The 288,358-nt window shown below is 41.8% G+C and overlaps 3 protein-coding genes across 5 annotated transcripts; 2 read left to right on the top strand and 1 right to left on the bottom strand.

Moving 5' to 3' along the window:
• Nucleotides 1-32,211: 32,211 nt before the first annotated feature.
• Nucleotides 32,212-166,167, top strand: SRFBP1 (serum response factor binding protein 1). 3 transcript variants are annotated; one of them, XM_077817369.1, is made up of 9 exons: nt 32,242-32,320; nt 58,247-58,331; nt 70,047-70,135; nt 72,626-72,698; nt 129,683-129,754; nt 161,081-161,162; nt 162,471-163,224; nt 163,748-163,785; nt 165,023-166,167. In XM_077817369.1, exons 2-9 carry the CDS (start codon nt 58,296-58,298, stop codon nt 165,211-165,213), a joined length of 1,335 nt encoding a protein of 444 aa, XP_077673495.1. In that variant the 5' UTR covers nt 32,242-32,320; nt 58,247-58,295; the 3' UTR covers nt 165,214-166,167. The 3 variants fall into 3 exon arrangements, with proteins under 3 accessions (XP_077673496.1, XP_077673497.1, XP_077673495.1); XM_077817370.1 differs by lacking the exon at nt 58,247-58,331 and having other exon boundaries at nt 32,212-32,320; XM_077817371.1 differs by lacking the exons at nt 58,247-58,331; nt 70,047-70,135 and having other exon boundaries at nt 32,214-32,320.
• Nucleotides 166,168-179,010: 12,843 nt separating this feature from the next.
• On the bottom strand, nt 179,011-188,740 carry LOX (lysyl oxidase). The gene is made up of 6 exons (XM_077816355.1): nt 188,038-188,740; nt 187,458-187,566; nt 185,143-185,280; nt 182,447-182,603; nt 179,235-179,330; nt 179,011-179,130 (listed from the first exon to the last, which is right to left on the bottom strand). The coding sequence occupies exons 1-6, from the start codon at nt 188,738-188,740 to the stop codon at nt 179,011-179,013; spliced, it is 1,323 nt and encodes a 440-aa protein (XP_077672481.1).
• Nucleotides 188,741-252,849: 64,109 nt separating this feature from the next.
• ZNF475 (zinc finger protein 475) lies at nt 252,850-266,664 on the top strand. Its single transcript, XM_077816356.1, has 3 exons — nt 252,850-253,560; nt 260,070-260,250; nt 266,513-266,664. The coding sequence occupies exons 1-3, from the start codon at nt 252,850-252,852 to the stop codon at nt 266,662-266,664; spliced, it is 1,044 nt and encodes a 347-aa protein (XP_077672482.1).
• The last annotated feature ends 21,694 nt before the right edge of the window (nt 266,665-288,358 follow it).

Consider the following 288,358-nt stretch of genomic DNA (forward strand, 5'->3'; position numbering starts at 1 on the left):
GACTTCAATGTGCCTCAGACCAGACCCTATCTGCAATTTCTCATAATAGAAAAGAATCAAAAGGATATTTAGGCTATTTACTAAAAAGACCAGCTATCTGACATTTTAGGTTAGTAAATTCTGCTGATCTTCTAATGATCCAAATAAAATATACACTGAACAGGTATATTTTAAACAACTTATACAATTTTATACAAAATATACAATGAACTGGCCTCTCCATGGATCACCACCTTGTAGTGGTGGAGAGGCTTGCAAGTCTCAATGACCCCAAGAGCGATGCTGTATAGAGTCATGTACTCCCTTAGGGCTACCCATGACAGAACAGTCAAGGGCAAGGTTCCAGACAAAGTGTGATCCGAGAAGTCCCTAACAGCAGAACAGGCGGAGGATAACTGCACAATGGAGGTGAAACTGTTGTGTAATGTTACGACTGCGAAGATGGATGAAGGCTGCAGCAAATAGAGGCTCTCCAATCATCATGGTGCCCATGCCACTGGTTTCAAGTTCTTTATCTGTCAAGGATAGTGTGGTGACTGTTGTGCACCAGTCTTCCACTTTAAAAGAAGTCCCGCACAGGCATCTTCCAGTTTTTGGGAAAAATAATATTGCACAAGTCAAAAATCCGGTGGCGATTGGCAAGTGGTGATGGGAACAGGACAGTGAAATCCGGAAGTTCCTAGTTACAGACCGACACACAGGCGGTGGGTGTGTGATACAGTCGTCTTGCTCGAGGATTGAGGCAGGTCGGGCATCTCGGCAGCTGCACCCACGACTGAGCAGTCCTTTTTAGGATCCACTCTGCTCACCCCACATGGTTAAAAAAGGTACCCTAAAAATAGTCTTGCCTCTGTTTTTCCTGGTGGGATAGCCACATCCAGCAGGATCACCACCTCAGCGGTCGAAAATGCAAGAAACTCTTCAACTTTGGAACTTGGAACGTACGTACCCTGATGGACAATTCAAACAGTAACCAACCAGAGCGACGTACAGCCATTATTGCTCATGAATTGAGTTGGTTTAACATCAATATTGATGCTTTGACGAAACTAGAAGAGCTGATGAAGGACAGGTGAGGGAAGAGAAAGGAGGATACACCTATTTCTGGAAGGGAAAAATCCATAGATGAACCCCAATTGCACGGAGTGGCCTTTGCTATAAAGAAAAAGCTCGTAAGGTGCCTCTCTGAGGAATCAGTTGGCATCAATGAGCAGTTTATGCACTCTGATTGAGGCTCACCAAAAATCAACAGGCAACTATTGTGAGTGCCTATGCACCAACACTGGATGCTGATGAGAATGTAAAGGAAGACTTTTATTCTCAGTTGGAAACCATTTTATCTGAGACCCCTACAGAGGACAAAATCATCCTTCTGGGGGATTTCAATGCACGTGTGGGATGAGACTCAGACCTGTGGAAGCGAACAATTGGGAAAGAAGGAGTTGGCAAAAGCAATTCAAATGGAATTCTGCTCCTGACCAAGTGTGCTGAACATGAAATTATTACGAACACTCTCTTCCGACAAAAGGAAAAGTTCAAAACATCTTGGAGACATCCACGGTCAAAGCACTGGCATTTCCTCGACTATGTTATAGTTCATGCCCGAGATCGTAGTGACGTACTTCTCACAAGAGCAATGATAAGTGTTGATGACTGTTGGACTGATCATCACCTTATTCGATCCACAATGAAAATTAAGATTGTTCCCAAATGGAGGCTGCAAAAGAAGCAGGTCAGGCGCAAGCTGAAGATTCAAGATTTGAAGGACCCTATTAAGCATGACCACTTCCAAGCAGTCTTAGAAGAAAAGCTCCCATCAGAGTTTCCAGAAGAATTGAGGAACACTGGAGCCAGTTGAAAGCAGTAATCATCAATGCCTGTGAGGAAACCATAGGCTACCAAACCAGAAAACATCAGGAATGGTTTGATGAGAATATACTGAAATTGAGCAACTCATTAATGAGAAGAGAATGGCATTTCGTGCTTGGCAGAATTACATAAATTGTAATATAAAGAGACAAGCCCATGCCAAGGCGAAGGCGGAAATCCAACGTAAAACCAGACAACTCAAGAACAAATGGTGGACTGAGAAAGCGCAAGAACTCCAACATCTTGTGGACACACACAATACATGTGGTTTCTTTAGTGCCACCAAGGCTGTTTATGGGCCAATTTGACATGGTATGAATCCTCTTCTCTCTAAGGATGGAACCACACTTCTGAAGGAGAATGAAGCCATCAATTCTCGCTGGAAAGAACATTTTGAAGATCTCCTTAACTGTAATTCTATGGTTGCAGATGAAGTCCTTGAGCAAATCCCTCAACAACCATTTAGGGATGAGATCGGAGACCCTCCTAATTTGTATGAGGTACACAATGCCATCAAGCAGATGAACAACAACAAGGCAGCAGGTCTAGATGGGATCCCCGCTGAATTCTTTAAAGATGGTGGACCAGAGCTAATTCAGCAGCTTTACCTGCTTATCCTTAAAATCTGGATAAAGCAGGAGATACCCATGGAAATGAGGGATGCCCTGATCATCACCCTCTTCAAGAAAGGGGATAAAGCAGATTGTGGAAATTATTGTGGTATCTCTCTCCTAGCCATTGCAGGCAAAGTTCTGGCACGGATCCTTGCAACTCGCCTTCTGCCCCATCAGAAAACATTTTACCAGAGTCACAGAGTGGTTTCCGACCATGTTGTGGAACTGTAGATATGATCTTTGCAGCACGGCAGCTGCAAGAAAAGTGTCAGGAGCAAAACCAACCACTGTACATGACTTTTATTGATTTAACTAAAGTCTTTGATTCAGTGAATTGCCATGCCCTCTGGACTGTACTCTCTAAGATTGGATGTCCTGATAAATACATCAGTGTCCTAAAATTGCTTCATGATAACATGAAAGCAAATGTTCCGAGCAGCACTGGCTCCCAGAGCGAACCTTTCAAAGTATAAACAGGAGTAAAACAAGGCTGTATCATCGCTCCCACCATGTTTGCGGTTTTTATCGCCGTCATTCTTTACCTAGTTGTTGGGAAGTTTACAGCTGGCGTTGAAATCACTTACAGAATGGACGGAAAGCTGTTCAGACATAGCAGGCTGAAAGCCAAGAGTAAGATCTCCACAACATCTATTGTGGAGCTTCAGTATGCTGATAACACAGTCTTTTCCCACCTGAGAAAGATCTTCAAACTATCTTGAATGTGTTTGCCGATGCTTACGCATGTCTTGGTCTCACTCTTAATATCAAGAAGACTAAAGTGCTCTATCAGCCCTCTCCAAATGAGGTATTACATGCCACATCTATCAAAATCAATGGAGTGGCACTGGAGAATGTCGATCATTTCCTCTACCTTGGAAGTCATCTTTCATCCAAGGCAGATATTGATGCAGAAATTCAACATCGCTTGAGCTGTGCCAGTGAAGCTTTTTCTCATTTACAGGGTTTTTGAAGATCATGACATTCGAACAGACACCAAGCTTCTTGTTTATCAAGCCGTTATTCTCCCAACACTATTGTATGGGTCCAAAACTTGGACAACCTATAGACACCATTTGAAAGTCCTTGAGAGGCACCATCAACGCTGCCTTCATAAGAGTCTGAAGATAAAATGGGAAGACAGGTGCACCAATATTAGTGTCCTGGAAGAGGCAAAGACCACCAGTATTGAGGCAATGATAATCCATCAGCAAATCCGCTGAACTGGTCACATTGTCCGGATGCCAAACCATCGCCTGCCAAAACAGGTCCTGTTCTCTCAGCTGAAAGAAGGTACAGTAATGTGGGTGGACAATGGAAGCAATATAAGGACTTACTGAAGGACAACCTAAAAAAGTGTAATATTGACATTGACACTTGGGAGACACTTGCCCAGGATCGCTTAAAATGGAGTGAAATCTTATGTGATGGTCCCCTGCATTTTGAACTTGTTCGCCAACAAGCTGAAGAGGACAAGAGGCACAGACGGAAGGAGAGACTGACTTCCAGTCATGGTCAAAAGCCTCCTGCTCATCCTGAAAACATCTGCCCTCACTGCAAGAGAACTCGTGGTTCAAGGATTGGCCTTATTAGCCACCTGATGATCCATAACTTCCATGGAAGATGATCATACTCGGTAATGAGTGATTGCCCATCATCATCATCATCACAATGAAATGGATAGTATTTGGATGTTGGATAATGATGCTTGAGTCATCCTAAACAGGAGGAATTAGGCAAATGATATCAACCTAGATTAAATGAGTTTAGCCCAGAAGTGAAGATCAGGGATGACCAGAAATTAAATGTACACTGTTTGGATAATCCTTGAGCTTTGGAGACTCTCTGTTATGGTGCTCTGAGCCCTGGTTTGACCTCTCTGTGAGCAAAAAAAAAAAAAAAGGTTGCTAGAATCTGAACTATAAGAAATATGTTTTGCAGGGACAGGACTGTATCTCAGGAACCCCTTAGTCAAATGGCCCTAAATATGGATCGCTAACAGAACCCTGCATCCACCATGAGGCACACCAAATTTCAGGCCATCTGAATAACCATATAGATTTTAGAGCACTTAGGGTTACTCTTTAAACAGAAAGCTGGTCTTAACTTTAACTGTAGCAGAGCAATAGCTCTGCTATAATATGTACTATGGATAGAAAAAAAAAATCTGTTTTCCCCTTTGCCCTTTTTTTAATTATTATTACCCTGCTCCTTTCTTTCTAATATTCTAAAAACTAAATCATATTAAGCAAGCTTAAAAGATTACTCTTTGGCCCACAAATGCCTATTCCTTTTCTTTGACTACATCAATTCCAAAAGGTATAGGCATTTATTCATTTTGATGTTAATTTGTTTCAGTGCAGCTCCTTTATTACCTATGCTTTACCATCCATGAAGCCAGTATAATTTAGTTAGTCGTCCCTCATGGGAAAATTACATTTAATACTTCAACAATTTCATATTTTTACATTCCCCTTCAATATAATTTTGGACTTCTCCTCAAATTATTTTAAATTTCTTCCTTTTACTGATATGCACCTAAATGAGAGCAGAAAAATGGTAAATGTGGTGTCATTTGTATTTAGTTTAACCTCTCATCCTTTGCATTCTGTTCATATATTTTTCAGGGCTTTGTTTATTTATGTATTTAACTCTTGACTCAGCTTCAAAGCAAACCCAAAGGGGCAATATTCCAGAACCTGTCTGTTTTCCTTTTAATAGTGGAGAGCCCTTCCCCCTGGTGATTTCCCCCTTCTGCCCCACCAAAAGGCATCCCTTTCAGCTCTACCTGGTATAAAATAAAATAAACTAATGTTTTGGTTTGTGTTTGTATCCTTTCGGTAGCAGCCCTCACATAAGAAATGAAGCTTGTTGAAGAGAAGATGAGTAGGGACCACACTTCATGTGATGTGACCAGCTTCTTAAAAAAACCCAAAACCAACACATAACATCGTATTCAAGATCTAAAGGACAGATTTCTTTTTTTAACATTTAGTCTCCTAAATCCAATTGAACTCAATACATTTACTCATTAGACTAATTGTAATAGTGTGACTGATACAACAGTGACCCTCTCCTCAGCTGATGAGCTAGATTTACCTCCACTCAGGGAGATTGGATGACTTTGCACCCAAACTCAGATTCATACCTAGAAGTGCAATGTTCTGTCATGAAGACACTGGGGCTGCCTTCCACAAAACTATGAAACCTCATAATTCTTATAACACTACAATATATTCTTACACACTCAAAAAACACACACACACACAAACACTAAAATTCCTTTCATGTAAATTTTTGCACAGACCTGCATGTTTTGATATTTTCCCCCAGCCTGAATCTGGCTTGGGCCTAAGCCAGGGAGCTCCTGACCGCTATGAAATAATAATTTAGGACTAGTCAAAGTGGCTTTCATCCACCTTTATGGAGGCTGCCATTTTTTCTTTACTGAAATACCTACCTGCTTTCCAGTTCTTAAGCATCAACACAACACAGCAGATAGCCAGGTGGACTGATGACCTAACTTTGAGACCATAATTCTGCCTATAAATGGTGTTCAAATGTAACTATGAGTATTTTCCTTCCCAGAAGTTATCACATGTATAACACGTTTCTTCCAATACAAAAGTGGCTTTTGCCTCAAAAGACACCCGATATATGAAGACTGAGATACTGGGAGATGTTCACATGTATTCACTATTGGGTTTTTAACATAGCAGCAATGCAGCTTAATTTTCTAGTAGTCAAGATCATAGGCTATTTTCAACAAGGTCTTACAGTGGCTCCCATCAATGGTAACTAGCTATGCCTGAAATTATACTTGTTCTGACATCTCATGGCAGGAATGAGTTTGTGCCACACCTCTATTTTAACACAGCAGCATATGCTAATGAACAACCTTGAGGCCTCAAAAGAATGTTCATGTTTCCTCTCTTTATTTTTTTTTAAACTTTTCATTTTTTTTATTTTATATAAATATTCTATTCAAATATGGAAGGAGATTCAAACATTTTGGCATATGAAAAGGGGTCTGCCTCAGCCATCCACTGATTCTTTCACCTTATACTTCAATATAAGGCTGCTTAGAGTAAGCCCCATAGCAGGGTCACCTGCCACTTCTGCCCAGGGTGGTTGCCTCTTCTGCTGTGATTTTTTTTCCCCTCTACTTTTCACTAACTACATGTCAGTCCATCTTTGAGAAAATTAGGTAGGACTGGAAGAGCTTAGGAACATGTTAGAGACTAAAAGAAAAGGAGTACTTGTGGCACCTTAGAGACTAACAAATTTATTTGAATATAAGCTTTTGTGAGCTACAGCTCACTTCATCGGATGCATTCAGTGGAAAATACAGTGCAGAGATTTTATATACACAGGGAACATGAAACAATGGGTGTTACCATACAGACTGTAACGAGAGTGATCAGGGAAGGTGAGCTATTACAAGCAGGAGAGGAAAAAAGAAAAAACCACACAGTTAAAACACTAACCCAGGAACCTATCCTTGCAACGAAGCCCGTTGCCAACTGTGTCCACAAATCTATTCAGGGGACACCATCATAGGGCCTAATCACATCAGCCACACTATCAGAGGCTCGTTCACCTGCACATCTACCAAATGTGATATATGCCATCATGTGCCAACAATGCCCCTCTGCCATGTACATTGGCCAAACTGGACAGTCTCTATGTAAAAGAATAAATGGACACAAATCAGATGTCAAGAATTCTAACATTTAAAAACCAGTCGGAGAACACTTCAATCTCTCTGGTCACTTGATTACAGACCTAAAAGTGGCAATTCTTCACAAAAAAAATCTCAAAAACAGATTCCAACGAGACACTGCTGAATTGGAATTAATTTGCAAACTGGACACCATTAAATTAGGCTTGAATAAAGACTGGGAGTGGATGTGTCATTACACAAAGTAAAACTATTTCCCCATATTTATTTCCCCCTCTCCCCGCACTGTTCCTCACACATTCTTGTCAACTGCTGGAAATGGCCCACCTTGATTATCACTACAAAAGATGTTTTGTTTTGTTTTTCTCTCCTGCTGGTAATAGCTCACCTTACCTGATCGCTCTCGTTACAGTGTGTATGGTAACACAGTGTTCTCTGCGTATATAAAATCTCCCCACTGTATTTTCCACTGCATGCATCCAATGAAGTGAGCTGTAGCTCACGAAAGCTTATGCTCAAATAAATTGGTTAGTCTCTAAGGTGCCACAAGTACTCCTTTTCTTTTTCTAGATACAGACTAACACGGCTGCTACTCTGAATCCTGTTAGAGACTAAAACAGTCTCAATAACACATAATCTGTTTGCCTGAGGCCTCCCCTCTGTCACTTATTGTTGACACATACTGCACTGCAGCAGAAAATACCATATATCTGCATGCTCCCTAGATGAATCCATCCTTCCTGGGATTGTTTGCTTGACTGAGCAGAGAGGCAATCAACCATTAACTGGATGCGGGTACTGCTCATCTTCCCAGAATTTTCTACTGGGGGAACACTACTCACTCGGTATCAGAGGAAAAATTAAGCGCTCTGACTTGGAGGATCCTGCCTTCTTCCTAGGAAAGGCCCAAAGAGCTTCTTCCTTCAGCAGCAGTCACAACCCTTACTATTTCCAATCCACCTGTAGAAGGCAGAATCACTGAGGTCACCCATATCCCAGAGATCTAGATTAACAAGCAACAGCTGAACAGGACACTCCACAACAGAGGAAACACTGGGCTCAGATAGCACATCAACTCAGTAAGTGAAGCACACAGGCTTTTGCCTGCTGTTTTTAGAAACTTAGTATTAGAGCCCATGGGACAAAGCGACGTTGCACGTCTGTGACTTACTATATAGTTTTAAAAGAAACGTTCCACTAGAAGTTTTTTTTTTCCCAAAAAAAATATTTGATATGAAAATAATCACCAATTTAAAGCTACAATACACCACATTTGGGAAGTACTTTGGTAAAAGTTGGCAATGAGAATACATTTTGGGGGAGCAACCTGTATGTGCATAAACTTTCAGGTACATAAAGGGAGTTCTCTGAGCAAAAGGACTACCGTAGGCTAGCAACAGCAGTCATCTGGACACCCTAGTGTGACAAGGGCTTAGGTTTACCTCTCCTTCCCTAGCAGGCAGCAGAACTGAACCAGAGGGTGGTTGAAAGTCCATAATGCATCCTTTCAACAGCAAGCAGAGCAGCCTTGCCAGCATGACCTCCCCAACAGCTCTAGGAGGAATTCTAGCTGACAAAATTCCTGCAGCAACTCTTGTTGCAACATAGAACCTCTTCCAATATCTTGTCCCCCTCCCCATGTAACTTTAAACCACAGGCCCATAGTTTAATCTGACCCATAGTTTAACAGAGGACCTGAAAAAGCTAGAGGCAAAGTATAAAGACGGGGCCATTTGCACTAAAAATAAGTGTGGTGAGATTACATTTCCAGAAGGACTGCTTGGCAGCAGCTGGAATCTATTATACAACATCTTGAGCAGATGTGAAGTGGCTCTCACTGGGAATACTGCTAGACTGCTTCAGGGTCTAACAAAACCAGGTTTGCAAGATGCAGAAGTCTAATAACATTATATTTACACCACTGAACAGAGTTTCCTGTGGGTGGAACAGTGGGCTCAGTGAGGTACACTACTTGTTTCTGCAGCATTGTAATTACCAGAGTTTCAGTGTCATGTTTTCCCAGGCGCTATAGAGACTAGAAGTTTCCAAGTGGATATATTTATATAAACACACCAGGGACTGAATCATAGTCTTTTGCTTCTGTCTTTATTTCATGTCCCCAGTATTTCTTTTCTGATGTTTGAGGCAGCCTATATGTGAGACAACTCTGGGATTATATTGATGAGATTCAGTGCTGAAAGGAAACAGCCTGAAATGAGGAGCTAAAGCATGCCACACCCTCTGCTTCCTTGGAGTCAACATCAATAAACTAATAAAACAGAAGATAAAACTCTTCTTTCATGTTCTTGATGCTTTAAGAGGAAAGATGGTCTTGTAGTTAAGGCACAGAGCTGGGAGTCATAAGGTTTGGATTCCATTCCCAGCTTTATCACAAACTTTCTGTGCTAACATGAGCAAGTCACTTGATATCTTTGTATCAGTTTCCCCATCTGTAAAATGGGGACAATAAAACCTACCTACCTTACAGAGCAGTTCTGAGACATTATTCATCAGTGTTTGTAAAATGATTTGAGATCCTTGTTGGGAGGCACTTTAGCAGTACAGTTATTATTGAGCTAGCACTTTGATACTGAAGTGGATTTTGAGAGCCATATCTACAGTGGTTTTTGAGTTAGCACTTAAAAGTATTGAAAAATGAATTATTCTCTGCTAGCCTTGGTGGTGTCTGAATTGGCACCTCAGCTTTCTGCTTCTGAGTAGAAAATTGCCAGAGCTCACTTCTCCCCCAGGCTTTCTGCGTCTTGCGGGTGTAACCTATTGCTGGTTAACAGGGAAGCCATTTCAGTTTCAGCTTGGAAACAGCATCAGAAGTCTGCTTAAAATGGCCAGTTGCTAACATGGTTCTCAGCAAAACTTGTTTTAAGGAGGTATTATTGGAAGAAAGTTACAGAGTGAGAAGGCAGACAGGAGGGGCCTGAAGAAGTTCTGGGTAGAGATGGCCAGGAAACTGTCTTATACATTTCAGAACAAAGTAATTTAGAACTGAAAAATTAAGCTTTTCATTTAAAATGTATCAAAATAGGACATTTTGACAATTCTGAATTTTATTTATTTATTGCATTGGAGTTTCATCAAAACCAACCCTTTCCCAGTCTTGATCTTGCTGACTCAGCATTTTCAGATGCAAAATTTTGTCTGAAATTTCTGACTAGCTCTAATTCTGGATTGAAGTTCTGGAGTGAAACAAGAGGAGAGAGAGTCACTTTACGTATAATTCTGTTTACATTAATTCCAGTTTTGCCAACACTTGTGATTGAGCCTTGCAATATTTATTGTTTTCAAAGCCGCAGCTGCAGAAATCAGGTTATTGCCTGAGAATTCCAGCTTTTGTTTGTTTAAAGTTTCTAGCAGACATACTTGCAGAAAGAAGGTAGAAAATGTGACCCCTAAATGCTATAGGACCAGAAGGCAAATCAAAAGCACCCACAATTTATTTTAAATTGGATTATATTAAACCAATCATGATTTTTTGGAACCTGATTTGAATGCTTGGGATTAGCGACACAGAATTTCATTGTTCAATGTTAGAAAGTGACTGATTCTTTACCACTCTCATAATACAGAGTATGGACAAAACATCCCAAAGTCTACACTTTACAGATAATAAAAACATTCACCCTGTTCATGGCACGGGCATCTTTTTCTTCCAGAACAATTGTGATGCTAATATTGGCAATATATCATTTACTAATCTTGACCAGAAAATAATGATTTTTCTTCCATTAAACTACCAAACTTCTGTTGAAAGTGCTATTGATCCAGCAGGCTGTGAGACCAAGAAAAAAATCAGTGGGCTATTCCGGTTCCACATGCATGCTGAGAGGGGAGAGAGGGAATAGTAGTAGTTCAGTGTATTTAACATTAATACTCGACCTGACTAGAACTTTTTCACTGGAATAATTTTACTGAAAAAAGTCAATTTTTCATTAGGGAAAAACCTAAAGAAATATTTCATTTTGGGATAGCTTGAATCAAATTGGAATATTTTATTGTTAAACTGATCAAAATATTTTTTCAGATCAGTTCAAACATAAGCAGCATTTCCCTATTAGCGCATTGCCTTGTAGGAATTGTTTGGACCCCCATTCTCTCCTATGGGCTTGGCTTCCCTAAGGATTCTATCTCCTACAAAGTGGATTTTCTCTGACTGAACTGCATAGTGTATTGTGGGAGTCAGTCCAACAAAGGGCTTGGCCCATGGAGAGGAATTGGGGCATCAGTCTCCCAGACTACAACCCTCCCTGAGGCAAGGTACCACTATGGGAATGTGCAGTTTATTACTGAACTAATTATATAAACAAGATGATTTGGGTCAATTCAATAAAGAAAAACATTTAGATTTGTGGAATGTCAAACTGTTCTTCAATCAACATTTCTGAATAGGAATTTCTATTCCCCCCCTCCCCCCAAAACATTCAAAACCGTGGGACAAATGGAAAAACTGAAGTGCTGTAATTTACTGTGGGATAGAAATTCTGAATTTTGCTCAGTGATAATTAATACCACTTGCAGACAACTTCACTCACATAACTGAGATCACGGTATCAAATGCAAGAGGGAAGCTGGGCTTTATACTGAGGGTTGAATAGTTGCCTAAAGCCTCCAGCAGAAATCGGCCAATTACCTACTAGCATTTCTCCCAGAGCAGACTAGATCTCAACTTTCACACAATCCCCATGTATGGAGTCCTTTGTACACTGTTCCTTAGTGCTTTGTACAACTTTCAATGTTTGGGACTGGACCAAAATTATTATACCCAGTGCTTATTGTCAAATGCATAGTTCTTTCCTAATCATATGGGTTCATTGTATCAATGTGCTTTTTCATGGCAGACAGAGCAGCTAGCCCAGCACTTTCTAGAGAAATTTCAGTTTTACCAAACTCAATGAGAGAGATTGAGACTGAGAAAAACTCCCATGCACTTCTTCTCTTATTCACCGGGTATATCCCCAAAGATTCATAAACTAGGCCTTACATTACAAATAACACTCAGAGTGGCTGATTTTAAGCAATGACCGATCAATCAGTGCACACAGATAGTAGTCAAGTGACCATTTGATACCCATATTCAGACATCAGAATCTGAATAATTCTGAATTTTCCCATTGATGCTGGATCCATGTACAAATCAAATCTAGTTCAGCTATTCATGTGTCCCTACTTTTAACTCCTTTCATACTGAGCATGCAGAGGCTTCTAATTTGAATCATTAATCAAAACAGATTCAGAGGCTGCATACATAGATGGGGTTTGAAGGACATATTAGCCAATAGTCCCTAACACCAGCATCTCGGAACTGTACATTTTTGGTGGGGAGAGGGGATTTTGAGAGGAGTTTTAGCAAAAAAGAATGTTATGGCTTTAATCCTGGTTATTCTAATTCACGAGTGAAAGGTATGGATCAGTGGTAGCTGCAGGGGCTTCTTCACTGTGTGTGAGTTACTGTGTTACAGCTGATCAAATAGTATTTGATAGTCTAAAACTAATTAATTTAGGCCTTTTCTTAGGGTTTTGCTTGCAGATGTAGAGCACTGGGAATTAAACCAGCCTTCAGAGCCCGCAGCAGGGAAAACACTGCCATGTGTTTACACTGTCAGCTGCAAGCGCAGTGGCGTGACTTACATTAGCAGCTCTTGCAACGCCTCAGAGAGCAGTGCATTGTGGTAGCTATCCCAGTGTGCAAGTGGCTGCAGAGTGCTTTTCAAACGGGGTGAGTGTGGAGTGTGACAGGGTGTGTGTTGTGTGTATATGGGGGGAGAGATGGTGTGTTTTGGGGAGCAGAGAGTGTGTCAGCATGCTGTCTTGTAAGTTCAGACAGCAGCAGACATCCCCCCCACCACTTCTCTCTCTCTCACACACACACACACACACACACACACACCCCTGCCTTGGCAGCAGCAGCATTCCACAGTAATGGTTTGCTTTGTCCCGGAGCAGATAAGCATGCTGGCTGTCAGAAACTGAGCTTTGAAAGGGGATATCCACATGCCTGCAGCCGAGTTCAAAACAATGACAAGAGTGTCCACTTGACTTCAGGGGATTATGGGACATTTCCGGAGGCCAATCACAGTGCAGTAATGCAACACAACGTCCACACTGACATCTGGGCATTTCAGCCAGGGCGCAGCAAGCTCTATGCTTCTCGTGGAGGTGGATTACCAGGAGCGCTCCAGCTGCAGAGTCCAGGTGCTCTAAGTGCCTTGCCAGCATGGACAAGAGTTAGGGCGCCCGGGGCTGATTTAATGCACTCTAAGTTGCAAGTGTAGCCAAGCCCTAAGGGTCATTTGTGATGACAGTCATTTGTGAACCATTCCTGATTTCTGCCCATGCATTTGTTGTTTATGTGTATCGCTAAATGATTTTCAGACTATGGTTGGTTTGCAAACTGTTCATGAGCTATTCTCTATAGCTATGTGTTGTTCACTATTCATGGTGTGTGATTGGTCACATGGGTTTGTTTCTGCTCCCTAATATTAACAGGATGACAGCAAATGGAGAATAGTCAAGATATGTTTCTGGTTCAAAATGATGAAACACTGAGAATTTGCCAGGAAAATAGTCATCTAAATTGTTGTGAATAGTTAATAGAATTATCCCACAAAGGGCAATTGGGGAAATTTATTTTAAAATATGTCTAGAAAGCGGTCTCTTCTCTCCCACCCCCCACCCCCACATAATTACTTGACCAGTTCTAAATCAAGGGATAGTGGTAGCTGTGGGTGTGGCGAGGGGCTGAGGAGAGCCATTTTTTTAAAAGAAAATATTGCACAATGCAGTGGGAGTTACCAACAATCAAAGCAGGTCAGAAAAATTCCAGTGAAACACTTCTTCCTTTAGAATTAGCCAATTTAGCATGAGCAAAAATGTGCAGAAACAATTCTATTTCCACAGACTTCTGATGGACCCCAGGCAGCTCGCAGGACTTCCAGGACCCCCAGTTCCACAGCAACCAGGGAGCATATTCTGTTTCACAAACAGCACGTTTTTGGTGTATTCTAAACAAAATAGTGCCAAATTTCCGTTCCACAAAAATTAAAGTTTCTGGCTTTTTGTCCTGCTTCAGGATGAAAATTATTTCCAAAACCTCAAAATTGAGGAATTAAAAATTGGTTTCCATGCCAGCTCTCCACAGAATACTGATTTCTAAACCGCTGTAAGTGTCCCATTGGAACTATAGAATTAGGAATGTCAAGGGTGTGTGCGCAAAATGTTACACCCTATATCCTTATCCCTTGTAAGGCACTGCAGCTGAGGACTACACCTACAAAGAGAATGTAGTGCCAGTTGTAGGTAACAGCAGTGAGAAATACAGCAGGTTGTTCAGTATGTAGTGCATGTGTCTTTAATATATCAGCCCATGTTTTATATATAAAATTAGAGCATAGCCATGTGCTTCTTGTAGGTTGTCTGTACATTCAAGTGTCACACTGGCAGACCAGCTAACCTGTGTGTGACCCATAACAACTAAATGAGGCGTTACAATTATCAGGACACTTCACTTGCAGATGAATTTCAAAGAGATGTACTATCATTGACCCATTCATTTGTAGAAATAGAAATCAAGGGGAGATGCTAAATGTGTTTGTCTGTGTACCTGTATCCTGTGAGACATTTACCAATGTAATCAAATTAGCTTTTAGATGCTAAATCCTTTTCATTTTTTAATCACCTTTCATTATGTATGTTACTGTTCAGTTAGCCTTAATATCAAAGATGTGAGATACTGCAGCAAACTAATTACAGTATCTACATTGTCTTCAGCTTATCTATCTCTGTTATAATGAAGGACTGGCTAATTGCCTTTTGCAAATGAGTGTAACTAGATTACCTGTGTATGCATAAAAAGAAAAGGAGTACTTGTGGCACCTTAGAGACTAACCAATTTATTTGAGCATAAGCTTTCATGAGCTACAGCTCACTTCATCGGATGCTTATGCTCAAATAAATTGGTTAGTCTCTAAGGTGCCACAAGTACTCCTTTTCTTTTTGCAAATACAGACTAACACGGCTGTTACTCTGAAACCTGTGTATGCATAGGAAATTTAATGTTAATTTCGAAGAGGTGGGTCAGTGTGTCTTCAACAAAAAAGAACCTCAATCACATGCTGTGCTCAACCCACTTAACAGCCTGCTTCAGCTATAAAACCTCAGGCCTGATCTGTCATCTCTAGTCTGCTGAATTTTAAACAGGGAAAGTTTAAGCCCTGGCACTGAGCTCATCCAAGTAGTTATTTACAATACCCTGGGAATTGCATGGAAAGACTCTAACAGACTTGCATCTAAACTGCATTTGGATTCTTACCTTTTTGGGATGATTCCACAGAGACTTTTGCAAACCAGTAGATTCATCCATCACTGCTACAAATCTGATATAAGGACTTGCAAGCTTTTGTAATGTATATAATCATTTAACCATTCAATAACTCTTTTCTTTTATTAATAAATCTTTAGTTAGTTTACTAAGGATTGTCTGATAGTGTGATATTTGGGTAAAATCTGAAATACATATTGACCTGGCGATAAGTGTCTGATCCTTTGGGATTAGTAGAACCTTACATATGATGAATTAGGTTTTCAGTAAAAAGAAAAGGAGTACTTGTGGCACCTTAGAGACTAAACAATTTATTTGAGCATGAGCTTTCGTGAGCTACAGCTCACTTCATCGGATGCAGCTGTAGCTCACGAAAGCTCATGCTCAAATAAATTGGTTAGTCTCTAAGGTGTCACAAGCACTCCTTTTCTTTTTGCGAATACAGACTAACACGGCTGTTACTCTGAAACCTAGGTTTTCAGTAACCCCTTACTATATAAAACCTGTTTGCCTAGATGGGAGCCAAAGGCTGGAATGCCGAAAAGGAGCTGTGTTTGGTTTTTTGTTAATCAGTGTGGTGCTGCAGAAGCTCTTCTGATACTGTTTGGTGATTCTAATTATAGAATAAACCACCAGTTTGGGGGAATTGTCTGCCCTATTTCTTGCAGTTTGCTGACATTCCCAATGTGGTCCATCCCAGGCACCTGGTCACACCAAACACTCAAATGGTCCTCATCATATACTGTCTGATGCTCTGGTGAAAGGTGCCTGAAGAAAAAAATGCTAAATATAAGCAGAACATTTTAATTCTCCTAAAGTCTGCCTGTGTGATATCAGGAAGAGAACAAAAAATAATTCATACTGCAAGTGATTCTGAGCAATACCTGACCATTATATGCAATGGGGACACATTAGTGAAGTATCAGTTATACTGTACTTTTGTGTTATTTGTTAAAAACCATTCACTCCAAGCAAAACAAAGTTTAATGCTTCTGTTACCAATTTTGAAATCTGGCTTGTGTAAACATACATTTTTGGCATTAGTAATGTTTTTTATAATTTAATTAAACCCCTGTGATTTGTTTGTCATTGGCACTGGTCACGGATGAGAACCAGACTTAGACAAAGTTTACTTACTAGATGGCTGACATACAGATCCAAGAAGCAGCTATTTACTAGATATGACCCAGGAACCCCTCAAAGTCCATGAGAAAGGGGGCTACAAGAATATCCCAGTTCTGGTACGTACATTCTGGTTCACCAAAAAAACGTGGGGCCTTAAGTGAAAGCCAGGGTCAGGATGATCATTAATATTATTGTGAAAAGTACACACAGATTATGTATGTATACTGATAATATGTTCCTAAAATGTATCAAGGCTGAGTTGACAAACAGGTTTTCTGGCAGACAGAAGAAGTTGATTCACCTGTTGTTCTATCAGCATGTAAACTAAGCATTGTAAGTCAGCACAATGGAAACTCCATTTACCTACAAAGTCAACAGTGGCATGTGAAATCAACAGGGAGGCAGAGAATAAGACAAAGGTGATTGTCTGTACCCAGATTCAGGATAATGAATTTTGGGGAATACAAGGAGAAGGAAATAAAGACATCCTTTTATCCTGCACCTAGGAAGTAATTTGGCAGTGAAGTTAAAGGCATGAAGATAGGATCATAATCTGACCTGGATGAAATGATACAGAGAACATTTGAAGTGAGAAACTTTTAAGACAGAAGTTTAGCCCCTAGAAATAGTGTTATGATTTTGTTTTATATGTAACCCATTTGTTTCCATAATCTTTACTATCTCTAGAACCCAGAATTTTGGTAATAAACATATCCTTGTTCTCACTATAAATATCTCAGTACTATGGTGTTGTTCAGTAACCTGATCCTGAGTTGATTCATTCAAGCTAGTGTGTTCACTGTTCCCTTGTGGACAGCAGACCTGGTATTTGTATGAGTGTTCAGTGGATAATGGGGTGGACACTTCAAAGGGTCTTGAAAAGCGAGTTAGTTTTCCTGTCTTTCCTTGCTTTTGGTTGCTGTATGTGTCTGTTTTATTATTTGCTATATGTAGTTATCTCCTCCTGCTTTTATAGCTTACTACTGGGGTGATCTTGAGAGGTGTTGTATACTCACAGCTCTTCCAGTGAGGCTCTATTTGACCAGGACTCTACATATTGGACCAAATTTCAGCCTCAGTTACATTTAAGTGAAACCAGAGATAAACCTGGAGGAGTTGCTCTAGATTTACATCAGTGTAACCAAAGACAGGGGACCAGTACCTCTAAGACATCCTTTGGAAGTTCAGAATTCATCATCAACAGTATTCTTGTCACTTTTTGGCTACTGGGTTTGACTGTGAAAGACGAGAATTCTTTAGTCTTTAAAAGTGTTGAGTAAGGGCAGGGGCACTTTTCAACTGGACATTTTAAAAACAAAGTAAAATGGGCCCAAACCTGCAGTCTGACATACAAAACTACTTATGAATTCAGTGAAGCAGACGCTTCTTTTCACTTTTTCTATTGGCAATACACACTTCACAGTGAGGCCCAGGAAAGGGCAGGGAAAAGGCGGAGTGGGATCAGACTCTTGAAATAAGAAGCAGATGTTGGGGGGGAAAGTGTTGAAGTAATATTTTGTTTCCCATTAGCCAGTTATTTCAGCATGTTGAATGCTCAGAATATGTATTAACAAGCCACACTTGTGTGATAAGAGAAATCAATAATACAGGTTAAATACAGCAGTAAATCCCACATTGGAAAAAGGAATTTTCAACCTCAATTTTTCAGTTATTTTAAATCCTAAACTGACCTACTCACTCTGGTTTAATAACCTACAAAATTGTATTATAAAACCCCAAGCTATTTCTAACAAAGTGTAATGCAAAAAATTGAAATTAGTAAAGTTCCATTGCCTTCTTGTGATCTTAAAGCAACTAATTTCTAAAACCAAAATCTAAAGTAAATAAAATATGCTGTTTCCAACTATTGCTAGTATCTATGGTTGAATTCATACTGATTTTAATTACAGGTTGATAATGGTAATGATGAGAAGCTGTTATCATCACCAGTTCAGCAGTGGCAGGAAGTCTATTGTAAATCAGACTTCTGTGACCACCAGTGCGAGGATTGTATTAAATCTAGCTCAGAGTAAAACTAAATGGCATACTATTGAAATCTCTAATGACCACAAAAGCCTTGTCTGTACTTTATTTTTACTACTGCTGATGGAACTGCACTACCATTAATTGGGAGGCTGAGAATGTTGCCACCCTCCGCCCCATTGTGGACAAGATCTATTCATGCAGCCTGTATCTGCATGCCTGGTAACTCCTCCCCATGCAGAAGTACCATTATCTTTCTGCTAGCCAAGCCCAAATGACCCTCACAATGGAGATCATAGAGTGCGCAGGGCAAGAGAATGCTGCTTTTAGCACAGTTAGGGTGACAAATGTGTCTTAAGTTACACCAGTTTGAGAGGGGAACATGCAATCTAAAATGGCTGTACTCCTGACTCCTTCTCCCTTCAAGCAGGTCATAGCCTATTATGTCACATGCTAGTGCCTGAAGATAGTTGGTGAGGAGGGGCTGTGGATGGCTTTGTGGCCTCAAGGAAATATTCCATGCATAGATATTTTCATGGCAATCTCCTGCTTTCTATCATACTACATGATGAAGTGAGCAAAGTGTGCAGAGAGGCATTTGTTGGTTGAGAAACACTGGATTATATACTTGCCTATTAATTATATCTCCTACACTGAATATTGAATATCGTTTGCTTTGCAGTAGGGAAGAGCCCTATATTTTGGAGTAATTTAAACATTTCTCAGACATTAACTACCTTGAGCTGCTGAGATTTCACATTGTAATTTTGCCCTCTGCTACTTTCAGCCATATTCGTTGCCACAGAATCCAAAAGAATAGCCCTTAGTAGTGATAGCACTGTAACGCCGCTATAGCTTTCCCCATAGGAGATTGCTGCCATAATCATCCTGGGATCTAGCGGTCTGGGATGATTCAGCGGAGTAACACTACTGTTACTCTAATTCCATCCCTCACTTTTCTTACTTGATGTCATGGGAGCTAGAAATTAAAGTACCTGTTGGTCTATTCATGCTAAGCCTGAATAGCAGCAGTTAACAGAAAGAAGACTGCTAACTTTCTTTCACAGAAGGCGCTATACTACCTAGTCCATTCAATTTTAAAACTCTAGCCCTAATTTTTTTTCTTCTATAAAAATATTTAAACTTAAGTTTTCCATGAAATCGACAAACACAGAGCCAGGTATTAAACAAAGTAGTGATCCACATTCAGAGTAACTACGTGCCCAACCTGTCAAACACTTGGCTTGGAGCTTACTATCTCAAGGAGTCCCACTGAAGTCAGAGGGATGCCTCACAGTAGATAGCATTATACCAGGCAGAAAGGCTTTGACTGCGAAAAGTAGTTATGCATATATCTCTGTTCAGGACAGCACTCAAACACATTCTTAAATTTAAGCATATAGAATCACAGAAATGTAGGAGTAGAAGGGACCTTGGTAGGTCATCTAGTTCAGTCCCCTGCACTGAGGCAGGACTAAAAATTATCTAGGCCTTCCCTGATAGGTGTTTGTCTAACTTCTTTTTTTAAAAACCTCCAATGATGGAGATTTCACAACCTCCCTAGATAATTTGTTTCAGTGCTTCAGTATGCTTACAGTTAGGAAGTTTTTCCTAATGTCTAGCCTAACTCTTCCTTGCTGTAATTTAAACCCATTACTACTTGTCCTATCCTCAATGGTAAGAACAATTTATCACCCTCTTCTTAATAACAACCTTTTATATACTTACAGACTGTTGTCAAGTCTCCCCTCAGTCTTCTTCTCTCCAGACTAAACAAAGCCAATTTTTTGTCAATCTCTCCTCATAGGTCATATTTCTAGACCTTTAATCATTTTTGTTGCTCTCTTCTGGACTTTCTCCAATTAGCACACATCTTTCTCAAAGTGTGGTGCCCAGCACCAGACACCGTACTCCAGTTGAGGCCCTATTAATGCTAAGTAGAGTGGAAGAATTACTACTTGTATCTTGCTAATACATCCCAGAATGATGTTTACTTTTTTTGCAATAGTATTACATTGTCGACCCATATTTAGTTTCTGATCCACTATAACCCCCATATCCTTTTCTGCAGTACTCTTTCCCAGGCAGTCACTTTTCATTTTGTGTTTGTGCAGTTGATTAGTCCTCCCTAAGTGTAGTTCTTTGTATTTGTCCTTATTGTGTTTATGCTATTGTACTTCAGACCATTTCTCCAGTTTGTCAAGATCATTTTCAATTTTAATCCTGTCCAGCAGAGTGCTTGCAACCCCTCCCAGCTTGGTATTGTCCGCAACCTTTCTGAGTGTTGTAGCGAGGGGGCGTGGTCTCCCTCCCTGACTGATGGGGAGAGAACCACGACTGCCCCTTGGTGGGCAGAACTGGGACACCCGTGGCCGCCCTGCCAGAAGCAGAGGGGCAGGACTGGAACTGGAAAAGGGGCAGAGCTGCCCGAGGAGCAGGACGTCTCCCCCCACTACTGGAGTCTGGACCTTACAGAGGCTGCTGTACTGCCAGAGACCCGGAGGAGCTGCCAGAGCTGTCATCCAAATTATTTGTGAAGTTATTGAATAGAACAGGACCCAGGACAGATCCCTGTGGGATCCCATTTGATATGCCATTCCAGCATGATTGTGAGTCATTGATAACTTCTCTGAGTATGCTTTTCCACCCAGTTGTGCTCCAACCTTATAATAGGTTTGTTTAGGCTATCCTTCTCTAGTTTGTTTGGACGGTCTTGTGATACAGTATCAAAAGCCTTGTTTCAGAGTTTAAGAGTTGTTTAAGAGTACTGTCCTAAATCATGGCCTAAATATTTCTAGAATCATGCCCATCACAATGAAGACTACTTTTTTTTTTAAAGGCCTACATGTGAAGAGACTATTGTGGATTTCAAACTTCAGAGCAAGATAATGACCTAATGGCAATTCCTGACCAGCTGACTTTAATCGCTTCATAGAATAGCAAAGATCCTGATATTTGATTTCAGATTACTCAGAACACCTTAAAAACAAACTTCAGGGCAGTAAGAGCTGCCAATGATGCACAAGTGTCTGTATTTTCAAAGAAAACTTGACCTGAGCATCTTTGAAAGAAGGTGTTTTGTTTTCATTCTAAGAAGTCAACTGGATGATACTAAATCTGCAAGACAAAACCTTCCTCAGCTGTCAAGAGTCCCCTTGAATATGTGAAGAAACATAAAGAGAGAATTCCCTTGAATAGTGTGAAGTTTAGAAGAGAGTGAACTTTTAGAAAGCTGTCCCTTCCAGCAATGTCAAGTCTTCTGATGTAGTCCAGTAGGATTTTCTTTAATTTTCTTTATTCACAGGGATCCCAGCAAGGTAATGTGAAAAAATGGGAGACATACAGTTATAAACACCTCAAAGGTCTCCGTTTAATCAGCAACTCCTTCCTTCCCACACTTGCTTCCAGGTTGTGTTAGTGGAAGTCAAGATGATTAGTTGCTGGCCAAAGGCCAGGGCAACATTTATGATTGGATGCAGTGTGTGATAAGATTTGACAGTTGAGTGAAGTCTGAAGGGATTGTTCAGTGATATTAAAAACTGAGGAATTTTCCTACCCACATCCACCTTAACTGGAGGTTGCATAATGTAAAGTTGCAATGGGTCAGCTTTAAACTATATTTCTGCTTATAAAAAAAAAAAAAAAAAATCCAGAGAGAGAACATGCGCCTTGTTCCCTTTTCTATGTGCTCCACACTACTTTGGTGATTCGTACCCCATATCAATTGCTGATTATTTTGGCTATTCCTTTTTATTATTTTTTTTTTTAAAAGGAAACAACTCATACTATAGCCATAAGGCCAAACTCTGCTCACCTTACTCATGTAAGCAGTTCTATTGACAAAATTAGGGCTACTCGTGTTAGTAAAGCAAGCAAGATTTGGCCACTGTTACTGTAAAACTACAGTATATACTTTTTGCTGAGCCAGGCAGTCTGAAAACCCATCTGATCAACATCTCACCAGAAACATTCCAAAATGTATTTTAATTACAGTTGGCATTTCTAGACCTCTTCATGAGGATAGCATAGGTGCCAACTCCATAGATACTCTGGGGCTGGAGCACCTACTGGGAAAAAATACTGAACACCCACTGGCAGCCCCCCTATCAGAACCTCCCCTTTTCTCTAGTGGCTCCTGCCTGCCGGCAGACCCCACCAACCAGCACCTCTCCCTCCCTCCCTTCGCTTCCTGCCCACCGTAATCACCCGGATCCGGCCCACAGGCCATAGTTTGCCCACCCCCTATGTAAATGAGCATCACTATTACAAGAAAAATACAAAACTGAGAATAGAAAAATAGAAATGATTCTTTTCCTAGCATCACCTTTAAATAAGAAGAGTTGGTGAACCACAAGGGTTAAGACAATTTGACTAAAACAATTTGGCTGAACTCAAACAACATTAATTATTAATTAATTACAATTAATTTTCTTCCCAATTTCCCTTTTCTGCAACTAACACGGCCAATGCTTTCCTGTTGGCAAGTTAAGAATATACCCACCTGCTGCAACATGCTTCAGAGTTAAGAGCAGAAAGCAGAGTATTTTCCCCATGGCAGGGGTGGGCAAACTATGGACTGTGGACTGGCCCACTGGGAAGTGGGGTCTGGGTCTTGCTCCAGACGGGGTGCAGGGTCGGGGGCTGCACCAAGCAGCTCCCCAAAGCCACAGCATGGCCCCGCTCCGGCTCCTATGCACTCCAATGGTCCGCCCTGGCACTCCAATGGGAGCTGCAGGGATGGTGACTGAGGATGGGGCAGTGTGCAGAGCCACTTGGCCGCGCCTCCACGCTGGAGCCGGAAAAGGGACATGCCGCTGCTTCTGGGAGCCACTTGAGGTAAGTGCCGCTTGGAGACTTGATACCAGTCAGCTCTGTGTTCTTGGGGAACCAGGGTGCAGTATCCAGCCTGTCTGACTCATGAAAGGCCCCCCCCCACCTCTGTTTAAACCAAAACCCATCAGAGAGAAAAAAACTTGCAGAGAGCAGTGAAGGGCATAGGGAGACACACCTAGACCCCTCCTGACAAGGGTGACAAGATTAAGACCTCTCAATTAGCATACAGAATGGAAAACAGAGACAACTCCCCTAGCTTCATCTGCATGAAAGATGGGACAGGGAGACATCTCAATTTGCATGGAGAATGGAGAACCGCACTGAACTCTGGGACCAGAAAAACAGGCATGCATCGCATCATGGGACTCTCTTCTCCAGATGTTAATGAACCTGTGCCTGCACACACCCAGCTCAGCAATTATTAGACCAATTCTATGCTTAAACTCTGTACCGTTTTCTTTTTACTTCAACATCAAGCAGCCTAGTTGCATTGTGAGCTCCCTGGAAGAAAACACCACCCAGAGCCAAGAGTGATCAGCTCCTATTGTCTAGCCTAAAGAAAACCCTTGAGTCATATTCAACACACTGAAGAAATGGATGATAGGACTTGCATTGGACACATTGAGCTCTTAAGAGTAGCATAGCCCTACACTCCACTACTTCCTACACTCCATTCAGAGTAGGAAAATGAGGAAGTTTATTTTATAGGGCAAGATGCCTACAAAATGTTCTAGGCTAAAGCAAATGTTGATTTCTGTTATAAGACACTTAGAATTTTTCAAGAGAATTACACAGGGGTGCTTCAGAAAAATTCTGAGGTGGGGTGGAGGAAGGAGTACAGTTGTGTCAAAATATAGAACATTTTTGTCCCAAATAGCATAATGGATCAGAGAGACTGGACAATTATTGTTTCTTAATGACCATGTCCAAGCTTGGGGAGAGGGGAGGGCAAGCCACAGTCTGGGGGGCAACCCATGGAAAAAGACCCCTGTAATTAGCTTGTGTGGAGGGGGGGCTGTGAGTGGGGAAGCTTCCCACACTTCTCCCTCCACACAGTATACAGAATTAATGTCCAAAATTTACCCATTCCCTGGGATTTGGTATTGTCAATTTAAGAAAATGTAACCTTCACTTGTACTCCTCCTGCACTTGTCTTATGCCTATAGTCCCTCTAATTCCTTCTGTCCTAAGAGATAAGAACTCTAACCCTTTTTATTGATTGGAGCAACTGAACATACCTGTTCTGGTTCCAGGATTAGATAGCATGAGTCAGAAAAGCCCTACATCTCTCTGTAGGGGCCTAAAACCAGTGTCTGTCCCTCACCCTTTACACTGTCCGTGATTAAGGAACTACAACCTCAAGATCATACACAAAGCCAGGTGTCAAAGATCAATATTTGAAAAAGAAGAATGCAGTAATTCCTTCCCCAATCATCCCTTCTTTTTCAAAATAATTTTAAAAAATCTCCAACCTTGGGGTCACCTGTTGACATGTCATGCAAAGTTAGTTGATTGGGGAAATCTGTGGATGTTGGCACAGGACCAGGAAACTCCATTAGGCTAACTTGGCAGAATTTCCAGGTGATCATCCCCTAAAGTGGAAGGGGCTAGAGCACAGCCTCCTAACCTCATAGATACTGGTAATCAGCTGGGAAGTGGAGCACCAGCCCAGAGGAGGTACTATGGCGGAGAGCTCAACTGCATTCAGAAGTCATGATGCCATTGTATGAATCTCCCAGTCTGGCCTTTCTTTAGCACGCAATCTTGACTTTCGGAACTAGTGTTGAAAAAAATCCCCACACTGTTTTTCCCTTGAATGGCAATTTTTTACACTATATTTTTAAGAAATCTGTAATGTAATCTTTGAACATTCTAACTTCACCCATCACAATGTGACTTTTCATGTCAAGACATATCAGTCAGCAATGTAATGTGCTATTGATGTAAGGAGATGGCTGGCATCCACTGGAAACACTGAATATCTGCATTATTGAAATGAGTTAAATAAACCTGTTGTGGTTTTTTTGTTTAAGAGAAGTGTGAGTTTGAAAAATCTTGAACAAAAACAGTTTTGAGAAAACAAAGAAAAGCTTTTATTACTCCTAGTATGTGAGATAATCAGTTGAGCTGATCAAAAAATGCCAGTTGTTTCTTGCCAGATATTTCCAACTTTTTTTTAAAAATTCCTATAAAAAATAAAAATCCGTTTAATTGAAAAACCAGAACTGAAAACAAAATTTTTCCCCAAACATTGCAAAGTTCAATTTGTAGTAAATATGATCAATTTTCAGTTTTAAAAACAGAATTGCTTGATTTTTTTCCCCCTCAAAAAAATTGAAGTTTTGAAGACACAAAATATTCTTAGTAGGTTTCTGCCCCAGGATCAAACCACTAGGTCCCAGTTCTCAAGGCAATAAAGGAAAGAAAACTAAATTAAAAGAAATAAAAGCAGCTTCTCTATCCTAGCAGGATCTTCCAGCCTTCTGTCTAACCACTCTCTATTCACAAGCTTGAGTAGCTTGGCTCTCTGCTGCACTTCTCTGTAGAGCTGAAAATGAAAGGTCTGCTCACTTCCTCCACGCTAGGCCCTACTAAAGTGAATTTCTCCCTTTTTAAGGCTCCTCTTCCAAAATTGATATGTCTTTCAGGTGTGGCAGGGCAAGGCTGTCCAAAGTTGCGCTTTAATGCCTTCTTGCCTGTACACACTGTCACAGTGCAGAATTATTTTTCTTAGGTCCTGTCCCATTTAGAATCCATTAAACACTCAGGTATCATATTATAGATGGCTTAAAGCAAAAAAACAAAAAAAACCCCAAAAAAACCAAAAACCAACCAAACAAAAAAACATTTGAGTGTTGTTAGCATTTTAATACAATATATGACACAAATATAAATTTTAAAATAAAACAAAAACAGGAGACATGGGTTCAGTTCCTATCTATACCACAGACTTCTTCTGTGACCTTGGTTAAATCACTTACTAATCTCTCTGTGCCTCAGTTCCCCAGGTGTAAATAGGGATAATATGACTTCCTTTGCCTGTCCTATCTATTTAGATTGTAAGCTTTTTGAGGTAGGAACTGTCTCTTACTATGTGTATGTACAGGGCCGAGCACAAAGGGGCCCTGATCTCAGCTGGTCCTCTAGGTTCTAGTACAATATAATTACAAACAAAACAAAAGAACAAAGCCAGGGCAGATACTCCAGTATAATTAAAAAGACACTTCTGTGACAGCAATGAAAATATGAGACGCAGAGTGTGAAGCTATAGGGTAGAGTGGTGCAAAACCTGCCAGTTTTTGTTGTCCCAATTTTGGCTAACTTTACTGGCGGTTGCATTTTGTGCAATTTCAGCACTCCAGAATTTAGTTCACAAAAACTCCAAGAACATAAGAATGGCTCTACTGGGTCAGACCAAAGGTCCATCTAGCCCCATATCCTGTCTTCCGACAGTGGCCAATGCCAGGTGCCCCAGAGGGAATGAACAGAACACGTAATCATCAAGTGATCCATCCCCTGTTGCTCATTCCCAGCTTCTGGCAAAGAGAGGCTAGGGACACCATTCCTGCCCATCCCAGCTAATAGCCATTGATGGACCTATCGTCCATGAATTTGTCTAGTTCTTTTTTTAACCTTGTTATCGTCTTGGCCTTCACAACATCCTCTGGCAAGAAGTTCCACCGGTTGACTGTGAGTTGTGTGAAGAAATACTTCCTTTTATTTGTTTTAAACCTGCTGCCTATTAATTTCATTTGGTGACCTCTAGTTCTTGTGTTATGAGAAGTAGTAAACAACACTTCCTTATCTACTTTCTCTACACCAGTCATGATTTTATAGACCTCAATCATATCTCCACTTAGCCGTCTCTTTTCCAAGCTGAAAAATCCCAGTCTTAATTTCTCCTCATATGGGAGCCGTTCCATACCCCTAATAATTTTTGTTGCCCTTTTCTGAACCTTTTCCAATTCCAATATATATTTTTTGAGATGGGGTCACCACATCTGCACACAGTATTCAAGATGTGGGCATATCATGGATTTATATAGCGGCAACATGATATTTTCTGTCCTATTATCTATCCCTTTCTTAATTATTCCCAGATTCTGATTGGTTTTTTGACTACCGCTGCACATTGAGTGAATGTTTTCAGAGAACTATCCACAATGACTCCAAAATCTCTTTCTTGAGTGGTAACAGCTAATTTAGACTGCATCATTTTATATGTATAGTTGGGATTATGCTTTCCAATGTGCATTACTTTACATTTATCAACATTAAATTTCATTTGCCATTGTGTTGCCCAGTCACCCAGTTTTGAGAGATCCTTTTGTAGCTCTTCCCAGTCTGCCTGGGTTTTAACTATCTTTTGTAATTTTGTATTGTCTGCAAATTTTGCCACCTCACTGTATACCCCTTTTTCCAGATCATGAAATGAAAGGGAAATGAAGCAGAACTGCCAAAACCCATTTACTGTCACATTTATTGTCACTGTCAATAGGAAAACCAACGTATATGTGCACAGTAAAGATGTGATGATATATGACCATAAGCATCTGTATTAAATTAATATTTCAATCTGTATCCTAAAATATTATTTGTGTGTTTGACTTTTAAGATAGTGTGTTGGACTAACAAAGGGGAGCAGGGAGTTTCAATACCCTAATCTACAGTGGGGACATAGCCATCAGGCCAGTGATTACAACTGAGACTGATTGGGTCTAGCTGCCCAAGCAATGGAGCAGCCTGGATAGGCCCTCTTTGGTAGTCCATCAGACGATGAAAAACATTCTCAGGTACCAGCAGACATCACATCTGGGGCTTGAAAAAAAAAGAAACTATTGAGCAATAGTAAATGGGCCCAGCTGCCCACTGGGATGGTGGGGGTTTTCTTAAGCCCAATTTTCCCTAAGGGGAGGGAGACACATAAAGACACAAAGGAGGATCTGTTCTTGGTAGGAGAATGTGAGCTGGTTCTGGTCTGTTCCTGTAACTAACTTCCTAACTAACTTAGCTTGTAGTGAAGCATAATATTATATAAGACTAAATATGCATGTAGGCTGTTTATTGTTTTAAAATCCATTTTCTCTAACACTTTGTTCCAACAGCTGAAAAAATAAAAATACTGTTTTAAGAAAGCTGTTGGTATCACCAGTTACAAGTTCCTGAAGGGAGAAAACACAGGTGCTCAAAACCCAATCAGACCTGTATGGTCACAGTTGGTTAGTACACACTGGGTAGTGTATCTAGAGCCTGGTCTAAGACTGGCCATACTGTGACATTCCACCCCAAACAGGGGCAAAAGTAAGGCGGTACGGGCCAGTACGGCACACCGGTAAAAGGTAGCCGCCAGTACCGGCCCGTACCGCTGACTTTAAAGCGCTGCCGTGGCCCTGCTTAAAGTGCTGCCAGCAGCCCTTTAACATCGCTGCCCCTTCTGCACCCTCCATCGGCTGCCCTGCCAGGTCCCTACCAGCAGGGCTGCCGATGGGGGGCACAAAAGGGACAGCGACGTTAAAGCGCTGCCAGGGCATCGCTTTAAGCAGGGTCCTTAAAGCGCTGCTCTGGCAAAGGACCCTGCTTAAAGTGCTGCTGTGGGGGGCAAGAAGTAGCTGCCCCGGGCCCTTTAAATCGCTGCTGGAGCCCTGGCAGGGCCAGGCAACACAGATGAGCTGAGAGGGGACGCTGACCCCCACCCCGCCCCTTCCGCTGGAGGCCCCATACTGCTAAGAGCTCAATTTTACTTTCACCCCGACCCCAAAACAGGTGAGGGTAAAAAGGCAAAGACTTGAAATGGGTACACACAGAGATCAGAAATGGGTCAGAGTTGCAGTTAGTCCTGTAACTATGACAGCTGCCAACCTGACGTTGCTGTAGAAATTAGGGGCTTGATTCTCACTTACACACAGTGTACAAAGACCTTAAAATGGGTGCAAATGTAATTTTCCCCTGCTTTAAGATCTCTTTAAAATGCTACAGCAGTGTAAAGAAACCCCTGTGTAAGTGAGATTCCAGTGCCTTATCTTTTTCACTTCTGATTTTTGTGTTTGGATTTGTGAATTTGGCATTGCAATGATATAGGCTGGGCTTTTTGTTTTGGTGCTGTCCATATAATTATAGAGTGCAAATTATTTGAAGCCACCTATATTTCAATATAATATTAAATCATATCAATATTTGTCTAATTTTCCCCTCCTCACAACAGGTTCTGGCTCTCCTCCACTACAGCTGGCATTGATATAGATGGAAGAGAAAGCTACTGAACCACCAATACTAAGTCTTGCAGAATCTTGAATTCAACTTGGATGTTTTCCATCCGAGTACTGGCTTGCCCTGCCTCTGCTGAGTTTGTGAGACATGATAAAAATCACAGCCTGAAGTGGTACATCTGCAGTTCACTTAGAAAGTATGTCTGGCCACGTGTTAGCAGCCAAACATCAAAACATAGGTAGAGCTAAATGTTAGATCCTGAAGTGTATGTATTATAGAGGTATCTGAACTGAGTTTAGATTTCCTTCCTTTATTATTCAATCTTCAAAGCCAAAGAATTCTTAGAGCAACAGTGCCATCCAGGGGCCAGTTAATTAGTGGTGTGTAACCAAAATAATTGCCTAGAACTGATAAGATATGTATAAACAATAATTTCTGCTGTGATTGTATTTGGAATTATTTCTTCAAGTGTATTCATAAATGATTTTACGTAATCTGAATAGTTCAACAGATTAAAGTGTAGAAATCTAAAACAATAACATTGATTATCAGCTGTGGTAGTGAAACCTGTAACATTCTAAAAGAAAAGGAGTACTTGTGGCACCTTAGAGACTAACCAATTTATTTGAGCATAAGCTTTCGTGAGCTACAGCTCACTTCATCGGATATATAAAGTGGAAAATACAGTGAGGAGATTTATATAGACATAGACCATGAAAAAATGGGTGTTTATCATACACATTGTAAGGAGAGTGATCACTTAAGATGAGCTATTACCAGCAGGAGAGTGGGGTGGGGGGAGAGAAAACCTTTTGAAGTGATGGCCCACCTTGATTATCACTTCAAAAGGTTTTCTCTTCCCCCCCTCCGCCCCCCCTCTCCTGCTGGTAATAGCTCTTCTTAAGTGATCACTCTGCTTACAATGTGTATGATAAACACCCATTTTTTCATGGTCTGTGTCTATATAAATCTCCTCACTGTATTTTCCACTTTATACATCCGATGAAGTGAGCTGTAGCTCACGAAAGCTTATGCTCAAATAAATTGGTTAGTCTCTAAGGTGCCACAAGTACTCCTTTTCTTTTTGCGAATACAAACCAACACGGCTGCTACTCTGAAACCTGTAACATGCTAGAATAACATAGGAAATATATAAAGTGGTTTAAGATGATTGCATTTAAAAATCATATGGCAATTCACGGTAGCGTAATAAATCTGAAGTAAAGGAAAAACTATCTTTCCATGAAACCTTGATAAACAGTTTCAGCCTCAATCCTGCAAATACTTATACAAAACATGAGCTTCATTGAAGATATTCACAGTGCATAACATTAAACATGTATGTAAATCTTTACAGGGTCGAGGCCTTAATTACTGTACATGGCATATTCTGCTTTCCAACTTTACGCATGTGAGTAGTATAATTGAAACGACTTACTTTCACTCGCTCATAACTTTCTCCTTTTAGGCTGAAACTTCCCATATTTGATCTCTGCACAATTTTAAAACAATGTATTCAACTTTTTTTTTTAATAAGAGAATGGAGAATAAATACATTGTTCTGTTATTAACATTGTTTAGATTTCTTGTGCAGTTTCAATTAGCTGAATTTCAAACTGTGCTCATGACTACTTTGCAGTGAGCCAAGCCTCTTTACATTTGAATTAAACCAAAAGTAACTCTTCCTTTATTCCAATTCCTTTCCCCATGCTACCAAATTTCTTTCAGATATTGAGGGAGGCAGTACCTGAAAATATTGTCGACTAGGTAAAAACTTAAATTTTCAATTCCATATCTGGTAAAAAAAAAATTCAAACCCTGTTGAGCATAATGAAACTCAGACACATGGAGTGACTGGGTGGCTCCCCGATGAATTTTGTTTATAATTTTGTCATTTTAAAAAACTCGTTAAACATGTAATTTGTTTATTATATAAAATACAGCAAGGACTAGATGCAGTGAATCTAGAGGAAGGGATATTTGTTTTACAGGGTTAGATTGAACAATTGCCAAGAAACTTGCCACTCTGCATGTTATGCTCTTATTACTTTTCTATTATTGTTATATGTTCGCCTTACAAAGGCAGCAACTACCATCAAATTGTGGATGTAATTCACTCCGTGGGAAAGGCCTAATAGCACGGGCTCGACCCAGCGTCAGCCTGAGCGTGGATCCCGGTGCAGGGCGGCGGGGGGGCGTGAGGGGAGCCTGTGCCCAGCTCCGGCGCACACACACACACACACACACGTGAGAGGGGGAGGATCTGGACACAGACCCGCCCCTCCCCTGCCTGCTTGGGGGCTCCTCTGAGCTCGATCACAAAGCTCCGTTATTCAAGGTATAAAAGGTCCCGACCCGCCCAAAAGCTGCAGTCACTGAAAAACAAAGGAAAAGTCTCTCCCGCCTCCGCGGCCGCCCCGCAGGACACCCAGCCCAACTTCCCCAGCTCTGCCCCCGGCTCCCTGGTGCGCGTGGGTCAAGCGACCAGCGAGTCGGCACCTAGACTGTCCCTCACCATCGAGACGCCATCTAGAGCGTTTCCGCAACGCTGAGAGCGGTGCGCACGCGCGCAGTTTCTTTTCGTGGTTGTCTTTGGAAAGAGCGTGGGCCGGGAGCTGCTGGCTCGCGTGGGCTGCTGCGGCCGCCGCCATGGCGCAGGTGCTGAACCTCAACAATGAGGTGAGTCCGCACGCGGCCCCTATCCCGCCGCACGTGGCCCTCGCGGGCGGTTTCCCGGCTGCTCCCTCCTGGGGCTCAGAACCGGGGGGCCTCTGGTGGGCGGATGTGGCTCCCCGTTGGGGGGCGGAGGGAGAGCGCTGGGGGGCGGGCGGGTCCCGGGCTGCGCGTGGATGGGGGGGTCCCTGGCTGCGGCGAGTTGTTTCTTGGGTTTTTAGCTCATCACCCATGTCAGAGGAGCCCTGGGATCAGGTATGTTGTGGCCCCTCAAAGCCTGGCCAGTACCAGTCAGAGGAGGCCCCAGTAGCCCTGCAGTGTGGCCCATGGTGCCCAGGGTGTTTATAAGTAGGGGCCCTACCAAATTCATGTTCCGTTTTGGTCAATTTCATGATCATAGGCTTTTAAAAATAGTTAATTTCACAGTTTCAGGTATTTACATCTGAAATGTCACAGTGTTATAACCATGGGGGTCCAGACGCAAAAGAGGGTTGGGTTGGCTGGCGGCGGGGGGTTTGCAAGGCTATTGTAGGTCATAGTATTGTCACCCTTATTTCTGTGCTGTTGGTGACCGAGGTGCTGCCTTCAGAACTGGGTAGCTGGAGAGCAGTGGGCTGTGCAGACATGAGGGCTGCATGGTTTGAAGGGGAACATAATCGCTTTTGGGGAGGGCAGGGCTGGCCTTATGGTCCCGCCACCAGCAGCTGGAGTCTGGTGCTTGCTAGGAGTCCCCAGTGGGGCACCCCCAGCCCTGCTTCTCCCTGGTAGATTTCATGGGGGGAGACCAGATTTCACAATCTGTGATTCATTTTTCATGGCTGTGAATTTGGTAGTGTCCTATTTATAAGCCTCTAGAAATGTTTGGTCCAAGTCCTGCCTCTGTCACCCTCATTGAGTGGACACAGGCTGGTGTAAACTTCACGTTACACCTTCACGTTGACACCACTGGGATTGAGAAGTGGCGGGTGGAGATGTCTCATGGGCTGCGGTTGTCTGGCTCCATGGGTTCTAGTGGGCTCTGCGCATCCTGATCCAAGTAACTGTAACCAACAGCAATGAGAACTAGCCCTTCTGCGTAGCTCAGAGTGGTGTTTAACCTGATGGACACTGTAATTTTGTTGGGTGTTCCCTGTGCCTTAAAAGTAAGGGCAGGTTCAACAGTTTCTTCCACTTTTTAAAAACTACGTGCATCCCTTTGGCTTCTGGCAGATTGAAATGCTGCCCTTAGATGGAGCTAGCCTGATTAAGATTAACAAAAGATTAGGGTTCCACCACTGATGTTCTCGGTAATGTCCTAATGGAAAGCACAGACTTTCTCCCTTGAGGCTGCTGAGAAGAGAAAGGGTGCTGTTGTTCAGTGACCCTAAGACCCTCTCCGTGCCAACTGCCAAAGGTGTCATGTAACAGTAACTGTCATGTAACATCTGATGAAGTGAGCTGTAGCTCACGAAAGCTCATGCTCAAATAAATTGGTTAGTCTCTAAGGTGCCACAAGTACTCCTTTTCTTTTTGCGAATACAGACTAACACGGCTGTTACTCTGAAACCTGTCATGTAACAGTAACTCCTATTAGGTCTGACAAACACACTACATCTAACATATTGTTATCCTTGTTGAATGAAGGCCAGTAGCCAACTGGTCATTAATATAATTGTGATATGTATGTATTAACACTATATGAGGAATTATGATACTTTGCTGCTGATATACTTTCAAGTCTGTAGCCAAACAAAGGGAGAAGCAGGTTTTCTTCCAGACAGGAGGGAAGGTATTTATCTCCTTGTTTCGAAAGTAAATTCAGCATTGTGGAACCAACACCGAGAGCCCCATTTTCATGTACCTCATCAGGAAAAGCCGGTTTGACTTGGGGGATGTGAAATCAGCATAGAAGGACACTGGAGTCTGAACCCCAAGGGTTCATCTGGAAACAAATAAAGTAAATTCTGGGGAAATAAAAAGTGAAGCAAAAAGACACTTTTGCGATCCGTCACTGAGGGCAGGTCTACACTTAAAACGCTGTGGCGACGCAGTTGCACTTCAGTGAGGACACTACTACACCCACGGGAGAGCTTCTGTCAGCATAGTTCATCCACCTCCACGAGAGGCGATAGCTATGTCAACAGGAGAAGGCCTTCCATCAACATAGCGATGGCTACATTGGGGGTTAGGTCGGAATTACTGTCGCTCAGGGGTGTGGATTTTTCTACACCCCTGAGCCACATAGTTATATTGATGTAAGTTTATAGACCTGGCCCGAGAACAAAAAGGACCGTGTTTTTTGTATCCATGTATGTTGGATCCTGGCCTGGAAGGGACTGGTAACTGAGAAGTTGGTATAGGTGAGAAAATTAACGTAGACATAGATTTTATCCTGTTAGAGTTGTTTAGTCTCTCAAAGCATGGTATACTTTTATTTGTAACCATATCTGTTTCCACTATCTTTGCTCAGGGCATGGCTACACTTGCAGATGTAGAGTGCTGGGAGTTAAACCAGGCTTTGGAGACAGCAGCAGGGAAAGCGTTGCCGTGTGTTTATACTGTCAGCAGCAAGAGCACTGTCGTGGCCACATTAGCAGATCCTGCAAAGCCACAGAGAGCAGTGCATTGTGGTAGCTATCCCAGTGTGCAAGTGGCTGCAGCGTGCTTTTCGAATGGGGGGGGAGGTGTTGTGCATATGTGGGGGGAGAGACTGTGTTTTGGGGGGCAGAGAGTGTGTCAGCATGCTGTTTTGTTAGTTCAGACAGTGGCAGGGGAAACCCCCGACATCAGCCCCCACCCACGCGCCCCTCTCTCTCTCACTCTCACATGCCTGCCTCAGTGGCAGCAGCATTCCACAGTAATGGTTTGCTTTGTCCTGGAGCAGATAAGCATGCTGTCAGAAACAGGGCTTTGAAAGGGGATATCCACATGCCTGCAGCAGAGGTCAGAACAATGACAAGAATGGCCACTTGGGATGTTTCTGGAGGCTAATCAGGTCGCAGTAAGGCAACATATAGTCCACACTGACAACCCGGCCAGGTTTCAGCCAGGGCGCAGAAAGCTCTATGCTTCTTGTGGAGGTGGATTACCAGGAACGCTCCAGCTGCAGAGGCCAGCCACTCTAAGTGCCTTGCCACTGTGGACACCTCAGGAGTTAGGGCGCCCGGGGCTGATTTGATGCTCTCTAACTTGCAAGCGTAGCCAAGGCCTCAGTATCATTCAAATCTCTATTTTATGAATAATCTTCTTTGTTTTATCCTGAGTAGATCTCAGTACTTTAATATTAAGTGAAGTGTGAGTTCTTTGTTGACTTAGCTAAGCTGGTGTGCATGCTATCTCTTTGGAGGCAGTGGACTTCGTAATGACTGAGAGCGTCCAATGACAGTGAGTGTCCAGCCTTCTCGGGGCTCAGGAACTGGGATACAAGTGTTACTACAAAGTAAAGTAAGGGCTGGCAGAGTCCTGAGAAGTTTGTCAGTGAGGCCTAACAGACTGCGGTAAAAGGATGCTGTCACCCAGTTTAGCTCCAGCAAGTCTCTGTTGCTAAGGCAGAGGGGTCACAAGGTCACCAATACTTGTGGGCGCCCTGAGAGAGCATCACAGGTTCTCACTCGCATGTTATCTCTAAAACCTTTTAGGGGCTACATCTTTCAAGCTGCTGTCAAGTAAGTATTTGATAATATGAAGCCAAACTCACTCCCTGATGGAAATAGAGAGCCCACTCTTTCTTGCCTCCCTCTGAGTCTTCAAACAGGAGGGCTGAGGACAAAAGGAAGGAGAAATAGTTTTTTCAAGCTCGCAGTCAATACCCAGGTATATGCAGTAGACAACTAATGAAGGGTTTGAGCTAATGAAGGGTTAATGTTTTACTCTCACTTCTCTCAATATGCACAGTATCTTAAAATAATGCCTAAGCCTTGTTTATATGTACACGGAAATAAGGATATTATTAACTAAAGTTCAGTGGTTACTTTAATTCAGACAGGTAGCCAATTGACCTTCATCTTTCTGGAGACATTCTTTTTGGATTAATTGCCTTAAAACTAAAAACTCTACTTCTTTGTTGTGTTACAAATTACTGAATCTTTTAAATTTTTTTCCCTAATTTAAGATGTCATATTTTGACAGTAGTTTTAAATGGTCCTGCATTATTGAGATTTCATATTGGACAAAATCAGATTGCAGGTATTTTATTCCCTATGTTGTGAATGTGCCGGACAGCAGGGGGAGCATGAGACATAATATTTGGGCTCCTATCTTGCAACTGATTGTTGAAGTTAGGATTTGTCTATAAAGCGGGAAATTTCCCACAATAAGTATTCCACATATTCTTCAGTAGGTATTCTGATATAATTAATTAATAGGTATAATTCCCCTTTGTTGTCACTATGCTGCAAAAAAAGTGACTTTAGTCTGGAATAACTACTCTGCTTTGGAAGCAGAGTAATTATTGAGGAATAAAATTACTTATTTTGGAGTACAGTATCAACATGGTAAGTTATTCAGGAATAGATATTTGCTAATGGTGTGCTGGTCAGATGTCTGCAGACAAGCCCTTAGAGGGGGTGACACAGATGCAAGGGATCACATGTTTGGGTACAGTTGCCGACTCAGATCGCTATTATACAGTCAGGTGGTAGGAGCCTTCAAGCTTAAGCTGTCTCTCCCTCTGACTTTAATCAGGCCATTAAATAGAATTGTTTTGCATTTTTTTAACTTCTTGTAGGGTGGATAGGTTCTGGATTAAGTCTGTCTAGGTCCAGACCTATCCTTTTAACTTCCAAATATTCAGCATGATGGGAACCAGACAGAACAGGCAGTCTGTTTATATAAAATTGAAAAATAAACATGAGTATCTGTTTCGTGACTTAGCTCTTTGTGTGCTATCTCACTTGAGATTTGGGATTCTAAAATATTAATTTGTACTTGAAAACAAAATGGCAGTTCTGCTCTCTAACGTGTTTTTAAACAATTCACTGTGGGGGGTTCCACATTTTCCAAAGAACTACAGATTATTTTTGTGCAGTTTGAGTACAAAGATACTGTTTTTCTAAGTACTAATCATGTAAATTCTCAACTTGGATTTGAAAGTCATGTTATGTACTTTCCTCCTTGCAGATCCTTTCTGATAGTAAGGATTCAACTAATAGGATTAACTATGTATAAATGAGGTTGTTGGGAACAGAGTTAACTATTCTGGATGAGTTTATGGATCAGCCAGAACTGAATCCAGCTTGCTTGTGCAGCTATGTTGACTTTCTAAAGTGCTAACAAGAATAAAAAGGACTACAAATAGGGTTGGCAGAATTAGATTTTTATTTTTATAATTTTAACAGATATTGATTTATTTTAAAACTGTTTTTATTTAAATTTTCATAGTTGCACACAATTAGGGGTTAAGCATTTTAAACTTTTTTTTATCAGTTTAAATTTTCACAGTTGCGGTAACTTAGGAGAGTGGGTATCAGACAATGGGACTCTCACTAATTTAATATCTATAAACATTAACAAATAGTTTAAAAGCTTTCTATAATTATACTATGACTGTAGACATTGAAATTCAAAAACGTAAAAGCTTTATAACTGTTAAAACACAAGTGTCAACATTTACAAAACAAATAGTGATAAATCAAACACTAAGTTCTCAAGCAACATTTTTCTTATGTTGCCTACCTGTACCTTTTGATTACCATCGATAGAAATACTTTTTCGTTGGTTTGTATGAATGGTGAACTCGACATTTACTGACAATCTAATCTTCCCAATTTATTTTTGGTCCTAAAGTAAGTAGACATGATTTTGAATACACGGAGGAAACATATTTTTGATGGAGTGTAATTTATACAGATACTTTTCGAAGTAGAACCACACAAATAAAAATAACTAATGAATAGGGGGAACATGAGTGGTGAAAACAAGTGTGTTCCACACCAATTTTGGCAATTCTTTCATTTAGTGTTATCACAGATTGCATTATTTTGTCTTTGAGATCATAGAAGAATTTGTGAAGTCCCTGAATTCATACCAGTAATCATAAAAAATAATACAACCTAAAATGAGTTGGCAGAAATCAAAGAAACCCAAGCCACACAAATTCTGTGAAAGGTCTTTGTGAAAGGTCCTGATCTCATTTAACATAATACATTATTATACACTAGGGAAATAAGCAAAAGACTTACCACAGAATACATGGATATTGCACTAGCACATGCTAAATTAGAAATATCTTTTGAGTTAGTGAAAAAAATCCATATTGGAGTTACTCAAGGATGATGGGTTTCAGAGTAGCAGCCGTGTTAGTCTGTATTCGCAAAAAGAAAAGGAGTACTTTTGGCACCTTAGAGACTAACCAATTTATTTGAGCATAAGCTTTTGTGAGCTACAGCTCACTACATCGGATGATATAGCTAGAAAATGAAAACAGAAGAGATGGTAGAGCTGAACAATAGTAATTAAAGAAAAAAGTACTTTCAAACAAAGTACTGGAATACAGGTAAGATGGGAGACTACTGGAGGTACTAAGTGATGCGGGGGAAATGTGTGGATTATTTGAGAGAACACTATGAAGATTCTTGATCTTGCTAGCAGCTAATAAGGAGAAACAGAGTCTGGGCTCTGAAATCTTGTGGCAGTATTATGAGATATTGATGAGTGGCCAAGTTTTTCAGGAATCTATAAAGGGAAAATGGAAGGGACACTGAATTTCTTATAAGGGAATCTATTTATTTTTATTTAAGATCTTAATCTTACAGGCAAAGAGAGGAGCTTTACCATTGTCCATCTTGGGCACGTGCATTGTTTCAGTCACTTCAGCAGAGAATCTAAGCTGAATACCAGTCAAGCAAGTAATCTTAAAAAGGACTGATGCTTAGCAAAATTTTAAATTAGCTATATAGATAAAATAATTTTCTGGGAAACTAAACCGAAATAAATTACATGGGCAATTGTAATTGACCAGGTGGAGCACTCTGTCCTATGTTCAGGAGATAGTGGAAGTTGACAGCATTGGACTAGTTTGATTGTATTGCCTAAACATAGTGTTTGACTGTCTTCTCTTAAAATCCAAACCAAATACAGATCCACAAATTGAAATGCTTCAGATAAGCTGTTTAATTTTTTGTTGTAGAAATTTACACTTTCTTTTTATGGCTGCAAAGAGAAACATTAACTGTCGCATCTGTTTAAATAGTAATTTTTAATTGCTGACATAGTTAAATTGGTTTGGGGAACTGAAAGGGCAAATGTTTAGTTAATTACTTACTAAAGGCACCTCCGGGACTGCAGAAGGCTTTTAAAGCAAGGTCTGTAGTCATTTAATGCTGTAGTCACTTACTTGGTTTTTTCCCCACCCTGTATTGATACATCATAGGTGATCTGAGACTACTAACGCCAGCCAATGTTTTAAAGATGCTTTTGGAAGCAGAGAAGTTTCCCAGCTGCTTTTCTCAAATGGCTTTTTATTTTGGGAGCCCAATTCCCCATATTGTGTATGTCCAGTCTGAACTATGACCATGTTTATTTACAAGTCATATGCTTGTAGAGTGTATTTATTTGATTAGGGACTGTAGCTTGTCCAAGATTCTTTGAGTAAACAGTACTGTTTATGCTGTTTTGTGTTTTTCAGGAAGCATTTCAGAACAAAACAAAAAATCTGAGATCTGATAATGTTCAAAAGTTTTCAGAGATACTTGTGATTAAGTGACGGCTGACAGCATTTGGGATGGCATTTTGGGATGTATAAGTAGGGGCATAGCGAGCAGATCGAGGGACGTGATCTATTCGACATTGGTGAGGCCTCATCTGGAGTACTGTGTCCAGTTTTGGGCCCCACTCTACAAGAAGGATGTGGATAAATTGGAAAGAGTCCAGCAAAGGGCAACAAAAATGATTAGGGGTCTGGAACACATGACTTACGAGGAGAGGCTGACGGAACTGGGATTGTTTAGTCTGCAGAAGAGAAGAATGAGGGGGGATTTGATAGCTGCTTTCAACTAGCTGTGAGGTGGTTCCAGAGAGGATGGTTCTAGACTATTCTCAGTGGTAGAAGAGGACAGGACAAGGAGTAATGGTCTCAAGTTGCAGTGGGGGAGGTTTAAGTTGGATATTAGGAAAAACTTTTTCACTAGGAGGGTGGTGAAACACTGGAATGCGTTACCTAGGAAGGTGGTAGAATCTCCTTCCTTAGAAGTTTTTAAGGTCAGGCTTGACAAAGCCCTGGCTGGGATGATTTAATTGGGGATTGGTCCTGCTTTTGAGCAGGGGGTTGGACTAGATGACCTCCTGAGGTCCCTTCCAGCCCTGATATTCTATGATTCTGTGACAGGTTGTTAAGTTGATAATGTTGATGTCCTGCTGGGAACTAGACTGAGGCAGAGGAAATTTATCTCCTCAGTGCAGTATATGAGAAATCAGATTTTTCAAAATTGCTCTAAGGTAAGGTCTGGTACTCTTAAATTTTTTAAAGTGATTAACTTTTTTTAAAAAATACAAACTTTTCAAAAATTGGTTTCGTACATGGTCCAGTAATCTGATGCATTTTCTGTATCTAATCTGTGTCAGGCATTGTTAATCTGCATTAAGATTTTTATGAATTTAACTTCTGTAATTAGATGTAGTGCTTTGACTACCTTTTGATATTACAGGTTTCAGAGTAGCAGCCGTTAGTCTGTATTGGCAAAAAGAAAAGGAGTACTTGTGGCACCTTAGAGACTAACCAATTTATTTGAGTACTCCTTTTCTTTTTTCAAGTAAATTTGTTAGTCTCTACGGTGCAACAAGTACTCCTTTTCTTTTTGATATTACGTTGCTGTTTTTCTTTAATTATTAGTATATCTGAACAGACAGAGTTTGAGAACAGTGTTAAAAAAAAAACCTGTTGGTTTATGGTTGTAATAGATTAGAAGAGTCCTGTAGGGGAATTTAGACTCCAGTTGTCACCTCTGGGCTTTTCAGAGGCTGGGCAGAACAAATAAAGAACTTCCTACATCAAGGAGTTAAAGAGAGGTTTTGAAAAGCTTTCTTCAACCTGTTTCCTAAACGTTTCTCAAGGAGAACTTTTTCACTGTTAACATTCTCCTTCCTCTCCCTCCTTCCCTCCAAAGGATGGTCTGGCTCCTAATCCCAGTCAGCCAACCTTCTCCTCACAGCACACACCCCTTCTAAAGAGTGCTGAAGCAGTTACTAATTCTCTTTGCCAACCCATGAGCATGCACTACTTAATCATACAAAGTGATTGAGGTGGGTGGGGGTGGTAGGGGAACCTGTAACTGGGCTCTGGCAGGTATGGGGTGCGATTGTCTGGGCTTGGGGTGGGGGGACACACAGCTGGGCTCTGGTGGATAGTGGGTGCAAGCCTCTGGGCTGAGGGGCACCACGTGTCTGGGCTCTGAGGGGTCGGGGGCGTGGGTGTCTGGGCTTGGGGGTGCCCCACACCTGGGCTCTGGGTGGAGGGCATGTGGGTGTTGGAGCCCCCGGCTGGGCTCTGTTGGGGAGGGGGTAAAGAAATAAGAACTAGGTTATCATAAGGGTTCTTTTTTTGTTTTGTTTTGTTTCTGTATTATTACGGCCATACTTACTGACAGGTGTTTTGAAATAAATTAACAAAATAATTGAAACTGGAGTGATTATACAGTGTTGTTTTGACAAATAAAATATGCAGAATCTTAAAATATAGTGTACAGAATTTTTAATTTTTTTGTGTAGAATTCCCCCAGGAGTAAAGTGTAGAATTTTCCCCCCACATAACTGCACTCAAAAACAAAACAATATAAAACTTGTAGGCTCTAAAGTCCACTCGGTCCTACTTCTTGTTCAGCCAGTTGCTAAGACAGACTGGTTCGTTTACATTTACTGCCTGCTTCTTCTTTACAATGTCACCTGAAAGTGAGAACAGGCGTTCAAATGGCACTGTTGTAGCTGGCATTGCAAGGTATTTATGTGCCAGATATGCTAAACGTTCGTATGCTCCTTAGTACAGTCTACAAGTGGAAGCATAATCTTTTATCTTTTTACAGTGCAAATATTTGTAATAAAAATAATATAAAGTGAGCACTATACACTTTGCATTCTGTGTTGTAATTACAATAAATATAGTTAACAATGGAGAGTATTTATAATTTCAATTATTCTGTTGTTTAACAGTGTGATTAAAACAACAATTACAACTATTTTTTTAAACTCATGCTTAATTGCGATTATTTTTAATCACTTGGCAGCCCTAATTTTTAATTATGCTTTAACTTTAAATTTTAGAAATATGTTAACTAGTGTAGACAGAACACAAACACATGTTGCCAACACTAGCTATTGTCTTCATTACAGCGTTAGCTCAAGTTATCTACACTTGGTTTAACAACTCTCAAGTTAGCCTTGCTAAAGTAAGAGTGGTCACACTGCACAACACTCGAGCAGTTCAGAGTGTTTGTATTAGCAGCACAAAGTAGTTGAGTCCTTTCTGCATTATTAGGTGGAGTATCAGTCCCGCTTGGGTGTCAGCCCCCTACCCTGATGGACCAGCTAGCTCAAGTTTAAAGGATCACTTAATTTGAGCTAGCGATTATTGTGTGTGCATGGGAATCAGGTTAGGAGCAACACTCAGGCTTGTCTACACTGGCAGCAACACTTTAACATGCCTTGTGTAGTCGCACCCTGCGAGGGGCACTGTCTACACTGGTGCTTTACAGCGCTGAAACTTGCTGCGCTCGGGGGTGTTTTTTCACACCCCTGAGCCAGAAAGTTGCAGCGCTATAAATTGCCAGTGCAGACAAGCCCTCGGATTACTCCTCAAATTAACGCTGCAGTGAAGACATGCCCTAGGTTTTAAACATGACTAAGAGCAAGTGTTTGTTCTGTGTACACGAAAATATTCAACTGTATTAATGAAAATATGACTAAAAGCTCAAGTGTAGGTATACCATAATGTGTCCAGAGGATAACTCCTTGATATGGCAGTGTTGCCTGGAATGTTCTGTCTTCAGTGTGGTCATTTAATTTTGTGTTTATACCAAATATTTTATGGGGTTTTAAAAATATAATTCAACAAATATTTGTATTTTATACATGTAGAGGGAAACCCATGCTTTTTGAGAGAGTGGAATTATCCTTCTATGTGAGCAAGACTTGTTTAAAACACAGTGGCAGACATTTTGTTTACTAATCTTTTAGTATTTTATGAAGTGTGACTTCAAAGTATTAGAGTTTCAAAACTAGTTTGGAAACTAATTCATAATTAAAAGCAGTTATCTCCTGTGTAACTGACATGGCTATGTTCAAAAAATGAATGTTGACTTAGTCTGTCAGCAGAAAATCTCAACTAAGGCCCTGAATCAAGAAAGCACTTAAGCATGTGTTTAATGTTAAAAACATGAATAAGCATCTGTCCTGAATAGGAGTGCTTAATGTGCAGAAATAGCAGCAAGACTAGATCCCAACTCCTCAATGTGCTTAGCTCTCCTACAACTTTGCTGCTTTCTTCTTGAAATCCCATTTCTACATTCTGATGATGGCCACGTTGGATTGCTTAAACCCCATTGGTGTGTGTGCATGCTATAATATACAATGACATTTTTCAGAGTAACAGCCGTGTTAGTCTGTATTCGCAAAAAGAAAAGGAGGACTTGTGGCACCTTAGAGACTAACCAATTTATTTGAGCATAAGCTTTCATGAGCTACAGCTCACTTCGTCGGATGCATACTGTGGAAAATACAGAAGATGTTTGTTTTTATACACACAAATCATGAAAAAAATGGGTGTTAATCACTACAAAAGGTTTTCTCTCCCCCCACCCCACTCTCCTGCTGGTAATAGCTTATATAAAGTGATCACTCTCCTTCCAGTGTGTATGATAATCAAAGTGGGCCATTTCCAGCACGAATCCAGGGTTTAGCAAGAACATCTGAGGGGGCGGGGGGGGGGGGGGGGGGGGGTTAGGTTACCTTGCATAATGATTTAGCAACTCCCAGTCTCTATTCAAGCCGAAGTTAATTGTATCCAATTTGCAAATGAATTCCAATTCAGCAATCTCTCGCTGGAGTCTGGATTTGAAGTTTTTCTGTTGTAATATCACAACTTTCATGTCTGTAATCGCGTGACCGGAGAGATTGAAGTGTTCTCCGACTGGTTTATGAATGTTACAGTTCTTGACATCTGATTTGTGCATCATACACATTGTAAGGAGAGTGATCACTTTACATAAGCTGTTACCAGCAGGAGAGTGGGGTGGGGGGAGAGAAAACCTTTTGTAGTGATTAACACCCATTTTTTTCATGATTTGTGTGTATAAAAACAAACATCTTCTGTATTTTCCACAGTATGCATCCGATGAAGTGAGCTGTAGCTCACGAAAGCTTATGTGCAAATAAATTGGTTAATCTCTAAGGTGCCACAAGTACTCCTTTTCTTTTTGCATAATATACAATATGCCTCTGAATAGGTTCGATGATTCCATTTTTATTTCCATGTAGCACAGTGGAGTGGATAGGCAGGAAAAGGAGGAGGAAAGTAGAAAGTTGGAGCAAAGTGGAAAGATGAGAGAAGGGACTTTTGAGAAGGAGTAGAAATATGGAGAATAAGATGCTTCTTTGATCTAGTGCAAGGAAATGCATGTTACCCTCCCCCACTCTTTTTCCCTAAGAGAAAAGGAGAGTGATAAGAATACAAACACAAATTTATGTGGGAGGAAGGAAAACCTTTCATCTTGTAAACTCTTATAGCCATTGTATACAAGTATGCTTCCAGTGTTTACATTCATTAGGCTGCAATTGTCTCCCCCCCCCCCCCAAATCCTCTCCTTTTGTCTAATTTTGCAGTGATGATCTTATATTGAAACAATATCTTGTCCTTATCTGGCCATTAATTGATGACTATGAACTTGCATGAAAACAAGATCTTTGTTTGAACATATTTCTAGGAATAAAGAATGAGGGAAGAAAAAGATTAGAAAACATGTATCGTACACCAGATGTATTTCGTTTACAAAGTCTTCTAAAGTTTTAATATGTGGTCCCAGGTACAATAGTCTGCTGTCAGAAAGTATGTGTGGATAAACTAAATTCTTCTGAAAAATTTTGCTAGATGGCAGCACATAATCAGCAATGTCAATGACTGCTTTAGAGAGATCTATGTCATGTATATGTTTAATATGGAAAAAAGGATTGTTTTTCATCTGCAATATAGAGGAGTACAAGAGTGAAACTGATTACTGTTCACAAATACAGTTATAAGATTTGAGTTTATTAATCATAACTAATGCTTTTAGGCAGTATTGGCCTATTTCTATTCTGTGGGACGGTACAGTTGTAGAGACTGAAAGCACAGAATTTGGCCTTATTTGATTTTTATTTATTTATTTTTAAAAGTTTCTTAGGTTTTGGAAATGTGTTAAACATGTGGACAAACAACCGAGGTAGCAAAAAGACAAAATATAAAAAATAAATGTATTTCACATTTTAAAGTCCAGTTGTAACAAGGTGTCATATTTTGTACCATGAATTAAATCCCCACCGAACGGGCAGTGGTGATCCATCACTAAGGCATGCTGAAACGGGGTGAAACCGATACGATGGTTCCGGGGAAATAAATGAAAATAATCAACAATTTTGTTTGTATATGCAAGCATTTGTCATAATACCCATTTAAACTAATTTTTTTTGTGGTGTGTCCTTCCGTCCCGCACATCTGCCCCCAAATAATCTTGTGGACTACCTAACAAATTCTCTCCAAACTAACTGAGTTTTAAAAATGATGGGACCTGTTCCTGCAGAAGTCAATGGCAATATTCCCATTCATTTTATCAGTAGCAGAATTGGACCATTAAAAGGATTGCATAAAACAAAACCTTTGATCTGGGAAAGTTTTTATAAACGCTGTCATTTTATGAAGCATGGTATGTTGTAATATTTTCTTACCAGATTGGTAGATCCAATGGTGGGCAGTGGATCTCTCTCAGATTAATAAACTTTTGATCTCCAATCGCCTCCCAGAAGGTGCTGGTTAAGTTTTACTTAACTTGCTGGTTAAGTTTTACTTTACCCCTGGACTTGTGGTTCTTGCTCAGTCTTGACCAAGCTGAAATAAAAAACTCAATTAGTGGATTGGACCAGAGATGTTTAGATTATTAAGCATTTTAAATCAGGAATGCACTCTAAAGAAGCCGTCCCTCCACCCCACACACACACACACACACACAAACACACACAACTTGAGCAATGAGAAAATGTATGACTATTTGTGCCTGGAGGAGATTTGGGCACATAGAGATGGTGGGAGTTGTAATCAGAACTACGCAGCCAGAGGAGTCATGCCATTGGGATAGTGAGGGTAGTTGCTCTTCTCTCATGTCATGTTGTTGAGGAGGAGAGGAGATAATGGGTTAGTGCTCCAGGCCTGAAGCTGCTTTCTCTTGGGTGGTTCCCCCCCCCCCCCCCTTTACTTTCCATGTTTCCTTGCTGTTCTATTATAGATGTTTGCAGCAGTGGAGTGGGTGGGGGGAAGCTAACATCCTAAATTTCTGAAATGTTCTGTGGGGTGCCTCCAATAGTGAGATGTTTAGAAAGGAAAGATGAATTCGTAGTTAAAGCGCTAAACTGGGTCTGGGAATTCAGTTTGTAACTGTCACATAATGTTACTATGTTTATGAACAGTGCCTACCTAGTACAACAGGGCTCAGATCTCAGTTGAGGGAGGTCTCAACAGTCTACTTTAATAGCCATTTTCACTCTTTTCACGGTTAACAAGACTGGTAGGAAAATGTGGAGTGGGAGAGCTGTTGGGAAATAGTAGGGTGTCCTTAATGGCACTGAAAATCATCTTTTTATTTTGACTGCAGATTTTTTAGTCTATTATTTATTAGACCACAACTTACCAGAAAGTCTTTTTGCACTGCTCTGTTTTTTGGGGTTTTTTTGGTAGGGTGTGCAGGTTGGACCTCTTAACTTCTAAATTTGTCTTTGTTATACAATTGAACTATATAACTCCTTATATAAGGAGAAAAAACAATATGCATATAGAACATGTGTGAAAATAGCCATAACTTATGAAAAAAGACCAAATATATTTACTTTCAGAGCCCTCAGACTACACATCAGAATATATTCTCTGTGTGCCCAAGTTGTCAATCAGAGTGAAAATGGAGGGAAGTTTTGATTTGGGGATCTGTGTATCTCACAGGGGACTGTGCATTCCCTTATTTGTAGGGAGGCGGGTTTGTATGTTGTGCTATATAGCATGGATGAGTATTGTTCTCCAGGAGCTGGTCAGATAGTGGTTGTGAGGAAATTTCCACAGCTAAGATGAGAGAAGTAAATAGAAAATCAGTTGCTGGATTCTTATTCCTTGCCTTCCTTTGCTCCAGAAGTGTTATTTCTCAACTTGTAAATTGAATGACCAAACACATTCTTTCATGGTATGTTCCTTTGGAGATATTGGCTTCTGTATATTGAGAAAAACATGTATTCTCAGCCTCATTGGGGTAGAGGGTGGAATTTGAAGGAAGGATGGGAAAATATGGTAGGGAGATATGTTCTGACTGAAGCTGAGCTGTCAGACTTGCATAGTCCAGGGCTGTTTAGATTAGTGTCTAAAATGTTTTAATACAAAATACGTTGTTTACTTATCCGTGTTAGACTTTATATCTTATTAGTTTTACATGACTGACATTAATGGTGTTAATTGCACAATCTAATGGATCCCAGTACAAACTGAACAAATGGGAACTGCTTTGCTGTCACTGAATGGCAGTCACTTTGAGTGGGAAGCACCTTAAACACTTAACAATTCAGAGCCAATCCTCCATGATGTATATCTTACATCACCCAAAGTTGGTTCTTGGCTGATTTCTCATTCTTGCTTTCACTATAGTGCACCACGCTGGGACCTGTTTCCAATTTGTGTGGCACTTATCCATTTTTGCATTTCCATATTGAATTGTCATCATAGCGTGTTAAAAGTAATGAACTCTTTTTACTTTCATAGTTAAGGCTAGAGAAACAAACTACTTTTAATATGTGAGGCATCTTCTCACAAGACTCCATCTTTGTCAAGAGAGTTGCTGAGACATTCAAATCAATTTGGATACCTTGTTTGGATACTCGATGCATGCACCGAAAGAACAGACTTGGCTAGTGTGTCGTAAACTGTGGTCTGTTTAGTTACCTGTTGGTCTTCACAGTGGTTAAGTGTTAGTCTTCAAGCAGTGACACTATGTGAATTAAGATTTTGGTATGCAGATTCCTGACCTGAAGTGGTTAGAAGATTGAAATTTACAGGCAATGAGGCGATCTGGTGCTAAGTACTGTACTTAGTTCTTCATCCAGGGTAAGGAATAGATAGATGATTGGGAGAAGAAAACCAACCAAACAACTGCACTGCTGAATTAAAGACTGTTTATATTTATTTTCTCACCTAATAATACTTTTTCTATGTAACCAAGGTCTGTTGATGGTGCAGGGAAGGTGTTGGATTTGGGCTGTAAACTTGAGGTAGGTTGAGGGGGAGAGGTTCTTTGATAGATGAAGTTCAACATACTAAAGTTTGAGAGCCACTAAGTAAAGCCATTGGGAAGAAGAACTTCAGACAAGCTATTGCCACTGAAGAACCTGCTTTTTACCTTTTTTTCCTGTTCACACTGGTGTGGGATGAGTGTTGAGGGGGACAGAAAGAGAACTTGCTTAATCAGCTTAGGCTGACATTCCCCCCATCTTCCTGGTCCAAAATAAAAATACAGTTGAAAGATCTGATGAAGTGAGCTGTAGCTCACGAAAGCTCATGCTCAAATAAATTGGTTAGTCTCTAAGGTGCCACAAGTACTCCTTTTCTTTTAGTTGAAAGACAGATATCGGTTGGGACCTTTTTTAATATCCCTTTTAAAATCGTTTGGTCTTTTTGAGGCCAAAGCTTAGAAATGCTACTCTACAGAACCTTATGTTTTTTATTACAAAAATAATAATTGGTTAATAGATAGCAAAAAAGTAATTTTGTATACAACTTATCTTTCCCTTTTATTACATTAATCACGTTGCTGAGGAATCTTTATCAACTGGTGGAAAAACACTAAACCAAAATTATAATTTTGAAAGTAACTTTGTCTCTAGAGGGCTAAGCAAGGCAAGAGAAATCATTAAAGCAAATTTACTGGCAGTTTCAAATTCCACCTCTTTACCGAATGTATTTTTTCATGCTTTAGCCAACTTGGGCACATAAATATAAATACTAGCTAACTAAAATTTATTTATATATATATATATATATATATTTGCTTTGACTGCATGTTATAAACGTGTGGGGTGTTATGAAGAAAAAAGTATGTACTCTTTAACCTCTGAAATACTTGGCAACAGTCATCTTTAGCTCTATGGAAATACATGTAAAGCTTTTTGTTTTACTTGTGTTCCTTTTAAATAATCTTCAGTACAACAGTTTCTGGAAGAAAAAAAAATGATAGCTTGATCTTAAGTTCTGCCTAAAATTATTTAAATGTTAAATTACTGACATTCTTTTACAGACCATGTAGATGTCCTAAGCAAAAGGTCTCTTTAAAGCTTATGGAATTTCCAAATTTATACCATGTGAGAGAATTCAGAGGAACAGTACTTTTTCTAGGAACTCTTCCAGCAGCTGTTTTTAAAGTTCCTAGAGATGCCACATCATCAGTTATACTCTATTAACGGCAAACTATGATCAGCAGATCACACAGATTTTCTTTCAGCAGATTGCAAAAGTAATTAAACATGTAAAGCAGTCCAGGCTTTGCTGCCAGCTATATTGTACACAAACAATATCAAACTACTGTACTTGAGGACAAGAATTGAAGTTTTCCTTAGCTCTCAGTAGTTTATATAAAAGTGTGTGTGGTAGGCCACGTAGGCTAGTTAGGTGCTCTCATAAAATAAAACATCTGTGGTTCCTTGGTATGGCAGTGTATAATGAAAAAAACATGGACACACAGTCATGAGAAACTGCTGTAGATTTTATTTTATTTTTAGCACAGCTGAAGCACACAGATTATGCTATATAATATAGTTTACCAGTACTAATTTATTGGTATATATGCATGTGTAAAGGACAAATGCTTTAAAAAGGGGGAGGAAAAGTAACATCACTTCAGTATAGCTCGCTGCTGTCTGCATAATGCAGACTTCCCCCTCTGTTCAGCTTTTGAATTGTTAGTTGGCATTACAGGCTTGACATGTACAAATTCATGGAAAAAAAAATAGAGGGTGGTTGTAGGAGGAAGGAGGGGTTATGCTACAGGTTTTTCTTCCAAATTAGAATGGAGGCTCTGTTGAGGTCTGGTATCTAGAAAACTAAGAGTGAATAATAGTGAGTGATGATGATGGCTGCTTAATTGGGGCAGTGTTGATGAACTTCCACTCAATTTGGCTCATATTATGGAGTTAAATAGCTGTGACATTCTGATTTCTCATCTCTAATACAGAAGTTACCAGATAATCGTTAAAAGTTCACTGAAGTCAATGGAAGTTTTTGTGTTGACTTCATTGCGCTTTGGATCTTGCCGTAGGCTAGGATGAAATAAGCATGGAGTAAATTGAATAACCTTTTGCATCTGTTCAGTATAGTAATTAAGTCATTTGAAAAATGACTTAACTGAGATATCTGCTTTATTGGGAAAATGCTCCAAGGTGTCTTCCAGTTTCTATAGTATTAGTATCAGCACTATTCACTATAATACAATGTGTATATTTGAACTGAACACTTAGACCAGATTATAGATAAATTTTGCATAGTTTTTAAATGCAAATATTCCACTCCAGTTTATGTACTTTGTTCTGTGAATGTCTGGTTTCTTAAGGTGTCATGGCTTTCCATCTCATAGTTCCAATATTTAATTAAAGGCTAATATCATATGTGGCATAGGAATTGAGTAATCATTCTTAGAGTAACTCCATTAAAATCATTGTGGAGTTAGACCCAGAGATCTCCAGGTTACCACACTGTAAGTCAGGGTTATCTAGGCATTCTGTTCCACAAACTTAGTTTGCTGTCTGAGATCCAAGACTCTGTTCACATTCACTCAAAAAGAAAAGGGGTACTTGTGGCATCTTAGAGACTAACAAATTTATTTGAACATAAGCTTTCGTGAGCTACAGCTCACTTCATCGTTAGTCTCTTCATTTACTTCATTGTTAGTCCCTGTGGTGCCACAAGTACTCCTTTTCTTTTTACGGATACAGACTATCACGGCTGCTACTCTGAAACACATTCACTCAGTTAGGTATTGGAAGCTGACATACCATGTGGTGCAGGGCCTGTTTAAAAAAAACTTCCTCTGAGGTCAGTCAGACATTTAACGTGAATCAGCACTAAGCAATCTCATTGAAAAGTCATCAGATTAAAAATACCGTTGTATTCAAATAGTCTCCAAGGATAGGAAATTTTAGGATTTTGGATGAAAAATGCATATAGTTGAACAGAAAATTGAAGCTAATTAAACATCAATGGTAAAAATAGATGCACTGATACGTGTACAGTGCAGATAAGTTGTAGTAATGAGTAGGAACAGAAGCTCAGAGTAAGAGACAACATTTTAGCGAATGTCTATAAAAACACTGCAAAGCTCTTTTTTGGAGGAGATATGAACGGGGTCCCTAAATAGCTTGTTTTGTCTAGTCTTAAAAATTATTTTTGATTAAATTAAGTGTGAACGTAAAGCACAAGAGTAATAGCTCCCTATGTGGATACTCTGATTCTAGAGTAAGAGTACCTTGTTCTGGCTTAGCTTAATCCGCTTCCAAACAATAACCTCATTATATCAAATCAAATTAATGTGAATAAACCACTTTCAAACAAGGATTCTCTATACCCATTTGAAAGTTGATTAATATGTTGTTTATCTGGGAATCATCTCTGTGCTCTTCTCTTTTGCATATTTCCCAAATTGCCCTCGTTGTTTAGGAACCCTCAATTGAATGGAAAATAAGGACTGGCCCTGAGAAGGAAATCGGCCAATGGAAAACTAAATTTGCCCAGCACAAGGGAATCATTCCTGAGGATTCACATCACAACTCTGAAATATTAAGACATCATTTTTCTTCTTTAAATAAAAGAGTGCTGCTGTAGGAGCCACTCTTTTTTCACTCAGAATTATTAGAAAGCCTATTGTGGGGCAGAGCAAGCTGGAAGAGAGAATAGGAATTTTGATTAATACTCTGTGTCAATGAAGAGTTTAATAGTGACTTAGAGCTCCTGAAAGCAACAGGCCTTGAATAACTGAATCTCTAAGATAAAATACAGTTTTTCTCTTAAATTTGAAACTTCTGTGATGCATCAATTTATTTCAAAATATAGCCTATAGAGTCTATCAGTATTTGGGGAAGCCATCTTCAGGCAGCATTCATGTTTCCTTTTTCAGCATCATTTTTATGCCTGTATCCGTGTCCAATTTTGTGAGGGCTTAGGACAGTGGTCTCCAACCTTTTACCTCACGCCCCCCTTCCCATGAGCCAGGAGAGGGGATATGGCTCTGGGAGGGGGGACACAGACATGAGTAAGGGGACTGAGGCTGGGGTCACAACAGGGAGCGGGACAGGGCTGGGAGCAGAGCCTTGGTCAGGGGCCAATGCCAGCAGCCGGGGTCCCGGGAGCAGGGCCGCAGGCATGGGGCGGAGCTGGGTGGAGCTCCTTCTCTTCCCCCTGTGTGGGCTGACCCAGGCCCCAGCCGTGCTCTCCTATGGGACGTGCCTCACAGTTTGGGGACCTCTGGGTTAGGAGTAATTTCTCGGAGACCTGACACATGCTAGTATGGGGAGATGAGTAATCTGACCTCTCTCAATGAATCTGTTTCTATGAGAGCAGTTTTGGATGGATACCAGGTCAAGAGTAAAAGATTAAAGGAGACCCATCATGTGTGTAGCATAAGCGTCTGAGAGAGTGCTGACACAGAGGTTGAAGTTGCCAGTGATGAGTCTGGAAGGGAGCGTGTGAGGGGGATCCATGATGGTGATGGAAAACAGGACTGAAAGAGTGTGCTGAGCAGCGGTTAACAGTGCTTCTTTACGAGGAAGGGAGAGAGTAGCTGGAGTGAGAAAGTGGGATGCCAATGCTAAAGCATAAAAATAGACTTGCTGAAACCTTCCATGGCAGTAATAAGTAGCACTTAAAAGATGGTGGCAGTGATATGTGACATCTCATGTAGGTTGGGGCTTATAGGCTGTCTGGGGGAGGATTAACTACGCAGGTAGGAGCTTAGTATAAATTATATATGGGGGGAGGGATAGCTCAGTGGTTTGAGCATTGGCCTGCTAAACCCAGGGTTGTGAGTTCAGTCCTTGAGGGGGCCGTTTAGGAATCTGGGCCAAAAATTGGGGATTGGTCTTGCTTTGAGCAGGGGGTTGGACTAGATGACCTCCTGAGGTCCCTTCCAACCTTGATATTCTATGATTCTATGAAAAGTACACTGTCAATCAAACATCTAGCAGGGGTATTTGAAGCTCTTTATTCCTTCTCTTATCCTCTCCCATGGGCTTCACCCCCACTATCCGCTTTTTCTTGCGGAAAGCGTTTGTGTGTAGAAGGCAAACTACTGTTCCCATTGTAATTTCAAGCAAAATTCAATATCAAACTTCGTTAAACCAGTGCTCAATCTGGCTTAATCTGTAAACGCCAGGTGGGGCACAGAGTTCCTATTGAAGGAAGGAAATACACAAATGATAGAAGTACCCTCAGGAGGAACCCTTTCTTATGGGATATAAACACTTGCTAACAGAGAAATTCTCCATGCGGCTATGTTTCACAATCTGGCTGGCCAGTAATACCAAAGCCTACTTGTGGGTAGCAGAAAGCCCTCTTCCTCTTTTGGTATCTATAGTGGTCCCAGGCAAATGCAGGGTATTCACCCTCTCCAAATAAAATATGAAAAGGACTGAAGCAAAACTGTGAAACTTTCAGATGAAATAAAAACAGGAATGTTTTGGAACAGCTGTGGAAAAATGCACAAAGACACTTTTTGAATAAATTCACTATACTTCTGATTTCATTTCCTCCTGTTCTCTGTTCTTTTCCTATATCCTATTTCTTTGCATCAGAAGTACAAGCTTGTGTCCCCCAATGCAGTGGTAAATCTTTTTCACGTTATCACCCTCTGGAAAACCCTATTTAAAATAAAGGAGTTGGTCAGCTTCAAACATGTTTTTATCAAAGCTCTTTTTTGTGGCTTTGATTCAATTATTTATCTGAATAAAAGAATCCAGTCCTACTCCTGAGCCTCAGTTACCTTGTATTTGGTCATTCTGTTTGAAATGTACTCCTAGTCGTCTTCACCTCTGTACATCTAACTTTGCTTCCTGTGTGTGATATTCACTGGTTGCTGTTAAGGTGTTGATATTTAGGGTATATAGAATTTTTTTTCTAAAGTTTAATAGTGTTGTGTTCATTGAGCTTAATAGGTCAAAGCAGTCAATTATCATAGGGCTTATATTTCCCAATAGGGGGAAAAAAGATTAGAGATTATTTCTTTAGATAAACTTACATCTAGCCAAATTTCTATGACAAAAGCCTGTAGAAAATGTGAAGAGGACTTCCTAAGAGTAAAGTTCCCCTTTCAAGTCTTGAAATTTTTGAAAGTTGACACTTGTGTAGCCCAAGTTGTTACAGAAAGAACAGATGTACAATATCTTTACAAAGAGACTTCATTGAATATGAGCAGACAACAGTAGGTGGGAATCTTATAAGGGGAACCTTTAAAGTTTCAGTTTAGTTCAAGGTATGTGTTTATTTTTGGGGAAGAAATAAAAAGTAAATGAATAAAAAATATCACCTAATATTACACTGTACTAAAGTGCAGTTGTACACTATTCATTTGAAACCTTTATTGGCCTGTATGAAATGAAAACTGAGGAAGAATAAAGAAAAGAAGATAGTGACACAGAAGGAAGAGGAGGAAGGAGAGGTTACAAAGTAAGAGGACCCATAGATCTGTGTGATGAAAACAATAAAATGTGATCATGTATATTTTTACGTGAGAAATGTCTTCCAAGGTCTCCTGGGATTGGTAGCACAAGTCCAGGTTGCTTCTTCTATAGAGGGTGACCTTCTTCTGCTTATAACGGTAGATGCTAAATCTGTTACCAGGAATACAGTGGTTCCCTGATTGATTTAGCTTCACAGATGTGAAAACCATGGCTAGAACTTGAGCAGAGTCCACCAGAAATGGATGAAAGGGCTCCAAATTGTAGCCCAATATTATCTGTTTAAGGGCTATATCCTGGGCTGATGTGCTTTGTTGAATTAGGGCTGTAACGCTCAGAATCTTATAGGATCAAGCCCTACGTGAATAGTTGTATTTGCTTCAGACTGCTCAAGGGAAAATGAAATGACTATCCATTTCTGGGCTGATATATTTGAGATGAAGATAACAATTATGGAAGTACATTTCTTTAACGACTAAAAGTTTAAAGATGAATTATGACCTGGGTGATTTAAATGATTCTTGTATGCAAAATTATCTGCTGCTTGTACACAGCAACAGAATAAAAAGCTCTGATTTTTATAATGTCTTTTTGAAGTCTTATCCAGACAGGTTCTCTGTGTATATAAATCTCCCCACTGTATTTTCCACTGAATGCATCCGATGAGGTGAGCTGTAGCTCACGAAAGCTTATGCTCAAATAAATTTGTTAGTCTCTAAGGTTCCACAAGTACTCCTTTTCTTTTTGTCAGATCATCTAGTTACCTGTATTTCAATATTTTAGAACAGAATACACCAAGCTAGTCCTGGGAGAATATATGCGCATTGCTTATTTTTGTCCCTTAACCAACTGGATTGTTAACTGTTGCGTAATGCATTTTGAACTCTGTGCTGCCCCTGTAGTTGAAAATATAGGCCTGTACCTTTCTTGATACATCTCACAAATCTTTAGTCATGTTCTCCTAGATTAAAAATAAATTGGCCAAATGTTCGCTTAATTTGGAGATGAGCTCCCTCTACAAACTTTAAAACAAGCCCCAAATGCAACCAAGAATAACATTTAATTCTAATGTAATATTCCTTTGAGAATATTTCCACCACAGTCGAGGTCCTTGAAATTGATGGGCTTAAAAAAAGGCTAATGCGAGGAGAGAGTGAGGACAAATCTCTTTAGCAGAGGCCTTTGATATTAATTTAAATTTTATGTATGAATGTCTTTCTAGGCCTGTATCTGAGATTCAGTTATCATTAATTCATATGTGGAGCTATAGTTTTTTTGTTTTTTTGGGGTATCAGCCAGGCAAGTGGAAGGATTTCAATAAATAAATACATTAAAATTAAATAAATAATAAAGGATTTTATGGTCTCCCTTATCTAGAAATTCCCCACTTCTTATCAAGAAACCAGCAAAGCACTGTTTGTGGAAATTTCCAACTTTAAATTGTACAGGTAATTTCTCAAATAAGAAAGAAATAGGAAAGTGTGTGCATTGTATGCAGTGACACTTTCTTCTCTTCTGTCATGCATTTGTTTTGCTTCACACTATGTAAAAGCAAATGCTACTTGTCCTATAAAGTTGGTCGGTGCAGCAGTCTTGATCAGAGGCTAGTTTTGGTAAGCATGTCACTAAGTTCAGTCACGTTAACCAAGATGAAAATATTTAATGGTAAGTAACATCCTCCAACCCAACCTCAAAGAGCAAGTTTAATAACTCTGCTTCTACTTCAGGGAAAAGATGTTAGAGCTGTGAATATTTTGTGGGTATCAGAAAAAACTAGTATGCCTAGGGGATAACACATCGTGTAATGAATCTAAAGAATTTTCCCAAGCCTCCATTACGCTTGGCACAGTAATGAAAATGGTAAATCTTTTACAGGATCCTAATTGATAAAGGTTTTGAGTAAGATGGTAAAAACTATATAACTCTCACAATAAGGAGTGAGGGGAAAAAGAAGAATCTCAACTGTCTGACTTCTACACAGTACTTGTTGCAAATTTTAGACGGTAGGTGAAGGATAACATGGCAGAGAAATGGTTAAATCCCCTGTTCATTAACTGGTCTAATATTTGGATTTTTTTTGGAAGTTGTAGAATTTTTTTTTAAGAAAGTAACTTTTGATGGGGATGGAGTATGGTGAACTCTACTGAAGTACACTTTTTAATTTTATCTCTAACAGTTTTTTGTTTAGGAATTTAAATTGTGTGGAGGTATACGGCTAAAAGGAGGGAAGCCTTGTCCTAACAGATCTTACAAGGCTTACCAAAGTGGGGCTCCCCTCCTGCAGTCTTTGGACAGTACACAAGAGAGGTTAGGGTGATGGGAGTTGTATATGGATGGAATATAGGCTGTGTAGAAGGAGGACAGGAGAGGCAGATCTTTATCCATTTGAGATACTTCAAGCAGTGACACCCCGATTCAGCAAAATACTTCAGCATATGCCTATTTTTAAGCATGTGAGTACTTCCATAACTAGCCAATATAATTCTCAAGTTATATGTTTCTCCATATTGATATTTGACCACTGAAATGGCAGAGAGCTGAAAAAGTACTCTGTTTAGGATTAGAATGCAATTAAGCACTCTTTTTTTTTCTGCAAAAATATTGTAAACAATATTTGCAAAAGCACACTAGAAGAAAACTTGGAGGAGCAAAGCATGACTGAACTGTCTAGTTTTTAACCCTGACAGCTTGGGGACCAGCACTTCTGAGAAACTACTAAATGCTGGGAAGGCATTCCTAGTGCTGGAATGCAAGTCAACATGTCATATATTTCACGTTCTCTTCTAGAGTTCCATTATCCAATAATGACACTACAGAATGGTACAAAATATATTTTCCCAGGTTTGGACCATAACTATGGGGCCGTTTTGACATTTTAACCTATCAGTATAATAAGCTATAGTGATGATTAAACTTACTATACTGATTAAGTGTCTTATAATTACAAGTCAAATTATATCTAAAGTCAGTTTTGTTATGTACTCTGCTAACTTGTTCTTTTTCAATGTTTCTTCTTTCTGTTTCTTTCTGTAGAAAGGAAATTACGCTCCAGTGATTTAAACACTGGACTAGGAGTCCAGTGATGTGGATTTTATCCTATCTGTTCCATAGAATTACTGTGAGACCATAACTTTTATACTTCAGTTTTCATCTTCAAAATTAGGATATTTATATACTTAACTGTGGTGGTCAGAATTATTTCCATTGGTGTTATGTAAAATGCTTTGCTATCTTCTAATGGAATATACTCTAGAAGTGCAAGATGTTATGATTATTTTAATATAGATAAACCTAGTATATATGAATCTGACATACTTGAATGTATTGCAAGATTATTTGTTTAAATGCAAAATACAGAACTCTGATTCATCTGTTATCACTGATCCAAATATTTAAGTTGTGAATACAGTAACTCCTCACTTAACGTTGTAGTTATGTTCCTGAAAAATGCGGCTTCAAGTGAAACCATGTTAAGTGAATCCAATTTCCCCATAAGAATGAATGTAAATGCGGGGGTTAGGTTCCAGGGTATTTTTTTTTTTTTTTTGGCAGTACAGTACTATAGTCAAGAGGTGCCACCACCTTACCCCACCCAGGCACAGCCCACTGGAACTGGACACAATGAGGCAGGCAAGGAGGCTGAAGGTGCCGTAGGCTAGGAGAAGCACGTTGCGCAGCAGCAGCGGCAGCTTCCCATACTCTGCAAGCACCAGGGGTGGGGGGCTCAACCCTTGGCCTGCCCCACCCCTTTCCTCAAGCCCCCACCCTTAACCCGCCTTGTCTTCCTTCCCTTCTCCCCCTTTTACTCCACACGCCACGTCCTCTCTCCTCCGTCCTGCCCACGGCAATCAGCTGGCTTGCGGTGTTCAGGAGAAACGGGGGAGGAGCAAGGACATGGCGCGCAGGCTCCCCCTCTCTCCCCTGCCTCCTGGCCGTGGCAAGCTGTGTTGAGGAGGGAGAGGGGAGGCGTGCTGCGTCCTCGCTCCTCCCTCCTGCCCTCGGCAATCAGCTGGCTTTGCAATGTTCAGGGGGAAGGAGGGTGGAAGGAGGAGCAAGGACTCGGCGCCCAGCCTCCCCCCTCCTTCCCCTGCCTCCTGCCCGTGGCAATCCGATGGTTTGAGGTGTTAGGGAGTCGGGGAGGGATGGGGAGCCTGCACGCCAAGTCCTTGCACCTCCCCCCTCCCTCTTGAATACCACAAGCCAGCTGATTGCCGTGGGCAGGAGGAGGGGGAAGGCGCTGGTCCGTGGGGTCTGCTGGTGGGCAGAAGGCGCTGGGGGGGGAGGGGCGTAGAGGAGCTGTTAGGGGGGCTGCCAGCTGTGGACAAAACAGGCAGCCAAATGATGTTATAGCGAAGCATTGCACAACTTTAAATGGAGCATGTTCTGTAATTGAGCAGGGACGTAAGACTGAAACAATGTTAAGTGAGAGGACGTTAAGTGGGGAGTTACTGTAAATATACTGTAAAGCATGCATAAGTATATGCTTAGTTTTAGTTGTAATTGATATATATTGGGTGAGACCCTCACTGCTTTCCAGCCCCTTTATGTTAGGTAAAAGGTCTGGAGCAGTGTAAAGGGCCCTAAAAGCCAGGTTTTGGTTGGGATAGTCATCGGCCTACCTTCTAAAACAGTGGGTATGCAGAGGTCTTCCAGGGGGTACATCAGCTCATCTAAATAGTTTTACAACAGGCTACATAAAAAGCACTAGCGAAGTCCGTACAAACTAAAATTTCATACAGACAATAACATGTTTATACTGTTCTATGTACTATACACTGAAATGTAAGTATAATATTGATATTCCAATCCATTTATTTTTTATAATTATATGGTAAAAATGAGAATGTAAGCAATTTTTCAGTTATAATGTGCTGTTACGCTTTTGTATTTTTGTCTGATTTTGTAAGCAAGTAGTTTTTAAATGAGGTGAAATTTGGGGGTATGCAAGACAAATCAGTCTCCTGAAAGGGGTACAGTAGTCTGGAAAGGTTGAGAGCGAGTGGTCTAAGACACCCTTGAAGAAATGGCATAGGGAGTATGTTGAGGACAGGGCCCAGCATACAGTATTGCAGAGATTCTGGGTAGCATTGCAACCCATCTAGCAACACAGGAAGCTGCTGTAATTTAGACAGCACTAGGAGTCTAAATTTCATAGTCTATAAATTATAAGGTCCGAAGGCATCACTGTGATCTCCTGTTAAATTATGCCGGAGGCTTCTCCGGTCCCTGGAATAGCCCAGAATCAGGAGGGTGCATAGAGGGCTTGAAGCCACCATAGCTGTGCCCTTCTCCTGGGTTGTGAGTTCTGTGCTGTATCTCTGAGACACAGCATAGAGTTGCATGCATTATTTCTGGCAAGATTCCTGAAGATGACTTGTTAAATGTGTTGATGTATCTTTTGCTTTGCTGGTGTGTGTTACACATTTGTGTTTAAAGACACTAAAACTGGTTTTCTTTCCACAATGACTTCTCAAGTTTTAGTGTTTTTAGATCTAAGCCAACTAGACAGCACCATTCTGCAACGAATGGCAGAGCTCTCTTGGCGGAAGGAGAGCCCCATCATTCCCATCCTGCATTGCAAGCAATTCTTGGTCATTCTTTCCACTGGTAGCCACGTAGTCTGTGGACTTCCAGCCACTCTAGAATGTAATTTTCCAGGGCTGCTGTTGACAGAGGAAATTATTTGGTTTGAGGTTTACCTCTGGGCTATAATTAGTCTCTTCTGATTTTTGTTTGTATTTTTATATCTGTGTGGAAGGAACTCCCCATCACCAAGTTTCAGAGGCTACTAAGTATGGGGAGTTCTGATATATGGTCATGGGCCTACCTCATACCCCAGTCATTTTAGAGATTTCATTGAAGAGGGCTTCCACTTCCTTTACTGCTTGACCTTCTGAAACATCAGAGTCCTGCTTGACTATAGGCCCTATATAATTTAATAATAAAAAAAAATCTTTCCCAACTGAGCAGTAAGCCAAGTAAGAAACGTCTATCCCATTTTTGGATGTCAGAACTCACTGAACATTATCATCTTTTATTATTTGTAGCAATGAGGAGCCCCAGTCGTGACCAGGACCCCATTGTGCTAGGCTCTATACAAACACAGAACAAAAAGACAGTCTCTGCTTCAAAGAGCTGGTTGTTTTCATGGGAGTAACTTCAGGAGGACTTCCAAGAGCCCAATTCACACACAACACCACTGGGAAAGAAATGGCCACAGATTACCTAATTTGACATTTTGTGCCTGCTGGATAGTGGATACCTCTTGTTCTTGTTGTTATCCAGCTACTGAACTTTAATTGGCTGACAGCTGAAGAAGTTGATTTTTTTGGCGCAGTTGGTCCGTAAAAAGCATGCTCCATCTGCATTAAATGTTCCTAGAAAAATACATTACAAAGCATGTTGGAGAGGAAACTAAATGTATATGTTTGGTTATGTAATAACAAGCTGTGCTTTTTAAATTAGTGTATGCCTTATACAAAGAATAATCTTTGGCTTTTTTACTATAGTGTGTGGATTTTTTTTCTGCAGTGTTAAAGAACCACTATTAAAGCTTCCTATGAAATAAGACATACTCATTTTTTCTTAGTTTAAGAAGTTCTAAATGAACTTGAGCTTAAATGTTTTCTAGTGTGTATTCAACTGTACAGACTGCAGTTGTCAAATCACAGCTAGATGTGCAATGTGATGAACTCCAAGGAAATAGTTTTCTCTCTAGTTATTTAATTACACCAAGTCCTCTTTGCACCTGTTTCTTTTTTAGGGGCGAGAGAGATGCTCTGAGCAATTACTACCTATCACATCAGTAGTTGACGTTTGTCTCCAATGCTCATTTTGAAAAAGTACAACTTTGCAAGACTTTTTAAAGACATACTTCCTGTTTGTACAGTTGTTGGATGAAGGTTGTTTGCCGGCATGAAAATGTCTGAATAGTAAATTATTGCAGTTCGCCCAGACTTCACATTCATGACCAGTTGGTTTGAAGGTGCAAACACACTTTTTTTGCTTTGTGGTTAACCTTTTAAGAGCCTCTAGTTTATTCAGCATGTGGAATGGTATACAGATGTTCCTGCATTAGAACTACTACTATTAAATTGAAATAGGATCTGTACTACCTTGTGAGAAAAATGTGCTTCGCATTCTGAATGTAGTGAGTTGAGTACACGTAGTCAATAAAAGCCCAGCTGAAATATTTGACCTTTTTACCATTGAAACTTTAATCAGAACACAAATCATCTTTACTCTTTTTTTTTTTTAACTTGGTTAGTTGCACTTAACTTCTAATATTTACAAACTCTTGTCTGTCATGAAAAATCTGAATAATTCAGTCCTGTACTTTCACCGATTTTTACTATCCTATATTGAAGCCTGGATGCAAATTTCTCAAATATCCCTTATTTTGAAGGGTGTCACTCGTTTTAGTCCCAGTAACCTACATTCTTCACAAATTTGGTCCCTTCACTTTTATTGTTGACAGCTGTTTAAATTAGAAACAAGAATTGTGAAACTGAGATAATAATTTATAATGTTGGGTTGAATCCTACAGCATTTTAAGTTTCCTCAGCTCTTGATTGTTTTTTATTTGTGTCCCTAATTTTGAGTTCGTCATTCTTTGTGTCCCATTTTTGGGCAGTGGCAGTTTGGGAGGTATGCCTGCATAGTTTACACTCTAGAATATTTTAAGCAGGCTCTTCGTAAGGAGCTGGCAAATCTGTTTGTTCAGCCAGTCTCTTAATTCTGATAGTGTGTGTGCACAATATAGCCATCAATTTCACGATCACATACCAGTTATCAAATAACACAATATGTTTTCTCCAACCATAGATGCATGAAGCATTTTGCATCTTTTCCTGCCTGCGTATTTACACAATTTTTATTATCATAGTAGCCCACTATCTTTCATGTAGACTTTTAAAACTCTCCTCTCTGAAGTGTGCATTTCAAGAATTGAGTCACAAATCTTCAAATACTTATGCACATGCTTAACTTTACACGTGTGATTAATATCCTGATCTTATTAGGACTACTAAATCTAAACATATGTGTATTTGCAGAAATGAGGTCTTGGTCATGAGCATATATAAACTCTACTTTGGTTTCAGCCACCAGCAGAGTAGTCTTTCAGTACAATTCAGAGGCTTGGGCTCTTAACTATGATGGTATCTTGGTTACAATCTTAAATCACATACATAGGCCAGCAAATCTTTACTTGGTGTCATACTTAATCTATAGTATGTTGTGTAAGTACCATTTGCTATCCACTACTTTTGTAGTCTCTGTTCTACATGTCTCCTTTCAAATGGTGAAAATATCTTATTTCTAACCATAAGAGATCAGACCTTAAACTGTGTTTGGTCCAGGACTGAATACTACCCAACAGGGCCTGTGACTGTAATTTTGAGATGGTAATTTCACATGGGGGAGACTTTTCTTTTCCCATGTTGTTCATCGGAAAGGGAACTGGCTCTTTAAAGCTTTTCTGAGGTTTGGAGTGTTAGTATTCCTGATGGAGATGTATTAATGGTGAGGCTGAGGTTGTCGGTAGGATGAGATAAATACAGTTTAGCACATGGTGTGATGGGGCAGATCCCCACGTGAGTCAGGAAGATGTTACAGCTCCTCTGGACGCAATCATCCTCAACCCAGCACACCTGTAAGGCTTGTCAGGCCAGGAGATGGGTGGGTCCTAGAAAGGGAGGGATCCCTGCTTAATGCAAGTTGGCACTATAAAGGAGCAGGATTGCAACTCAGAGCTAGAGCCTTGAAACTTGACAGAACCCAACTACAAGTGTCGGGGTTGGGTTGGGTTGAAAACAACCCAGTACTCTCTGGCTTCAGTTGAGTCAGGTAGTCTCTGATCACCTTTTCTTGCCCATGGGATCCATGCAGTGGCAATTGTGTGGCTCGTTCCTGCTGACCACTGTTACCTCCCTGCGTTGTGTGTTGTGAAGTGAATGTGCCAGCAAGTCACAGCGCACCTCACGCTGTAGCACATACAATAGAGCTGTGGTATTTGGCAAAAACTGGGCACGCAGCTGCTGATGCCATTGGCAGGAGGGAGCTGGATCTGGATCATGGGCATGATCACAGGGAAGCCCCTGCAGGCTGAGCCCCAATTCAGAGTGGCGGTATTTGAGCTGCCACAGATTTGGCAGGGAATGGCCTGGAGACATGGGGAAACCAGACTTTCTTCAGATGTGCTGCTCGGGACTGGGAGAGGGAGTACCTAGCATGTAGGGTTGGGAGAGTGGGGCTGGAGGTAATTTGCCCTAGCAGCTCCACAGGGGAAACAAAGAAATGAAGTCCAGGCTGGCAGTTAGATCCTTGAAACTTGACCTGAACCCGACAGGACCCAACTACAAGTGTCCGGTTTGGGACAAGTACGAAAACAACCAACACGCTCGTGCTTGGTTGGAGTTCAAACTGTCTGCTCTAGTTGGTTTCAGATTGGGCTTTAAAATTAGCCCAGAGCAGACCTCTTCTCAGAGCCCCCTTGGCCTTGAAAGAAGGGGTGGCTGTCTGGGGAGATGGCTTGAGAGGCTTGGTCATCCAGGCCCACTCGGAAAGGAGAAGGGCTGGTACTCCTTCCCCCCTGTCCCCCATTTTTGCCTTCCTGAAAGTTTAGGATCCTTCATCTAATGGCACAGCGAAAGGTGTGTGCCCTGGGGTCCAAGACAGTAGCAGTGCCCACCCTTTACCTAAGGGGACACTAGAGAGGTGTCGCCTGCTACAAATACTGGAGAATATAGGCGTTCGCTTCCCAACGCTAACCCTAGGGTAAATTAGAGGGAAATTAAGTCCATACATGAGAGAGACAGAGCACCCAAGCAGAATTGGTCCACAGCAGTGGTACGAGTGACTGACAGAGCCAGGGACAACAGGCAACTAACCCAGCAACAGCCATTCCAGCGGCAGCTGTTGCAACAGGGCACTACTCAACAGCTGCAGACAACCCAACAGCACCAGCTGCTATGCAAGATGGTGAGCCAGCAGAAAGACTTACAACTAAACCTGCTAAACAGCTACTGTTGGAGCTGTGGCTGGCCTGGGCAGCCAGGGTCTGATGATTGTGGCCGTGAGCCCAGGGCCAGTGCTTCCATCAGTGCCTTTTGTGATGCCAGTAAACCAGGTGCCAGCTCATGCCAAGTCTGTAGGCATCAACTGATCACTGACAAACTCATAACTGGAAATCAAGCCATCTCACCTGTATGTTATTCAAAATAGGTATTAGTCTTTTATCAGAATGTATTTAGTGTTTAGACTCTAATGCATACAACAATTTACAAGCATTTCATAATCTCACTTGTAATGCCTGTATCCATGCTAAGAAAATATGTAAATTTTGCTTATAGCTTTGAAAATATTTGCTCTAAACTTGTGAACCTAGGCAGGTGAATCATCTCCTCCGCCCGTTCAGGAGGCCTGTCAAAATTAAACGGGCAATTAAGGAACATGGGGTTGTCAAGGTTCCTCCCCCACTCTGAACACTAGGGTACAGATGTGGGGACCTGCATGAAAACCTCCTAAGCTTACTTTTACCAGCTTAGGTTAAAACTTCCCCAAGGTACAAATTAATTTTATCCTTTGTCCTTGGAATATCCACTGCCACCACCAAACTCTAACTGGGTTTACTGGGAAACGTAGTTTGGACACGTCTTTCCCCCCAAAATCCTCCCAACCCTTGCACCCCACTTCCTGGGAAAGGTTTGGTAAAAATCCTCACCAATTTGCATAGGTGACCACAGACCCAAACCCTTGGATCTGAGAACAATGAAAAAACATTCAGTTTTCTTACAAGAAGACTTTTAATAGAAATAGAAGTACATAGAAGTAAAGGAATCACCCCTGTAAAATCAGGATGGTAAATACCTTACAGGGTAATTAGATTCAAAACATAGAGAATCCCTCTAGGCAAAACCTTAAATTACAAAAAGGACACAGACAGAAATAGTCATTCTATTCAGCACAATTCTTTTCTCAGCCATTTAAAGAAATCATAATCTAACACATACCTAGCTAGATTACTTACTAAAAGTTCTAAGACTCCATTCCTAGTCTATCCCTGGCAAAAGCAGCATATAGACAGACCCAGACCCTTTGTTTCTCTCCCTCCTCCCAGCTTTTGAAAGTATCTTGTCTCCTCATTGGTCATTTTGGTCAGGTGCCAGCGAGGTTACCTTTAGCTTCTTAACCCTTTACAGGTGAGAGGATTTTTCCCCTGGCCAACAGGGATTTTAAAGGGGTTTACTCTTCCCTTTATATTTATGACAGGGTCATTCACCAATCTTTGTAGTCCAATCCCACCTTGGAAATGCTACATGCTAGGGAGTTCGTCTCATGGGCTGGAAGGCTTAAATGTAAAGATAAAATGGGCAAAAGTAAATTTTTCATCTCTTTGCTGTTTGAACTCTCACAGGGCTAGAGATACTAAACTAAGGCAGAGATTCCCAGGGGTTAGCCCTGGGTCCACCCTGAAAGACCTTTTCAATTGAAAGATTACTATGTCTGTCATCTTTAGGAACCATAGATGGTAACTTATTTGCATGTGTATGCTTTCTTGCTTTAACCTGTAAATAACTCTCTAATTTCTTTTTCCTAGTTAGTAAACCTTTAGTTAGTTTATTAAGGATTGGTTTGAAGCATTGTCTTTGAGAACTGAGGTATAAACTGGGACTGTTCCCTGGGACTGGAAGTAACCTGAATATTTTGTGATCTTTAGTCCAACTTGGGTGGCAAGATAGACTGGAGAGCCTAAGGGGACTCTGTTACTGGGTTGATATCTAATTATAGAGCATAGCACCAGTTTGGAGTGTCTGCCCTGTTTTTGACAGTCTGCCCTGAGGTAGGCGCTCAATCATGAGGCACTCCTGACAGCGTGACCCCCATGAAAACTGACTAAGATGGCCTGCCTATGACCCTGAAGCTTTCTTGATCACTTTTGAATGAGTGGCATTGGTCTCCCAAGGGCCTCGAGATCACTGGGGCCTGATACAGGCTACCTGACTGACCTGGCTCATGCAGCCTACTGAGGGCTTGACCTTGTGTGGCTATATGGGATTACACACTGGGTGAGGCTGTCATCCTGGACTTGATCTCAGTGAAGAGAGAGATACTGCTGCCATTTCTGGATGGAAATGTATCTGGCCTAGCCACTGGTGGTGGTCCAAAATTTGAAAGACCATTGCTGGTAGTGATTATGGCTGGAGGAGTGGACTGGTGCTCAAGTAGCCAAATTAGTGCTGGTTGTGCAGTTTGTGAGTACTCCCCAGTGGGGCCCAAGTGAGTACTAAGGCACTATCCAAGGTGCCTGAGGCAGTACAACTGCTGAGAAACTGCAGAGATGAGGGCAGGGGACAACCTGGGGCTGAGAAGCCAAGCCAACCCAACCTGATACGAAGCCCAGGCAGAAGAGAACACACTCTGTTCGTCAGGGACAAGTGCCCTAAACTTTAGCATCTCGTCAGTTAGAATGACTGACTTTGGACGAGTCACAGCAACAGGCTAGTAAGGGCCTGGACAAAACCTAAAGGGTGTGGTTGGCTCCTGACACTGCTGCTCTGAGGGAATAGTGTGGACTTAGATGCCAAGCCACTAACAGACAAGGTTGGTAACAGATGAGAGAATGGGCTCAGACCAAAACATGTTGGCCTGTTCTCATGTGGGCAACCAGAACACACCCAAAGAGAGTGCCCCTTTATGGAATGTGAGTATCCCAAGGTTTGAACAGTGGAAAGCTGAGTGTGGAAGACCAGACCTGCCAAAATAATTGATCCCTGTATGGATCGATGGGACAGAAGTGGAAGGTCGGTTGGACTCTGTTTATAGCCAGATCCTGGTGCAAACTCCCGTGCCTGGGGCAGAAGGAACCCCAGGGGAGACCATCTTTCTACAGTGCATTCATATTGATTTGAAGGCCTAACTCTGCAGATGACTATGGCTATCTGTGGGATGACACATGGCTCTACCCTCGCTGTTGTCCTATCCTCGGATTAGCAGTACCTGTGGGAAATGTATCCATGAGCTAAAAAAATTGAATACAGTGGCTGCTGAACCCAATTCTAGCACCTGGGGAAGATCCTGGAATGGTGGATCTAGCTGAGTTAGGAGAATTAGTCATTAGAATTTAGGGAAGTTTAAGATTCACAGGTCATTCATCCAGGTTGCAGACAGGAGTGGTAGTGGTTGCCAGATTTAGGGAGCCTTGGCTCATGACGCAGATTTTGTCTGTGAGCAAAAAGAAGACCCTATGCTGAGCAGGGCCTACAACTAAATTGCTGCTGTGAATGACAAGGTGGTAGAACTCCAACACTTGTGGATGTTGCCCCATTTAATACTCTGAGGAGAAAAACTATATCACGTTGAACATGGTAAACGCATGGGGGAGGTAGGGTACCTTATTTGTACCACTGGATACTTCTGCAGCTAGTACATTATATCACTTGTACTGGGCAGGAGAAGACTTGCATAGACTTCTGAGAAGTTAATTCAGTCTCAGTTTGATGCATACCTAATGCCATGAGCTGTTAGAACATTTAGGGTTTGCCCCAGATATATCAGTATTTTAGATTTTATATGTAGATATGCATAGGGAATGTTCAAGTATTTAAAATTGTCAGTAGTTTAAAAATAAAAACTCCGGGTACAATAAAGAGAAAGTCCTCTATGGAATTTTAAGAAGGGCATGGCAACTTGGCATACAGTACAAATTCTCTGTCTAGGAGTAAATTTTAGGATTTTGCTAGAACTTTACCACAAATAAAAAATCAGACACTGTTTTTGTTCTGATTTCTTTTTCTCTCCGCTTTGTGGGTTTAGCATTTAACACTGTTACTATTGATGATGGTAAATCGCTTCAAAAAAGAGAGTTCTAGAAATGTATTTGGAAAATCTATTGCTAAATAGTTTTAAATTTCTTTACAGTATTAACGTACACAAATGGCCAGGTCATCAGTCATCAATGAGATGCTATTATCATCCTACATCTCAAAGTTCTTGTATCTTTATGAAAACACTAACTTGCAATAAGTTTGGCCCTGGAGAAATTTCATGGCAAAAGATCCTAGATAACTTGCTGGACTTACCATCTGTTTATCTATGCTACATTTTTCAAATGTGTTTTTTGTGAGGTGGGTTGGGGAGAAATAATACTAAAGTAGGATTAAATATATATTGATGTAAGTCTGTAAATTTACAACTTGCAAGTATAAATTCGTGGGGTGGAAATGAAACTAAATTTAATGACAGTCGGTATGTAACAATGTGGTTTCATTTGTTTGTCTATTTGTTTGTTCTTGTAGAATTTAGAATGGCCTTTGACAGAGAGTCTATTATTGAAGAATGAATAAATGTTAGTTTTAGGGGCTTTTTAAAGAACATTTAAATTGTCAGTTAAATGTAGTTTTGTTCCATATTGTACTTTAACAGAAAAGTACAGGTGCATTTTCAATGAAGGTGGGAATACAAAATGAATGAGCAAAAAATAAATGTAAGCTGTTCAAAACTCTAGGCCAGCCTGGTTCTAAGAATATTATTAAAATATGGCTGGTTAAGAATGCCTTGGCTTTTTCATGTCTTCTTCCTGTTCAGACCTCAGACACATTTTTAGACTGTTGGTTTGTTTTCCTCCTCTGATGTTTATGGAAGCAGTTTGAGTTTAACAGGAATCTGAATTCATTTGAACTACGATTTTTGTTAAGCAGAGGCATGAACTGTGTTCAGATATTTTTCTGTTTGTTGAATCAGTTTAAAAAAACAAAGGCATAATAGGTACATTGATTAGTTTCTGTACACAAGGATAAATAGCTATCTAACATATTGTCCTCCTTTCAAATAGGTTGTGAAGATGAGAAAAGAGGTGAAGAAGGCCAGAGTTCTTACCATTCGCAGACTCACCAGACACATTGCAAAACTTAGGTTAAAAAAGTTAGTTTTAATATTTAATCCTTTTTTTTAAAAAAATTTTAATGCTGCATTTATTTTAAATGACATGTAAATATTGACTAGACTGTGGGGGAAATGAAAAGGAGTACTTGTGGCACCTTAGAGATTAACCAATTTATTTGAGCATGAGCTTTCGTGAGTATTTCGTGGGGAAATGAGTATCTACAAAACATTATTTAACACTACACATTTGAGGTGGATAGTAGGGCAGTATATTAATTGAATAGTTAATACTTTTAAAGAACACAATATATTTTTAGAACAGGATTGGTCTTGCACTGTACTTCTATGAATGTGCATTATTAAGTGTCTAAGATGTAGTAAATCTTATTTATAGATTTGTGTCAACATTTAACTTACCTTAATATAGTCTAAGGCAGTGGTTCCCAAACTTTAACAACCCATGAACCCCTTTCACTAAACTGTCAAGTCTCATGAACCCCCTTCCTAAAAATGAATATTTCCAGGGATTTTCTCCCTTACTTCGACATAAGTTATAAAAGCAGTGATCTTGGAAATATAACATTTGTTTTTATGACATGCTTATTACATTATATTATTTATCATTACAGTATTTTTATTACATTATTAAAATGGCAACATTCTTCCAAGATCTCACTTTTGTAGCTTGTATCACTTTTGATTAAGCCTATTATAAGACAAGGCTCCTATCAGAGGCGCAAGTAGAAAAAAGGAGTGTGGGGGCGAAGGCCCTGTGCACCCTGGGGCCTGGCGAGGCACCACCGGAAAAGTGGGGGGGTTTGTGGGGGGGGGGCTGCCTGGGGGAAAAAAGGGGAGGGACCTATGGGGGGGTGCACCACGGTGGGGGCAGCACATGACCCTCGTCGCCCTCATGTACTATGTTTCATCAAGGAGTATCAGATGTGAAACAGGATGAAGGTATTTAAGAAGCCAACTCGGAGTTCCTCCTACACAAGCATTCAGGTCTTGAGCAGTCCGGGCAAATAATGCACATTACAACAAAGCTTAAACTTATTCTTCATATGAATTTAAAAACAACACGAGCAGCCTATTTAATTTTAAAAAACGCAAAAAAATCCACCTCCCTTTCTATTTCGTATAAGGAGTCTTGAAGTTTAAATCTCCTCAGTGTGATAGATATGCTTGCTTTGATCTGCTTAGCTCTTGGAAGTCCCCAAGGCTCCGAGCTGCTGGCCCCGTTCTGCCTGGGGTCCCTATGGACAGCTCTGTCTGCCATTAGGGAATTTTTTTCCGACAGCCCCCTGTAACATTTGGTGAACCCCCCAGGGTTTCATGAATTCCAGTTTGGGAACCACTGGTCTTAAGTAATATGAACCTAAAGACAATTTCCCAAAGCAGACTTGAAGTAAAGTTTTCAGAAGTGCTTAAGTGACTTTGGAGCCCCGGTCCCATTTTCAAAACTGGTTTAAACACTTGACCGTAGTAATTTTGAAAATGGGATTTAGACTAAATCACTTAAGCATTTTGGAAAAGTTTACCCTTGATGTGTTAGAACATCACTGTATTACAGAAAGCTTCAGTAGCTTCCTTAGTGCAAAGGTCTGCAAGTTTCAGTGCAAGGAGCTCTCTTCAATATGCTTTGAACAAATAAACACTGTTTTTGGAATTTTTAATTGTGTTTCTAATCCGTGTTAATGTAATTAATCTTTCACATGGGGCAAAGTGATTTGTGACACTGTTAGTACTGAGACCAATGGAAGAAGACAAATCTACTGTTGTTGTGTTTAAAATGTGAAGAATACAGTTGTTTAGACATTTCACCCACTGCAGCAAATTTTGTAAGATTTTGGCAGTATTGTGGCCTCCATTACGTATTTAAATTTTGTAATTAACATTTTATTGTAAATTTTACTCAGAAAAGTATCTCTTGTCATCTAAATTTTCAGGATTCTATCTTCAGCTAACTCACTTTTTTTTTTTTTTGGTAGATATTCTTTAATCCCGATCATCTCTTAAGGTTTAATTATTATATCCTACCTAGGGTCATTCAAAATTTAATCATAATGTACTTATACAAATTTTACAAGTAAACTTTCTCGGGCTTAATTCATCTCATATCTAGTTTGAGCAACCTTGGCTTCGACTGGCGCTAAACGATTTATAGCATTCTCTAGACACTACGTTTAGTTCAACAGCTCCCAGAGAAGATGCAGCAGATTCTTCTGATTTCAGAAAAGTCCTTGCCAAAATGTTGCTATCAAATATATTACTACTTGCCCTCACGTTTTTAGAATTACCATTATATCTCTTCTGCATGCTAATTTCATTTGTAAAAGCTGGGGACGCATTGATGTTTCTATGTGTCTACTTCGCTGTTCTGATAATTTACATTTAGCATAAAATAGATGTGAACAGTAAAATTGTTTATATTGACTTTTGTGATTTATTTTGCTGCAAATAGTAATTTCCGTGTTGGGAAATAATTGCCAATCAGTGTGTTACCCAGTTAAACAGAGTCTTTATCAACAGGGGTTCGGAAGATGTGGTACTAAAGAACCAAAGGCGAGCAGAGAGATTACTAAAAGAAATTCATGCCATGAAGGTAATGTCTTCATATACATATATACACACATATATTTAATATTTAGTGTCACTTATTTTAGTAACAAAAACCTGGGCCTGTTTTCTTGCAATGTGGTATGAAGAGACTTACCTGAAATCATGCATAGGTCTGTTTTGACTGTAAATGTAATAAGGTGGAACACTAAGAATATTTGCATATTCCATGTTTGTTGCTATATCTGTCAAGGTGTGAAACTAATTTTGACTGAGACTTGCCAAACTAAACTTGCATCTGTTCAGAAATGCTCTGTGCCTGAAGCTTTCACTGTAACGGTTACAAATATAGGAATTTAAATATTTGTGCCGTTCAGGGGATGTAGATCGGTTGAAATTGAAGTTGCAGTGGACTGACGAGACATTGAATCAGATACATTTTTCCCTGTTTAGACAGGGTGTTTGTTAGAGAAATGAATGACTCGAAAGTTATGCTAACACTGTGACATGTAATTAAATGTCTGATTGTCTATTTTTTAGAACAGAACTTTAAAATCACATTTGACTAATAATTATCCTAATGACAGGTTCAATTTTCATGGAGGTTTTTTAAATTATGAATATTGAATTTGAATAAAATTCCAGCGTTCAAGTTTGAGTTTTAGGATACAATATGTTCCGAGAGCTGTTTTCTCAGTTAGATTGGTGAATTCCCATCACTTTACCTGTTGTTTTTCCTTCTGATATCTCTGGAGACTCTAGGTTTGAGTCATGTACAAAGGCATGCAAATTGGAAAGTCTTTATTGATGATGTAACAGTAAGTAAGATGCTCTTGGGCAGATCTGTAAACTAGCTGGGTATGTTCTCTCCTCCAGCGCATTTCTCTTACAACTGATTCAAAACCAAATAGTCTCAACAGATGAACAAGAAATAGACAGAAAAGCCTCTCCCATGTGGGCAACAATAAAACATACAGTACTGCATTTTAACATGGAAAGCAATTAAAGAATGTCAGATAATTGATTCAGAGACATTCCATGTGTAACCTTTCTGCTAGTTGGGTTGGCAGCAACAAGGGCCGGGCCCTTATGTTAGGGGATTCTCTCTAGTGTCTGTCTGTCTTTTTGGCTCAAGCCCCCACTCAGTAATCTGGGAACCTATAACCACTCTGGTAGCCTTTGCCACGCTAATCTGTACCCAGTCACAAGCACAGAAGTTTAGACAAATGAACTTTATTGCTGGGAGGGGAGAAAAGGGAAAGAGCAGGTTGAACAGAGACAAGTATTTACAGTTTAACTCCCACCACCATTTACCTCAGAGTACGTAAGTCACAGTCCCAAACAATTGGACCTTGAATGGCTGATGCTCTCCCTCTGCTGTTCAGTGTGCTGCTCTCCTGCTGGAAGCTGTGGCCTGTGGGTGAATCCAACTGTCACTTTGCTCTGCCTGCTTGGTGCTGTGGCTGGGCCCAGTTGTTGCTGCTCAGCCTAGAACTGTTGCTGACTTCTCCTTGCCACTGGCTAGATAATGAGTTTCTGGTGAGCAATTACAGCTCTTAGTTCAGCTCTTTCAAATACAACAGGATCAGTGGCCTCAAGAACCCATCAGAGTCCTTGCCACCCTAAGAGATATTCCCAGCAGCTATCTAGGAATGTGCAGTCTCTCTCCCCCTTGCGCTCTAGCTCTGTCCAGGGCTTCTTACTCCACCTTGGCAAACATCGGTTTTCATCAGGTTGACACCATATCCAGTTATTGTTCAGGCTTTGTCCAGGTGGGTTCCTAACAGGGCAGTCTCAAAAATATGGGCCCCAAGTCAAAACTTAGTCAAATTGTACCCCAATGTCCCCAAACTACCGGCCGTTAGTATGCTTCTCTGTCGACTCCCCTTGCTCTTCAACAGATGACTGAAGAAGAGGTTAATGTAAGCTCAAAAGCTTGTCTCTCACCAACAGAAGTTGGCCCAATAAAAGATATTTCACCCATCTTATGTCTCTAATATCCTGGAACCGACCTGGCTACAACCACACTACATCAGAAAGCTCCCTTCTCTCATAGGCATCAAGCCACAGGGCTTGCACATGCTTGTGACTTCCCCCTACTTCACATTCTTTACCTGTTGGCTTATTCATTGATTTTTTTTTTTTTTCTTTCTTTCTTGTCCAACAACCATAGCATGAGACATAAATACAGCAAAAAAATTCTTATTGTAGGCCGTATGATAGCTCTACTCTTTGGAACTCTAGCATTTCAGTGACTCTATAACAAAAAGAGCGGAAAGCAAACTGTATATTTTCTCTTGATCCAGGCTTTCAGTTAACCGTAGGGGAAAAGTAGGTTAGGAGCAACAGTTAGTGTTCTGGAAAAAAATGTTAGCTCTTCCAAATCAACATCCTATGAGATTGGATTAATTTATCAAGGGTGGATAACATTTCTATAAACATATGGAATTAAAGGAGATTTTTAGTGATTCAGTAACTGGAGGATTGATACAAATTTAACTTCATTTGTTCAGCAATTCTAAATGCTAGTTGACTGGGCCATTTGTGAAGGATAGAATCTGAAGTTGGAAACCTGGAATTGAACGTAAGACCAAGGAGTCTGAACATTGTTTTGGAGCACAGGCACCAGAATATACAAAACTTTCCAGGAGACTGCCCGCTTGATGGGGCAGAAGTGACCCAGGATGTTACACTTACAGAAGGAAAACAAAAGGACAGTTGAGTGGTTCACCAGGACTGAATGGTAGAAATCATGCATATCCCTAATATTTGTTACACAAATTAAAAATCTAATATAGTGTATAAGCCTGTACCCAGTTTTTCCTGAAGTAGGTTTATTAAATTCCCATCAGTTGGTTCCGCAATACCACCTGCCACTTCTGAAATAATAAACATAGGAGAGCAATAACTGTAGCTAGTTTTGTAGTTATGCCATGTGAGCATTACTGGTTATCTTATTATAGACACTTTGTACCCTAATTATAAGAGATTTGAAGTTTGGCATTTCAATATAAGAACAAGCAATATTTGCTAAAAGTTTAGGTTTAGGATCTGGTTTGATCAAGTAATTAATAATAGCTGATGCTTTTTAGATAAGCACAAATACCAAGTCATAGACTATGCAGTTTAATATTTGTACAACGTGCCATTTTAAAAGATTGTATTGTATTAAAAAAGTGTAAAGCAACCGCATGTAACTCTCAGTTTGGAAGGATTAGATTTTTATCAGTAAATGTCAGTTAAGTCAATTTCACTTGCGCACTCCGAAACTAACTAAAAAAAATATTTCTATTGATAAAAGAAATTTACAGATAGGCAACATAAGAAAAATGCTGTGTGAGAACTTAATGGTTTGCTATAAGACTATTTATTATGTATATTTTGATGTGATGACAATTTGTTTTAATGGTTAAAAAGCTAAAGCTTCATGAATCAGTGTCTGCTATCATTAAATAATTGTCTCTGCTTCCCCCTTCCTCCTCCTCTGCCTAATTTCCCACAACTATGAAGATTTAAGTGGAAAAAAATAGAAAAAAATACTTAAGAATAAACATTTATATGAATTCTGATAAGTCTACATGTGATGCCTAGGCTATTTAGTGGCAAATGATCTATCTAGATAGTAGTATAGGTATGTATATTAGTAAAGATTGCAATGTTACGATACTGAACCACTTCTGAGAATTTTAGACTCAAGTAAATTTATGTACCATAACAAATATGGTACTTTATCAAAAATATTCCCTTCATACATATAATGCCAGTATGGCAAAATAAGCAACTTATTGTCAAATTCTACTCACCGTTTGTGTTAAAATAGACTATGAAAGCAAAGCACTTTTCTCAAACGAGATGGGAAACTTGCTCATCCTCACTCACTGCACATCCGTTTCTCAGATGCTCTTTCACTCTGTCCAGTACTCCATGTTTTAGCAGATGTTACAAGAATCTTAGTGTCCCAGTGCATTCCTTTTCATAGTAAAAAATATCTTTCTCTGTAGCACCAGTTCACAGAGCAATTTCAAAGTTGGGTTTTCCTTTCATTCAGTCCTAAGACCAAGCAGCTTTGACAAGACAAGCCTATTCAGTTGGACTTGTTCTTCTACAACTGGGAATCTTTATTTTACTTTTGGATTTGGAGTCTTGGTAGAACATGTCAGAGTTGGAATGGAGAAGTATGGCAGTCACAGTGCAAGTCCTTCATTAGTGACTATATAAAGTTTGTGTCCAGTTTCCAAATCCAAAAATCATGTAGGAAGCTTCATTTTAGTTTTTATCTTATTGGGTTATTTTTTGGGGGGTGGGGGGTTAGGTTGTTCTCTAAAGATTGGAACTTTTTGACCCAATTTTAGATGTCTATACTTGGGAAAAGTCTCAAACCACAGCTTTAGTCTCTGAAGTTCTCTTAGCATCAATAATTCAAAAAGAGCCTATGGAGAAATGTGTGCTTTCAGAACTTGTAGAAAGGAGTTGACGTATCAGCTTTCTATCCCAAGGGAGACACTCTGATACGTGGTTTCAGTTGTAACTCTTAATTAGTGCTTTCTTAGATCTGCCATTTTGGACTGATGTTTCCTACCTATATGCTGTCTGTTAGGGCCCTTTTTTTGCTGTCCCTGAATCTTGTGGCGTTCAACATTAATTTCTAAAAATTATGTAATCATTTACACAACACTTTAGAAATCTAAACAATCAATACAAATATCCACAAGATAAGATACAGGACATTAGTTTAGGAAAGTGGATGTGACGATTACTGAATTATTAACTGTATTTTATTTTTGCTCGGCTTAGTGGGAGATCCCGTGCCTACCTGCTGTACAGCCTAAGTATGTTTCTGTTGTTGCCCTGAAACATGTGACCTGTAGCACACTGTTGCCTTTTGTTCTCTGAGTAGGATTGGAGCTTTTTTTGTTTGTTTTTTTGTGTCCTCCCCTTTCCCCCCACCTCAAAAGTATAGTTTAGTAGGTAGGAGCAATTAGGGTTTGTGCTTTGGGCAAATTTCTGTGCAAGCAGACCTCTTCCTACTCTTACACGCCCACAATGGGTTGTGCGTTTTTGACATAGTTTAATATGGAGTGGGAACAGCTAAAAGAAAAGAAGAGTGGAGAGATTAGGTCCTATTTAAGATGGAATCCCTTTGGAAATTGAGGAACTAATTCCCCTTCACCCAAATGATGTCTTTTAAAGATCAAGAGTGTTAAATGGGTCAACAGGCCTTCTGTGTTAATAGTTTTTGGGAAAGGTGGTGTTTGTGAGGGGATACACCAAATCACTCTTGCTCCACTAACGTCATCCAAAAAAGTGGGAAAAGAGGAAAGGGGAGGCATTCATGTAATATGAATAGTTATTAACAGTATTATTCAAGGACAGTGGTAGTGGTTTTAGGCTTATTTACTTACACAATCGTGCTCCACCTTAGTCTCTCTTACTACATCAGCTTTTATCCAGCTTTTTTCCCCAGCTGACGTTAATTGAACAGACTCAAGAAGTTGCCCTGTGAATTTGCTATGGCATCTGTCTTGTTTTAGGCCAAAATAATACTGCATATTAGCTGCTCTTGGCATTGGATTTTTGAGTTGGAAAAAGTTCAATTGTTCCACGTTCATCTCCCTTCCATGTTTTGGGGAAGGAAATGTAAAATAAAAATTTTACTTCTCACTGGAGAAGTGGAGAGTAGAAAAAGAGGTCTGCTTTTCTTGAACATGCTTCTTAACAGACTGGGTGTTTTCCATAAATCAAAGAAGCACAGATAATCAGATTGGCTTTCAAAATTACAAATATATTTGACTGTTTCAGGCATAACTATTTTATCTGCTAAAAACAAATGGGAATATCAAAGAGAAAAGTAAGAGGAAAAAAGTTGGTTTTAAACACAAACACCTCTACATATCCTTTCCATCCAAGAAGAATCTTTAGCATATTGCAAAGAAACACCACAAATTATCGTGTTCATAGAATCATAGAATATCAGGGTTGGAAGGGACCCCTGAAGGTCATCTAGTCCAACCCCGTGCTCGAAGCAGGACCAATTCCCAGTTAAATCATCCCAGCCAGGGCTTTGTCAAGCCTGACCTTAAAAACTTCCAAGGAAGGAGATTCCACCACCTCCCTAGGCAACGCATTCCAGTGTTTCACCACCCTCTTAGTGAAAAAGTTTTTCCTAATATCCAATCTAAACCTCCCCCACTGCAACTTGAGACCATTACTCCTCGTTCTGTCATCTGCTACCATTGAGAACAGTTTAGAGCCATCCTCTTTGGAACCCCCTTTCAGGTAATTGAAAGCAGCTATCAAATCCCCCCTCATTCTTCTCTTCTGCAGGCTAAACAATCCCAGCTCCCTCAGCCTCTCCTCATAAGTCATGTGTTCTAGACCCCTAATCATTTTTGTTGCCCTTCGCTGGACTCTCTCCAATTTATCCACATCCTTCTTGTAGTATGGGGCCCAAAACTGGACACAGTACTCCAGATGAGGCCTCACCAATGTCGAATAGAGGGGGACGATCACGTCCCTCGATCTGCTCGCTATGCCCCTACTTATACATCCCAAAATGCCATTGGCCTTCTTGGCAACAAGGGCACACTGCTGACTCATATCCAGCTTCTCGTCCACTGTCACCCCTAGGTCCTTTTCCGCAGAACTGCTGCCTAGCCATTCGGTCCCTAGTCTGTAGCGGTGCATTGGATTCTTCCGTGTTCTTGCTTCCGCTTTTAATATGGTACTGTTTTTTAGTAGGACTCAGATATGCAAGACAGACTGGATATGTTTTGCTCTCCCTTAACATCACCCTCAAATGGTGGAGTGGAGAGAGAACCCAACTTGCTAAAATCTCAGGAAGATCCTGGCTATGTATACTGTAAAATCATATCTTGAAAATTCATATTTTGTTAACTTTCAAGCCAAAAAGAACCCCAGTTTGGAGGCCTGATTTGACTTTTCACTGAAATCATATATTTATTGTGGGCATTCTGAATGAACAAGTAGTACATAAACTCTTCCAGATTCCTGGGAGCTTACGGTCTGGCCATATGTCATTCTCAAGAAAACTACCCAGATTTTGAATAAAATCTTCCTGAGCTGTGACCTCTGACATTGATAGAGCATTTTTAATATTAAATGCAAAAGTATGCATTGATATAATATGAATATTGGTCCCTAAAGATAAGTCTTAAAAATGTAATGTTCTACAACAAAGTAAACTCAGTCATTTTTCACTTATTTTCTGTTATCTCTGTAATAAATTGAGACAGAGAGCATCCACCAATTCAGAGACCAGGCCTCTTGGTTGGTTTGCCCACAATCAGCAACAAAGACAACACAAATGAATGCTTCAAGTAGGTGTGCTCAGCCTTCCCTCTGAGCACTGTTTTTTCTTTGCTTTTTTGTTTTTTCACAAAAAACTTCAGTTTTTTTCACACTTTTTTTGTTTCTCTCTCATTCGCTTTGCCTTCAAAAACCATCTACACAGCCTTCTCCACTTGGCCTGTTCAGATATACAGCTGCAGGACTCAGGCTAGGGTGACCAGACAGCAAATGTGAAAAATTGGGACATGGGTGGGGGGTAATAGGAACCTATATAAGAAAAAGACCCAAAATCAGGACTGTCCCTATAAAATCAGGTCATTTGGTCACCTTAACTCGGGCTGTCAGTCCCTGTCAGTGTGCCTTCACAGCTGAAGAGTCAGAATGTTTAACTCTGTATGACTGCTGCTCTCACTTTGTCATCAGGCCTGGGGAATACAGCAAGGCTAAGGATGAGCAACTTAAAGAAGATAAAGACAAGGAAGGCAAATTTAGAGGGGAAAAACACAATAGTGGGCAGATGAATTAGCTGGGTTAGAGCCTAGGAAAGAAAATGTTATCTCTAGAACCTATTTAATCCATACACTTTTTTTCTTCTGTACCTTTTTCAGTAGATGGCTACTATAACAATACTTAGCATGTACAGTGTAGATGTGGCTAGACAAAGTTATTAAGGTTCCTACAGATTTAAAGAAAATGCAGCTTTCTCAGGAATCTCAAGAAAGGAAACATCAGTAAAAGTTAAAGTCCTTTCAGGTTTCTGTTTTAAATTAGCAGAGGCAGCCTTTTTGTTCTTTCAGAACTAACAGGTGATTTTTTTTCTGTTACAACAAGCGGAGGACCAGAGCCAGACCACCTTTCTCCATCAACAAGGCTAACATTTAAAAAAAATCAAACCTGGGCAAACTCTCACTGGATTGGTGGGCTTCAGAAGTGATCAAAGGTGGTAGTCTACCACTTTAGTCCATTTCATAAGGTCATCATTTCAAGTACACTGTGTGAAGAAAAGAACTCAAGAGTCTTGGAGGAATTGCATTGTTGTTGCTCCTGCTCAGCTTTTCCAGAGCATCACTCAAGCATCATCTTTACATAGGAAAAAGTCAAGGGGATTTGAGCCCCAGTCTGAGGGACTTCTCTCCTCAGCCAGTGTAATGAGTTTTGATTTTCTGCATGGAGACCCTCTATCTATTCATCTCTCTGGAAATTATCAACATTCAATTGGTTTTAAAAAATAGTAGGCCTTTTTGTACATTTCTGGGATCTGCATCTCATTATTGACTAACATTTAAATAATTTCAGTCTAGCCACTGTTACATCCTGAATTTTTTTTCTCTTCCGTTTCTGCTGGTGGCATGTGTGTGACTGGAAGACATCTTAGTGCTTAATTACCTGGTGGGAGATCTGCTCATCAGTGCTGTCTCTATTCAACACAATAAGAGTTGTAAATGCTCAGCCCTCTTCAGGATCAGACCTTTTAATATAAAGAAAGCTTAAGTAACTAGGCCTGGAAAGTGAATTTTCCCAAATGTGTTTTCATGGTTTCTGTATGTGTATTATACATGTGTGTTAAAAATTTCCCTCCAAATGTACATTGTGTGCTCCATTTCTCTGCTTTGTATAACCAAACTAGTTTGGTGGAGGGGTATTTTTGATTTTTATTTAATTTTAAGAAAGATTAAGGTTGCATGCCAGCATGCAAAAGTCCTAATATGGCCATATTAGGCCTGAACTTTGCCCCTGTATGTGTTAGATAGCAGTTCTTCTTGAACCTTTTCTGTACCAGGACCTCTTCCCCTTCCCTTGCATCCACTCTTCTATCTAGCCAGGACCATCCAACCCCTCTCTCCTCCAATTGAACAACATGGGAATTGCGACACCTTGACACCAGATTTAGTGCTAATTTTATTTCTCAGTTAATACAATAGCCGACAATGAACTAATTTTACAGCCAGTATACTATGTTGGAGGATAATGTTATCTCATACCTGAAGAACAACAAATATTGTGCCATGTTACAGAGACTTAACTTTTTTTTAAAAAAGTCATATATAAATAGTCATAGAGGCAAATAATGGTGAATGTGTTGAAACCCAAGGATATTTTGCCACTTGTAGACAGAACTTTTTTATTTACAGCAAATTTGTTCATAGGATCAGTTATGACTGTGGTTTGGAATCGCATTTGTCATTGATGCTTATGTATCGTGGGTTTTTTGGGTAATGCAGGAGAATTAAAGGACAAGTAATTGCATTCAATAACAGTGAAATGTGTTTAGAGTTGTTGCATTTCTCAAGCACAGGAATTAGGAATGTGTTTTATGTGGAAGATGACAGTGGTTAAAAATTCCAGCTACGTGGATGCAAGAACTGGGTTAATTGTTTGCAGGAGTTTTCGGAGCTATTGGAATAGAACAGTGTTTTTGGACTCTTCTGACTTCATTTTGCCAGAACTGAATAAAACATTTATTTTAACATTTCTCAAAAGAAGAAAAGAAAAAGGCTACCAAGGAGCATACTGTTCTTTTCTTTCTTAGAAGTTATTTACTTTATAGAAATAAAAAAAATTGACAAACTGGAAAGATAGGGATATTTTTAAAATAGTCCTTGCCTTGTTTGAAGGTATTTTGCAAATGTATTATGGTTTGACTTTGCAGTTTTTTATCCTATTTTTTAAAAAGTGTAATATTTAATCTAGCTTTCTTTACACAATATACTGTTGAAATGTTAAACTAATCAGAAAATAGCCTCTTAATTTTTAAAAGTTTTTAACAGAAATTAGTATTTAGTGTCCAAGATTTAACATACCTACTAAAAAGTAAAAAATCACATTTACACACTGTGTGATTTGCGTTGTTAGATATTTGCTATCATTGAGTGACTCTGTCCCTTTTAAAAAAGGCACTCTTTTAAGCCTGATTTTGTTTTCTTATCCCAAATTTATCTAATCAAGAATCTCTGCAGTGGAATTATAGAGGAAGGGTAAAGCCCTCCCCTTGATCAATAAAGGGAAACGTGTGGGTTCCACTTGCTGGTATTGAGCAGCAAATTGGCCAGCTCTATTAGCAGAGCAAGAAGATGGCACACAATAGACATTTAGCACTTTCAGTTTTTTCAAAATATTGTTGGAAACCAATGAAGCAATATAATATCTTTATCTAGTATCCTTCATACACAGTGTAAGAATGCTTTAGGGACTCAATTTTAGGCTAAAAAGGAAGGTTTTAAGATGAGATTTAAAGAAAGGAAAAAACTTAGGGCATGTGTGCTCAGCAGACAAATTAAAGAATGCTTATATGAACAAAGGCAAAGTCAAGAGAGGTATGAGCTCTAATAATGCTCTGAAGGTTGTGAATGCCAAATTTGTAGGTAAAGTTGTTTTGAGGGGATAACATGAGGCTCCAGGATGATTTTAAGAGTATGGGCTTTGAGAAGAAAATTGAGATCTAAATTCTTGAAAGCCTTAGTGCAGTCAATGACATGACGAAGGAATGGCCAGGAGGAAAGCTGCAGTCTTTGGAAATGTTCCATTATAGGAAGATACTATTTATGTAGAGGGTTATTCAAGGTAGGTAGGCAGAGAGAAAATGGTGGGAAATAAAGATGGAGTTAGTGGTTTTCCACACAGAAGTGATGTCTAAGGCTGACGCTAACTGTGAGCTAGAGGTTCCAAGGGAAAAGGGGACAAAAATAAATAATATGAGGGAATATGGGGGATTTGTAGAATTTAAACCAAAAGAGTGCTAAGCACATTCTCTTCTTGCAATAGAGAGAATGATCAATACCAAAAATCACATAGATTCAGTGAAGTAAGAAGTGATCAGAAGCAAGGTTTAGGTCATTAACTCATCTAATAAAGGGAAATCTCAGAAGCATTACAAGTCTTCTCATTGCATTGTTTTCTTGGATTTGTTTGGTGTTTTTGTTTTTCTTTTTTGATTTTTCAAAAGATAGATTTCTTTTCTAAAAGACTAATAATATGAATTCTTGTAATAGTAGCTACTTTTTTGTTTGATCCGTTCAGCTTCTGTAGCCTAGGTTTCAGTCAACATCCCCTTGTAAATAATTGTATTATGCAAGAGCAGTGACTAATATTCCTTGTTGCTGTTTTGCTGTAGTTTTCTTTTGTCTCACAGCATATGTTTCCAACAAAAATGTGCTATATATTTTGCTTCATATTAGGCATTGCAACATTCCATAAAGTTAGTATGAAAGAATATTTTCAAGGCTTTTGGAAAGAATGGTGTGAAGATTTAGAGGCAAAGCAGCATCCCCTCAGTCAGCAGGGGTTGGGCCTTGCCTCTATCTGGAACCATAAACACCGGAGAAGCAGGCAGCCAGTGTAAGTTCCCCACCTTCCTGGGGGCAGTGGGGATTGGACTTCTGGCTTCAGCCCTGGGGTGAGGGGTTTTGGGCTCTGTCCCTCGACTGCAGGGTTTCAGGCTCCAGTTGCAGGGCCATGGGCTCCGGCCCCAGTCCCCAGCCATGCAGCATTGGGTGCTGGGCCCGCACTCACCCGCACATCCTTCCCCCCCCGCCCCCCCCCCCCCCCCCCGCTTGATCCCCCTGCGTCCTCTTGCCCTAAGCTTCAGTCATGTGGCTGCAGGGCTCTGGTCCCCAGGCTCCGGCTTCAGGTCACCACCACCCCATCCCCAAATTTGCGGATGATACTAAACTGGGAGGAGTGGTAGATACGCTGGAGGGGAGGGATAGGATACAGAAGGACCTAGACAAATTGGAGGATTGGGCCAAAAGAAATCTGATGAGGTTCAATAAGGATAAGTGCAGGGTCCTGCACTTAGGATGGAAGAATCCAATGCACCGCTACAGACTAGGGGCCGAATGGCTAGGCAGCAGTTCTGCGGAAAAGGACCTAGGGGTGACAGTGGACGAGAAGCTGGATATGAGTCAGCAGTGTGCCCTTGTTGCCAAGAAGGCCAATGGCATTTTGGGATGTATAAGTAGGGGCATAGCGAGCAGATTGAGGGACGTGATCGTTCCCCTCTATTCGACATTGGTGAGGCCTCATCTGGAGTACTGTGTCCAGTTTTGGGCCCCACACTACAAGAAGGATGTGGATAAATTGGAGAGAGTCCAGCGAAGGGCAACAAAAATGATTAGGGGTCTAGAACACATGACTTATGAGGAGAGGCTGAGGGAGCTGGGATTGTTTAGTCTGCAGAAGAGAAGAATGAGGGGGGATTTGATAGCTGCTTTCAACTACCTGAAAGGGGGTTCCAAAGAGGATGGCTCTAGACTGTTCTCAATGGTAGCAGATGACAGAACGAGGAGTAATGGTCTCAAGTTGCAGTGGGGGAGGTTTAGATTGGATATTAGGAAAAACTTTTTCACTATGAGGGTGGTGAAACACTGGAATGCGTTGCCTAGGGAGGTGGTAGAATCTCCTTCCTTAGAGGTTTTTAAGGTCAGGCTTGACAAAGCCCTGGCTGGGATGATTTAACTGGGAATTGGTCCTGCTTCGAGCAGGGGGTTGGACTAGATGACCTTCAGGGGTCCCTTCCAACCCTGATATTCTATGATTCTATGATCTCTGCTGCCTTGCTCAGCCCCCCAATACATCCCACCATCGTCCCTGATCCCTGCTGCCCCCCTACCCACCTCCCCATCCAGGGCTTAATTTGTGTCCTAGCTTACCAGGGCTGAGAGGTCTGTTGTGAAAAGTGATATTTGTTAATATCACTTTTTGCTGCCTCACAGCTAGCTAGCTAGCAAGTCTGCTGCTATGAAAACTGATATTAACAAATATCACTTTTCACAGAAGCAGACTTACTAACTAACAAGTCTTGAAAGCAACCAAAAAAGCAAAAGAAACAATAACAAAAAAGACAAGAACATGCAAAGCACATTATTTGTTTCTGTTCTCTTTGGGTCCAGTAAAGAATAGAGACAACTGTATATGTTGTTTTTATTTTTGAGTCTGCAAAAATCCCTACATAAATAAATTACTATGATTTGGACATGTATATGTGCATATTTATTTGTTTTTCCGAAAGTTAAGTATTTTAGGAAAAATTGTCACACTGTGGCTGCCAAAAATTTTTTTGTGAGAACCCTGCATGTAGACAAGCCCTTAGGTACTCAAGGGCTGATACATAGGAGTAAGTGTACAAGGCTGTAGATTTATCTCCCAAAGAGCTGGTGGAAGAGCCCCCATTACCAGTATCCTGTAAAAGTAGGCTGGATGAAGCAATTGAGATGTTGAAGGGAACAGTCCTATATTTGCAGTTTCACAGACGAGATAGCTTAATACATCTTTTCAGTATCAAATTTATAGGATTCTTTCTTTTTTTCCCCAGTTTAACCCATCTTCCCCTGAAACCATTTCTCTCTTCTCTCTCATGTAGAATTCTCCATTTATACACTTGCTATAAATACCCATAGACCCTCAGTTATGCAGTGTAATATCCTCCAAATGTCTAGGCAGTATAAGAAGAAAAGCTTGGTGTAAGTGCAAAAGTTCGTCTCTCTCACCAACAGAAGTTGGTCCAATAAGATATTACCTCACCCACCTTGTCTCTCTAATATCCTGGGACCAGTGTGCCTACAACAACATTGCATACACATTTCATGAGGTCTGATAGCCTCTTGTTAGCTTCCTAAAGTAATTATTAGAGCAGCCTGGACAACCTAGTTTCAAAGGTAACAATTTGGTTGCTGTTAGGGTGACCAGACAACAAATGTGAAAAATTGGGACGGGGGGTGCGGGGGGGAGGTTATAAGAGCCTATATAAGAAAAAGACCCCAAAATCGAGACTGTTCCTATAAAATCGGGCAAACTTTTTGACCTGAGGGTCACATCGGGTTTCCGAAATTGTATGGAGGGCCGGTTAGGGGGGCTGTGCCTCCCCAAATGGGCAGGTGTGGCCTGGCTCCCGCCCCCTATCTGATTCCCCCTGCTTCTTGCCCCCTGACACCCCCCTGTTCCCTGGGACTCCTGCGCCATCCAACCACCCCTTCTCCCTGACTGGTCCCGGGACCCTGCCCCCATTCAATGCCCCTGTTCCCTGCCCTCTAATCAACCCGACCCCTATCCACTCCCTGACCACCACCCCGAACTCCCCTGCCCTCTATCCAACCCCCCTCCCCCCCGCTCCCTGCCCCCTTTACCACACTGCCTGGAGCACTGGTGCCTGGTGGCACTACAGCTGCGCTGCCCAGAGCACCAGGACAGGCAGACATGCCACCCGGCTGGAGCCAGCCACGCCACTGCGCAGAACAGAGCACCATGTCAGGCTGCAGCTCTGCAGCTGCACTGCCTGGCAAGAGCTCGCAGCCCCACTGCCCAGAGCATTGCGCTGGCAGCATGGTGAGCTGAGGCTGCTGGGGAGGGAGGACAGTGGGGGAGGGGCCACGGGCTAGCCTCCTGGACCAGGAGCTCAGGGGCCAGGCAGGAGGTTCCCCACCTCTGTGCTAAAGAGAGAGCAAGTGTCCCTGTTCTCCTATCAAATCCATTTGTCTACCCTTTCCAGGAAGTTACTGTTGTAAAGAATGAAGGTCTGATCTTTGTTCCACTCCTCTCTACTCTCCCAACTGCCCAGTTAGTGTTCTAAAGACATTACTACAGTCCACACATGACTGGGCATGTCCAGGGATCTCAGTTTATTCTCTTTTCCCCCCATCAAGGTCTTTCTGAACAGAAAAATCTGCCGCCTTTTGTTGAAGTGATACAGCAGGACGCAGCAAGGAGACATATTCTTAATCATGATTTTTTCAAGGTCCAGTCAATGTCAATAGCTTTAATTGCTTTGAAGGCTGTTCTGTCATTTGGGTATTTTCCATAGAATTCAATAGTTGCTGAAGAATTCAGTTTCATATTTTCTTTTAATTTTGTGATTGTGTAGCTGAGTCTAGATCTTTCATGTGGAGTTGTTCAACCCCTATTCCAGGATACAAGGAGTTGCACTGGCAGAAGTATTATTTTGTTGCGTCGGGAAATGAGTTATTCGTACCACCTGAATATTTTTCTCATTTGTTACAGAGTGTTTATTTTTATGTTATTGGTAAATTTCTGTTTTAGTTCTCTCCTTTGTTTTTGTTATATTGAAAGCCAGAACATAATAGTGAAAATTGTTTTTAAACATAACAAAAGCAAGAAAGAAAACTGAACCTTACCAATAAATAGTAACAACTTAAGTGTTTTTTAAAGCTTCCAGACTTGACTTTACTACTCATCTCTGTAACTAGATAACTGGTGTCACACACATTCTATGCTACTCCTACCCCCTCCACCGTTCATGCTTCTATTTCACTTTTCTACATATCTGAAACTAACTGCTACTATGTGATCCTAACTGTATTACATTAGTACATAAGAATTTCTGAGCTATTGGGCACATGGGCCAAAACTAACATTGCCATGATTGTAGAACTTGCAGTTAAAGAACTCTGTTTTCATATACCTCCCCATGTGCCCCCGTTAAGAAGTCCTTCGGATTTCTTGGCTGATCAATGTGTGTGTAATTTTCCTTTAAGGCTAAAATGTCATATTTGAAAAACCATGAGTATGGTTGACCAAAGGTGGGAATGCTAATAAAACATGAAGCATAATCAGAGGAGGAAAAATACCCAATGTCTGCACCGATTTCCGTTTAAATAAAATATTATTGGAACCAGTTATTCAATTTACTCAATATTGGTTAAAGTTTTCTTGGAATGGGATCTGCATACCCTTTGGGTTGTCTAATTTTACTGCAGCTAGTGAAAGTACCTCTTTAACTTCCTGATTCTAATGTGCTAACCTAAAACAGGTTCTCCCCAACCCGCAGCTCCAGTGTCCAGAAATGACCAAAGAAATATTTAACTTCAGTCTTTCTTTTTATAAACATTGATGTCAGGGAGCCTTGATTACCACTTTGCCTGTGTAGTGTAATGGGTTGCATTACAGCTGCTCCTTTTGGGTTGGAAAAAAAAAAAAAGTTCAAAAATGAGCTACTGTGCAATACATGGGCAAACATAACAGCATAAATCTTTTGGTTTATTTTGCACCAGCTCTCTTTATTCAAACAACATCTTAGAAATGTATGTCTTATTTTCTTGTTTGTTTTTCAGTAATTGAGCTGGCTGTCATCACTATTGCAATGTAATATTTTTGCTGACTTTTTTTTGTAAGGGTTCTCCCTGCCTTTCTCTTTCTGGAGTTATTCAGTTATATCAACTGTGCAAACAAAAAGTGTAGAGAATGTTAAATTTCCTAAAACAAAAAAAAAACCCATTGGCACTTATAAAACTATGAACTACGAGGGGAGGAGTTCATGGCCTGGAGTGAACAATAGTGCATTTTCATTGTTGTTTTTCAGTTGTGAAGATGGGGATAGGATTTTGACAACCACATACTTCACAATTCTATTTGCTTTAGGGGCATTTGTCATCTTACTCACACAACGATGTGGCTGCAGGTGCATATTTCATTCCTTCACGTCTTCACCAGTTCTTATGTGAATGGCAATAAAGGTATGAAGGGTCTGATTCTGCACACCAGAAGTCTGCAGTAAAAGGAGATGAGTGAGATGAGGGAGGGCTGGGGTGCCTCATTCTGTACAATGAGCGTGACGGCACAGCTGCATAATTACTGCTGGTTGGACTCGGGAATATGGTCCAAGAAAGGAGCAGCAGCAGGCTGAAGACTGCACTTAAACCTATCTCTTCTGCAGAACCCATTTTCCGCCACCCCTCTCTTTGCACTTGTGAGATTCAAGGAGCTGGCACACAGAGGTCTGGAGATTTACTTCCACTTTGAATAACTGCCTAGTATTGAACATGATTTTCACCCATGCACAGTTTCCCTTCATGTGCGTGTTTCCTGCAGGCCACCTACTTCCCGGAGGTATAGATTTGATTCGTCCTCCTTTTCTCTTTCATGGAGTCAGGGGAATATCTGATTTGCTCAAGCTTAGGGAAGGTGCCGATGAGGAATGATATACACACAAGTATTTTTGTCTGTGGTGTCCGGGTTGCAGATACCAGTGATAAAATGCTTAAAATAAAAACAAAACCTTATTGCAGGGGTAGTCATTTTTTGTCAAGGTCCAAATTTCTTGATTAAGGTATAGTCAATGTCCGCTCAGCTCCCCTAACCCCTTGATTGTCCCCCCCCCACGTGCCTGCCAGCTCCCCGTCCACCCTGCCCAGAGAGTACCATGACTTTATTTCCCTAAACTGAAAATGGGGCCCATGGGGCTGGTGTTGCCGCTTGCTCCTATCCCCAAAAAAACATTCCTCTGTGTCCCCAATTGCACCGAGTGACAGAGAGACGGGAGAAGAATGGGTATGGGCTGGGATCTGGACAGCAAAGCAAGGCATGAATGTGAGTACTTTTGAGCTTGGAGCCAGGAGGTAAAGCTATTGGACTATGATCCAACTAGTGTCATGATGCCCCTTTGGGAGCTGGGATAGCAGAGGGGCAGGAAGGGATGCTCTGGGTAGTGGGAGAGACCAAGGAGACTCCAGGTAGCAGCTCTGTGGGCATCAGGCTGGATGTGGCAGAAGTGGGTGACTGGAGGTGGACTGGGTAGGGGAAAAGGCCGGTTGGGCAGGAGGGAGAGCTGGAGAGGACTCCGGGCACTGTCCCCAAAGAGCAAGGGGTGAGTGGGACATGAGGCCAGGGTGGGGGCTCCTGGGATCACTTGGGGGTAGGGAGCACGAGGCCGGCGGGTTACTCTGGGGACTGCTCATGGGTGATGGGCACAAGGCCAGAATTTGAGGGGTGCTCTGGGGACCACTCAAGGGCGAGGGGCATGAGGCTGAGGTGGGGACACTCCAGGGACTGCTCAGGATATAAACACTGCTCTACATGGCTCCAGCCTGAGCTCAGCTTAGCTTCAGCCTGTGCACAGAAGCAACACGTAGTGTGTGGGAGGGCACAAATGAAGGTTCTGGGGGTCATGTGTCCCCCAGTTTCTCAGGACGCCCAGAAGTGAGGAGGCAGCACGCCCCCTGGCAGCGGCATTCTCCATGTGTCTGTACAGTGCAGGAAGGGAGGAAGTAGTAGGGCGGCTGACTGAGCTTCTCTTCCCTGCTGTCTGCCACCACGTGGGGCTGCTTTGCCTTCCCTGCTGCAGGAGTCCCCCACATTGCCTCTCACCTGCAGATGGTATGCAAAGCCGGGAGCAGGTCTGGGTCTCCAGCAGCAGGGAAGGTGAAGCAACCCAGTGGGGGTGGGGAGGAAGAAGCTCAACCAGCTGCCCTGGTCCCATCCCACACTGCATGGACACACAGTGCGGCTGCTGGGGGAGTGCCGCCGAGACGTCTGGAGCAATTGGGGGGTGGGGGAGCATATGACCCCAGCTTCCCCACCCATGTCTTGCCTCTGCCCCATGATCCACTGGGCTGGCGGTCCAGATTCGGATTGAGGTCTGTCTATTGACTACCCCTGCCTTATTGTTAGCCAAATTTAAGAAGGGGATTGAAAACTGGATTTTGGATGAAAAACCTTTCTTTAAGACACTGTGTTGTGGGGCCTAAAATAGCTGTCCGTGTCTGTATCATTTTCATGGAGAACATCAGTTATGATTTTGCACCCAAATATGTTGAATGGTTAATAATATGCACACAATGTTGTTTTAGGTTGCATCAAAGCCTATCACCCATATTTCTTAAATGTGACCGTTAATACCACCACCTTCATTTTGTAGCCTTCCCTGTTGACAAGAAAGTTGAATGGAAAAAAATAGTTGTCTTTTACTTATGCCTACTAGACTGTTAAAGTGATAAAGTGAAACAGATCAGAGGCAGCTTTTTGTTGAATTTATGGTAATGTAAGAAAAGTAGGCTATATAACAGATTGTTGACAATCTTCATTTTAAAAAAAGTTTTGCAGATAAAATTACTCCTTCCAGAGTCTTGCATAAGTATTTTTCTTGCTATTCTATTTTTCATAAGGATGTAAAAGAGGTTTTCACTTATTTTTTAAAAAATATGGCTTACAGATGAAACTCCAGTTCCCTTCTGAGTCTTGCATAAGTGAATGTATTACTACTCCTGGTTTCATAAGGATTCAGTCTGTCTGATAGTACAAAAAAATTGATATCCATCTTATGCCTAATTTATTCTAAAATTCGGCAAGGGCAGTTAACAAAACACAAGACTTTTTAATGACTTGGCATAGACTTCTTTGGGTGTTCTTTTTCCTCAAAATGGACATTTAATCAGTGTATTTTCTACATTCTAGTTTGTTTCCTCCTTCTGACATCTATTTTTTTTAATACTATTGGAATTTAGTAATGATCTGAGGATATCACACTTACTCAGGCCTTTGAAAAGTTTGTGCTAGATTTTATGATGAGCCCTGGCGAAAAATCTGAATGTAACGAGAATTTTTATCACTGGCAGTGAGTTTCATACAGGACTTCTTTGCACTGCAGAGTTAACTCAGGTTGAAACTTGAGTGTTGCCCTTAACTCAAATCCTTCCACACACTCAAACCCTTAACAAGCGTGGGGTGTTCTTAACTCAAGTTGGCTGACCTATCAGAGGGTATAGGCTAAAGCTTGAGTTAGCACAGCTTGTCAACTGCTATCACAACCACTCTGCAGTATGGATTCAAGCTAGCTGTGCTCAAGTTCCACTAGTTCCCACAATTCTCCCCCATTTGCCCAGAAAACAGAAGTTTTCCCACATTTCACTGGGAAAGAACTTGGAGCAACTCAGCTCACTGCAGTGCAAAGAACCCTGGGATATGCCCCCAGAAGTCTTTGTGCTTTTGTAGATTGAGTTAGTGCATGGCGAGCTGGTATGTAAATCCGTAGCACGCTAGCCTGCAACAGATTATGTGGACCTGCTGCCATGCACTAAAAGTTCCATAGTGCGCTTTCACCTGCTTGTGTTTTTAAACAGCAGTCGGTCAAAGCACACTAGGGAACTTTTAGTGCGTAGTAGTAGGGTCTGCTCTAAATGCTTGTATTATCTGCTTTAGATTGGTGGTGATATAATGTGGGCATCTGTTGTTCAGAGACCTTCTTGGGTCCTATTTTTATTTTCATTTTCAATTTAGCTGGTGCTGATGCCTGGTCCATTCCCACATCTGCCCTGTTTTTGCTCCATACATTTTCTATAGTTATTTTCCATTTGTACTGAATTGTAATGTGGTCAGTTTGGTAAACAAAAGTTTAGAATTGCACAAGCAAATAGATACCAGGTGCTTGAAGATGAAACAGTAATGGGCAAATGAAAACAAGTAAAGGAAACTCACTAAAACTGTGAATTAAGTGTTCAGATTCAGCAAGAAACATCACAATGAATGGTTATTGAGAATATGTGCCAGAAAATAGAAGAGAAATGCAAAATTGAACTGAAAATAAATGAACCAAGAAAAAACACACACAGCAGCTCCAGGAGGAATGTGTCATTAAGAACAGAGGCCAAAAAGAGTGCTCGGAAAGACAAATGAGACTTTGTAGACAAAATAGAAACAGATGCACAGACTACTGAAGCATGAAATGACGTGAAGACACTGAACAAAATCATTAGATTTTGTTTTTCTTCCTGACAATGAATACTGACTGACCAGTTTAAGACAAGAAGAACAAATTAAAAATGAAGACCTCAGAACAATTAAATAGATGGAGGCAGTACTTTACTCAACTACTGAATGGCAAGCCACTGGCTAATGTCCCAGATATGGAGGAAGATCTGGACACTGAACTAGAAGACCAGTCACCAAAGTAGAAGTAGAGAGGGCAGCCGGTTAAAAATGAAAAGGCACTAGATCCAGATAACATTCCAATGGAGATTCTTAAGGCAGACTTGAAGAACACAGTAGACATTTTAATAGGCCTTTTACAAAAGGTCTGAGAAGAAGAAAAAGTACAGGTGAGTGGGGGAAGTAGTAATATAGCAAAGCTGCCAATGGAAGGAGATCTCGGTGTAAAAACTGGAGAGGCATTCAATTGCTGTCTGTCCTAAATAAAATACTTACTCATATTATTCCAAACAGAATGAAGAATGGCAAAAACAGGCAGGGTTCAGACAGGAGAAATCATGTGTAGTAATCAAATAGTAACCCTATGTATCCTCATAGAACTGTTGATCGAATGGCAGTCACCATTGAATTTGAGATTTCCAAAAAGCCTGTGGTACAGTGGATAGAACAGTTTATGGACATTGTTACTATGGAATTCCTCAGAAATCTGTGTACCTCGTTCAGTGCTTCTATTAAAATGTGACATACCAAGTAATACATAACAGTAAACTGACTAAGCTATTCAGGGTTACTGAAGGTGCCAGACAAGGGTGTCTTTGCAGTGTTGGTGTACCTGTGTTGGTCCCAGGATATAAGAGACACAAGGTGGGTGAAGTAGTATTTTTTTTTTTTATTGGGCCAACTTCTGTTTGGTGAAAAAGACAAGCTTTTGAGCTCCACAGAGCCCTTCTCTAAGCCAGACCTGAAGAAGAGCTCTGTGAAACTCAAAATCTTGTCTGATTCACCAACAGAAGTTGGTCCAATAAAAAAATATTGCCTCACCCACCTCGTGTCTCAGGGATGTCTTATGTCATCCATGATCTTTTTACAGGTAGTGGATTGAGTGATGAAGAGACCAAAGAACAACCAATGGATATACAAAAGGCTTTCACACAGAAGTTAGAGGACCTTGAGTTTGCAGGTAACATCAACTTGCTATCCCATTCCCATGGAGATGTGGAGATCATTTGTTTTGGTTTGCATATCTATGCACAGTTAGTATGGCTGAAAATCAACATCTAGAAAACAAAAAGCATGAGAATCAAAACAAGAAACAAAACACTTTTTGGATTGACCTATAGAAGCAGTTCAATATTTTAAATATGTTGGAAGCATTGTAAGTACAACAGGAGGAACAGGTGAAGACATTAAAGCCAGAATACTAAAAGCCAGGCATGCCTTTTTAATGCTAAAGCTGATCTTGAGAAACCAAAACCTTTTACTCTAAACTTAACTTTGAATATTTAACACCATAGTAAAATCAGTCTCACTATATAGTGCTGAAACTTGGAGACTTAAGATCTTGTTGTGTATACTTCTAGTTTTCACAAATTGTCTTGGATAAATCCTCAGTGTCAGATGGCCAGAAAAAAATCTCTCAGAACTCTGGAGGAGGACAGCACAGATGTCAGTAGGACAGAAAATTACGGAACGAAAATGGAGATGGCTAGGACGTACATGGAGAAAAACCCCGAACAACAATCAGACAGGCATTGGACAGGAACTCGCAGGGCAAAAGTCGATGAGGTAGACCAAAGATAATATGGAAATGCTCAATAGAAGCATAACTGAATTATCACAATGACTTGGGAGGAAGCTAAGACTGAAGCAGGAGAGCGGAAAAGATGGAAGGCAGTTGTTGTTAAGGCACTATGTTCCTTATGGAATAGAGAACTATGAGGGAGAGAAGAGAGTCCACATGACCAGTTAGTGCGTGGCAGGCTAATGCAATGTAGATTTACTCTCCGCCTCGCTTGCTGTGCACTAACTCTCCATCTAGACAGGCCGTTAGTGCTGTACATGGACTACAGTACGATTGTGGATGCAGCAGCCAGAGTGTTACTTTGCAGCATGACTGCTCTCACTCAGGGTAGGCTAACTTGAGAATAAATAACTCAAGATAACTCTTCAGTGAAGACATTTCCTCTGTGTCTTGTTCTGAGGTTGATTTAATGCCAGCCCCAAGAAGCTTGATATCTAGTTAAGCTTTTGATTCCCCACCTTTAGGTTCGGACCACTAACAAGAGACAGCTTTTTCTTCTAATGGATGCTGTATGCTTCCCCACCAACTGATGGGTACTTCTAGAGAGTAAAATAGAATTTGTTTATGCTGTACGCTTTGTAGAAATGTACCGTACACCATTTGGTCCCCCTAACGCTTGTTAATAAAACATATCATGACCACACATGAAAAGAAGGTTGAGAGATAAGAATTTATAGGGAGGTTTTCAAAGACACAAAAGGCAGTCAGGTGTCATTATTCCTTGAAAAATGTTCCCATAAAGATTAGTTTGCGGTCTCTGTCCTGATAGTCACAGCCTTCCATTGGATTAGTCTGGGAGACAGCCATCAATAGCAACTATGCTCCACTTAAACTAATTAAGGTGTTTCTTCTGTTGGCTCGGGAAGAAAGTAAGCAACATCTCATTCCTTTCTGTTTTTAATATTTTGAAGGCTCTCAGATGCTATGTTAATAAAAAAAAAAAAAAATACCCAACTCTCAAATAGCACTTTTCATCAGCAGATCTCAAAGCACTTTAAAAAACAGGTCAGTATCATTTTACAAATGGGGTAGCTCAGGCACAGAGAAGTGACTTGGCCAAGATCACCAAATAGGCCAGTGGCAGAGCTAGGAATACAACCCAGGTCTCCTGAGTCTCAGACCAGTACTTTATCCACTAGGCAACAGTGCCTCATTTGGGGTGGGGAAGGCAGGATGCATAATGACTTAAGGTATAAGGAAGAGGAAATGATTAAAAAGCAACGTTTTAAATGCATCCTGTTAACTCTGTGGCTCTTGTTAAGATTTTGACTTTTAATTCTCAGTGCTTGATAAGATTTCAGACTCAGGTAAGCATCTGGAAGCCTGGATACTTGTCTGAATATATGGACTCCTTACAATCCTCCATCCCACAGAAATTACAGAATTAGAACAGGCTCAGAGATAGGCGATGAGTATGATAAAGAGCAATGAGAACCTAATGTGAAGAGAGATTGGAAACCCTGGATTATTTACTTTAGAACACAGACAAGAGCATATGATAAACGTGTATATATAATAATGAAAGGTATAGGAAGATAAATCAATAGCTTCTGTTGTTCCTGTCTGAAAAGACAAGAAAAAGGGACAATTCAATTAAATCAAAAGGTGGTAAATTAAAAACTGATAAAATGGATACTTTCCAACATTTTTCATAATTGGACTGTGGAACTCATTCCCATAGAACATTGTTGAGGCCAAGGATTTAGCAAGATTCAAAACGAGGTTGGACATTTATATGGCTAGCAAGAATATCTGCAGTTGTCATAATTACAAAAAAAAAAAAAAAACATCTGGAAGGGATATTAAAGCCTGTGCTTCAGGGTTTAAGCCAATCTCTAACAATTAGAGATCAGGATAAGACCTACTATGGGGGGCAGATCTAATCTAGCCCCCTGCTCTGAGGCATAACCAAATAAACCTAGACCATCCCTGACAGGTGTTTGTCTAGCCTGTTCTTAAAAATCTCCATGCGGTAGTCTGCAGAGCACCTGAAACCAGTAAGTTTGATAGGCATGAACTGCTCCATTCATCTCAATAGGGAGTTAACTCGGATGCCAGTTATATTTTAAAAATCACTCATCATTGGCGATCCCTCAATTCAAGAATACTCTACCACAGAAAGAAAAGGAGTACTTGTGGCACTATAGAGACTAATACATTTATTTCAGCATAAGCTTTCGTGAGCTACAGCTCACTTCATCGGATCCATGCATCCGATGAAGTGAGCTGTAGCTCACGAAAGCTTATGCTCAAATAAATTTGTTAGTCTCTACAGTGCCACGAGTACTCCTTTTCTTTTTGCGAATACAGACTAACACGGCTGCTACTCTGAAACCTCTCTACCACACGTTTACATATGGGTTCTGAAATGACTCGAGTCCGATCCTGGAACCAAAAAATCTACCTGCAGTAGGTACAGACATTTCCTGACAGATCTGCCTGCTGGAAGAAAGTTTGTTCTTTTTCCTTCTTGCACTTTCTTTTCAGCTTTGAGGGCAAGGAACTTTTTCTCAAAGCGGGCCACTGTCTGATGAAGGATGTGGAGCCATTGAGGTTGGTTGGTGGCTTGCTCCTCCCAGCTTGTGATGTCCACATCAGTTTTCTTCGGATACATTTTCAGTGTGAAGCATTTCCTCTGACCACCGTGGGATCTCTGACGATGGGTGAGCTGAGAGTAGTGGACTTGTTTTGGGAGGCGAGACTCTGGCATCCCCACACAATGTCCAGCCTAGCAGAGTTGGTGCATGAGGATCATTGCTTCAATGCTGGTGACATTGGCTTCAGTGAGGATGCTGGCACTAGTGCAATGATCTTCCCACTTGATGCAAAGGATCTTCCGGAGGCATTGTTGGTAGTACCGTTCCAGTCTCTTGAGATGCTGTCGATAGGTCACCCATAAAAGAGTGTAGGAAAATCAGAAGTATAAGACACCCTTGCTCCAGGCATTGGTACTTTTGAATGTTATTGTTAGAGCTCGAGATTAGAAGGATGTCCACGTTATGAAGGCCATGCATGGAACCAGTGACTGTTTAAAGGTCACTGTTTCACTGCTCGAAGCACATAGGGAGTGGAAGTAGATGATGATCTTAAAGCAGGGATAATCTGAGGATCTAGGGATGGGTATTATTGGCCACACTCCTTTATCAATCACTTATTGTGGCCTGGAATAGAAGGCTGAAACTTTTGCTATGTAGGAAAGAAGGAGGCTCCTGTCCTGCCTCTGCTTCTCCCTTGTGGTGTCTCTCACTAGCAGTGAGAAGAGAGGAAAGAGCAGATAACCACGAGCCTGCTGCCAGCAGGGCACAATGTCCCCCTCTGGCAGGTGACCATATTTTTCTCACTAATTTTTTTCAAAAACAAATAGTTCATCTGGCAACCTATGACATTAGCAGGGATTGGAAACACTGGGACTGTAATCCAAAACTGAGGATAGTCCCATCTAAAAAAGTATGTTAACCTGAAGTAACATGGTGATGACTTCAAATGTTAGAAAAGTGTTTTGTGTAACAAATTGCAAATAGTGAAATTACAGATTGCACTAGTTCAAGTGACTTCTGACATTCAAAACCAAAAGATGCTTAGGGAAAAAACATTCAAACGTTATAATGTTGGCTTTATTGTATTTGCCCTACTGAATAATGCCATGAGCTTGGTATTTCCTTTTGGGTAACTTTTTTTTGTAACGTTTTTAACTGTGTACTTTACTAAATACTTTCATACAATGGTTATGAAAACTATACCTACTACTTTTGAAATTGCCACAGAATTAGACTTCCTAACTGCTGTTTGAATGTTAGGGTGAAGACAGTAACTTTTCTCCACAAATGTGGCCACTGAGTCAGATGGGAACCTCCAGAATTAAACAATTCATTAAATAAAATGTCAAGCTTATAATGTTCGTCTCTTTAGAATGATGTAATTGCTGGCATTTGACTTGCATACCTCTTGAAATATTAAATTAGTTTATAAACGTGGCAGAGGAGAGCAGCCTATACTTGCCAAATAAAGCTTGGGTATTTTACATCAGCTTAAGCAAGCTAGCCACATTAACTCTTTTGTGCTCTTAAAAGTTATTTATTTTGTGACTTAAGCAATGAATGAATAGGTTTCTCATGATTACATGTTCATATTTTCAGGGCTAGCAAACATTTTTCCTAGATAGAACTTTTTACTAGAATCATTCAGTAGTATAAAGTGATTTAGGTTAGTAATTTAGGATAAGAAATTTTAGGTATTTGGAAGTGTGTGCATTCCTGGAAAAAAATTTTAATTAAGGTTTTGTAGTTTTGCCTTTCAAAATAAAGGGATGAAATCATTAGTGTTTTACGTTCTCTAAAAAACATTCTTTATACAGAGAATGTGTATAAAACTTCTTAATGTAAAGCTTAATTTCAATAAAATTAAGATTGAGTTTGATGTTGAATTTCACTTGGATCTAAACTGAGACAGCACTGCATGTAGACATTTAGTAATGTTTAAAATTGCTGCCAGCAAAAACCTGACACAAATATAGTTCACAAAAGAACGATCCCTAAACAAACTCAACTTGAAGTATTTTCTTATGTTCCCAATGGTAAACTCTAATATGGGACTGCTTTTTTTTTAAAGGCAAAAAACATTAGACTACCATCAAAATCAAATGATGCATTTGCCAGGACTAAGGTTGTTGTATAGAATTAGAATTTTTTTAGTTCCAATTCACTTCTGTTGATCATTTTCATCTGTTGACTTTCTGCACTGCTTTTTTAAATTGTAATATATATTTTGAATAAGTATTGCTACTTTTGTTTATATCTGATAAATTCAGATTATCAAGAATAACATGAATGCTCAATTTTGTTGAGAGCTTCAAACTTCTTATGTTTTGAAAAGTTGTGTGCTAAAATTAAAGGTGGTACAAATAATATAAATCCCTTGAAAATTAAGAAATTCATAATGGGAATGTGGATGAAATTGCATAATAGTAAACAATACACTGTATTTTCTTTGGTACATTGTTTTAAAAAAATGTTCTGTAACTGCAGAAACTTTCTTTTGTGATGAAATCCTTCCTTTGGCAATATATAATCTATGTTTTGATAACTGAAGAATGCTATAATTAATTCACAAAATCAGTGTTGTTCAGCCTCAATGACATGGGTGTGTACTTAAATTACAGTTTATTTCACATAATTTGAACGCATTTTATCTCTAATTACTGCTGTTCCTACTTGGTAAAACCTTTATTTTCAGTATATGATAGTATGGAATTTCCAGCGCAAGCTATCCTGTCAGATGGCTTGGAAACATTTTTTTTTTTTTTTTACATGTTCACTAGACCGACAAAGCAAAAAAGCCTATGAGGTCTTTTTGTGGTGGTTCTCCTGAAGTTGTCTGTCCTCCATTGTGTGGGTTTAATGAGTAGAAGTAATGTGGCCTTAAGGCATGGGTTGTCAATTATTTTTTGTCAAAGTCCATATTTCTTGGTCAAGGTATTCCAGATTCCAAAGAACATAATAATTAAAAAACCCCGATTAATGATAGTAAGTAGATAAAAAGATTTTGGGGTCCATTCAAAAGCGTCTGGCAGTCTAGATTTGGCCCACAGTGTGCCTATTGACTACCCCTGCCTTAGGGATAGGGCACTGGACTTCAACTCAGGAGATCTGTGTTCTGTTCCTGGCTTTTCCACTGACCTGCTGGGTGACATTGGGCAAATCATTTCTCCTATGTGCCTATCTTCCCATGTGTGAAACGGTGATGATATTTAGTAAAGTGCTGGAGGTCTGCTGTTGAAAAGTGGTATAAAAGTGTGTTGATGTTATGGACTCTTCAATCTAGCAGACAAAGGTATAATGTGTACATTTTTAACAGTAATTACAGAGGGTAATTAACCATGGGAACATTTTACCAGTGTTCATGGCGGATTCTCCATCACTGGCAATTTTCAAATCAAGATTGGTAGGGCCTAGGAGTCCCCAGTCATGGCTCAGGAACCCATTGTTCTAGACGCTGCAAATACATAAGAGTCATGCCTAATAATTTAGTAAAGGTGGCGCAATGTGCCCAAATACTAATGAAGACCTTCACACCTCAGTCTGCACAGAACAAGTCTTCAGTGTCTTAGGTAAATAAAACTTTAACTTCAGGAGCTACCTGAACACACATACAAGTTATCTTGTATGGACTGAGAAAGTAAGATACTACTGTTAACATACTACTTTTAAAGTTTCTAATTTTTGTGAATAAGTAATAGCCCCTAACATGTGGTGGTGATATTGTAGCAGTTGCTAGGTAGACTTTTTTCATCTTCATCTGGCCAAGGGTCTGAAACAGTTTTTTTTATGCTGACCTTACCGCAGTCATCTATGCTTTTGTCACCTCATAATTAGATTACTGCATTGTGCTTTACATTGGACTACACCTTAAATCAACCCAGAACTAAACATGGTGCAGAATTCTTAGGCTTGCTTGTTAAGCAGTGTATCTTCTCAATGCTCTGTGATCTGCATGGCTGCCTGTTGGTTTCCAGATGGAATATTTAACACATTGGTTTTAACATACAAAGTTCTGTTTTAGGACCAATGGTGACGTTTCTCTTTGAAAGCTTCAGCAAAATATGTTCAGACATTTTTGAAGTGTGTTGTTTATGTTTAGTATACATACACTTCAGAGTCCTGTCAGAAGGTTGTGGGCATATAAATCAATAACTGAACCAATTTGGTTGAAACTTGGTCCACTTCCTCACTGAGATCCAATGAACAAGTAAAATGTTAAATAAATTGGTTCAGACATTGGTGGAAGCTTTTTTCATATTTTCCAAGCAGAATTTTCTTTGTTCAGTCTATACCTGAGAACCTTGGAGTTGTAAATACTACATAGACTTTACGACATTTCTTTTTTTGTTTGCATGAAAGAAGTTCTTAATTCCAGGAGCTTTCAAGGACTTTGAGGCTTGGAAACACTAAAGGGAGAAATAGGTAATATTGTCCCAGAAGGATAAGCACATGGCTGGGAACCCAGAACTCATGTATTATTTCCCACCTCTGCCACTCAGCAGCCTCAATAGTACTTTGCTTTACAAACACTAGATATGCGTCACAGCACTGCTTTGAGGAAAGGTAAGGTAAATATCACCCCAGTTTCACAAATGAAGCAAAAGTGGATGGGAATCTGGGAGGCAGTGACCATGAGTTGGTTGAGTTCAGGATCCTGACACAGGGAAGAAAGGTAAGCAGCAGGATACGGACCCTGGACTTCAGGAAAGCAGACTTCGACTCCCTCAGGGAACGGATGGCCAGGATCCCCTGGGGGACTAACTTGAAGGGGAAAGGAGTCCAGGAGAGCTGGCTGTATTTCAAGGAATCCCTGTTGAGGTTACAGGGACAAACCATCCCAATGAGTCGAAAGAATAGTAAATATGGCAGGCGACCAGCTTGGCTTAATGGTGAAATCCTAGCGGATCTTAAACATAAAAAAGAAGCTTATAAGAAGTGGAAGGTTGGACATATGACCAGAGAAGAGTATAAAAATATTGCTCGGGCATGTAGGAATGAAATCAGAAGGGCCAAATAGCACCTGGAGCTGCAGCTAGCAAGAGATGTCAAGAGTAACAAGAAGGGTTTTTTCAGGTATGTTGGCAACAAAAAGAAAGCCAAGGAAAGTGTGGGCCCCTTACTGAATGAGGGAGGCAACCTAGTGACAGAGGATGTGGAAAAAGCTAATGTACTCAATGCTTTTTTTGCCTCTGTTTTCACTAAAAAGGTCAGCACCCAGACTGCTGCGCTGGGCATCACAAAATGGGGAATAGATGGCCAGCCCTCTGTGGAGATAGAGGTGGTTAGGGACTATTTAGAAAAGCTGGACGTGCACAAGTCCATGGGGCCGGACGAGTTGCATCCGAGAGTGCTGAAGGAATTGGCGGCTGTGATTGCAGAGCCATTGGCCATTATCTTTGAAAACTCGTGGCGAACGGGGGAAGTCCCGGATGACTGGAAAAAGGCTAATGTAGTGCCAATCTTTAAAAAAGGGAAGAAGGAGGATCCTGGGAACTACAGGCCAGTCAGCCTCACCTCAGTCCCCGGAAAAATCATGGAGCAGGTCCTCAAAGAATCATCCTGATGCACTTGCATGAGAGGAAAGTGATCAGGAACAGCCAGCATGGATTCACCAAGGGAAGGTCATGCCTGACTAATCTAATCACCTTTTATGATGAGATTACTGGTTCTGTGGATGAAGGGAAAGCAGTGGATGTATTGTTTCTTGACTTTAGCAAAGCTTTTGACACGGTCTCCCACAGTATTCTTGTCAGCAAGTTAAGGAAGTATGGGCTGGATGAATGCACTATAAGGTGGGTAGAAAGCTGGCTAGATTGTCGGGCTCAACGGGTAGTGATCAATGGCTCCATGTCTAGTTGGCAGCCGGTATCAAGTGGAGTGCCCCAAGGGTCGGTCGTGGGGCCGGTTTTGTTCAATATCTTCATAAATGATCTGGAGGATGGTGTGGATTGCACTCTCAGCAAATTTGCGGATGATACTAAACTGGGAGGAGTGGTAGATACGCTGGAGGGGAGGGATAGGATACAGAGGGACCTAGACAAATTGGAGGATTGGGCCAAAAGAAATCTGATGAGGTTCAATAAGGATAAGTGCAGGGTCCTGCACTTAGGATGGAAGAATCCAATGCACCGCTACAGACTAGGGACCGAATGGCTAGGCAGCAGTTCTGCGGAAAAGGACCTAGGGGTGACAGTGGACGAGAAGCTGGATATGAGTCAGCAGTGTGCCCTTGTTGCCAAGAAGGCCAATGGCATTTTGGGATGTATAAGTAGGGGCATAGCGAGCAGATTGAGGGACGTGATCGTTCCCCTCTATTCGACATTGGTGAGGCCTCATCTGGAGTACTGTGTCCAGTTTTGGGCCCCACACTACAAGAAGGATGTGGATAAATTGGAGAGAGTCCAGCGAAGGGCAACAAAGATGATTAGAGATCTAGAACACATGACTTATGAGGAGAGGCTGAGGGAGCTGGGATTGTTTAGCCTGCAGAAGAGAAGAATGAGGGGGGATTTGATAGCTGCTTTCAACTACCTGAAAGGGGGTTCCAAAGAGGATGGCTCTAGACTGTTCTCAATGGTAGCAGATGACAGAACGAGGAGTAATGGTCTCAAGTTGTAGTGGGGGAGGTTTAGATTGGATATTAGGAAAAACTTTTTCACTAAGAGGGTGCTGAAACACTGGAATGCGTTACCTAGGGAGGTGGTAGAATCTCCTTCCTTAGAGGTTTTTAAGGTCAGGCTTGACAAAGCCCTGGCTGGGTGATTTAACTGGGAATTGGTCCTGCTTCGAGCAGGGGGTTGGACTAGATGACCTTTTTGGGTCCCTTCCAACCCTGATATTCTGTGATTCTGTGTAATGCAGTAATGAAGTGACTTGACTGGAAGATGTTGTGGTGTACTGGATTATGTATAAGCCTAATAGTCTGGAGAGCTGAGATGTAGTCTACTTTTCTCACAACGATTGTTCTGGTTACTTGAATAAGTCACTTAACCTCTCTCTACCTTGTTTTTCACTAATGGTAAGTGGGGTTTGTTATACTTTGCTAAAATGCTTTTAGATCTATAGATGAAAAATACTACAGGAAACAAGGCCCCATGTACACCAGAGAAAGGTTCCTGTTTTTGGGTACTGCAGACTGGAAATTCTGTGGCAGTCTTTTTTTAAAGTAAAATATAACTGGTCTAGCCTTAATATGAAATCAGTACGGACACCCCTTTGTATTTACTTTGATAATTCAATTAGTGTAGCTGTCCCACATTTTTACTTGACACATTTTTGTAATTGTAACAGTGTATGGAATTTTGGGGACTGGATTGGCAATAGTTGGGAGGCAGTTTAGGGCACTGTCCCAAGCAAGTATGTGTTTCTGCTGAAATGATCAGCAGTGAAATAGTTAACAAAATTGACCTTTCACTTATTTTTGTTTCACATTTAACATCCAAATAAAGGTAAATGGGAGGAGTTCATACCTTTCAGACACTTTTTCAAGTTGTCTGCAGACCTAGGGAGGTAGCACTGCATCAGTTTACACTCAGTTCACCTTTCAGAGTCCCAGCCAGGAAGGCTAGGTTTTATTTTTTGTTAAAGAATGCTTGGATTCATAGAGCAGTGAGTTCCACTGCAAATTCCTCAACCACAGAATAGCAGAATGCATGAGGCTCTGTCTTTATTTTATCCCAGTATTATAGATGGGGACAACCAAGTCTGAGAGGTTTTCTGATTTGCTGGGATGTTAGGGATGGTCATAGCAGTGGCTTAGGCCTGCATCTTAGTAGGGAGGAGATGCAGATTCTTCTCTTTCTAGCTCTACTGCTGACTGTGTGAATTTGGACAAGAGACCTAAATTTTCTGTGTTTCTGTTTATTCATCTGTAAAATAGGGGTTAATTGTTGTTTACCATGAGGATTAATAAATGATTATACAATGGTTTGAAAATGTAAAGCTATATGTAAATGTTATATTCAAAAAGGGCAAGTGGGATGACACAGGAAATTATAGGCCAGGTTAGCCTGATATCTGTCATAGGCCAAATAATGGAAAAGCTGATATGGGAGTTAATTAATAAAGTATTACAGGATGGGAATATAATGCTCATCAACGTGGTCTTATCTCAAAGAATGAAATCAGGTTTTACAGGTTTGGTTGATAATGGTCACTGTGTATACCTTTTGTAAAGCATTTGACATAGGATAACAAGACATTATGATTTAAAAAAGGGATTCTGTACAACATCAATAAAGCACCCATTAAATGGATTAAGAACTGGCTAATTGACAGGCATCCAAAAGTAGTTGTAAGTGGAATCCATTGAATAGGAACATTTCTAGTGGAGTTCCTCAGGTATCCTATCTAGGTCTAAAATTTTTATCAATGATCTGAAAGTATATAAAAAATCACTGCTAATAAAATTTGCCGATGACATAAACATTGGCAGAGTAGTAAATGATGAGGACAGGGATGTCGGAGATCTGGATGGCCTGGGAAATTGGGCCTGTTCAAACAAAATGCACTTTAATACAGCTAAATGTGAAATGATAAATCTAGAAACAATGTGGACCATAACTATTTAATGGGGGACTATATCCTAGAAAACAGTGACTCTGAAAAAGATTTAGGGATCATTGTGGACAAATTACATGAGCACCTATTGTCATGCTGTAGCAAAAAGGGCTAATATCCTTGAATATATAAGTGGGGGAAATAGGTGATTTTATAAGTGTGTACAAAGCTATTTCAAGAGCTAGTGGCTGAAGGTTAAAGACAGACAAATTCAGTTAGAAACAGAGCACACATTTTTAACAGTGAGGATGTTTAACATATCAAGGTGATAGTTTAATATACCTATCAAGGGAAGGGGTGGATTCTCCATCTCGTGATATCTTAAAATCTCAATACAGATATGACGCTGGTAGGCAGCTCTTGCCAAGGCTGTAAGTGTCAGCTGAGCACTGACAAATTCACAGCTGGAAACCAGACCAGCCCACCTGTATGTTAGTATGGTTCAAGAAAGATGTTAGGCTTGTAAGGATGTGTTTTAGTGTTTAAGACTCTCTCTAAAATGCTTGTAAGTTGCTGCATGCATTAATCTTACCTGTAATATCTATATCCCACACTACAAAGTAGTATGTAAATTTTTTGCTCTATAACTCTAAAAAACTTTTTGAACTTGTTTTGAACTTTGCTCTATAACTCTAAAAAGTTTTGAACGTGTGAACTCAGGGAGGAGGAACAGTTCTCCCACCCATCAAGAAGATCTATCCAAACTAAATGGGCCACCGTGAAAAGTCACAATACAAAAACTGGGCTGATGGTGCTCTTACACCCATGAAGGTGCTACATATGAGAGACCACATTCCATCAGCTTGAATTCTGGAAAAAGAAAATGATAGCTGACATGAAAATTCTTCATCTCTTTGCCATTTGGACTCTGGCTGGAGCTAGGAACCAAAAGCAGAGATCCCCAGGTTTAGCCCTAAAAGATGTTCAGTGCTGACAGATTACTACATCTGTCACCTTTTTAGAACTATAGACTGTAATTGATTGGTGTATATGTCACCTGCTTTAACCTGTAAATAACTCTCATTTCTTTTTCCTAGTTAATAAATCCTTAGGTAGTTTACTGTAGGAGTGGCTACTTGTGTTCTTTGATATGAGATGTACAGCACTAATTGACCTTGAGTAAGTGACTGGTCTCTTGGAACTCGGACCAACCTGAAAATTTTGTGATTTTTGGTGTGACCATTTATCACAAGTCCAGCTTGCCTGGGTGGCAAGATAGACTGGAGTGCCCAAGGGACTGTCTGTGATTCCATGGTAAGACTGTTATAGTTAGGACCCTGCCAAATTCACGGTCGTGAAAAACAATTTACAGACACTGAAATCAGACCTCCCCCATGAAATCTAGCTGCTAGTCTGCCAGGCTGGGAAGGGACGGGACTTCCTCTTTCCTGCATGGACTGATCTCAGGGGGAGATCAGACCCGCCTCTTGTACCACCCTGGGCTGCAGGCAGCTCTGCAGGTGTGTTGCTTCAGATGCCTGGAGGTTTGTCTGATCTTCCCCGGGCTGCTGGGAGCGTTCCAGCCAGGGGCTCCTAGCTGGGCTGGGACGGGACAGGTCTGATCTTCCCCCTTGTCCCCGAAAAGCAGCGGTGCAGGAGAAGAGGAAGTCCTGTTTCTCCCTAGCTAGGCTGTGACTAGCAGCTAGGAGCCCCCTAGACTGGGGTGCCCCTAGCAGCACAGAGGAAATCGGACCCACTTCAACCTCCAGGAACCTCCCGGAACCTCCCACCAGCTGCAGGCAGTTCCACAGCTGCTGCATTCAGAGCGCACCTCTGAAAACAGTGCAGAAGTGAGAGTGGCAATCCTGTAACCCCCCCCAACAGTTTTGTGACCCCGCTCCCATGACCTCCTTTTGGATTGGGACCCCCACGATTACAACACCATGAAATTTCAGGTGTAAACATCTGAAAATATGAAATTGACCAATTTTAAACCCCCCTCGCCATGAAATTGACCAAAATGGACCATGAATTCGGTAGGGCCCTAGTCATAGTACTTCAGGACTCTATGTTTTTTACTGGGTTGGTGAAATCTAGTTGTAGAACATACCACCAGTTTGGTTTGTCTGCCCTGCCTTTTGACAGTCTGCCCTGAGTTTGGCACTTGTGGTTGTGAACCACTTCAGACAGCATGACAGCTGGATGAAAATCTATAGGCTGTGTTGTGCAGGAGGTCGGACAAGATGATCTAATGGTCCCTTCTGGCCTTAAACCTTATGAATTATTAGGTTCTTGCAGCGTGGGGGACAAAGAGTAGCACTGTATGTGTGAGAGGCAACATCCCACATTAAAAAGCTTTTCACAGTGTCTTGTATTGGAAGATTGTTAGCGGATTATAAAGTGAGAAGAGCAGAGGGGAATTGTTGGAGGCAAGAATGTTTGATGGGAGCATTTTCTTCAGAGGTCAAAGATGTTTTAAAAGGGAAATGAAAGAGAAGTTACGCAATGTAGCAATGAAGTTTGTTGATTCTATGGGACAGAATAGTTTAGCAATTTAAACAGCAGGCTGGAAATATTCAGGCTCCCTGGAGCCAGAGTTTCAAATCTAGGAGGGCTGGCTAATTCTTTCTTTCTTCAAAATAGCTAATTTGAGTTCCATGTTACTCAGTGGATTTTCCAGAAAAGAGCTTAAAAATTTACCCCTGTCTGATTTTAGTGGACTTTCAACAGCGTGGGGTGCAGTTTGTAAGAGCAGGAGTATTCTCCAATGGCATCATATTTCAATACACTATTATGCAAAGTAAATAAAAATATATGATCTGTCCATCCCCTGAAAAGTTTAGTCTGAGACATGATGCAGTGTGAGTAACAAGCTATGATTTGGGGGGATAAATGAGTTGGTCAAAGGAAGGACAAGGGTTACAGTAATAACATAGTGTGGTTACTTGCTTTGGTATATACATGTCTTGATCCATTTAAATTCCAGATCATTAATTTACAAGTTTTGTTTCATTTTTTCCCCTCTATTTAATTTTTTTTAAAGGAAAAATCTGGGGGCTGAAAAATAGCGTTCTTGTAATGTTAATGATGGGAAAAGCAGAATCAAGGTTGAAAGTTCAGCCTTAACTGCTCCTTGTGCAGGAAATAAGTATTTTGGACCTTTAAACCATAATGATTAAATGTATAATTACTATGCAAATCTCCATTTTTATGTTAAGTTTTGAGTGTTTAACAGTGTGACATTAACCTGTGTTTTTGCATTTCATTTTAATTCAAAGGAGGAAATTCACCTTCCATACTACTTAAACTCTGTGGTGGAGGCTGCAGTGAGGGGGAAGGAATGGGTAGAACAGCTTTGCAATTGGGCTTCTACACCTACCCATGTACTTCAGAGACTGTTACTTATAAGTTTGCCTGAATGTGTTAATCTTTCTAAAGAGTTATTAGTACTAGTAGTATTACTGTAGTGCATAGGAGCCCTAGTCATGGACCAGCATCCCATTTTGCTGGGCATTGTACAAACACAGAACAAAAGGATGATGACTGTAATTCTTGTATTGCCCTGGTAAGAATATAATTCAGCAATGCGGGAGTTTCTCTTGCTTGTTAATTTATATAAAGAGAAATTTGCAGGAGTTCTATAAGGGCTTTAAGAGCAGTGATTAAAATGTACAATGCTAACTTAAATTGTTCCCGGCAGAAAGTAGTCTCCTCTAATGAGGAAAAAAGACACAAAGATGAAACCCAGGTTATTTTAAAACCTACTGTCCCTCTGTGGAGTCGCAGGGACTGTTACTAAAATAGATATGTGGCTTGGCAAGTATAGAGCTGCTGAAGTCTGGATTTTTATTCCCCTGTCTTTCCCCTAAATGCTATTCCTATTTATACATTGCTCCAATTCTGTAGTAATATGCAGTTGGTTAAAGTGAGAGTAGAGAATTGGATGACATCACATGACTGAACATTACCTTAATGTAAATTTTTTCATCTTTCAGGGTATTATTGCTTCCTTTTTTCACTTGTAACTTTTTATGTAAAATGTTAAAAGAATCCCAAACCTAAGTAAGAATTTGGAGTCACTTGGCTATCAAATTCAAATTTGCTTTGTTAAAATGTATACTATACTTTATTTGAATAAACCGATTGGCACTGTTTTGAAAGATAGATTTTGATTTCACATCTGGTAAAATAGTTTTTCAGAAATAGTTTGGGTGTTTTTTATTTTGTTACAATAGAATCTTAATGAGATTCCCATCTGTAGAAATTCATGTAGATTTGGATCACAATAGGTGTCACAGGATTTGAATTTGTAAATTGTGCCATGACAAAATGTTTTTCTGCTACTTCAGATACACCATCCCAGACTGATGTCACACTCTCCTTTTCTCTTGTTGATCAGGCAATCAGCAGGCCATTTGGAAAATAAACTTGTTACTGGCACCAAGATCCTTGGAAACAGGGCTCAACAATTGAACCCAACTGATGTCTATTGTAGATTTTGTTTCTAATTGGAAAATATTAAACCCTTTATGTGGACCATAGCTGGATTATTTTTACTGAACTATATGTCCAGCCCTACTTGGAACTTTTCCCCATGAGTTGCCAATATACACTCTGCCTCTTTGTAGCACGGCACATGTCTCAGAATGGTAACACGCTGCAACTGTCAGAGTACGTCTGTTCTAAACTAAATTTCCAGCTTTTTCAGATGAGACAGAAATGGGGGCTCAAACCTAATCATGACTTTAGACTATTCAGCCATAAACTGTTAGTTTCCTGAAGTGCCCTTTTCTGAGCTGGCCTGAAAAGAGTCCTTCCCTACTAAGACCTCTACAGAATCTAAACATATTGACAGGGAATAGCAAGATGAGACTGAACAACTATTAAAAAAAAAAAAAAAAAATCCAGTTAGTACATTTGTGGAAAAATAATCTGAAGCACGGAAACATAATGGGCGAAAGATACTTAGGTATTACTGCTTTCTAAGTACTAGAGTGGACAGCTATGTAGGTACAAATCTGTAATATAATGTGATGGCAAAAAATTCAGTATACTTTCAAATTGCATTGAGTCTTGTCACCTAACAGTCTAAGCAACGTGCCTCTATGTGGCATTAGTGAGACTTCACCTAGAATACTTTATATTTTCTGGACAATGAGGTGCTATCCATCGATCTATGTTCTAATATTGTCATTCATCATCATAGTTCCTCCAAATACCAGAAAAGTGTTGTTATCAGAGGGAATTTTATGGTGGATCAAGAAAAATGATTAAAAGCCTAGGTTGGTTTATTTAAGAGGGAAGACATATGCTGTGGATGATTGGGGAATATAGTTGATAACTAAGTATTTGAAAGATGTAAACACTAAGAGGGGAGAACAATTAAATAGCAAATGGGAATATAAGTAGGACTAATGGAATGAAGCCAAACAAAAAAATGTTGACTGAATATCAGGCAGAATTTCCTACCAGTGAGGTCTCTTAGACTTTGTAATTGTCTCCCAAGGTAAGTGTTGACATACATTTCCTATGAACCATCTAAAGCTGTGCTGGAGAAGACAGCTGAGAATATATTTTAGTTGAACACTCCTGCTTTGGTATAAGGATTTCCATCTCTAATTTATGTGGTTGCCTAGTCTGTCAGGTTTTTTGTTTTAGTTTTTCCAATTTGAGGCTATTTTATGAAACACATTCTAATCTACATGTAGATTGTATTCTCCAAGTCAAGGACTGTCTTCATCTGTTTTTGGAAATCACTCCACACACATTAGACTGCACTGCATTCAACGTAATCATAATCAATATAAATATAATTAGGAAGGCCAAAAAATAATTTGAAGAACAGCTAGCCAAAGACTCAAAGTAATAGCAATTTTTTTTTAAGTACATCAGAAGCAGGAAGCCTGCTAAACAACCAGTGGGGCCACTGGACAGTCGAGATGCTAAAGGAGCACTCAAGGACGATAAGGCCATTGCAGAGAAACTAAATGAATTCTTTGCATCAGTCTTCACGGCTGAGGATGTGAGGGAGATTCCCAAACCTGAGGCATTCTTTTTAGATGACAAATCTGAGGAACTGCCCCAGATTGCCATTAAAGGTGGTTTTGGAACAAACTGATAAACTAAACTGTAATAGGTCATCTGGACCAGATGGTATTCACCCAAGAGTTCTGAAGGAACTCAAATGTGAAATTGCAGAACTACTGACTGTAACCTATCATTTAAATCAGCTTCTGTACCAAATGACTGGAGGATAGCTAATGTGATGCCAATTTTTAAAGAGGGCTCCAGAGGTGACCCCGGCAATTACAGGCCGGTAAGCCTGATTTCAGTACTGGGCAAACTGGTTGAAACTACAGTGAAGAACAAAATTGTCATGCACATAGATGAACATAATTTGCTGGGGAAGAGTCAACATGGTTTTTGTAACAGGAAGTCATGCCTCACCAATCTACTAGAATTCTTTGAGGGGGGTCAACAAGCACATGGACAAGGGGGATCCAGTGGATATAGCGTACTAAGATTTTCAGAAAGCCTTTCGCAGGTTCTCTCACCAAAGGCTCTTAAGCAAAGTAAGCTGTCATGGGATAAGAGGGAAGGCCCTCTCCTATCTTTTAACCACTTACCAATCCATGAAACAATGGGTAGCAATAAATGGTCTGTTTTCAGAATGGAGAGAGGTAAATAGTGGAGACCCCCCAGGGGTCTATATTGGGACCAGTCTTATTCAACATATTCATAAATGATCTGGAAAAAGGGGTAAACAGTGATGTGGCAAAATTTGCAGATGATACAAAACTACTCAAGATAGTTAAGTCCCAAGCAAATTGGAAAGAGCTACAAAAGGATATCACAAAACTGGGTGACTGAGCAACAAAATGGCAATGAAATTCAGTGTTGATGTGCAAAGTAATGCACATCTGAAAATATCATCCCAATGATACATATGAAATGATGGGGTCTAAATTAGCTGTTACCACTCAAGGTCTTGGAGTCATTGTGGATAGTTCTCTGGAAACATCCACTCAATGTGCAGGGCAGTCAAAAAAAAAAAAAAAAAAAAAAGAGCAAACAATGTTGGGAATCATTAAGAAAGGGATAGAAAATAAGACAGAAAATATATTGCCTCTATATAAATCCATGGTACGCCCACATCTTGAATACTGTGTGCAGATGTGGTAGCCCCATCTCAAAAAAGGCATATTGGAATTGGAAAAGGTTCAGAAAAAGGCAACAAAAATGATTAGGGGTGTATGGAATGACTGCCATACGAGGAGAGATTAATAAGACTGGGACTTTTTAGCTTGGAAAAGACACGGCTAAGGGGAGATATGATAGAGGTCTATAAAATCATGACTGGTGCGGAGAAAGTAAATAAAGAAGTGTTATTTACTTCTCATAACACAAGAACTAGGGGTCACCAAATGAAATTAATAGTCAGCAGGTTTAAAGCAAACAAAACAAAGTATTTTTTTTCCACACACAATGCACAGTCAACCCGTGGAACGCCTTGCCAGAGGATGTTCTGAAGGCCAAGATTATAACAGGGTTCAAAAAAGAACTGGAGGTTAGGTCCATCAATGGCTATTAGCCAGGATGGGCAGGGATGGTGTCCCTAGCTTCTGTTTGCCAGAAGCTGGGAATGGACAACAGGGGATGGATCACTTGATGATTACGCGTTCTGTTCATTCCCTCTGGGGCACCTGGCATTGGCCACTGTCGGAAGACAGGATACGGGGCTAGATGGACCTTTGATCTGACCCAGTATGGCCGTTCTTATCTGAAATTAAAATTTCAAATGCCATTTCTGCTTGGTATTTTAATGTTCAAGCTTGACTTCTAATTTCCTAACTAAGGGTTATGCCTACTTCAAAGGTATTTAGCTATAATAGGATTTATCAGTTATGCTAAATATCACCACCATTTCAGATTCAAATATTACTTATTTTAAAGTTTGTGTTTAAAATAAGTAGATTGCTAAATACACACATTAAGGAAATATTTCATTTTCCTTTCTAATATCAACATTTGCTGTGTGTTTAACTTTTGGTGACACCAATCTTTAAGTTTGACACCTATCACTAATCTTTTTAATTTTTTTTCCCACTGAGCACTGAAGAAATCTACTTTCATGTAATATCCAGCTTGTTAACTGGATGAATGAATTGGCAAGCAGGTGATATACAGGAGAAAAATTGGGTTGGAGAAAGGTTACATGGAAGAAATGAGGAGAATAAAAAACAGAGAAAAAATATATAAAAATATAGAGGGATTATCAAGGAAAGAGGTGTTGAATTACAGTGGGAAAATGGGAATATTTAGATATAAAGGGGAAATTATATTTCTGTAGATAAGACATTCAAAACTAAAATTATTTTCAAAATGTTTTTAAAATGCTACTGCTTATGAAAGGTGTTAACTTGATACCCCTGGAAACTAAAGTCTTCTGTTTATACATAGAATGAGTACAGCAGTGGACATACAAGCTTCCCTACGCTCCTGATTAAGTGCTTGGACCCTGTCCTGGAAGAGAGCACTGCTCAGAATGAGAGAATATGCTTTCTATGCCAATTTCATCCTTAGCTTCTGTGCAGAGGTTGCCAATAAGGAAGCCAGCTTTTGGTTCCTTAAGTATTTTTGTCTACATGGATCCAACTCCTAATGCATGTGCACATAAGTTAGGAATCTTTTGGCCAGCAGTGGCCGTTGGAGTTGTGCCTGCATCCTGAATGTTCTTGCCCCTTCCCCACAAATCTGAGGGCAGAAAGGATTGGAGTGAACCCAACCATTGCTCAGGTTCTTCTTGCTGCCCGTGGCAGCACGGCAGAACCCCTGTTGTGTGTGCCTGCTTTGCTGAAACCAAGTTATAATTAGTGATTAGACAGTGGTGGTGTTAGATAAGTACATGACTCTTAGGACTTCTACATACTAGCACTTATTTTGGTATAACTTAAATTGCTCAGGAGTGTGAGAAAGCCACCCTTATGAGCTACGTAAGTTACACCGACCTAAGCGCCAGTGTGGACAATGCTATGTTGACAGGAGAAGTTCTCCATAGAGCATTTGTACTAGCAGCGCTAGAGGGGTGTTGCTACATCAGTAGAGCTGCAACACTGCGGTGATTCTAGTGTAGACTAGCCCGTTAGTTGGCCTATTGGCTTTAACGGAAAAAAAGATGTTGCTATGTTTTACTAATTTTTCATATTTAGGCTCAGAGCCCCCTAACCTACTACTAGGACTCAAGCAATTGTTATGGAAGCTAAATTTCCAGGGTTTAAGACATGCTCCTCTGATGCTTCTGTGCCACTCAGTGATAGGCGTTCTAACTGCCTGTTTTGTGTAGGAAATGGGTATATCCATAGAGCAAGGGTTATCTTCTACTCTTTCCAAGCAGACTCAAAGACTAGGGATGCCTTCTAAAGTTATTTCTTCTGAAGCGCTCTGTCAAGGTTCCTCCCCCACTCTGAACTCTAGGGTACATATGTGGGGACCTGCATGAAAAACCTCCTAAGCTTATCTTTACCAGCTTAGGTCAAAACTTCCCCAAGGTACAAAATATTCCACCCTTTGTCCTTGGATTGGCCGCTACCACCACCAAACTAATACTGGTTACTGGGGAAGAGCTGTTTGGACACGTCTTTCCCCCTAAAATACTTCCCAAAACCTTGCACCCCACTTCCTGGACAAGGTTTGGTAAAAAGCCTCACCAATTTGCATAGGTGACCACAGACCCAAACTCTTGGATCTGAGAACAATGAAAAAGCATTCAGTTTTCTTACAAGAAGACTTTTTAATAAAAATAGAAGTAAATAGAAATAAAGAAATCCCCCCTGTAAAATCAGGATGGTAGATACCTTACAGAGTAATTAGATTCAAAACATAGAGAACCCCTCTAGGCAAAACCTTAAGTTACAAAAAAGATACACAGACAGAAATAGTTATTCTATTCAGCACAGTTCTTTTCTCAGCCATTTAAAGAAATCATAATCTAAGACGTACCTACCTAGATTACTTACTAAAAGTTCTAAGACTCCATTCCTGGTCTATCCCCGGCAAAGACAGAATATAGACAGACCCACAGACCCTTTGTTTCTCTCCCTCCTCCCAGCTTTTGAAAGTATCTTGTCTCCTCATTGGTCATTTTGGTCAGGTGCCAGCGAGGTTACCTTTAGCTTCTTAACCCTTTACAGGTGAGAGGAGCTTTCCCCTGGCCACGAGGGATTTCAAAGGGGTTTACCCTTCCCTTTATATTTATGACACACTCCATGAAAGCCTTTTTGGACAGGGAGAAGGAGGATACAGCTAAGGCTTAGTCTTCCCTCCAGTCCCTCTAAGCTAGGGGCCCAGTAAGCAGTGATTCCACCTTGGGCTTCAGGGTTGAAACATCTGAGACTCCAGTTAGTGACTTCACTCCATTGTTGACTTCTTCAGGAAGGGGGTAGGAAAATGAAATATAGATCTAGAGATAAGATGAGATATAGGTCTCCCTGTTCAAGACCCTTGTAACTGAGACATAGTTCAGTATGTAAGATTTGTCTCAAGCTCCACAGCTGAAGATCAGCCAGTGGCCTAAACTGCGACTCTCTGGCCCTTTGGTGTCAGTTATGAAAAGAGTGTATGCAGTATTGACTAGATCTACTGTGTGCCCCTTTACGGCACTTACTCTGGCACCAGCTTTTTCACTACCCAACAGTACAGGACATTTTGGCCCCTACGTGGCACCAAGTGACCTGCCTGTGGGCCTGAACCAAAATCCCCATTGTTGCCTTGTACAATGCCAACAGTGCTAACTAGTCTTCAGTCACCAAAACCACAGCACCACGTACAGCAGTTGAAGTACAATCTACTTCCCGTACCCAATTAGAAGTGATGAGGGAGTGGTCTAGCACAGAAAGTGTAGTCCCATCACTGGAAGATGTGTATTCCTTTTCATCTTCTCTACTGGAAGACATGGTAGAGACTCCTCTTGTGTTCATCCCCCTTTCCCTCCATGGGCATCACACTGGGAGCTTGGATCTCACAAAGAACAGGCCCCCTTGTATCTTCTGTCCATCAGTCCAGTAATAAATATATGCTATGGGTCATGGTGCTACTGGGCACCCTGGGCTAGGCAGCCATGTGTCCACAATCCATCTTCTGCTCTCCTTTTAGGACAAAACACCTTTCCCATAAGAATTAGGAGGATCAACAGGCAGAAATTGAGAAGCAGTTGATCCTGGTAGAAATTTCATCACCCCTTCATCCCTACTCCCGAAGTGGCTATCATTCCCTCCATGCCTTGTCCAACAGATGATTTTAAGGTGTTCATGGACCCTTGACATCCCCAGAAATAAGGCAAGAGAATTCCCACAAGCCACTAGAGATTCTGCTTCTTTTCATGCCTGGTAGGTTTGCCATGTTTATTAATGACTGACTGTTAGAATTGCAAAGATTTGTGGCAGACTCCATTGTCAGTACCTGCCAGTTCGAAGAACGTGGATAGATGGTACCAAGTTCCTCTCAAAGGGTTTAAGGACTTTTATTTGTATTCAATGCCAGGCTCACTTGTTGCCATGGCAGTTCAGGAAAGATTCAAGCAGCAAGGGCCCCTAAAACAAAAGGAAAAGAACCCTAAGGCTGGATCTGTTTGACAGAAAAATTTGCTCCTCTCCTGATCTCCAGATATGCATTGCCAACTACTAGGTGCTTCTGACAAAATATGACTTTCTGCACTGGGATGTGATTGTGTCTGTTTATGGAAAGACTTCTGCAGGAGCACATGGAAGAATTAAAATTCATCATGCTAGCGGGTCTGCTAATAGCTAGAAATTCCCTGCAGGCTGCTTTGGATGCATCTTATTCAACTGTATGCACCATGGCCACATTGGTGGTGATGCAAATATCCTCCTATATGTGGTTTATTTTGTAAAAGTACCCTTAAAAATAGGTAGGTGAGGCTTAAATTGTTGCTGCTGGAAAAGTCCATGAAGCCTTCCATTTCTGACTCGGAGAAACCTGGAGCAAATCATTCTCACTCTGCTTTGGCACTGGCTAGCTGTGGCTCAGCTTTCTAGTTCCCATGCTGCCTCCTCGCACAAACCCCACTCCTCTGCTGCCTCAGTAACTTCTGAGAGAGGAAGAAAAGAGTACCGCTCTGGTGGAGGATCAAAGTATAGGTCACTCTCACCAACCCTGAGCAAAGGACTTAAAAGTTCTCAGGCTCATCCAAGAGTTACAGCTCAAAGTCTATTCTGGTACACCAACATCAAAGAGCAGTGTCACTGATAGATCCTTTAATCAACAAAGCCCACACTATTTCCAGTACAATGCCAATACTATACACATCAGCACCACCTTTAACATCCACCACTTCACCCCGATACCAATCACAACCTTCACAGTATCAATGGACATTACAGCACTGGATGTCTCAGCACCATGTATTCAAAGCCTTTCACTGTACCAGCTGATCTATTCATAGCTCTGGAGTCTCCTCTATTGGAGTGCTTAAGAGATTTGATCTCCAAGCTGCTGTGGGGAAGGTGAAATGTTATACACTTGATGGGGGCAAGAGCATCATCATATTACCCTAACCAGACAAAATCATTCAGGAATGAATGTGGACTGTTCATGCCTTTGTTGATAGCATTAAGGGTCAGGCAGTATCCTTACAGACTTTATCAAAATAGATTTCCAACCTTATAAGAGCATGTTACAAGTTAGCCAGATTAGATCCACCTGCCACATTGGAGTTTATTCTACTTGAGCACAGACAGTCTCAGCTGCATGTTTCAAGAATGTCCCTATTTTTGAAATTGTAGGGCAGCTACACTGAGCTCTGTCCAGACTTTTACCGGGCACTGTTCTTTAATGGAGGCTTCCAGATTGGAAGCCAGTTTTGGTAGGGCTATTTCTACAGTCATTGTTTTAGTAGGATGCCTAGCACTCACCTCCAAGCCAACAGGTAACTGCTTGTTAGTCACCAAGAGTGGGATCCATGTGGACAGATACTTGAAGAAAGAATGGTTACTTACATTAACTGTCATTCTCCAAAACATGTTGGCCACGTAGATCCCATGGCGTGCCCTCCTTTCCTGATACTTCAGAGTCATACTCCTCTAGGATTCTATATTGATGAATGACAGGTTTCAGAGTAACAGCCATGTTAGTCTGTATTCGCAAAAAGAAAAGGAGTACTTGTGGCACCTTAGAGACTAACCAATTTATCTGAGCATAAGCTTTTGTGAGCTACAGCTCACTTCATCGGATGCATACTGTGGAAACTGCAGAAGACATTATATACACAGAGACCATGAAACAATACCTCCTCCCACCCCACTCTCCCCCCCCCCCCCCCACACACACACACACTCACTCTCCTGCTGGTAATAGCCCATCCAAAGTGACCACTCTCTTTACAATGTGTATGACTCTGGTGAGGGCGTGCAAGGATAGCTAGGGCTCAAGCTTGGCCCCAGTGGACACTGCTGGCCAAAATAATCCTATCTCATGCACGTGGGGTGCGGGCACACTAAGAGTAGTATCCACATGGAGGACACATCTTGAAGAATCACAGTTATTGTAAGCTACTGTATTGCTTTATTGAAGCAGTTATGCTGGTCAGTTTTGTGAGGTGGGTACCTATCCACTTTAAACTGGGATCAGCAACTCATTTCATATAGACCACTGAACTATCATTTGATGGTACTGAACTGGGGTCTATATTCTATTACCAGTGTAAACAACTAGCAAGTCCAAATGCGGACTTAAGTATGGTCTGTTTTTCATAAAAGTTTGATTTTACCATTGGGATGAAAATGCTTAGTCTTTTTTTAGACTGCATCTACTGTGGACAGATAAACCAGCATACCAATTCTGCAGTCTGTTGTATTGAACTACACCCATAGGATTAGGTCTTTAGTTGTGTTTTTTTTTTTAAAGCAGAGTTAATCTACTTTTGTAGATAATGGCACCAGTATCTGTACAGCCACATTGCGTAGGATGTCATGCTATGTGTATTGTATCAAAGAACAAGCCTTTTTAGTGTGCTCTAAAAGGTTCAAACTAGGAAGTGACACTTTGTAGTATTTGCTGGGGAATTAGCAGACAATTCTGTACCTGCTAAAACTATTGCTAGTGCATGGAAAATATATAGGGTGGGGAAAGAACTCTTTTGAGTTTTGGAATAGGCTTTACTAAGTATTTCTGTCAGGGAAACCAATGTTATGATAAGACTGTTATCAATTTAAATTGAAAGTATGGTTTTACAAAACTTTAAGTTTGAATATAAACCTTAATATGAATAGAAATGTTTCCTTGTATTAAATTTCAGTGCAGTGGTGTTTTTAAAATTTTAAACACTTTTCTGAATTGTTGTAAATGACATCCACCCATGAACCCAAATGACATCATAGTAACCATAGAGTTAGAAGGAACTGCAAGGGTCATCTAGTGTAACCCTCTACCAAGATGCAGGATTTGTTGTGTCTAAAAAACTATCCACAACAGATGGCTTTTGAAAAGCCTCCTTTTGAAAAGCTTCTACAACATGATTTTAGAACACTAATGGAATGTTACTGAACCAGAAAAGTGAAACTGATAAGAAAATTGAAGTTAAACTAAGTGGTAAATTTTTCATGGTCTAGGCTGAATGAAATTCCAAATGTAAACTATTCCGCTTTACTTGTCTAAAGATGTCTGTACTCCTCTTCCCACCCCCAACCGCATGTCAGCAAGTCTCAGAGCCCAGGTCAACTGACTCGGGCTCATGCTATGGAACTAAAAATAGCAGTGTAGATGTTCCCACTTGGGTTGAAGCCAGGACTCTGAAACACACCCCTTTTCCAGGCTTCAGAGCCCCAGCTTCGACCTGAGTGGGAACATCTGGACTGTTATTTTTCAGCCTCATAGTGTGAGCCCAAGTCAGTTGCCCTGGGTTGGGACACCAGTTGCCACAGGTGAGTTTGTTGTTTTGCATTGTAGATGTACCCTCCATGACACTACAGTAGATTGGTTTTTACTTTTTGTCTTGACAGTTCTTTGACTTGTTTTAAAAAAAGAAAACGTCCATTTGACCAGCCATAAGAGTCACTACTACAAAACTAGTCATAGAATAATTATTTTTATCATGTGTTTGATTGTGGCATACTAGTTTTTTTAGCAAGCACAGAAAAGCATAGAATTGTAGGAGTGGAAGGGACCATCTAGTCCAGTCCCCTGCACTCATGGTGGGACCTCTCGAGGCAGGGTCCAGGTGGATTGCCCTCAATGCCGACCAGACTGTCTGGCTCGGTTCCATCCGGCTGGGACTCGCAGCACCGCTCGTCCTCAAGGAGCAAATATCGGCGGGACCATGGCAGGCATCGCCATCGGTCCTCCTCTTGGAGAGGGTACCACAGTCAATCATGGCATGGTCATCGATGCCGTTCCTGCTCGGACTCCCGCTCCAAGTCTCCAAGATATCGCAGCCCCGGGCGTCGATCACCAGCATTTCACCATTGCGGGTCTGCCCGTAGAAGCCATTCGTGGAGCAACTGTTAGCGCCGGTACTGGTCCTCCATGTCGAGATCGTGGTCCCATGGCCATCGTAGATCCCGACACCGCCGCTCCTCCCGATCCAGAGACAGCAGCAGGTCTTACACCAGCTGGGTCTCCATTCGTAGCAGTCCTTCGATGGGCCAGGCCAGCCAACCCAAACAGCTGGCCATGCCGGTGCCACAGCAGGTGTAGTGGCTCCGAGCATTATGGCCGGCCCAATGGTACCAGTGGGCACTGTGGCCTCTGGCGCAGCCCCTGGTGGGAGCTCGCTCAGTGGCCGGAGCTTCGGAAGCACTGTTGGCCTCCCTCCAGACCCCCAAGAAGGGAGGCGGTGGGACATACGTCCTCAGCACCGTGCCCACAGTCCAACCAGGTGGTGGACCCTCGGTGCCGGCCAACACCCAGAGCACCGCACTGGCCTCTTCGTCCCTCCCGGAGGAGGTGATTGCAGCCCCGCCCCCCTCCGTCCCACAGGAGGACTTCAAGGCCCAAGAACTCCTTTAAAAGGGTGGCAGCAAGCCTCCACTTCCAGGCAGAGGAGATGATGGAGCCCTCAGACTCTCTGTTGTACATGTTGTCTCCATTGGTACTGGGTAGGGTGGCCTTGCCTCTCCGTGAAGGGGTGGCTAAGATTTCAAATGCCCTGTGGCAAACACCGGCCTCACTGGCCCCCGTTTCTAAAAAGGCAGAACACAAGTACTTTGTAACCGCTAAGGGGCATGAGTACTTGTATACCCATCCGGCGCCCAACTCCCTGGTGGTCGATTCGGTCAACCACAGGGAACGGCAGGGTCAGCCAGCCCCGACCCCAAAGAACAAAGACTCTCCGAGACTGGACTCTTTCAGAAGGAAAGTTTATGAATCTTCGAGCTTCCCGTTACAAGTGGCAAACCATCACCACCTGGGCTGGTACGAATTCAATCTGTGTGGCTCCCTGCCCAAGTTTGAGGACTCCCTCCAGGAGCATGACAGGAAGGAGTTCAAGGCACTAGTAGAGGAAGGGGCAGCAGCCGCTGGGGCATCCCCTTGGATGCTGCGGACACAGCCGCATGATCAGTGGCCTCCGCGGTGTCCATGAGACAGGTGTCATGGCTCCTGCTCTCTGGGCTGCCCAGAGAGGCGCAGTCTTCCATGCAGGATCTCCCATTTCATGGGAAAGCTCTGTTTGCAGAGGAAACAGATACAAGGCTGCATGGCATGAAGGATTCCCGCACGACCCTCCAGACTCTGGGCCTCTATATCCCAGCTCCGGCAAAACCTAAGTTCAAGCTGCAGCAGACTCCCACCCAGGCCGCCCTCCCGAAGTGCGAGGCTGCCCATAAGAAGCAGCGGGACTATAAGAGATGCCCTCAGAGGCAGTCTCAGCCTGCTCCCCAGCCTGGGTCCTCCAAGGGCAAGCAGGTGGGGAAAAGGCGTTTTTGACGGGACGCTTGGGGACACCCCACCAGTCCTCATCAAGGATCCACCCCCAACAAAGCTTCCCTTCTCCAACTGGTTGTGTGTTTTCCTCCCGGAATGGTTGTGGCTAACCTTGGACAGATGGGTCCTCAACACCATCTCCCAGGGTTACACCCTCCAATTTACTTCCTCTCTGCCCAACCACCCCCTGCCCCCATCTTCCTTGGGGGACCCCTCGCACAAAGCTCTGCTCGAGCAGGAGGTGGGGCAGCTCCTAGGTCTAGGAGCGATAGAGGCGGCACCCGAGGCATTCATGGGCAAGGGGTATTACTCCCATTATTTCCTTATCCCGAAGGCTAACGGGGGGCTCAGGCCCATCCTGGACCTCCAAGGTCTGAACCAGTACATGGTGAAGCTCAAGTTCCGCATGGTCTCCCTGGCCTCCATCATCCCCCTCCCTGGATCCTTGGGACTGGTACCCTGACCTCAATCTACAGGACGCGTACTTCCACATCCACATATTCGAGGGGCACAGGCGCTTCCTCCATTTCATGGTGGGGCAGAATCATTACCAATTTGTGGTCCTCCCGTATGGTCTGTCCACTGCTCCCAGGGTGTTGACAAAATGCATGTTGGTGGTGGTAGCGGCCTACCTCAGACGGCGGGGGGTCCAGGTATTTCCCTATCTGGATGATTGGCTTGTCAAGGGCACCTCCCAGTTGCAGATGAGGGATCACGTGGCGCTCCTCCTGTCCACATGCACCGCCTTGGGCCTGTTGGTAAAACCTCACCAAGTCCACGTTAGTCCTAGTCCAACGCATAGAGTTTATTGGGGCGCTCCTGGATGCAATATTGGCCAGGGCCTTTCTCCCGCCAGACAGATTTGAGACCCTGAAAGGTCTAATCGACTTGGTCACAAGGTTCCCCGTGACAACAGTCAGGGTTTGCCTACAACTCTTGGGTCACATGTCAGCATGCATGTACGTGGTCCGTTACGAGACTCAGGATGAGGCCCCTCCAGCTCTGGTTGGCCTCTAAGTTCTCCTGGGCCACGGACAGGATGGACAAGGTCCTCACCGTTCCACACTGTGATCACCTCCCTACGGTGGTGGTCCACCCCAAACAACATGCTCCAAGGGGTCCCGTTCAGGGACAGGGCCCCGTCGTTGGAGCTGGTGTCCCCGTCGTTGGAGCTGGTGTCGGACCTGGGTTGGGGGCCCATGTGGGGAACTTTCAGACCCAAGGCCCGTGGTCAACTCAAGATCTGACTTTACATATAAACGTCAAGGAGCTCAGGGCGGTGCGGCTGGCATGTCTGGCCTTCCGCTCGCACCTGGAGGGCGGGGTACTCACGGACAACATGGTCTCAGTGTTCTATATCAACAGGCAAGGTGGCGCCCAATCCTCTGCCACAAAGCACTGAGGCTGTGGGACTTCTTTATAGCCTATGACATCCACCTGAAGGCCTTCCACCTACCGGGTGCCCGGAATGAGAGGGTAGGGACTTGAGCAGGGACTTTTCCTCGCAACACAAGTGGTCCCTCCACCCAGAAGTGGCCCACCAGCTCTTCTGAAGGCGGGGAACTCCCCAGGTGGACCTGTTCGCAACTTGGCAGCACTGGCGATGCCCCTGGTTCTCCTGGGGGGCCTGGGGAGGTGCACTATCTCCGATGCCTTTCTCCTGTCCTGGTCAGGTTGGCTTCTCTACACCTTTCCCCTGCTCCCTCTAATCAGCAGGGTCCTGGAGAAGATAAAGACAGACAAGGCCCAAGTCCTCCTGATTGCCGCAGTGTGGCCCAGGCAGCATTGGTACGGGACCCGCACAGGCCTGGCGGTAGCTCTGCCATGGCCGTTGCTGCTCCGCCCGGACCTGCTCTCTCAGGACCTGGGCTGCCTCCTCCATCCCAGCCTGGCGGCTCTTTACCTCGCGGCGTGGCTGCTCATTGGTTAGGTGGAAAGGAAAGGATGTGCTCAGAGCAAGTTCAGCGCGTCGTCCTCGAAAGTAGACAGCCTTCCACTTGCCCCGCTTATTTGGTGAAGTAGTCCCAGTTTTCAAGGTAGGCGGCGGACTAGGATGTCTCCCCGGTGCTTGCCCCAATCCAGTTTATCCTTGATTACCTCCTCCACCTGAGGGCCCAGGGTCTGGCGCCCTCGTCAGTCAAGGTGCACCTGGCAGCCATATCGGCCTTCCATCCGCAAGTGCAAGGGCACATGGTATTTTCCCATGCAATGACTGGCCGGTTCCTTAAGGGTTTGGACTATCTTTTTCCATATTCTAGACCCTCGGTCCCACAGTGGGACCTGAACCTGGAGTTGGCTGGTCTCACAGAGCCCCCTTTTTAACTACTGGCCACATGCTCCTGGTCTCACCTCTCATGGAAGGTGGCCTTCCTGGTTGCAATCACATTGGCCAGGCAAGTCTCGGAGCGCCGAGCCGCCGTACACGGTCTTTCATAAAGACAAGGTCCAGCTCCACCCACACCCCGCATTCCTCCCGTAGGTGGTCTCTATCTACCACATGGGTCAGGACATTTTTCTACCGGTTCTCTGCTCCAAGCCTTACATGTCTAGTGAGGAGCGCCGTCTCCACACACTCGATTTGTGGCGGGCTCTGGCTTTCCACCTCGAGCGGACCAAGTCGTTCAGAAAGTCCTCGCAACTGTTCGTCGCCTCTGCTGAGCGTCCAAAGGGCCGACCGATTTCCACTGAGCAGCTTTGCAATCGGATCACTTCATGCATCCGTTCCTGTTATGAGCTGGCGGGTGTCCCCCCCACCACCTATTGTGAGGGCACACCCGACTTGGGCGCAGGCCTCGTTGGCTGCCTTTGTGGCCCACGTCCCTATCCAGGACATTTGTAGGGCCGCCATGAAGTCTTCGGTTCACATCTTCACCTTGCACTATGCGATCGACCCCCAAACCAGGGATGACGCCCGGTTTGGCAGGGCTGCCCTCCATCCTGGGAACTTGTGAACTCCTACCCACCTCCAACAGATATAGCTTGGAATCAGCTATTGTGGAATGCACATGAGCAATCACTCAAAGAAAAGACAGTTACCTTTTCCGTAACTGATGATCTTCGAGATGTGTTGCTCATGTCTTTTCCACATCCCACCCTCCTTCCCCTCTGTCGGAGTTGTCTGGCAAGAAGGAACTGAGGGTGGGGGAGTGCGTGGCTCCCCTTATAACGCGCCAGGCAGGTGCCACTCCAGGAGTCGGGGGGTGGGACTCTCCCCCCTACGGGTACTGCTAGGGGAAAAACTTCCGGCACCAGTGCACATGGCGAGCATGCACACCTACTGTGGAATAGACATGAGCAACACACTTGAACACCAGTTACAGAAAAGGTAACCGTCTTACATTGTAGGCCTGACTTGACATGAGTAATGAGGCCTCACCCATGTCCAATTTCTTGGGAGACTGGATTAGGGAAGTGAATGAATCAGCAAGCTAGGAACAGAATGTCTGTACTAGCTAAAATAGGGGGAAATACCCAGGAAACCATTTACAATGGACCATAAAACAGTAAATAAGATAGTCCTGGAACGTAAGATAAGGTCAGGGATAAGTTGTTCATAGACAGTGCATGCTGCATAGGGATTGTATAGTAAATGCATTGTAATGTTTTAATGTATATAAAGGCAGAGATTTGCTGTGTAATTTTGGATGTTGATATGCCCTATGCCCACCCTCTACCCTTAAGTCTGATCAACTCAGTGTAGCTTTGCTGTATTCCGAATAAAGAAGCCTGAGTGATGAGACTAGAGTCAAACTAAGTTCATAGAGAACCAAGTGGGGTTCCCTTGAGACTTCTTCCGACATGTTTTAGTACAATTAGCTTAGGATGGTCTTTTGTAGTTTCTGCTGTTCCATATCATCTGGCGTCCCACGGAGGGTTAGGGAGTGGATGTTTGTGGAAAAGAGGTGCATGGGCTCATGTGACTCTAGTCTCTACTGGCCCCCGCAGAAATATGGGGTGAGTGGACACCACTTTCTCCACTGGCTCCCTAGGAGTAAGGGCAGAGGCCTGCAACACCTCTGCTGCCACAATTTTTGTTGGCTTCTGCTGTCCTTTCCACCCACCTCTATGTATATGAGAGGAGGGGGAAGACTGCTCCTTCCTCTGGAATTTATGTTGTTCTTTCCTAGACTTCTATGATAGCTCATTTTAAATTGATTTGCAATTGTGATAGTTTTACCATAGTTATAAGGATTATACCATTAATTGCTTGTATAGATTCCCTTTGCAATGTACATTGTAGCTTTGTACTCCATTTAGTGTATTGCAGTTCCAAAAATAAGCAAAAATCCCCACTTAAAATACCTGGGTTTTTTCTAAATTGCTTCCCTAATTTTGCATAGGAGAAAAGCATTGTCTAGTGGACTGTGCGCGGAGTCAAACCTCCTAATTCTTAGCCCAGTGACTTACCGTGGGCACATCACTTAACCACTTTGTCCTAGTTTTCCCATCTGTGTAGTATTTGAAAAGTCATGTAAAACCGAATCATAGATTCTAGGGGTGAAAATACCTGTTAGATCATGCTGTCTGTCTACCTGCCAATGCAAGATTGTTTCCTATTGTACATTTACTAGTGTGTTTTCAATTTGGTTTTAAATGTGTCGACTTGTGATTGAGCTTCTTCCAGGGCCTCTGGGCGATGATTTTAGAAGTTAATAGATCTCACTGTCGAGGTTTTTCCTAACTTTCATATCAAATGTATTTTCCCTTTCTTAATTTCATCCCATTACTCTTGGTTATACTTTACTATGCTGCAGCTTACACTCATTAATTATTGAAAAGCACACGTTTTACACAACACTTAACGACATAGATAAAACACATTCTATGCTTAGAAGAGCTAACAAGCTAAATAAGATGGACACAGGACAACATTGTGAGAGAAGAAAATGTGTGTGGATTATTAATGATAAAGGAGGAACTGCCTAGAAAGGTGAAAAGAAAAGGAGTACTTGTGGCACCTTAGAGACTAACCAGTTTATTTGAGCATGAGCTTTCGTGAGCTACAGCTCACTTCATCAGATACAGAAAGGTGAGTTTAAGGAGGGATTTCAGGAAGTAGCATGAGAATGGCTAGCAGATGAGGACAGGCAGACTAGTTGTGGGGAGCAGCATGATAAAATGTACATAACTGAAAGTAGGGAAAAGTGACTAAGAGTGTAAAGCAGAAGGACTGGAATGCTCATTGGAAGGTAAGCAGGGGGAAATGAGGATCCTCTCTCCTTAATGTTCACATTTTTCAGCTATTTATAGACTAGGTGTGCATATGTAGCACTTAATCTTTGCGTGTAAATCAACTGGTCTGGACCACTAATTACTCTGGTTGTTATGAACTCATTCCCTAGAATTTTTCTTCTGAGGTATCCATATTTGAACACAGTGTTACAGCACAGAAACAAGGGTCTATCTCCCTGCTCCGCATCACAATGCCTGCATATACAGCCCAAAGTTGCATTGATCTCGTTGTTGCCATATCACACTGCAAACACAGGACTAATTTACTCTTCTTTGTCATGTTTAAGTTGCTCCCCAGCTTTCTGCCTATTTGAATATCTATTTTATGAATTATTTTCCTCAAACATTAGCATCACCAGTAACAAAGCAGGGTCTGGTGATAGGTAGCCCAGAGCCTAACTGGCAATTTCTTCCTTTACCAGTTTTATGAATGATTTGCATTATAATTTTTAAAACTATAGATATGTAGGAAGTCACTTGGTCCTCATGTAATCTAGTAATATAAACTGTTTTAAAATGGACATATGGCAAACAATCTATACTATAATTTATTTTCTTCAATACCCGTAAAAAAAACAAAAAACCAAGCCAATATAAACTCTAAAATAGGTATTGAATATGTACAGTTTCTAAGATTAATAAGGATTTTAATATTCTTTTTAATACATGCATCCGTCCTAATTGTGGTCACAGTTAGTTTAAAATATACTTCTCTAAAGATGCCTGCTGTGTAGGGTTCTCCCTTCTGGCTTAAGAATCCTTCATAGATGATAGCTTCAGAGAAGTGGAATTACAGGTAAGTAATTTTTCCCTTTCAACCTCAATTACAAGGCTGTAATCAAATCTATATATTTACTCAGGAAAGAATTCAGAGTTTCTGGTAAATGGGCATTTCTAAACCTCCCATAGTCTATTTTAAGTGACAAATTCAGGCAATTGTGTTTCTAAAAATAAGATCTGATCCTGCAGACTGTACTCACTCAAAACTCCCACTGGCTTTAGTGTAACCAGGTACTGTTGTGATGGTTATGAGATAAATAGATTAGGAAAAATCTGGCTTTAAATACGTATGGCAACATTTTGCAAGTAAATTCAGTAAAATTTTACCTGTAAGTGTTCATAAATATTGGTGTCTATGCCATCTTTGAAGAACTGATCCTATTCTCCTTTAAATTAGTAGGAGTAATCCAAGTTTACTAAACCTTTCCAAGATTTACCTTCATAAACATTATTATAAAGTACTGTTATTACACATGTCTAAGAAGAGTAAACATTTTTCTTCCACAGGAAATAAATCCGGATCAAGTAACCAAACTTGCTCTTGGAGGAGAGATTAATTTTGAGCAAGTCTGCAAAAAGGTATGACTTTTTTATCTTATAAACATTAGGACATGTGCAAGTGTGGGTATGTGTATGCATTTGCAAATACCAATCCACTAAGACGTGTGTGTCTATGTATGTAGAATTATGTGTGTATGAAGAATTAGTAGGGGAAGCAAAAGTGGATGGGAATCTGGGAGGCAGTGACCATGAGTTGGTTGAGTTCAGGATCCTGACACAGGGAAGAAAGGTAAGCAGCAGGATACGGACCCTGGACTTCAGGAAAGCAGACTTCGACTCCCTCAGGGAACAGATGGGTAGGATCCCCTGGGGGACTAACATGAAGGGGAAAGGAGTCCAGGAGAGCTGGCTGTATTTCAAGGAATCCCTGTTGAGGTTACAGGGACAAACCATCCCGATGTGTCAAAAGAATAGTAAATATGGCAGGCGACCAGCTTGGTTTAACAGTGAAATCCTAGCAGATCTTAAGCATAAAAAAGAAGCTTACAAGAAGTGGAAGGTAGGACATATGACCAGGGAAGAGTATAAAAATATTGCTCGGGCATGTAGGAATGAAATTAGGAGGGCCAAATAGCACCTGGAGCTGCAGCTAGCGAGAGATGTTAAGAGTAACAAGAAGTGTTTCTTCAGGTATATTGGCAACAAGAAGAAAGCCAAGGAAAGTGTGGGCTCCTTAATGAATGAGGGAGGCAACCTACTGACAGAGGATGTGGAAAAAGCTAATGTACTCAATGCTTTTTTTGCCTCTGTCCTCACGAACAAGGTCAGCTCCCAGACTGCTGTGCTGGGCATCACAACATGGGGAATAGATGGCCAGCCCTCTGTGGAGAAAGAGGTGGTTAGGGACTATTTAGAAAAGCTGGACGTTGCACAAGTCCATGGGGCCGGACGAGTTGCATCCGAGAGTGCTAAAGGAACTGGCGGCTGTGATTGCAGAGCCATTGGCCATTATCTTTGAAAACTCGTGGCGAACGGGGGAAGTCCCGGATGACTGGAAAAAGGCTAATGTAGTGCCAATCTTTAAAAAAGGGAAGAAGGAGGATCCTGGGAACTACAGGCCAGTGAGCCTCACTTCAGTCCCCGGAAAAATCATGGAGCAGGTCCTCAAAGAATCAATCCTGAAGCACTTACATGAGAGGAAAGTGATCAGGAACAGTCAGCATGGATTCACCAAGGGAAGGTCATGCCTGACTAATCTAATCGCCTTCTATGATGAGATTACTGGTTCTGTGGATGAAGGGAAAGCAGTGGATGTATTGTTTCTTGACTTTAGCAAAGCTTTTGACACGGTCTCCCACAGTATTCTTGTCAGCAAGTTAAAGAAGTATGGGCTGGATGAATGCACTATAAGGTGGGTAGAAAATTGGCTAGATTGTCGGGCTCAGCGGGTAGTGATCAATGGCTCCATGTCTAGTTGGCAGCCGGTGTCAAGTGGAGTGCCCCAGGGGTCGGTCGTGGGGCCGGTTTTGTTCAATATCTTCATAAATGATCTGGAGGATGGTGTGGATTGCACTCTCAGCAAATTTGCGGATGATACTAAACTGGGAGGAGTGGTAGATACTTTGGAGGGCAGGGATAGGACACAGAGGGACCTAGACAAATTGGAGGATTGGGCCAAAAGAAATCTGATGAGGTTCAATAAGGATAAGTGCAGGGTCCTGCACTTAGGACGGAAGAACCCAATGCACAGCTACAGACTAGGGACCGAATGGCTAGGCAGCATTCTGCGGAAAAGGACCTAGGGGTGACAGTGGACGAGAAGCTGGATATGAGTCAGCAGTGTGCCCTTGTTGCCAAGAAGGCCAATGGCATTTTGGGATGTATAAGTAGGGGCATAGCGAGCAGATCGAGGGATGTGATTGTCCCCCTCTATTCGACATTGGTGAGGCCTCATCTGGGGTACTGTGTCCAGTTTTGGGCCCCACACTACAAGAAGGATGTGGATAAATTGGAGAGAGTCCAGCGAAGGGCAACAAAAATGATTAGGGGTCTGGAACATATGAGTTATGAGGAGAGGCTGAAGGAACTGGGATTATTTAGTCTGCAGAAGAGAAGAATGAGGGGGGATTTGATAGCTGCTTTCAACTACCTGAGAGGTAGTTCCAGAGAGGATGGCTCTAGACTGTTCTCATGGTAGCAGATGACAGAACGAGGAGTAATGGTCTCAAGTTGCAGTGGGGGAGGTTTAGATTGGATATTAGGAAAAACTTTTTCACTAGGAGGGTGGTGAAACACTGGAATGCGTTGCCTAGGGAGGTGGTGGTATCTCCTTCCTTAAAAGTTTTTAAGGTCAGGCTTGACAAAGCCCTGGCTGGGATGATTTAATTGGGGATGGGTCCTGCTTTTGAGCAGGGGGTTGGTCTAGATGACCTCCTGAGGTCCCTTCCAACCCTGATATTCTATGATTCTATGTATTTTAAAAAGCAATTTAGCAGGAATGGCTTGTTAAGGCTGGTGAGGCTAATCCCCATCAATAGTAGGCAACCACATCATTGGCCTATATAACATCTATATCAGGGTGTCATGGCCTGCCTAATATATTTGTGACCCACATGACCTATTCGTGGACAATGTACATTTTCATTTGTTATAAAGTAAATTTCCAACCCATTTCGCTGCAGAGGGAAACGTCCAAATGTGAACAGGGTATAACTGACGTCATGGTGTCTGCAGACAGTCTGAAATAATGACTGGCTGGTGAACTCCCTGTCCCCTATTAATCTCATTGGTGTATCACCTCGAAAGCCTGAAAATAATAAATTGTCAACATTAACTATTCCGTTGTTGATGTTTCTAGCAAATCCAAAGTATATGAGTACTAATAGTTTGTTCTGTTGGGAAGGAAATTCAGAGGGTGGATGCACAGCCAAAATAATGGGAGAAAAATGGAGAAGGAAGAGAAACAAAGGGCAGGAATGACAGAGTCCTAAAGGGGAGAATATTTTGCCACTGAGTGATACTGAATGTTACAAGAAGGTATTGAATCAATAATAAATAGGTAAAATTTTGTTTTATATATTTATTTTTATGTAATTTTATATTACATATTCTTTTGATCTCTGACATCAGTGTACTTTCCACTGAGGATCGTGTGGAGTATGAAGTCTGGAATTTATATCTGAGGCTAACATGGAATTCAGTCATCTCCTCTGAATGGGCTTGACATCCCCGAGCATACTGTACTGCATGAGGGTGTAGAGGAGTCTGATTCAGCTGAAGTTTCTTCAGCCCCAGAAGCAGGCCCACTGACAGTGGGGGGCAAAGGGGACAATTGCCCAGGGGCCCAGGCAATTTAAAAGGGCCTGAGGGCCACCTCTGGCAGTGCAGAGGAGTTAAGGCAGGCTTCCTCCCCGTCCTCACTCCACGATGCTCCAGGAAGTGGCTGGAACAGCCCTACGGCCCCTGGAGGGGGGGGGGGGGAGAGGGGGTCTCCACACTGTCCCACCCCCCAACACTGACTCTGCAGCTCCCATTGACTGGGAACTGTGGCCAATGGGAGCTGCAGGGACAGAGCCTGTGAGCAGCAGCACGCAGAGACCCCCTGGGCCCCCACCTAGGAGCCACTGCCAGAGGGGTGTACCAGTGGCTTTCAGGAGCTGCCAGAGGTAAGCGCTGACCCCCTGGTCCCCTCCTGCACCCCAGTCCCCTTCCCCAGCCTAGAACATTCACCCAAACTCCCTCCCAGAGCCCGCACTACTTCCTGCACCCCAACTCCCTGACCCAGCCTGGTGAAAGTGAGTGAGTGTGGGGGAGAGCGAGCGACAGAGGGAGGCGGAATGGAGTGAGCAGAGGGTGGGGTCTCGGAGAAGGGGCGAGACAGGGGTGTGGCCTCAGGGAAGGGGCGGGGCAAGGGTCTTTGGGTTTGTGCAGTTAGACAGTTGGCAACCCTACCGGGCCAGTGTGTGGAAGCCCTGGCTATGCCGGAAAAGTGCACCCAGCACCGCAGCCAACAGCTCACTGGGCACCAGCCCAAATGTCAGGCGGACCTCATCCGCGTGGGCGTGGCTTGTGCATGCGTGGGGGCCCATTGACTGTTCTGCACTGGGGCCCAGAATTGCTGTCGGTGGGCCCCCCCAGGAGTCTGTGCAGCACATGCAGAGGAGATTCCAAACTTCCACGGGGAAAAATCAGGTTAATCCTCAATTCAGAGAGCAAAATAGCAGCATCCTCCATAGGAGGGACTCAGCAGGTCTAGAGCAGCACTCCAGTAGGCATTCCTCTCTGTCTTCTCTACCATTCCTTCGTGCTAGGCCTGGAAAAGAGGGTAAATGAAAGATTGGGTGATTGCCGGAAGGGAGTGAGTTGGAAGTGCCTGGCTGATTGCATGTTTTTGTATTTACATAAAGTAAGCTTTCTTTTTATCATTTAAAACAGACATGTTTATGAAGCTACCTATTTAGAATTATTCTAGGGATTTTTATCATAAACCTTATCTGCTATTATGCTGTTGTGTTCTGTTTTGAAACTCCATGAAAGTCTTTATTTTAAACTTGCTCCTTTATTATGAATGCAGTTTCTTTGCTCACAAGAACAAGAGGGGTTCACAGTTATGTTTTAACAGAATTAAACTCTGCAATTCCTTCTCCATACTATTTTCCCCTTATTTTTTAGATATTTCCTTTATTTTTGTATTTTTTGTCCTCTTTTAATCCCTAATAATGTTCTATAGGTGAACTAAAGTACATAATGTATTGTATACCTTTTCATTAACTTGAATATCAGAATATCTAAAACAAAACATCCTGTAGCTGTTTTCCTTTTCAGAATAGGTTTGTTTTCATTCGTAAAAAGCAATCTTTTTTTTTTAAATTCATAGGGAATGATGAATATTAGTTTTGCATAGACATTTGTTGCTAATTCCTTCGACCTACTGAGATTTCATGATCTGTTACTAGCTCTTGTTAACAGGCATACATTTCTATTTGGAAAGAGTTTATGTATATTTCAAGTATTGACAGAAATTGCATACCATAAGTGTATAGAAAGTCACAAATTATAGTTCTATGATTTAGCTGTTTTGAGATTAGTCAACATTTTTATACCTGGTAGCCATTAGTATGGCAGATAAGAATATTAGATATTCAGTACATAAAGATTATTATTTATCTGTATTGTGATAGCACCTAGAGTCTCCAGGCCCCTAGTACTAGACCCTGTACAAACACAGAGCAAAGAGACTGACCCTGCAGTAAAGAGTTTACAATGTTAATATAATGTAAGAACAACAGGTGGATACTTCATGTTTGTGGGTACATCTACGCTGAAAAATTTCTTAGCCATTTTTCAGTAGTGGTGCAACTCTATCAGTGGTACCGACAGAATGACCTCTAGTATAGACCCCGGATTAGGTGACAAAGTGATAAAAATGCCTCCGTCGGCTATAGTAGGACTTAAATTTTTGGTTGCTCTGATGCAGCTGTGCCAGTACTGAAAAATGGGACATACATTTTCTAGCATTGACATTGTCCTTTAGGTGCTGATTAGGTGCTGCCAAAAACTTATATCTGTCAGCCAAAGATAGGACTCTGAATAATACAGAAACCGGATCTATTGTGGAAGTAAGAACCATTTATACAAATAAACTTTTCTGACCACATTTTGCATTTTTAAAGTTCTTATTGAAGATGTGTCCAAACTGGGATGGCACTTTTACTTTATTAGGGCTTTCACAAGCAGGAAATCTGACCAAAGTCCAGGACTCTCAATTATATTTCTGTGGATTGAGATGAAAATAATAGTGCAACTAGAGAACTTTCTAACATTGGGGGTTCAAAACAGGGTGTAGTTGGTTTAGTCCTTTATTTTCAATTCCAAACCTTAAAAAAATGTTCATGTCCAAGAACATGTACTTTGTTGCATTCTAGAGTTAAAGGAAAGAGATGAGTTAAACACAAGAGTTTCTTCCCCCTCTCATACTCCACAACTGATATTTGCATGAAGAAGCAGTAACTTTAGAATTTTAGTCATGAGGAGGGCAGAGGGCAACTCATATTTTTGTCATGGGCCTAAAATAGCATTTTGTGTATGAAAATAGAGGTGAAGCAGCAATGAAATTGTGGTTCCATTTTAGTGGCACTCATTGATGATCTTCTGCTGTCAGTGGATAGAGGGTCGATATCCATTCTCATCCTCCTGGATCTCTCTGTGGTATTCAGTGCTGTTGACCATGAGATATTGCTGTGTTACCGGAGAGAGGTGACAAGGATTCACATGACCAACATGTTCACGTTGCTTAATGTGCTACTGGAATGCGCTAAAATGTTTTGAGTCATTTCTGGAGGGACGCACCCAATGACTAGTGATGGGGAAACCCTACCTCCACTACTAGATTGCTCACTTGTAGAGTCCCCAAAAGGATCAGTTCTCTCTCTGGTCCTTTTCAAGTTCTGCCTGGAACCACTAGATGAACAGGTCAGACGACATGGACTCAAATCCCAGCGATATGTAAACAAGAGACTACTCTACACATCCTTCAATATATGTGACCATGTCACTACAATGAAGATGGCCCAGAGCTTGGATGAGATCAGCTCATGCATGAAGAACAGCTGTCTGAAGCTGAATCCAAGCATAAAAGCGATGGTACTGGTGGGAGAGGAAAGTATTTTGAAGAATTTGCATCCATGGTGCAGAATCCTTTAGTTGAAGGTTCACACCCACAATTGGTCAGTTCAGTGTGTAGTTTGAGTACCCTTGGATTCCTTATTGACATTAAACTCTCACATAGCATCCATAAGTTATGCATTCTGTCACCTCCAGTTGGCTAGGAAACTGTTACATTCTGGCAGATTATGGCCTGGGCTCTCTTACTCACGCCTTTGTCACCTCTTGTCTGGACTACAACAATGAGAAATATATGGGCATGAAGCCTTCAGCACTTAGGAAACTCCAACCTGTATAGAAGACTGCAATGCATCTGCTCAGCAACAATCACATCAGACCTGTCCACTCTCTATACTGGCTTCCCATCAAATATCAAATGAAGTTCAAGGTCTCAGTTCTTATCTTCAAGGTTCTTCATGGGCAGGACCCAGGATATTTAAAGGTCGCCTAAATCTCGGGGATGAAGATCATGGTCAATAACTATGCTGTCCTAGCACAACGAAACACTCTACAGCAAGGATAAAACTCAACTATGTGGGTTGCAGACCTTTTTGGGTGAAGCCCAAAAATATGGAATTAACTCCCCCAAGAACTAAGGACCTTCACCACTTTCCAGTCCAAGTACAAAGTGCATTTCTTTGGCTTCTCTAACATAACTACATAGCAACATGTAAAAACAAAGCAAAAAGCCCTATCAAAACAAGAAACTTCATTGCACATGTGTCTCACCCTATGTAGTCATGTTGCTTAGTACGTTACTGAAGGATACTTGGATATCATGGCAATAATCGTGGCATAAAAACCTATATAGAACAGAATACACTGAAAGAATAATTTCACATATATCCTCTAATATTTAATAGCAAAGGCCTTAGGCAAGCTCTAGAAAGGCATGTGGTGTTAGTTGCCTCTACTGTCTAAAAAAAGATTTTGGTTTCTTGCTGGTATAAAGAGCTATAGCGCCTAGTTCCCTAAGGCCTTGTCATGCAGAATTGTGATATTGATCTTTCCTCAGAACAAAGCTTCTGAAATGGAATATAGATTTAGTCTTTTTAGGAAGAAAAGAATCAGACTGTTAGATGTGTCAGAAGATTGGTAATGGAATGTAGTTCTTCTCATATATAGGGTGCCAGTTTGAACCATTAACTAACTAGAAACAAAAACAACTTACAGGTGTTGGGAAAGACCAGAGGATTTTTCTATTGTGAAAAGACACATCTGCAGTAACTCCAAATTCCTTTTTCCATATAACTCTATATACACCACATTCTCTGGTCTGGAGACCGACTGATAGGCAGTAGCAAGCAGTCTACCCAGAAAAGAGAGGAGGAAGAGCAGAATAATAAAAGTTTGAGAGAATGGCAGACTGTAGGACCCATCAGTTAAATGCAGCATCTGAGTTCTGTGCTCTGAGAAATAAGACATCCAGTCGTTTTATAGGTTTTTCAAATTGCTGATCTAGCCCACCTGGGAATGGTTTTCTTAAATGTTTTGCCATCTTGTTTCTTTTCATAGCATACAAGATAAACAAGGCATCTGATTTCCTGAAGGGCTTAGTTCTACTTATGTATAAATTGATCACTCTCCAGACATCAAGCCTGTCCTGTCTGATCTCCTGAAACTTGGAACAGAACAATGGAAAAGTGATGGCGTGGCGAATTTAGAGAAACCATTTTAGGCAGGAACTCGAGCAGGTTTAAGTACCACTTTGTCCAAGAAAATTGCAGAAGAGGCTTTTTTAATACACAGTGCATTTTAATTCATTGATCTTTCTGGTGTAAGTGATGGTAATCAAAAAGGCAATTTTAATTGCAAGGAAAAGCAAAGCTGAGGGAGACATAGTCTCAAAAGGATTGATCTATCAGTTGTTTCAGGACCAAGTTAGGCTTCCAACTTGCAACTGGGGGGCAAAATATTGCTTTGAAGAATTTAAAAACTTAAGGTTGACTTTCTTTACCTATATTGTAAAGGATTCCCAGCCTCCCAGCAGTGACGTGGACTAGTAACATAACCAAATATCCTATTTGCTTTTGTAACTGTGACTGCACAAGATACCAACATCTTTTAAAAGATCTTGCAAGTTTGGAGCACATAATCGTGTTAGTACACTGTGGCAAAAAAATCTTATTTATCAAACTGCACTTAATGTTCTCAGCTGCCCAATCACATATCCGTTCAGAGTTTCTCCCAGTTCTCCATGTTTTCCTTTTATGAACTGGATCAGTTTTGTATCAACAAATTTCCAAAATTAACATCCGCTTCCTCTTCCCAATCACAGACATATTACACAAATAAAACTGCTGCTACTACAGACTGCTAGCAACCCACTGTTAATTTCTTTCAATTCCAAGGCATCATCTTCCTATACATGGAATTCCTAATATTTTTTTTATTAGAAGATCTAGAAGAATAATATGCTTCACATTGTAATCTGTATTTAGGAAGGAGTCCCAAATTCTTTATTGTTTTCAGTCTCAGTAGTAGTTTTCACTGGGAAAAGAAAAGGAGAGCATAATAATGTAGATGTTGTTGTCAGTGCCAGAGTGAAAAGATGTTTAGTATTTCAGTGCTTGGACTTTTGTGCTACTTTCTAACTCAATTAGAGATTCCTTGTTGCCAACTGATAAATTTTGGGGGGAGAGAGAACTAGACAATGTAATGTTCCTAGACCTCATGGTGTTCATGAAATGAAGACACTTGAACATGAATACAACCTTGTAAATTCATTACTATTCATCATATAGTAAAAAGAAGAAAACTTAGCAAGATAGTGACACAAACAATTCAGACTATTTTTACTTAAGCATATCAGATCACTAACCAGAATTTTTACTTGGCAGCAAGGAGGAGGATCTCTTAACGAGTTTTCTCATAATTTCCCAGTATCCATAATGAGGAAGACAGCAACAAATATACTTACTATATCCAATAGAAAACATCTTCCACTTTGAATGTAAATATCTGACAGTCCCATTTTATAAGTATTTTTAAAAATATAGGAAATTTCATCACACAATTTTCAGATGAAGTTGAGATTTCAGGCACACATCAGCGTTTTGAATGTATACTGCTGTCAAGGTCCCTTCCCCACTCTGAACTCTAGGGTACAGATGTGGGGACCTGCATGAAAAACCCCCTAAGCTTATTTTTACCAGCTTAGGTTAAAACTTCCCCAAGGTACAAACTATTTTACCTTTTGTCCCTGGATCTTATTGCTGCCACCACCAAGCGTTTTAAACAAAGAACAGGGAAAGAGACAACTTGGAAACATCTTTCCCCCCCAAAAAACCCCAAGCCCTATACCCCCTTTCTTGGGGAAGGCTTGATAAAAATCCTCACCAATTTGCATAGGTGAACACAGACCCAAACCCTTGGATCTTAAGAACAATGAAAAAGCAACCAGGTTCTTAAAAATCATTTTAATTAAAGAAAAAGTAAAAGAATGACCTCTGTAAAATCAGGATGGTAAATACCTTACAGGGTAATCGGATTCAAAACATAGAGAATCCCTCTAGGCAAAACTTTAAGTTACAAAAAGACACAAAAACAGGAATATACATTCCATCCAGCACAACTTATTTTATCAGCCATTTAAACAAAACAGAATCTAACACATATCTAACTAGATTGCTTGTTAACTCTTTACAGGAGTTCTGACCTGCATTCCTTCTCTGATCCTGGCGAAAGCAACACAGACCGAGAGAACCCTTTGTTTTCCCCCCTCCAGCTTTGAAAGTATCTTGTCTCCTCATTGGTCATTTTGGTCAGGTGCTAGCGAGGTTGTCTTAGCTTCTTAACCCTTTACAGGTGAAAGTGTTTTTCCTCTGGCCAGGAGGGATTTAAAGGTGTTTACCGTTCCCTTTATATTTATGACAACTGCCTTTTAAGAAGAATGTTTAAGTTTTTAAAAATAACCTTCAATGGCAAGGTTGCATTTTGCAAACAAAGCACGTAAACTACTGGTAACTTGGCTAATGATGCCATAATAAAATCAACTTCATGTTTCCTTATCAAACAATAACTAACAGTTCTACTTTATCAGTGACTATAAAAACTAGAATACCTCAGTCTTAAATTATTCTTATGCTGCTTTATGGTCTTCCTTACTGTCCTGTATAGTACACACAAAGCATTTTTACAAATTCTTGGTGAAAAAGAGAGCCTTCTAAGGCAGTTGTTTCACAATCCTCCTTAAGGATGGTAGTGGCAGCAGGCATCTCCGAGGCAGGGTGAGTTTGAATGTCTTTTAAGAAGCACAACATTAACTGCATTTCCTAGTTTTCTGAAATTCGAGGGGTTTTGCTTTTTTTTTTTAAAACCTTCCTACTAAATACATGTCTTATTTGTAACTTCATTTTAACAAGTATTTTGTGATGGAAAATGTATATAACAAAAACAGTACACTTTCTGCGTGAGTGTATTCTCTTTGTATGTGAGAGATTTGTGTGTATGTGAGAAAAGTCACAAAGGGCTTGATCCAAAGCCTGCTAAAGACCATGAGAGTCTTTCCATTGACTTCAGAGGGCTTTAGAACAGGCACAGAATCACTGCAGTTTTCGTTTTGTTCACAAATAAAGTCTATTAGCTACAGAAAACATTCCTGCAATGATCGATTCCTATTAGTGATATTAAAACTTCTGGTTTTATTTTTAGTGCCTTTAAAAGCAGCATAACCAGATAATTACTCGTGGATTTTTAACATTCTTTGCTTATAAAAAAGTTCTGTTCACAACCATAGAGAAATAACTACTGTATGCAGTCCTCTCTCTTTGTTGGTTTAATATTATTAATGTGCTGTTCAATCTATTTAGTCTTTTGTATTTTGTGTAATATGCTTGTCATTGATGTCTTGCTCTTATGTTTAGTTATAGGCAAAGTGTTCTCACCCAAAATTTGCCATTTAAAAATAATCTGACTCAGTCATGGCAATTCTGTCAATAAATATCTAGTGGTTGTTTGGCAAAAGGAATTTTGCTGTTATTCCAATGCCAAGAAATTTGAAACAAAAAGCAGCTGCTGTTTTTGTGGGACCCATCAAAAATGTTATTCTGCTTCTTATGGTGTAAATTGTGGCCTCATGTAAATGTAAAACTCTAGATGAAGTAATGGAAATTCTACAAGGACATTCAGTGCAGAATTTGATTCAAAGTATATTTCTGATATGAAGCTGTACCTTTAATACTCATCCTTCTGTGCTTTAATAGTGTGTGTATATTTGTAACAGCTACTAGAAGTTCTGTCACCAACATATTTAATGTAGCAGGGAGTATTTCCAGTTATTCCCCAGCAGCAGTAGTGATTATCCTATTTATTTTTGCTCCAAAGATGAATACGCTGCCTTCTGCATCAATCCCCTTTCTTTACCATCTTAGGATATATAAAGTCATGTCCAGGCTCTCAGTTTATAGCAGCATATTTATGCTGAAAGTACTGAAAGGGAAATAATACTTTCATGGAAGTGCTTTTCTTTCCCCATTATATTAGATGTGTTATACAGGGTGCAATAAGGAACTGTCAGGATCCCTTTAATGGAAATCTATTCAGTGATAACGTGTGCCTCAACTTTACATTATATCTACATATTCAAAATCCTTGCGGAACAATGTGCATTACTTCACTAAATAACATGGTTTCTTTTAGTACAGACACAAAATAACTGAAGATATACAGGAATCACCACTATAGGGTAGGCAGTTTTGTTCATTCATTTGTTTTTGTTAAAATCTGCTTGAAATGGAAATGACTCTGGGTGTATGAAACCACAGTTCCCTGAGAATTTTCCAGGGCAAACAAGAAATGTTAACTTCAAACAAGGATGGCTGTGGCTTTCATAAGACCATTGAAGATGTGAAGAATGTTGCACTAAGGTGTAAAAACTGTCTGTGACCAACTCTTCATGACAGCTCATTGCCTTCAAAACTGGATCATTTAAACTGAACTTAGAGATACTTAATGCCTGTCTACATAATTTTTTTCCTGCTTTAACTATATTCATTTAGAAACTGATTTGTTAAAGTGGTACAAATCATTTGGAACTGTACTGGTATAAAGATGCTTTATATCAGTAGAGTTTATTCTCCATAATTTACAGGAATAAGCTATATAGATAGTACACACAAAAACTATATTAAAAAAGCATCAAGGCTGGTGCAAAATCAAGCCATCAAAAGTTAGGAAATGCCATCATTAAGGTTGCCCTTGTTTGGCCCACATATGCATGTGTGTTGTGATGATCTTTAATTACATACTGTTTTTTTCCAAATAACTGATTAATCCCCAGAGTAGGTCTGCCCAGTCCATTGAATGAGGCAGGAGTCCATTGGGGAAAAAAGTGATCATGTAATTAAAGACTGTACCATACATATACATAAAGGGCCAAATTAAGTGGCAGTCAATTGGGGTGGATTGATTTAAATCAAAGCTTTTTAAATCAATGAGGAGGAAATCTTGATTTAAATTTATTTTAATCATGTTTTTCATTTATACTTTAGTTATTTTTGTAAAGAAATTTTTGATTCTCTTTGGTTCATACCCCTTAAAACATGTTAATTTGCAACTAAATATAGCCTTTACCCTAAATCTGATGCTTCTTTCTGCTAACCACACAGATACACTATATCTATATACATTTATTTGAGCTATTCAATAGGTTAACCTCCATTTATTCATGTTCTTAATTTTTACATTTTTTATAGTTAGAAAATGGTGAATGCTGCAGTTCTTATTTAGTAGATTAATTTTTTACTTGTGATTTATGTCATGCTGTATTTAGATGGAAAATCAATTTTAAAAGCTCCAAAACAGTATTTTATTTTTTTATTGAATAAAACTACCTTAAATGTGCGAGATCCATATGGGGGGGAAATCAAAACTTTTCTCAAAACATCTTTTGCATTTAACATGTCCTTTAAGATTTTAGCACTAGCAGATCTCATTGTCTCAAACCTAGTTTTTAACTAATAAGTTGGAAGAAGAAACAAATTCCATTATTTTTCACCTTCCAATTGGTTTCTTAACTTTGAGTGAACTGGTCAGTGAACTGAAATAGTTGAATAAACAAAAATGAGAGAAATATTCTCTCTACACCTTGAGGAGAGGATGCTGCTGTCAAAATCTGGTTTAGCTCTTCAGCAAACTCTGGTTCCAGGTGCTTGGCAAATGACTTCAATCAATTCAGTGGGGGACTTGCACAAGACTTTCTTTAAAATTTGGCAGCAAAAATTTACTGCTTTAATATATTTTGTATTTAATTTAAATGATTTTAATAGATTATCATTTTTACATAGGTTGTGAGTTTCATATTTAATTTTAAGTAGGTTTATTTTTAAAATATAAATCCATATTTGCTTAAAATTTGAAAATGTCTGTGTTGTTTTGTTTTGTTTTTTTAAATAACCAATTTTTATCACCATTCAGGGAACTTTTTTCTGGCATTTCCTAACTTGAGGGCTTGGCATTGTAACTTTCATCCTTTAATTTATTTGTGTGTATGTAATTCTATACTTCTAAAATATTAAACTGAAAAAGCAGAAATTCCATAATTTGGAATCATATTATCACCCACTAGTCATCAGCAGTTTTGGAACTTTTAGATCTTCACAGACTTCTACCACTTGAGCTAACAAAGTAACCAATAATAGTCATGTACCAACACTAGAGGAGCATCAGTGGGTTTCACAGATATTTGCCTGCAGCAGAGGAATTGAATTTTATGAATCTTGGCTTCCATTCCTGGTTTTGGAGGGATTTGTCGGCTAGTAGGCACAGACACTTTTCTGCCCATTGCCCCCAAGCTTGATTCCTTCTGCCTCATCCCTTCAAGCCTATCCCTGTCTCTTTCCTGCCCTTCCCCCTCTCCCACGTACCTTGCCCCCAGTCCCAGCGTCCACTGCCCAGGCCTTGGCGGGGGGGGGGGGGGGGGCGTGGAGGTTGGCTTGAGGGATGGAGGGAAACACCCTCCAGCACTCACCGGCAGCATGGCTGGGGCTGGGCTGCTGAACTTCCCACTGCCGGTGAGTGCAGACCCAGCCCTGCTGCACCCTTCAGGGACAGGGCTGGGGCACGGGCCAGAGGGAAGAGGCATGGAGCTGCACAGGGCATCAGGAAATTTTGGTGCTCCAAATTTCCTGGTGCCCTACGCAACTGCGTACTTCGCATATGGGTAGGGTTGGCCCTGCCGGCTTCTCATCCTAATCCCAGTCTCTTTGCCCAGTAAGTGCTAGTCTCTCATCTCCAGATTCTACCTTTCCAGTTCCCCATCTAATCTGTCTTTTTCTCCAATCCTGGCTTCAGGATTCCATTCCATTCCCCACCCCCTCACATTTTTCAATCTCAGTCCCAATCTTTTTGCCCAGTCATTGGAAGTTCTCACACTGCACCCTGGGTCCTCTCAAATCGCCTCCCCCTACTTCACTAGTTCTCTGTCCCAGTCTCTTTGCCCAGCCTACCCCAGCTCCTCATCCAATCTTAATCTACCCGTTCTCCCCGCCTACTGGCTCCCAGTTCACCAACCCTCCACTCCCTTCCCCTCTGCTCAACCCCCACCCCCCACCCCAAAACCCTTACAGTCCTGGTCTCCTTGCCCAAGATATAGATAACAGCAAATTGGATTAACCACTTACGTTCCTATGCTTCCCGGAGTGCTCTGAATGAGAGAAATACACAGAATGATGGGTAAAGAGCAGTTATGCATTGTACTATGTTCCCTCCTTGTTCCTCCATGCTAAATTCTTTTGTTCCCTCTATGATGGGAAAATGGCATGGACAGTTCTGGAAAAGGATAGAGGAAATCCTGAGCTTGCATGTTTAGCGGCTGGGAGCTGATTTCATCCCTGTATCGGGGGGATGGGTCTCAGATTTTTATATGTGATGTACTCATAAGGGAATGTAATTGTTTTTTAAGTTGACCCACAAAGGGGGGGAAATAAGTATGGGCCTTTGGTGGGGGAAAGGAGCCTTATAAGCCACCTCTGTAGATAACAAAAAGGTGCAAAAAAAAAAAAATCTGCACGTTTTTACATGGGAACTTCTTTTTTTTTTTTTGTCAGTTCTGCTTTTCCACCCCTCCCACTCTCCTCTTCCCCCCAAAAATACGGACAGCTGAAGAGGTTGTAGAGCTATGATGTCACAGATATCAAGCAAATTTAATCTGTCTGAGGAGGGAAGTGGGTTTTGTTCAGTTTTATTGAAAACTTTTTTTTGTTAAGACTTGTTTAATGCAAATGTTCTGTAAATAAAGGAAATGAGTGATCTGTCAAAGGTTCATCTCCCTTACATTTATGGACGGAGAATTCTCACTATACATGTCTGCATTTGAATATGACTGAGTCATACTACAGTAATTGCTGTGGGGCTGTAAATTGACCTAACCAATGTCCATTTAAGATGTAGTGTAGACATGACCTAAGCTATGCAAGTGTGGAGACACCTTTATACTATGCAGCAGTGTGACTGTTTCCTTTAAAAATAGTAGGGATGAGGGGTCAGTCTACTCTTGTCCCCGGATGTATCCGTTTAAGGTTCCTGAGACTTTTTGGAGTGGACAAAGGCCTAGGGAAGGGCAGAGGTAGGTATTAGGACAGAGGAAGATGGTCCTGGGTGAATAGATAGTGCTGGGAGTGGGGGGATTTGGGGGAGAGAATCCCAGGCCACTGTTTCTTTGAGGGCCTGGGACCCAGGAAACTGTAGGGCAGGGTGGGGCAAGGCTCCCTGCCAACTGGGACAAGCCTTGGGAAGATTGGAAGCATCTATGCTGCCTTCTCCTTCATAACAGGAGAGATATCAGCAGTGGAAGGATTGCTGCCCTTTTCCAGCCTGCAGGGGAAAGGACTGAGCTACGAAGCGGGACAGCTGGGAGTAGCTGGCTTAAGGCTGCAGCAGACCTGAATATTCGCACAGCCCCAGAACGATGGCTATGGGGCTCTTGTGCCTAGAAGAGGAAACCTGCTGTTATCCAGGAGGAGGGCAGGCACAATTCCTGAATGAAGAAGGAGGACAGTTGGTCCTGAAGGGGCTATAACGGTCTGTATTTGGGAAAGTCTAAAGACCCCACAAGGGGGCATATTATTATAAGTATTCTGGCCTGAATATAAATTATGAAGAACTAAGATGGAACTCAGCATGGCGTCCGTAGGGCTACCTCAGACCATGAGGGGGTGCTCTGGGACAGCGCCCATCCACAAACTGGCATATCTGCATTTACATGAGAGGGCTGTACCAATTTAACTATTTTAGTTTTAAAAAAAAATCACCCCCACCCTAAACACACACACACACACGACTGAAATGGTTATACTGGTAAAACTGCCTGTAGACCGGGTCTAAGGATAGTACCTCAGTAGCCTAGAAGACATCTAACAGATCTTCTCCCAGTATGATACAGAATCACTGATGTACCAATGCTGAAATACCTACAATAGGATTTTTGAGTGCAGGGTTTAAATTAATCTTCAATTCTTCTATGGTATGTATGGAAACCTTGATGTTGCTTGAGCAGTTCTGGCATGTGTTAATCATTACTAAATGCACATATTGCCTAATGAACATAATGCTGGAAAATCTGCTTTTCAGTGCCAAGAAGTTGTTAATCTATATGTTTATCTCAAATGCTTTATAGTTTTTCAGTGAACTGAATTTCCATTTCCATGGTACGTCTTTCAGAAAAATGGTTAAACACATATGATGAAAATCTGTTTTCAATTGTGGGAAGACTTTGAGTGTAGTATGCCAAGAAATCTTTTTGTTTTCAATAGCACATCCAACTTTTAAAATGACACATTTATTGTAACAGTACCAGATACCCACTGGGTCATTTATCCCTGTGTGTCCTTACTAGCCCTCACCACATTTGTAGCATGGCCCAAGAGATTAACATAACTCTTCCCCCTGAGTCTAACTGCAGAAGCACTGATTTTTTTCACCATGTCACAAGTCTGTGTGGGTATAAACTGTTTTATCAAGCTATACCTGATGAGTTATCTTTTGGGGTTTGTGTTTGTGCCTTGGAGCCGCTTAATTGCCTAATAATACTTGAAGGTTAAATCCCCAGGAGTCCCTGTGTTCATCATTCCATCAACAACCTAAATTTGTAATAAAACTTTAGCTATGAGGATTTTGATTCCAGAACTTTTCAACTAATATTTTGATCAAGCAGCCACTTTTCTTGGGCGATCGCATAGTTTTATTAATATAGAGATTAACCCCGTACCCCACCATCCTCAGAACTTGCCTTATTTATTTCTACCATCTGCTTCCACCGAGAGCTTTTGGTGTATGGTCAGTGGTAAACTGCAGAGAACTCAAGATGCATTCAAGTTATTGCTAACTCCTAGAAGTTTTTTCAGAACTCTGTCTCCAGATAGGCTTACAACACATAAATTGAGGGGCATAGTTTGTTCTACCCTCAGCCTGTGTTCTCTTCTTCATTAATAGTGGGTGGTAATGTGAAACAGTGAGAACAATAATAGGTTCAGAATTTTCTTTTGGAGTTTGTTGAGTTTGGCCAGTTCCCATCATGCTTAGACATCCAACTCCCTGTTAGAAGCAACTTCCTGCTCTAGTTCTCTCTAACCTGGCTTTTCTCCATTTTCACTTCTTAGTGCTATATGATCAGCTACTGATGTATTGATAGGCCAGTTTCACAATTTGCTCTCCAGAAAAGGTGAAGCATCAGTGTGATGCTCTCAGGTCGGCTGTGAAATGGTTCAGAAATTATTTTTATTTATATGTTTATAGTATGCCTCAAGATTTCATTCCAGTTTTGTAACATCTTTTTAGTAAGATTTTTCTACATATTCTTTACAGTTTCTTATCCACTTACAAGCACTGTACATACAATCTTTTGCTCAGCCCTCTTATTTGACCATGTTGTGTTGATGCAGCACAATCACTGTTAATCTCCTTATTTTTATGGATTGCCTGTTTTTTTAAGTACTAGCATCTCCTCTGCTCCTGTTTTTTGCCAAGTTTTGTTCAGCACAGCAAAAACCAAAGAGTAAAAATATTTAGCAATGACATAGTTTTTTAACTTTTCAAAGAATTGTACAAATATGTAATCCTGATGAACAAATACCACTGCTGTCTTCCTCTTCTATATGAATTCTTACAATATGTAATATACTAATGCTTTTTCTAATATGTTACTGAATTTATTGATAGGAACCTAGCAGTGCTGTGTGTAAAGTCAAATAGGAAGAGTATAGTACCCACCTAGTTTCGAGTGGGGAATTTTTCCACGTGAAAAACAACATAAAATACCAATCAACATGACTGCTGTGTCAATTTAGGCCTGGAAGCATAAACTCTGTGTATGGGTAGGTAACTCAGATTATGTGCATGCCCTGTCCTAGAACTCTTTGCTGTGGTTTCCCACTATAATACCAGTTGTAGTGTTGATTTTATGGACAAAAAGATGAAGTTGAGAATAATAATGGCTTGTAGATCACCACAGAACTTGCACTTGAGAGATCTGATTTTTATTCCAAGCTCTGTCATAGATCACTTAATCTTTCTATGACTGTTTCCCACTCTAAAAAATAATTGCCGAGCTCACAGAGTTGTTGGGCAGATAAATTAATTTTGCCAGATTAATCCAATGGAACTACACTGACCATTTGTTGTATTCTAAAGCTATTAAGGTTTGTAAAGTGCTTTGAGGTCTCATAGAAGACATTAATTATAGAGGTTCAATATATTATGTTGTCTTAATACTACCAGGTCAACTAATATAAATCCAATTAAAAGTATGGGGAAGAGGGTTTGGGGTTGTTTTTTTTTTTTCAAAATTTTAAGGAAAAAAACTCTGAATTCATTCCAGGCAATTTCATGTCTCTGAATTTTCCCTTTATTGTGAAAATGTTGGTACAGTGAATATTTTTTACATCAAATCCTGCAAAGAAAACCTCTATAAAAGGCACTTTTTCACATGAAAACCATTTGCAAAATTCTGATGGGAAGTAAAGTTAGGTCTTTGAAAATCCTCTTGGAAGAGGAAAGGGGATACATCCTTGAAAATCCTCTTGGAAGAAGAGAGGGGAATACGTCTTGGAAAATCCTCTTGTTGACATGGTTGCTGGAACAATTTTTATGGTGGGGGTGCTCAGAGCCATTGAACTAAACTGTAATCCCTGTATATAATGGAATCCTTGTCAAGCCAAGGTGTGCAGCAGCACCCCTAGTTTCATCATCTATGCTTGTTGAAAGAAGGGGGTGAGAAACCATGATAGAAACTCATTTACATATTCAAGTATACTCATTCATTTTTGATGGGAGAAAAAGGAGACAGGTGTGGATGTAGTATAATTGGAGGACAGGTTGCACAGCCTCAACATTTTTGGGATATACTTCACTTTATAAGAGGAACAGGGCTAAATGCACGGGATGTGTGAAAGTGGTTAGCCTTGGTCTCAGGCCACGCATATAGAACAGGGCAACGCGCTTACTCTTCAACTGTGCTCAGAAAGTTGGATATTCAAGCCTGCACCTGGGTGCCAGACTCCACCAAAAAAGAAGAGTCAACAGCATTGATGCCAGTCAGTTTGAGAACCGCTGCTCTAGGCTTTTCCCTTACAAAGATTCCCTTGAAAATGGTAACTGACAGAAACCAAAGGGGACCGTAAGATTTCCTGCATGTATTGACTTCTTATGTGAAATGGTTCAGTGAAGTTTGGGTTTTACTGAGAAGTATCAGGTTGCTAACCCTCCAAAAAATCCTTAGGCCAGTGTGATCACAGTGGACAGACAGTAGTGCTGGAACTATGGGTGCTGGGAGTGCTGCCACACCTCCTGGCTTGAAGTAGTAATAAGAAACACCAAATGCCTGGTTTCCATCATCAACACCCCCACTATATAAATTGTTCCAGAACCCCTATGGATAGATGTCAGCTACAGCTGAAAACATTTCATAAGTCTACTCAAAAATGCTAGGGTCATCTCTGTTGACATTTACTGATGCTCATGCTGACTTGTTTGCTCACTCAGGCAGCTGCTGCAAGTGGAACGTCTCACCTACAGTGCTGCTAAAAGCTTATGAAAGTCACTCCATGTAGTCCCTACACTCCAGACCACCCCTGACCCTTGGCAGCTGCTCCAGTATTGCATAAAGAGCTGAGGAGGCTGGGTCAACTGAGTGGGAATCCTGCAGCTGCTGCAATCCACTTCTCTCTCTTCCATTGCCTACTTCCCCATCCCCAGCTCAGAACTTGGAGCCAATGCTGGTGTTCTTGGTTCCGCACAACATATAGTTTGCAAGTCTGAAAATTAGCTTGTATAACTAGCATAAAATGTCACTTGTGGAGCTTAACTAGACATGGTAGTTGTTAACAGACGATTCCTTCCTTTCACAAATATTATGGACCGTACAGCACGCGGCTATAAGCATAGGAATATTGTCATCGGCCATGTCCAGCTTCCTATACAGGCATCACCAGTGGGTTTTTAAATGGCCAAATGCACGCTCCAGTCATTCTGCACTTGTTCAGCCTGTTGTTGAACCGCTCCTTGTTGCTGTCAGCTTGCCCCATGTACGGCTTCATAAGCCACAGCATTAATGGGTAGGCAGGGTCTCCAAGGGTCACAATGGGCATTTCGACTTCACCTACTGTGATTCTGGTCTGGAAAGAAAGTCCCTGCTTGCAGCTTCTTGAACAGGCCAGTGTTCCGAAATACGTGCGTCATGCACCTTTTTGGACCAGCCTGTGTAAATGTCCGTGCAACGTCCACAAGTGCCTGGAGAACCATTGAGAAATACCCTTTGCAATTAATGACCCTGGACACTTCCATCAACATGTGTCCAACGGTCTACTTTCCCACTCTGAACTGGTTAGTGACCGATCGGTAGCAGTCTGGAGTAGCCAGCTTCTATAGTGCAGTTGCCACACACTTCTCCAATAACAGGGCAGCTCTCATTCTCATGTCCTTGTGCCGCAGGGCTGGGGCGAGCTCATCACACAGTCTCATGAATGTGGCTTTCCTCATCCGAAAATTCTGCAGCCACTGCTAGTCATCCCAGGTGTGCATCATGATTTGATCCCACCACTCAGTGCTTGTTTCCCGAGCCCAGAAATGGTGTTCCACTGTGGTCAGCACCTCCCTGAAAGTCACAAGCAATCTCGTGTCATAGCTCCTATGCATGGCTAGATCAACGTCGCACTACTCTTGCCTTTGTAGTTTAAGGAATAACTCCACTGCCACTCGTGATACGTTGATCAGAGCGAGCAGCATACCCGTCAGCAGTTCGGGATCCATTCCTGCAGCCTGAAAGAGGCAGCGCGCACAGTACACAAACTGTTGAAAGATGGCACCAAATGCAGATGAAGCCCAGGGTTTGCTGGGATGCGAAGCAATGCATCACGGGGCATTGGGACTAGACTCAGGATGCCCCACGACCCCCTCCGCCTTCTCATAAGTCTTACTGTCAAAAGAGAAAGTGGTGCTCTTGTGGGATAACTGCCCAGAGTGCACCACTCAAAATAGTACAGCAAGTGTGAACATGCAATTGCACAGGCAGCTGTCAGTGTGAACACACAACAGGGGTTTTCCTTATGCGCTTTCTGAGCGACGCTGTAACTGCTGGTGCTGTAACTTTGCCAGTGTAGATGTGCCATTAGTGAGCCAAAAAGTTTTGAAGGAGCCCCTTGTTAAAATGACCGCCCTGCACCTTTAAGCGGAGGGGTATTTGACTGGCTGGCCGAACAAGGGAACTATGCTTTATGGCTTGGGGGAAAGGGGAGATGGAAAACTGCTGCAAAGGGTCAGCGAGGTTGCTGACTCATCCCCCGGGAATGAGGGATTGCAAAGGGACAGCCCTGTGCCTTACCCCTCCCTTTTGCACGAAGCAGTGTGGATCTGCAGGCACAGTATTGTCCTTTGGGCACATAGGCACACATCCAAGTTGCTCGAGGGTTCGCAGCTGGGCTTCTGTGGTGAAGCAGTACACATTGGTGTCCAAAGAGGGGCATGTTATGGGATCAGCTGATACCGCTGATGTATGTTGTGTGGGCCCATCACCGGCCACCAGATATAATTGTGGTACACATTGTGGGAAACAATTTGGGAATGCTTAAAAGGGTGAAACTAATGCTCAGAACAAGGAGAGACTTGAGGCTGATCCTTGAAATTTTTCCAGGAGTTAACTTTGCATGGTCAGTTATGCTTCAGCACAGGGTCTGGCAGGGAGCAATTAGCCCCCCAGGGTGGACAAGGCCAGGAAGTATGTGAATAAGGGGGCAGTAATTTCACATCCTGGCATAGTATATGGATCACCAGAGTTGTTTCGGGAGGATGGGGTTCACCGCTCAGACTTAGGTGCTGTCACGTTTTTGACTGATCTAAAAGAGGACATTAGGTGAGGTCTGGGAATCTTACCGAGTTTGGGGAGGAGCAGCCAAGCTAATGGTTTTTGCCTCTTTGTGGCAAATGTTCAGTGCAGGTATTCCATAGGAAAAGTATACAGTGACCGGATAAATGGCTTGGGAAAGGACTTAAAAAAAGTTGTTTGGTAAAGGAGTGAACAGGGGGCAGTTGGGGACTCCTATGATTGGTAGGGCAGGGAGCCAACCTTAACCCTCCTGTGAGGATGGGGTGGATGGTAAGGTCCCAGCAATGGATTTGCTGGAGGGACATGAGTGGGAAAAATGGGGGAGCTGGTAAAATCCCCCTGGTTAATTATGGAATAAACATGGGATTACCTGCACTGTACACTTTTTATCTGCTGGATAGTCCCAGGCATCTGATAATAATAAAGTTTGCTGCATGATTAGACCTATATCCCATATCTCCTGTCTTCTTTCCATATAGCCAGACAATGTTGGCATCTCATGACTGCCCAGGTTGGATGTAGAGTACAGAAGGAGCCAGTCACTGAACAGTAAATATATTACTTGACTGCTTTATTCACTTTTCACCTCCCAGACTGGATGCTGAATGAGGGAGGAGGATCCTATGGAAATAATATGTGGTGATGCAGTTAGGTATTGTCATAAATGCATATGTACAAGAAGATAGAGATATGATTGTTCATGCAGCCTTAAGCATTTCCTGATAGTTTGAGTTTTGCATTGCAACTTTTATATTCTTTTAGCATTGTTTTTAGTTTGACATATTATATATTGGATAGAAGACAACTATAGAAATGCCAAAAAAATAAAATTTCTGTTTATGCACATCTAAGTAAATATTAGGTTTTGTAAGTTTAAGCTTCTTGATAGAGAGCCAGGAAAACCGGATTTTATTGTTGCATGCCAGAAACTTGCTTTATGACTTCAGGTAAGTCACTGAGGCTAATCTGTACTTCAGTTTCTCAGTCTGTAAAATGGGGATAATGTCTACTTTTGAAAATACTGAGACTTTTGCATGAAAGACACACATTAGTGAAAAGTGGTACAAGAAATAGTATGGTTCATACAAATAAATATTTACCATTCCAGCATTTTCATAAATAATCAAATTTAGTGTTGTGTTTTTCCTCTGTGGGTAGATTTAACATTTTTCCTTCTAAATTAGATTTTCTGTCAGTGTTTTTCGTACTATAAAACACTTATGTTCAATTTGTTTTTCCATAAGCTTGGATATGCCAAAAAGTCCAGAAATAGGAAGTGTTTAAGGATAAGAATGTCACATTGTATGTTTATGGCTGCTATCTCCTAATGTAGATAGTGTTTGCAAGTATTTTTCTATAAGAAAAATGTGAGTATTCCATATAAACTGGCAAATAAACTTAAACCCTTTTCCATAAATACTTGAATTAAAGAACACCAGATGTTGCACAGAAGCTACTGCTGCTTTGTGAACTTTATGGTATACACTTTCTAAACCCACAGGAAGCGTCTGAGGGGGAAAGTATATTAATTAAGTTCAAAAATACATTTTCCAGCTATAGAAAAATCTCCAAAGAAAATACCTTTTGATCTTCAGCAGTGTGAGCAGGCTGTCCCAGTAGTCTGGGAGCAGAATACAACTGTTGTCACATGGGATCTAGATTTTGGCTTCTAGTTCTCTAGGCCAAACCAGCCTGCGAGTAAGCCAGCTGAGGCCCATTGGAGATGGAACATGTATGTCTCTTGGACCATCTCCTCTGGCCAATGTTCAGAGCATCGCAGACTGTCTGCAAAGGGAACATTTTCCAAGCCCTCCTTGACCTGAGGAAAGATTTCTGCGATATGGGGGACTTGGGGAGAAGGAAAATTGCTGGCAAGCCCAGAAAATCATCTCCTCAAACAAGAAATATGACCTAAACAGTATGGTCTTCTGCTAAGATGTTGAGTTTCCCTCACTATTTTGTAACTTTTTCCCTAGGGCTGGCCAGAAAACATTTGTTTCCAAAGAAGTTGGAGAGTTTGAAATTTTTTTTTTATTCTGATATGGAATGTGGGGGAGAAACCCACCCGGCCCTGGTCTACACTAGGACTTTAGGTCGAATTTAGCAGCATTAAATTGATGTAAACTTGCACCCGTCCACATGATGAAGCCCTTTATTTCAACTTAAAGGGCTCTTAAAATCGATTTCCTTACTCCACCCCAGACAAGTGGATTAGCGCTTAAATCGGCCTTACCGAGTCGAATTTGGGGTACTGTGGACACAATTCGACGGTATTGGCCTCCGGGAGCTATCCCAGAGTGCTCCGTTGTGACCGCTCTGGACAGCACTCTCAACTCAGATGCCCTGGCCAGGTAGACAGGAAAAGAACCGCGAACTTTTGAATCTCATTTCCTGTTTGGCCAGCGTGGCAAGCTGCAGGTGACCATGCAGAGCTCATCAGCAGAGGTGACCATGATGGAGTCCCAGAATCACAAAAGAGCTCCAGCATGAACTGAACGGGAGGTACAGGATCTGATCGCTGTATGGGGAGAGGAATCCGTGCTATCAGAACTCCGTTCCAGTTTTCGAAATGCCAAAACCTTTGTCAAAATCTCCCAGGGCATGAAGGACAGAGGCCATAACAGGGATCCGAAGCAGTGCCGTGTGAAACTGAAGGAGCTGAGGCAAGCCTACCAGAAAACTAGAGAGGCGAACAGCCGCTCTGGGTCAGAGCCCCAAACATGCCGCTTCTATGATGAGTTGCATGCCATTTTAGGGGGTTCAGCCACCAGTACCCCAGCCGTGTTGTTTGACTCCTTCAGTGGAGATGGAGGCAACACGAAAACAGGTTTTGGGGACGAAGAAGATGATGATGAGGTTGTAGATAGCTCACAGCAAGCAAGCGGAGAAACCGGTTTTCCCGACAGCCAGAAACTGTTTCTCACCCTGGACCTGGAGCCAGTACCCCCCGAACCCACCCAAGGCTGCCTCCTGGACCCGGCAGGCGGAGAAGGGACCTCCGGTGAGTGTACCTTTCAGAATACTATACATGGTTTAAAAGCAAGCATGTGAAAGGATTAATTTGCCCTGGCATTCGCGGCTCTCCTGGATGTACTCCCAAAGCCTTTGCAAAAGGTTTCTGGGGAGGGCAGCCTTATTGCGTCCTCCATGGTAGGACACTTTACCACTCCAGGCCAGCAGCACGTACTTGGGAATCATTGTACAACAACGCACTGCAGTGTATGTTTGCTGGCGTTCAAACAACATCCGTTCTTTATCTCTCTGTGTTATCCTCAGGAGAGTGAGATATCATTCATGGTCACCTGGTTGAAATAGGGTGCTTTTCTTCAGGGGACACTCAGAGGTGCCCGTTCCTGCTGGGCTGTTTGCCTGTGGCTGAAAGGAAATGTTCCCTGCTGTTAGCCACGGGGAGGGGGGAGGGTTGAGAGGATAGCCACGCGGTGGGGGGAGGCAAAATGCGACCTTGTAACGAAAGCACATGTGCTATCTATGTAATGTTAACAGCAAGGCTTACCCTGAAAGAGAGTAGCCACTGTTTTATAAAATGTGTCTTTTTAAATACCGCTGTCCCTTTTTTTTTCTCCACCAGCTGCATGTGTTTCAATGATCACAGGATCTTCTCCTTCCCAGAGGCTAGTAAAGATTAGAAAGAAAAAAAAACGCACTCGTTCTCTGAGCTCATGCTGTCCTCCCACACTGACAGAGCACAGACAAATGCGTGGAGGCAAATAATGTCAGAGTGCAGGAAAGCACAAAATAACCGGGAGGAGGGGTGGCGGGCTGAAGAGAGTAAGTGGCGGGTTGAAGACAGGGCTGAAGCTCAAATGTGGCGGCAGCGTGATGAGAGGAGGCAGGATTCAATGCTGAGGCTGCTGGAGGATCAAACCAGTATGCTCCAGTGTATGATTGAGCTGCAGCAAAGGCAGCTGGAGCATAGACTGCCACTACAGTCCCCCTGTAACCAACCGCCCTCCTCTCCAAGTTCCATAGCCTCCACACCCAGATGCCCAAGAACGCGGTGGGGGGCCTCCGTCCAACTAGCCACTCCACTAAAGAGGATTGCCCAAAACACAGAAGGCTGGCATTCAATAAATTTTAAAGCTGTAAACTTTTAAAGTGCTGTGTGGCATTTTCCTTCCCTCCTCCTCCACCACCCCTCCTGGGCTACCTTGGTAGTCATCCCCCTATTTGTGTGATGAATGAATAAAGAACGCATGAATGTGAAGCAATAATGACTTTATTGCCTCTGCAAGCGGTGATCGAAGGGAGGAAGGGAGGGTGGTTAGCTTACAGGGAAGTAGAGTGAACCAAGGGTCGGGGGGTTTCATCAAGGAGAAACAAAGAGAACTTTCACACCGTAGCCTGGCCAGTCATGAAACTGGTTTTCAAAGCTTCTCTGATGCGTACCGCGCCCTCCTGTGCTCTTCTAACTGCCCTGGTGTCTGGCTGCATGTAACCAGCAGCCAGGAGATTTGCCTCAACCTCCCACTCCGCCATAAAATCCCACCCCGCCTCCCCCTTACTCTCATAGATATTGTGGAGCACACAGCAAGCAGTAATAACAGTGGGAATATTGGTTTCGCTGAGGTCTAAGCGAGTCAGTAAACTGCGCCAGCGCGCCTTTAAACGTCCAAATGCACATTCTACCACCATTCTGCACTTGCTCAGCTGTAGTTGAACAGCTCCTGACTACTGTCCAGGCTGCCTGTGTACGGCTTCATGAGCCATGGCATTAAGGGGTAGGCTGGGTCCCCAAGGATACATACAGGCATTTCAACATCCCCAACAGTTATTTTCTGGTCTGGGAATAAAGTCCCTTCCTGCAGCTTTTGAAACAGACCAGAGTTCCTGAAGATGCGAGCGTCATGTACCTTTCCCAGCCATCCCACGTTGATGTTGGTGAAACGTCCCTTGTGATCCACCAGAGCTTGCAGCACTATTGAAAAGTACCCCTTGCGGTTTATGTACTCGCCGGCTTGGTGCTCTGGTGCCAAGATAGGGATATGGGTTCCATCTATGGCCCCACCACAGTTAGGGAATCCCATTGCAGCAAAGCCATCCACTATGACCTGCACATTTCCCAGGGTCACTACCCTTGATATCAGCAGATCTTTGATTGCGTGGGCTACTTGCATCACAGCAGCCCCCACAGTAGATTTGCCCACTCCAAATTGATTCCCAACTGACCAGTAGCTGCCTGGCATTGCAAGTTTCCACAGGGCTATTGCCACTCGCTTCTCAACTGTGAGGGCTGCTCTCATCTTGGTATTCATGCGCTTCAGGGCAGGGGAAAGCAAGTCACAAAGTTCCATGAAAGTGCCCTTACGCATGCAAAAGTTTCGCAGCCACTGGGAATCGTCCCAGACCCGCAACACTATGCGGTCCCACCAGTCTGTGCTTGTTTCCCGAGCCCAGAATCGGCGTTCCACAGCATGAACCTGCCCCATTAGCACCATGATGCATGCATTGGCAGGGCCCATACTTTCAGAGAAATCTGTGTCCATGTCCTGATCACTCATGTGACCGCGCTGACGTCGCCTTCTCTCCCGGTATCGCTCTGCCAGGTTTTGGTGCTGCATATACTGCTGGATAATGCGTGTGGTGTTTAATGTGCTCCTAATTGCCAAAGTGAGCTGAGCGGCCTCCATGCTTGCCTTGTTATGGCGTCCGCACAGAAAAAAGGCGCGGAACGATTGTCTGCCGTTGCTCTGACGGAGGGAGGGGCGACTGACGACATGGCTTACAGGGTTGGCTTACAGGGAATTAAAATCAACAAAGGGGGTGGCTTTACATCAAGGAGTATTTCAGGCAGGACTTCACGGAGGGTTCCAATAAGAAATGGTGCACCTAAGTAATTGTTCTTATTGGAACAAGCAGGTTGGTCTGGCCTCTGATTGATACATGGCTAGATTTACCTCGCTGCACCTTCTCTGTGAGTGACTGCAGTGTGACCTAGAGGAATGAGTCCCCTAGACGGGGGAGGGGGGGAAGTACAAAACAAATCTGGTTTATTTCTTGTTTTGATCCACTCCATCTATCTTTTACATCTTTGGCTGGCAGCAGACGGTGCAGAAGGACTGCAAGCCATCCACATCTCATGGCTGTTCGGCAGAAGACGGTGCAGTAGGACTTCTAGCCATCCTCATCTCTTGCCTGCCTGGCAGAAGATGGTACAGTAGGACTGCTAGAAATCCGTATCGCCTGCCTGCTCACCATAAGATGGTTCAACAGGACTGACTGCAGGACTAAAGAGAATGACCTAGTCAAGTCACTCCAAATTTAGTCCTTGTGCACATGTCTGCCCAGGCGCTCCTGGCCGATATGGCCAGGAGCACCTCGGACATGACGATGACTGCTACCAGTCGTACTGTACCGTCTGCTGCCACAAGGCAATGGCTTGCTGCTGCTGTGTAGCAATGCAGTACCATGTCTGCTAGCACCCAGGAGACATGCTTGCCATGGTATGGAGTCTGCACAGGTAACTCAGGAAAAAAGGCGTGAAACGATTGTCTGCCCTTGCTTTCACGGAGGGGGGGAGGGAACGGGGGCCTGACGATATGTACCCAGAACCACCTGCGACAATGTTTTAGTCCCATCAGGCATTGGGATCTCAACCCAGAATTCCAATGGGCAGCGGAGACTGCGGGAACTGTGGGATAGCTACCCACAATGCAACACTCTGGAAGTCAATTCTAGCCTTGGTACTGTGGAAGCACTCTGCCGAGTTAATGCACTTAGAGCATTTTCTGTGAGGACACACACACTCGAATATATAAAAACGATTTCTAAAAAACCGACTTCTATAAATTCGACCTAATTTCGTAGTGTAGACATACCCCTAGTGTTGCCAATAGCTTGACATTTAGGGCACTCACTTCCAAACCAGGCACAGTAGGAACTTGAACTTGGGTCTCCCGCATTCCAGGTGATGAACACAGGGCTATTAGCAGTACTGGGTTTGGTGTCTCTTTCCACTTCACCCCACAAAATCCATCCTGGATCTGATATGCCTTCCCAATCAGTTTTGCTTATTAAGAACTTTGCAGTAAAGTGAGGACAATGTCGTGACTGAAGAACAATCTTTCTAATAACTGCCTGTTGTCTTTCAACATACAAAGAACTAGGAACTGAAAATCACAAGGCTAGGAGAGGAAAGAAACACCATCCCATAGTACTTTTACCCTAATTATTTTAAATTCCTCCTTTTGCCTCCATGACACCCAAATTGTCCTCTCCCTTATTTCTTCATACAAAAACACAAACCCCAATATCATCCTTGCCTTTCAATCTGACCATGTTAACCTGCTCTTTAAATCCCTCCAATGGCTTTCTCTGCTCAGCTGCATCAAATTTAAGCTTACCTTTGCCTTCAAGACCCTGTATAACTTTGCACTTAACACTTATCCACCCATCTCTTTATCCATCTTCCCTTATCTCCTCTGCTGTACTAATGCCAGCCTTGATGCCTCATTCCACCTGCTTCTCTCACAAATATCTCTATTCCTTTATCCAAACCACCCCATGCAAATGGAATGCCCTCTTTGAGCTGGTCCACAAGGTTACTACCTTCTTCATGTTCAGATACTTCCTGAAAGTTAACTTCTACTGTAACTCCTACAAGAAGTCAGGTGGTTGCTTATTCCTATTTATCCACAGCTTTTTTATAACGTCTATTTAAAAAAACACAAGTGTGTTGTGTTTTTCAAACTGTGCTACTAAGATGTGGCTATTTGCTACTTTGACTACCTTACTTAGCTTTGTACATTTCTCCTCTACCCCTTCATCCGTTTGCCTTTTAGACTGGAAAGTCCTTGGAGACAAGGAGCAATGTTGTCTCATGTTTGGAAAGCATCTAATACTTTGTGAGCTCTATTGGAAATAATAGTAATGACTTCAAAATTTAGTCTCTAGAGCTCTATGAAAAAAAGATGAACAATATTATCTGACTTAAGTTATTACCCCTCCAGCCAAGAGGAGGTGGCCTTGTGTATACAGTCCTCTTCCGCCTTTTTTGAATTATTGTAGACCAATATAGCAAATATGCAGTGAATGTAAAATTGTAGTGTGTTGTTCAAGCCTGGAAGATGTGCAGACAATCTGTTCTTAAACATAAACATCACAATATCACTCATAGTTAATAATAGGGCAATTGCAATGGTGCATATTTGTAATGTTCTTATCGGTAGCCCCATAGTCAAATTCTTTCATGCTCCTTGGGATGACGTGAGATTTTAATTTAAGACAAATGTGAGGTGTGCAGGCCTGGTAACATTTCAACTTTCATTGTCTTGGAGTTTTTGTTTTTTAGTGGGCTGGGAGGGCTATACACTGTCACTAGTGTGTCTTATAGTATGGATCAGGAAAATCTACACAACCACCTTATCACCATACAACATTTCTTATTTATTTTTCATTTTTTTATACAGCCAAATTCCTCTGCAGCTGACAGAGCGACTGCTAGACTAGCAACACACCCACTGTTGAAGACAAAAATTGCTGATATTAAAGGTATGAAATAGACAGTCTCATCTTGTGCACAAACAAATACAGGAATTTGAACATTATCTTGTTCTATCCCTTAAAAATGGTGTTGTGGAAGAGGTAATATAATTACTCTGTCTCAAATAGGGATGTTTGTCGTAACCGCACAGATGAATTGTAAACGTTTTACAGTTAATTTCTGAACACTGAAGCGTCCTGTATTCTGTAAGGAACTGAATTTTTAATAAAAAGAATATAAATGAATATGAATATATATATAAATAATGAATATGTCATTGTCAATAATAAACTGGCTTATTATAGCCTGAATATGTTGGTCACTTTTGATATTAAATTGCTTCCATGTTTGTTCTCTGCTTTTAACCCACAGTAATAGTATTTGCTATTAGGTGTATTTACTGTTTGCTAATAGGTGTATGTACTGTTACACATTTGTATTACCGAACTTAAGCCAGCTAGCTGAGATGAAGTCACAGACCTAAAATAGTTTTGTAATATTAACTGCTTAGCAGGTTAATAGGTCTAAAACTCTCAGTTGTATAGCAGCTTGCAGACAGAGGGGATTATATGATTCATAAAATCCAGAAGTCTCTGCTAAATTGGTGCTGCATCCTGTTTAGAGCAACACCTATATTGATTCTATAAAGACTCTATATTGGAGGTATTTAAGGCTGGGGTTTTTAAAGTAGGCTAAAGCAGTTTGCACCATTTCCAGTATGGACATAGCTTGTTTTTCACCACAGCATTCACATACCCTACACACCACCGCTAATGGTGTACGGTTTAGATATAGGCTAAAAGAAGGTTGAGACATGTTGGTTGGTGCTCTCTGTTGGGCAAAGAGCAGATATGGAAAATTCCAAGCCAAAGGGTGAATGTTTCAGAAAAAATTAGCTTATGAAAAAAGGTTATGGTGGAAATAACCTTAGCTAATAACAGGCACTGCTAGGTGCCTATGATTATACGTGTGTGTGTATATAACGTGTGTTTGCAGATTTCCACACTCAAAATATCACCTAACATTAACTTGAATCAATGAAAATCATCTGATGCTGAGAAGTTCGCTGCATGCAATTGGAGCCCTCACTCAGTTCTGATTTCCCCGCTTTTCCTCTTTGACAGTACTTCAAGCCATTTTCAGCCCCTACTTTTACTTTCTAAATGATCTAGTGAAGGCACCAAAAATATCTCATACTTGCTCAGCATAGTGGATCTAACTTGCAAACATAGTGTCAGAGCCCCTTGAGCATTATTTTAACTAATGTGTGTACTGTCGTGATGCTGCAATAACTCTATTTGCTATTATTTTTGTAGCTGCTGTAAAAGCCTTTAAGGATGCAAGACGGAAGCCACCTAAAACTCAATCTTCAGATGAGCATAAATCAGAAGAACAGCTTTCTCAAAAGCCTAAATTGAGGCAACAGTCTAATAGCAATGTAGATAACCAGACACATACACTGGTTCTAAAACAGCAAGACGCTAAAACAAAGGTGAATGTGAAAACAGCCACTAACATAGAAAATAAACAAATCTGCGAGAGAGAATGTGAGCAGAAAACTTTAGAAATTGAAAGAACAGATTCTCCGGGTGATTTGTCATTACAAACTTCAGAAAAACATGCAGTAGTTCAGGATCAAACCGAAATAACAATTGACTTGCCAAAAAGAAAAAAACTTACAAGTGCGAACAAGTTCAGGATAACAAACAAATCAAACAGTGATGTCAGTGATATGGAAGAATTTGATAACAAGGAGTATTTTGATGACAGCACGGAAGAGAGGTTTTATAACCAGTCATCCGATTCTGAAGATACTGATAGTGATGATGATTTCTTCATTGGCAAAGTAAAGAAAAAGAAGAAGAAAGTGGCAGATAGTGACCTTTCTTCAGCAAAGGAAACGAAAAGACTCAAAGAAGCATTACTAAACAAAACAAAGGACTCAAAGTTCATGACGATGCAGGATGTGATCACAGAAGAATGTAAACCAAGTGCAAAAGCAATGAAGTTGGAATCAGTATTTTGCAACTCTCTGTCCAGATCTGATCAGAAATCCAAAAATATGAAGAGGTACTTTTTTCCATTTCAATTATAGAAATTATAGAGTAATTATTATGACTTGTAATATTTCCATCGAATGAGCAGAATTTCAGCCAATCACTGCTCAGAGTATTTGGATTGGCATTTTGTAGCCAGTCACATTATTCTTCCTTGACCATTATGCATTTTTCAAATTTTTCCCTGCTCCGGAAAGTTATTCATGTGTCAGTATCAACAGAAAGTCCTAAAAAGATGCTCACAGCAATGTAACTGCTCCTGACCATCATAAAAGTTGAACTCAAAAGCTCAAGATGAGCCAACAACCAAAATCAGTTTTATATACAAAAATATAAATTATATATAGTTCTTGCATTGGTTTACATGTCAGTTTCACTTTAATGTTAACCAATTGCAAAAGCTGTTTATTGCTATCATACCCTAGTGCCATGTAGATTATCCAGCAAGTATGGTGGAGCTGGCCATTTTTTCAAACAAATATTTTATTATTATTCCTTTCTTGAAAGATCTTTAATACTATTTTCTTGTTTTTTAGAAATGTTAACTATCAGACTTCCAAAAATAGAAGAACAGGTATGTGTCCATGGTACTGCTGCTCCATTTGAATTCCTTAAAATGCCAAAAGTAAAACCTGTCAATCTGTACTTATGCCTGTAGGGCTAATCACAATGAGGTATTCTGTTTTGTTTCATATTTCAGTTTAGGACTTGTCTCCATGAAAACAATTAGTTTGCGGCAAGCTGGGGTGAGAATCTACCCCCTACTAACCTGTCATAAACTGTCTGTGTGGACCCTCTTGACATGTATTAACTATGTTAATGTGCTTTCATTTACTTCCATTTCAGAGAGGACTAGATCAAAGAATGTAAATGTGCATCAGCATGGTCTACATGGACAGTTAGTCTGCAGCAGGCTAGTGCAGCGTAGATTCACACCCCATCTTGCCACGAACTAAATGTTCATGGAGACAAGCCCTTAGTGACATTTATTCACATATTTTTGTTTGAGTCATCAAGGGATTGCACTTGCCGTTTAACTTGTAGTAACTGTTTGATGCTATACATTTCCATGGTTTGAAATAGTTACCAAAAGCAAGCATCCTACAGGTCTGTACTCAGCCACCTTTCCCCACGTAAAGTAATATCTTACTCCATGAAGCTACTCATGGAAAAAGGTACAACCTGAGTGTGAGTAAAGGTGGCGGAATACAACCCTTAATCTCATCAAGTGGTTCATCCCAGCAAATTATTTTAGCCACTTGAATATTTTACCCAGATTATGGCTCATTCTGCACTTTCAAGGATTAGAATTTTTTTGCTGCATCAAAGAAATTATGTACCGAATCTCATATTGAAAGTGCTACTCTAAAGTCAGATGTCCAGTGACTCATCCCTCATTGGTGTACTGTACAATAAACTCAGATTGTGATGACTCTTATGCATGGTAATTAAAATTCCACCTAAATTTTGCATTGAAACCCCAGTGCCTTCTGCCATCTTGACCATATCTGCTGTTCATGACCTGTCAGTTTGCTGATTTGTGAGAAGAGGGATAATCTTCCTGGGTATTTTTTAAAAAAAGTATAAAGTATAGTCATGTGTTCATATGTGTATATTATGCGTGTCTCATTAGGAATGGATATTGGAGATTATATGGTATGTCTCACTTATTCTATATTGGCTTAGTTATATTGGCTTCCAGTAAATACCTACCCTTATCTTCCGGTTTTTACAGTATGTATTACCTGGTTTTGTGTATGTTCATAACATAGTTGCATTTAATGCTTTTTTTTATTGTATTTTATGCACAGCTTTTCCAAAAAATGAACTGCGGGTAAAGAGAAAACAACTTGCTAAAGCTGCTGGTATACAGTATGAAAATAAAAAAGAGCATTTAGAGCAACCACTTCATCCTTCCTGGGAAGCAAGCAAGAAGCGTCGGGAACAAATATCTCAAATTACAGCATTCCAGGGGAAAAAAATTAAATTTGATGATGATTAAACTTTTTTAATATAAATTCATATTTTTAAAGAAGATTCTTCGAGTTCCCCTCGAGTTCGGTGTCTACTTTTGAGATGTAACAACTTGTGTTTTGGCTGGACCTTTGTGACCCTGGTGTTATAGATTGAAAAGAGAATATTTATCTTCTTGATTGAGATAATACGTGCAAAGTTGTTTGGAAAGTAAACCTTTTACAGTATTTGAGAACTAGTGCCTTTTTCAAATCATATTTACATGTATAAACTAAATAGTATCGTAATCTTGTGAAATCGGTGATGTAGTCTTTTAAAGGTTTTTTAGCAAGGGAAAAGCTATTCCAGATTTGTTTATATTGAAGATTGTTTCATTTGCTCAGTTTGTGCTATATTAGTTGACTAATGGGGATGTCACATAGTATCAGATTCAGAGTTCAGTTCTATAGTGCCACCAGCTGTGAAACCCACAATGAAGTCAAGAAGGGGTTTATGGAGATATTTTGTGCTCTGTAGTAGTTGGGAGTTTTGACTTGCTTCTGTTTCCTCTGTGGCGTTTTGCGTTATGTAAGGTACGCTCAAGAGAATTATTTAAGGACTTCCATATCAGAAGAGATGGGAAGGGTAAGTGCTCCTATCTAAGAAAACATTATTAAAATAGTTCATTAAAGCATATGTTTAAAATATCAAAATATTTACTCTTGTCTTAGCTGGAAGAAGTTAAGAGCACTGTTAGCTCTGAAGACATTTGCTAAATTCCATAAATGCATGAAGCAAGCAGAAATGGAGATCAGTAGTGCTTAAGGTAAACTCTAGGTAGCAATAAAAACTTGCCATCTAAAAAATAATCATCTTTCTTGATTAGATCAACAATTTTGATAACTAAAGTGCACAGTCATGAGCATTCCTGTACTGAAAGGAAAATTCAGTGTGCCCCACTTAATTTAAATTGCATATAAAAGTACCATCTGATCAAATGCTATTGATTTTTTTCCTCCAAAGATCTTGTTTTTTTGATATCCTAACTGTTGGAAGGGTATTTGACTGTATTGGATGGAGCTATCAGTTTAGTGTTTTGGAGTTCCTGGGATCGGGGTGAGGGGAGATGGTTTTTAGCCATATTTTTTTCTTAAAAGGTCTTTCATATTAGTTAATTTTAAAAGATCTATGAACTTAATTGTAACTGCCTCTTCCTCGTGGTTTAATTAGGTGCTACTGTCCTTTATACAATTGGTCTGAATCAATTCCATAAAACATATACACAATTAATAATATGGATATTCTATGCTATGCATTGCTGTCCGTACAGCAGGAAGGTTTTTATATCGAAAGTGATGTTCTCTCCCTTCCTGCATTACGTTGCAGCCTTGGAGGAATGTGGATTTCAATTAAGTTTGTGCCCCAGGATATTTTGTTTTTTTTTTAATTCCTCATTGTATGAAAGAGGGGTGGGTGAGTGGGTAGATGTGTGGGGGCGGGGGTGGGAAGTGGGGTTTTTATACCAGATAGTAGCAACAGACTCAAAGTAATCTTGTACTAAGTCAGCAGCCAGTGGCTATACATAGGAACTACGTTCATTATATTTTGAACATATGTTTTTCTTCAGGGAAAATCATGTTTTGAAGAGAAGGTCATCCTCTTGAAAGCAATATCTAGAATACTGTTTTATATATTCTAGACAAGAAACTTTTTTGAAGGCTTAGTACTAGTTCAAACAAATATTTGATGTGCAATTTTCCTGGCTTCAATAAAGGGCAGGAAACTTTTTCTCTCCTTTTGTTAGCTGTAATCCTGTTATAAAAAAATTTCTTCACAGGCAGCTAATATTTTCTAGGTAGGTAAAAGTTTCCAATTTTTAGAAGTGACTGATCTGCATTGTCAAATTTAAAAAACAAACTTGTAAACTTAAAAACCTAAGAAAAATGTAGATCATATACAATATATAGCTAGTTTTTAAAAGTTTATATCCTGAAGCGTCTCTTTACATGTCCTTAGAGTGCAAGGACCATTTAGTTTTTCTTGGCAGTTAAGAAGGCAGGAAGAGACTTTGTTATAGCTATAATTTGTAACCTTAAGTGTACTCCTGGGGGTATCTGAAACATCAGAGCCTCCTTTTTTGCAAAATGACCTTTTAATTCTTCACGAGTTTGACTGGAAGGCCTTGATCAGAGAAATCCAACCATTATTCCACATTCTGATGCTCAGTTACTGTAACTTTGGGGGATGGAGAGGAAGGGCAATCTGAGTGTGACAGATCCTTTTTTACTACCTTCCATGTGTCTTATGGGTTGTGCTTAGAGGCCATACCCAGGCTGGGGCCCCAATGTTCTAGGCACTGCATTATAGAGAGCTGTGTTTTATTGTATTTGTGCAAGAGAACAACTCTTTTGAATTGAGGAGCCTAGTGAATTCATCTGAAGTTTAATACTGTGTTCACAGGAGTTTCTGTTCAGAAAATAACATACAAAGTAAGTGTACATTTTGCTAAAGTGATGTGTATCTCTTTCTGTGTTGTTCTGTGGTAAACCTATGGCCAACCCGACCCAAAAATGTCTAAGGGCCTACATATTTTTCTGGTTTTAATAATGATTGGTATACTGAAAAGGCATTTCTTTGGGTGTGAACATTAGATGACTGGCAACTCCTATCAAGCTGCAGCAAGCTGCACAGTTCAAAATAAAATCAATGTTTAGTACTGTGCACAGAAGAGAGACGCTGTATCAATACATATTAACAGACAATTGCTCAACTGCAATTCAGGTTGCAAATATGTATCAATAGCTGGAAGTGAAAATATCTTAATAGACCACATACTTAAAAAAAAACTGAAGGAAAATCAAGAAACTTAAAGTTACTTTAAAACCATTATGGAAATGCTGATATTGCTGTCCCCATTTGAAAGATTTGAAAACTGAGACAGATGTAGTAAATTATGTTGTGTATACAATTTAATTATTGAATTAAATATGGTATCAGGAGAGTTAGGGCCTGTTCCAAAGCCCTTTGCAGTCGTTGGGAGTCTTTCCAGTGACTTAAATGGACTTTGGATCAGACCTATAGGTTCTATCTGTAGATCTGTCATTGACTTACTCTTTGATGTCAGGCAAATCACCAAAACTGAAGATGAGGTCCAGTGTGGGCAGGTTTACCACAGAATAATACAGAAAGAGATACAAATCACTTTAGCAAAATGTACACTTACTTTGTGGGCGTGTGCACTGTGTTTTGATGCAAATATGGAACCAGGAGGTGTGCCTTTTCTAATTAATAATTCTGAGTATACTTCCTAGTCTTATCTTACCTGTAATCACACTGAGTATTAGACACAGACACACAGTATTGTGTTTTGGGCTCGAGGCATGCAGTCAGCAGGAGGCCATGCTTACGCTGGTATTAAATTGGTTTGCAATTTCTAACTGAAATATATGAGAGAGTATTGTCTTTATCACCCGAAGTGGAAAAAGCCCCATCACTGAGATCATTTTAAAGCTGGATTGAAGAAATACTGTAGGGAAAGAACCTGCAGTGGCTTTATGGGCTTGAAAAGACCCATTAGGTCATTTTGACTGTCTCAGCTTATGTGATATCCAGCATGACAGAGAAACACATTAACTGGATATTTCTGCTAAAGAGATTGAGTGAAATAGTTAACGAAGTGGACATTTAATTGTGTTCACCTTCATACTTCTGCATTAACTTCTCAGATGAATGGGAGGCACTACACACCTCAGGGTACCTTTCAGCGGTGTGCGAAGTACTTACACTACACACACCCCTGACATGGGTATAAATAACTGTAGATCGTGAGTAAAGGTATGCCTGAACCATGTGGGTATAGGCCTCTCTTTTCACTCAAGCAGTGCCTGTCAACAATACTGTTTTTATCAACATAGGGTCCTGCTGATGGAGCCACTCTCCACCACAGGGAAAGACTCCTGCAGCAGGGATCTGCCAGAATCTTTCCTCATAGTGGGGAAAGGCTCTGGCAGCTCTCCGCTACTGGCCAGCAACTCCCTGCTGTAGGAGCCTTTCCCTGGGGCAAGGCAAGGCTCCAGCAGCTCCCTGCCAGTAAAAGGCTCCACCCGCAGGGAGCTGCCAGAGCCATTCCCTGCGACAGTGAAAGGCTGCAGCAACAGGGAAATGCTCTGGTGCGGGGAGGCAGTGAGGAAAGGCTCTGGGAGCTCTCTGCTGCCAAGCCTTTCCCTGCTGCCTCCCCCTTGCCAGAACATTTCACTGACACATGGAGCTACATGCTGCAGCTTGTACCAGCCTGCTTTTCACTGTGGCTTGTAGCTACACACCCAATACACCGCCACAAGAGGTGCAGTGGAGACATAGCCTTAGTCTATTGATTCAGGCAGTGTACAGAACTGGGAATACAGCACAACATTAGTTCATATTTGGAAGGTAAACCATACGGCTTAAAAAATGTATTTCCATGAAAATTGAAATTCAGAAGGAACTGCAGGATGGCTAGCGATGTGCCATTACATCTCTCTGGTTTATATGGAGCCAGGCGTGTTAGAGGGTCTAAGCCCACTCATTTCCTTATGGTATCTGTTGTTTGGAATGAATTCTTCAAACTGGTTTCTAGGCTCATGCTCTGTTTCCTCTGGTGCTCTGGTTAGATGATTGCTAACAGTGTGTCCTTAGTACAGTGTGAATGTTGATCTAGCTGTAGGATAGATCATCCCACCATTCCTGTATTATTAGGTACTAGTGTAATGGACATACTTTCATGTGTAGTTTCAATGTGGTAATTTAATTCTGGTTTCTGCTTTTTATTTTGTTTCTACTTCACATCAGAATTTTACCCAAGTCAAATGACAAAATAACATACGCTTTGTGGAACCACACACCAATAATATAGTGTATCTGCTCCAAGTAACAGAACATCGTTGTATCTAAATAGTGTCTTTTATTCACTTCTATTTTCCTTGATACTCTAAAAAGACAGACTGACAATTACTATAGAAATAATGTAGTGGCTAAGGCTTTAAAGACAGAGAGTAGAGCACAAAAAAAGTTTTCAAATCCTAAATGAAATATCTTTCATCATGGCCTGAAGGTCACTTTGGGTTTGACTGGCGTCCAGGGAGAGCAAATTCCAAATGGGGCCCTCATTTTGTTTATGCTTTTGCCTCTGAACGCTGAGTGTTTAGACTTGGGTCCTGGCAGCAAGCACTTCCCAACAGGATTTGTTACAAGGAGAATGTTGCAGGACCCCCTTCTTAAAATTTCGGCCAAAATGAAGGGAACATTGGAGTGATTTCCCCGCTTCTTATTGCGTTCACACCCTCTCTTAATGCTGTGAAACCATCTCTGTCACAGATGAACTAAGCCTGGGCTTAGGAAATACTTCTTGAAGAGCAATTTTCTTTTTATTAGTTTACAGTGAATGATGGGCATTTTCAAAATATTTACAGAGGGGAAGATCCCAGGAAACACTAAAGGTGTGACTACACAGCATTCTGGCGTGAGTGCGAGATAGCAGGGCTCACGCTAGCGGTCTAAAAACAGCTGTAGAGACAGTACTTGGACGTTGCAGCTTGGGCTGGAGCTCAGGATCAGAGGCCTGAGGCTTGCTCCAAAATGCTGTGTGGACATACTAGAAGACCTTTACTTCCTGCTCCTAATTACATAAGTTAAATGTGGTATGGTATCACTATACTCTGTACATTTTTTCAGGAATTTGCCATGTAACCTCACTTGCCAAACAAGTATTGACTGCTTCCTTTTTTGTAGCTAGAAGAAAGCATTTGTGGGTAAAAGACTAAATCCCCAGGCCCTCACCCCTCCTCTTTTGCGGGCACAGGCACCCCTGAGAAACAAAAATTAGCACAGGCCCAAGCACTTCATAGGATCACCTTATTAAAACATTCATACATTTCACTAATCCCAGCTGGCTTAATTGCCATGATGAGATAAAGAACCATCTCAGACAATTGGGTCCCAGAGTATTCTTGAGTTTTAAAGGTCTACACCCAAAAGTGAATTTGGAACCCAGTCCTAAGATTTATAAAGATGTTCTGTGTTTGTGCTGGATTCTTGTGTATTCTAAGCAGAGCTGATATTGTTGCTGGTTGCCTGACGCTTCCCATTATAAGACTTATAAGGTGCTTATAACTTTGCCAAACTTTAATCATTCCCATTTTGACGCATATGTAGCCGCAGCCAAGCGCCACTGGAGACAATGAAGAGACTCCAGTTGACCTCAGTGACAAAGGGATCAGGCCCATGTTGAACCTAGGTGCAGCAGAATAGACCGTGTGAACACTTGAAACATTTTATTCAAGTCATTTTCACATAAACTTGCAACCATAATACAGGCAATGTAACACAAGAATATGAAAGTGCAATGAAGAATACAAAGCTAGTGTCTGAATATTATAAATAAAAGCTCTTCAAATAAAGATAGAGGTTTTAAAATTAAGATTCTTGGAAAACAGTGAAGGAAACATTGAAAACTCCTTCAAGAAATTGCAAAAACAAGTGGCATTTCACTGAATTTGTAGCATTTAGTTGCTAAAACAACAACAAAAAATAACCTCCTATTAGCATACACTTCTTGGTTTTAATTCAAGTTATTTCAGCACCTTTTTTAATCTGGGGAATGTAAAAAGACCCTACATATTTGGCATAATGTGAGGCACAGGATAGACCGCTTTCAATTTTATGAATGAAAATAACCCTTTTGGTATGAACAGGTACAACTGAAAAAACAGATATATAAAAGGACTATGAAGGTAAACTTTGGTGAACGCACCATTCAATACTACATAGTAAACTTGGGTGTGCAACATAAAAAATATCATCTACATGATCTGTTGGTTCAACCGCTGACCAATCTCTCATTCTTTTAATACTTTTGTCTAGAAATATGCACCTATTATCAAACATGTATTTCAAGATTTTACAAATATAGCAAAGCTGTCTTGTAATGAGTCTGTTGCATGGGAATGTTCCTTATATGCAACATTTCTCTAAAGACCTGAAATGTGGGAGGTAATTGCTTCATGCATGCTCTAACATTTTCAAAGGAAATTTGAAACTGCAAGAGAAGCATTTCTGTACTTCTGAAATTTTGCAAACGCTTGGACTGATCTTACGCTCTTTGAGATCAAGGGCAAAGCTCCTTTTCAAAGACCACAGGAATAGGCCCAAAGCCTATTAACAATGATTACACAATAAAATTTGTTTTATAAAATAAACTCTTACATCAAAACAATGTATAAAGATTTCCTACAAAAAAGCAAGCATTCCCTTTAAATATATTGCAGCATGAAAAAAGTAGGCTTAAGGTATCTGGATCAAACCTGCAGTGACCAAGATATTGAGAGTTATGGCCAGCAACTCCCCGCATTTAGTAACATTCGCTCATAAGCTTTGTAAATCAACTTTTCTCTACTCCTGCATTACAGCTCAGCAGGATTAGTTAAGAACAGGTTGTGTTAATTTTTCCAACTTTAATTCTGACATTCTTAGCTTTTGTTGATTTAAGCAAGACCATTCGTGTACTCTTGAACAGTGTGCAAATTTCATTTCTTTTCCCATTGTTTAAAACAAATGTTTTAAAACTTGTACAGCATTTAGCTAAAGAAAAGAAATTCCATTGTCTATCAGATCTACATGTAAAATGTGTTCATTTACCAATGATGGTGTCGATGGCGCCCTACCAACCTATCATGTCAATGAGTACTTAAAGATTCTTAAATCAGGGGATCATTTGGCAGCCCAAGCATCTGCACTAAAGGCCAGAATGCATCTTCCTACAGGAGAGCCAAAGATACTCAGCAAACTTCCTTTTTAAACTTCCACAATTTTTGAGGTATCCTCCAGTGGGGAGGTAAGTAGAGGGTGTGGCTCTCCAACCCTGCAGATGCGCCCACAGCTACAGGAAAATCCCACAGATCTGAGGGCATCTACAGAGTAAATACCCCCAGAACTACTCTCTTAAAACACCACACCTCAGTGCCTCCTGGCTGCACAGCGCCTCGGTAATTGCTGAGCCTAAAATGTCCTGTGCCCCAACAGTTCTCAGAATCTAGCTCTAGAGAACCAGGCTTGCGGGACTTGTGCTATGGTGTTAAAACATGCCAGCTTGGGCTCTGAGACTCACTCCCCTCACCAGGTTTCAAACCCCAAGCTCCAGCCCAAACGGGAACATCTACACTGCTATTTTTAGCTCTGTAGCACCAGCCTAGGTCTGAGCTCTGAGACTTGCTGCAGTGGGTACATGTTTGCAGTGTAGATGTATCCACTGACTTCCATGCAACTGCACGTGTACAAGTTGCCCACACACAAGAAGCTGCAGCTTCAGAGCCTTCATCCCAGGTTGGAAATTTTGGCCTGAATCACTTTTGGCAGGAGGTATAAATGTACCTGCATTTGTTCATTCATACGCTTGTGTGTGTGTGTGCGTTTTTGTTTGTTTGTTTTGTTTTTAATCCATTTACAAAAATTGTTCTGGAGCTCAGACCTCAAAAGCCAAACTTCAGTCTGGAACATATTGGTACAGTCAATTATAAACACATGAAAATAGTGCTTTTTAAAGAGAGATAATGGCACAACTTTAACTGCTGATGTGCATAGAGCCCTACTACAGTAAAATGTGCCAAGTCTAGTTTTCAGACTTTTTATTGCTTGAGTTAGATACCCACTTGGTGAGTGACTAAAATGATCTTTACCAACCAAATGAGGAAAACCAATGGAAAACTTAGCAGCCTGCAGATGTAAACTGGACCCAGCCTGCATGTAGAAGTGAAAGGTGAGAGAGTAAAGGGCCATTCCCTCAATGAGTTAATGGTTCTTAGGTCATCAGTGTCAGTCTGGTTAAGTGTTGATGTTACAGTTGTTTAGGTTTATTGTGCCAGAACATGACGGTGATTTGGACAGAAACATTTGATAATCTTAAAACAACAAAATATATGTAGGAAATAACTAGCTGATCCATAGTCCTCAAGGATATTCTGATAACTAACACAATTTCAAAATTAAATGTGCATGGTTCTACTGCATGCAATAATGGCAAATATTGCTTAAAATATTTCCCAACCTTGTAACAAAACACCCCAGTATTCCTCAAGCTACACAAATACATAAAGATATATACCATTAAAACTCTAAAGGTTTTGAGCTTTGGCTGTTGCTTTAGATGTTGTGAGCTGCAGGTTGAGCATTGCACCATCTGTGATCTTCGGAAGAAGTATCAGGACAATGTGAGAAATAATTTCACAGTTTAAAAAACAAAAATCACAGCTGCTTTAGCTTAAATTGGTCAACTGCATACTTTTGTGAACCCCCACCAGTAAGCAGCATGATATATTTTGTTAATTTGGGCTGAAAGTTTTTCACTTTGACTATTTCATGATTGACTTAACGAAAGTACTTCCTGTGTTGTTGCATACACCAACAATTATTCTATACATATTGTATAATATTTTAAGCTTCAGTCTTTGAATAGCCAAATATGCAATTAAGAATCAAGTACAGTACTAACTGTAAAATAATGCTAATGAGAATACAAGTAAAAGGCCTTTTCTCAATAAGAACACCCTGATAGGTCTTTTGGCCTATTTCTGTTTGTGGTGCCTCTGAGCTGATTGCCTTTTGTCAGTTGTTGTAATTGGTTAGCCTGTTCAATTCATGCCTTTTTTTCGTACAACTAATTATTAGGGACTATCCAATGTGGCTTTCAGAAGCCTTGTTTCTGGTGGACAGCTGTTCATCTTAGTTCATTTTACTCGCATTGAATTAATCCTTTTAAGACCCCCATTTTGAAAATCTCTATTCACAGAGAAAAGTGGCTAAATTCTTTAATTCTACTCCAAAAGTAAAACAGACTTATGGCCAAAGCCCCAATATGCATTCAGCTTGAGAAAATGGTTTACCTACTAATATATTAAAAATGTAAAATAAACATAAATTTCGTATATGGGATGTAACTAATGCATACATGAACGTTTTTCTGCTATATGTTAATATTCCTTGAAAACTGAGGATACTTTTCTCCTCTGCATCCAATGTATCCAATTATTTTTACTGTAATGGCAGGAGCATCACTCCCAAGAAGGTCTTTGTTCTGGCATTCATTGAGCTAGCCAGCATTACTACTACTTACTGCATTTTATTTAGTACTATACTTTTTGCTACCTTTTAAAGAGATTACAGCTCATTCACAGATAGTGTACTGACCAAACTCTGCTGTTATCTGCACTCTGATTTCCAGTGGAGTTTAAAACAAAACACAAAAAAACCTTATTTTTCTGTGAATGAGTTAATTTCCTTTAGAATTTGAAAATCTGTGCATAAATCACCAACCCCACACGTTGCAATAGTTTTTTTAAGTGACAATTTGAATGCTAAAAATCCAGTTACACATTTTATGAAGCAGCCATTATGCTTCAAAACCACATAAAAGTTTGTGTTGAATTTTTTTGCTTTTTGTAAAGTGTTCGTATCCTACTGAAGTTTATATAATGATATTACAGTACAAAACAGTGGGCACTGACTCGTCCATTTTCTTGCATCTTAGTATCTATTTTTTTAAAAAAAAGGAAAAATTTGTTAAATACCATACATTAGCAAACAAGTACTAAACAAAGTTAACCCACCTGTGTTAAATATCTATACATCAGTATTAACATGCAGCACAAAAAGAACTAGAGAACTTGCTTTCCTTTGTATGTTTGAATATCATTACAGTATTTTGTTAATTTAGGAAGCTGAGAGAGGGGAGGCTACAAAGCAAAGTAACGATGCATAACCCTAACTGACACCCTTCAGTTAACCTTTTCTCTCTCCTCCCCTTCTTGAATTCAAGTGAAGAGAAGCTCGGTTAGTGGAGGCTTTGATTAGAGCTAGTTCTAGTGCAGGGAGATGCCATGAAAGTTTCTTCACACTGCTCTGCCAAAAATGACCACTCATAACCTGCAGCACACCAGTTGTTCGGTTTCTCATTCTCCCACAAGCATGGACACTCTGGTGGTGAGAACAAATAAAGGTCTAGGCCAAGGCCATTAAACTTGTTGCTTTTAAGAACTTAAAAATGGCCATACTGGGTGAGACCAATGGTCCATCTAGTCCAGTGCTTTTCAAACTTATTTTCTGGTGACCCAACTGAAGAAAATTATTGATGCCCATGACCCAGTGGAGGTGGGGATGAGGGGTTTCGGGTGAGGGAGGGGCTCAGCCCTGGGCACAGGGTGAGGGCTGCAGGGTGGGGCTGGGAATGAGGGGTTCAGGGTGTGGAAGGGGGCTCAGCTGGGGCGGGGGGTTGGGTGCACGAGGGGGTCAGGGCTCTGGGCTGGGGGTGCAGGCTCTGGGGTGGGGTCAGGGATGAGGGGTTTGGGGTGCAGGAAAGGGTTCCGGGTTTGGAGGGGGCTCAGGAATGGGGCAGAGGATTGGGGCGTGGGCTTACCTCTGGCGGCTCCCGGTCAATGGCGCAGTGGGGATACGTCACACTGGGCCCCGGAAGCAGCCAGCAGCAGGTCTGGCTCCTCGGCAGAGCCACACAAGTGGCTCTGCGCAGCTCTCGCCCGCAGGCACCGCCCCCCGCAGCTCCCACTGGCCAGGCGGAGCCGGTGCTCAGGGCGGAGGCAGCGCGCAGAGCCCCATGGCCCCCTGCCTAGGAGCCAGACCTGCTGCTAGCTGCTTCCAGGGTATGGACTAGCCTGCCTTAGCCGGGCAGCACTGCTGATGAGACCTTTAACGGCCTGGTCAGTGGTGCTGACCAGAGCCGCTGCGACCCAGTGCCTTCCATTCTGCCACCCAGTTCTGGGTCAGTACCAGGTGGTTCAGAGGGAATGAACAGAACAGGGCAATTATTGAACGATCAGTTCCCGGTCATCCAGTCCCAGCTTCTGGAAGTCAGAGATTTAAGGACACCCAGAGCATGGGGCTGAGTCCCTGCCCATCTTGTCTAATGGCCCCTGATGGACCTGTCTTATTCTTTGTTGTGACTGGTGTGATATGAACCTAGGTCTTCACATAGGGGTGACACAAATGTTTGCCATTTTAGCCCTGCTTGATAAGTGTTTGATTTCCCAGTACGAAGGACTTTGTAGTACATTCAAAGTGAGATAAACCTTACAAGTGGCATGTGATGGAGCATCTGCCCCACACTGGCCGGCAAGGGGTTAAAAAGAGCCTTACAGCAGAGCAGGGTCAGTAGCTGCCTGTTGTTTAAGGAGGGAGGACTGTGTCCTGAGTAGGCTGCAAACCTGTAGCATCTTGGACAGAGTGATGCAGGCAGGAAGACAGAAGGAGCTCCAGATTGGCTGCTGAAACTGAGGAGGGTGCTGTGGCTGCAGGGAAGTGGCCCAGGGAAATGCAGTGATAGTAGAAGCAAAGGAACGCAGTAACTGCAGTTCAGAGGGTTCCTGGGCTGGGACCCAGAGCAGTGGGCGGGCCTGGATCCCCACCACTGGGGAAGTGGCAGGACAGTTGACTACAGTCGCCACTGGGGAAGTGGCTGGACTACTAAGGAACTAAATCTCACCCGGAAGGGGAGAACACGGATAGTGACATGGCTGGAGGGCCCAGCCACTAAGAGGATTCTGCAGTTCCTGACGCAAGAGGGGTTGCAGGTGGACTGTGGAGAAGGAGTGACGCAGACATGGGTGTTGGCCTCGAGCTAATCCCCAGAACGACCAGGAGGAGGTGCCAGTCCAGCAGTGAGTGACGCGCTCCATGATACAGTAATTAAGCAACATCCAAATGAGATCAGTGTGAAGACCCATTAATGTAGGTCTGTTAATCCACACTGGTCACTTATTTAAATTCCAAAGCAATAAATGAAAACTAATAATGTCACCAAGGTTTCTACATAAGATTAATGCTCTCATTTGTTATTTCCAGTCAGATTAAATCAACCACTAAATGTCACACATGAATAATGTGATTCTGTAATCATGTATAAAAATAACTGGAAAGCTCACTCTATATGTGGTTATAACATAGTACTTATTTTTCTGTGTAATGTTCAGAGGGTATGTTAAGCTAAAGTACAAAGGAAACACTGATTTTGTTCAATGTACATTTGCTTTTTACAAAACAATTTGTGGCCAGACATAGTTAAGGGTCATTGCTTGAACACCAAGAGAGCTAACATGAAACAGTAAATGAGGTGTTGCTGGAAGAACTGTTCCGGGGGAGGGGAGGGAGGGCTTGCTGTAGCAGTGAGAAAGTAATACATAACTGTATGTGGTTTTTTGCTTTGTTTTGAACAAAGTGTTTCAAGGGGCCCTCAGCAATCTGTTCAACAGCTTTGTGTGAATGCTCTGTATGGGAATTGGATAAGCATCAGGAGCCTTGTGGCTGCAAATTCAAGAAGGGAGTTGAGCCAGGGAGAACAGCTGGGAATCCAGGTAGGAGCAGCAATTTTAAAGTCCCTATAAATCCTGAAATCAAGAGTGCAGAAACAAACTTTTCTAACAAGAATTTTAGTAGGTGTTCTATGCTAGGAGAGGAATGGATTTTGATAAACTATTGTAGGTGCCTTCCATCTTAAATGGTTCTATGGATCTGATGGAAGATTGAAGAAAATAGCTTAATTACAAGTAGCTATAATTTGAAAGATATGCAGTTGTAAATGGCAAAATAATCATTCCCATTCCTCCCACAAAAAAGAACCTAAGTTCCATCTGTAACCGAAAACTAGCACACTCCACACTAATTATTAAATCATCCACTTACAAAGTTTGCATCGGTAGAACTCATTTGGCAATTATCTACTCAATGGAAAATTCACCTCTTGACACCATAAACCTATTTGCTAATCTTAACGTTATGAGTGTAAAGTAGTTACAGAGAAAGAGGAATCTACTTACGGTGAAATTGTGCAGCCAGAGGCATATGCATGATGGCCTGTATAGCGGATATCACAGCGTACTACATTGTTGGAGTAATCAGACTCTGGTACCAAATAGCTGGGGTTTACACTAACCTTGAAGGAAGGAAAATGCCATTTACAACTGGGTTTGGATTGATAACCTGCTGTGCTGGTTTAAAGGGGTTTATAGTTATGATTTCTTAAAACACACCCCATACCTTCAGTATGTAGTTTCCAGGCTTTACATCTGTAATATCAATCCATTGGCAATCTATGTCAGCATTGTAGGTGTCATAACAACCAGGGCTCAGTCCCTAAAAATGTACAAGCAAAGGAGTCTAAGGAATACATTTTCAGAAAACAACAACATTAACACAGACACAAACTAACCCCAGTCAAAAAATTCAGGTAACGCCACGATGCTTCCTTCGTGCACATCATTGGGGAAAAGGGCACAAATGAATGAGTTAAGCATTGAATCTGAACTTTCTGAGTTTTATTTGTTTAAATAGTACTGCCTAGCTCTGACAGAGCAGTTGTATTAACTTTTCTTTGTTTCTACCACATAAGAAAATTAAAGATAAAACTATTCATAAATAGGTACCAGTAATTACAATACTTATCTGAGAGACTGGAGCATCACTTACAAGCTGTTCTGCTCTTTTGGATAAATAGGAATTTGTTATAGCTGGTTGGAAAATAGGGGTTGTTTTTCATGGAAAGTTTTGGATGAAAATGAAAAACACATATTTTGGCCAAAACCAGAAATATTTCAATTCTGAAATGCTGCTGCAGAGGCTCATGGGATTTGTAGTTCAGGCATTTCATGTTCCCATTCTTATTAGACTGGGCTTCCCAAGGGACTATATCTCTATCTCCCATGATGCACCACTGTCTCCCCTCTTGTTGAGGGGAGATTGTGCATCATAGGACATGATGGGAGATATAGGTTGGGATCCCCATACAAACTATAGGGGATAAACTACAATTCCCTGGGCCAGCATGGTTCCATTTCAGAATTGAAAAATTTTTCAGGTGATCAGTTTGATTAAAAGTCAAAATTTTCTGTGGCAAGCAGACACATTTCCCAGAAAATATTTTGTTGAGAACCCAGTTTTCCAGCAAAACACAGTTTCAATGGAAAACTTTGAACTAGTCTTATTTATACACTTTTTTAATATAATAGGTATTTACTGATTACATATACCTGAAATTTAAAATAGCTATATTTAAGTACTATCTGACAGTATTCCCTAAAGTGTCGCTTATTTGCAAGAGTTGAAGGAATCGTTTCAGAAAAGATAAGAACTGACCAAAATCTACACCTAAAACTCTGTGAATTTCAATTGAATGGCTTCTGAGGTTCAGGAAGTTTTGGCTATCATTTTTCCTATTGTCTTTTTTCATGTACCACTTTCTGATTCAGCTTGGGACCAGCATTGCTGAATTATTATGAGGGAGGCTGGTCTCACAGTATTTTCAGCCTGACAGGAAGCAGGAAGTACTGGAAATCTTGCGATATTTTAATCCTGGATTTCCAGGCCCAAGAAGCGTGTGTACAGTTCAAATAAACACCTGAGATTTTTCCTTACCTATTTACCTGATTAAATGAAACAAAAGAAGTTATTCTGGTCCATTGGGGAGAAACATATGAGGCCACTTGAAAAGTTTGGCAGATGTAAGGAGGGTCCTGCATGAGACAGTACAGCACCAATAAAGTCCTAGACATACTATTTGCAAATGCCATTTTGGATCCCTTCTATCTGAAGAGGAAGTTCTTATAGTTGCTGCTTAAGACTTAGAATCTTAGAGACCAATTCAGCAAAAAATATTCATCACCATTTTTGTGGGATAAGTTGGGGAGGGGTACACTGCTCCTGTTTCTTGTCTGGGCAGCTCCATTTTAAACCATTTTCCTTCTAAATTTATTTGAATATAAGAAAAATCAAGAAAGAACTTTTCCCCATGAGTTAGGACATGAGGTGTATGCTCAGTGAATCCTAATCTCCAGTTCCAAACTCATTTGTGTGAATTTAATTGCCACTAGAATCTTGACTACCTCAAAGAAGAGTGTTGGCCAATTCTGCATCCAGTGCAAAGAGTAAAGTACTCTTGTCATAGGAAGCTCATGGAGTTAAAGAGCTGTCTTTGTATTTTATTTGTCTATAGCTTTAGTTCTGCAGAAAATGGCCTAATAAGGTTTTTCTCTTCAAGCAAATACAGGTTTTGAAACATCAGAAATGGCTGCAAGAATTCAGAGGGTATCCAAAATGGCAGCAGAGGTTTTTCCAGATCTGTGTGTCCAAAAAACCTCCGACTTTGTTGCTAGGAATATAGGAATTGCCACACTGGAACATATCAATGGTCCATCAAGTCTGGTATTCTCAGCAGTGGCCATATAGGATGCTTTAGTGGAAAAATCCTCATAAGTCACTTAACTATGCAAGATAAAGCCATGCAGGAATTCCCTCCTGACCCCAGCTGGTAATCCGCTTATGCCCTACTTACACGTGCCAAGTTTGAGGCTGGAGCAAAGTTTTACAGTCCAATTACAACCCCTAAAAATATGGGTTTACAGTGGAAATGCTGACACAACCTTGAGTCTAGTGACACAAGTACTCCAGCTGTAAAATATATATGTTAGGTGAATGCTGTAACCTACACAGAGAGAGACTATTTTTAAAACCCCTACACAAACTTTACATATTGTAGATAATTCATTATACTTAAGATTTAAATATGGACACATCCACATGGGAAAATATTTGGCATTTCTCAGGAATAAAATTACTACCTCTGCAGAAAAAGGGATATAGTTTGCCCATGATGTTCACACAGTTCCCATTAATTTGAAGGTCTGTTACATGCATGCACAGAGCATGATGCCGTGATGTACTGAATCCCCTCAAACCCCCTTTGATAGCATTGGGAACTGATGAAACACAGCACCTTGCACTATCAGGCTCTGAGAAGAAAGAACACTAGCTCTGATCCTTGACTGCAGCCATGGACAGCAGAATGTGGATTGGGATGAGAGAAGTGGAACGAGACCTTATATGATTTCTTCACTGCCCCTGATCCTGGGCCTGCTGTGTGATGGCCAGTCCCGCAATCTAAATCAGAGTAGCTTGAGGACTGTTTTAATGTACATCAGCTGTCAATGGCCCCAGGAGACCTGCCAGGGTACAAGAAAGCCTCAGCCATCCACTTCCAGCAGCCACACCTTCTACAGGGCTGTAGTTAAAGGAGAGTACAAAAGCTGCTATGCTAGTTTTATGCCACCAGCAGATTCCCCCTACCCTGGGGTGATTATCTCATAGCTAATTAAGGCACCTGAGAACTGGGGCCTGTAATGTTACATAAAATCTCTCAAGTAAGGCAAACTGCAAGAAAGAAAATCTCTTGGTTCTTTGGAACCATCTCTTCTTACCTGTGTATGTGCTGTACATGCATATCGTCTATAGTATCCATAGTCACAGGAGGTATCTTCAAGACAAAAACTTGCTTTGTGCCCTTCAGCAACTCTCCGATGTGAGCCTGCTTCCAGCAAGTCATAGTGGCTGAATTCATCCATGCTGTGGTAATGTCTAACAGACATTAGACCACAGGTCAGTTAGTAGAGGCAGATCAGATTTTTCCAAAACATTATTAAATAAAAATAATAATCATGTTTCCTATCTAATCTACCTTATAGTGCAACCTGCCAAATTTTTTCTTACATAAAACTAATGGGTTAATATATTTTTCTCAGTGGCACCACTGTTAGATTTTTTTTTTATTGTATAAAAACACAACCTTATAAAAACAAATCACATTTTAATTTGTTAAAAGAATGGCTCTGCATTGGCTTTGTTTTCCCAAAATTTCCTGTTTTCTCTTTTTCAATAACACTAGCAAGCACTTAAACTGTTCATACTTGAGTGGTTCATCTTATAATGTTTGCCTTCAGGCACAGTTTGTTTGGATAGGAATGCTTACCTTCACATATTGTAAATTCTAGGCAAGTTAGCTATTTCTGGAAGGGGCTGAAGGGTTGTGGTTATTTTTCTACTTCCATTGTTTGCAAATATAATGATAAAATGTCACATGTTTGGGGGACAATCTACTCTGTTTAGAGATTCATCCTCTGTGTACTAATATTACAGATTGGATTATCTGAAGGAATGGCTACTTACTTTCAAATGTATAAACTGACATTCAAAGTCTTGCTGGTTCGATAATGTTAAGGTGTTCTGCAAAAACATATTTTTGGTTGTTTCACAGTGTGCACTATTCCAGTCTGAGAGTGTGTGTGTGTGAGAGAGAGAGAGTGAGTGTCCTAGGTGTCACACACTCGCTGTGATGCACCTATTTGTTCTATGGTTCTACTTTTCTCACATAGCTGAAGAAAGCAAACTAGCAAGAACCAACAAATCAGCAGCTTGTCTGAGTAGCATTCTGCTACTGTTGCTTATGAAAGATTTCAGTATGCTGTGTGTATGTAAAAGATTAAATAAACTATAGTTCAAACACCTTTTAATGAAAAATAAACATACATTTATATATATAATATATATAAAATGTATCACCAGCTAAAAACTTGGATGACAAGGTGACTTAGAGAATGATGGTGACTAAACAGTACCATTTGATGGCAGGTCATTTGAGAAATGAATTGGTTGTTATAGTTCATTTACTAATGGACCAGTATCAACACCATAGAAACCATCCCCACAATTGGCATTCTTGTTGGCAGCATATTCAAAGTCCAAGAATTGGATGAGTATTGAAAGAACTCCACTCGCACCCTGGTCAGTATAGAGCCTATTGGCAGGGCAAGGATTATCTGTTCTGTGGATGAAGGATTTCAGCTTGCAGTGCTATCAATTTCACATTAAATTTTTAAAAACTAAAACACATTTTCAGAGCGAGAAGGGTTGGGGGTTTTTCTGGCTTTACCAAAGGCTTGTATACTATGAATAAAACATCTGCCTTGCTGGGTCTGTGTTTAAAAGACTTCATTTGAATTTACAGTAATTGTTCCATCAGGAATAAACAATTTTACAATTTGACCTATTGCAGCAGGCTTGATCCCAAGCCCCTTGAAATCAATGGAGAAATTCCACTAACTTCAAAGGGCTTTGGATCAGGCCCATGGCAACCTCTGTGGTACATATTTAGATGGAATTCAGTGTTCAGTCATCATTTTATCAATGAATAAATTATCTCTGTCATTGTATTAAAATTAATCATTATCTACACACAACTGTAGAGTCATATTTCAAATGAATTGAAGAAAATACATTATACTTTCCTAAAGTATCACAAACCTGATATAAAATATCTAAATTTAGGACAAGATTGCAAACTCATATACACCAAGTCTCTTGGAAAGGACAAGTGCACATATGCAGTTTTATTAGGTCCCAAAATGTTACAAATATTCTTCAATGTTTGTCTTGCCACATGTCTATCAATGTTTGTCTTGCAAAGGTGATAGTGGCACACTGTATATCAGAGCTAAATGGCATCTATTGTGGCATCACTTTTTATGTAAAACTCCAATTCTTTTCAGATGAAGATGATAGTGAGATATCACCCTAAGGCTTTATATTGGTACTAGTGCTTGTTAAGGACCGTTCCCATTCCTCTTTTCAATATTGAGGAAAATGTTCCTTGACTCATGAAATAATGGGGCCCCTAGAGAACCAAATGACACATTCAATATTTGAATATTCTTTTTTTTTAGTGAATGTGAAAGTAAAAAATACATTTTGGTGCATGAACTATAATTATAACTTTTTTTAAGTTCACTGGTTGGTTCTATTTAATATAAATGGACAACAGACTTATGCAGAATTGAATGTTATAATTGGATATGTGACCAAATATTCTAAACTGATTTGAAATTGCACAGGCTTCCAGATTTTCACATTTGTATGTGAGTATGAACTATTTATTTTCATTTGATCATTTCAATTCTTCATCCTCACATGCGTAGCTATATAATGAGCTATTACCATAAAATGGGAGGGGAGAACAAAATCCTATAGCTCTATTTCCTCTAGACAGAAACAAAACATATCACATTACAATTAACAAATGAAAAAGATAAGTAGAAGGTACCATACTGGACACTTCACTCACTGGTGACAGCTGTGCCACTCCCATGAATATCGGGGTCTGCTTGGTAGGAAGTCTGATGTGCCTTGATTTTTCACTCTTTGGGGGAATCTCAGAAGCACTCGAGCATCATAATCTCTGACATCTGCCCTGTAAGCTGAACTGCAATGATGTAAAAAGAGGCGTAAGTATATTTACAAAATATTTGGCAGCTCCCCACCCCCCCGGCCCCAGCACACCGCTCCGCATCCGTCTCCTCCCCTGAACGCACCGCCCTGCTCTGCTTCTCCGCCCCCGGCTTCCAGCGAATCAGCTGAGAAACAGGCGGCGGCTTCGCACTCAGGCCCAGGGAGGCGGAGGTGAGCTGGGGTGCGGAGACGCAAGGAGGACCGCTCACACCGCAGCAGGTAACACGGGGGGGAGGGGGGCGGGGCGCGCAGGGGAAACACTCCTCACCCCAGCTCAACTCCGCCACCCTCAGCTTGAGTGTGAAGCCACCGTCTGCTTCTCAGCCCGGGGGGGCATGGAGAAGCGGAGCGGGGCGGTGCGTTCAGGAGTGGATGCGGAGGTGAGCTGGGGCCAGGTGCGGTGTGGGGAGCTGCTAGTGGGTGTTCTGCACCCACCAAATTTTCCCCGTGGGTGCTCCAGCCCCAGAGCACCCACGGAGTAGGCACCACTTTTGCTGTGATCAGTGGGGGGAGCAGTCACTCCCCCTGCTCCCTCCCTAGCTACGCTCCCCTGCCCCTAGGAGCCAGAGGGACCTGCCGGATGCTTCCTGGGAGCTGCCCCAGGTAAGCACCTCCGGGACTCCCCAACTCGCCCCCCGCAGGTCCCTCTGGCTCTTAGGGGTGGGGTGGGCACCCACTATGGTGGCCCACGAGACCCTCCTGCCCGGTTCTGGGGGCAGTCAGGGGACAGGGGTTGGATGGGGCAGGAGGCAGTGACCCCCTCGTGGGGTGAGGAGGGAACCAGTTAAGATTTTGGCAGCTCATCACTGCCCTCAACCCCATTAATTTTAATAGCTAAGGATATTCAGGAATGCTCTGTGGTGTGCTTAGGAGCTTCTGGTATTGGATGTAGGCTTTAGTAACATTCTAGGACTCAGTCCTTCTGTTGATGTTAATTTTGTCCCTGATTTCAGTAAGAGTAGGATTTGATACCTGATGAGCACGGGTTAGAAACTCTTTGATACTTAGGGAAATCAATGGTGTTTAACAATAGCCAAGAGCATAATATCACTTTAACAATGGATAGCTGTAAAAATGTCCTTGTTTAGCATGAAAAACTGTTTTTCGATAGTTTCTGTAAAACACAATATCTTGTAGTTGATCTCATGGCCACAGTATATTTTGTTTCCATTGTAGTTTAAAAGGCTACAATCAAGACATTTTGGTCCCAAATGTGGTCTATCTTAAAATAATTATAATCTAACCTTTTAAATTTTTAACTACCAATCTACCAACAAGAACAATTTTAAATAGCCATTTTTGTGAGACTACCATAAACAATCTTCTGTGCTACCCTTTGCTGGTTTTCCTGCAGCAAATTAACAAAAATGTTTCCTTAATGCTATGCTACAACCAGTTTATGAAACTGGTGAATAAACTGGTGAATAAACAAAGTTGTTTTGCAGGGTAAGGTACTCTACAAGTTAAATTTATGAAACTCAGCCATCTTAATTTCAGTTCCAGTCAAAACAGGAAAAATCTCTCTTTGCCAAGGGGATAGGGACAACTCACGAGTAAAGAATTTTTTTTCTCAAATTCTAAGATTATCGCAAATATTTTTCTGCTAGATTGACTCACAGAAGGTATATTGCATCTGCCTAAGAATAGTGCATACAGTATTTTGTTAACCCACACAAATGGTGCCTTTTTAAAAATGAAACAAGACGATTTATTCACATTAAAGGAGAGAGTTAAAAAAGATCAGATTCCAGCTAAAATCAGGGACAAAGATTTTCAAAAGTGACAAGTGCTTTAATATACCTATCTTCAGCGATGTTTAAAAAGGCCTGATTTTCAGAAAGGGCCCAGTACCAACCCTTTGGAAATCAGGCTCCTTTAAAACATCTCAAATGAGCTAATCTTTGTAAAATAGAGGCACCTAAAAGCACTTGTCACTTCTAAAAATCAGGGCTAGTATATTACCCTTTCTTGTTGTCTGTTGTTGAAAAATTATAAGAAGGCCACAAAAGAAGCTAGACTCAGGATCTGTTATCAAGGCCTCTATCTTTACCTACTCCCTCCTGGTTTCCTTGCTGTTGGGAACCCAGGCTGGAAGAAACTGGAGCAAGTGCCTGAGGCTAATGTAAAGGAGAAGTCAGCAGAGATGCCTACCTTGCCAGGCAGTTCTCCTCAGCAGCGCATCTCAGGCTGTACATGGACACCCTTTGGACATATGTGGATGCCTGGATGTAATAGGGATCCGGGACTAAGTCAGGGAGACCTGCAGTTCATCAAACCAACCACACAACAGCACGATCAAACCCAGAACATGTCTGCCAACGTTTTGTTTCACTTCAAAGCATTAGGAGGAGTTATTTTGGCCAAAGGCTCCTGCCACGCTTTAGGTCACAAGAACCATTTAGGCTTCTCGCTGGACAGGCAGAGCCTATTGTTTGCTGCCAGCCTCTCGCCTCGTAAATCCTGAGGGCTCTCGGGCCCCTACCACCACCATATGATCCTAGGAATCCTAGGACCGCGTCAGTTGTTTGCCTCGTGTGGGGGGCAGGCAGGGCTGGTCATTTCTCCAGAGCATGCTGGGATGTGAGCCCACTGCCAAAGCCTATCGCTATGTGCTGTGCTGGCGTTTGGGTTGGCGGCGGGGAGCCCAGCTAGGAGCTGGCGGCGGGGCCCCTGCTGGAGCCCTGGGCGAGGTGTTACTGCTCGTGCTCGAGGGGTGCGGGGGGGCTCTTACCATACTGGAAGTAGCCGGTGCCATAGCCGGGTCTGTACCTGCTGCCCTGGCGGGGTCTCTCGTAGGTGTCGTAGTAGTTGTAATAGGGGTTGTCGTCCGTGTACTTGTAGGGGTTGTAGGGATCGTCTCCGACCATGGCATCTTCCCGGCCGGCTCTCAGATTGCTCAGGGGCGGGGGGCTGCCAGCGCCGGGGCTGGTGCTGTTGCCCCTCCTGGAGCCGGCGCCTGAGCTGTGGGGGGCGCTGGGCCGGGACGCCCCCTGGGGAGGGCTCCTGGCTGAACCGCTCGCGGCTCCCTGGCTCCTCTGCCCTGCGGTGCCGCCGGGGGGCGGCTGGTAGCCGGCCTGAAACCAGTGGCGAGCGCCCGAGCCCCTGCTGGCGGCTCCGGCCGGCGGCTGGGCAGCGCCGGCTTCAGCAGCAGCAGCAGCAGCAGCCCCCCGCGGGGCGGTGGCGTTGTTTCGGAGCAGCAGGATGGGGCTGCCCGCGGCCGCTGCCTGCCGGCGCCGGGGCTGCTGGTACTGGGAGCCGAGGCTCAGCAGGCTGTACACCTGCCCGTTGTTCTCCCACTGAATCCGCTGCCTCCAGGCGGCGGGCGCCGGCGGGTTGTGGCGCGGCGGCGGCTGGCAGCCGGCGGGCCAGGTGCAGCTCAGGTACAGCCACACCTGCAGCGGGGCGAGCAAAGCCGCGGGCAGCGCCACGTGCATCTTCCCCGCTTCAAGAGCCCCGGCCGGGCGCGAAGGTCACTCGCCAAACGCCGCTGGCCGCAGCCAGGCTCGATCCCCGCAGGCGGCCCGGGGAGGCAGAGACCTTCCGAAAGGAGGGAGCTTCTCCGCTCCCGGGGTGTTTACAGGGCACGGCTCTGAATGGCAGCAGCAGCAAGCGACCCGCCTCTCATCGTCCTCCGGCTTTCTCTGGGGTCTGGACTGGAGGCGGGAGGAGGAGGGCTGAGGGATTTTAAACTTTCTGGCACATTTGCAAAGTTACACAAGCCCGCCTGGCAGGCTGCTCCGCCGCTGTTTGCTCACGTAATGCGATGGGGAACGTGCGAGTCTGACAGCGCCTCACATCTGCCCCGCCGCTGCCTCCCCTCCGCGGCCCGAGCCTCCTTGCAGGGAGAAGGAGACAAAAGGGTCCCTCCCTAGGTATATATACACCTCGAGCTGCACGTCTCGAGCTGGGGCGAGCCTGCAGGCACCTCGAGGCCCGCAGACACACGCAGCCTGCCAGGCCGTGGGGCAATGCCAAACTATGCAAAGGAAAAATGCTATTAGCTCATCAAGACTGGGGAGACTGAGGGTGAGCGCCTAGTAAGAGCGGAAACATGTTTCTGGGAAATATTCTGGCCAAAATATCTCCCACGATACGGCCACTTCGGAGGATTTAAGCAACAGTCAAGTATCCTTAATGCCCTTTTAATTGAGGTAAACCCCTCAGCAAATAAACTCTCGCCTATCCATTACTGGTTTTCTGCATGAGTCACACGAGAAATGCACTACAACTTTGCCTCCCAGAGTAAGTGTTCATTGAAAAATGAAATTTCACATGGGAGAGACTTAGCCCATCAGCAGAATAAATAAACCTGGCCAGGCAAGTGTCCCCTAAAGCTGTGCTTTCCCTGGAAGAGCCAGGAGAAGAGGAAGGGTATTTGATCTGACTTTTTCCCCTTCCTGCTTAAAAAAAAAACGTATAAACACTGTGTTTGGATCAGATCAGACTGTTTCACTGTCTGGGAGTAACTAAACATCCATGAAGCACAGACAAACTCCAGACTGGTGTGGTTTCAGTGTCTGTTACAGGTGCAAATGTTTGCTAATGAATCATTTCAAAGGAATGGGACAGAATTAGAAGGGGCTCCTTCAGCCCTGGTTTGTTAGTGAGGATTTTTCACGTGACCTTGTCAGTCTTGCGTCAGTGCCAGGCTGGAATTTCTTGCCTCAATTACATGGATTCTCTTAACTATCCTGAAACTTCAGGTTAGCGACCTACTAACAATGCCATGCAAAGCTGGTTCTGGGCACGTTTGCCACCTACTCTTTGCAATAACATAAAAATTGTCCAGTTGTACAATACTGGTTAAAATAATTTCAGTATAAATATTGGACTTGATCCTACAATACAAGGATGCTTAACTAAGCTACCATCCAATTAATAATATTAATAATAAATAAGAAAATGAATACCTTTTGTATAACACTTTACTAGGAGGAGTCCTATTAATTTCAATTGATGAAATGATAAGCATGTGCATTTGCAGGACCTGGTGCCTTTGTTAGATAGATAAAGGCGCACTAAGGCCATTACTGCCACATATGCTAAACAATTTCAGTGGAATCGGTGTTAGAAATAGTAGGAGCCTTAGTGCAGAGAGGGCTCTCTCTGCTGGACTGTTTTTTACCACCATGTTGCTTTCCAGCTGCTGTAACTTAAATGGTGATAAAAATAGGCCTCTCTATACCAGGTGTTAAAACCAGTAGGGATTTTTTTTGTTGTCTGTTGTAAATTTCCCTGGGAGTCCTACAACTTCTTCCTGAGGAGCATAGTGTTTTCTCCCAGGAGTGATCCCATTGGTTGAAGGGGCCTGCTCATGATAGTTTAAAAATACTTGGTAGGTAGTGTTTGCAGGACAGGGTCTTCTAATAGTAAAACAGGTAAATGGTAACTTCCCTCACCTGCACAGGCCAAGCAACTGTTAAGCCATTATTCTCCTGTTTCTTTTAACAGGGTTTTCTTCTCATTTTTCAGACAGTTAATCTCAGTCTCTCAGACCTTTTTCATTGTGGTTACTGAATATTTTATCTTCCACTTTAGGTCTTGACTGGAACAATGACTAAGACTGAGGAAAATGGAAAGTCTAGAAAAGAAGGAAAATATAACATTGAAGAAAATGAGGTCTCCGGCTTTCTAATCTTCCCATAAATCTTACTAGTGTTACAAATAGCAGGTTGTGTACCCATGTGTGATATTAGAAAATGTTTCCACACACTGGGATTCTGGCCACAACTTCTGTGTTTGCCTGATTACGTAACTGTTTTTCCTGAAACTGAAGAAACCAATAATTGGGAATGGTCTTGCCCATTTATCAGACATTGTTTGTCATTTGTTCCAAAGAACTATTTTTAATTTTTAGTGAATGTAGAGCTTGTGAGTCATAAAAGGTGCTGGCAACAATCCTGGGGAGTGAGATCCTCCATTTTTAGTTAAATTCATTCAGCCCCTGTCCTCTCTGCAAATATTGCCAATATACCTATCCTTGAGGAACCGAACTAAGATGATTAACTTGTTTTCACAGTTACTTTTCACTGAAAAGCTCACCACTGGCTCTGACCAAAAGATAGAGAGGTGAAAAGCTCCATAGCGCATTACAAATCTCCTAACCCATCCAACTCTCTTGTCCCCCCTCCCCCCAATATAACTGCATAAAAATTGCCCTAAAAATCTAGTGATATAACAGGTATTCAACACAACACATTCACCTTACTCATGTACTTGAGTATTTGAGTACTGCTTCGTTTTAAAAGTTCATGTATTTTACTGGGTCCTGATTCAGTCAGCTACTTAAGTATGTGACTAACTTTCAGCATGAGTTGTTCCATTTCAAATTAATAGGATTACTCATGTGCATAAGTACCTTGCTTAATTGAGGTAATATCTATAACAAACAATAAATAACATTGCAGTTCCAAACCATCATAGCCAAGAGTCAGCTGCTTGCCAGGACATCTATATAAGCCTCCCTGGATGCCCCAGACACTGCTGCTCATTCCTTCTCCATGGCAGTTGTCATGAAACAGGCATCTTGGCTCCAGCCTAGGGAAGTCCAAAGACCTACCGAACTCTCAAGGCAGCAATCAAGTTTTCAGAGAAAGAGACCACTCACTGCACCTGGTTCAACCACACAATTCTCCTCGTTGACAAAATGTCAATTTTAACAGCTTGGTTGAAGGTCCAAATCATCCCTGTTTTTTGCATCTCCAGCTGCAACATTTTGCCTGCATCCCCACATGTGGAGGCCGCCTCTTCCATTTTCAACTGCTATGGGAGCAGATTACATCCAACAAATAGATCTTGGAGGTCATAACACTGGGATACACCATCCATTTTACCTCCCTTCCCCCCAGCTCACTCCTCTTTCCTGTCCCTCTGCAGGGATCACTCTTATGAGCATTTGCTGAGACAGGAAATCAATACCCTTCTACATTTAAAAGCTATAAAACCAGTTCCTGCTCAGCACAGATGGAAGGGTTTTACTCCCAGTACTTTATGGTCCGAAAAGAAAACAGAGGGTGAAGACCCATTTTAAAACTAAGACTCCTAAACAACTTTGTGAAAGTATGAAAGTTCAGGATGATTCCTCTTGCACCTACAATTCCCTGATTAGATTCAGGGATGGTTTTTACCCCTCAACTTTCAAGATGCATATTTGCTTATCATGATTCACTTGTCTCACAAGAGAGTCATTTGCTTTGTGGTAGGCCAGGACCACTTCCAATACTGAGTACTTCCATTCGTTACCCTTTCGCCGACAATATTTTAGAAGGTTCTGGCAGTGGTCACTGCCTACCTTCATCAACAGGTGATAATAATCTTTCCATACCTCTGCAACTGGCTAATCAAGAGCTGGTCTTACAATGAGGTTCTTTCTGCCATACAAACAGGTTTGTCCCTGTTCCTCAGGCTAGGTTTTCAGCTCAATATCAAGAACTCTATCTTGACCCCGTACCAAGAATAGAAGTCATAGGGGCTTCTCTGGCTGTTGTGCCTTCCCCTGGACAGATTCACAACCCTGTCAAATTTTAGCATGAGGATTTAAATAAGCCCACAGACTGTGGTAGTACATTATGTCCAACTCTTGGGACATATGGCAGCTTGTACCTTTGTAACACGTCATGCAAGGTTATGCCTTTGCTGCATCTATGATGTCTCAGAGCAGTTTATTCACTGAGTAACACAGGCTAGACTGACAAGTGTCAGTGCCTTGTCAAGTAAGAGATTCACTCAACTGGTGGAAGGCTTCTCACAAAGTTGCATCGCCCTCAAAGTTATATAAGTGTGATAGAATTATAATTATGTAGTAGTAGAAATAAAGATAGACAAAAGAGTATATAGGTATTGTAAAAAGGTGTGAACATCAGTTTCATGCTGTTGAATTTCACTCTGTAACAAATGAAAGGCCAAAGTGCTAATTATTTCAGGACAAAGAGTCTGTGCTGGAAAGTGATAAGAACTTTGAGGAAACAATGCTGTTCTTTAAAACAACACCCTAATGCTCTTTCCCCCGCGGGGGCCCCTTGTCATGCCTATGTAAATCTTGGTATCCAAAGAGGGAAAAATAGATAGTGGCATAAAAATTGTTAAATGAATCAAGAGTCATAGATTGTGTTGTTAAGTAAAAGAATGAATGATGAGTGCCTGGAATTGAGAGCCTGAAGCAGGGAAATAATTGGTTAGTAAATGGTGCCAGCCTAATCCTAAGAATTTCAACCTCGATATTGATGGGCCGAAGAATATGCAAAGTGGAGATAATCGGATGACCCATGGAAGGGCGAACCGGAATCCACCCAAAACGCATCAAGGAAGAACAAGAAGATAACACCTAGCCATCATGGAGCCGTCATGGATGTACCACCTGCTGATTGTGCTGATTGATGGTCTCTCAATTGTAAATTCAGCATGATGGAGCAACTTCCATAGACTTGTATTGAACCAGAGACCTATAAAATTGGGTCCAGGGACTGTGTTCTTTGAGTCTGGTTCTACGACCACCCTCCAGGAGCATCGGATGTGCATCTGGCAACGATTCGGCTCCACTCTCGTGTCCAGGCCACCTGGCCAGTGACTTGGCACGAGCAACATCTAGGCTGGTAACTATAATAACCTTTATGTAGAACCTGTATGTGAACGTCTGTGTGTGTGAATGGATCTATATAGAAATTGCATATAGGAATATTTTGTTGTATTTACAGTAAATGTGGCAATTTGCCTTGTCCCTCTTACAAGATCCTGTTGGTATCATTTTTATTAGTGTAACAACAATGTCTGTGCAGATGTCCCCTTTACCCAGTCATCTCCATCCATCACCATAACAACAGACGTATCTTTATTGGTCTGGGGGGCACATTTAGTGTCACATACTGTTCAGGGAAGATGGTTGGCCCAAGAATCTCAACTACACATTAATCTTCTGGAGCTGAAGGCAGAGAGGAATGACTACCTTCATTTGCTTCTATTAATCAAGGACAAATCTATCAAAATCATGACAGATTACACAGTTTGCACTTTTTACATCAAATGGCAAAAGGAAATGTGATCCCCTTTTCTTTGTACTGGAGCAATAAAGTGATTGAACTGGCGCATAGCCAATCAAATCCACATTTTGGTGGCCTATCTTCCGAGCAGACAGAACACCACAGCTGCCACTCTCAGCAAGCTCTTCTCCCAGGACTACAAGTGGGAGTTGGATTCTTGGACCTTCAATCCTCAATTTCTGACCAGGGGATTTCCAGAGATGGACCTTTTTTCCACCATCCCCAATAAAAAGTGCAGTCAGTTTTGTTCAAAGGGTGGCTGGGCCTTCACTCACTGGAGATGCCTTCCTCCTCCCATGGATGAAGGGACACATGTATGCATTTCCCCCAATGCCTTTAATATGAAAAGTGGTGAACAAGATCAGACAAGACATACCCAGGGTCATACTAATAGTTCCAGCATGGTCAAGACAGGTTTGGTATCCTTGCCTGATTCACCTAGCTGTCTGCAATAAGCCTTGTGGCAATTTCTCATCTGTTTTCTCAAGAGGCACTTCAGATTCTTCACCCCAAGCTAGGAGGTTTTCACCTCAAGATGTGGCTTCTCAACGGTTTGCAGGAATAGTGACTGCTTGCGCTGTGGAGATACAACAGGTATTGCTGAACATTAGGAAAGCGTCCACCCAAAATACTTACCTTCAAAAGTGGAGAAGATTCAACTATTAGTGTGAACAGCAACATCTTTCACCTGCTCTGTTCTAGACTACTTCCTGGAATTGAAAATGAGTTCTGTGAGAGTTCACTTGGCGGTTATAATGGCCTTTCACTTCTTGGTTGAGGGGTTCTCAGTGTTTGCTCATTCCACAACAGTGAGATTTATCAAAGGATTGGGGAAACTTTTCCCTCAGGTGAAAGAACCCATCCAAGGACCAAGCTATTTAGGAAGACTCCGAGACTGGTAGGGTCAATTGCTGACCTATCAAAAGGGTCCACAACCTTCACCCAGAGACTTTCCTATATGAATCTATCAATATGTAACCTCTTTCTATGGTATTGGCCCATTTCATGAGTGCTCTCTCTAACTTTATGGCACTGCTCAAGAACATTTCCATCACTGAGATCTCCAAGGCTTCAACTTGGACATTAATACACACCTTTTTCCAAACTCTATGCAGTAGTTCCAACTTCCAGATCAGATGGTGCCCTTGGGAATGCAATCTTGTCTACAGTCCTGGACTCAGCTCTGAAGCTCTCTGTTCCAGCTGAGAGTGCTGCTCAGTAGTCACCTGAAGGAGAGCACCCACAGAGTCCCAGAGGACACTTCTCAAGAAGATGGAAAGGTTACTCACCCTGTGCAGTAACTGGAGTTCCTTGAGTTGTGTGTCTCCATGGTTGCTCCACTATTTGCCTTCCTTCCATTCTGCTTCAGAATGTCCTCTACCAGACTTTGCAGTGGAGAAGGAACTGAGGACTGCCTGTGCAGCCCTATAGAGACTCAGTGCAGGATATGAGATATGTAGGGTGCTTACACGGGCTAAACAGGCACTGCTGCCAAAAATCTCCAATTGAAGGCACGTGGAGCGCATGCTCACCTGAAGTGGAGCACCCAAAGGGACACACATCTGGAAGAACTCCAGCTACTGCACAGGGTGAGTAACCTCTCTTTTTTTCAATGACACCTGTAAATAACCCAAACCCAAAGAAGAACCACATTTTCTTCAAACTATGCACTGTAATACAATTATGCAAACATGCAGCCTTCAATGGGTTTGCACAGCTGTAACTGATTGGAATTTAGTAAACCCTTCTATTAATTGTATACAAGAAGGAACAGAATCCAGATCACTCCTATTCAGGTTCTTATGCTGTGCCCATCACCATGGTATTGGAAAGCCTCCCTCTTAGCTATGTTGGCTCTGTAAGGCTAATTAAAGTAAAAAGCAGATTTGTTTAGTGAAAAGGTGTCATGCACACAATCACTTTTCAGAGTCAAATAGCACTCTAATCCAGTTCTTACTTCTATCACCCCATACACTCCTCCTAAACATAGGGAGGGGAAATGGGCACTGTTGGTAGTCCATTGCTGACAATGATGACGTTTTGTCATAGTTCTTGGCTATGCACATCACTCTGAATTTCGAACCCTGATGCACAGTCGGCTGCACTGAGGGCATGGGAAGTCTCTATCTATGATGTTTGATGATGCAGCTCTGTGGTGCCTTTCATGTGCAACCTGGAGATGATTTAGTTGATCCCGCTCAAACTTGTCACATGTTGATCTTGTCAGAGACTGCCAGTGAGTCCTGTTCTGAGCCATTTGCTCAAGTTCTTTGGGATTGATGCCAGCCCACTGGAGACTGGTCTTCAGATTATCTTTGAAGCGCTTATATGGACAAGGCTTCTTTCTTTTGCCCTGACTCAGCTCCTCATACAAGATCTGTTTTGGGAGACAGTGGTCTTCCATTCTGATGACATGTCTGGTCCACCTATGTTGTGCTCTCAGTAATGTTTCCTCAATGCTTGTTGTGCTTGCTTTCTCGAGGACTTTAATATTGGTCATTCTGTCCTGCCAGCGAAGGCTCATTATTGTGAAATTGCTCAAGCTGTTTAATGTGATGTCTATAAAGAGTCTACGTCTCAGATCCATATAGGAGAGATGTTAGAATCACTGCACTATAGATCTTCAATTTGGTGGAGAGAAGGATGTTGTGTTGGCAAAGAACTTTTGTTCGGAGTCGCCAATGGCCTGGCTGGCTTTACTAATTCTGGAGGAAATTTCCTTATAAAGGGAACCATTACTTGAGATGCTGCTGCCCAAATACTTGAACTGATCCACATTTTTCAACTGTGTGCCTTGGATGAAGATGGCTGGCACTGGGGCATTGGAATGATGCCAATGTTTGGAACAAGACCTCTGTCTTCCCAAGACTGAAGGTAAGGCCAAACAGCTGGGATGCTTCAGAAAATCTATCAACCATGACCTGAAGGTCGTCATGTCTATGGGCCCTCAAGATGCAGTGATCTGCAAAAAGTGTCTCGACAAGAAGCCTCTTCAGTGTCTTGATCTTAGCATTGAGTCTTCGAAGATCAAAGAGAGAGCCATCGAGTTGGTAGTGGATGTAGATCCCCTGATCCAAGTTCCTTGTCATATGGCTGAGGACACAGGCAAAGAATAGATTGAACAGCACTGAAGCAAGTATGCAGCCTTGCTTCACTCCATTCAAGATTTCGAATGCCTCAGAAAAGTCACCGCTGGAGAGTTCTTGCACTGTCATGTGGTCATGGAACAGACAGATGACTTGTATGAACCTTCTTGGGCAGCCCAGTTTTATGTAGAATGGCCCACAGACCCTCTCTGTTGACAGTATCAAAAGCTTTGTCAAATTGATGAAAACTGCATACAGGTCCATGTTCTGCTCTAATAATTTTTCCTGAACCTACCTTATAATAAAGATCATGTCCATAGTACTACGACCTGGTCTGAAACCACACTGCACTTTTGGCAAATTCTCCTCAGATATGTTTGCAATGAGTTTGTTCAGCAGAATGACGGCTAGTATTTTCCCTGCTGTACAGAGGAGAGCAATCCCTCTATAGTTTCCGCAGTCAGCTTTGCAGCCTTTGTTTTTGAACAGTGATACAATAATAGCATATTTGAAGTCTTGTGGCATTTCTTCTTCCTCCCAAATGCTACTCAAGATGTCATGAAACACCTCGGTAGCCATTGGGCCTTCTACTTTATCCAATTCTGCTGGGATACCATCCTTTCTAGGTGCTTTGCCAGAATACAGTTGTTTGATGGTTTTTATAACTTCCTCAACTAATGGCAATGAGGACTACCCATTACCTAAAATACGTTTAAAATGTTTTTATTGAAGTTTATGAATAATACAAGATGAAATACATCCTGGTAAATAAAGTACCAAGGAAAATACAAAGTAAGCAAATAGACACACACACAATTCAATACATGGAGATGAGTGTGAATTAGTGGGGCTCCATAAATCTAAGCTTTGTACAACAGAATGTTTTCTGCAAAAGTACAAGAAAACAATTAACAAGTCAAAACTCAGAAAAACTGTGATAAACCATTGAGTTCCTATTAATGATATTTTTAGAATTTCTCTTAAATGAAGAGCACTACAGTTGAGAGTTTAATGAAGGAGGTTAATGGATGCCATATCAAATTAGCCACTTTCCTTTCCTTTACAAGAGGGAGGAGTAAATCTTTTCCTAGATTTCAGTCTGCAGGAGGCTGTTTAGCATTCCAGAGCAACAAGATAGATATTTGCCATTTATTCATAGATTATAAAGCCTCATCAGCTAGTCTGACCCACTGCATAACATAAGCCATAGAACTTCCCTGGATTAATTGCTGTTTGAACTAGAGCAGATCTTTTAGAAAAAATCCAATCTGATTTAAAAATTCTCAGTGATGGAGAACCCAGGATAACCCTTGGTAAGTTGTTCCAATGGTTAATTACCCTGACTGTTAAAAATTTGCACATCACTTCCAGTCTGAAGTTTTCTAGGTTCAACTTCCAGCCGCTGGATCTTTTTATATTTTTCTCTGTTAGATTGAAGAGCCCATTATCAATTTTTTGTTGCTCATGTAGATACTTATAGATGAAGGGTGGGCAAACTTTTTGGCCTGAGGGCCACATCGGGGTTCTGAAACTGTATGGAGGCTTTGCCTCCCCAGACAGCCTGGCCCACCCCCTCCCACTGCCCCCCTCAGAACCACCAACCCATTCAACGCCCCCTTGCTCCTTGTCCCCGACCACCCCCTCCCAGGACCCCCTGCCACTAACCGTCCCCCCCCAGGACCCCACCCCCTATCCAACCCTCTGTCCCCTGACTGCCCCAACCCCTATCCACACTCCCACCCCTGACAGGCCTCCCCCCGGGACTCCCACACCTATCCAACCCCCTGTTCCCTGTCCCTGACCGCCCTCCCCCAGAACCTCCTCCCCATCCAACCGCCCCCTGCTCCATGTCCCCTGACTGCCCCCCGGGACTCCCTACCCCTTCTCCAATCCCTCCCCCCCACTCCCTGTCCCCTTACCATGCCACTCAGAGCAGCAGAACTGGCAGCCGCGCTGCTTGGCCGGAGCCAGCCACGCCGCCGCGCTGCCCGGCAGGAGCTTGCAGCACCGCCACCCAGAGCGCTGGCGGCATGGTGAGCTCAGGCTGTGGGGGAGGGGCGACAGCAGGGGAGGGGCTGGGGGCCAGATGTGGCCAGGCAGGATGGTCCTGTGAGCCAGATGTGGCCCACGGGCCATAGTTTGCCAACCTCTGTTATAGACTGTGAACAAGTCTTCCTTTAACCTTCTTTTTCTTAAGCTAAATAGATTGAGCTCCTTGAATCTTTCACTTTAAGACATGTTTTCTAATCCCTTAATCATTCTCATGGCCATAGGCATCAACTTCATGGGTGCTCCAGGGCTGGAGTACCCATGGAAAAAAATTAGCACATGCTTAGCATGCACTAGCAGCCAACCCCCGCCCCTCCCCAGCGCCTCCTGCAAGCCGGCGGTCCTGCTGATCAACTCCTCCCCATCCCTCCCAGCACCTCCCGCCCGCTGCAATCAGCTGTTTCATGGCATGCATGAGGCTCTGGGGGGAAGCAGGATGAGTAGGGATGAGGCACACTCAGGGAAGGGGGTGGAACTGGGTGTGAAGAGGTGTGGAAGAAGCAGGGTGGTGGTGGGAAGAGGCAGGGGAGCGGGGACTTGGGAGAAGGGGTGGGGTGGGGTGGGGGAGGGGCCTGGAGTGGAGCAGGGGTGGGAAGGAGTAGGACGGGGCTTGGGGGAAGCATTCAGGTGCGGGCTGGACCTGGGGCAAAGTCGGGGGTTGAGCATCCCCTGGGCCAGGACAAAGTCAGCGCCTATGCTCATGGCTCTTCTCTGAACTCTCTTCAGTTTATCAACATCCTTCCTGAACTGTGGACACCAGAACTGGCATAGTAGTTAGGTAGCAAAATACAGTGCCAAATATAGAAGTAATAGAAACTCTCTATTCATCTCAAGATGCTCCTGTTTATACCACAAAGAGCTTCTACATTCACTTAAAGGGCAACATTTAGAAATTTTGGAACATAACTTTTAATATGGATATTCCCAAAGCTATGTAGAATGTGAGGAAGCGATGTTAAAATGCAGCTGTACCATAAAAGGTGACATGTAAAAATGGCATAATTGAATTTCAAATTCTTAGTCTGTCACTGATTTTCATATCAGTTTGCTTAGTTTTCAGATAAAACTCTTTTTTTCCAAACTGTCATACCCACTTGGAATCCAAAAGTCAAGCTGGTTCCTTTCCATCTTGTGCATCATCTCCAGTAATAGAAATTCTGCAGGTAAATTATGCCTTCAACTACTCCTGGCAACATCCTGTATTCAGATTATGCCTTCAGAGACACCTGTGAAACCCCATTATTAACATTCCCTGAATTTGCACAAATGTAGCTGATGTAATTAATCTGGTCTGCAGAACCTCTATGACTGAGGATAACGTACAAGATGAAAAGAACTCTGGTTGACTTCTAGATCCCAAGGTGAATTTGTAGAACTGGGAAATAGAAAAAAAAAGTCTTTACCTTCATACTGAATAAATTTTATATGACAATGCAATGAATATGGAAACCAACAATGTCATTCATAGAAAGTCAGCACTTCAAGAATATTAAAAATAAAATCTGTGACTCATGTCTGAATGGAAAGTGAGGGGAGAAAAGAATCAGATCACATATATTAATCTGCTGTGTTTTTACATCTCTAGCACTATGGAGAGATCTGTCTCTGAAAAGAGGACCTTTGATATAGGATGAGATATAGCTTGGGACTTTCAAAAGGGGCTTACAGGACCTATTTGTCTAAGTCCCACTGAAAGCCAGTGAGAGTTGGGCGTCTGATTCCCTTAGCTCTTTTGAAAATCTCAGACCCCACATTCCTATATCTGGCATTAGTAGCTATGTATTTTCCAGTGCATGTGTCTTTCCTGGAGGTACTGGAGCAATCGTATCTAAAATGAATTCCAATGCATATTTGATGCAAGGTAACTGGCTAGCCCAGTACAGATAAGTAAAAATCTTCATATTATAAGAATTCAACCTGAAGGAATTGCCAGGAGATACATTAACGTTATTTAGCTCATCAGATAAGGTTAGTATATATACATTCCATATTTAAGCTATAGGAACAGAAAAAGTAAAGTTCCTTTGTGATTGAAGTGAACTGAGATTTCAAAAGATATGTATTCCTATCTTTGGACTATACTGTATCAGCTAACTTGAGACAAGGGGCCAGATCTTCACTGGAGCTATTCCAGTTTACCCAACCTGGTGATCAGTTCTCCATTGTTAAATATTACTCTCTAGGAGATCTGAGTGTGACTATTCTGAGAAGTGTGGAGAACTTGATGACTGGTTGAATGACAGTCATGGAGAGCTGATTTTATTTATTTACCTGATTTATAAGAGACACTGAGTTCTGAATCAAATGAAAGGTTATCTAGTATTCACATTCTTATCCCGTGTAACTGTGTAATCGCCATTATCGTCGTCCCTATCCCCCCCAATTCCCTCCTTTTGTTTGTGTATTTTCTTTAATAATATTTTAAGCTCTGCAGGGCAGGGTCTCAGAGGTATTTGTTCAATTACATCATGATGGGGCTCTGATCTGATTAGTTTTGGCCACTATGGCAATATAAATAATAACAACTTTAACCAATTAGTCCAAACTGAATATAGAACATTTGTCTTAGGTACAATATTATGATCAAACATATACTCTTTTATTATTCAGTTTTGTTTTATATAGCTGTACAATAGATCCATTTCAAATATATCTCCAGCCAGATTCTTGTCTTCAACTATGAACTGTCAGATTTCACTTTTGCTCTTCCAGTTACCCAGATAAATGAATAAATGGTTGAATTCAAAAATTCAAAGTAACTCAATTATATTGAAAGAAATGCTTTGTAAGAGGCATCAAAAGCATGTCAAGGTAACATGTATAGTATTTATCCTACCAATTAGAGATAGCAGGAGAAAAATCTACTGGGATTTTCAATAGCAGATATAAATATTATCACTGAATTCTTTTTCTTTTTGCAGTAAATATTGATAATCTAGATCAGTGGTTCCCAAAGAGTTCGCTGCTCCAGACCAATGGGAGCTGCTGGAAGTGGCGGCCAGTACGTCTCTCAGCCCGTGCCGCTTCCAGCAGCTCCCATTGGCCTGGAGCAGCGAACCGCGGCCACTGGGAGCTGCGATTGGCTGAACCTGCGGACGTGGCAGGTAAACAAACCGGCCCGGCCCACCAGGGACTTTCTCTGCACAAGCAGAGGAACAAGTTTGGGAACCACTGATTGAACAAATCTCTGATATGGATTGAAGTACGATCCTCTGGGAGTAAGCATGAGAGTTGTCATGGGATAGCAGGTCAGTATTATTGCATTTGATTTTAAACCTATCAAACAAAGACAATGAATACACAATAATTTGCTTAGCTGCATAATTTGTTTGCCAGCACAGAAGCACTTAAAATAAACGCAACATTTTAAGTCATTTAGATCCTTGCGAAGCCTTTCATGCAGCTACGTGTATTATTTAACAAAGCAGACATGCTACAATTATGACTCGAGTAGCATATCCCCTGAGGTTTTTCCTTTGGTCTGATTTTCATCATAATATTTTCTGTCTCTATGGTGTTTATTTAGAAAAAAGATCCTTCTGTATATCGATGTGTATAACAATACTAACATTCCAAAGTATAGTTGTTAATAGATGGGCCTGAAACAAAACCCAAGACCTATACAAATACACAGATACACATATGGTCAGACACTCACAAATGTCCCTAAAACTTTGGGGACATTTAGGCTTTGTCTACACTAGCACTTTTGTCGGCAAACATTTCGGTCAGATCCAAACTTTATAGTTGGGGTTCATCTCCAGTAAAATGTTTGATTTTTTTTTAAAAGCTTTTAATTAAGAAGAGCGACCTGAGAATTCTCTGTCATCAGTCACAATATGCCAGTTCATCTTCTCCACTGCCATGATCAGAAGAGATTCAGGAAAGTGTGCCAGCTTCTTGGCATCATGCTGCTCTTCCCCCTTCTGACTGCTCCACAGAAATCAGGCTTCACAGGTGAGGCTGGGGAAATGGATGCTCTCAGTGGCATAGTTCCTTTGGAAAGCCTGGGGAATTAATGAGTTCAAAAGCATAATCCTTGGCCTGTCAACATTATCTTTCTGCCCTGGTGGGCCCCTGAAGAGAGTGAGTCAGGCCTGGTAGCCTGTAGTGTCCTACAGGAGCCATACTGACATGGATGTCAGGGGGAGAAGGAAATTCTGGAGAAACAGAAAACATACACAAACCTTGACACACAGAAGTTTCTGGAGTCAAGTCCTTGCTTGAGATAAAAGGGCAAAATTCCTTAAACAGGTGTTTCCCACACTGGAAGGGGTCTCATTCAGTATGTTTATACTAGATACCTCATTAAAACATTGTGGGTCAAATTCATTCCTGGTATAACTCCCAAGGAATGTAATTCCCACCTGTGTTGCACCAGGGATCAATTTCTCCCTGTATCTGATAATTACTGCAGTGGAATGTTTAATCTGGTTCTCGTTGGCCTAAAATTTATTTTTAAAGGAATAAAAAAAGCCCTGAGGTGCTGCTGTTTTCATACTTTGTATTGTAGCTGTGGATTTGCATTTTAAATCTGTATTAAAAGTGGAATGATTCTCAGCACTACTGTTTTGGCTGGGAATTACTGCTGTAAAATTTGCCTCATTAAAGTTTCCATTTTCTCATACTGGGGGATAAAAGTAGAGCATTATTTCAAGTGTCTGACCTATGGGAGGAAGGGAAGGAATCATCCTCTCTCTCTCTCTCTCTCTCTCTCTTTCTCACCCACACGTACACACACCACTTTCTCCTCCTCCTCCTCTGTTGTCACCATCACAGCTAATTAAGCACTCTACAAAGACTAAACAATAATATCACACCTTTCATTGTGAAAGATCCCACAGTTCTTTACGTGCTTCACCAACAACTGAGATGCAAACAGTTCTGTGGTGGAATATGGCAGCTGTTTAAAAGCAACACTACAGAACAGTTTTAGACAAGAACTGAAGGGAAACTCTTTCACTGAAACTGGTGGGGAAAGGTCTAGGTAGACTGAGTAGAATGAGATTACACATGCTGAAATCTGGATTCATAGATTGTTTTTTAAGCCAAAAAAGGGACCATTATGATCATCTAGTCCGACCTCCTGCATAACACATATGATCGAATTTCACCCAGGAGTTTTGGCATCAAGTTCGTAATTACTAGTTGAGCTAAAACATCTCTCTTGGAAAGGCATCCAATCTTGATTTACGCATTTCAAATGATGGAGAGTGTACCACATCCCTAGGTAAATTGCTCCAATGGTTAGTTAAAAAAAACTGTGCCTTGTTTCTAATTTGAATTTAACACCCCATCTCTTATGAAAAGTGTCATAGAACCCTTAATATAAATGGTTAGGAAGCTGCTTTTACATTTAATCTAAAAGACATCACCTGCAGCATCACAGTGCCCTGTAACACCATGGTGGAGTATCAACTATGGACAGTGGTGGTGGTAGATCAAAAAAGTAGGTGGAGCACTAACCCGCCTCATGCACTCATTAAATAGGGGCACTTTTGAAAAAGCCCTCACTTCTTTGCTATGGCCATCAGCTCCACAGTGAAGGGCAGGTGCTCTTGTTAAAGTGCTGCTGTTCCTTTGAAATGTACTCTTCATTGTCTGGGGCACTGGAGCAACTTCCCTGCTTAGAGCCATCTTCTGGAGCACTGTGCAGTTAAATTAACAACTTTGAATGATGCACAGAAGTGTGAGGAAGGCACATGTATTTTGTTTTGCTTTCGTGATTTGAGGTGATACAGTGCCCAGATGTTTCAATGACAAAACCATCAATGAGTAGCAACCAAGACGGAAGAGGGCCACTTCCTGATGCCTAAACACCACTTCCTGTACCACTAGGGTTTTCCTGGAGGCTCTCATATCCACACATAACCCATCCTAACCCCATCTTCTGACAGGGTCACAAAACAAGCTGGTATGGTCCTTGAGATGAGGGGTAGGGAGGAGGAAAGACATTTCATCTCTTGTTGTAGGGTTTGTTTTCTAAACACTGGGATCAGAACGAATCCTATGTGGGTTGAAAAGGTTGAATTTTCTAAACCACTAGAATTTTATGTTCAGAACACAGGTTTATATTATTTAGCCCTATTCACTGTTACTAAAAATCTGGCTTCTACACTGTAGAGCCAAAATCCACATTGCAAAACAAAAGCACAGTTGCCATAAGTGTCTGCTTGTACAAGAGAAGCCTGATGATGACTGGGCATAAGACACTATGTATTTATTCGTCTCCCTCCAATTATGACTTTTTGGTCATGCTTAAATTACAGAGGAGAAACGAACGTATCTGTCTGAGTTATATCTGTATACCGTATCCAGACTAGCTAGTTTAACCCACTCTTTGTGTCCTCTCCCATTCTCACCTCTCCATATTCTTCCATCCAGTGGCATAAACGTGACCAATCTGACCTCTGTTCTCTCCTCCTTTAAATCCTTCATTAAGACATATTACTTCCAACAGGCCTGCAAACAAACATGAAACTATGACACATGTCCTTTCTCCCTTGAACCATCAGTTGATTGTTACATCCCAGCCCCATCCGTGGGCTACTTTTGTTCTATTTACATTTAAAATATTCCAAATAGGGATTAGCCTCCATTTTTGTCTCTAGAACCCCTGGACCTATATAAACAGTAAGTAATTTAATAAATTAAATTTATTTAATAAAATAAATAATTTAATAAATATAGTGCCCCTATATAAATAGTAAGTAGTAATTTAATAAAGAATAGTAACAGTTTACATAAGAACAGCCCTACTGGGTCAGACCAAAGGTCCATCTACCCAGTATCCTGTCTTCTGACAGTAGCCAATGCCAGGTGCCCCAGAGAGAATGAATGGAACAGGTAATCATCAAGTGATCTATCTAGGGTGACCAGATGTCCCAATTTTATAGGGACAGTCCTAATATTTGGGGCTTTTTCTTATATAGGAATCTATTACCCCCCACTGCCATCCCGATTTTTCACACTTGCTATCTGGTCACCCTAGATCCATCCCCTGTCACCCATTCCCAGCTTCTGGCAAACAGAGGCTAGGGTTGAGCTCTTGCAAGATGAGTGATTTAATTCAATAACCAGAGAGAGACTGAAAATGGATGAGTCACTGTTCTTGCGATATGAGAACTATATTATTTTACTATACAATAAAAATATTTTACATATTTTACACATGGCAGCATATCCCAGCAGTGAACAAAATAATCCTGTAAATGTGAAGCAATAATGTCCTTGGGCAAAAGCAAGTTAAACTCACTTGAACTCATGAAAAAACTCTCATCACTGAGGTTAAACCATAATATACAGTGGACAATTTCTCACTATAGTAAACCACCAGACTATTAGATATGTGAATAATACGTATGTGTTTGCCCCTGTGGGTACAAAAGCTGTTCTGAATTCCTCAGAAAGGTTTTAAATGCTATGTGTACAAAATGTTAAACTAATACATTAGGGACAAAAACAGAATCCAATAGATGCCCACCGACCACAAAAAAAAAAGTGGAAAAATAAAAGTTCAGTACTCAGTTTTTTTGGCCTGATGATTTATGGAACATATTTCCATTCCAACTATAGAAAGCTCCTGAAAGGGAAATGTCAATCCTGAGTGTCAAACTCTGCACATTTACACCTGAAGATAATGATGTATTTATTCAATTGCTTTTGGAAAAGATTATTTTTGCTTTAACCAAAGTAACCTCCCTTTATTTTGTATTATATGGTCTTTAAAATTAGAAGTTACTCTGTCTTTCTAAAGGGAGTTTCCTCTTAAAGGAAAACAAATAAAATTACATGTCTGAATCTAGTAGGACAATTTATTGTTGTTTGTGTCTACAGTGGGCCTAGAAGCAACACAAACAGCACATTTTCTGGGAGAAAAACTAACAAATACTGTTCCCATTTTATTAATGGATGGATTGTTTTTTCTTCTAGAGTTCACCCAAAGGTAAATATTCTGAGAGAACTCCAAGCGGAGTAAACATACTATTTATAAAAACATACATCAGGGAAAAAGAGAGAGTGTTTATACGTGCAGTGGGGTTGTGAAAGCAATTCCTAAAAACAGAAGTTCTTTGCAACACTTGTCTCACCTTGAAATGATTATTAGGTTTTACTTAACGTAAATTTCTGTGGAATTCTGGGAGTCTGTCCAGTTAAACACATGCTTCCTTCCTGCCCCAGGGCAAGCTGTCCACAGAAAATTCTGAATGGAGGGGGTGGGGTTTACATTTGCAGGACTCATCTGGAAACTTTGCTTCCATATACATATGTTTCGGAGAGAATTTAGCTCTGTCACAAATATATTGATATTCTCTCTCAGGCACACAGCTTGTCGGAGCAAATGAGGTGGGTAAATAAGTATTAGGGTGACCAGATAGCAAGTGTAAAAAATTGGGACGGGGTGGGGGGTAATAGGTGCCTATATAAGAAAAAGCCCCCACAATCGGGACTGTCCCTATAAAATCGGTCACCCTAATAAATATTGACTTTGGAGTAAAAAGAGGAAAACCATCATACCATTCACAAAAAGAAAAGGAGTACTTGTGGCACCTTAGAGACTAACCAATTTATTTGAGCATAAGCTTTCGTGAGCTACAGCTCACCATTCAGTAACTTGGTCTTTGCTAACCATCATCGACATTATATGTGCTCGTCGCCCTCTCCTGGTCTCAGCCGGTAATTTTCAGGTTTGAAATGTGTGACTCGGGTCTCCTAAGAATGTTACTCATTTCCCTGACAGACTTTCCCTGCCCAATCAGAGGGTTGCTTGATGATCATATTTTTCAGGCACTGGTCCATGCTACCTGGCAACAGCAGAATGTATGTATAGTTTCTCATCAGAGTACTGGAAACACAAACTGAGCCCGTTGTGCCAGGCTTGGAGAGAAAAATCACAGTCTTGTGTACGGTTACCACCACAGTTACCAAAAAACCCAGCCTATTGGTATAAGGTAGCAGACTACATGGAGCGGACCAGGAGCCAGATAACAGACTCAAACTCCTTATGCTGGTGCATTCATGGAAGATATTGGCTATAATACCGTTGACTAGGACTTGGACTAGATTTGGAAGCTCTAAAATATACAGGAAATTATTTCCATTTTTACCCCTCTGCACAGATTTTATGTTTGTTTATTTATTTAGGCTGTTTAAGAAGGCTTCTGATGTGTTTCTTCCTGGGGGTGGAGGAGAGTTGAGGAAACACTGTCTCAGTGGAAATCGTTGCCTAGTGGCAGTCACACAACTCACAGTGTAGCAGTAAAAGATAGAGCTGGCACGCTAAAGAGCCTCATGCCGTGGAGAATACGAGTTGTTGTTACGGAGGCTAAAGAAGATGGAGTGGAAATTCTCTTCAACTCAAAGCTTGCTGGAAGCTCCAGTTTCAGATCTGAGACACACACGTTCTGGGCTTGATATTTAGCCCATTGTTAGTACCCCCCATATGCACTTTTTACATCTGTACAGTTTTGTGAGTGCAAATAATTGGCACGTTAGCTACATTGTGCTTACTAATCAGCTATACCAGCTGACCTGAAGTGCACCTACAAGTAAGTGTGAGCACAAAGAAGGAGACCAGCTTTTAAGAATCTGGTCCTTTTTCTTTAGGGACTGACTTCTTACATAGGAGAGAGCGTATCGTCACCCAGCACAACCGTTTGGTTGATTTCTAATCGCACAAAACCAAACACCCCTGCTCCGCCCCCTTCTCCAAGGCCCCGCACCCACTCGCTCCATCCCCCCTCCCTCCATCGCTTGCTCTCCCCCACCCTCACTCACTTTCACCGAGCTGGGGCAGGGGCTTGGTTTATGTGTGGGGATGTGAGGGCTCCAGCTGGGGGTGTGGGCTCTGGATTGGGGCCAGGGATGAGGGATTTGGGGAGCAGGAGAGAGCTGAGACAGGGGGTTGGAGTGTTGGGGGTGTGGAGGGTGCAGGCTCCGAGAGAGAGTTTGGGTGCGGGAGGAAACTCCGGCTAAGGCAGGGGGTTGGAGTGCAGGAGAGGGTTCGGGGTGCAGGGTCCTGATGGTGCTTACTGCGGCTCCCAGGAAGCGACCGCCAGGCCCCTGCAGCCCCTAGATGAATTGGCAGCCAGGGACGCTCTGTGTGTTGCCCTCACACCTGCAGGTGCTGCCCCTGCAGCTCCCATTGGTCAAGGTTCCCAGGTCGGGATTCCAGGGGTGTGTCTGTGCGGATTTGACAGAGCCAGAAGAGTACCCAGAAGTCAGCTACTACAGGACAGGCCTAACAAAGAAAATAACAGAACGCCACTAGCCGTCACCTTCAGCCCCCAACTAAAACCTCTCCAACACATCATCAAGGATCTACAACCTATCCTGAAGGACCACCCATCACTCTCACAAATCTTGGGAGACAGGCCAGTCCTTGCCTACAGACAGCCCCCCAATCTGAAGCAAATACTCACCAGCAACCACACACCACACAACAGAACCACTAACCCGCAAACCTATCCTTGCAGCAAAGCCCGTTGCCAACTGTGTCCACATATCTATTCAGGGGGCACCATCATAGGGCCTAATCACATCAGCCACACCATCAGAGGCTCATTCACCTGCACATCTACCAGTGTGATATATGCCATCGTGTGCCAGCAATGCCCCTCTGCCATGTACATTGGTCAAACTGGACAGTCTCTACGTAAAAGAATAAATGGACACAAATCAGATGTCAAGAATTAGAACATTCATAAACCAGTCGGAAAACATTTCAATCTCTCTGGTCACTCGATTACAGACCTAAAAGTCGCAATATTATAACAAAAAGACTTCAAAAAACAGACTCCAAAAAGAGACTGCTGAATTGGAATTAATTTGCAAACTGGATACAGTTAACTTAGGCTTGAATAGAGACTGGGAGTGGATGGGTCATTACACAAAGTAAAACTATTTCCCCATGTTTATATCCCCACCCCCCAGCCCCCACTGTTCCTCAGACATTCCTGTTAACTGCTGGAAATGGCCCACCTTGATTATCACTACAAAAGGTTTTCTCCACCCCCCCACTCTCGTGCTGGTAATAGCTCATCTTAAGTGATCACTCTCCTTACAGTGTGTATGATAACACCCATTTTTTCATGTTCTGTGTGTATATAAATCTCCTCATTGTATTTTCCACTGAATGCATCCGATGGAGTGAGCTGTAGCTCACGAAAGCTTATGCTCAAATAAATTGTTTAGTCTCTAAGGTTCCACAAGTACTCCTTTTCTTTTTGCGAACGCAGACTAACATGGCTGCTACTCTGAAACCTGTCATTCTTATATAAAAATTAATTATAATAATAAAAATGTTTAGTACAGAAACTCCTCAACATAATGATCTCTCAAGATAACAACGATGTGAGATAACAACCTTGGCAAATAATGCATTTTAAAAATCTTGACCTACTAGGAAACATATGTATATAAGTTTCCATTCTCAGTCACAAATCTAGCATTCTGGAGCAAAGTCACTAAAATATAGTCCAACAAACAAATGTTTATTTAACGTGCCCTTCACTTTTCCCTCCACTGCACCCCACTCATCGGTGTTGTCCTTGGTCAGTGGAGACTCAGAGTTCATAAGTGCTTTCACACGAGTTCAGCTCCCAGGCGGGGGGCAAGAAGGCACCTTGCTCTTTTCTCCAGCTGCTCACTGTTTGCTCTGGCCACTGCTGTTTGTTGTGCCACCACTCTGTTGCTAATGGCCCTGCGCCGTCACCTTTTGCTGCCACCTGCCACTGTGACCTCTATGAGTTGGTCTCTTGAGGTTCCACCAGCTCTCAATGATTTCAGCTCTCAGTGGGGGAACCTTGCTGCCAGTGCAGACTGGGCCGTCTCTTCCACAGAAACACTGTCCCACGGCACTTAGATCTGATTATCAGTGATTTCAGTTGTAGTGGTAACTTAACAAAACAAAAGACTGTCTATGGAGCCTAATCAGCTCTGTCTTTAAACAGTGGAGAGGGGCAGGTCAAATCGTACTTGTGACTCAGACAGACCATCAAGCAAAACACCTGTCCCTGCCCTCTCTCTTGATGCCCTCAATCAACACAGGCTAAGTACAGTTCTACTGCTCTTTATTCATACAGTAAGAATAACAACATTTCATTACCCACCCCCCATGCATTCAAGTGATTTGTAACCCAACCCCAGCCAAAATCTATCACTTGGGCAACACAGCTCCATTTGCTGTATACCTAGGTAGATTAGGTGTAAATGTAAATACAATCTGATCCTGAAGTCTTTCCCCCCAGCCCCCAGCTCATCATTAGCTGTCAGGGAGAGCTCATTTACACTTTGCTTACAAATCATAATTTGAAATTATTAGGTTGGCCAACATCACCGAAATGAATGCACTGCCACTGTCGTAAAAAACAACAGCTGTATAAGGAAGATAGTCTATGTTCATACTTTTCAAATCTATGATACTTTTTCAGATACACATATTTAATCATACAGTTTATATGCTTTTAAAGTGTGTATTAATGTTTCAATTTCAATTCAAATTTCCAAACAGGCAGGGAGCCTGCCTTAGCCTTGCTGCGCCACTGACCAGACTTTTAATGGCCCAGATGGCATGGCCACCAGGTTCCCTTTTTGATTGGGCATTCCGGTTGAAAACTGGATGCCTGGCAACCCTACTGCCCAGCATACTGAGGCTGGAAATCTTTTATATTCCACCTTTAATGAATATCTAATTCTCCCATGTAAAGAGTGGGTGGATACTGTTCATTCCTGAATCTCAATGTCTACTGTCATAAAATAATTATTACCTGGCTCCACTATTGTCTGACACCCCCCTAATTTCCTGCAACTATGACCATTTAATTATCAATAAACATTAAAAAAATGCTTACAACCCACAGCTTTGCACTACTGTGAAAATTTAAATCGATAAAAATTGAAAAAAGCTTAAAAATAAACTTTGATATTATCTGTAAAAATTATTTTTAAAAATGAATTCTGCCAAGCCTGATATTAATGTAACCACCAAGGAGATTACCTAGATTCCTTGCGGGGGGCTCAGTGTGCTGGTAGCTCGGGAGAAGCACACTGTCCCTGGTAGGGAGTGGGAGCCAAGGGCAGACTCAGAGTCTGCTTGGCAACAAAAACCAATAAAGAGTGAGATGCCCTTCCCAGGGAGCTCAGGAGAGGGGAGAAGACATTTTGAGGCGGTCTGGAGCCAGCCAGGGAAAGAGCTGGTCTGGCTGTGTGGGAAGTTGGTGAGTCCCAGGCCTGCATGCAGGGTTCCCCCTGAGAACTGGCCTCTGGGGACCTGGAAGCAAGATCCCTCAGCTTGGGTCTTTCCCTCTTCAAGATGACTCCCAGTTTCTGGAGTTTTGCTGGGAAAACTCCCCACAGCCAGGCTGAGTTAACCTTCCAGCTCCCTAGGTGAGATCAGTCACCACATGGCAAGCTCTGCTCTGGCTGCCAGTCCAGGGCTGCCACCTGCTGTGTGTCTGAGTGCTGGGGTGGAAGACTAAAGTTTGGATTTTAATATAGTTTTGTAATCTGCACCTTGAGCCATCACTCCTTTGTGATGAGGGGAAATCCTGGGCCCAGAAGCAGCAAGACTCCTGCATGATGAGGATGCCTGCCAACAGTGATCATCAGTAAAGTTAAGACTTTGCCACAGTTATTTTTAGTACAAGTCACAGACAGGTCACAAGCAATAACCTTTTACTAAAATTAACTGGGACAAAATAGGGAGAAAGGGAGGGTCCAGCTCCCACTGTTGCTGGGGTTCTGGCCTATGGTGGCTGAGAATACCAGTGACCTACCCACGGTGGCTGAAGCGGAAAAAGTCACGGAGAGTGGGAGGTCTTACAGAATCCGTGACTTCCCTGACCTTTGTGACATAATCTTAGCTTTAATCATCAACCCTCTGCAGTGACTGAGGAGTCCAGAGTCATCTCTGAACCTGAGGATCATTCACGGAGTTTGTGAGTACACTATCTTTTAGTTAGCTAGTCAGGGAAGTTGGGAGATCCTTTACTTCCTGAACTGTGTCCTCAAGTCTAGGAGTGAGGGTTTGGGGATTTTAGAACCTGCTGTCTATTAAACCTGCAGAGGGACTTCCCATCTTATCCCACTTGTGAGTCCTTTGGGCTGTACCAAACCCAGTCAGCCACATTGCTAACCACTACACAGAAGATATTGTGATCATCAAGGTACACATACCAACGGGACACTAATTTTACATATGCAATATCTTGATTGGGGAAATTCACAGGTATTATCAGCGTGGGCACCGGTGACGCTGAGAATAGTGTTTTACCCTGTTCTGTTCTATTTATCTCCTGTTTAATATAGTTACTGTGTTACATATATTGTACGTGTTTGTGTTATTTCTTGGAAATCTCCAACTATCCGGCAAGTAAGTGGGGGTTACCCAGTGATTAGAATTTCCCACCCACTCTGCCCTGGTGACCCTGCCAGGAAGGAGCAAGGGTGGTGGAGGCACCGCCAAATAAATGTATATGGGAAGAAAAAGAAGTTACGTCCTGCTGAGTGGGTGGCGGGATCCAGAAGAACCCAGGCCTGTCCATCAAAACCCATGAGGAGATCAGCACTAATGGAAGTAACTGGGTGGATAGGGGGCCACCACATTATGACTGGACACATTTCCATAAGATTGGGCCTGTGCAATAATGATTGGGGATAAGAGCCTCATCATCTCCACTCTCTCCTCATTATGCCAATTGAAAGGGCTGAAGTGGTGAAAAGGGGACTCTAAACCCCCCTAGATCCAGCTGATGGATGCTTACTGTGGCCCAGGAACTGAGAGAGACTGCCCTACGGGGACATACCAGGAGTGGGAGGGGCATGTCAGGGGCAGTGCTGGTACTGCAAAGAGTCTAGTCAGTGTTGTGGCCCCTAAGTAGCTGTGGACAGACTGTTGTATCTTAGGTAGGCCCCCAGGGCTCTCTACATTTTGCAGGGTAGCTCAGGATCAAGAGGGCAACAAGGTGGCTTAAAGTCACCTTAGCCTCCATCCTGCTGGGCAGCAAGTTCTGTGCTGCACCTTTTAAAGCACAGCACAGAATCTCATCATGGTTTTTCCAGCTAGTAAATCCAGGCCCCTCTATTCCCTAATTCAAAATCTTCTACCTCACACTTTTCATGCACCCAAACCTTAGTTATGGCCCTTAGAGATGTATTAGAATCCACAGATGTTTAAATAAGGATCTAGTTCTTACATATTCACATGGTGCAAGGAACATGCAAGGCATTTCTGGTTATAACATTTCAAAATGGTCCTGAAAACAGGGGTTCAGAAAGGCTCAGGCACAAAATTAATAACATCTTGCAAGGAACATATAAGGAATAAAAAGAGGTTTTATAAACACATTAGGATCAAGAGAAAGGAGAAGGAAAGTGTAGATCCACTACTTAGCAGGGAAGGACAGACAATAGCAGATGACACCAGGAAGACTGAGGTCTTTAATACCTATCTTGCTTCAGTCTTCACTAAAAAGGTTAATGGTGACCAGATACTTAACAATTAATTTCAGCAACAAGGAAAAAGGAACACAAGCCAAAACAGGGAAAGAATAGGTTAAAGAATATTTAGATAAGTTAGATGTATTCAAGCCAGCTGGGCCTGATGAAATTCACCCTAGGGTACTTAAGGAACTGGTTGAAACAATCTTGAAACCATTCGTATTATATTTGAGAACTCATGGAGAATGTGTGAGGTCCCAGAGGACTGAAGAAGGGCAAACATCATACCTATCTTTAAAAGGGGGAACAAAGAGGACCTGGGGAATTAGGCCAGTCAGCCTAATTTCGATACCTGAAAAGGTACTGGAACAAATAATTAAACAATGAATTTGTAGGCATCTAGAGGGTAACAGGGTAATAAATAATGGCCAGCATAGGTTTGTCAAGAACAAAATCATGCCAAACCAATCTAATGTCTTTCTTTGACAGGATTACTGGCCTAGTGGATGGGGGGAATCTATAGGTATGATACAGTCCCACATGACATTCTTGTAAGCAAACTTGGGAAATGTGGTTCAAATGAAATTAGTATAAGATGGGTGCACAAATGACTGAAAAACTGTACTCAAAGGGTATTTATCAATGGTTTGCTGTCATACATGCTGCAGAATGCTGTCATATCTAGTGAGGTCCTGCAGGGAGTCTGTCCCGGGTCTAGTACTATTCAGTGTTTTCATTAATAGATACTGGAGTAGAAAGTGTGCTTATACAATTTGCGTATGATAACAAGCTAGGAGGGGTTGCAATCACTTCAGAGGATAGAATTTGAATTCAAAATTACCTTGACAAATTGGACAACTGGTCTGAAATCAACAAGATAAAATTCAGTAAAGATAAGTGCTTAAAAGCTTGCAGCTTATAAACATTATTTCTTGCTTGGTATTTTAAGTAACCAGCTCATTTGTTGGTGACAAAGAAATCCTGGAGACCAACACATGCTTAATTATATTCAGAAGAGGTTACTGAGGATTGAAAAGGGGCAAACATTTTACTTTTTTTAAAAAAGTTGAGCTAAATAGGAAATTATAGACCACGAACTATAAAGGTGTTGTAGAGAATGTATTGGAAAATATCTAAAGTAATTTGGTGGGAGGACAACTGGAAAACAACAGTTTAAGGATAGTACACATGGCAGGTAGGTCATACTTAACCAATTTTCCCGGATTTGTTGAGATGCTGTTAACCTAACAGTAGAATGAAAATCAATAGCTGCAGCAGAGTAAAAGATTAAAAATTATCCACAATGTTTTCACACCCAAAATTAATCGGTAAGGTTAAAAAAATGGAATAAGAAACAAAATAAATTGTGCTCTGAAGAAAACAGGTCTGTGAGTCTTTAGCAATGCTACTTTGTGCTGTGATTTTGTTGGTGCTCACAAACTAGGTTCGGCTTGGGCCATGCTGGTTCATGCTTGGATGGGGGATCTGAAAGTGAATATTTCTGTAGAATGCTGTAGTAGGTGGTGTTAGTAATTCCACTAGGTGTCGCTTTTTACTTCGAGTACATCCTACTAGCCTGCCCACCTTACAACTTACTGCTCCTCCCAGAGTCATATCAGAACCACAAAACTGGGGAGGGAAACCTTCCAACCGGCTACCTTTGAAGCCGGAAATGCCAAAGCAGACAGTTGCTACCCAGACAACCACCAGCCATTCAGGATACAGCCGTCCCCCCCATGCCAGCCAGTAATGCAATGGTTGTCCAGGCAGGCCATATTCCATCTCCTTGCACACTAGGAACACAGACATGAAGAAAGGGAAACAGGAGCAGTCCCAGTGGCCAATCCAGGGCTGGATTAATGCAGGGGCTTTAGGGGCTGCAGCCCAGAGCCCCAGACTAAGGAGGGCCTGGGCGCAACAGGGCTCAGGCAGGCTACTTGTATGCCTTGGCCCCACGCTACTCCCAGAAGCAGCCGGCTGCTGGCATGTCTCTGAAGCCCCAGGCTGGGGGGAGGCAGCTCCACATGCTGCCCCTACCCACAGCACCATCCCCACAGTTCCCATTGGCCAGAAACCGGCCTATGGGAGCTGCGGGGGTGGCGCTTGCGGGCATGGGCAGCTCACGGAGACACACTGTCCCCCTCTCCCCAGGGATGAACAGAGATGTGCCAGCAACTGGGAGCTTCCAGGAGCAGCGTGGGGCCACAGCATGCAAGCAGGCAACCTGCCTGAGCCCAGCTGTGCTGCCAGCCGGAAGCCACCTATGGTAAGCGCCTCCCAGCTGGAGCCTGCACCTCACACCCCCTCCAACACCCCACCCCCCTTCCCCAGATCAGAATCCCCTCCTTCACGCAAACTCCCTGCCAGACCCCCCACCCCTTCCTGCACCCCATACCCCTGCCCCAAGTCAGAATCCCCTCCTGCACCAAACTCCCTCCTAGAGCCTGCACTCCTCACCCTCTTCTGCACCCCAACACTCTGCCCTAGCCTGGACCCACCTCCTGCACCTACAAAAACAACAAGGAGTCTGGTGGCAACTTAAAGACTAACAGATTTATTTGAGCATAAGCTTTCATGGGTAAAAACCCCACTTCTTCAGATGCATGGAGTGAAAATTACAGATGCAGACGTAAATATACTGGCACATGAAGGGAAGGGAGTTACCTCACAAGTGGAGAACCAGTGCTGACAGGGCCAATTCAATCAGGGTGGATGTGGTCCACTCCCAATAATAGATCAGGAGGTGTTAATTCCAGGAGAGGCAAAGCTGCTTTTGTAATGAGCCAGCCACGCCCAGTCCCTATTCAAGGCCAAATTAATACTGTTAAATTTGCAAATGAATGTTAGTTCTGCTGTTTCTCTTTGAAGTCTGTTTCTGAAGTTTTTTTGTTCAAGTATAGCTACTTTCAAATCTCTTATAGAATGTTCAGGAAGATTGAAGTGTTCCGCAGATGTGCACAGGCTGAAATTGTGAACAAACAGCATCACTTGCCCCATAACCTCAGCCATACAGAACGCAATGCCATCCACAGCCTCAGAAACAACTCTGACATTAAAATCAAAGGGGCTGACAAAGGAGGTGCTGTCGTCATAATGAACAGGTAGGATTATGAACAGGAGGCTGCCAGGCAACTCTCCAACACCACATTCTATAGGCCACTATCCTCTGACCCCACTGAGGGTTACCAAAAGAAACTACACCATCTGCTCAAGAAACTCCCCACTACAGCACGGGAACAAATCTACACGGACACACCCCTAGAGCCCTGAGCAGGGGTATTCTATCTGCTATCCAAGATCCATAAACCTGGAAACCCTGGACACCCAATCATCTTAGGCATCGGCACTCTTACAGCAGGATTATTTGGCTATTTGTACTCTCTCCTCAGACCCTATGCTACCAGCACTCCTAGCTATGTTCGAGACACCACTGACTTCCTGAGGAAACTACAGTGCATTGGTGATCTTCCTGAAAACACCATCCTGGCCACCATGGATGTAGAAGCTCTTTATACCAATATTCCACATGAGGATGGACTACAAGCTGTCAAAAACAGTATTCCTGATGAGGCCATGGCACACCTCGTGGCTGAGCTTTGTGACTTTGTCCTCACCCACAACCATTTCAGATTTGGGGACAACTTATATCTTCAAGTCAGTGGCACTGCTATGGGTACCTGCATGGCCCCACAGTAGGCCAACATTTTTATGGCTGATTTAGAACAACGCTTCCTCAGCTCTCGTCCCCTAGCGACCCTCCTCTACTTGTGCTACAATGATGACATCTTCCCACGGGAAGGAGGCCCTTGAAGAATTCCACCTGGATTTCAATAATTTCCACCCCACCATCAACCTCTGAGATCCACTTCTTGGACACTACAGTGCAAATAAGTGATGGTCACATAAACATCACCCTATACCAGAAACCTACTGACCGCTATACTTACCTACATGCCTCTAGCTTCCATCCAGGACACATCACGTGATCCATTGTCTACAGCCAAGCCCTAAGATACAACCGAATTTGCTCCAATCCCTCAGACAAGATCTTTATCAAGCATTCTTAAAACTACAATACCCACCTGGGGAAGTGAGGAAACAGATTGACAGAGCGAGACAGGTACCCAGAAATCACCTACTACAGAACAGACCCAACAAGGAAAATAACAGAACACCACTGGCCATCACATACCGCCCCCAGCTAAAACCTCTCCAGCACATTATCAACGATCTACAACCTATCCTAGAAAACAATCCACACCACACTACACCACAGAAACACTAACTCAGGAACCAATCCCTGTAGGAAATCTCGTTGCCTACTCTGTCCCCATATCTACTCTAGCAACACCATCAGAGGACCCAACCACATCAGCCACACCATCAGATGCTCATTCACCTGCACGTCTACTCATGTTATATATGCCATCATGTGCCAGCAATGCGCCTCTGCCATGTACATTGGCCAAACCAGACAGTCCCTACGTAAAAGAATTAACGGACACATATCAGATATCAGGAATGGTAACAGTAGGAGAACACTTCAATCTTCCTGGACATTCTACAACAGATTTGAAAGTAGCTATACTTGAACAAAAAAACTTCAGAAACAGACTTCAAAGAGAAACAGCAGAACTAACATTGATTTGCAAATTTAACACCATTAATTTGGGCTTGAATAGGGACTGGGAGTGGCTGGCTCATTACAAAAGCAGCTTTGCCTCTCCTGGAATTAACACCTCCTGATCTATTTTTGGGAGTGGACTACATGTACCCTGATTGAATTGGCCCTGTCAGCACTGGTTCTCCACTTGTGAGGTAGCTCCCTTCTCAAGTGTCAGTATATTTATGTCTGCATCTGTAATTTTCACTTCATGCATCTGAAGAAGTGGGGGTTTTACCCATGAAAGCTTATACTCAAATAAATCTGTTAGTCTTTAAGGTGCCACTGGATTCCTTGTTGTTTTTGTGGATACAGACTAACATGGCTACCCCCTGATACTCCTGCTCCTAAACTCCTTTCCAGAAAGACACTAATATAACAGCTGTTCTAAGGTAAGAAGTAGGCTATTTTGAATTAACTGAACTATATTCTACATGTTCTGAACTATAACTGTAACCACAGAATGGCTTTATGTTAATTAAATGGCAAGTTTAGTATAGTGTTAATAGCCTTGATGCCATAATTGTGATCATTTTCTTTTAAATTAGGAAAAAGACTTGTATACAGGAGCCCCAGAAAATCTAATAGTCCCAGGCCCACAGGAGAGTTAATCGGGCCATGGTCCAATCCTCATATGTTTCAGGATTGCTGATAAAAGTGTGTGTGTGGGCGGGAGAGAAGCCTGGAGAAGATGACGTGACCTATCCCTCAAAGCGAAACCACTGTTCTGCAAGTAATATTTCATAATTCACGACTAATGACTTCTTATTAATGAGGCAGCAATTCAATTGCTAAATAGAAGCAATACTATATAATTTAGTTAATATTTACTATCTAGCAACTAGTACCAATTTCTAAATATTACTACAAATTACTTCTTTTAAGAAATGTAAGTTAAGCTTTAAGCAGTTGTAAGTAACTTATTTATTTGAGTTTAAAGGCTCTTCGATGGAAAAGGTACAGGTAGCTCTGACAAAAGTTGAGAGAGAGCCTGGGAAATTGAGGTTCTCTCTTCATCCACATAATTGATACATCACATGGTTTCCCTTCACTACCCAGCCAATTTGCCTCAGCCCTGACCTTCGGGGACCATCTCTAGGGTGAATGGATACTTCATTCATGATGACCTCCCTTTAGCTGTTCTGCAACTGCCTATGTGCATGCCAATTAGTGCATGCGACTAGTTTTATGTTATGCACATGTCCAGTGGCATTACACAGTTCATACAGACCAGTAAGCCGCTGTCAGAAAGGAACCACCTTCAGACACTACTGGCTTGCACTAGATTTGAACTTGTGACTTGGGGGGTTAAAGAATCCATATCCCTTTAACCATGCTCCTAGCAGTGGTTCGGAGAATTAACTGAGTATTGAAAAGGGCAAGAAAAATGGGCATTATGAAGTAAATCTGCCGATGGCAGATATCTGATATACCCAAACAGATTGGGACTGTTAACCATATTTTATAAAAGTAAGAATATACATCAAAAAGTGAAGTTAAATGTGATATCCTTATTTCTGAGTTGATTGCACCATATGAATGTTGGTACCCATATAACCACATAATGCCTGTGTGTTAGATATATAATTTTTAGCTTTCATCAGTTTCCCAACAACAGAATCTGATGCTTCCTCACCATCATGATACTGTGCATTTTATTGCTCCCATTTTCTGTAAAGACCAGGCCATTAAGCATTAGGGAGCTATTACTAGAAGGATTACTAGTCCCAAGAGCTCAGAATTTGCTTTCAAGTATATATTTGCTTTCAATATTCCTTTCTTTAGAATGTTTATTATAAATTTAATGTTAAACAGATGGAGATTTTTCTGTGATGTACTGTACTGCGTTCAATAAGATATGCTTTAAACACCACCATCCACAGAAGATTGCTTGTTTTTGGTCCAAGGTCTGACACCATACACTGCAGTCCCCAGCTGAAACACAGTACAACTGTTAAATTATCCATTTATTTTACCTTTAAGTTTCTTCCAGGTTTGGCACATAAACAGAGCAATGGGTGGGTGCATTAAATATAATTTGAAAGGATGAGTAACAGACTGTTCACCCACTGTGTGAACTTAGTTTCTGTACTTCAGAAAGCCTCTCTTTTGCCATAGATAAGAATTGTACACTTTGGCTGTCTGCAATGCTCTGTAATCTCAGGAATGCAAAAGTCCTCGTGTTATCCCCCTTCCCTGCACAAAAACACTGACATCTGGCTGTGGTTTCCTCTGTTTAGACCACAAGATTGCAGTAAATGAGACATTTATTTTCCCCTCTGTGAATTTCCTTTCTGCTCAGTCTTCACACCATTCCAGACCTATGGGTTCACATAATGTTCTTCTGGAAGAGGCGAGAGAGAGAGAGAGAGAGAGAGGGAGATGTTGAAAAAGACCATTTTTCAAAAGACTAAACCTTAAATCTCTTCACACTGGTGAGCATAATAAAATTACTTCTATAGTACTTTCCAATCAAGGATCTCTGGCACTTTGCAAAGGTTAATTAATCAATCTCACAGCATCCTGTAGAGTAACAAAGTGTCATTATCCTCTTTGTACAGATGGGTGAATTGGAGGTGCAATTATTATTTATATCCTGCATTACTATAGCATGACAGAGGTCCCAGCTGAGGTTGGAGGCTTCTTGGGTAAGTGATTTGTTCAAGTTCACACAGGAAGGCTGCCCAGGAACAGAATTCAGAACTCCTCATCCCCAGTCCTGTGGTTTAATAACACAATCATCTTCCTCTTTCACAATCTAATTACTGTCACTGGGGAAGAATAACTTCTGGTGATTTTGCCTTGTTTTAAGAAAAAAAAGGGGGGGGTGAATTTACCTTCTTAAAGCTTCTGTTTAAAACTTTTTTGAAATTGTTCTGCACTGCTTGTGGACTCAAAGGTCTAGACATATATTTTATGTTGGGTTGTGTTTGGTTTATTGCCTGTATTATTGTCTTTTTGTGAGCAATCATGCAGTTTGAGTGTCTGTTCCCCCGTTTCAGTAATTACCATTTGTGAATTTAGAATTCCCAACTAAGAAAGCAAACTAAGATGGATTGAACTTACACTCTTTTTCACTGTAATAGATGTGACCAGCCTGTTCAATTTATCATTTTTTCATATCTATATTTGATTCCTACAGCTATGTAACTCAATTAAACTACATTGCGTACAAACGTCCTACCTTTGTTGAACTAGATTGCTAGCTCCTTGGGGCAGGGATTGTTTCTTTATTCTCTAGAAGGTGTGTTGACCTCCTATAGCACCATATACATATTAATGATTCATGTTAATGCTCATGGAATTTGAAAAGAGGTGTTCCCTTGGTCTTTAATAATACCCCCCAAAAAAACAGTTAAATGAAATGTATGCAAAGAGATTTTTTTTCACCCAGCTGGACAGGGACATTGAAATAACTTATTTGAAATGGGCAAAGAGATGGATGTAATTTTGAAAAAATTAGTTAATCAGTGAGAAACTTTTTCTTTTATCATAAGTCAATACCAGGATAGAAGAAAGTACAGTAAAATCTCTCTTAAGTAATCATTCAATGGACCAGGAAAAACTGGCTACTTAGTGGAAGTGGTCTTCTAATAAATCTAGAGCAGAATGGGACTGAATATGTTTAGAAATACTCAGAGGCAGTCTGTAGCAGAAGGTTGCCCAAAAAGGTGGTGTTTTGTGCAGGTTTCACTGTATAACAACCCCCTTTTTAATTGCCCTTTCTTCAAAAGAAAAAGAAGTCTTATCTACACAGTAACGTATACTGAAATTTGTGATCTCTACACATTAAAACTAATTGACTTATACTATGTTGATTATTAAGCACATGGCACATTTCTCTGTAGAGACATGTCAGAAAGAGAAGCAGTTCTGCAGGGTCTCAATACATGGATAAGCCGATGGTGTAGGGGAACAGGGTTTTAGGTTTATTAGGAACTGGGGAACCTTTTGGGAAAGGAGTAGCCTATACAGGAAGGATGGGTTCCACCTAAACCAAAACAGAACCAGATTGCTGGCATGTAAAATTGAAAACATTGTAGATGATTTTTTTAAACTAAGGCTGGGGGAAAGCCCTTAGGGTGAATTTATTAAAGGAGGAACTCCCTATCCTAATAAAGAGGATAACAAAGAAGTTGGTAAAGTACAGGCAGGAGCTAGTGAGGAACAGTTAAACGGAAAAGAGTCCCATTTATATAATACATGAAGGCAAGCAAGTGAATATAGACAAAATGTGCAAGTGCTTATATACAAATGCTAGTAGTCTAAATACTAAGATTGGGTGAACTAGACTGCCTGGATGAGGATAAATGAGGATATTGATATGATAGGTATCACGACAACTTGGTGGAATGAGGAAAATCAATGGAACACTGTAATACCAGGGTATAAAATGTACAGGGATGACAGAGTAGGTCATGCTGGTGGGGGAATGACACTATGTGTGAAAGAAAGCATAGAGTCAAATAAAGTAAAAATCTTAAGTGAATCAAATTGTACCATAGAATCTTTATGGATAGCAATTCCATTCTTGAACAATATGAGTGTAGCAGTAGGACAATACTACCGACCACCTGACAAAGATGGTAATGGTGATTGTGAAACGTTCAGAGAGATTAGAGAGGCTACAAATGCTGAAAATGCAATTAAAATGGGGGATTTCAACTATCCTCATGTTGACTGGGCATAGGTCACCTCAGGAAAGGATATAGAGATAAAATTTCAAGACACAATAAATTATTACTTTTTGAAACATCTTGTCCTGGAATCTACAAGGGGAGAGGCAATTCTTGATTTAGTCCTAAGTGGAGAACAGGATCTGGTCCATAAGGTGAATATAGCTGAATCGTTTAGTAATAGCAGCCACAATGTAATTAAATTTAACATATTTGTAAGGGGAAAAATGCCAAAGAAACCCACCACAGTTGCATTTAAACCCACCACAGTTGCATTTCTATTTAACTAGCTTCCTCATTTCTGTGTAGTTTCCCTTCACAAAAGGGGAACTACACAAAAATGAGGAAGCTAGTTAAATAGAAATTAAAAGGAACGGTCACAAAGGTGACCATGCCTGCAAACTGCATGGAGACTATATAAAAACACCATAATAGAGGCTCAAACTACATGTATACCCCAAATTTAAAAAAAAAGTAAGAGGACCAAAAAAAATAAAAATGCAACCATGGCTAAACAACACAGGAAAAGAGGCAGTTGGAGGCAAAAAGGAATCCTTTAAAAACTGGAGATCAAATTCTAGTGAGGAAAATAGAAAGGAACGTAAACTCTGGTAGGTCATGTATAAAGTATAATAAGGCAGATCAAGAAAGAATTTGAAGAGCAACTACCAAAAGACACAAAATGTAACAACAATTTTTTTAAGTACATCAGAAGCAGGAAGCCTGCCAAACAGTCAGTGGGGCCAGGGTATGATCATAGAACCATAGAATCATAGAATATCAGGGTTGGAAGGGACCTCAGGAGGTCATCTAGTCCAACCCCCTGCTCAAAGCAGGACCAATCCCCGATTAAATCATCCCAGCCAGGGCTTTGTCAAGCCTGACCTTAAAAACTTCTAAGGAAGGAGATTCTACCACCTCCCTAGGTAACGCATTCCAGTGTTTCACCACCCTCCTAGTGAAAAAGTTTTTCCTAATATCCAACCTAAAGCTCCCCCACTGCAACTTGAGACCATTACTCCTTGTCCTGTCCTCTTCTACCACTGAGAATAGTCTAGAACCATCCTCTCTGGAACCACCTCTCAGGTAGTTGAAAGCAGCTATCAAATCCCCCCTCATTCTTCTCTTCTGCAGACTAAACAATCCCAGTTCCCTCAGCCTCTCCTCATAAGTCATGTGTTCCAGACCCCTAATCATTTTTGTTGCCCTTCGCTGGACTCTCTCCAATTTATCCACACCCTTCTTGTAGTGTGGGGCCCAAAACTGGACACAGTACTCCAGATGAGGCCTCACCAATGTCGAATAAAGGGGAACGATCACGTCCCTCGATCTGCTCGTTATGCCCCTACTTATACATCCCAAAATGCCATTGGCCTTCTTGGCAACAAGGGCACACTGTTGACTCATATCCAGCTTCTCGTCCACTGTCACCCCTAGGTCCTTTTCCGCAGAACTGCTGCCTAGCCATTTGGTCCCTAGTCTGTAGCGGTGAATTGGGTTCTTCCGTCCTAAGTGCAGGACCCTGCACTTATCCTTATTGAACCTCATCAGATTTCTTTTGGCCCAATCCTCCAATTTGTCTAGGTCCCTCTGTATCCTATCCCTGCCCTCCAGCGTATCTACCACTCCTCCTAGTTTAGTATTATCCGCAAATTTGCTGATAGTGCAATCCACACCATCCTCCAGATCATTTATGAAGATATTGAACAAAACCGGCCCCAGGACCGACCGTTGGGGCACTCCACTTGACACCAGCTGCCAACTAGACATGGAACCATTGATCACTACCCGTTGAGCCCGACAATCTAGCCAACTTGCTACCCACCTTATAGTGCATTCATCCAGCCCATACTTCTTTAACTTGCTGACAAGAATACTGTGGGAGACCATGTCAAAAGCTTTGCTAAAGTCAAGAAACAACACATCCACTGCTTTCCCTTCATCCACAGAACCAGTAATCTCATCATAGAAGGCGATTAGATTAGTCAGGAATGACCTTCCCTTGGTGAATCCATGCTGACTGTTCCTGATCACTTTCCTCTCATGTAAGTGCTTCAGGATTGATTCTTTGAGGACCTGCTCCATGATTTTTCCGGGGACTGAGGTGAGGCTGACTGGCCTGTAGTTCCCAGGATCCTCCTTCTTCCCTTTTTTAAAGATTGGCACTACATTAGCCTTTTTCCAGTCATCTGGGACTTCCTCCGTTCGCAACGAGTTTTCAAAGATAATGGCCAATGGCTCTGCAATCACAGCCGCCAATTCCTTTAGCACTCTCGGATGCAACTCGTCCAGACCCATGGACTTGTGCAATGTCCAGCTTTTCTAAATAGTCCCTAACCACCTCTTTCTCCACAGAGGGCTGGCCATCTACTCCCCATGTTGTGATGCCCAGCGCAGCAGTCTGGGAGCTGACCTTGTTAGTGAAGACAGAGGCAAAAAAAGCACTGAGTACAGTAGCTTTTTCCACATCCTCTGTCACTAGGTTACCTCCCTCATTCAGTAAGGGGCCCACACTTTCCTTGGCTTTCTTCTTGTTGCCAACATACCTGAAGAAACCTTTCTTGTTACTTGTGACATCTCTTGCTAGCTGCAGCTCCAGGTGCGATTTGGCCCTCCTGATTTCATTCCTATATGCCCGAGCAATATTTTTATACTCTTCCCTGGTCATATGTCCAACCTTCCACTTCTTGTAAGCTTCTTTTTTATGTTTAAGATCCGCTAGGATTTCACCGTTAAGCCAAGCTGGTCGCCTGCCATATTTATTATTCTTTCAACTCATTGGGATGGTTTGTCCCTGTAACCTCAACAGGGATTCCTTGAAATACAGCCAGTTCTCCTGGACTCCTTTCCCCTTCATGTTAGTCCCCCAGGGGATCCTAGCCATCCGTTCCCTGAGGGAGTCGAAGTCTGCTTTCCTGAAGTCTAGGGTCCGTATCCTGCTGCTTACCTTTCTTCCCTGTGTCAGGATCCTGAACTCAACCAACTCATGGTCACTGCCTCCCAGATTCCCATCCACTTTTGCTTCCCCCACTAATTCTTCCCGGTTTGTAAGCAGCAGGTCAAGAAAAGCTCCCCCCCTAGTTGGCTCCTCTAGAACTTGCACCAGGAAATTGTCCCCTACACTTTCCAAAAACTTCCTGGATTTTCTATGCACCGCTGTATTGCTCTCCCAGCAGATATCAGGAAAATTAAAGTCACCCATGAGAACCAGGGCGTGCGATCTAGTAGCTTCTGCGAGTTGCCGGAAGAAAGCCTCCACCTCATCCCCCTGGTCCGGTGGTCTATAGCAGACTCCGACCACTACATCACTCTTGTTGCTCACACTTCTAAACTTAATCCAGAGACACTCAGGTTTTTCTGCAGTTTCGTACCGGAGCTCTGAGCAGTCATATTGCTCCCTTACATACAGTGCTACTCCTCCACCTTTTCTGCCCTGCCTGTCCTTTCTGAACAGTTTATAACCATCCATGACAGTACTCTAGTCATGTGAGTTATCCCACCAAGTCTCTGTTATTCTGTTATTATGGAGGTGCTAAAGGAGTACTCAAGGAAGACAAGACTTGTTGAGAAGCTAAATGATTTCTTTGCATTGCTTTTCACTGCAACGGATGTGTGGGTGATCCCCACACCTGAGCAAGGCCATCCTTAGGCATACATGGCATACGTGGCTGCTTAGGGCACCCAAAAATTTGGGGCACCACCAGGACAGCAGGTAAGAGTGGGTTGGTCCCGCACACCCAGCGTACGCTGCAGTCTCCTTAGGCAGGAGCTGTATTCATAGAGCTGAATGTGCCGGCGTGGTACATTCTGCATGAGGGAGAGGGTATGGGGGTCTCTGCAGGGAACTGTGACTCGCCGTCACCATGAGACGGGCCAGGCGGCTCAGTATCCTTTGCTGCCTCGTCCCTTCCCACCCCGGGCTGCGAGCCTGGGCTGCCGCAGCGTCTGCTGCATACGAAGCTCGGTGTGTGTCTCAATGGGGGTGGGGGTGGTTCTTCTGGGGGTCTGTGGGCAGGGGTGGTGGCTGTGCCCCAAGTCGGGCACGGGGCACCAGTTTAATAATACTGCATAGGGCCCCATAAATCCTAAGAACGGCCCTGCACCTGAGCCATTCTTTTTAGGTGACAACTGTGAGGAACTGTCCCAGATTGAGGTGTCAGTAGAGGAGATTTTGGAACAAACTGGTAATTAAACAATAATAAGTCACCAGGACCAGCTGATATTCACCAGAAGTTCTGAAGGACCTCAACGTGAAATTGCACAACTACTAAATGTGCTGTGTAACTTACCATTCAAATCAGCCTCTCTGTAACAGCTGACGGGGGGGGGGGTGGTTGGGGTCACGAATTTAACAATGAATTTTTAAAAAAGGTTCCAAAGGCAATCCTGGCAACAACAGGCCACTAAGCCTAACTTCAGTATCAGGCAAATTGGTTGAATCTATAGTAAAGAACAAAATAATAAGACACATAGATGAATATGATATCTTGGGGAAGAGTCAACATGGCTTTTATAAAGGGATATCATGCCTCATCAATCTATTAGAATTCTTTAAAGGTGTCAACAAACATGTGGACAAGGATGATCAATATGTTGTATTTGGATTTTCAAAAGCAGGCATGAGATAAGCAGGAAGATGGGAAGGTCCTCTTGTGGCTCAGTAACTAGTTAAAAGATAAGAAACAAAGGCTAGGAGTGAAAGGTCAGTTTTCACAATGGAGAGAAGTAAATAGTGAGACCTCCCTCAAGGATCTATACTGGGATCTGCGCTGTTCAAGATATTCATAAATGATCTGGACAAAGGGGTGAACAGTAAGGTGGCAACATTTGCGGACATTCAAAATGATGGGGTCTAAATTAGCTGTTACAACTCAAGAAAGATATATTGGAGTTATTGTAGATAGTTCTCTGAAAACATCCACTCAAAGTGCAGCAGTCAAAAAGATAACAGAATGTTAAGAACAATTAGGAAAGGTATAGATAATAAAACAAAAAATAGCCTAATGCCACTATATAAATCTGCAGTATGCCCACACCCTGAATGCTGTGTGCAGTTCTTGTCACCCCATCCCCAAAAAAGATATATTAGAACTGGAAAAGGTACAGAGAAGGACAACAAAAATTATTTGTGGGATAGAACATCTTCCATATGAAGAGAGATTAAAAAGACTACAACTGTACATTTAGAAAAGAGATGCCTAAGGGGGGGGATCCGATAGAGGTGTATAAACTCCTGAATGGCATGGAGAAAGTGATTAGAAAAGTGATGTTTGCCCTTTCACATAACACAAGAATCTGAGGTCACCCAATGAAATTAGGGCATCAGGTTAAAAACAAGCAAAAGAAAGTACTTCTTCACACAATGCACAGTCAACCTGTGGAATTGCCATGGCCAAAAGTATAACTGGGTTCAGAAAATCAGGAGGTAGCTGTGTCAGTTTGTAGCCACAAAAACAACAAGGAGTCTGGTTGGGTTAAAAAAATAATTAGATAAGTTCATGGAGGATAGGTCCATCAGTGGCTATTAGCCAAGAGATTAGGGACTGAACCCCATGCTCTGGGTGTCCTTAAACCTCTGACTGCCAGGCACAGAAGCTGATTATGAAAGGGACAGCTTAAACACAGTGAGGCTCCTAGAGGGGACGTCTCCTAATATCCCAACTCATACATTTAATCTTTTCCTTCTGTTCTGGAAAATGCCAGTAAATAATAGTTTGATTAGTCATAAAGTTGCATTGAGTTTTGACTGTGAAGGAACTGGAACCCTGGCCTCAAGCTGAAGAAGAGAATGTGACAGCCTGGGCATGGAGAGTCATCATCTGAAGCAGTGCCATGCAGGTCCTGCAGGTACCGTTCTGAACACCAGAAATCCAAGCAACCTAAAGGTACACGGCACCAGCAACATCATGCCGTATATTTTCCTCTCGTGGTTTGAGACTCGTTAACATAATTAGTTATGTTTGCGTACATTTGACCTTTAAAGGGTCATTGTCAATCTGTTTGTTCTTAAAATATAACTCCCTTTAAACACATTGGTAGTGAAGAGACTCGGTTCTACATTTCAGGTTTCTTTAGTAATATAGCAAACCAAAAGAAGCAAACGAAAACAATATTTTCCAGAAGAAAAAGGAATTATAAGGAAAGAGTTCATTTTCAAGTTCCTATGAGGGTTTTCCAAACAATAGAGATAAACCCTTTTTAAAGTACTTTACCATAGAATGCTCTTTAAAAATAAAATAACTCACAAGCCTCATTTTAGTCCTTACTACAGCATCACTCATCTCAATAAAAAATATCCAATATAAATGTCATATCTCTGCAGGGAAATAAAATGGCCAGCATATGAGAGTTAGTGATAAGTGATGAGAAACATGTTGCACCATGTATTTTCAAAGGTGTAATAACCCACAGTAAATTGTGCCATCCTCATGCAAATGGAGCCAGTTTTAAAGTTGTAGCAAATAGTACTTGTCATGATGAACTAATCTGGTTGTTTCTTAAGCTACTTTAAAGTAGCAACCTACATGTAAATCAAGATGGGAAGAGGCAGATATTCAGATTAAACAAATTTATTTTATTCCTAATTACATAGCACAGGTCGTGCCAAATGTATATTGTTCTCTCTTTGAGGGGTTATTTGTATCTAGTAATATAGTTTTTAATCCACTTGCTTTTGGAATTTTTTTACTCACTGCTTACAGAACTATATGGAATCTTCTTCAAACAGTCATGCTGGGCTTTCTACTATTTTCAGGAATATGATAGTGACAAAGTCCTGCTCACAGATGAACTAGAATTCAAACCTGAGTTTTTTCCCTCAGAGATTGTTGAGACAATGGGAAAAATTAGGGAGTTGATTAAGTAGCAGAAGAAAGCATTGGTGCTCATTGCTGTCAAGAGACTTAATAGACCTTAGTCTAGAGTTTTGCTTACCTGGAAGTCAGGGAAAGTAGGGGATGGCCTACAATTCTGTAATCGTAGGTGCCAAAAATTCCATGTGTGTTTTTGTTTCTACCAGATATCTTGTTATCACTCTTCCCCTAATCACTCTCACAGATTCATGTATAATTCAGGTAGCATGGCTGTACTGGCATCTGAAGGAACTACTTAAACACAGAAGGGAATTAGATCATGTATTAGATCATGTCTTATTAGCATTGCTCAGCATTTCTGCCATAAGCTGAAGGAGAAAAATACTGAGAAAGGATAAAGAGATAAATAACTTTGGCATCCATGCAGCTTGTGAATGATTCATGAAATGAAACCTATAAACTCCTGCCCAGAATGTGAAGACAGTACTACAGGTACCAGATGTTGACGGGCCCAGAGGGATACGCAGTCTGAAGCCAAGACCTAAAAAACAACCCCCAGCAAAGTGGAATAAAATATTGTACTAAATCCTTTGTTTTTGTATGATTACTACATTTGTGCCTCCCTCCTGCAGCTCCTGGCAATGCCTTAGAGGAAAATATTTGGAAAGACCATGAGTCCTGCCCAACCGCTCCCCGCCTTCCCTTAACCCCTCAATAGAGAAAGAACCAGCACTGCAGTACAGACTGAAATGCTGTTTTGCAATGTTGATTTGTATTGTGCTTGTTTTTTAAATGAGTGCTTCATGTCATGCCGCATCCAAAGTTAGTAATGGTGCTGATGGACTCTGGAGTGGCCGATGATGGTCGTAATAGTGAAGGTGCTAGGGGAAAGGGAGCAAGTGGAGAAAAGAGAGCAGACTTCTTACCTGTCAATATTTATTTAAGCGTAACCATGGATTTTGACTGTTTGTATGGCCCTGTGATTTCTGCCCATTTGTCCAGTATGGGGTTGGAATTGCCAGATTCTGCTTCTGGAATGAATTTGTCTGGCCTCTTATTTCCATAATCCTTCAGAGCCACACAATGGTAAAAGGGCAGGCCAGATGAGAAAACATTTGTGCCTGTGTGCTTGTCCAGTATACTTGCATTCTGCAGGACATGGGAGGACTGTGGAAATCCTCCAGGATTAAAGAAACAGAGCAAGCAGCCTGGTTTATGGAGCAAAGAGTCCTAGAAAAGACAGAAAAGGGGAAAACTTATAGGTAGGGATTGGAGATGTGATAACACTGCTGGACAGGAAAAGGCCTTCAGAGGAGAAGCTGCGTAAAAGATAAATCTCCTCATCACTGTGCCAAATTATGGCAATTTTAGCCTCCTTGTCCTGGGTGGATTTAGTGAGTGCCATATCTTGCAAAGCCTGCCCCTTCCTGCAGCTAATGTAAGAAAAGGGCTGAGCCTTCTAAAATGTTCTAGTCTTTTGAATTGCTAGAGCTTGGCCTTTGGGAGCAGTTGTTTCACTGCGTGGTCTGCAGGTCCTCCCATGCCTTCTCCTGGGCCCTTCCATTTCCCAGCTTCTGGACTGTCCAGCCCCCTTTACCTAGCCAGCAGCCAAATTTCTTCTGCCTCCTCCAGAGCAACCACAGGCTATAACAAAGGAAGGGGTACTGCTCCTGCACTTTCTCATCCTGCCCTGCAGGGAAGCATTGTGGGAAGGTGAGGCAGATCAGAGTAGGTATTCCAGTCCTGCCTATGGCCACTGCAATGAAAGAAGTAGAGAATGGGTGAAAAGGTGGAAAAGCCCAGAGAGGATGTGGCTTGCCCCAAGAGACCCATGAAGGGTATATGGGATAAGGGGGCCAGAGAAGAGGGCTAAAGAGGTCCATAGGAGAATCTTGTGGGGAGGGTGATGAGGCTGAGAGACTCTGAGGACCAGGGGGCAGGGGGCTGTACGTGTGTGTGTCATACAGAAATGCCAGAAAATGGAATAGTAGATGCACAGAAAAACCTAAGAGGGAAGTCTCAGAGAACAAGAAGGGGGCTATGGATAGCTCATGAGAGTTCAAAAGGGGGATGGGCCTTGGGTGACCCATGGGTGTTTGGGGAGTCCTTACCATCCCAGAAATGATATGGGGTGGGTGTCGAATCCATAAAAGAAGGTCCCAGTGAGTGATGGTGCATGGGCCTGTGTAGGACAATAGATGTGTCTTTGGTTCTTTGTGGAGGGGGGCAATGAGCGTGGATGGGTGAGATAGGTGAGTGAGTTCATGGGTGCTTGTGGCACTGTGAGTGGTGGTTGTGGCAGGCAGTGGAGAAAGAAGTAAGAGATTGGGTGGTACTTGTTTCATTAGCAAAGAGTGAAGCTGAACAAGTGGGGATGGGAAAGAAGAAGTAGTGAGAAGGGGAAGAGAATTAAGGAATTTTTTATTGAAGGGAAGGAGTAGCTCTCCTTAAAGAAAAAAGGATTCAACAGAAAAAGGAAAGAGAAAGAAGAGCAAGAGAAAAGGAGACAGTGAATTAAACTTTTATTGTTATCATTAAGGGATTCCCAATCTTAAATGGCTGCATTGCAAAACTCTTACTATAAAATTCTATTCTTCTCGTCTTAAGACTTTGATGAGCTCTTTGCAAAATGTACTTTGATGTCACAGAATAATAGAATCATAGAAGATTAGGGTTGGAAGAGACCTCAGGAGGTCATCTAGTCCAACTCCCTGCTCAAAGCAGGACCAAGACCAACTAAATCATCCCAGCCAGGGCTTTGTCAAGCCTGGCCTTAAAAACCTCTAAGGATGGAGATTCCACCACCTCCCTAGGTAACCCATTCCAATACTTCACTACCCTCCTAGTGAAATAGTGTTTCCTAATATCCAACCTAGACCTCCCACACTGCAACTTGAGACCATTGCTCCCTGTTCTGTCATCCGCCACCACTGAGAACAGTCGAGCTCCATCCTCTTTGGAACCCTCCCCCGCCTTCAGATAGTTGGAGGCTGCTATCAAACCCCTCACTCACTCTTCTCTTCTGCAGACTAAATAACCCAGTTCCCTCCGCCTCTCCTCTTAAGTCATGTGCCTCAGTTCCCTGATCATTTTTGTTGCCCTCCACTGGACTCTCTCCATTCTGTCCTTTCTGTAGTTGAGGGCCCAAAACTGGACGCAATACTTCAGATATGGCCTCACCAGAGCTGAATAGAGGGGAATAATCACTGCCCTCGATCTGCTGGCAAAGCTCCTACTAATGCAGCCCAATATGCCATTAGCTTTCTTGGCAATAAGAGCACACTGCTGACTCATATTCAGCTTCTCATCCACTATAATCCCCAGGTCCTTTTCTGTAGAACTTCTGCTTAGCCAGTTGGTCCTCAGCCTGTAGTTGTGGATGGGATTCTTCTGTCCTAAGTGCAGGACTCTGCACTTGTCCTGGTTGTCCCCCATCAGATTTCTTTTGGCCCAATCCTCCAATTTGTCTAGGTCACTCTGGATCTTATCCTTACCCTCCAGCGTATCTACCCCTTCCCCCAGCTTAGTGTCATCCGCGAACTTGCTGAGGGTGCAATATATCTCATCGCCCAGATCATTAATAAAGATGTTGAACAAAACCGGCCCCGGGACCAACCCCTGGGGCACTCCACTTGATACCAGCTGCCAACTAGACATCGAGCTGTTGATCACTACCAGTTGAGCCCAACAATCTAGCCAGCTTTCTATCTACCTTATAGTCTATTCATTCAATCCATACTTTTTAAACTTGCTGGCAAGAATACAGTGGGAGACCATATCAAAAGCTTTGCTAAAGTCAAGATATATCACGTCCACCAGAGAGGTTTTACAGTGTGCTTTTTATGTTTGACTTATGTTTATTTTGGTCATTTGAAAGTGGATATTGGAGGCCATCAAGCATGTTAGAGATCCCATGAAAGAAGAATTAAAGGTCTCTGACTTTCTCCATCCTTTGGTCCAGAGCAGATAGACTTTAAATCCCATTTCACATCACATGCGTGCAACTTTTTTTCCTAATGATATTAGAATTTAGGACAAAAATATTGGAGAGACACTGGTTTAAGTGGAGCTCTGTTCTTTTTGGCTGTGTAGAAAGTCAGCACTGTTTTTTAAAGAACTGGAAATGAGTTCTTTGAGACACTCCAAGCTCATTTATCATCCTAACTGATTATGGTAAGGAAGGAAAGAAACAAACAAATACAGGATGTCTCCATTTATAGGACTAAAATTGAGATTTTGTCTGGGCCTGCAAAATCACATTGAACTACCACTCTTCTACTGGGAATCTGTCTTGTGGAGCAGCTATGAAACAGGAGATGAGAAAGTGTAAAAGAAAGATGATACCAAAAATCTTTGATTAATAACTCCAAGGACAGAGGGAGGAGTCTTTAAGTAATTGAGGTTTAAATCCCTATGGGGGCCAATCTCGAGGAATTACAGGACTCATAGGTTTTAAAACTTTAGATCATCTAGTCTGACCTCCTGTGTATCACAGGCCAAATAATTTCATACAGTTACTCCTTTGAGCCCAAAAACTTGATTGAGTAAAGCGTATCTTCCAGAAAGGCATCGAGTCTTAAAGTGAAGAATTCAAGAGATGGAGACTCCACCACTTCCCCTTCTCGGCTGTTCTTCACTGTTAAAAATGGGTCTTATTTCTAATTTGAATTTGTCCGGCTTCAACTTCCAGCCATTGCTTCTTGTTATGCCTTTTCCACTCTCGATTACAGTGTCTGCTAGTACCCAGTATTTTCTCCCTGTGCAGGTACTTATAAAGTGAAGGATGTCTGCCAGAGGTGAAGAATATTAGGAACAGAAGAATAACCTCTGCCAAAGCAGAGTTTGAAATCCTGGGAGACTAGAAGGAATGGACAGAAGCACTAGTGCTTAGGAAGCACTGCTCATTCTAAAATGCACTATGTTCAGATAGGCCCTACTGCAGTGGCGTTACTCTGGTGCCATCATTGGCACTCCCTCCCGCCCCCCCCAAGTTCTGATATTGTATTGTTGGAATTCAGTTATTTGTTTGTGGACATTTATAAGCTGATGTTATGGGCTATTAGACCACCCTGCTGCAGTGTCCTTGCAACAATTGCCAGCGGGTCCAAGAAGTTAGCAGGCTAGGCTAGGCTGCTCTGGTGACAACATGGAATAACCTGGGAGAAGGGGAATTCAGGGTTGTCTTCTCTTGCTGATTCCATCACTTTGGATGCTCTTCTGGCAATGGGGCTGCAGGCAGCTGCATTGCTGAGGAAATCCAGTGAGAGATGGCAGGCTGAGTTAGGCAGCACTGATACATCCACTCTGAGGGAGCTGCAAGAAATGCAGACTGAGCACACATGTAACCCTTCTGCCAGGCCAAGTTGATAGCAGCAAGGGCCGGGTTCACTACACAGGGGTTCCCTCTCATCAAAGCAAATGCAAAACTGGCTCGAGCCCCCACCCAGTGACCTGGGAAAATCTTACACTCCTGGGCTCCTCAAAGAGGCAATACTTCCCCTCTCGCAAGCACAGAGTCTCGGTGTAGCAGAGAATCTTTAATAACATGAGGTAAATGACATCAGCATTAAATTGGGGAAACAACTAGTGTTCATTAACCAAACCATGAGCAAAGACCCACCCCAGCAAATTGGGCCACATCCTTTCCCTCGGGTTCTTGAGTCCCAGAGAACCCAAACGTCTCTTGAGTCCAGCAATCCACAAATCACCCAAAGTTCAAAAAGTCCAGCCCCAGAGTTCAAAAGTTCATCTGCAGAGTGTTGCTCCCCAGTCTGGCTAAAATGTGCCTGTGGGGGGGGGGAAGAGGTAAGGGGCACCTTATGTGTCCTGAAGCTGACTGCTCTACAGGGCTCCGCTCTGCACAGCTCGCCGTCTCACGAACACTTCACTCCGCCGTCTCACGAACAGCTCTGCTCAGCTCGCCGGCTCACGAACACTCCGCTGTCTCACAAATGGCTCCGCTCTGCACAGCTCGCCTCACCGTCTCACGAACACTCCGCCAGCCTATTCACAAACAGCACCACTGCACTCTAGTTCTTCCGGCTCCCCACTACTTGACACAGTGCTCAGTGATTCCAGCTCATAGTAGTGGGAACCTTAGTGCTGGTGCACCATAAGGCCAAAGTGAATTCAGCACAGTACCTGTAGCAAGACTCTTAATAGACCCAAAATTAGCTCTGACATTCCACAGTGGAGAGAGACAGAGGTGCAATTGGTGTTTCAGGCCCTCACAAAGGGACCCACACCACCAGATATAAATACCTGTCTCAAACCTCTCTCAATTCACAGACTTTTGGAACTCATGTGCCTTGCCTAGCGAGTGCTACTTAGTTGATGGTTAGTCCCTCCATCATAACAAAAGGCCAAGTACAGTTCCAAGCACAGTTCCCATAATCAGGGTAATAACAATTTATTCTTCCTGCCCCAATAACAGAGACACTGGGGATCCCACAACAGCCAAAGTGACCATTTGGGCAATTATAGCCTCATTCTAGGCAGGGTGGGTGTGCCTATGCAAATGAGATCAGCCCCTAAAGTTCTTTTCCACAACTTGCCACACCTCACCACCAGATGTCAGGGGTGGAGCTCATCCTGACTCTGCTTACACACAGGATCCTAGGACTGCCATAAAAATAAGGCCAGTAGCTTCTAATTTCTGGAAATCCAATTTGTTGAATGTTTCTGGAAGTCTGTGAGAGGAAATTCTCCCAGGCTAAAGCTCTCTGCTCTGGAGAGCAACAAGCCTAAGCAGCTTTAGATGGAGGCCAAGTAAACGGAGGTTAGAGTGCAGTGCTGCAGCATTCCAGGGAAGGGAGTCTGAACTCAAAGTAGTACATGGGTGAGGACAGCCTAAACTGTGGTGGAATGATCAGTTCTGACGCTATGAGTAATGTCCAGGGCAGTGGATGAGAAATATTTGTTTATGGATGTCACTTGTAAGTAATGCTTTAGCCTTGTTTGCCAAGTCTGAGAAGTTCTGGTTTAATTAAAAAAAATTGTTTAAAGTACTATTTCTTTAGGCCTCTTCTTTTCTAGCCCAGCTCCCTGGAAATTCTTTCTCCCTTTTTTTTCTGATTCTCTTCATTTTAATTCCTGCTCAAAACCTACTTTCCTGTTCTTAATTATACCAATTCTAATGATTTGACATCTTCTCTTTTCCACCAGTTGTTACGTGTTTGTGTTACTGAGGACAGAACTCACTAGTGTTCTGAACTATTACCTCTACCTCACAGTTTGGATAGAAGCATAGGCGCTAACTTTTCCCAGCACTGGTGGATGCTTGCCCCCAATCCCGCCTCCACTCCGCCCCAACTCCACCCCTTCCCCACCCTCTCCCACCCCACCCCACCCCCATTCCAACCCCTTCCCCAAATCCCCACCCCAGCCCTGCCTCTTCCTGGAGCGTGCCATGTTCCCCCTCCTCTTCCCTCCCTCCCTCCCAGCACTTGCCACTGCAAAACAGCTGTCTGGCAGCAGCAAGTGCTGGGAGGGAGGGGGAGAAGTGGGGGAGAATAGGGCAGAAGGCCGAGGCAGAGCGGAGGTGAGCTCGGGCGGGGGGGTGGGGCAGGGAGCTGCTGGTGGGTGCAGAGCACCCACCAATTTTTCCCTGTGGGTGCTCCAGCCCCGGAGCATGCATGGAGTCAGCGCCTATGGATAGAAGGTTCTATATAAGTGTAACTGTACCATTATAAATAAAGATTAAAATGAGCACTAGGTATTTTCAGGTCGTGACAACATTGGAATCACATTCACGTTGTTGTGTAATTTGGTTAGTGAAGTCCAAGATTTGGAATGCTTGACAGTATTTCACTGTTTGAAAAGTTACTGTTGCTTCAGCTGCAGCCATATTCATCTCCCTAGGAAGATTGCCAGTTTCAAAGGAGAATGTGGGTGGTGCACATTTGAACTATGTTTTTAGTAGCAATGTGATCTTTTGTATCTGCGGACTTCTCACGAGAAATGGTAATTAAACTCCTACTCAAGGTACATTCAACCTCAGTGACACGTGTTCCCTTTCTCAGGAAATGACAAATAATCCTTCAACATTAACTCCAGTGTAGAATAATTAAGTTCTTAACATATATTTAGATACGTCAAATGCACCTGTTGCAATAGTATCTATGTGCCAATCTGCAGGATAAAGCAGTAGGGGTGTATACATATATAAGCGGAGTCTGAATGAGCTCTCCCCTGACATCTAGTGGTGAACTGTGGAAAAAGACTTCAGAAGCTGATCTCGTTTTCATGGACACACCCACTCTGCCTAGTTGCTCAGCATAGTGGTATTGCTTGGCCAAATGATCACTTGTGGCTGGTGTTGGATCCCCAGTCTCCTTGTTATTGGGGCAGGAGTAAAAACGGGTTGTTATCCTTGTTGTGTGAACCAAGGGCAGCAGAACTGTACCTGGCATACTCCAATGGAGGGACTCACACTCAACTAAACGGCACTCGCTAGGGGACATGGGTTCCAAAGACCAATGAGTTGAGAGAGGTTGGGGACAGGTACTTGTACTTGGTGATATGGGCCCTGTTTATGGTTAAAGACACCATTTGACCCTTCCTCTCTCCATGGTATAATAAAAGAGCTAATTTAGACTCAATTGAGAGTCTTGTTACATGCTGAAGAGCTGAAATCACTGATACTTAGTGCATCCGATGAAGAGAGCTGTAGCTTATGAAAGCTTATGCTCAAATAAATTGGTTAGTCTCTAAGGTGCCACAAGTACTCCTTTTCTTTTTGCGAATACAGACTAACACGACTGCTACTCTGAAACCTGATACCTAGGTCTAAGTATTAGACCCACTTTGGGACAGTGTCTCTATTGCAAGAGACTACCCATTGTGCACCAGCAGTGAGGCTCCCCCACTAACAGCTGAAATCACTGAGAGCTGTGTTAAGTTTGGGGGGGGGCATAAAGACATCTTGGCGAATGGCCAGCTGGGAGGCTGGCAGAGAGGCACAGCAAGCGGCCAGCAGGGAGGCTGGAGGAGAGGGCCAGAGCAGAGCCCCAAAGAGGCGTGGCAATCGGCCATTGGGGTGATGAGTGAGTGCCCCTGCCTTCTGCACGGGGTGGGAGGTGAACTCTGCAGCTGAACCTTTGAATTCTGTGGCTGCACTGGCCAAGGGCAGAAACTGTGAGTGGGGTGCGGGGGAGGGGGCACGTTAAAGAGACTTTTGGGTTGCTGGACTTAAGGCCCTGAGGGGGAAAGGACACTGCCCAACTTACTTGGGGGTGGATCTTTTGCTCATGCTTTGTGTTTATGAACCCTAGTTGTGGTGTTTTCCCAAATTAATGCCGAGTTAATTCCCTCCTTTTATTAAAAGATTTTGCTAGATTCACACTCTGTGCTTGTGAGAGGGGAAGTATTGCCCCTTACAGGCAGCCAGGGGGTGGTGTGTAATTGTCCCAGGTCACTGGGTGGGGGCTTGAGACGGTCTTGTGTTGATTTGTTGAAAAGGAACCCCTAGATACTGAACCTGGCCCTTGTTGCTGCTGACTCCACCTGGCAGAAGGGTTACATATATAAGGCAGCGGAAGCAAAAGAAAATCCCTACAGCTATTGCTTTCGAGGTTACAAGCTTATAGTATAGGTTTGTATTTTATGGCAAGAAAAGTCAAACTCCTAAATCTTCAGCCATCCAAACATCATTGTATTAAACACAATTGAGCTCAGTAATGCTGTTCAATACATAATAGATACATTGCTGAAGGGGAGAGCAAATTATGAATATTTTTAAATCAGAGGTAAAGCAAACAAGAAACCAAGAATAGTACATCACAAAATATCTTTCTTTGTGTATTCACAATATGCCTTCCTCCATGAGTAAATAATAACAAGTTGTAAAAATAAGGAAGTCCTAGTAATTGAAGACCTCTCTCCTTCCCCTGTCCTTGCTCCTTTTTAAGATTGTTCCATGAGCCTAGCTTTTTTGTTCCTTTTGTTTTCTTCCAAGTCGTCCTCCAGACCAGCTCCCACTCCAAATTCTGCAAGACACAAAACATGGCAACTGAGATATAATCGTTATCAGGTATGATGACTATAAACATATTCATAAAGTCAGTTTATTGTGACCAGTTTTGTCCTGCATACATACAAATAATTTATTGATGAATGTCTCGGACCCTTAAAACAAAGAAAAAGACCCCCTCCATTGCCCCCTTGCCAACCAGAAATAAATAAGGTCTCAGTCCTGCAAACACTTAATCATGTGCTTAACTTCATTTGCACTTCATAGTTTCAGCTGAAAACATACTTTCTATATTAGGGTTTATACTGTTGACCATCACTCGAGTTATCTGAATGCAAAACATGGATGTTGTCTCTACTCCAGCAGTAGCAAACATAGTGCAGATGCCTGGAGGCGCTCAGGAGAGTGATGATAACTATACATTGATGAACACAGAAAAAAATTCATGATTCTCCATGCTAGAAAATATAACAATCCCTGTTTGATCATCAGAAATAACAAACACAGTAAATGACGTATGATGTTAACTACAAACTTTTTTTAAAAAAATACTCTAATAAAAATGTTTACCATAACATTTGCTGTAATATAATTTTGATTTGAAAAAGTAACTAATTAAACAGGTTAGTCTTGCAGTAACTTTTCTACAGCTATAAAACACTGATGCACTTATCATGCCATCAGACAGAGGTAGCTTTGCATTGTACGCTTCAAATTTGTGCAAGTGAGTTTCACAAATGCAATTTCTAGTCTCTTGATTACAGAGCACAGGAATTTCCTCTTTAATTTGGATCAGGAGATTCTTAAATGTTATGATCCTGAAAGTGTCTTCAACATGTTGATAAAAGTTAAACTTAAGGAAATTATAAGACAGTGTCATTTCTAATTCATTTACCATCTGGACCTAATTCTTAAACAAAATCTGTAAAATAGCCACACTGGACTTTAATCCGGAGCCCATGATTGTTGGAGGCTCTTCAGGGTGTCTCTATAGCAAGCATGGGAACAAATGGGGAGTATGATCTTTCAAAATGTATATAATAAGACATTAATTATCTTGATGGGCTGGGCTCCACTTATATTCCTAGGACTAATTTCTAGACATTTACATTACAGGCATTAGTTAATGTAAATTACTAATTCTGCTCCATTAGTTGACTGAGATTTTAATATTAGAATGATTTCTTGATCTACTTGGATAAAAAGAAAATGTCAATCTTATACCAATTTATTATGAGTCATCAGAGTGTCTTGTATAATAAGTGTAAGGTCAAGTGGGAAAGCAATTTGAGAACATGGTACATTCCCTGATACCTTGGTCCACAATATGTGATGAGAAATATATAAGCATTCGAAACATAGAATGGTCCTTTTACAGTATTCACAGTATGTTTTTGATCCCAGAAAAAATGTATAAAATAGATGCAAAGAACAGTGATATCTATCACATGTAAAACTGAGAATGATGACTTCATGAAAGTTGTTTTGAGCTGCTGAATTCCAAAGTTCTGAGTTGTGATAGCTGGACATTATAGATGCTGTAGATATGTGTAAGCCTTTTCTTTATCAATGGGTTTGCAGTATCAATGTTGCCAACTACTTTTATCCAATTATAATAAATAGCTCTTATAGAGTTGGATCTACAATTACAATTACTGGCATTGCCTTATCAGTAGCTAAAACTGTATTATGCATTATTGGAGGAAAAAGTCTATGACATGAATAAAAGAATGGATTCATGCCTTGATGCCCCTTTACCATCAGAAAAAGGCTATTTGCAGTGGCTGCCCTGGGACCTAAAAGAAAATATAGAAGTCCTTCTTTGGGTTTTAACTCTCCAGGGATATGATTCTGCAACGTGCTGGGTGCCCTCAGCTTTCATTGGCATTCTCACTGTTCCACACAGTTTTCAATTAAAAAACAAAAAATGTAAACTCGATTCCTTCTATCACCACAGAAAAATTTGTTTACAATATGGGAAATGAGGCTTTTAAACTGTTTTAACAGGAAAGTCACAGAGCGCATCCCAGAAGAGGTAATAGAATCTTGAGCCATAAAGGTGGGTGTAGGGGAGTAACAAAGGTGGGTATCCGATGCTTGCTGCTAAAGCTGGCTGGAACCTGGAATTCCAGTTTCATGGGAAATTCAGGCATTTTGATTTTTTCATTCCAAAATGAGAACAGAAAAAAATCAAAATTTCCCATGGTACAAGTTCAAAAGTTTTGTTTTGGAAAATGGCATTTCATTTCAACCTTTTCAAAATGTTTAGTTGTGATAAGGTAAAAATCACTGTTTCAACTTTATCGACTCAGCTTTTATGTTATATTACATTATAATTTATAACATAACATAAAATTCCAAATGGGGTTAGACGAATATTATGACATAATAGTTGAATACTTTGACTTACGTTTAATTTTTATTTTATATTATAAATTGATAACTGGTTTTAAAATTGGTATTCTGGCTAGTAAATTGGTAGTGTACTTGGTAAGTAATATTTTAATTGGTAATTGGTTTGGCAGTTGGTATTCTAACTGGTCATTTCTAATTCCTATTCTAATTGGTTTGGTGATCTCACACACAGGGTGTGCAGCAAGAGAGGGAAATAATGTAAAATCCTACTTCATTATTTTCTTTACTTCCTTGTTAGCAGCATACCTGCATCACTGATCATTTCAACACAGCTCTGGTGCTAGGGTTTGTTTGCAACAGATCTCTGTTGCTTAGCAGAACACAAAACATTGTTCTTGCCAATATCTTAAATAAATGGTGTCTATTAGGCATTATTTGCAAATTTTCAAAAACTGAGGGTTGGTTTTTTATTAAGAAAGTTATGAAATGACTATAGCAGTCATGTATAAGCCCTCAGCACTATTATCATGTGCATATGCTGTGATAGGGATTTTTCCTGCAGAAATAGGTTTATTTTCCAAGGAAAAATTCAACTATTTGGCAAAATATTGAATGCCTATGGTTATATTTGTTTACTCAGGTTAAATAAAAGTTTAGTGTTTTGTCAAACCAAGATGTCAGAGGCTGTGACAAATGGCTAGAAGGGGTTAAACATTCTGCAAAATAAATAACCCTTAAAAGACATGTGGGGAGACAATGTTTGTGTTTTTGTGTATTTACATATGTATGAGTAGGGTCCACAATGTAATCAACAGTCCCTGTCTATGCTGTATTCTGATAATTCAGAGGTCAAAAAAATATCCTAGCATTTAAATGAAATGTAACACGGGATATCTCGGTATTCATCTCTCTTTGAAATGTACTGTGAATGGTGGCGTAACAAGCAATTCCGTTAATTCATATAGCTAAGTACCGGTGATGGACTCCTTCAAAGTCATCCTAATTACCTTTTGTTCCTTGCGGAACTGCAACTTGTCAAAAGACATGAAATTGTATTAAAGATCCTTGGGTCCTGATTCTGTCATCTCAGATCTCCTTAGGCTTCATCAGGGGAAGTTTGAGTCACAAGACTGAGGTCCCAGTTATGCTGGTATGCCCTGAATATGAGATTTGGACATTGGACTATAACCCATGAACTATTTCTGAAAGAACTCTTTACAACTACAAAGCTCACCATCTCTCCTATGAATCTGAACCTCAATGAATCAAACTCATGTCTGTATGTATATTGATCGTTTAACCATACTCTTTCTCTCTTTTGTTTTTTAATAAATTTTAGTTTAGTTAATAAGAATTGGTTGTAGCATGTATTTGGATAAGATCTGAAACATTCATTAACCTGGAAGGTAATGTGTCTGATCCTCTGGGATTGGTAGAACCTTTTCTTTCATATGATTAAATAAGATTTACAGAAATTTTCATCATATTTGACGTGGGTACCTGGATGGAAGCCTAAGGGGAACTGTGTTGTTTGGACTTCTGAGTAACCAGTAAGGTAATAAGGAAGCTGTTTCATGCTGGCTTGGTAAATCTAAGTATTGGAATATCCACCAGTTTTATGGGGATTGTCTGCCCTATTCTTTGCAGTTCACCTTAATTGAGTGATCATAGCTGGCTCCTCACTAGGAACCCCGGTCACAGAGGCATACTCAGTCAGTGGGTTCTGAAGAGATCTGCAGGGCCCTCAAGATAGAGGTGAGAAAAACAGCCAGGATTGCCCAATGTTTACAGGCAACTGTCCTGTGAAGAAGATTAGAAAGGTAAAAAGCTGTACTAGCAGTACTGAAAAAGGTGTGTGCCCAGGAAGTTCAAGGCATGAGACATGCACTGCTGACTGATCCTGTAATTTAAGGGTATCCATCTACATCTCCTACCACACACTGACATCATTCATGTTATAACTATATAACAACTTGTGGGGGTGGGCAGGTATTCCAGCGGCAGCTCCTCCTGCATCCTACACATCCTCACCTAATGTAGGTCAGTGATTATGGAGTATTTGCAGAGCGGGGAGAGTTCTGTTCTCTCCTCTTTACCTGGTGTAGGTCAGTGATAGAGCAGCGAGAGGAAGATCTGGAGGGAGCTCCAGCTGCTGCACCCTGGCATCCCACTCCACTGAAGATGCTTATGGGGATTGCAAAGACAGCCTCTCATTGTTTTTTCCTGAACACATCTCTTCCTTCCTTTTTCTAACCAAACAATGAAGCTGGCCAATCAGCTTCTGAGGAGCTCTGTGAATTTACATTTGTTGACACATTGCTGGGCAACGTGGGGGAGACAAAAGGGAGACTCCCATTACCATAGCAACAGAAAATGCTAACCTTCCAAGTCCTGAAAGAGAGAAGGGACTGTGCTGCTTCCAGTTCCTTGCCCACTCCTGGATGCTCACAGCAGGGATCAGTATGTAGGGAATTAGGTGCTGAAATCACAAGGTAAGTCAGAAAAAATTACACATGCAGAGCAGAAAAAATGGGTTGTTTTGTGTTCTTCTAAACCTGCTGTTTAAGCTAACCCCAACATACTGTAAAAATTCCAGGGCCCAGAAGTGGGGGGAGGGGCGCCCTGGGCTTCAGCTGCAGGGGGCATATTGGGCCCCCAGCTTCATCCGCCTGGGGAGCACTGGGGCTTGAGGCTCCCAGCTTCAGCCCTGTGGGGTTCTCTGGGTGTCACCATGCCTCAGTGGGTCAGAGTTGACAATACCAGATTCAGGACAAACTGCTGAGAAATAGGGCTCACATCCCAAACTGGTAGTTATTCTATAATTAGATATACCAATGCCTGACTCTGCAACTGACCTGCTGTATGACCCTGGGCAAATCACTTCACCTCTCGGTGCTGCTGTTTCCCCTCCCACCCTTTGTCTGTTTTGCCTATTTAGATTATAATCTCTTCAAGGCCCAGGCAGTCTCTTACTCCGTTCTTGTATATTGCCCTACACACTGGGGCCCTGACCTTCTCCTGAGCCTCTAATTGCTATTTTAATATGAATAATGAATTATAATAATAATGTCCATGCCTCATGTGATGTTGGAAACCTGATTGCAATGTTGTAATTTCTATAAAATCCAAATGTGATGTCACAAATGAGATTATAACTTTTACTTTAGCCTGTTTGAGACCCCATTCATTTTCATGGATTAATGTGAAAATAAATATGGAGTTACAAGTGGGAAATGACGCACTCAGACATCAGATAAAGGATAAGCAGCAAGAGCAGATGAACTCTTATATGATGGTGATGGGAAAAAGGCAATAGGCCAAATTCTACAGGCCTTATTAGGTGAAACTCTCATTAAATTCAGAGGGAGTTTTGACTGATTAAGGACTTAAGTGTGTAGGACTTCAAGTTAGTATTTATAAAACAGAATGTTTTTTGGAAGGTATAATTAGTTTTACTTATTTTTCATTTTACTGTTGAATAAGCAATAGTCTATCCTGGCACCAGGAGACCTTATGCTATGTGATCTTCCAAAAGATACATACTGTTCCGTGGTTGTGAATTGTCCATGTGGCATTCCTGCTAAGTGCAAAGGTGAAGTGTTGAGGATTACTAGCATTGGCCCTTGGTCAGCATAGATGTGTTTTATTGGCTAGAATTCAGTTAAGGAATCCAAACTCATAAAACGGCCTACTAATGGGTTTTGAGGGGTTTTTACATAAGAGAATCTAGAGAGGTTCCAAGTTCCAACACAGCCATGAAAGAAGTCCACAACAATCAGAATAATAGCCATGTCAGTGAGATATGCTCCTCCTGAACCTAGAGCCTTTCAAACTGAATGCTTGACCCACACATAAAAGCTAAGAGAAAATAACATGTATTGGTTATGATGCCATTGTTACAACTCTTGATTAGGATTAGTTAAAAAGTTTGATATGCTACAAGTCGTGTTCCCCATACAGAACAGGAATGTGGGTGGTCAAACTTATATTCATTACACACTTTTGATTCTGGTCTGTAATACATAAAGTGTCACTCTCAGCCTGAAGCCATTGTATTCCATATGTTTTTAATTGAATCAGACTAGTTCATTATTTTTAGAATTGCTGCTCTCAATGGGAACTGCAGGGGGTCTCAGATATTGGCTAACAGAGCTATATAAGATAGCAAACCATAACTGGTTTCCAATGTTGTATCATTTAGAAAAGAAATAAATGTTTTATTTTACCTTTTACACAGAAGCATTAATTCAAAAACCTGAATGAATTCAATGTATTTTATGATTTAAGCTAGAGAAAGGGGGTTTTGAACTCTTCAAATACATTTTCAGTTCAAACTGAATTTATATTTACTTTCCAACAAACAAAGGTCAATTTGGCAGGAAGAAATGTAGATCAAATGGTATAATCCCCATAAGGAAGAATAATTCTGTAAGTATTTCAACAGAGAGCTTGGGAATCCAACAATAGGTTATATTGTTAATATGTTGTTTATAGCTTCCTTTATTGTTTGATTCACTGTTAATAATAAAATAGCTTGAGTCAGCCAACATTCTTCATGTGGGAATCAGTGTATTGCTTGATGTTACTTTCAAATACTTTCAGGAGACATAATAATCAATCTGACATAAACCAGCAAATAGAACAGAAGATGATGAGTACAACCACACTAGGTTCAGAGACTCTTTAAAACTTAGCTGAACTTTCGGACGTTCACTTCCCCAGACCCTCCAACAACAATTATCTCCTCCCTCCACGTGACCCGTTAGTGGCTCCATTTCCTTCATCCCGATAAAAGGCCTTGGCTACCTTCCAACTTGTGTTCAATGGCAGTCCTCCTAAAAATCCCTTTCTACTATTTGAAAGGCCATGTAGTTACAGCAACCTTATTGCTAGGCTCTGTTGGCCAATGAATTCAAATTTTACATGTTCTGGAACCATGTGCACCTGTTGTGGAGCACACCCCACCACACATTCAGTGACTAAAGTCATTTGTAGGGTGAAGAGTTGAACCCCAGGGAAGTAATTTCAGAAAGGGCCAGAAAATTCAGAGCCCTATGAAAGGTAAGGGGCTTGCAGACTCATTATATATACAATATATAAACGTCTGAGCGTCTTGAACGTCTGAGGTTCTTGTCAACTGCTGGAAATGCCCCACCTTGACTATCACTTCAAAAGGTTCTCCCCCGCCCCCTCCGCTCTCCTGCCGGTAATAGCTCACCTTAAGTGATCACTCTGGTTACAGTGTGTATGGTAAGACCCATTGTTTCATGTTCTCTATGTACATAAATCTCCCCCCTGTATTTTCCACTGAATGCATCCGATGAAGTGAGCTGTAGCTCACGAAAGCTTATGCTCAAATAAATTTGTTAGTCTCTAAGGTGCCACAAGTACTCCTTTTCTTTTTGCCAATAAGTAAAAATTATCAAATAACTTTGAATAACTAACAAATTGGTAAAAGTCTAACTCTCTGTGAATAATTTGCAAACAGAAAAGGGAGCTAAATTTGTCAAATAGTTTGTTGAGAATGGTATTCACATAGCTCACCTTGCATTTAATAGAACTCGCATGTAAAATACATACATAAATCAAGGGGACAATTTACAGAAACTATAAGCAAGGCAAAAATCCCAATGTTCAAACATGCTGAGAGCTGAATTCTTGAAAGTGAATAGCCAAGTCCTTTGCTTCAGAATTTGCTCCCTCTTGTGATTGTCCAGAGCCTGGCTCTGGGGCCATTAGGAAGCAGAATGGTGAGATAGTTGGAAGATCTAGATTTTATCCCTGGCACTGCCACAGACTTGCTGTGTGAGCTTATGTCAGTCACTCAACCTCTCTGTGCCTCAGTTTCTTCATCTGTTAAACAGTGATAACAGTACTTATCCTACATGCTTGTTGTGAAGCTTAGTTCATTCATGTTTGTAAAGGCTTTGAGATCTTCCAATGTCAAGTACTACAAAGGTACAAAGGATTATGGTTGTTAAATATGTAGCTGCAGCAGAAGATGCATTTATCTGAGATGGTATTTCACTGATTTTAACAGGTTTAGTGTTCAGAGCATAGGACTAGTAGTTAGGAAGTACACAGTCCAAATCTTGGCTATTCCACTGACACTCTGAAGCTTTGGGCAAGTCACTTAAAATCTCCTTATCAGTTTCCCTAGCCGTACAGTCAGGACAATAAAGCTTAGCTTTCAACCCGTGAGGATTAATTAATCAATGATTTAGTGTTTTGAAATTGTGAAGCAACTTGAAATTTGATATAAATGCTAAGTAGCAATCTCATTAAAAGCTGCTGGGATGTTCATTGTGCTTGGTATTGGTCATGGGAGTGAATGGTCTCTTATGACCAACTGTTAGCAATACATTTCATGATGGTTGCAATATAAGTGATTACATTAATAAACAGGATCACCCACACCTATATTTGAATACTTAGATCAGCACTTAGGCATGGAAAATGGGCAATTTCTTCAAAATCTAAATATCTTCTTAGAAAATGCCTCTTTTACACATTTAAATGTCTATCTGAGTATCCAGATGTGGGATCTGGATATTCTAGTAATGATTGTGATCATGTGAGTCATTTAGCATTTCATGTGCAGTGCTGAACCCTCTGAACTCTCAGTAAAGTAGGGCATGTTGAGGGTGTTTGGCAGTGCAGCTTATACAGTGAAGTTTTACTCTGAAAATTGACTCCGTAAAAACAGCATCATGCATCTCTGTTTTTTGTGCTTCTTTGTTTTTAATGCCTCCATTTCATGCATATTCCATTTGCTATGTTTACAAGTAAAACTTGCAAGACCCTCTTGGGTTCTAAAAGTCAAGTTGCGTTCTTTTTTCTGCATATGCATCACCCCCATTAATAAAGTTCATCCTCAACAGAATTGCTCAAGCATAGCTGAGAGCAGAATTTGGCCCTGCTATTAGAACCGGGTTTGCAATTCTGCTGATGCTATGGAACTCAGAGGAGAATCCATCTCCCACTCCCACAGCTGTGCTGTGCTAACAGACATAGACATTAATAAAGATTTATTTTGGTCATTAAGGTTCCATTTCCACAAAGTTTCACTGAAAATTTCACTTTCAGGAAACCAAATTTGAAAATTGAGCTCAAGGAGTGTCATAAATGGTAAGCTGAAAAAGTACAGTTCCAGAAGGAATCTGTATTTTTATTGGTATCCAATCATTGTACAAAATTAATCCAAAATGAACAAAATATATGGTTGTATGTTTATTTTTTATTTAGTTGTTCCCAGAAACCTTGCAAAAATTACAGCCTAATATCTTGTATCAAAGGATGTACAGTTTATTTTGTTGCTTTCTCCAAGGAAGTGTTATGATCCAAACTTCATTGTTAATTTAATTTCCCAGTTGCATGGTGAATTTAAAGTTCAATTAAAAAAATACACGTAGTTCAAAACTTCATATTAATGGTTTTATCTAGTCTGTCAGTTACATGTCTTGTATTATTTTCTTTCATGCAGAATCACCTTCATCTGCCTGAATGCTGTCTGGATTTTCAAATTTGTTACATCTGTGGCCATGAATTTGTCTTCCAGTCAACACTAAATAAGAAATGCTTGGAAGGATGATGTCATGGAGATAAAAAGTAATTTACAGCAAGACGTTAGTTTAAATGTTACATATGCAAAAATGATCAAAATACAAATCTTAGATAAGATGGAATGGTCAATATTTCCTGTATTTTCTTGAGATGAGGCACATAATATTTCTATCGTGGTTGACTTCAAAGATAGAGTGGGTTTTTTACTGAAAAAGTGGTTTTATGACAAGTCAAAATTTTCAGTATTTTTAATGTTCCTTTTGGATGGCAGGGGCCTGATTCCCCTCTTACTTACTGATTTTACATCAATATAACTTACTGATTTTACATCAATATAACACAGATTTACATCAGGTTTAGACTAGTATAAGTGAGAGGAGACTTTGACCTTGCACTGTTATATGTAGTCTCAGACATGGGTCATTTAAAGTTTTTGTTTATCAAACTTAAATGTCATTGATAGTATTGTTGTTCCTTTAGTAAAATTGGGAAAGCATGGTAATCTTTCATGACCAAACTGCACAACAGGGTAAGTGGGTTGTGAAACAGGAGATTTCTGTTCTGTTCTCACCTCATCTACTGTCACTTGCTGTGTGGCCCTAGACAAGGGTTAAACTCAGATCCGCTATAAGCAGTTAGGTCAATGGAATGCACCCCTTACACCACTTCTGAATTTAGTTCTCTATGCCTAAATTCTTCCTCTCCAAAATAAGAACAATACTTCTCTGGAGCACAAGGATGTTGTGAGTATTAACTAATATGTGTAAAGCGCCTTGCGATTCTTTAACTATAGGTGCTGTAGATATGCAAAGTATTACTATTTTAAGAGGAGCATAAAGATGAAAACCGGGGAGGCAAAAACTTGTGCCTCTGAGGAAGACAAGTGAGGGGCAGATTGCTCCTCCCACAAGGAACTCCAGGGAAGGAAAATTCTATAAGGGGAATCCTGTGCCGTTACCTCCATGTTGTTTCTTTGCGGGAGGGAAGGCAGATTTCCATAGAAAGCAAAGGCCTTCTGCACAGAGCTTTTGTGCCTCTGCTTTGATTCTGGGGGCCCAGTGGTCCCTCTCCATTATCTGGCACCTGGTTCCAGGGGAGCTGTGCTTCAAGGAAAAGAAAAGCAATTTTGCAATGAGTTAGAGCTTTTTAAAATCACACAGGACAGAAGAGAGAGGACATGATGTATGTCTCCCTGGACTGCCCACCCATCCCACACTCATCCGCGGACCTACAGAGAGCTATCTGCAGGGTCATGGGTTGATGAAGGGTGGACACTGCTGATGAGGGTTGTGCGCTAGCACTGGGAAATTTCATGAAGTATCATTTTGGTCAGGAATGAAAGTAACAAATTCTGGGTTATGTTTACAGTTGTATTAAGCTCAGCAGTTTTGATTCACCTGGGTTCATACAAACCTTTTATCCGTATTTTGCTTCTCCTGGCTTTGCACCCCACAAGTTTACAGTTTTGAGTTTCAGATTTATATAATAAAATAATTTAGCAGATGACACTGTGGGTCAACCATCTTATATGGCCTTGCTTATTTGTATGGGACTTGAAAGTATAGCATGGTGGTAAGGCAAATGGAGTCTACTTTACCCCTGGTTGCCAACCTTTAACAAGAGATAGCGTTTATTAATTTCTTCTTATATAATTTGTTTCAGGATAAAACAAAACAAAAAGGCAAAACAAAAAAACTGCAACAAAAAACTCCCACAAACCCTTGCCACTGAAACATCACAATCAGATTGCTGGAAATATGCCTCAACTCCATGCAGCTCCCCTATACTCTGATAACTTCTGCCCTGCGAAGCAAAGTCAACCAAAATGAGCACCACATTGAAAAAAGGCCATCTCAAGTAAAGTAGAGAGAACATTCCTGGAACATTGTATTCTTCATGGAAACAACTGTAAAGAAAAAGAGTTTGAGCAAGCATAATAAAACTCCGCCAAGTGCTGGAAGGGCCCCTGCTAATATCTCTACCATCCTGCCTTCAAAACAGATTGCGACACCCAGTGTGTCAGATCTTCCCAGAGTTTTGCCAGAAATAGTGAGTTTAGATTCCATAGTAAAAGCAAGCCCTGGGAAAAGGAGACCAGGCACCGTAATAATATCAAAACGGTCGAACACTACAAACATGTCTCAGAGTCAGTTGAATCGCCCAGTCATTCCATCAAAGAGACCTGGCTTTAGGGTGTGCTATATCTGTGGCAGAGAATTTGGGTCACAATCTCTTGCCATACATGAACCCAAATGCTTGGAGAAGTGGCGTATTGAAAATGGCAAATTACCAAAGCATCTCAGAAGAGCAGAGCCTGCTAAACCTCAGTCCCTCACTGGTGGCGCCTATAATATTAAGGCTGCAAATGAGGCAGCTTATCAGAGTGCTCAACCTCAGCTCTTACCCTGTGAAAACTGTGGTCGCACTTTTCTTCCTGATCGTCTCCCTGTGCACCAAAGGAGTTGCAGACCAAAGGATGGTGGCCTGGGCCCTTCAAGCTCTAACCCCCCTAAATCTGTTAAAGGCCCTAGCTCTGGCCTTGTATCTGCAGCACGTACTGATCAATCTAGTAAAGTTCAACAAAAAAGTGGGGCCATACCAGACAAGGTAAATTATTATGCATATGACCTATGAAAGAGACATGATTGTTTTGCTATAGATACCCCAGAGACTAGAGATGAGTGAACTTTCATCAGATCTTAAATTTCAAGGCCTACTTTTTTCAAAGGCATCTTTTTGCTCCATGCAAATTCTTACCAACTGAGCAAGATTGGAGTAAGAGGGGACTAATGTGTTTGGAAGGGAAGGCATAAAATATTTTAATCCTATTTATCCCTGTTTCTTTGATCTTACTTGTTGAAAGGAGATATTTGGGTTCTCATTTTCATGTTCCTGTGGGAGATGTATCCCCAGAAGAGGCCATTATGCACTATAGGTCATTAAGAGATTATGTCAAGCTGCTTAAGCAGGCTTTGCATTTTCTAGTATGTTTTAACAGACATCAGATGTTTGTATTTAATTAACACGAGCCCTAATGTTTTCTTGGACTTTAATCATTCCAGAGATTTATATTTTTTAAATGTTAGATTTAACCATGAATAAAATCATTGGGTTTTGCATGTTCAAAGCCAGCAACTCAGAATACAATGAAAAATAAGTAAACAGACTGCAGTTTTTTCCACTGAATTTGATGAAGGAGCCAAGATTAATGGGACCAATTCTAACTTCAATTTATATGCAAGAAGCTACATGAACATTAACAAAATGGAGCCTATATTTTTTTGTTTCTGTACCAACTTTGGAATGGTACTTTATTTTGGCTGAATTTTTTTTTAAAAAAACGCCTAAAGTTAAGCATCTAGATCCATAATTAGGTGCCTAAATGAGTGGCCTGATTTCAAAAGTGCTGAGCATCCAACTTCATTTGATTTCAATGGAGTCACACTACTGTAAAAAAGGGAACATGCATGGTCCAGTGGTTAGCGCATTAGTCTAGCATTCAGGAGACCCATGTCCACATCCTCATTCTGTTACAGATTTCCTACAAGACCAGCTAAGTCACTTAGGCTCAGATTTTTAGAAATATTTAGGTGTTGCTCTGCTCAGCATTGCAGTGTCTAATTCCCATTTTGGTCACCTTTGAAAATGGGACTTAGCCATCAAAGTTACTTAGGCCTTGCAGTGCTGAGTGTGGCAATGCCTAAATATCTTCATAAATCGGGGCCTTAGTATCTCTGTGTCTCAGTTTCCCATCTGTGTGCATAAGGAGGGGGCTATAATAGTACTTCCCTAGCTCACAGGGGTGTTGTGAGGACAAATACATTAAAGATTGTAAAAGTGAGCTGTAGCTCACGAAAGCTTATGCTCAAATAAATTTGTTAGTCTCTAAGGTGCCACAAGTCCTCCTTTTCAGATACTACAGTACTAGCAGCTATATAAGTACATAAGATAGATAGACAATGGTGAATAGACAGTAGGATTCTTCACCACATGTTCACATGGCATAGGATATATGAAGTAATGCAAAATGCTATATAAATTTTATGGTTGTAGAAAAAAGTACATTAACCTTGTATTGTTACATTGTATTATCAACCAAATAGCTTGTATCATTATGTAATATAGTGTAATTGTACAATGAAATACTATTATAATGCATATGAATTAAAGTTGCTCTTTATGTACAATTTCATGTTTACTGAAGAAGAAAAATTAATTAAGAGAAAAATATTTTTTTAAAAATTAAAAGAAAAAAAGTCCATAATTATAGTGATGTACAGAAAAGATTCTACGGAAAAAGTGACTTTGTAAAAATGATAACCTCTTACTCAACAGATGTGGGTGCATTCAATCACATCTGCTGACTTGATTTGCAAAAATAAGTTATTACTGCTTTTTACTCCTCTTAATACTGCACAGCCAATGTAGCCAAGATGACGTGAACTGGATTTTAATCTTTCTTGTGCATCATTACTTTGTTTACTTATTTCCAGTCAGTTACACCTGTTCATTCCACTGACATTGATGGGGGCTGTACAGGTCTGACTGACAGTGTAATATTAGTGATGATGCACAAGAAGGAAAGAACCCAGCTTGATTTTCAGGTCTGAGGATGAGTTTGCAGTGCTGGCCACAAGAAAAGAAATCTCTTCACTGGTAAATTGAATACATCTAGTATGGGAATTCTTCAGCAGTAATAGAAAAGGAACCATACACTGCATTTTTACATTTACAGAACCTCTCTTCTGTGTAGACCTGCACTTTCAAAGCAGAGATGGGAGTGGAAAGAGAGAGAGAATTATAATGGGAACATCATCTCAATTCTCTGAGTAGCATAAAGACCACACAAGAAATAGACCATCTGTAGAGCTTAATTTTTAGTCATCTTGTCCAGTTTTCACTGTATTTTTCCAGCAAATACTTGTAACTATTGTTTATGTTGCCAGCTACACAACAATTTACTAATGTGTTAATATTATGTTAAAAATAAATAATGGCTAATTAAGTAATAGCAAACAGCTTTGCAGCATAGAGGGAAAGAGCTGGGCTGGTGGCAGGAGAAGTTTGGAAAATACAACATGCAGTCATACCTAGTGAATGCAAAGTAGAAAGAGCTGCATCTCAGCCCTGTTCACCTGAGGGAATGTTGCCTCAGGGCATGTCTTTTGAGGGACAGGAGAAGGATCAGAAGAAATTAATAGAGGGCTTCTTGGTGAGGAAAATAATCCTGGGCAGTCCATGTTATATTTATCCAAACTACTTTGGTCCAGAATCAGCAAGTCAATTAAGCACATGTGTAAAATCAAGTGTTTTGCTGAATCAAGTCCTTTTATGAATATTTAGTAAAATATATATATATTAAGAGAGTCTCTGTGACAACAGTTACATTAATATTTATAATCAGAGACCATCAATAGCTTCATAGATACTAAGGTCAGAAGGGACCATTATGATCATCTAGTCTGACCTCCTGCACAACACAAGCCACAGAATCTCACCCACCCACTCCTGCGAAAAACTCTCACCTATGTCTGAGCTATTGAAGTCCTCAAATCGTGGTTTAAAGACTTCAAGGAGCATAAACTTGCATACCCCAATTCTGGGCTAGCACTAGCCAGAGGAACCTCATGGCTCCTCTAATTTGTCCCTGTTTCCAGTGGGCTAAAGGAGTCATTACAACTGAGTATCACTGAAATGAAGGGATGTCCTGCCACACACTTTCCCCTTTGCAAGTCCCCTGTGCAGGGAGTTGGATCAGAGGGTGAGGTAGGGTCAGTTATACAGACTCTGCACCACCTGGGGATTCCTCCACACTGGAGAATCCTGAACCAGTTGGTACCACTAAAGCACCTCTTGAGCTTCTATGTGCCACCAATGCAGGATAAAGCAACCATGGGGAAGCAAACAATCTGGCCCACTGTTTTTATGCTAGCTCTGATTTTCTTCTAATCCTCTGCCAAATCTTTTGTCCAGCTGTAGAGAAAGCTAGTTGATGTATTACTGATTTGTTAGTTCAAAGTTGTTTTTTAATCCAAAGTATGGATTTTAATGGAAACTATGGACTCATTTACATTAATTGAGTCTGACGATATATAAACCAAACAATAGCCTATGCCTAATTGACTTTCGGAGATTAAATCAGTTCTGAAATCCCTCTTCTTGGATCCTATTTGGATTATATAGTGATACATTAAGATGTTGTTAGTAAGGCACATAATTATATTATTTAAATCCAGTCGTGTACTACAGAGAATGCACTACTCTTTCATAGAAAAAAAATGGTTGCTACTTCCTATGCAGATTGATATTAATGAAGTGCTATAAATGTTCTTTTTCTGCTTTCTTTGGCAATAGATGGTGATAACTTTAATCCTAAAATCCTACCAGCTGGATCTGTAGCATCTGGTGCTGCCATCTGCTGTTTATTCCCTACTGTAATGTTTTACCCACAAAATAAAAATGTTAGCCACCTCTCTCTTCTGCATTACTGTACATCTTAACACAGAATCAGTCTGGTACTCCAGCAAAATCTTTACACCATTCACCTGATCTTCCACAAAACTGTGTAATGAGATCATAGAATTAGAACTTTTTCAAATAGCATGTATTGCCAAACAACATGGGCCTGCTCCTGCTCTCATCGAAGTCAATGACAAACTCTCCATTAATTTCAGCAGGAGCTGATTTGGACACTTTGTTAGAAGGTAATTCACAAAAATATGAGGACATAGAAAAGGATAGATAAAAATGGACAATAAAACATTTGAGTGAGTTTCATTAAGAAATATCACGATGGGTGTGGATGTTCCCCTCTCTCCTCTCTATAGTACCGTGCACTTTACTTCTGAGTTTCAAAAAGGTAGCACTTTTTGAATAAAATGGAAAACTCAGATAATTCCCATGCGGTTACATATGTATTTATCTATGGTGTCAAACAGAATTACCTTTTTATTACTACACTTAACTAGATAAATATAGGGGTCAGTTCTGGCTTCTATTCTACACCATTCCTGTCAGTATGGCCAGTCCCGCACTGAGGTCATTATGATAGCCTGTGACAAAGAGACAATCTTTCTGATACTAATAAGATTCATACTAGAGAGACTTCCACCCCTACGCTAATGTCCTTAACTGTCGGACAGGTTGGGATGGGTGAAAAAAAGTCTGCTTTCTAGGAGCCTGATTCTGCTATTAATCTTTTATACTTCTTTCTCTGCTCCATTGTTCACATGTGAGCAGTGCTGGTCAGAATTCTGGTACCCTGTCATTCAGTTAGGTAGATAATTTGATGAGTGGGAACTTGTGGCTCGTCCAGTACTAGATGAAAAATTATTATGCTCTTAAGGGAAGTTTGCGACCCAGTCAAATTGAATGCCATAACAAACCAAAAATATACCTCTCAGGTAAGTACCATGTTCTACAAAACAGGCTTGAAAAAAGAAATTACTGTGCATAGTTTGTTCATTGTTGAAAATATATAGCCTTTGAGTTTAATAATTTTATTCATGGTATTGAAGACAATAAATGGTCATAACCTTGTAAAAAAGGACACTCACTAGAAGAAAGTCTTAATGACTTTGTCAGGTATTTGGAGCTATTTTTATGAGGACATATTTCCTCATGACATTGGGCATTAATGTGATCACTCTTTTTACTAGTGAAAAACAAAACCGTGAACAGTAAGTAGCAGACTGTTTAGTAACTGTCCTATGAGTAGTCTGGGTTGGAAAATTCCTTGAACTGGGATCTGATGATTTCCAAAAATAATTTACTTCCAAACAATGATCATTCAAAATGTGACATTTGGGCAGGACAGTTTAAGGAGGAATAAAAATTAATGTTAAATACCAGTGGTTTTAAAAATCCCAAAGAAACTCACCATCACAGAGATTCCATGGTTTAACAATCATCTCTTATTACAAATAGCAAGGAGAACTTTCTTTCACATTTTGTATTTTAGTTAGCTCTGGTATGTGTATCTGTGGAGGTGGGAGAGAATTTAACATGTAGCATGGGTTCAGGACAGGTATCGTGCCATCCTGAAGGTGATCTAATTCAGTTCTGATGTTTCTCTCTGGTCTTCAGTTTTCTTTAGAAAAATATTTGCATGCTGTTGAAAATTATAATAAGGAGCCATTTTTTCTTACATTTTTTTAACGTGCGTTTCTAAATAAAGCCCAAGTAGACTTCTGGCTACAGTACATCTTTTATCAGACTTCCCTACTCTCCTCCACCAAGGTGCTTCAGCTATGATCTCGAGGGACAATTTCCAAGGCTTGGTTAGATGTGCTTATTCAGTCTCTAGCCTTTCTGCTGAGAGTGCCAGAAAGAGTGCCAACTGCAACCGTGAGTTTTGTGATGTGGATGTCTTTTTGTGACGTGGCTGGCACAGGACTGAGACCACTAACTCGTTCTCACATAAGCCACAAGCAGTCATCCAATGGCAACTTTTTGCAGTGTTGTAGCTCTGTGTAGTTTGAAAGCTTGTGCCTTCCACCAACAGAAGTTGGTCCAATAAGAGAGATTATCTTGCCCCCCCGCTTGTGTCTATCCAATGGTAATGATGGCCTGTCACTTCAGAATGAAAGTGTGGTGGAGCTGAGATAAAAAGTTACCCCTCTCCCCTAGGAAACCTTTTTAAAGAGAAAGCTATTTGCTTTGATGGTGACCCTTTTGTGTTCCCCCCAATATCATTGGAGGTATCTTATTTTAAATAATTATTTTCTCCTGAGTTAAACTACTCTTTTTCTGCTTGATCCCATACTTAAATGATAATTTTTTATTTAGTATGCTGATCCACTGCTATGGCTATGACTGTGATGGTAGGAGTAGAAGGCTTTAAAACTAACCAGTCGAAGAATAATGAAGTGACATCCATGAATTTTCAGCCCAGAGTCTGGAGCATCTACCTGCTCAAGTGGCCATTTAATAAAGGAGGGACCTTTATGGGTTTAGGGCCTGAACCAAAGCCCACTGAAGTCCACAGAAAGACTCCCATTGATTTTTGTGAGCTTTGGATCAGTCCCTTAAATATGATCATTTTCCATTAAAATCATTACTGTCTAAAATGAGTTCTGAAAACAATAATGCTTCTTTACTGCAATTGTTGTTTGCAGCCACCAGCCATCAGACGGCCACCCACTGTTGTTTGTTATATATGTGGCCGTGAGTTTGGAACTAAATCTATTGGCATCCATGAACCACAATGTCTGAAAAAATGGCATAACGAGAATGACACGCTACCCAAACATTTACGAAGACCTGAACCTAGAAAGCCAGAAGTCAGATCCTTAGGAGGTAAGCTACAGACCAAACAAGAGGAAATGGGAGGGTGTAAGTTGGAGGGAAAAAATAGTTTTAAAGAGAGAGAAATGTTTTACATGTAATTTTGTGTTCATTCGTATGAAACAATCTATTTGTGATAGAGTTTAGCTTGTTTTAAGCATCCTATTTTTTCTTTTGCCAAATCAGTGTCAGTTACAGGTGCTCTGTGCCTCTCAAGTAAGGGCCCCTTGTATGTCAATCCCTTCTGAATCTAAAACCAGCCATTTGCGATCTGCTTCGTAACTAAGTCCTTCATGGGCATTACTCTGGGCTACTTTCTGCACCATAGGAAGGCACATTTTCAAGCAGGACAGTTCATCCAAGATCAATATGCAAGTACAACTGTTACAGGGTTCAGGGTGCAATCCAGACAAGTTAGGGAGTGACTGTGGCCGCTGGAGGGGCCACGCTGAGAATGGTCAATCAGGGTGAACTGCAAAAAATGGGGCAAATCCCCCAAACTGGTGGTTTATTCTTAAAATTAGATTCACCAAGCCAGTCAAAAAAACACTTTCTGTAAGGCCTTACTCGTTACCAAGAAGCTAAAATATCGTTCCCATTTAGCAATCCAGTCTTTGGCTCCCACCCAGACAGCCAGGTCAAATATGGTGTGGATTACTTAAAATCTAAACCATATATAAAGTTCTACCAATCCCAAGAGATCAGACACATTACTAACCAGGTCAATTAATATTTCAGATTTTACCCAAATACATTCTTATGGCCAATTCTTATTAACTAATCTACGATTTATTTAAAAGGAAAAGAAAGAGTTACTGTGGTTAAAAGATCATTATACCTACAAATATGAATAAAGTTCTTAGGTCATAGCAAAGATGGTGAGCTGCTGATTTGCAAAAACTCCTTCCAGAATCAGTTTAATAATAGGCAGTCCATGTATAGACTTTGTTCAAATTCTTCCATAAGAATTTGCAGGGGCAGTCCAGGGTACCTGGAGACCTCAGTCTTGTGGCTTGAACTTCCCCTGAAAAAGTTGAAGCAGTTCTGAGATGGCAAGGATCAGGACCTAGAGTACATTTATAGTCCTCTAGTAGGCTATGATAGCCTTTTGACAGCAGATAACAGAGCGGGCATTCCTTGAATGAAGAATAGGTAATGCACATCATTGCTTTGACGTAAATCTCTATTTACTAGACACAGACCAGTAACTAGCTGCATTTATTAGGATAAGGTAATTTTACTACAAACTTCAGAGACATAAAGACAATGATATTATTACATCACAAATTTCATCTAAATGTTAACATTCCCTTTTGATCTCTGAATCCATAGAATATAGTAACAAACAGGAATAGATGTTTATCATCCACAAGCTAATATGGTTACATTGTTAACATCTAACAAGATAAAAGTAAACACAGACAAATACAATTAGTATCTTCTTCTAATTCTCTAATAATACAGGTTTACATTTCAAATAATTTAATCTACTTTAACATGGCTTTGATAACTATCTACAAGAATGGCCCTGTTTACCATTTCAATACTTCTCTAATACATCCTTAAGGTTGATTTTGGGTGTCTACAGCCCTCCTCCCAGCAGGCTCCTTTCTGCTAGGAGCTCCCTGAGTGCTATAAAATCCCCACCTGTCCTGAACAGATGAGTTTCCTTTGATTAGGGCTTTCCTTTCAGCCTGAATGTCCTCCAGTTTACAGCCTAATTGGGCCATCTGACCTATGTTACTCTCTTCAGTTACGCGGGGAGCACACTGCATCACAAGCTTCTGTTGTTTTGATTCCAACATACTTAATTTACATAGGAGACAGGTAAATAGTTACCTTCTCTCCTGTCTGGGAGGGAATCTGTTTCTCCCTGTTTGGCCACAGACTTTAAAACATAGTATCAATGAGTCTCCATAATTCCTTATATAGTGTTAATACAGGCATTTCACAATGATATTAATCACCAGGGTGTCATTAGCTTTGAGAAAAGACCTCACTCTAAATACTTTTGTAACACAGTAATGTTGTATACAATCAGGTGATGCAACTGCTTATCACTTGAGCTTCAGCCCTTGTCTTTATAGACCCATAAACCTTTAAATAATTCTTCTGAGGGTTACCCCTCAAAGTAAAATGTATTCAAGCTGTAAGGAAGGCAACAAATAGTCTGATGCTGAGGGAGCTCCATGCTCTTTCTTCCCCGGCTTGTGTTTGCTGAAATGCAAATTGTTCTGTTTCCTGCCATCTCTTCCCCCTGCTGTCTTGATGTTTACTTTTTGTATGAAAATTGAGGTAAAGACACCTGCCTTTAAAAAGAAAAGGAGTACTTGTGGCACCTTAGAGACTAACAAATTTATTTGAGCATAAGCTTTCGTGAGCTACAGCTCACTTCAGAGCTGTAGCTTTTTGCAGATACAGACTAATATGGCTGTTACTCTGACACCTTCCTTTGTTTAAGATAGACCTGTTTAACAACTCTTCCTGACATACCTGGTTTAAACACTCTTTAGTCATAATTCTAGCATATATCCATATCTTTTAATACCTACTGGGTACATACATCACACGATCAGTCAGATATAAGTTTTCAAATGATACCTCACAAGGCATATTTTGTACAAAGAATTTAGTACAACAGCATGTAGGGTGTGAATACATGGGGTGCTTAGTGTCACACTGACATATGCATTCATTAGAACAAAATATCCTCAGGCAAGAGCAATTTGGGGACTAATACCTCAGCCAGCTTTTACACCTATAATGTTGGCCATTTAAAAACAAACTAACATTTGCCAATGGTAACCACAAAATGGTGTCTGAGATACCAGAGTTTTAACCCTACCCTAGTAGTAATACCAATGCTAACTATGTAGTAACTATTAGCACATGTTGCCATTTTAAAAGCAGCTACTGTATACACTACAGTACAGCATTTTGCTCTTCATTATATATATATATATATATAAATTACAATACCTTATGCAATAAGACAGTTGCATTGATCTTTCTACTGTCTCTAAACCCTAATAGCTTAATACAAATACACTTCCCACTGTGACATATGGAAGCCTAACTACAGTGGAAAATACTGTATGTGACATAAAATAAACATTCATTTCCTCTCACTTATTCAATGATTGCAATTTTGCCCGATTCTGCAAGTTGTGGAGTTTCCTCACTTCCCCTCCCCAGATCAATGAGAATTGGCAGTGCCCAGTGCCTTGCAGGATTGAACCCTTACATTTACTCTGTGCATATGTCTTCACAGCAGAGTTAGCTCCAGCTGTTATTTGAGTGTTGCCTGTAAACCTCCCTCCTGTCCACACATAAAACCCTCTTTCCCATCTTGAGTGATGCTTTCAGCCTGGGTTTGCTGGCAAGCTTGGGGTGTGGGTTACAGCCAGGGTTCTGCTTTCACTCGGGCTGGTGACTCACCCAGTTTGCAGTGAGGATGTAGGCTAACTCATTCAAAGTGTTGATAGCCCTTCAGTTCCTTCCCACATTTTCCCTTGGAGAGTGGCTCTGCTGACTACAGCACAAAGAACCATGGGATATGCTCCCAGGAGTCTCAGCAACAGATACAGGTGAGTGCAGCAACAGTGAGGACACAGTAACTCGAGTATTGTTTTGCAGTATGGCTGCTCTCAGCCAGACTAGGCTAACCTGAGTGCCTGAATTAACCCAAGTTAATTCTGCAGTGAAGACATACTCTGAGAAGACATTTTCATTTCATTAGCTCTTTTTATGATTGTCACTTTTATTACTACATACCAGGAGTAAAAATAAGAGAAAAAGATAGAGGACTAGATCTGATAGAGGAGGGCATGGCTGGGTAAAAAAGGAATACTTCAAGGTTTTGTGGAACAGCAGCATTCTGAGCCACTAGCTATCTTGGGGAAGTGGGAGGAAAAGAAAGTATCTACTCTTAGGGCTTGGCTACACTTGCGAGTTAGAGCACATTAAAGCAGCTCCAGGCACCCTAGCTCAGTACTCATCCACACTGGCAAGGCACGTAGAGCACTCTGACTCCACGGCTAGAGCACTCCTGGTACTCCACCTTGGCAAGAAGATTAATGCTTGGTGCGCCTTGGCTGAAATGCCCGGGCGTCAGTGTGAATGAGGTGTTGCATTACTGCACTCTGATCAGCCTCCGGAAATGTTCCATAATCCCCTTAAGTCAAGTGGCCACTCTTCTCATTGTTTTGGAATCATTGCAGGAATGCGGATATGCCCTTGGGAAGCTCCGTTTCTGACAGCCGGCTGCTTATCTGCTCCAAGACAAAGCAACCATTACTGTGGAATGCTGTGTGTGAGAGAGAGAGGCGGGGGAAAGAGAGGAGGTCTGCTGCTGTCTGAATTTACAAGACAGCATGCTGACATGCTTGCAGCCCCCCAAAACCCACTCTCTCTCCCCCACATACACACAACACACTCCCTGTCACACTCCACCCCATCCCACCCCCATTTGAAAAGCACGTTGCAGCCACTTGCATGCTGGGATAGCTACCACAATGCACTGCTCTCTGTGGCCGTTGCAAGAGCTGCTAATGTGGCCACACAAGTACGCTTGAAGCTGTCAGTGTGGACAGATTGCAGCGCTTTCCCTACTGTGCTCTACTCAGGCTGGTTTAACTCAAAACACTCTACATCTGCAAGTGTAGCCATGCCCTTAAAGAAATCAGCACAGCAGGATGCACCTTTATGAATCTGCATGTTGCCTCACTCCTATGCAGTCCTACAAGGTGTTGAGTACCTACTGTGAGGTGCTATGTGCCCACAGATCCCAAGGAGGCACTTGACAGCTTCCACAATACGGTCCTAAGTGTCTGCTGCTGATAGGCTGAATAGCACCATGTTTGAGCAAAAACTATGTGCTCCCCACTCTCCTGTCCCCAAGAAAATAATCTTCCTTTTGTTCTTTTTTGCTAAGATGATTCCAATCATCCAGAAAATGCAAACTACCACCCAAACCACACACACACACCACATGTCTCACAGTTTTATAAATGGAGGAGGGGGGTAGCCTTTTTGGTGAATGGAACAAGCAGTGTTCTAAAGAGAGGTACCGAAATGAGATCTGTTTACATAAAACTTTGTATAGTTGACATATTTTTTTAAAAAAAAATAAGTGTGACTGGAGAGAACCACTGAACTGATTGCAGTTTTTTTGTTTTCTGAATGCAACAAATGCCTGTAGGGAGAAAGTCACCTCCTTTCCTTTTCTGTCTCTCTCTTTTTATTCAATAAACTTTCCAAAGTACAGAAAATACACATTCATTTCCTGCAAAAGAAAGGGGTATTTGCCTCAGCCAAAGAAAGAAACACCAGTCGGTTGCTCATCTAGCAAAAAGAACATTAGGAACAGGCGTATTAAGAGATCTAAGGGTTATTGTGGTTATGTGAACTGTTGGATATGAATCATATTAAAACTGCCTGGGCCCTTCCTGAAGAGATCCATATCGTGCCAGTGACAGAAACCATGGAATATTTTAAAAATGCATGGGAGCTTTTTTAAATAGACTGGTGCTCGTAGTTTGAAGACAAGGTGAAAGAAAACAAGGTTTTATGATACAAATTAAGTAGCTGAAATAAACTCCAGCTATTTCTTTAGAGCCTGATCCTGTACTCGTAATGCAGGTAAACTCCCACTGAAATAATTGTGAGTAAAAATTGAACAAAATACTACATGAGTTTAGGAAAGGACTGCAGAACCAGTCTCAATGACCTCAGTGGGTGTTTTGCCTGAGTAAAAACTGCAGGATTTGTCCATAAGAGGTTTTGGGCTAATCTCACTCCTATTCAAGTCAATGGCACTACTCTTGTTGACTTAAATTGGAGAAGAATTGGGCCCTTTGCTCAGACAAGCACAGATGGGACATACACAACATACATTTCCTCCCATCCACTTGGTCAGATAATACAGACTCATTGAGCAGAACTTGAAATAAGGCCAAGAAAGCGAAACTTTGCTGATAATAATGTGTATACAAAGATGTAAATAATTAATTAAGAATTCATACCGTAACACAAAGAGCAATGTTTTCTCCTTGCTTTAGTACAATACAGAATGACTGAGTTTATAGTTAAGTTTATTCAACCCCTGGGACTATAAGCAGGGCTTTTTTTTTTTTTTTTTTTTTTTTCAAAAGCAAGATGATTTGGTTAAAACTAAAAGGCTCAGTCAACAGGTATTTCCTGAAAATATTTTCCATAAAGAGCTGAATATGGCTCTCCAGAATGAAAACTAATACTTTCTTTTTTAATTTTCCAGCCAAAGGTTTCTATGATCTTGATGCTCTAAATGAGGCTGCCTGGAACAGTGCCCAGAGCCAGTTAGTTCCATGTGATATTTGTGGGCGTACTTTCCTGCCAGACAGACTGATTGTCCACCAGCGATCCTGTAAACCGAAACCAGCAAAGTAAAGTACCCCCCTCCCCCCTCAAACACACACCTTCCAGCCAAAGCATTAAAAGGAATAAAATCCTGCTTGGAAATAAAAGGCATAGCTCAGAGGCTCTGTAAAATCACAGTGATGTAGAAACATGTTCAGATCATCTCCTTGGTAAAAATAACAGTAGCCACTACAACATAGGCCAAATACAGTGATTTTTTAGCACATCATTATAGAAATGGAAAACATATCTCACCATTTCTGTGCTCTGAAGGGTGCAGCACAGAGCTCATAGTTCAGGGGTGCCAGTAAGGTGCCTTTAAGCCACCTCCTGAGCCTGTGCTATTCTGGGGGGTGTAGCGGGGCAGTCACCCCGCTCTGGCTCAGAAGGGGTTAAAAGCCAGCCCCTGGAGAGGGCTGGGGCTGAGAGAAAAGGCTAGGCTGATTGGACAAGCAGCCATAGCAGGGGCCATGCCCCAATCAGGCCACAGCTGGCGCTATAAAAGGGCTGTGAGCCAACAGCTTAAGGTAAATGGGCACTGGGATTTGGGAGGGACATGGGGGCTAACAGCAGGCAAGACACCAGCCTGCAGAGAGTGCTCTGGAGGCTGGAGAGCTAATTCCCAAATTGACCAGCTGGAGGTGCTGTGCTGGTGAATAATCCCCTTGCTACAGGGGATTACCCTTCACTCCAGAACGAAAGACTCCAGCAATCAGAAGAGAAGCACCCAAATACATAGCAGGGAACTTCCAGTCTCAAATAATGATGAGGGAGAATATCCTGCAGCACTCAGTGATGGTATCTGGGCTGTGCCTCCCTGCCCAACTCCCATGTAAATTACTTTTGGGGTTTAATATCCTCAGTTTTTAAGCTCTGACTGGAACTATCAAGCTTCCTACCTGTAGCGGGTATAGGGTGAGTCACATGTCTTAGTAGCCCTAGTGGGTGGGGGGGGGGGCAGCTAGAGGAGCCAAGTGTTGGCTGAGCATAAAGCTTAGTTTAGCAGAGCACAATAATCTCCCTTCACACCAGCAGCTCCGTCACTCCCTCTTCCTGAGTTTTCCCGTTTCCTTTGTGGCAGATTGCTCTTTTCCCCAGAAATAATAAATAAATCAGCCTGCAGCAGTTCTGGCACCTTGGAGTTGCACAGTTTGCATGGCTCCTAAGGATGTGGGTATACTGTACTAAATTAAGCCCCCCTCTCCATTAAAATGTAAAGAACGCAGAACTTTTTACCACCTACCATAGAACCATAATTTTAAATCACACTGTAAGACAAAGCTATTTAATCCGCTTAAACTGGCCTAAGTATTTAGCACCTGGCCCAAAATACACTTCCACTGTCAATGAGAGATACCCATTGACTTCATTGGGCTTTGGATCAGACCCTAAAACCATAGGAACCTACTTTACCCATCCATTGCAACCATGGAGGAGGCATCCATAATCAGGTGACAAAGTGCAAAGGAGGAGGCCAGCACTGCCTAGCATGGGATGGGTGTGTTTTGCCCCATCCTAAACCATACTGGTAAGCACTAGGAGGTCTGTACTAGGGGCTTTATCTTGTTCATTGCAGTCAAAGGCTAAACTCCCATTGATTTCAGTGGTTCAGGATCAAAGTGCTAGCACAAGACATGGGTATATGTGTTTTATGGGGCAGCACTAAAGATTTTTTTACATCCAACATTTCAAAGAATGCTATTGTGTCCCAGAGCAGAGTCAGAGAGCACCAGTGAAAGGGTTAAACGTGTGAAGGAAGTAATATATACTCTAATAGAATTTCAGTAGAGAGCACTTTTTTTAAACCTCACTCTAAAGTGTTTTATTAAGTGGTCAGGGAGCATGTTAAGCAATCATATGAACTTCCTGAACTGCTGAAAGAAACTGGATCACCTCTGAGTTTTCACCTTCAGTTTTAATGCCATTAAGCTGGTTGTATGCATCCTGTGACAAATGTGACTATTCCTAGAATATTTGCACTTATTATTGCATTTATAAAAATCAGATGTAAGGAACTGGATGTCTTTATGTACTCTGAAATGACACATGGGCTTCAAATACTTTTTTTTTTTTTTCAAGCTATCAGTCTGCACAATTTGCCATGTAAGCAAAACAAGAAATAGTATCATTGTTCAGCTATTAAGGGATCACCCCTGGCCCTGCCCAAGCCCCAACACAAAGTTAATTCAGATGGGGACAGATATCAGCATTCTCTGCTGAAAATAATTTTCCAAACAGTCAAGCACCTAAGCAGCCCTTTCCTCTCCAGAAGGGGAATTTTATTTTCTCTTGTTACATATTTCCTGAAGTCAATGGGCCAGTTCCTGCTTTGCAATGCAAAGCTCCATAAACCCAACAGATCCATCCCCTTAAGTATCTTCGTTGCATTGTACGGAATTCTTGGGTGGCATTGGAGATACTTAACCTCTTCTCCCTGGGACTGGTGGAGGGGATGTAGCAAGGAGAAAGAGGGCTTGGCCAGGATGTTCCCATGCCCCAGCCATCTGTTGCTGCTAGATCCACCCCCAGAGGCTGTTGGCGGCCTGAAAGCTATTCTGTTTTATTCTGGGGACTGGCCTAGTGCAAAATGGCATCAGGATTGGAGGAATTGGCAAAGGTGGCTTAAAACTACCTTTGTGCCTCCCCCGCCCCCCTTCTCAGTTGTGGTAAGCAATTCTTTGCTGCAGCTGAGGAACTGGGCCATCCAGCTTCGTTCCAGAGCAATTTTAAGAGCAGAAATGATTTAAAAAGGGACCAAGGACCGTTAAGGTAATGAGTTCATTTGCTGGCATTGAAAACTAAATATGAGGTAGAATCTAAGATTGACTGTCAATGGGATTTAGGATCCTTATTGCCTAATTCACTTTTGCAAATGGGACTCATGAGCCTAAGTGATGTGCTATTTTGCAAATGTTACCCATAATGACTGACAGCAGCTTCATGTAAAGCTCTCCCTACATCCACCTACTCATCTCCCCAAACGGTGTATCCCAAGAGCAGAGCTGAGCCATTTGAAGGGCTATGCACATGGGGTGTTAACACGTACTTGTGTGGATCATGCCTTTGGACTCCTGAGCCTTACCTCAAAATTCCCCTCTACAAGGTTCCTGTCACAGCGGCCTGAAGAGTGACTGCTATGCAGGCTTCTGGGGAGTTGGATTAGGGCTGACAAACTTTGGCCATGAGTTTGAAAGCTGTTGTGCTATTGAAATGGAAAGCTAGAGTTTAATTAGCGCTTCACAGCCCAAAGTGAAGTAACTCCTGTTAATATAGCAGAGCTTGCTTTATATATTTGTTTGTGAGATTGAAAATGTGAAGGTGACTGGTAGCCTGGCAGTGCAGTAGCAACACAATGGTTCTCATGCCTAAGGGACCCGAGGCCAAAGTCTAAGCTTTTGTACCAACAGGGTGGGTGCACTTTGGAGGTATCACACACCTGGGCTCTGTGTGGGGAGCAGACACTCAATATCACATCACTCTCTAACACAATCCCTGTGGCAGATGAAAAAAGGAGCGCCACCAGCTAGTTCTAGGACTAGTCCGCTTCAGCCAGCACTAGGATGTGGGCCCCTTGGGGGAAAGTAGAATAAAAAGGCATGGATGGGGAAGGGACCGTTCCACAGAACCTGGGAACATCTGCCAAGATCATGGGTGAGGAATGCAATGGGTCTTTTGATCATTTTTGGTGATGGTTTTGTGTGTGTATGTGTGTGTTTGTGCAGTACTGGAGACTACAGCCCTCTGTTTATCCATATATGAGGTAAAGCATAGGCAGTAGCATGGAAGGCTTCTTCACACAATCCCAGCAATCAGCCTCAAAACTGATGCTGGAGAGGATAGCTCGATCTCCAGCCTTTGTCACTGGCCTCTGCCGAGACTGCCAGCAAGAATACTAGACCTGTGCCAAGTGCAGTGGTAACTTTTATGTCAACATTTGCCCAGTGGGCTCTGCATTGATACCATCAATTCATTTCACAACTTAATTCCTTTTCAGCAGCACTAAGCTGTGATATGTCCAGCATTTTCCATGTTTATTTGGCATTAATCTTTCAACCTTCTTTCAGAAGAGGAAACAGAAAACTAAAAAAGCAAAGCATTTAACTTTCTTTGCTTTTTAGCATTGTTTACTGTTCTTTGGCTACTTGTCACTTTTTCTTATCACACATTCAGTTGGCTTATAGCGGGGTCCCACTTCAATCCCATGTTTCTGCTGACCCAACACATAAGTTTCCTAAAGGTCTGAAAAATGTTTTCCTGCACTTTAAAGAAACAAAGAAAGTCCATTTAGTTTGCTATGACTGTGCTGATAGCAACTAAAACCATAACTAGGCAAGGGTTATAAAAAGTCAGAATACAAGCTAAAATATTACTGATTCTCATGCAAGGCTCGGAACATGCTAAGAGAATGAATGTCTCCTTTAAACAAAGTTATTGTTATAAAACACACAGATCCAGAGTTGGAGCCTAATGTTCACTGAAGGCAATGAAAGTCTTGACTCCAGGAAGGGACTCCCAAAATCCTTGCTCAGGCAAAACCTCCATTCCTGTGGAATTAGTAAAAACTGGGTAAGGACTTCAAGATTTGGCCTAACGGGGGAAAAAAATTCAATTGCAAATGAATAATGTGTGTAAAATGTTTGCCTACCTTGAGTGACACATTATATTAATAGCCATGAGAATTTCATCTGCAAAAGATCTCTAACTCTCTCAAATGTTAATGGCATAACATGTTGGAAGTGATCAAAACGATCTAGGGTGTGACTCCTTCACTATCTACTCAACTTCCTTAATGAATGAATGTTTATGACAAAAGCCTATGAAGGAGAAAATGTGGAAGTCCAATAATTGATCTTGTTCATGTAAGTGGAAAAACACTTATATATATGTAAACGTTTTTCAAAATTATTTCATTTTAAATCTTTTTGCTAGTAAACATTTTATCTGCAAAAATTACTGTTTATTTTTATATATAAAAAAATGCTAAATCATTTATTTGTTAATAAACTTTATAGACATGTTTGTTTATAGCTTTCTTTTGTCGTTTTATTTTATACACAAACCATTCCGCCCCGATAATCCTTGTGTAAGTGGTGGAAAGTATCCAAATATTTATTGTACAATGTTAGATAATTTCATTGTAAACTTGATTTATACCACATAGACCAGAAATAAACCAGGCACAATGTAGAAATTATACTTCCTACAGCCTTTGGCCTTATCCTGAACTCTTACAGTACACATACTTAAGACACACTGAAGCAGAAGCAGACTATAGAGTCCATTGAACAAACGTATGTTTCACACGTTTTATAGATTTTCTTTACATTTTTTCAAAGTTTTTCATGAAGGTTTTTGAAATTTTCCTAAAAAAAAAAAAAAATAACAAAGCCAAAACCAAGCACACACACTGCACCCCCAACAGATCCAAACATCACAAGAAAGTGAACATTTTAGCGTGGCAGAGGTTGTTTTAGGTTTTTTGGTTTTTGTTTTTTTTCATTTTTTCTCTTCCTTTTTTCTTTTTGCTCTTTTTCATTTGTGAAATGGTAAAAAGAAAGAGGATGAGGGGAGAGGAAGGGGGGGGGAAACAATCCCCCCCAAAAAAATTGTTGGTAGGAAGTTTCCAAAATCCCAAAATTTTCTCTCCTCTTTTCAATATCTCTAACAATTGGAAAAAAGTAAAAAATTTTCATTTTTGGAAAAAATACCATTTCTTGTCATAAGGCATGGTAAATGAAAAATTTCCCCACCCTTACTAAATCTAGTTTAAATTTAATTTCAGCTGTTTTCTACAAAAAAAAGTTCCTTAGAAGAAGTAATTCACCATTATTACAACACCTTTGACATCTGAAAGTCAAAATCATGTAAATATTCAGCCATTTCTTACTAATCCCCAAACCTTCTAGATGCTGAAATCTAAAACACTGTAAAGTGTCACACACACAACATAACATTCAAGATTTTTGAAATGCACTGCCTTTCAAGAAGGTCTTGTCAGTTCGTGGATGTTTACTCCAGGTGTATCCACACCAATGTAGCTGTGTTTTGTGCAAACGCCTAGTATGGATGTACTGCACTGGTGTCAACTGGGACTTGCATTAGTGCAGATTCCTCCAGTTTGAAACAGGATGAGCTTCACTGGAACAAATCATGGTTTACACCAGTGCAGCACATGATCTAGTCTAGGACTTTGCACTGGTGTAGCTACATCAGGGGCTAGAAATCCCAATGTAGACAAGGCCTGAGTTACTTCAGAGGAAATCAAAATATTCATCATTATGCGATCTCTTACAGTAATGAATATTGCAAGGGAGTAGGAAAACAGCACTTTTCAGTGACCTCTCTGCTGTCCCATCTTGAGCTTTTACCAACGTATACTGCTAATAATATTCCTCAGAAGTGAGTCCTAAAAACGATTTCACTTAAATCTTAATGAAAAGCACATTTTAAGGTGAATGAGTTTAATGATATTTGGGGTTTAAGTTTAAAATACTGCAAGCAATCAACTCTGTAAATTAACAGTGATGTAGATTGAGCCAACCTGAAACCAAATGCTGACACGTGCAAGTGGTATTTTAAAAAAAACCCAGCATGGTTTGAAAAAGCAGCAGTTGGTTTTGATTGTTGATGAATCAACAAAGCCCAGCAGGTGGCAATATAGGCACTTGTCGTAATCTGAAATCATTGAACTCACGTTGTCCAACTATTTTAAGAAGATTTAAGAAAAATATAATTCGGTCGTGTGTGGCTGCACCTCTCACATGGAAAATAAAAGTCTGAACACTGAAGGTGATTTTATTCACTAAAATAATGCAAATTCCATGTGTTAGGGCCTGGGATTATTTCCATCACTGGATCCTTCTTGCCGTATGCATATTTTTGGGAATTTACCATGTATTGTTTCATTAACAAAGTTCATTAGAACAAAGTTTCTTTCAATTGCACAGTGTGTCTGAAAACCAGACATGCCAAAGCTGTGAAAAAGAGGCAGAAATTGGGCTTGTTTTTGGTTTAATTGGCTTGTGAGTTGCTTTTTGGCTTGTAGCTTGTTGCTGCTTCTTCTTTATATAATATATTTTTTTACCAGCTCCCAGCAAGCAGGGGCAAGGAGGCAGAGTCAGGGATGCACAGCAGGCCCACCACAGTCCCAGACTGCATGCTGGGGGCATCTAGTCACATAGAGTGTTGGAGTTCTTAGGGATTGGCTTCTTTTGGCCTTGATTTGAAATGGGATTAGCTTGAATTTTGGCTTATTGTGAAAGTCGGGGTACTTATTTATCGTGTGAAAGTTGGCAACTGTGCTGGAAACACATCCCACAATTTTTCTTTATGAAATGGCCTTTTGAAGGCTAACAGAGTTCACTCTGATCAGAGCTTTGTCTTGAAGTACTGCTGTTAATGGGTTTTACATTTGACCTGCCTAAAGTAAATATTCTCATCCAGATAAGATTTCAAACGGTTTGTTCTGTTCTTAATTAATCAACCATTCTTCAAAAGCCAAGTTTGATTCTGGGGTTAGGTCTCATGATTAATTTACTGATCACTAATTATTTTTAGTATTATCATTTGTTAAATGATGGGTGGAAATATTTGAGGTGGGGGCTGAATTATTTGTTTTTAACCACTCAGCTGGAGAGTCCAAAGAGAAAGGAGTAAATATGTAACACAGGATATATTTAGGGAAGGCAATTTTAGCAGTGAGTTGAAGTTCTGTATATTTTTGTGCTCGGAGAAATACAGAGACAAAGTGAGCCTAGTGAACATGAAGGTTTCTTCCGGGCTTCTGGATACTGAAGTAACTGGAGAGTCCCCCGGGGTGAAATTAAGAACCAAGAGTCCTGGGGAGCCTCTGGAATCTTGAAAGTACTGTTAAAAGATCTGACAATCTGTAATAACAATACTTCTATAGTACCTTCTATTCAAGGCTCTCAAAGTGCTTTACGACCCATCCACTAGGCTTATAGTCCTTGCCAGACAAATCTTAGTCTCGCTATGCTAAAGTTAGGGAAACTGAGGCCCAGAAAAGTTACTTGACTTGTTTGACCAGACCCAGCAATACCACCCAATACACTTAATGCCCAATCCTGTCCTCTCAGCACTGGACCCTGCTCCCTCACAATACAAAGCGCTATTGCTTGTTTGGATGGGCCTGCAGGGAGAAGCTGTAATCTTAATTTTCCAAACTATAGAACCCAAACTGCAAGTTAAAACCCCACATTTTAGCACTTAAAGCCCTAATCCTGCAATGAGTTGCATGCAGGTAGACCCCAGTACCCATCAGTGCTCTGCTAAAACCATATGGTTCTCTGTGGATGCAGGGTCCTACACATGTGCAAAGCATTGCAAGATTGGGACCTAAATATATACTTTAGTATATAGAATTGGCATTTGTACTCTTATGTGATCACTTGAACAGGGGTTTAAGCTCTCGGTAAAAAAAATGCACCTTTTGATTGATTCTAGGAATGGGAAGCCCTGATTGCACACATCACAGTAGTATCTAAGGTCCAGCTCCACAAAGATACTTAGGAGCCTAAGTCTTGGTTAGGCACCTATGTCCCAGTTTTGGCTCCACTGTGATCCACAAAACTCCCGCTGAATCCTGTAGGTGCCTCAACTCACTTGGTGCCTAAGTTTTAAGGGTAAAAGTTCACAAGAGGTCTATCTTTCTGCCTGTGGGCATATGCACTGCTGCCTCCCTCTAGGCATCCAGATGCCTCTCTCTTCCTTCAGCTCAAGATTCATTCACAAACTGAAGGAAGACCAGCGTTCATCTACCTAAATTGCATGCAGGGCCCAATCTGGTAGGTGTGATCAGAGATCCCTACTGGATCAAGTTTCAGAGGGATAGCCATGTTAGTCTGTATCAGCAAAAACAATGGGGCGTCCTTGTGGCACCTTTGAGATTAACAAATTTATTTGGGCATAAGTTTTCATGGGTTATAACCCATTTCATAAGATACATGGAGTGGAAAATACAGTAGGCAGGTATAAATACACAGTTATGCTCTCTCTCTGGCCCAGTGACTATTTAAGTATTTATCCACTGTGGAACAGTTGTGAGGGCACTGCCCTGGCAGGTGAGAGACCCTGGGTCCAGGCCCCCTACTCCAATCACTCTATTAAGCCACAGTGGAACAGCTTCAACAGGAGAGACTGGTGGAGCCCCACATCACAACATCCCATAGCTCAGTGGTTAGAAACTCCCCTGAGAGGAGGAAGACCCCCTTCTTAACTCCTTTTTTCCCCTCTAGGAAGGAGAGAGGGGAATTGAACCTGGGTCTCCCACATCCCAGGTGTGTGCACTAAGCACTGGGCTAAAAGTTGTAAAATGAGCACATTCTCTTTCAACCAGTTTTGTGGCATGAGTCAGGTGTCTAACTCATTCCCCCAAGAGCCACCTTAGATGCCTAAGCTCCTCCATGCTATGTGGCTCCCTGCAGGCTGGACTCCTGAGAGGGGCCGAGCTTAGCATACACTCATCTAGTCAGCATCTCCCATTGGCTAGCTTAGGCAACCCCTGGCTTTTGTGGATCTCATTCTTAAGCACTTCTCTTTCCCCATTCACTGTGTTGGGGACCTTGGCACCTGATTTGGCTTTGTGGATTGCAGTGTCATTCCTGTGATTTTTCTAGTTGCCTAAAAGTTAGGCACCATGACACTCAATGTTGCAATCCCCATGTCCCTTTGTGGATCCCACCCTAAGCACCTAACTGAGATAACTTGGCACCTATCAGTGGATGGCTCCTATCCATACCACTAATGAGGGCAGGCAGGTGAGCATTTTAGGATCCAGTATATATCAATTTGATCTGCTTGTCATTTCACTCTTCCATTTTTTCTTCTCTGTTTCCATTTTCTTCTTCTCTATCATCTATCATCCTGCAAGATTTAGATTGTATTAAATGTTAATCAATTGCCAAGACATGGGGGTTTTAGTTTGGGTCCTTTTTCCCCCTCATATAATTATTTATGTGTGTTATCACAGGTTGGAGATACTTGTGCATCTGAAATTCAGTAAAAATATATTAGAAAAAAAGAGATTAAAGACCAAATTCTGGTCTCATTTACACTAGAGAATTCAGTGAAGTTCTTCTGGATTTAAACCTGTGTAAATAAGAGCAGAATTTGGCTATGGTATGTGTTCTGTCAGTGAAAGAAGACCACAGTCACCTTTGGGACAACAGTCAATTATAAAACCATTAAGCTGCTTTTCCTGTGCAGGTGGTTCAATGTCCTATCAAGTGTTTAGTCTCATCAAACATCTGACTCACTGGATGTGCACATTTCCCAGTCTCTCTGTATTATTTTGCAATGAGAGAGGACAGAGAAATTAGAAGTTTAAAATTATAGATGGACCTGAGCCACAAACTTCAAATCCAGATTGGAATTTTCAGTGTTCAGGGGTATTTTTGTTCCAGGGTTTTGGTTCAGGCCCCCGCATAGCTAAAATTGAACAGAAGTGAATTGGTAGAGTTGTTTGGTTTCTCTTCGGCACTAGTCAGGATCTGGTATATTAAATATTCACCAGTGTCAAAAGAAATTGGAAGTTTTCCCATAAATGCATGCAATATTCCAAAGAACAGCAGGAATAGCATTTACAGTATCCTCCTGACCTGTAATTCACCTCATCATTTTTCAGTACATAAACTATGGCACCTCTTAGATGTGACATACCATAACTTGATGCAAGCCAGTGCAACTGCACACTGGGTTCATTTAAACAAATATCTCCTTCTCATTTAACAAATGGATAGAACTGCTTGCCATCAAAGATGACCAAATTTCCTGTACTTCCGGTGGGCACCTGATGCTTGCTGCTACACTGTCTCAATGACAGTGGGAAAGTCTGCACATCTTGTGCAACAATATAATAAATAAGAAAATGTTTAAATTGTACTAAGTGCTATTGTCCTTTAGTGTGGTTATTGTTCATTTTTACCCTATCAACACTAGTCCATGGTTTGATAAAGCCGATACAGTAAACCCCAACCTGGGGAAGAAGGAGGATCCTGGGAACTACAAGCCAGTCAGCCTCACCTCAGTCCCTGGAAAAATCATGGAGCAGGTCCTCAAAGAATCAATCTTGAAGTACTTGCATGAGAGGAAAGTGATCAGGAACAGCCAGCATGGATTCACCAAGGGAAGGTCATGCCTGACTAATCTAATCGCCTTTTATCATGAGATTACTGGTTCTGTGGATGAAGGGAAAGCAGTGGATGTATTGTTTCTTGACTTTAGCAAAGCTTTTGACACGGTCTCCCACAGTATTCTTGTCAGCAAGTTAAGGAAGTATGGGCTGGATGAATGCACTATAAGGTGGGTAGAAAGCTGGCTAGATTGTCGGGCTCAACGGGTAGTGATCAATGGCTCCATGTCTAGTTGGCAGCTGGTGTCAAGTGGAGTGCCCCAGGGGTCGGTCCTGGGGCCGGTTTTGTTCAATATCTTCATAAATGATCTGGAGGATGGTGTGGATTGCACTCTCAGCAAATTTGCGGATGATACTAAACTGGGGTAGATACGCTGGAGGGGAGGGATAGGATACAGAAGGACCTAGACAAATTGGAGGATTGGGCCAAAAGAAATCTGATGAGGTTCAATAAGGATAAGTGCAGGGTCCTGCACTTAGGACGAAAGAATCCAATGCACCGCTACGGACTAGGGACCGAATGGCTAGGCAGCAGTTCTGCGGAAAAGGACCTAGGGGTGACAGTGGACGAGAAGCTGGATATGAGTCAGCAGTGTGCCCTTGTTGCCAAGAAGGCCAATGGCATTTTGGGATGTATAAGTAGGGGCATAGCGAGCAGATCGAGGGACGTGATCGTCCCCCTCTATTCGACATTGGTGAGGCCTCATCTGGAGTACTGTGTCCAGTTTTGGGCCCCACACTACAAGAAGGATGTGGATAAATTGGAGAGAGTCCAGCGAAGGGCAACAAAAATGATTAGGGGTCTAGAACACATGACTTATGAGGAGAGGCTGAGGGAGCTGGGATTGTTTAGCCTGCAGAAAAGAAGAATGAGGGGGATTTGATAGCTGCTTTCAACTACCTGAAAGGGGGTTCCAAAGAGGATGGCTCTAGACTGTTCTCAATGGTAGCAGATGACAGAATGAGGAGTAATGGTCTCAAGTTGCAGTGGGGGAGGTTTAGATTGGATATTAGGAAAAACTTTTTCACTAAGAGGGTGGTGAAACACTGGAATGCGTTACCTAGGGAGGTGGTGGAATCTCCTTCCTTGGAAGTTTTTAAGGTCAGGCTTGACAAAGCCCTGGCTGGGATGATTTAACTGGGAATTGGTCCTGCTTCGAGCAGGGGGTTGGACTAGATGACCTTCAGGGGTCCCTTCCAACCCTGATATTCTATGATTCTATGATTCTATGATTGTTTTAATATGGAGGGCTATTTTAGATTAAAAGTAAGCTTTCTCAACCTCTGATTCTTTGTTGGAGATAGGAGTGTTGCTTTCATTTTGACTGGTGGTAGGCACCAGAGATTCCACAGGCAAAGTGACTACAACCCTCTTGGTTGACAATCCAGGGACCTTTAGCTTAACTAGCTCCGTGAGTCCTTATACCCTTTGTGGATCAGCACGGGAGGAACCTGTAATACACCTTCCCCACTGGGTTATGCTTTAGGAACACAAATTCTGTCCTTCTTTAAGAAGCCTAGCTTGGGGGGAGCAGAGTTTGATAGCTGTTGTAGCACCTAAACTAGCACCATTGTACTATATACACTGAATGTATATAGAGTATATAATAATAATAATGAATAATAATGGTAGTTATGGATCTGTAAATGATGTCTGTATTTTTGCAAAGCTTTGATAAAATAATTGTTAGGAAAACAATCCATTGGAGGAAATTTAGGGAGCCAGAAAATGAGACCAGAACAGGAGACAAGAAGTTGTGCTAGTGTGAAGCAATTTTGCTGAGCATGCCTGATCAGAATCTAAGGGCTTGGCTACACTTGCGAGTTACAGTGCACTAAAGGAGCCCCGGCACACTAGGTCACTACCCGTCCACACTGGCAAGGCACGTAGAGCGCTCTGACTACGCGGCTAGAGCGCTCCTGGTACTCCCCCTCGGCGAGTGGAATAATGTTTGGCGCGCCCCTGCTGGAGCACCGTAGCGCCAGTGTGGAAGCCCTGGTCTGTTAGTGCGCTCTGATTGGCCTCCAGAAGTGTCCCACAATGCCTATTCTAGCCACTCTGAACTCTACTGCCCTACCCTCAGGTGACCAACCGTCAGACCCACCCTTTAAATTCTGTGGGAATTTTGAAAATCCCCTTCCTGTTTGCTCAGCCAGGAGTGGAGTGCTCTCAGCAAATCTTTCCAGGTGACCATGCCTTCATGCGCCAGGTGATCCCCAGTATGGAGCAATGGCGAGGTGCTGGACCTTATCAGTGTTTGAGGGAGGAAGCTGTCTAGTCTCAGCTGCGCTCCAGCCGTAGGAATTACAATACCTTTGGGCAGATATCAAGGGACATGATGGAAAGGGGCCATGACTGGGACGCTCTGCAGAGCAGGGTTAAAGTGAAGGAGCTGCAGAATGCCTACCACAAAGCCCATGAGGCAAACAGCTGCTCTGGTGCTGCCCCTGCGACCTGCTGTTTCTACAAAGAGCTAGGCACAATACTTGGGGGCGACTCCACCTCCATTCTGAGGACCACCATGGACACTTCGGAGCACAGTTCAACAAGGTGGGGGGGGGAGGAGGAGCAAAGCGGGAGCGAAGGTGCTGAGGCAGAGGAAGACACCCTGGAATCCCTAGATGCATGCAGCCAGGAGCTGTTCTCAAGCCAGGAGGAAGGTAGCCAGTTGCGGCGGCCTGTCCTTGGGGAAGGATAAACACCAGAAGAGGTTCCCGGTAAGTGGCTTTTATTTTGGGAAGGAAGTTATTCGGTGCAGGCTCTTGGGGCAAGGAAGGTTAGGGCTGCATGCATGCCTAGATGTGGAATAGGGTGTTGATGTGCTCTCTCACATCGTGGTAATCAGCCTCAGTGATCTCTACAAAGGTCTCATCCAGAACTTGGGCAATGCGCTTGCACAGGTTTCTCGGGAGAGCCGCTGTGGTCCTTGTCCCAGTAAGACTAACTTGCCTGCGCCACTGTACCATGAGGGGTGGGGGGACCATTGCTGCACACAGGCAAGCTGCATGTGGGCCAGGGCGGAATCTGCATTGCAGTAGAAAACCCTCCCTTGCTTCCCAGGTCACCCTCAGCAGCGAGATATCTTCCAGAATGAACTCCTGTGGAAAATGTGGGGACAGTGTTCAGTATAGGGGCCCCCTGCCACTGTTGGCTCTCCCCAAGGCACAGAAACCCAGAGGACAGTACAGCCATGAAACAATTAGTCACGCTTGACCCTGTGCTTACTCACCATTTTGGGGCTCCCATGGGTTGTGTGTGCTCACTTTGGGATGAGTAAATTATGCTATTGTGTAGACTGTGCTTGCCCGTAAGTACAGGGGAATCATTGCTCTGTCCGGTGTGAACAATGCTGCCTCTGTTAAGTATTGCATTTTGCCTTTACAGATGCTGTCATAAATATAAAGGGAAGGGTAACAACCTTTATGTATGCAGTAATATAAAATCCCTCTTGGCCAGAAGTACAGAATCCCCTTACCTGTAAGGGGTTAATCAGTTCAATTCATAGAATCATAGAATCATAGAATATCAGGGTTGGAAGGGACCCCAGAAGGTCATCTAGTCCAACCCCCTGCTCGAAGCAGGACCAATTCCCAGTTAAATCATCCCAGCCAGGGCTTTGTCAAGCCTGACCTTAAAAACCTCTAAAGAAGGAGATTCTACCACCTCCCTAGGTAACGCATTCCAGTGTTTCACCACCCTCTTAGTGAAAAAGTTTTTCCTAATATCCAATCTAAACCTCCCCCACTGCAACTTGAGACCATTACTCCTCGTTCTGTCATCTGCTACCATGAGAACAGTCTAGAGCCATCCTCTTTGGAACCCCCTTTCAGGTAGTTGAAAGCAGCTATCAAATCCCCCCTCATTCTTCTCTTCCGCAGACTAAACAATCCCAGTTCCCTCAGCCTCTCCTCATAAGTCATGTGTTCCAGACCCCTAATCATTTTTGTTGCCCTTCGCTGGACTCTCTCCAATTTATCCACATCCTTCTTGTAGTGTGGGGCCCAAAACTGGACACAGTACTCCAGATGAGGCCTCACCAATGTCGAATAGAGGGGAACGATCACATCCCTCGATCTGTTCGCTATGCCCCTACTTATACATCCCAAAATGCCATTGGCCTTCTTGGCAACAAGGGCACACTGCTGACTCATATCCAACTTCTCGTCCACTGTCACCCCTAGGTCCTTTTCCGCAGAACTGCTGCCTAGCCATTCGGTCCCTAGTCTGTAGCGGTGCATTGGATTCTTCCGTCCTAAGTGCAGGACCCTGCACTTATCCTTATTGAACCTCATCAGATTTCTTTTGGCCCAATCCTCCAATTTGTCTAGGTCCTTCTGTATCCTATCCCTCCCCTCCAGCATATCTACCACTCCTCCCAGTTTAGTATCATCCGCAAATTTGCTGAGAGTGCAATCCACACCATCCTCCAGATCATTTATGAAGATATTGAACAAAACCGGCCCCAGGACCGACCCCTGGGGCACTCCACTTGACACCGGCTGCCAACTAGACATGGAGCCATTGATCACTACCCGTTGAGCCCGACAATCTAGCCAGCTTTCTACCCACCTTATAGTGCATTCATCCAGCCCATACTTCCTTAACTTGCTGACAAGAATACTGTGGGAGACCGTGTCAAAAGCTTTGCTAAAGTCAAGAAACAATACATCCACTGCTTTCCCTTCATCCACAGAACCAGTAATCTCATCATAAAGGGCGATTAGATTAGTCAGGCATGACCTTCCCTTGGTGAATCCATGCTGGCTGTTCCTGATCACTTTCCTCTCATGCAAGTGCTTCAGGATTGATTCTTTGAGGAATCAGTTATAATAATTAACCTAGTTAGCACCTGACCAGAAGGACCAATGGGGAAAGAAGATACTTTCAAATCGGGGGGGGGGGGGGGGAGGGAAAGGCTTTGTTTTGTGCTCTGGGTGTGTTCTCTCCAAGACAAAGAGAGAGACCAAGCAAGTAATCCAGCTCCTACTGAAATGATAAATCTAATATTACAGAAATAGTAAGTAATAGCAAGGAATGCATTAGATTATCTTTTGTTTTAGCTTGTGAATTTTCCCTGTGCTAGGAGGGAGGTTTATCCCTGTTTTTTGTAACTTTGAAGTTTTGCCTAGGGTGGAATCCTCTGTGTTTTAAATCTTATTAGCCTGTAAAATTACCTTCCATCCTGATTTTACAGAGCTGCTTCTTTTATTTTTTTTTCTTTATAATAAAATTCTGTTTTTTAGGAATCTGATTGGTTTTTAGTGTCCTAAAAACCCAAGGGTCTGGTCTGTGCTCACCTTGTTTACCTATCTGACTGGTAGATTATTTTCAAGCCTCCGCAGGAAATGGGGTGAAGGGACTTGGGGGAATATTTTGGGGAAACAGGAACTCCAAGTGGTCCTTTTCCTGAATCTTTACCTAACTCACTTGGTGGTGGCAGCACTACTCATTCAAGGACAAGGAAGGATTTGTGCCTTGGGGAAGTTTTTAACCTAAGCTGGTAGAAATAAGCTTAGAGGGTCTTTCATGTGGGTCCCCACATCTGTACCCTAGAGTTCAGAGTGGGGAGGGAACCCTGACAGATGCAACCTTGAGATCTCAGCTGTCCGTGTTATCACCGGCCGAAAGACTCCAAAGAATCAGAAAGAGGCCACTTAGAAGCAAGGAAAACATGTTGCATGAAGTAATGCAACATTCAAGTAATGAAAATCGAAAGTTCAGGAGTGGCGGGACAGTGAAAGGAGGATCTGCCAGCAGAATGAGTAGCACTGGCACAAAAGCACGGTGCTCCGGCAGCAAAGCACAGATCGGCTGATAAGCATAATGGAGCGCCAAGCAGACTCAATCCAGGCGCTCATAGCCATGCAGACAGAGCACTACCGCGCTCACCCCCGGCCTCTGCAGCCCTTGTCCCAAAACTCTTTCCCTTGTGCCCCCATGTCACCTCCAACCCACTTTCCCCAATATCCGGGTTCTTACCACCACCAGCTGCCTCCAACACCTGTAGCTTCACCACCCAGCCCTGAAAACTACGACCCTCACCCACTGCACTCAACCCCCATCACCATGCAGGATCCTGAAGTGCAGCACTCATTGCACAGCACTCCAGACAGGAAGGCTGAGTATGATAACAGGACATACGCAAATCTGTGATTGTACCGTTCCCCACCCCTTCCCCTTGCCCTTTCTGTTTCCCAAGCAGTTGTTTCTTTTCAATAAATGAATTTTCTTTTCAATAAATGGATTTTTTGGCTTTGAAAACATTCTTTATTATTGCATAAAGTAAAAGATACCTTAGCCCAGGAAAGAAACAGGCACTGCAAGTCAGCGTAGCAAACACAGATTCCTACTAACATTGGAACCACTGCATTTCACTCCCAGGCAGAGCACCAGACATTACTGGTGGCTTTCAGCCTCAGATTGCTCCTTCAAGGCATCCCTAATCCTTGCAGCCCCGTGCTGGGCCCTTCTAATAGACCTGCTTTCTGGCTGTTCAAATTCAGCCTCCAGGTGTTGAACCTCCGAGTTCCATCCCTGTGTGAATTGTTCACCCTTCCCTTCACAAATGTTATGGAGGGTACAACACATGGATATAACCACGGGGATGCTGTCCTCAGCCAGGTCCAGCTTCCCATAGAGAGAGTACTAGCAGCCCTTTAAATGGCCAAAAGCACACTCCACAGTCATTCTGCACCGGCTCAGCGTGTTGTTGAACCACTCCTTGCTGCTGTCAAGGCTCCCTGTGCAGGATTTCATGAGCCACGGCATTAAAGGGTAAGCAGGGTCTCCAAGGATCACAATGGGCATTTCGACTTCCCCTATGGTAATCTTCTGGTCTGGGAAAAAAGTCCCGGCTTGCAGCTTCCTGAACAGGCCAGTGTTCTGAAAGATGCATGCATCATGCACCTTTCCAGGCCAGCCTGTGTTAATGTCAATGAAATGCCCACGGTGATCCACAAGTGCCTGGAGAACCATAGAGAAATACCCCTTCCGATTAACGTACTCGGAGGCTAGGTGGGCTGGTGCCATAATTGGAATATGCGTGCCATTTATCGCCCCTCCGCAGTTAGGGAAACCCATTTGCGCACAGCCATCCACAACGTCATGCACATTACCCAGAGTCACGGTTCTTCTGAGCAAGATGTGATTAATGGCCCTGCACAGTTCCGTCAACATGATTCCAACAGTCGACTTTCCTATTCCAAACTGGTTAGCGACTGATCAGTAGCTGTCTGGAGTTGCCAGCTTCCAGATCGCAATAGCCACCCACTTTTCCACCATCAGGGCAGCTCTTAATCTCGTGTTCTTGTGCCGCAGGGTGGGGGCTAGTTCATCATACAGACCCATAGAAGTGTCTTTTCTCATCCAAAAGTTCTGTAGCCACTTCTCATCATCCCAGACTTGCATGGCAATGTGCTCCCACCACTCGGTCCTTGTTTCCCTAGCCTAAAAGCAGCATTCCACGGTGGTGAGCATGTCTCTGAATGCCACAGGCAAACTTGTATCATATGCATTACTCGAGTTGATATCCTCGTCGGAGCCCTCACTGTTCCTTTGGATCAGAAGGAATAACTTGACTGCCAAACGTGACATGCTGGCGAGATTCGTCAGCATACTCCTCAGCAGTTTGGGCTCCATTCCCACAGACCGAAGGGGAAGACAGAGCACACAGTACAAAAAACATTGAAAGATGGCGCCAAATGTGGATAGAAGCACAGGGATTGCTGGAATGCAAACCCCACCCCTTCCCACAAGCCACAGAATGGGAAGAGGTTCTCTGTGGGGTAGCTGCCCATAAGGCACCACTCCCAATGTCGCTGCAAATGTGGCCACGCCAGTGCGCTTGCAGCTGTCAGTGTGGACAGACTGCAGTGCTTTCCCTACTGCACTCTCCGAAGGCAGGTTTAACTCAAAGCGCTCTACATCTGCAAATGTAGCCATGCCTTTAATGATTGTTGCAACTCAGCTATGGAATCTGAGCTGTGTGCTGACGTCCTTACTCAGGCCAACCTTCCACTGGGGTGTCAATGGCAGTTTTGTGTTCTGCAGGGTCAGACTCACTGTGGTATCCTTTATATAATCCAAAGGACAAAATGCTTTGCATTGATCTTCTGTATCTAAGCCTTTGTGATCTCATATTTCTGTGTGGCGTAGGAAAATTAATTTTAACTTAATTTTATGTATTGCAATAATTCAGATAAATTACCTCTATGACATACACAACAGAATACTGTAGGCCAGATTTTTCCCCTGCCTAGCAGCTACTTTGCATTAAACTGCTGGTACAAAATGACCCTAATGCTGTTGTAGACAGTCACAGAAGGATTGTCCCACTGTATCTGGATCCTCTGGTGGTGCAGAGCTGGATGCAAGTTTTTACATCAACCCCACCCCCAGCAGCAAGCTTAAGAAGCATGAGCTGCTGTGACCTTGGCATTCCCTGGCTGATATATCTCCAGCTTGGGGATGCTGGCGACTGGTACAAAGGATCAGGCTGCTGTTACTACTAATGATGGAGTGTCGGCCTAGCACCCAGCCAACCCGGAGATGGGGAGCATAACGGTGGACTGAAGCTCCTTTTGCAATCCCCTCCTGAGATCTGGTATGTAATTCTTGACTGCAGCTGAGGATCCAGATTTGTATGTTTTACCAGTAGATTAGTAAACAAAAATAAAATTACTAAACATTTAAATTGTAAGTTGTTTGGACCAGGGGCCATCTTTTTTTGTTCTGTGTTTGTCCACAGTGGAGTCATAGTCCATGATGGGGGCTCATAGGCATTACCACAATACAATACAAATAAATAAATACATAGATATAGTTAGTGATAATTATTAATAACAAGGAAGTAAGACTTAAGACTCCTTTAATTCACCCTGTTGTGCCTATGCGTTGTACGAATTCTGTGTCCAGATACTACAGTGTTTGGCATTAAAGGCATCTCTGTCAAGAGTGTGATTTTTATATAGTACATGTGCTGAAATATCTAAGTATAGCAGGGTTAATTAAGGTCAAAGTTTGTAATTCTAGGTTTAGCCCAGAGTCTTACTGTTATTTTAATGTGTTTTTTTTTCTTTCTTTTTGAACATCGTATCCAAAATAAAACAAAAACAACTTCTATTGACATTGTACCACTTCCAAAATCCAGGATTGTGAGACATAACCCTGCTATTTCAATGCAGGATTGAAAACAAAACCCTGCTATTGACACGGTATCCTGCCTACAGCTTCTTTGGATCTGGTATGTTGGTGGAGCCATTACAACTCATACATTTTAAGAGAAAGTTCCTCTGACTTTATTATCAGGTCCTTCAGATGTGATACCATGCCAGTAGAGTTGCGATACTGAATTAATGTAACACATCACTGAATTTTTTCCACAATGTAGCTGAAAATATCACAATAAATTGCTTAGGATGATGGTATGAAAGTGCATACAGTGTGGTCAACAGATTGTGGTCCGCAGTCAACCTGCAGAACTCTTTGCTCGAGGATGTTGTGAAGGCCAAGACTATAACAGGCTTCAAAAAAGAACTAGATAAATTCATGGAGGATAGGGTCCATCAATGGCTATTAGCCAGGATGGGCAGGGATGGTGTCCCCAGCCTCTGTTTGCCAGAAGCTGGGAATGGGCTACAGGGGATGGATCACTTGATGATAACCTGTTCTATTCATTCCCTCTGGGGCACCTGGCATTGGCCACTGTCGGAAGATAGGAAACTGGACTAGAAGGACCTTTAGTCTGACCCAGTATGGCCGTTCTGATGTTTATATGGTTTTTATCTAAAAGTAGTGAAAGGCCGCAGTCAATGCTGAGAACTAAGGGACATAGTCTGCATTTCTTTTGTTGTTGCCACGGGTTGTTCCTTTTATACACGAGAGTATAGTGCCTTTAAGTGCTTGCAAAGCCCTGGAATGTGTGGTTTATAACAATATTAGGAACTGACCCATAATTACAGCAGTGCTACTAGGCATGGCTCTAGTAATTTATTTTGTAAGCTCTTGAAATGCTGATTATTTCGTTCTTTCTTATAGTCTGAATCTGGGGTAGGTAATAGCAGGCAGAACAGAGCCCTTTTTCCAGGATTTCTAACAAGGATCTGTTATGCCTAACGTCAGTCTGTATCTGATACAGTTGTCTCATTCTTCATAATTCTTTGATGAAACCCAGCAATGATACCAGCATACCCAGCAGGCTTGTGTAGTGCCCTAGAGCAGTGGTTCTCAAACTAGGGCCGCCACTTGTTCAGGGAAAGCCCCTGGCGGGCCGGGCCAGTTTGTTTACCGGCCACATCTGCAGTTTCGGCCGATCGCGGCTCCCACTGGCCATTCAGGCTGATGGGGGCTGCGGGAAGCAGCGTGGGCTGACCTTCCTGCAGCCCCCATTGGCGTGGAGCGGCGAACTGTGGCCAGTGGGAGCCGCGATTGGCTGAACCTGCGGACGGCAGCAGGTAAACAAACTGGCCCGGCCCACCAGGGGCTTTCCCTGAAGAAGTGGCTGCCCTAGTTTGAGAACAACTGCCCTAGAGCTTTGGCATCCTTCTCTCAGTCTATTCCAAACCAAAGTTTGTATT

Source organism: Eretmochelys imbricata, chromosome 5 (assembly GCF_965152235.1).
Source record: "Eretmochelys imbricata isolate rEreImb1 chromosome 5, rEreImb1.hap1, whole genome shotgun sequence".
NCBI lineage: Eukaryota > Metazoa > Chordata > Testudines > Cheloniidae > Eretmochelys > Eretmochelys imbricata.

Bases quoted from the DNA above. Each gene is read 5' to 3' on its own strand.
- SRFBP1 (XM_077817369.1), top strand. From the start codon at position 58,296: ATGTGGATTTTATCCTATCTGTTCCATAGAATTACT. The intron at 72,699-129,682 runs GTAATGTCTTCA...TTTCTTCCACAG, and splicing joins AAGAAATTCATGCCATGAAG to GAAATAAATCCGGATCAAGT. The intron at 163,786-165,022 runs GTATGTGTCCAT...TTTTATGCACAG, and splicing joins TTCCAAAAATAGAAGAACAG to CTTTTCCAAAAAATGAACTG.
- LOX (XM_077816355.1), bottom strand. From the start codon at position 188,740: ATGCACGTGGCGCTGCCCGCGGCTTTGCTCGCCCCGCTGCAGGTGTGG. The intron at 182,604-185,142 runs GTGAGTGAAGTG...AATGTCTGTTAG, and splicing joins GAGTGGCACAGCTGTCACCA to ACATTACCACAGCATGGATG. The intron at 179,331-182,446 runs GTAAGAAGAGAT...GTACATTTTTAG, and splicing joins CATGTACAGCACATACACAG to GGACTGAGCCCTGGTTGTTA.
- ZNF475 (XM_077816356.1), top strand. From the start codon at position 252,850: ATGGAAACAACTGTAAAGAAAAAGAGTTTGAGCAAGCATAATAAAACT. The intron at 253,561-260,069 runs GTAAATTATTAT...TGTTGTTTGCAG, and splicing joins GTGGGGCCATACCAGACAAG to CCACCAGCCATCAGACGGCC. The intron at 260,251-266,512 runs GTAAGCTACAGA...TTAATTTTCCAG, and splicing joins AGAAGTCAGATCCTTAGGAG to CCAAAGGTTTCTATGATCTT.